This window comes from Bactrocera neohumeralis, chromosome 6 (genome assembly GCF_024586455.1).
Source record: "Bactrocera neohumeralis isolate Rockhampton chromosome 6, APGP_CSIRO_Bneo_wtdbg2-racon-allhic-juicebox.fasta_v2, whole genome shotgun sequence".
Classification (NCBI taxonomy): Eukaryota; Metazoa; Arthropoda; class Insecta; order Diptera; family Tephritidae; genus Bactrocera; species Bactrocera neohumeralis.
In genome coordinates, this window is record NC_065923.1 from 75,204,689 (window position 1) to 75,456,551 (window position 251,863).

A 251,863-nucleotide genomic window follows, 5' to 3' on the forward strand; every position below is an offset into this window, starting at 1 on the left:
TATTTTATTTTTCATATTATATTTTTATTTTATTTTTTATATTAAATTTTTATTTTATTTTTTTATATTATATTTTTATTTTATTTTTTTATATTTAATTTTTAGTTTATTTTTTATTTAATATTTTTTTATTATATTGTTATTTTATTTAATTATTATAAATAAAAAATAAAATTTAATAAAAGCATGACACCGTGCTTGGTTATGACCTGCGTTCGATCTTTCGCTACAATCACCGTTGACCGTGGTCGGAAATCAGACAAACTGCGATTTAATGACCAACCCAACAACAACAACAACAACCGCAGCACAATAGCCAAACGCGAAACAATAAACTACCCCAAACCACTAACAGTTGCGGCAGTTGCACGCATGCAAGTGGGGAACCAGTGCGCGCTGACCGCGTGGGTGGGCTGCCGCGCGGACGTAGAACCTCCACTTAAAAATGGAAATAAATTAAATTCCGATGCGGCGCATTGCTGCGACTTTCGAGCGTTGACTGTGTGTGTTTGCTATTGTTATTGCGTGCTGTTGGTGGTGTTGTTGTGCAAAAAATCAATCACGTACGCAAGCGAAAGTGATTTCCTAGACGCTTGCCAACACAACATGCTATATATGTATGTATGTATATGTGTGTCTGTGTGCGTTCATGTTTGCTTTGTAGTTGTCGCACTGCCGCCTTCTAATTTAATTAAAGTTTATTTAATGTTTTCTCAAGGTTTTATACCCCGCACACTAGCGCGGTATGCGCACACAAAGCGTTGCTTATTCAGCGCTTCCATGCCATTTCATTTTCAATTTACAAGCTGCTATTTGCAACAGCAGTGTATGCCACTCAGGCTCCTCAGCGCACACTGGCGCTTTTGTAAGGCAATTGTTGTTGCTGTTTTTGTGGCTGCAGTTGCAGTGCCATAAAGATCTTGGTGTTTCGTGTTCATATTAAGGCTGGCTGGTGAGAACGCAGAAGCAGCTGTTCGTTGTGCGTAGGTGTGTGTGTGAGTGTGGACTTAGTACTTGAATGTGCCAACTTATTCTGACAGTGTGATGTGTTTTGTGTTTATTATTGTTGTTGTGATTTTTTTATGAAAGTTGCTGCCAAAGTGTTGAAAATCAATAGTCACAATTTGCACTGCTGCCATCAGCCTGATATCCGACACTCACGCCGGCAGCAGTGTAATGCAAAGGCACCCACACACACACACTAATATGCTCACCTACTCACCTACAAATGTCTGCACCTCCTTGAGCAGCATCGCAACAGCTCGATGAGCCTATGATGAGCCTGGGATTGAAGATGTGCCACTGTGGCAGCAACAGCAGCAGACATGTGTGACATGTGGCATAATTCCGAACACACACACACACAGGCGCACACTTGAAAATGCAAACCTTGCATAAGCATACTGCTGCACATAGTTACACTTTGCCACATGTAAGCTCAGTGTGTTATAGACCACTTTTCATCTTGCCTTTTCCACATTATTGCAATTTCTTTATTATTATTTATTTTTCTTTCTTTTTTTTGTTGCCGCAAAGGATTTTCTGTGCCAGCGTTGATGGCTGCCCTCTTTTTTCCAATTCCGTTTCCAATTATGCAGATTATAAATAAATAGATATGCCAGTGTTGCCACGTTTATGACATATTCGTGCCATATGTTATAGAAGGCATCGAAATACATACATGTACATTAGGGTGCGCCTTAGTTATACGGGAGAAAAAAAATATAGCGTACAGGGCATCACACCCCCCCAAAAGTTGCATTAGAGTATAATATTATGTTCTGCAAAAAATTTTGGCGATTGGATAATGGGAAGACGTGCCGCAACGAGGGTAAAGTGACCGTAGTTATTCAAAATTTGTAAAACATGGTCAATTTACCCTCGTTGCGGCACGTCTTCCCATTATCCAATCGCCAAAATTTTTTGCAGAACATAATATTATACTCTAATGCAACTTTTGGGGGGGTGTGATGCCCTGTACGCTATATTTTTTTTCTCCCGTATAGCTAAGGCGCACCCTAATGTACATATATATTCATTAGAGCAAAGAGCGATATAATAACAATCGAAAGTCGGTATACTGGTGGAACCAAGAAATCGCCAAGCTGAGGAAGCTCTGCCACTCAGCTAGACGCCGCCTACAGCGTAACCAGGGAAGTGAAAACGAAATCCGCCTCAGAAAAGCATTTAAATGTCAAAAGTAGCTCCTGATGTCAGCCATTACCCGTAGTAAAAGATCCTGTTTCGAAAAGCTCTGTGAAGAAGCAAACTTAGAGCCCAATAATTTATGAGATATGTTGTCGAAGCGACACATGCCCTCATTTCCTATGTTAAGCGAAACGAAGCTATAGAGCCACTCCTATTAGTCACAGAAGAACTTTCGGCTATTGCGAAAAAAATCAAAAACTTCCAAGCGCCTGGAATAGATGGGATATCAAATCAAGCCCTAAAACAAACCATGACTCTAAACGTGTATATTAGAAGAGATGTTTCCCGATCCGTGGAAGGTACAGCGTCTGGTTCTACTCCTGAAACCAAAAAACCACCAGCAGAACCTTCATTATATCGACCTCTGTACATGCTCGACACGGTTAGTAAAGAGTACGAAAGCATTGTAAGAAACCGCTTGAAGTTTTAATCCATAAAGCCGGTGGATTATCAGAGAGATAATACAGCTTTATAAAATATATGTCAACTATTGACGCAAAGCTCTATACGAAATACGCGCTCCTCATTATCTGATACATATTATAATGAGTTACTTTCAAAATAGGTGATTGTTATACGACACGTACGTGGGCACTCAGAGCTACACTATCTCCAGAGGAGTACCGCAAGGCTCGGTTTTAGGCGCACTACTATGGAACCTGTTGTATGACGGGTTGCTAAGAATATCGCAACCAAAAAATGTGAAAGCAATCGCATATGTGGATGACCTCATAGTGGTAGCAGTGACTAAATATCTGGACGACCTCCGGATCAAATGCGATGGACGAGCAGAAAAAGAGGTCTTGCTCATAAGCTCCAGGAAAATTGAAGGAATAGGATAATGTGAGATAACTTCACAGCCACAATTGAGTTATCTTGGTGTAATAGTGGACTCAGGATTGAAATTGAAGGAGTACTGGGAAGAAACGACATGTAAAGCAAATAAAATCTATAATGCTTTATCTAGAATGGTGGCAAATAAAGGCTGTGTGTGTTCCAGACTGATTCCGGACAAATATTCGTGAATAGATAGACAACATGGAGTCCTAGATTTCCACCTTACCAATATACTCAGTGGTCGTGAGTGCTTTAGAAGCTGCCTATACAAATATTGTCATGACTTTAGTTCATATTGTCCGACGTGAACAGGTACTCTATCATTATCTGATAGTAAAAAAATAGAAAACTGTATGAGGCATGAACTTCCAGTTAAAATTAAGAGCTGATGTTTAGAGAGACATTCTTAACCGTGGCTTGGCACTTATTTCAGCAAAAATAATCGAGTTTTTGGACCCACTCTACTTGTAATATATACATATATATGTACATATATTTTGGATGTATGTATGTATATGTATATACCTAAAATTTTTTTTGATAAATTGTTGTTGTTTTGCAGCGAAGCAAACTTTCATTTCACTTTTGTGCACTAATAAATTTTTTAAGAGCCAAAGGACACTACGTTTGTGCTCCGCAGACTCACCAGCTAAGTTAGTGTCTACATAAATATGCATAGATATGTATGTATGTATGTGTGTAAATGTAACTTAACTTACTTTGCATAAATATTTGAAAGAAAGTAGCGAAAAGACCCAAGTAGTTAATGCTGCAACTAGAGAGCAGAGAGTGATGGCGTCGCTAAGGGATATCAAAAACAAATATTTCTCTCTAAATTCAAATTTTAAATGAGAAAAGGCTTTTAACAAATATTAGTTGTATTTCCGTGGGGACAAATTAAATTAAGATTTGCTAAGTGGAATGAAATTAAGTGAAGCTGCAGAAAAACATGTTAACTAAAGGGTGTTTTTTAGACGTGTGCTTTTCAATGAGCAAATATTTTTTTCGGAGTTGGTTATTTTGTCATCTGTTGCTTGATACCGCGATAACTGCCAAGGTACAGAAACACAACAAAATTCCCAAGTCGCTAGTCAATTTAGACGTGTCAAGATACAGCACTCCGAACGATTACAGAATGCCGCTTGATGTCTCCGGTTGAACATTTACACTGCTAGGACCGCATACATCCATAGGAACCTAATGAACCCCCTCTCCAAGCAGTTACTACAGGGATATTTTCGTAGCAACCACCCATGATTATGGCATCATTAACTCCTTTATACACGTTTATGAGGCAATCTTGATCACAACCAGAAAACCATATGTCTCCGTTCCTACGACAGTCGGGTCTACATAACCGAAACAGACTCGGTTTTTTATCTGAAAGTTAAGATCCGCCAAGGAACAAGGTAAAACAAATACAAATTTATAAAATATTACAACAACAACAACAGCACAACAATAACATATAATATTTGTTGCACAACAACACAAACCTCCACGCAGTGAAAGTTCAATAGAAGGTTGAGTACAAAATCAGCCAACTAAATAAAAATGAAAGCAGAAGAGAAGGCATAAAAAAAACAGATTTATTGCCCACAGATTAGAGACAGATATGAGCACGAGGTCAACGCATTCAAAACGCTTAAGAACCACACGATAAGCTAAGTCGACATATTAGAGGATTTAGTGAATGCCGAATGACCTTCAGACGAGTGAAATGACAAGGTGAACAGAATAAGCTGCGTTAGGCGGACGAAGCGTTGATATAGGGAACTAATATTGCAGTAAAAGTTGAGCAAAAGCGTACGGCGATAAGATGCTTTAAGAAATAGCTGTATTTTTTTTTTTTACTTTTAGTGGCTGCGCTGGACAAAGTGGCGTAAAATTTGGACTTTCATATTTATATGAGAGCGTTGCTAAGTGCATGGTGGTTTGGCAGGCAAATAATTTATGAAATAAGTTGAATTTTCAGCTGTGATGGCATTGTGCTTAGCCGTTTGACAGCTGTCAATTTTTTTTATTAATTTTATTTTGCACTGATTTATTTGCAAAGAGTTTACATTAAGTTCGTTACGAAGTTTGTAATATCCAGAAGGAAACGTTGGAGACCCTTTATTGAATATAATTAGGTAGTCGAAAAAGTCTTTTCGTATTTTGTCAATAGATGTCGTTGCAGTCGTATATCTCTCCAGTGCTACCAATCACATTGTGTCATACCATATAGTGTTGGAAAGGTGAGATTTTAAGCTTCATTCAACCCAAAAAAAATTAAATTCGGGGAAGTTGCAAAAAGTTACAGCTGTTCAAAAATGAGTGAATGAAATGCTAATGAAAGAATTCGCTATATTTTGAAATTTTTGTATAAAAAAGGGAAGAATGTCACGCAAGCCACCAATGAAATTTGTGAAGTTTGCGGAGACGATGCTGTATCAGTTCGTGTAGCACAACAAAGGTTCGCTCGCTTTCGTACTAGAAATTTCGATGTGAAAGCTGCACCTGCTCTGGGCGACCTATCGTTAAAAAATTCGATGAAATTATGGAAAAGATTGATCAGGACCGTCACATAAGCAGCCTTTAAATCGGTAAGGAACTGAACATTCATCATCAAACGGTTTTGAACCAGGCTGGCTACAAAAAGAAGCTCGATGCTTGGGTACCACATGAATTGTCTGTGAAAAATTTAATTGACCGAATTAACATCCACGATGCTTTGCTGAAACGAAATAAAGTCGAACCATTTCTGAAGCGAATGGTAACAGAAGAAGAAAAGTGGATCAAATACGACTATAATGTGCGAAAAAGATCATGGTCCAAGCGTGGTGAAGCTCAAAAAATGGTCGCAAAGCTAAAATTGTCAGCTCGAAAGGTTATGCTGAGTGTTTGGTGGGATTGGAAAGGAATCATCCACTATGACCTGCTCCAACCTGGTCAAACGATTGATTCTACATTTTACTGCCAACAACTGATGAGATTGAAGCAGGTAATCGAAAAAAAAACGACCAGTACTGATCAACAGAAAGGGCTTCGTCTTGCATCAGGACAACACTAGCCCACACACACATCTTTGATGGCTCGGACAAAAACTGGGAGAGCTTGGCTGGGAAGTTTTGATACATCCACCATATAGCCTTGACCTTGCACCAATGGACTACCATTTGTTTCGTTTAATGCAGAACTCCTTTAATGGAGTAAAGTTGGCTTCGACAGAAGCATGTGAAAATTACTTGTCGCAGTTTTTCGCCGAGAAAGCAGACAAGTTTTACAATGTTGGAATAATGTGTCTAGCGGAAAATGGTAAAAAGTGGTCGACCAAAATGGTACATACATACATATTTGGTTCATTATAAATATAAAAAAAATAAGTTTAAGTTTGATTAGAAATACGAAAAGACTTTTTCGACCGCCCAATATTTAATGAATTTTAATACCAGAACTTGTTTACAAACAATCAGCGCGCAGAAATCTCACAAACATATTTCATTTCTGAATCATATAAATAGTTGGCAACGCATTAGTCATACATCGACTGTTCATCGACTGTCTTAAATCCCGTTTAATCAGTGCTTCGCTGGTAAACAACGCAAACTCGCCGCAAAAAGCGACGGACAGCAGCGTTTTAGTTCTGATTGATTTTATCTATAATTCAAGCTGTTTACTTAAAGGTACATATGTATGTATGTCTACGTGTAGACGAAACAAATTATTAAAACGCGAAAGCAATGAATATTAATTGCCTGCATGTACCTACAATTACAATTAAACTTTTTCAAAAATTCAACGGGACCGCGATAATTCACTGTGTAATTAAGATTAAGCTGATAACAGTCGGCAAAGCAATCAAGTCAGCTGTCTGGCGACTGTGATTGTTGCCTACGTGCCTTGCTACGGAGGCTGCCAGACTCAGCGGCTGCCTGCTCGAGTCGTCGTTCCCGGATAAGTGGCTTTAATATTAATTAGCATTAAATAATTTATTTGAACAATGCAATTGTCAAGATGTTATAACACTCGCAAGCAAACATACGCTGACACAATTGCGTTTATCTGTCAAATGAATGTTAAATACAAACATTAAGATGGAAAACAATAAGCAATAAGTTAATGTAAAATTAACAGAAAAAATATAATAATAAAAATAACAAAAGCAGCAATCTTTCGCCTGTTTACTAGCAAGTCAATGAACTGATAAAAGCAAAATCGTACGACATTATGGTGTTACTGTTTCTGGTCTCTGATCGGCGACTGTTGGCATTGCGTATTATCTTGAAAATATAAACAAATAATAAATATTTGAGCAAAAATGTCATGTGCATTGTTAATGTAGTAGCACTTAGTTTATTTGCACTCATTTTTGCTGTAATAAGTTGTTATTGTTGCAATAGGTGGGCGGCAGCAGCTAGTTGCTTTCACAGACGCAGCTACAGCCATATTGGCGTGTGACGTATAGACAATTCACAGTTAATTAGCTGCTAGAAATAGTATACAGTTGCATGTTATAATAGAAAGTCACTTGAGATAACGTATTTCCGCAAATATAGTATCATATATGTATGTATGCATGTACCATTATTGAACAGGCAATAATGGGTGACCTTAATGGCAAATGCAGTTTAGAAATGTCAGTGCTGATTTCTATCACAGCTGACTTTCATACGGTTGAACAAGGGAAGCAAAAGAGTCGGTAATATATTACGGCAAAGGTTACAGATATAGTGCAAAGATTTTCATAGATTTACCAGAATTTTGGGTCAGAAGTGTAGGGTTAGCTGGGCATGCAAAGAGGTGGTTAGTGTCATGCGAGAACTCGTCAGGGTCGATTCTGGATAAGTAGGAGTTTATCCTGCTACAGTGTCTAGAACGAAGCTGCGCGTAGATTTTTCGATGGCCTCAAGTAGTGTTGTGTGGTTGACTTTATCACAGTCTTTTTGACAAGTCCAACGCCACGAACTATCTGGGCGTTTATGACGCTAAGTGCTGTGGTGGTCTGTGCACTTTACGGAAGTCATGCTGGTGATTCGCTAGACTCAAGGAGATGGGTGAAAGTCGGGAATAGCAAGGCCTCAAGTGTCTTCACTATTGGGGAAAGGAGAGTCGCCTTTGTTGGCGTGTTTTCCAGCTTTCAGTAATGGGACCACTCTTCCGATTGTCCACACATCGGGTATTTGAAGAGTGGTCAGTGACAGATAGAGGACTTTGGTGAGGAAACTTACTCCCGACGAGCCTTAATGCACCAGCATGTTTATTGCATCAGGCCCAAAGGATATGAAGACATTTTCTTTATTGACGTCACTCCGAACCTACATATCAGTGATCATTTGGCTTTGTCTACCGAAGTGTGCAGTGTGAATTGCCGGCAAAAATAGCACGCACACTTCCTCGGGGCCGAAGAGGCATGGCCATTGAATTGAAATTCAACTCGGTCATCATGCCTTTTCGGGTTCGACAAAGCCTTGACAGTAGCTTACTATCGCCGGCATGCCGATTACTCCAGCCGGTGTGAACCAAGTGGAAGCAGCTGCGATCACCTTGCCGAATTTTGGTTCCCCAACGATTACGTCCGTTAAAATGGATAGTGCGGTGAAGGTGTTTTCGGTATATTCTGTGAAGTCGACCCAATTAGTTTTGTTAATGTTAACGAAGATACGACTGTCCACAGCAATAAAGTCGAGTCTAACCCAAAACTAACCGTTCCAAACGGGGTTATATCGACGGTAACGACGGCCGTCGTGGGAATTGTATGGCGGCTATATTATATAGTGGTCCCATCAGAACAATGTTTCGAAGATGGTATCGTTCCCATGGAAAAAATTTTTTGGCAAACTTAATATACCCTGTTCAGTATATAATAAAAAGACAATCAAAGCTGAAACCAGAGTTCCACCGTCGAGAATCAGAATGCCAGCATACCCGAAATCACTGTAATTAATAATGCTATAAATAATGTACACACAAACATGTGATCCTCTTCGCCAGCAGAGAAAATTGTTTAGAATATTCTGCAGCAAAACGCTGGCATACAAATTGTGGAGTGACCCCAACACAAGAGTATGTCTGGCAGACGGCTATGCGTAACAAGAAAATCTTTGTGCCCAAAACAAAAACAGTTTTTAAGTATTTGTGCTACAACAAAAGGAATAACAAATAGCAAGACCAAAAAAATAGAAAATGCAGACGATACTTCAGAGCAGCTAAGGAAAGTACAACGATTGAGAAATCAATAAGTAACATCGATTTAGCCGAACTTTGAATGTGGAAAAGCGTGTGAAAATGCCAAATATACAACAAAACAAGCAGGCAGAAAATTTTCCCAAATAACCGATTATGCATTCATACATACATACATACAAGTGAGTGCGGCAAACTATTTTAGAACTAAGGCAGCAAATAACAAAAATACACAACAAACACCTTGATGAGTGATTCGTAAAGAGAGCTGTAGCTTTATTGTTAGGCTGGTGTATAAGGCTTTCTTGTCTCTGTACGTGGATAAGTGGGTGATATGTTACATAGATGGGGCATGTAAATGAAATGAAAAATGACATAGTATGACATTAAGTTACACATAAGCTAGCAAGTGTATAGAAAATGCATAAAACAGCAGTAAGGAGAATATTATGCCAAGTGGCAGTGGGCAACAGCAGGACAGCGCACGCAAAAACAGCAGAAGCAGCAAGATTACTACTGGTGGCTGAATTAGTGGCAAAATTTGTTGAAATGAGGGCAATTGGCAAGCCGCCAACTAAGCGACGAAGCAATCGGCAAAAAGTGGCAGGCAGTCAGAGCACAAAAAGCAATATTTTTATATACGCGCATATGTAAAATGTACATTGTACACACAGCAGCCAAAAAACGAAAATGTACAAAGTATTCGGCTATGACATGTACAACATGTAGCTATATATGTGTCCTACAGCAGGTGCACCCACAGCGATCACCCAAATGGCGGCTGACGTGAGTGCTAAGCGTTGGCCCTCGTTGACATGGGGACGACAGTTTTGGAGAGAATTTTATCACAGTGTAAACTGTAGTACAAAGCTTGGTGAAACTGGATTTTCTTTCCCAACTTTGTAATGGTAATATTTATATGTAGTTGCATATGTTTCTAAAATGTAATATTTTTATTAAAACCAAATATAACAATATTTGCGGTGTGACTGTGAAAAATAGCTACTTATGTTTAAGTTACATGAAAATTGTAGATTGCCACTTACCCCATAAGCCAGTCGACAGTGTCGCGCAAGTACTCCGGTATACGCTCCAGTTTGACGGCTGTGCGTTGCGTTTAAGCTAAAAAATGTTGTAGAGTATGCTGATAAGTTTGGTTGTTCGAACTGGAGGTGCTCAGCAGTAGGGCTTCCGCGCTTACACTTGTGCCTAATGATGTTAAAAACACTTACTGGTAGGTTGCTGGACCAGCTGCAGCGAGTGATTTATTAAAGGGGTGGGAGCACTAACAATATATGTTAAAACTACCACCAATATCACGAGCACTAAGCAGCAGCGCTATGACCTGGGCCACCGATAGCTGGTCGAAATACAACGAAAACATTCACTTGCACACTTATACCGATTTTATCTTACTCTTAATTGCTAAAATACTTCTTATATTTCACTTGTTTTCCAAACATAAATAATATTGAATAACGCAAAGAAAATAAATTGTGAAACACTTTTTTCTCACTGTTACTGCAACCACTTTCCTGTTTGTGTCCACTCGCCACTTTTTTCTTATTCGCTCAGTTATCGCTCTGCTTTTGCTTCGCAGCTTATTTCGACACTTTTTGACAATATTTCTTCGTCGCAGTGGAAATTCGAAATTCGTATGCACAAGATACCAAAGCAGAAACCATGAAAACGAATGAGATGACCATAAAAGACGTAACGATACGTAAGCAGATAAATGTTATTGCACTGCCAAGCAGAACTAACAAAAACAATCAACGACTACGTCACACAATACACACTAGCGCGAAAGAGAAAGCACTATTGTTTATCCAATTCGAATTTATTTGCTGTGTACAATATTTCAGTCCCACCAGTAGCACTATAGCGAGGTCAGATGTAAACGCGAAACAGCTGATCGCATGAAAATTATTCATCCACTCAACTTATTAAAGGTACACAGCATACATATGAATGCATCACATTAACGAGTTTTTTACCTTTGTCGTCTTATTTAACCGTGGACAACTGCATACTGACGCCAAATATTCGTGTATCTATTTTTAACTTTGAATACCGACGTCAGCACAGACTTTTGCTTGCTCAAAAATTAAGGATTTCGCAAAGAAGTTTTCAAACAAACCACTATTTTCGTTAAAGAAAAGTTGGTTCTGCTGCTGGCTTCCCAACCAGACAACTTTTCGGTCTCGAGTCTAGTTAGCCAATCTTTCTGGAATTCTTTTAGCTTGTTCTTCAGCAATTGGCACTATCCTTGATTCGTATTTGCACTGCTTATCAAGAATTATTGCGCATTATTTTTGAACACTTTTTCGGAAAAATATAAATTGCAAACCATCTCAAAACACATTTATGCAATTGGTTCGCCTATGTGTAAGTGTATTTCTTATATTTTAATACACAATTTTAATTCAATATTTTATAATTCGAAGCTTATCGGCGACACTCAAATACTTGCAAACTTCCTTGCAGAAATTGGCAAAACAACACACGAACACGATAAAGAAAAGGAAGGTGATAAAGCATCACAGTGCTGCCGTATATTCAATAACACGCACAGGGTGGTACTTGTAGAAATAATTTTCGAAATGCTCAACATAAAGTTTACATAACAGTATATTATTATAAAATTTATTTAGTTAAACTTTAAGGTGTTATACTTTTGTACTGAAGAATGAATATCTATCTAAATTTGAAACAACGTTCTAAAAAGATACGGCAACATAACATTTTCCATGAATTTCATTTCATCTTTTACAACAGCTGTTTTTGACATTTGATTGTATAAGAAAAATGTGAAAACAACATCGTAATTTGTGAAACTACTAGAATCATACAGCTGGAGGAATTTAACGCGCTTACATAAAATGGTAATCTCTTTGGAGTACTTTCTTGCTGTTATTTATTCACCAATCTAATTAATCTCGCAGGCAAGTTCTATTATTGTTGCCGGCATTGGATTGGCCGCGGTTGGTTTTGCTGGCAAGCACCTTATGCGCCGCATGCCTGCTATGGCCACTAAATTGAATGAGACCATGAAAAACCTGCCAAAATTTGATGCGGAAACTTTAGCGAACTCAAAGTATTACAAAGGTGGTTTCGATCCGAAAATGAATAAACGTGAGGCGTCTTTAATCTTGGGCGTGAGTCCCAGTGCGTCTAAATTGAAGGTTAGTCCGCTTGCTATGTCTCAAACATTTACAGTGTCCAATAATATGCTTTTTGGTGGATAGATAAAGGACGCGCATAAAAAGATTATGTTACTGAATCATCCTGATCGCGGTGGCTCACCTTATTTGGCAGCAAAGATTAATGAAGCCAAAGATTTCATGGATAACGTCAAATGAGCGTTACGAATTGGAAGTGTAAAATAAAGTAGTGTTTTAAATTTAGCAATAGTGGAGAAGCAAAATAATTTTAAATTCATGTTTTGGTTATTTTATAGAAAATAAAGTCACCAATGTCATTATCTTCGAGTTTTTTTTTTTAAATTTCCGAAATTTTTTTTAAATTTCCCCAATTTTTTTTTTGTAAAATTTCCCCAAAATTTGTGTTAAGTATTCCAAATTTTTTTAAAATTTTCCCCAATTTTTGGGCCTACTTCTAATGCGTAGGCAACATTGCTGGCCCCAACTTTCTCCGCATCCCAAATATGTGTTGACGTAGACAAATGTCAAAAATCACTCGACAAGTGGTTGGAGCAACAGTTCTGCAGCAAGTGCTTTTACTTGTTTGTTTTTACCCCACAATTTAAGCCAACAATTTTACAAGTAAGCTGCTAAATATATAAATTAAATATAGTCAATTTTATTTATATATTTATAGTATATTGTTTTATACAGTTTCCCTTGTAATCGCGCTGCAAGCAGTAATAACACAACACAATGCGCCAACTTCGCGGTAAGGTGAAAGAGACACGCAAGCAGAAGAAGGAGCGTAAACTGGAGAACTTGGAGATACAAAATCAGTTGAAAACCGTTGTAATACCAGCAGTTTGCGTCTTTGCGCTACTCATTGTGGTCTTCGTCTATTTCAAAACACGCCCGGCTGTCGAGGTGTAAATTTAGTGTATATACGAGGAATTGTGCGTGTCCAGAAATGTGTGCCTTCAATGGCGCAAACGAATACTAGCTTAAGCGCCCTGAACAGCAACAGGCAATAAGAATTTTTTAACGTTACTGATGGGGAAATGCTCAATGGCACTTTTCCGATTCTTAGAATATGTATGGCGTACATATGTGTGGACTGAGGTGCAAAGTTCGCTAAAAATATTACCCTGAAAATTTTAAATTTATTTTTGAGACTTTACAAATTGCATAGTTATAATATGTCTGTTCATCCCACCACTTGTTGAGTGTCCACTGCTTTTCTAGCATGTCACAGAAGCCCGTGTTTTTTAAAGAAAACACCTGTACAAATATAAGACCAGTTGACGCCAGTACTTCTCCTACTTAGTAATAGTTTATATACTTAATACATATGTAGATTTGTGCGCATATACTATTTATTTAGACTATATATTGTTATATATGTATTTTAATACATGTATATGTATGTACATATGTATAATGCTGTCTGTTGAAGAAAAAATAATAAATATTTTATATAAATGTTAGGTGAATACCTTGTTTTTTAGTATACTCTAAAATGCTTTCAATGCACCACGTACATATGTATGTAAATTCATGCATATGTGAGATTTATCATTACGTTAACCAATTGATAACGTGTTTTTATACCCTGAACAGGTTATACACGAAGGATCGCTCAGTTTTTGAGATATCGATCTAAAATTTTGCACACGTGCTTTTCTCACAAAGAAGCTGCTCATTTGTCGGTATCATCGATATCGGACCACTCTAGCATATAGCTGTCGAACAAACTGAACGTTCAAAATCAAGTTGTTGTATGGAAAAGTTTTTAATTTGACGAGATATCTTAACGAAATTTTGCACATATAATTCTCTAAGGTAACGCTACAATCTCCAAAGAAATTGTTCAGATCGGTCCACTATAGCATATAGCTGCCGTACAAACTGAATGCTCAAAATCAAGTTCTTGTACGGAAATTTTTTTATTTTAAATGATATTTTCATGAAATTTGGCAAGGATTATTTTCTAAAGCAACAACACAATTTCCAAAGAAATTTTTAAGATCGGACCACTATAGCATATAGCTGCCATACAAACGGTATATGCAAAATCAAGTTCTTGTATGAAAACTTGTATGGGATTACATAGCTTCGTTGCTGCCGAAGTTAAAATTTTTTCTTGTTTTACTTGTTGTTGTATTTTAAAACGCTTTAAGTGTTCAGCAAGCATATGCAAACACACATCTCTAAGTAAAGCCTTATCAAGAGTTCAAGGGCGAGTAACAGTACACACTCACCTCACTCTACTTACCAATTGTAATCTTCAACTTTTTCATAAATTTTATTAAAATGCCATTTTTTTATTAATTTTGTATACATTTATTTGTTATATTTTAAATTTTCATAATCATCACATTCTCTTCTACATCTTCTCACAAGTGTCAGTTGCATATTCATATACTAAATATATATGTACGTATGTATATCTATAATATGTTCATAAATTAAAGAAGTTGAATTAATGCTTGTATTTAATTTGCATATAAATATATACTATGTAGCACATGATTTCAGTAAGAGGTCATAACTACAGCTAACACACTGACTTATGCTTACAGCATAAATGCATGCATACACTATTATTTTTCCCATTAATTAACGGTAATTAAATTAAACGAATATGCAAACATCGGTACAGAAACATACATCAGGCTTTTGTTCAGCCCAAAGGTATGCTTTAATTTTATATTTGAATTTTCGAAAACGTCAGTATTCGAATTTTCGAAAACGTACGATTCTAAAATATTTTTGAAATTTATTTTTTAAGCTACATTATTTCAGTAGCACTTTGAGTCAACCTAAAGGTATGCTTAAATTTGATATTCGAAATTTTGGAAAACGAGAATATTCGAAAATGTTTTTGAAATTTTTTTTAAATACCAAAATTACGTAAACGTTGGCATTCGAATTTTTTTTTTTTTTAATTTTTCAAACAAAAAATATATGCCATATCGAGTTTATTGCAAGTAATAACGGAACTTTATGAAACAAAACGATTCTTATGCGTTGAAAATTCTTTGATCTTTGTAAAAATTGTATGGTTTCATTATCTTATGCTTATAATTTTACACAGATTTTACGTATACTTCACGGTTTCAGCAGGTATAAAAGTATGTTTGTTTGTGTTGGTAATATTTCTTACTTTTCATATTTTTGCATTTTATCAACTTTCATTTGAATTTGTGATATTTTATTATAACCAAAAAATAAACATATTTTTTTTATAGGCTCAAAACAAAATACTTTTTAAAACCGAAAAATATCATATTTTCTAAAACCAAAGAAAACAAATATTTTCAAAACCAAAGGTAATTTCTTTTATACCCAAAATATATTTAAGACTCCAAAACCACAATATTTTTTAGAACCAAAAAAAAAAAAAATTTTAAAACCAAAAAAAAGTTTTTAAGCCAAGAGGCATTTTTTAACAAAAATATTTTTTACAACCCAAAATATTTTTTAAAACGTAAAATGAAAAAATATTTTAAAACCAAAAAAAAAATATTTTTTAAAACCAAAAGAAATGTTTAAAACACAAAATATTTTGTAAACTCCAAAAAAATATTTTAAAACCAAAAAAAAAATAATTTTTAAAACCAATCGAAATTATTTATAGCCAAAAAATTTTTAGAACAAAAAAAAATATTAATTATTATTTTTGTATGTATTTTGAGACCAAAAAAATTGTATACCCAAAATATTTTGCACTTTTTTTATACAATTTTATTGAGTCACCATGCAAGTATCGCTGTAAAAATAATTTTTCATTAACATTTTCGTATTCTAAGACTTCCCTAAAGTGCCGTTATGCCTATGCTTACATTATTTTTGTTTTCAGTATTATTTATTTATTTATTTTTTTAACCATTTTAAACACACGCAATTGTAAAAACCAAAAACAAACATATTACAGTTATTTTAATACATAAGTATATCAGTTTTGTTTTTATTAGAAAATGTTTACATATATAAATTATTATAAACTTATAAGGTAAATACTTCATTAGAGCGCCTAAAATGCTGCTACACTTCTCAACACACACAATTTTTTCGCAGTTAATAGTAGTTTAAATATAATACAGAAATATGCACTCAACGGACATGCGTTTACAACAAAAATTTTATACGAAAGAAAAAAATCAAAGCTGTCACAAAATTAATTTTTTCACTCCCACACTTACACAGAGTGCACACACACACAAGCAAACGCACATACATACACACATTAGTTAAACATGGCTCACCCTCACATGCACGCACACATACACACATATCGCCATTTTGTATGTATTTTTAAGCATAATTGCTGGTACATAAGTATTAATTTAAATTAATTCATTATATAATTTTATGCTTAACGGCTATTGAATTTTTTATAACTGTTTTCTTGTTTACGTATATAAATGATTTGCTTCGCCTCAAGTTCAATTTATAATTTTCTCCCATACTTATGCTAAAAATGTTTGTTCTGGTAATTTTGTTGTTGTAAATAAGTAATTATAATACAAGTTTACATAGAAATGCGCCTAAAAGCAGACCTTCACTCAGCATGCACTAACTGTTGTAGTTTTGGCAGATATTTGAAAGTTCTTAACTTCAATGCTAGGTTTTTTTCGAGTTATTGATATTAAGGTAGGTTAATATTACTAAATCGCCTAAAAGTATGCTACAATGAAGCTTTGAAAATGCAACGCTTGCATGCCAATCTTAGGAAATATTATGGCCACACTCTGGCTAACAACTTGCTTAATTTCGGTATAATACACGTTTAAATAAAAATGCGCCTAAAAGCAGAAATTGACTTGAAAAAGTTCAGAAAATTTAGCACAACACTGTAGTGTTGGAAGATATTTGTAAGTTTTTGAACTTCATCACTTGGCTTTTGAGTTTAGAGTTCGAGTTATTGATATTTAGATGGGTTGATAACACTAAAGCGCTTAAAGTTATGCTACAATGAAAAATTGAAAGTACAGAAATGCGACATGTCAATCGCAAAATGATGGGCAACCTCTGGCTAATAACCTGTTGGGTGCTTGAACTTCATTGCTAGGCTTTTGTTCGAGTCATAGATATTTACCTAGGTTGTTATTACTATAGCGCCTAAAAGTATGTTACAGTGAAGCTTTGAAAATGCAGCGTTTACGGCAAAATTAATAATAATATTTTTAGAGCGTACAATTTTCGCCTTAAATTAAAATAAAAACAATTTTTCATGTTCTAAAACAAATCACTTTTCCCGCCTGAAAGCATGCTACGCATTTTTTTGTTCTAAAACAAATCACTTTCTTCCACCTGAAAGCATGCTGCACTATTTTCACACCATACTTCCGCCTGCACAATTTCCACGCTCCATCCAGTGCTGTCACTTAACCTCAAGATACAAAATATAAATTATAATTCATACAAATTCGACGCGATGCACTCCGACGCCGCACTCTGTTTGTCCGTGTCCTTAATACGACTTAAGCAATAGCAACAACAACGCATCACAGCATATCGGCAACAACACCACCAAACCACGCCATATATAATGGCAGCAAATACAATAACAACGCACGCCGCAAAGTCATTTTAGGCGCCGTCTTCGCGCCTGCATTGCCACTACCGCTCTTCTCCTCATTCAAATCATTATCATCGTCGGCATCCTCGTCCTCGTCAATGGAGTTCGTATCACCGCCAGCAGCGGTTTCAACACCCGCACCGACGCTGCCTGGATATTTGGGACGTGTCGTATGCGAGCTGTCTGTAATGCGACGCTCTTCCACATCTTCTTCATCCTCGTCATCGATATTATTCGCTGGCATAGAGCCCGGACGATCGGTGGGTTTCATATGTGGTGGCGTGAATGGACCGCCGCTGAGTCCGGAGCCCTCATCGTCATCCTCGTCATCGCTGCCTGCGCCAGAGCCAGCACCGCTGCCATAGAGCGCATCTTCTGTAACGGAACGTCATAAATGATGAGTTTTTTGTGGCGCTAAAAAGTATGCAATGTTTTTTTTTTTGGACTTACCTTGATCACTCCAGTCTACGTCCTGCCCATTGTACGCATTACGCAGATGATTGATAACATTCTTCAGGTAGAAAAGTTGTGTGGCAACTTGTGAAGTTTGACTCGTAGTGGCCGGATTGCCAGGGAATTCGGGATTGCGGCTCTGTTCGCTTGTCACCGGATGCATATATCTGCAGCGTAAGAGAGTAAAAGTTTAAAATTTGTTTCCAAAGCAATGTATGTGTGCGTCACCCACCTATCGATCGTGTGTCCGTTCCAGCACATGCCGTCGACATCCGACGACGTGGAGATCTCGTCATTGCTGCAAATCTGATGTGGCAGATTCGACCAGAACTTCTTCGACTCCTTCACACGCTGCCGAATCTCGCGCACCAACTTATCGAGATTCGGATCGCGTCCATTATCATCGTCGTTCTTGCGATTTTGCTGGTTCTTGCGACGCTGTTGCTTGTCGCGTCCACCGCTACGGCCACCACCATTGCTCGCCGCGCCACCGCCACCGCCAACACCAGCATCATCATTTGTCTTATCGCCATCCGCACTCTGCTCGTCCGTGATGGGCTCAGCGGCGCGCCGTTCACGCAATACAATCGCATCGTCAACGTCTGCGTCAATGTCCAAAATATCCGATTCGATTTGCTCGGTTGGCACGTCCAGCGTGGCGCGTTTGCGTATCACTTTCGAATCGGAGCTCGTCAAAATGATGGATGATGACTGCGCTTGCGGCTGTTGTATGGCAACGGGTTGGCTAAACTTGGGATTGACGGCGCGGCGCGTGCGGCCGATGCTTGGACGTCCGCAGCCCTCGAAAACACGCGAGGTGATGGATTGGCTGGACTCCTGTAGGAGGCGAGAAGGAATAGGTGTTCAAAAAAATTAAAAATAATTTGAAAAAGAGTTTTTGTAAAGTTAAAAGTCCCCACTATGACACATAGTTGGCGCTACTAGAATTAAATCCAATTTAAATTAGCCCTAACCTACAAAAGTTTGAAGCAAGAACTTGGCTTGGTGACGTGTTGCCGTACACAAAATCAACTTTCACGAATTGGTATACTAAGTTTAGTGTTAAAATGAGCTCCAAAGGCAGTGAACACAGTGGACGCCCAAAAGAGTTTGTTATTGACGAAAACGTCAAAAGAGTCCACAAAATAATTCTGGATGACCGTAAAGTGGAGTTGTTGTGGTAGCAGGCACTTCACAGATATCAACATTCCGTAGACTACATCGTTCATGAATATTCAGGTATGAGACAGCTCTGTGCAAAGTAGATGTCGCGCGAGCTCCCTTTTGACAGAAAACAACGACGAATTGATGATTCGGACGAGTTTTTGGATATGTTCCAACTTAATAAACCCGAGTTTTGGAGTCGATATGTGACAATTGCTGAAACATAGCTCCATCATTTCACTCCGAAGTCCAATCGACAGTCATCCGAGTGGACTGCCCACTATGAACTCGCTCCAAAGCGTGGGAAAACGCAACAGGCGATTAGCAAGGTTACGGTGCCTGTATTTTAGGATGCGGATGGAGTAATTTTTATTGACTACCTAGAACGAGGAAGTGCCAGCAACTATTAAAGAACGTTATTGGAACGTTTGAAGAACTAAATCGCCGAAAATCAGCGGCATGCGAAAAAAAAGAAAGTGCTGTTCCACTAAGACAATGGCACCGTGTCACAAGCCAGGAAGTATGATGGCAAAAATCCTCTGAATGCTCCAGATCTGGTCCCCTGCGGCTTTTTCTGTTCTCAGATCTCAAAAGGATGTCGGCTAAGAAGAAATTTTTGACTATTTCTTGTTCCCAGACCTCAGAAGAATGGTCGCAGTGAAGAATTGTTCGATTATTTTCTGTTCTCAAATCTCAAAAGAAAGTTCGCTGTGAAGAAATTTTCGGTCGAATGAAGAGATGATCGTCGAAGTTTTTATTTGAGGTTATAGCATACAACTAGGCGCGAGACAACATAGTTTATAATATAACAAGTCAATTGAAAAGGTCTGCGGGCATTTCATGTGGCCGGGGACTTTTAAATGGAACAATTTTTATTATAAATTATGTAATATACATTATTATAATTATCTATCGCGCCTAGAAGTAGACTATAAACTCAAAAAATGTTTTCACATATTATAAATATAAATGTATGCAATCACAGCATGCGCACGAAAACATAACATAAATTTTTTTATTGAAATATATGGAAAATTTACAACAACAACAACAAAGTGGTATACAACAACAAAACACAGAAAACCACAGCCGCGTCGTTGGTTTCGCCGCAGACATATACGTCTGTGGAAGCGCTAAAAAAAGCAGTGTGCTTATGGAAGCAACAATTTCGAAAATGTGTACCGTAATATATACATATACATATGTACGCATGTAGCGCTACATCTGTGTAATGTTGTCAACCACAATTCACCTACTTTCAGCGCAAAAGACGCGCAATGGCAAGAGATTTACCCAACTGAATAATGGAAAATGATAAGCGTATAGTGAAATATGATGAATTACCACTTGATAGCCAACAAATACAACTACAAAAGTGGCACAGTTATATACAATAAAGCATAACGCACAAACGCACGCAGCTATCTCAAGCCCAACGCTGTTGATAGAGTGCCATAACGCATCAAGTACTGAGCAAATATGACTGGAGGAGCGCTCAAGCTCACTTGCAAGCGTAGATACCTACTACAGTACATACACATACATACAAATATATTTACAAGCGCATATCTAATCACTGGCAGCGCCGCGTTGAAAGCGCTCCACTGCAAGTTGCCACTCGAAGCGCGCATATCTCACGTTGGCACGCATTCTCATAGTTACCGGCATGCCAATTATACGCCAGTGCATATATGTATGTATGTATGTCTGTATGTGTGTGTCTGTTGGCCGATTGCAGCAAGTTAACCACAAAAGTGGTTTTCAATAGCTGCTATAGGCGCGTATATCATATTCTCTATGCGCTGGCGTGTTGACACCTTCCCGGTAGGCCCACACACACACGCACACATTCACAAATGTACACTTAAGCGCTTGCTGGTGTTAACTCAACACTTTGTTTGGCTTTCAGCTACCAATAATCGATTATTATGTGTCCACTGTGTGTGTGTTGCATGCGCTGCCGTGCAATGAAAGTGAAATGTCTGACAACTTAATGCTATCAATTACAGGAAATCAGATAAAAACGCATACGTCGGTATATATTTATCATAATGTGGCAGCTTACTGCATATTAGCTATTGTATGCGGTTGCAGTTTTGTTTGCTTACATTACACTCACTTAACTAGCGGTATCATATGAATATTTGAAAATGTTTCATATTAGCTAATCTGTGTTCGCGTAAGCGGAACAGACATTAGAAGTCATTCAAGGTCCTTGTAGATGGGTTTGAACAAAAAGTTTCTTACTGGTAGTGTGATCGTTAAGATTTGTGCATACTTATTTATTATTATCTCTTTTTATATTTTTTTTTTGTTTACTACTTATATAATCATTAATATATTCATTCTGATTAGCATTTTCGTAATAATCATAATAAAACAGGTTGCAATTTCAATACCAATACCAGTATCTATAGCAATATATAGTACTAATCTCAATACAAATACCAATACTATTCCTAATACTGAAACCAATACCAATACCAGTATCAGTACTAATACCAATGCAAATGCCATTACCTATACAAAAACCAATACCTATACCAGTATCAATACCAAAACCAATAAAAATAACCAATACCAGTACCAGTTCAAATACCAATACCAGTACCAGCACTAATACCAATACAATTACCATTTCCTAACTAAAACCAATACCAATCTCAATACACCAATACCAATACCAAATCTCAATATAAATATCAATACAATTCCTGATACAAAGTCAATACCAGTACCAATACTTATATCAAAACCAACAAAATTACCATCACCTATACTAAAACCAATGACAATATCAATCCCAATACAAATACCAATTCCAGCACCAGTACTAATCTGAATACAAATACCAACACCAACGTCAATCTTAATACAAATATCAATACCAATACCAATCTCAATGCAAATGCCAATACCAATACCATTACTAATACCAAAATAAGTACCAATGGCAATATTAATAACAATACTAATAACATTAACAATAAAACTACCTTTATCTGTACTAAAACCAATGCCAATACCAGTACCAATACCATTACTAATACCATTATTAATATCAATCTCAATATAAATACCAGCAAATATACTAAAACCAATATCATGACTATTACCAATACCATTACTAATTCCATTACCAATACCAATACTATTATCTATACAAATTACAATACCAGTACCAGTGGCAATGCAAGTAATAATACTAATAGCAATACCCATTAGCAAACGTTACCAAATCTAATGTCAAAGCATATGGCCATGCCTACACCTTACCATTTCCAATACCAATACCTCGATTACATCAATACTTCTAATAACCAGTAACGAAATTTCAATACTAATTACAATACTAATACTTCTACAGAATCCCAATACCACGGATTTTCGAAAACCTATAAAATTAAACTCAACTTCGGTCTCCAATAATGCCTTTACTTCCAGAGAAGAGTGAAAAAGGGGTTAGAGGGGCAGCGATACAGCAATAAGTATGTATACGCATGAGTTTAAACTACAAAATCGAGGTGGTGCTGGAGTCTTTTCACCAAATTTGATACTAGAATCACCATCCGACAGCCAGACCACCGCAGTATCTTCTAAGCGGTCACAGCGATTACAGATTGCCTACCAATTTTTTTAACTTTCGAATCACTATAGTCTCTTGATAAACGAGGAAAACACCGCGACCTTAGGTCTGTTATGCCCTCTACTAATCAGATGACAATAGTATTTTAGGGTTAAATCAAAGATAGCGAAAGAATGTCTAGATCTGCTATGGGGTCTAGTTACCTATTTCACGATAAACCTGCAATGGGTTCAAGGATATAGTGATATTCCTAGCTCTGGGCGAACTAGCCAGAGCAGGCACCACACTACCATTAGACGCCAAAAAAGTATAAAAAGGTAATTTATATGCCTCTGGCTCTGGTTAAGATTTAGTTGAGTCTCGGTGGACAAATTCCTAATTTGTTCAACAATCAGGCAAACGTGGCATGAATGGAATATGAGCCGCACATACGGTCCATTAAAATGCAAAAAGGAGTGCCATATGAACTCTAATAGGACTGCTTACAGGTCCCTGTATAATTGGCAGACATATCAGCAGCCAGCGATACCATACAATAACTATTGTAGCAGCTGACAAGAGGTCGTAGAAGAAAAGACTATAGAACAGCTTTTATGGCATAAATTTTATGCGAAGTCTTGCGACTTTGGTAAAAATATTATGTTTCAGAGGTTGCAAAAGTAAAACTTTTTATATTGATGAACTTCAGTAGGAGCTCTTGGTGGTTCAGAGGTGAAAGGACAAGTGACTATAGAACATTCAGAGAGAACATAATAAAGTGTGAGCATTTTAGTCCCGGTGGTTTTACAATTGGCTTTGAGAATCTTTAAGCCTACCTACCTACGTTTCTCTATCAACAGACAGCCTATACAATCTCCATTGCTTACGTATTCGCTATAAACTCGTAAAGCGAATAAAATTGTTTAAAAATTTACATAATGGCTGTGTTTATTGGTGCAACACCCGTCGTGTTTGCTTTGAAGTACTGATTTATCTGCCTACACAACAATTGCTCAAGGTCTCAACCAAAATAAACCGCTAGTCGAAATGAGAACTAACCAAATGTTATATCTTGTTTACCAGCAATAAATTAAGCGGATTTCTATGAATTTTCAATAGGAAAATTTGCTGCAGATAATATTTGCAGATAACCCATTTTCGCGCCAAAAATAATACACAAGTAAACAACGCGAACTAAATAGAGCAATTTAGGGCAATAAATTATGGCATGCGTTACGAAAATAACGGGTGATCCAAGTGGAGGTACTTTTTTTCGAGATCTTAAATTGAAAGCGTACAAAATACAGCTTGTGTAAGAACTGAAGCCGATCGACTTTCCCAAGCGACATCGCTTCGCTTTAGTAGCTCTTTAACAGTTCCAAGAAGATCCGACGTTTTCGAGCCAAATTTTGTTCAGCGATGAGGTCCATTTCTGGCTCAATGGGTATGTAAACAAGCATTTGGAACGAAGCGCAAACTGAAGGAATTGAAGAACTGCCACGGATTGATGTGATTTGTGGGCCAGTAAAATAATCATCGGTCCATATTTCTTCAAAAAATTATGCCGATGAGAACTTAAGCGTCAATAGCGACCATTATCGCACCATGATAACCGACTATTTGATGACTGAAAATGAAGCTCGTGATATCGGCAACATTTGGTTTCAACAAGACTGCGCCACTTCCCACACATCGCAACAATCGATGGATTTATTGAGAGAACACTACGTTAAGCAGATAATTTCACGTTGTCGGCCGGTCAATTGGCCACCAAGATCGTGTGATATCACACCGCTAGACTTCTTTCTGTGGAGATATGTAAAATATAAAGTCTATACGACCAATCCCGCTTCGATTCAGGCCTTGTAGCAAAACACCAATCGAAATGCTCAAACGAGTCATCGAAAATTGGGCTCAACGGATGGACCATCTGAGACGTAGTCGCGGCCAACATTTGAATGAAATAATCTTCAAAAAGTCAGTTTCAAAAATGCCGAAGAATGTTCTTTCGAATGATAATAAACATTTTCATTAAATGTGAAGTTTCAGTGTTTTTTCTTGTTTTAAAAAAAGTAGGGAGCCTCGATATACATAGATCACCCTATACAATTGAGCTGTCAAATTGCGGAAAACACCTTTCGCCGGCACGCTGAGGCCATAAATTTCACATAGCCAACTGAGCCAGCAGGTGAGCTATTTTTGGTTTCTTTTTTTGTTTTGTTTACAATTTCACACAAATCAGCGCAAAATCAAAAGGAACGCCGAAAATTGGCGGATCAAAGCGAAGGTGCGAAAAACGGAAATAAAAACAAATTGAAGAAAATTCGCCGACAGGCATCCTGAAAAGCGCCGCGCGTCATAAATTTTAGCGCGAATTGGCAGTAAGGAATGTAAATTTAATTACAACAAATAAACCAAATAAACAAATTATCAAAGCGCTTAGCCCAAACACACGGCGTAATTATAATAAAATCAGAGAAACGAAATCGCAATAAAAGTAAACAACGCAAGCATTCAATAAAACTGAGTAACAACAAGTTCAAATAAATTAAAGTGCAAAAGAAACGGAGCAATTTAATTTGCACTGACTCAGCCAGTCAATGTGGCAACTACTGCGCGCGAGATGCTGAGAGCAGCTGACACACGTTCAGTTTGTAAACAGAGGCAGGCGGTGTAATAAATTTGCGAAACTTGAAAGCTCGATTGTAGAATTTTAATTAGCAAATGGAGTGTAAACAATGCCCAGCGACTAGTGAATGTCGAATATCGATTCAAATGGCATGAGCAAAACTTGAAGAAATAAGAAGAAGAAAGGAAAATGATTATAGCGTGGCTAAATTTGGCAGATGATACGCGCGGAGCGTACCAGCCGAGCAGCCATAAATTTAAATGTTAATTAAGCGAAAATCGAAAATATATAAATTTTATTTATACTAATTTCCGCCAGCAACACCAACAACAGCCAAAGCAAACAAAGTTCAAAGCCTTCGAAGTCATTAGCAACGGCATCCGCAGCGTTAAAAACTTTGATTTGCTGGCAGCGACAACACATTGACGACCGTTTGCGTGTGGGCTACTGTGAAGACATTAAAGTAGCAGGCGCGGCGCACCCGCGGCCAAAACTGATGGGCGCTAGATTTGATTAGACAACTGGTGCTGGTGTTTTTTGCATGATTTAACAGTTAGTATGCGCATGCGCAGCGGAAATTAAAATAAGTTGAAGAGATGTTTATCCGTTTGCACGTGAAAACCCTTTTGGAAAATAAATTTGGTGGTTCTTGTTTAGTATAGGGCAATATGAAAGCGAAAAGGCGTGGTTCAAAACAAAATTGCGTAAATAGAACGGGGAAATGGAAGGAAGACCGGAGCATACTCTTGTAGGACCTGAGCCGGAATTTACTGCTCAAAGATAGATCTCAAGCAGCAATCAAGCTTCCGGAATAATGCAGGATCTTTCAGACGGAAGTCATTGCGCTCAGGAAAGTGGCTGAGATAGCTAACAACGCTAAACGTGTCGGAATTGAAAATTTTTTCTCAAAGCTGGACCTCATGCCATCCTTCAAGCTTCCAGAATACTGAAGTATCTCTCTGGCGGAAGTCTATGCGACCAAGAAAGCGCCTGAGATAACTAGCAACGGTGTCGGAACCGAGATTCTTTGTTCGGAGCTGGATCTCAGGCGATCTTTAAACCTTCCGGCATACTACAGTTTCTTTCAGGCAGAAACCTTTGCGAAAAGGACTGCGAAAGGACAGAGCCGCGAAGAAAAACACGCATACTTTTTAGTCACACGGTCTCGAGAAGACTGCTAGACTGTCTGGCATCACATGCGATTCGGTTGGGCGGTAGTATTGACGATAAAGGCAAAAAGTGCAGGGAAGTAGGCATGAGACAGAGTCTGGAACACCTCCTACACTTCTGTTTAGCTATGACTAGACCTCGTCTTAATTATCAAGGAGCTTCGTGGTTCAAGGCAAAGTCCTGTATGACGAATACTTCAGCTCCTATAAACTGAACTTCCATCTGCCATTACCAAGAGCCAGTAGGTCTATGTATAGCGTGGCAGTTTAAACTAACCTAACCTAAATTATTCAACAAGTTAAATCAAGCTTTAGATGCTTCATTAGAAGCATACAAGCTTCTAAGTAAAATTAACACTTTAAATGGTTAATAAAAATTCATTAAGCCAAACAGTTAAACTAGTTACATTAATAAAGCGTCATAAAATCAAAGCTTAAAATTTTGTCAACTACCGCGGGTGTTTCTGCTATGGTTTTTATGACCCAACTAAAATCTAAAACCGGCTTGTAGGCATAAACTATATTTAGTTTTCACAAAATTTTATCTAATACGCTTCAAAGTAGGACATTAATGGGCTTCGATTTTAACGATCGCATATGATTTAAATTTTACGACTTTTCTGAATGAATTTCGCTCAGCTAATGGCGGGGTTCTACTATTTATAGATATACATATCGTCACCTAAAATGCAAAATAACGTAACATCACTTTTCATAAGTTTAGAGGCGAAGGAAAAACGATAACTTTTATTGAAACAAAACTTGATTGGTTATATAATGGTTATAAACTGGTTATATATTAGTTATACGTTGATGTAGTAAGACGTAAGCAATAAAAAACTGAATTTCGATTTTTTTGATGATACCTGGATTTGCATTTCAGGTGACGATATATATCTATATATGTTATATGCTCATAGAAATATCGAAAATTATTTCTGTTCGAAGCAGTGGCGTAACCAGAATAGATTTTCGAGGGGGTCTGCGGCCAACATATTTTTCTATTTTGAAGCTAGTTCATAAATTCTTGTAAATTTCACTTAAAGTATAAGATTTTGGTTTGATAAAGGGTTTTGACAACACACCTCCCTCCTGAAACCCTCCACTGCTTTTAATCATGCTTTTATCACGCGGTTCATACAACTTACCTGAAAATTCATTATCGCTTCAGATATTTTGATATTAATCGGCTCGACAACCATAACGATATTGAAGGAGCCCAGCAAGCGTTCGGCAACCTTGTCCATGGCGACGGCGAAATTTTCCCACTCCGTGTCGAATTCGTGTACAAAGTGCAGACAACCCTTGATCACATTGACGCAGTAATTTGTGCAAGGCTTTTCCGCATAGCCCTTGCAGGCGCCGCAGTGTTGCATTTTCGTGAGCGCGGCCGTGCAGTCGGCGTTTAGACGTACCTACGGAGAGGAAGGAAAATGTAAGTCATTTTATTTTATTTGATTTTTTTTTTAATTTTAAAATTTTTTTTTTTTGTAAAGTGTAGAACATAATTTTCGGAGCATAAAAGAAAATATTTTTTTTGTTTTTATTCCAACTCACATTCATCATCTTCTTCGACACTTCGGCGGCTGTATGCAGCGCCTGCCAATAGGTGCGCGTCGCCACAAAGGAACGTTTGATTTGTACAGCCAGTTTGTCGGGCACGTCGCCGAACGGCTTCAGTTCTTTCATATGTTCGCTGACGCATTTTAGGAATCTGAAATATAGAGAAAAGAAAATAAATGAATTTTTATTTAATGATAATATAATAATATAATAATAATAATAATAATAATAATAATAATAATAATAATAATAATAAAATAAAAAAATAATAATAAGAAGAAGAAAAATCCATCGAAGTAGTCAAAGAAAAGTTCGACAAAAACAATTTTCGTAAGATTTGAAACATATTCGGGCCCAAAACATCTTTCTGGAACATTTGTGAATCCGCTGGTAAAACCCACGGATATTTTTAAGGGCGCAATACAGAGCCTTCGTCCAGATTACTTTATCAAAACCACTTAGGTTATCTGAGTTGTTATTGTTGTAGCGGCAGAATTCTTCCGAGTTGACAGTCCAAGTCCTTGTCGTTGTTGTTGTAGCGGCAGAGCTCTGCCGAGTTGACAGTCCTTGGCCGTATAAAAATTCGAATCCGTTCCGGTTCTCTAGACCCGACGATCGTGGGAACGGAAGTTATGTGAGTATTCAAGTTTGCTAGAACCGGATCTATGCTTGTGTCTTAGACATCCAGAGTCTTTTATAAGCTGGTTTCAACTCAAAAATTTTTAAATCTCAATTTCGGAGCTCGATAAACCTGAACCTATAGTCTTTCTTAGGCGTCGAGAGTTGATTTCGATTCAGAAAGGTTTAAATATAAATTTCATGGTTATTCAACGAGTTCTTCAACCATAAGATACTCTTCTTCTATGAACCTTACGCTAGACTACTTTCTAAACACCACTTTAACCATATATTAGGCTATCTAATTATTGGAGCTTGCTAAAACCGGACCTATAGACATTTATTAGGGGTCCAGAGTCTTTCACAAGATGTTTTCACTTGAAAATTAATTTTCTGAATACCATTTTTCCAATATTTCACGTTAGGTGAGTAATCGAGTTTTATAAAACTGGAGCTTTAGTCGTGGCTTAGTAATCCAGAGACCTTTATAAGATGAGTTCACTTAAAAACTACTTTCTGAATACCAATTTTTAAATATTTTTGGTTACGACATTTTTGAAGCTCACTAAAACTGAACTTATATGTAGTCTCTCTTAGGCATCCAGAGCCTTTTACAAGATGAGTTTACTTAAGTAATTACTTTTTCTAAAATATTTAGGTTATGTGCGAACTCGAGGCTGCTAAAATCAGACCTATAGCCGTTTCTTAGACGTCCAGTGTTTCTTACCTGAAGATTTATTTTAAACATTTCTTTAAATTTCAAATCTACGCTCATTCACCGAGTCCTCTAGCACTTAAGACCCAGCAGAATGCACTTTAGTTCAAGGATGACAAAGGAAGAGCGAGCAATGAAAACAGCAAAAGATACGTGCTTCACGCTTGCACTTAACCCTTTGGAAAAGCAAAAACAACAATAAAATTAATGTAAAGTAAACAAAAGATGAATTTTAAATCAAAAGCGTGCGCAATAAAGCGTTGATTGTTGGACTTTTAAGTGAAAACAAAAAAGTAAACAAAAAGATGAAGAGAGTTGCTGAGGCTAGTGTAAGCTAGACACGCTATATTTTTGCTTGTGAGTATGTATATTAAGGGCCATCATATTGAATAATTTCCAGGAGGTGTGAAAAAGTGCAAGATGCTAACTATGTATGCCCGTGTGTGGGTGTGAGTGTGTGTGCCAAATGTTTGCGGCACTTGTAGGGCTGCACTGTACTTCATTGTTGTTGTTGTTGATTTTATTACTCTTGCAGTTCCCATATTTACAACGCCGCCCCCAAGGCCATAAAACTTTGCTGCGAGTATTTAGAGAGCGCTAGAAAGAGCGAGGAGAGAGAAGTGCTGTGTTGGGACAATACAGGCGGTTTTTATAGTAGTGTATACTGTATATTTTTGTGTATGCGTTTGCATACGCTGTGTGTTTAAGATCATTTGAACGCGGCTTGTTGGCCCAGTCACCGCGCTTCCGGCCATTTTTCGCTTTTATTTGCTTATGAATGAGGTGTGCTTGGTTACACATTGTATTTGCGTGTGTGTGTGTGCGTATATTTGCAACTAAACGAGCATACATATATGATAGTACAAACAATTGTGTGTTATTGCATGCATCTGGATATGTTTCTATGAGCCCACATGTCAACGCGCCTTTTAACAAATTCGTTGTAAGTGACTTTTGGCTATTTTGCCGCTGCTTTTTACATCTTTCGCTGCTAGTGGACTTTTGAATGCCTGCCAGAGTGGTGAAATTCAAGCAGTTGAACGGATACATACATATATAGATATATAAATTCGTACATGCATGCAAGCATTTTCACATGCAAATGTTTATTATACCCTGAACAGGGTCTGTTGACAGACAAAGTCAATATCTGTCAATTAGCTCCATAGTTTTTAAGATATCGATCTGAAATTATGCACACGTACTTTCTTCTATAAGAAATTGGACATATGTATGTCGGAATCGGCGATATCGGTTCACTATAGCATATAGCTGCCATACAAAATGAACGATCAAATTCAAGTTCTTGTATAGAAAACTTTTTTATTTAGCGAAATATCTTCATGAAACTTGGTATGGAATATTACTCAAGTCAACGGTACTAATTTCAAAGAAAAAATTCAGATTGGTCAACTATAGCGTATAGTTCCCATATATACTGACTAATAAAAATTAAGTTCTTGTATGAAAAACTCTTTTATTTAGCGATATATCTTCACGAAATTCGGCACGGTTCATTAATGAAGGCTATGCGATAATATCTGAAGAAATTTTTTAGATCGCTCAACTATAACATATAGCTGCCATATGAAGTGACCAAAAAAATTGTGTTTTTTGTATGGAAAATTCTTTTGTTTAATGAGATATCTTCACAAAATTTGGCACAGCTTATTAATAAAGGCTAAGCTATAATACATTAAGAAATTTTTCAGATCGGTCAACTATAGCATATAGCTGCCATACAAACTGACCAATAAAAATTTAGTTCTTGTATGGAAAACTATTTTATTTGACAATATATCTTAACGAATTTTGTCATAACTTATTAGTGAAGGCAACTGTATAATATGTCAAGAAATTTTTTAGATCGGTTTACTATAGTATATGGCTGTCATACAAACTGAACCTTTAAATCAACTCCTTGTATGACAACATTTTTCTTGTAAAGGATGTTATATGAGCTAACGCTTGTTTTCTTGCTTTTGTTTTTCTTTTTTCCTTTTTTTGTTTATTGTTTTCACACACTATTTCACCGTTATTTCCTTCATAGCCTGCGAAAAAAGTGCTTATTTGCTTTGTTTGCAATATTTTAAACGCTTTGGTAAACCGAAATGCACGCGTGGGTAACACGAGCTGTTGCGGTTCGACCGCCCTTGCTGTGGACCAATCGCTGACCGTTGCTTTTACATTGAAATGTATGTGTTAACAAGCGCTGTTTCCGCAAGAACTTGACCCTTTCATGCTCGTTTACTCTTTCACTGCTGTTTTTTGGTATTTTGCTTGAAGAATTACAAGCTCATGGTGGCTTCTGAATATGTCTGTATTTATATATGTATGTATATGTATATATGTATGTATGTGCATTAGTTTACAAAGTCACATAACTCATAAGTGCTCCGTTTGCTAATCAAAGCGGTAATTTAAGCTGTTTGTCATGGTACTTGACTTTCGGTGACAAGCTTGGCCATCACTGTTTCCCCACACACTTTCGTTGCTCAAAGTCAGTAATCAGCAGTAAATGAAGGCAGACTTTAATATAAGTGGGTATGTAAGTGTGTGTGTGTGAGTTTCAGAAATTTAAGCCAATGCTGTGAGTTTTTGGTGCGTGGCAACGCTTTTGTCTAAAAGGTGCTGTTGACAGTAAAATATACAGAATTCGTATCAGTTTCTTTGTGGTCACGTGTTTGCCATAGCCCTTAGCTAAAAGTTTGTTATTTCTTGAGAGTTGAGGACACTTTGTTTTATTCTCTAATTCCTTTAACCACATTACATATTAATTTCTTTGTGAAGTTCAATGGCTTACTTGGTTTTAAAATCATATGGAATGTGAACTAATTGAAACATTGATTTAAAAGTCATATTCTAGACAAAAAGTCATAACCTAAAAATCTATTTTAACTGAAAGCTGTCTGCGGAAATTTAAGCTAAAAGTTTATAAACAATCGCTAATCAATATTAAAAAAGCATGAAGACTCCCAGACCCACAAATATGTTAGAGAATATTAAAAACAAAAAGAAAAAAATTAAAAAAAGAAAATTAAAAAAAAATTAAAAAAATTAAAAAAACAAAAAAAAAAAAAAAAAAATTAAAGAAAAAAATTAGAAAAAAAATTTAAAAAAATTAAAAAAAAAAATAAAAAAATAGATAAAAAAATTTAAAAAAAAATTTATTAAAAAAATCAGCCAAAAAACCGTCTCTCGTACTTACTTTTCTTCAAACGTTTGTCCGTTCAGCACTTGGAACATTTTCTGGTAGAGCGTGTTGAAGAATTTGTCCATCACTTCCAGCAGATCGACACGTCCACGGGTGTAATAGTTTTCCAATTCATTGAATAAATCGGAGAAGACATAGGAATTTTGCTGATAGATAACGCCATAGGTGCGTGTGAACATCTTGTGGAACTCCTCTTTCGATTCGCCCAACAGCTTGCGGAAGATAGCTGAAAAATACAAAAGAATGATAATGAGAAAATGATAATTTTAAAATTATTTACAAAAACAAAAAAAAAATGAACAGCAAAAACTTTAACTTCGGCTACACCGAAGCTAAAATAACCTTAACAGGTTAAAGTTTTCCTTCAAAAATTTGATTAAGATGGGCCAGTTTGTATGGGAGCTATATGTTATAGTGGTTTTATTCGAAAAATTTTTCTGGACATAGTAGCGTTGCCATAGAAAATAATCTATGGCGAAACTCGTGACGATTGCTTGTCAAACAAAAAAGTTTTTCATATAAGGATTTGAGTTTGAGCGATCATTTTGTATGGCAACTATACCCTATAGTAGTCCGATCTAAACAATTTCTTGGGAGATGATACTATTGTCTTCAAAAGCAAGTCATGCTAAATTTCATTTAGATATATCGCCGAATAAAAGAGTTTCTCGTTCAAGAACTTCAGTTTGATCGATCACTTTGTATGGTAGCTATAGCATAGAATTATCCGATCTGAACAATTTCGTGGGAGATTATGCTGTTGCCTTGGATAATAATTCGTTCCAAATTTTGTGACGATAGCTTCTCAAATAAAAAAGTTTTCTATATAAGGAGATTATTTTGACCGATCAGTTTGCATGGTAGCTATATGCTATAGTGGTTCAATATCGACAATTTCGACAAATAAGTAGCTTCTTGGGGAGAAAATGAAGCGTGCAAAAATTTCAGATCGATATCTTAAAAACTAAGGAACTAGACCGCTCATATACAGAAGGCCGAATATGTCTAAATCGACACAGCTCGTCACGCTGTTCATTTATATATCGATTTTATGCTGTTCAGGGTATAAAAACTTAATAAATAACTAAACGGAAATCATGTTAATTAAAGAAACGTTTACAGTAATCAAAACCTAAATCAAAAACTAGCATCCGTCATGGTGGCTGATGGGCGTTAAGTAAGTCGCGCGGCAGCCTGTACCATTTCAGTTGGCGCATGCGTTCGAGATATCCACCAACGTTACGTCGCGCTTATTAGGCGTTTTAAATTTGTATATTACTTATTTGGGCATAGCAAATTAGATTTGCCTTGTTTCAGCGCGCGCCCAGCATTAATCGAACATAATTGGAAAACTTCACATCCGGCAGCGTTCAGATTGTTGACACAAACAAGCGGTGTAATGCGACGACATCAACAACAATAACATACATTTAATAAACAGCAACAAATGAGTTGAGTCTGTGCATGCCGCAATTTGTTGCAGTGCGCCGCATGCGCAACACGCCGCGTGCAACGGGTGAACGGTTCATTGGGTAGCCACTTGTGGAGGGTCGCGCCTAAGCAGCAGCCACAGAGCCACTACACATTGACAGCGTGTCATGTGACATGCCACAGATTTGTGTAGCCGTTAGACGAAGCGCAACCCTTTGCTATACGCGCGCTCGTTTACTTTGCCGCTCATCCATCTTTTTTGTTTTTGGGTTCAAGTGGGTGTCAAATTAATTGTGTCAGAGAAGATTAAGCAGGCGTATGCGGAGTAATGTTTCAATTTTTCAAGCAGCGACTTCGGCTTGCGCCCTCGAAATTTTGCCTTGCTGTGCGTACTCTAAATTTAAATTTCGTGTAATTGAAAAATGTTGCACTGCCGTTATTTGGGCAACATAAAATTGGTTTCGGCTTACTAAGCGGCGTACACGACGCTGAATTAGTAGAAATTATATAATTTCTGACACCCATTTAACCACAAATAAACACTGGCGTGCCCCTGTAAAGAATTATGACATTTCTTTGAAGTTTTAGAACCGCTAGAATCAACTACTAAGCTTTACCTAGGCGATTATGCCAGTCTATGCTATTTATACCATTTGCTTTTTAGATTTATGCTTCTATGTATGACATTTAAACTGTCAGCGCCGCTTGCTATGCTTTCTCCAGGTAATTTATGCGAGTTTATTTCATTTATACCAGTTACTTGTTCGATTCAGCACTCTTGGTCAGCGAATGAGGCTAAAATAAGTTGTGAGTTGAGTTTCCAGTAATAGAATATTCCGTCTCTAAGCAATTATGCCAATCTATTGCATTTATACCAGTTGATTGTTCGTTTCAGCACTCTTGGTATTCGAGTGAGGCTGAAATAAGTTGTATAAGGGTAGTGAGCTTGAGTTGTCAATAATATAAAATATGTCTCTAAGCAATTATGCCAATCTATTGCATTTATACCAGTTGATTGCTCAATTCAGCACTCTTGGTCATCGAGTGTGGTTGAAATAAGTTGTATAAGGGTAGTGAGCTTGAGTTGCCAATAATATAAAATTTGTCTCTAAGCAATTATGCCAATCCATGGAATTTATACCAATTGCTTGTTCGATTCAGCACTCTTACTCATCGCGTGACATTGAAATAAGTTGTGAGTTGAGTTGCTAATATACAATACTCCGTCTCTTAGCAATTATGCCAGTTTATTGCAATTTATACCAATTTTTTATTCAATTCACCATACGCAAAGGGCGATTACTCGGGCCACCGTATGAGAAGAGTATAATTTATGAATGGTAAAACCTGAAGTCGTGGCTTATATTTTCAGATTTTTGCTTAGTTTCAGGTTCTCAGGCATTAAGAACAAGCATTTTTGCTTATTTAATTGCATTTATATCGCATCTCTCACATTTTTGCTCAGCAAAGTTTTCGTGCTCCTTAAAGAAATATCAATTTGTCTACTTACAATTATATTTCTGCGCCTTCGCCGCCAAAGCATTCGACAATTTCGTAATCTGCTCCTTGGACTGCTTCTCCAGCTGCATGCGCGATTGCAGCGCCAGACGCGTTTCCATGTTGAACGTGCAACAAGTGCCGACCGAGGGTGTTTCACAGTAGCGCAGACCCATTTCTGGAAAAAATAGAAAAAATAGTTGAGGATTAGTAAGTATTTGTAGGCAAAACAAATGAAAATAAGAATAATGAAAAAATAATACTGAAACGAAACTAAAAATGCAACGCTGCTAATTGAAATGTAAATATTTGTATGATTACTAAAAATTCCAGTGAAATTAGGCTGCAGACTAAGCAGGAAAAGGAGTCAAGGCTGCATAGAGCGCTAAGAAGATATTGCATTGTATTTGCTTTTCTTTTTTTTACTCACATAATGGTGAGCAGCGAAGAAATTCGGTATGATTTCATTTGTATTTAAGTAACTAATGACGCGCTGCAAGCCCTATTTGCGTAATCTTGATAATTATACATATTTATGTATGTGCGCGCTTTGTGTTTGGACGCGCTTCCACGAAATGCCACTGTATACGGGATGCGGCGGAGCGCTTCCTAAGAGTTCGCTGCTAGCGCTTCATGTGAAACACGATGCGCAATGCAACAGAGTGGACAGTGGTAGCTAAGTGTTCATAAATATTGAAAAATGTACACACATATGTACATATGTGCAAGAGTAAATACAATTTCGTGCGACACATGCTTAAAGGCTGCCTTGTTAAGCGCTCACTGCCAACGTGTACTCATTGCGCGCTGTTCTTTTGGCTGACCAGCTTATTTACCTTAGCCTTTAGCAGGGACTACAGCGCGGCGTGTAGGTATATACACATGCATACATATTTTATTGAAGCGTTGTATGTGCGCGCGCGTTCTTTGCGTCGCGCTTCAAGTGCAGCCATTTAAGACGCGAGTTCGCGAGTTCAACGCCGCTACCTTTAACACCATCACCTTCGTGCGCACGCTTGCTGCTGTTGCATTATGCTATTGCTGCAGTAAGCGCTTCGGTTGAAGTATTCGGAAATGAAGTGTAAAGAATCCCAAAATCAATAGGCGCACTGTTGCATGCCACCACGCCGGCTAAAGTAAGCGCACCTTACGCCCGCACAAAGCATTTGTACGCGTAGCGCGCGCTTGTAGGTGCATGCCGCATATGCATACACACATGTTTATGTGCTTACACACACCACTTCAGCGCCGGCTTTCGACTGTCCGTTTGAATGCGCGCAATTACATCGAATTATGCGGTGTTTGGGCTGTACGAATCGCGCCGCCCTACCGCGACCTGCAATGTTGGCCAGGCCGCGCGCTGCCCTACCGCGAGTTGCCATGTTAGTATGTATGTTTGTGTTCATGTGTGCAACAGGCATATCGCGTAAAATAAACACGGCAAAGCAAATAAAATGTGGAAGTGCAGTTTTTAATGAATCATCTGCTAGAAATGCGCCGCAGTTGGGTACAAAAAATAAACACAGCAACAAATTTTAAGCGAAGCGGGCGCACAAAACAGCATCTCTGACTGGCACGGGAGTTTTGTGCTGCAAAGCAGCTTTTCACTTCAGCGCTATTTTTACTATTTGCTGTATTTTATTGCCAGCCACCACCTACAGTTGCTGCCGCATGCAATGCAATATGTTGTTGTTTTTTTGTTTTTTATTTCAATAAATAAATTTCGACATATGCTTTAATGTAGTTGCTGAGTTCACGCACTCACATACACACACGCGTGCACTCTTCTTTAACATATGGCTGTGTGTGTGTGTGTGTTAATGACGTGTGAAGTGGCAAGGCTGCCTTGCGTATGCGCCACAGGCTCCACGATGCAGTGCGCTTTATTTGTGTTGGAAAGCAATTAATTATTTGAAGCAAGAAATCGCTGCCTATTAGAGCACTTAATTGCCTCAGCAAACTGCTTTGTTGGCGCTCAGCATGAAGCACCTGCTGTTTTGGGTGGCACAATGAAACGGCGGAGTGTTGGCGGATCAAAAAGCTTTCAAAATATACAACCAATTTACGAAATTTAAATATTATTCTTACTAATTGCAGGAATTTCTCAAATTCCAAGAGGTTGCCACACAACGAGTGACGCGCACGGAAAATATTTTTATAGGAATGCAATTTTTTTCTTACATTTCTTGTATTCTTTATACAAACAACAGCAATAAAATTTCATAATAAACAACTCCCGTACAACAAAAGCTAGAAAAAATGTTAATTGCGAAAAAAATAAAATGTTTCCGTTACAAGTATTTGTTTTAGAGCGTTCAGTTTGTATGATAGCTATATGCTATAGTTGACCGATCTTTGCAATTTATTCTGAGATTACGCTGTTGCCTTGGAGAATAATTCGCACCAAATTTGTTGCGGATATCTCTTTCAATAAAAAGTTTTCTATACAAGGACTTGATTTTGAGTGTTCAGTTTGTATGGCAGCTATATGCTATAGTTGTTCGATCTTAAAGTTTTTCTCAGATATTGTAGCTTTGTTTCTGATTATATTTCACGAAAAATTTCGTTAAGATATCTAGTCAAATAAAAAAGTTGTCCATGTAAGGACTTGATTTTGAGCGTTCAGTTTGTATGGTAACTATAAGCTATATTGATGCGATCTTTACAATTTCTTCTGAGATTAAACTGCTGCCTTGAAAAATAATCTACTCCACATTTAGTGGAGATATCTATACAAATGAAAAAGTTGTTCATATAAGAACTTGAATTGGAGCGTTCAGTTTGTATGGCAGCTATAAGCTATATTTGCCCGATCTTTACAATTTCTTCAGAGACTGTATCTATGTCTTCACTAATAATTCGAGCCAAATTTCGTTAAGATATCTTATGAAATAAAAAAGTTTTCCATACAATGACTTGATTCTAATCATTCAGTTTGTATGGCAGCTATAAGCTATAGTAATCCAACCTAAAAAGGTTTTTGAGATATTATAGCTTTGCTTTTGGGAAAACTCTGTACCAAATTTGGTGGGGATATCTCGTCAAACGAAAAAGTTTTCTATACAAGCACATGAACCATACTCCTTACTCAGCATTCATATATGTACGAATTTTATTGTAAGCAAAACAACAACAACAACATTTTATGGCGCTAACTGGCGTTCGTTTCGCTGCTGTGACAGTCTACGTACATTAAACGAGCGAGGGCTTGGCATTAGCGGCACATGCATGAACCTTGCTGCTACAAAATGCGGTTACTTGCAGTACACAACCACATACATACATACATGCACATATGAATGTTGTTGGTTGGGAATTATTCGTTTTTGTGCTGTCGCATACTTTTATTGCCAACAATTTTGTGTAATTGTTATGACGGCGAAACGTCAAAAGTGTTCTTACGCGCGCACACATCCACTAACCCAAACACATACATGTAAATATGTAATGGGTGCTACGGAGCATGTAAGCATGTGTAAGTGGTACGCGCTTGTGGGCACTTGGCATAACCATATCGACCTTATCTAAATTGCTTGGACCATAATTATAACAATTTATGCTAACGCGACAATTTAAGTGAGTTAGTGCAACTGGAAATGCGATTGTGAGACGAAAGCGTTAGCGGTAAAGCAGTAGTGTAGTGGTGTAGTGGAAGTGGTGAAAATTTCATGAAGTCGAAACATTTAGCGTACATTTGTAGTTTTAGGATGTGAAATAATAGTTTTTGCTGCTAAATTGGTTAGTTTGTGTGGGCATAAAGCATACTTTTAGGAGTAGTAAGCTATGCATTAATACATTTTGCTGTTAGAATGTTAATATATAAGAAATATATGCAAAGACTATATAAAAAATATAAATACAACTTTAAAGGAGGTATTTTACCTCACAGCTGCAGCTTTTTATAGATAAAAGGTTTAACAAGTTCTTTACTCTGATTTTGTTCAGTCAGTTTGTATGACAGCTATATGATATAGTGACGCGATTTGAATAATTTCTTCAGAAATTATACGACTGCTTTGGGCAATAATTCACGCCAAATTTCATGAAGACAGCTCTTCCAATAAAAAGCTTTCCTTTATAAGAACTTGATTTTGATCAGTCAGTTTGTATGGCAGCTATATGCTAAAGTTTTCCGATCTGAACAATTTTTGCACAGATTATATAACTTCTTTGGTTTATAATTTGTGAAATATTTCATTAAGATATCTTCTCTAATAAAAAAGTTTTCCTTATAAAAACTTGATTTTAATGGATGGCAGCTACATATATACTATAGTTGTCCGATATTGGTTCTTCTCTAATAAAAAAGTTTTCCTTATAAAAACTTGATTTTGATGGTTCAGTTTATATGGTAGCTATATACTATAGTTGTCCGATATTGACTGTTCTGACATATGAGCAGCCACTTAAGTAGAAAAATATGTGTGCAAAATTTCAAATCGTTATCTCAAAAATTGAGGGACTAATTCGCCTATATAAATACGGAGACCCCGACGGTTATGGCCAAATCGATTCAGCTCGTCGTGCTAATACTTTTGTTTTTATATTCTGTAGGCTAATCGTTTATATATATATTTTATAGGATCTCCGACGCTTCCTTTTGTGTCTTACAAACTTCGTGGCAAACTTTATATACCCTATTCAGGGTATAAAAATCTCCCTTAACATATAACTGCCGAATGTCTCCATATCAAAGCTCCTCTAACCGCAAGAAAACCAGTAAAATCTTACAAGAAAGTTTCGCAAAACCCTGAGCAACCTTTTTTCTAATGAAGAGCTTCTTTTCGTCTAAGGAAGCCCATGGAATTAAACCAAAATTTTGGCTATAAAATGTTCGCTGAGAGAAATGTTGATAAAAAGTCAAAGTCGGTGCTGGAAATGACTTGATATGGCAAGAAGTTTTAACTTGTTCGGTATTTTCCAGATAAAATGAAATCTATCAGGAAAAAACAGCTTTTCGACAACTTTCTACTAGACTAAACCCTTACAATATACAAGTCTACTTGGTGATTCACACTATTTTCAGTTTCGAGATCCGAAGATCATTACTATAAATTATTCAGCTTTCCTCTGTGAAAAGTATATCCAACAGCGCCTGTTTCTCCGAAACATATTCAAAAATCTCTACAAAAATCTCTCAGCAGATACTCAAAACACATACATATGTCTGTATATCTCCTTCAAACCATTTTATCCCAATTAATTTTCGATAAAACTCTGAATTATACAAAATTAACTCGCATAAACGGAGTGTTTACGCCATCAGGAAGTCACTTGAAACTGCCACAGCGAGCAGAAAACGGATACCGTCAACAACTTGGCAACAATGAAAACAAATACGACACAAATTTCCAAACACAAAGGCAATAAACTCAATAAAATCCAATTGTTTACATAAACAAATTTGTTGAATGCTATAAAAATGCAGTTTAAAGTAAACGAAAGCCAATTGAAGCCGCAACGCAGCAAGCGGAAGACTGGCAGAAGGTAGAGAAAAAATCAATATTATTGACTTTGGGTAAAGACTGGCGAGCTGCGCGTGATGTCGGGATACAAAAACACACACAGCCACGCAAGAAACTGAGAAACTGTGTGGAGAAATTTGAAGCACGAAGTGTGGCACGAGGTGGAAACTTAAAATAAAAGTAAGCCATTAGCAAGGAAAGGCACAAAAACAAAAACACATTAAAGTGAAGCATGGAGATTTGGATAGACAAGAAAGCGAACAATCAACAACAACAACAAAGAAAACAAACTAAAGCGCTTTTAATGCTTGCAAAGCGAAGGGTGGTTGGCGCAATTGTCTGGCAATTCAGGATTTCAGGGTTGCGCACAACAACAAAGCATAATCAGTCAGAGCACACACAAGGCACGGCAGCCAGCCAGCCAGCGCACACAAAGAAGGTGTCAAGCCAGTATAATAAATGACCTTTACCAAATGGCAACAGTGCACACTTACAGTTATGCTGCTGTGCATGTAGGTGTATGTGTGTGCGTAGTTGAGGGTGTTGTGGGTGAGTTGAAGTGCTGTTCATGAAAAGTTCAAAACTCCAGGGCGCACAAACGCTGGCGCAAACGATATAGAAAGGAGTGCATACATACATTTCTTTGTGAGTATGTGTGTGTGTGTGCTAGTAAGCGTATGTTGCTGCAGTGATTGCTTGCTTTGGGGAGCTAGACCAGCGGAAAATAAACAAAGTGCTTAATTTTATACCCTGAACGGGGTATATTAAGTTCGCCAAGAAGTTTGTAGAAACGTATAAGTATAAGCCAGCTTGACACGCTACAATATCCGAAGAAATGCCATACGAACTGATCGATCAAGATGTTCTTGTATGAAAAACTTTTTTAATTGATGAGATATCTTCACAAAATTTGGCATGAATTATTATCTAAAGCTTCTGTACAATTTGCGAAGAACTTGTTCTGATCGGATGACTATAGCATATAGCTGCCATACAAACTGAATGATGAAAATTTCATCGTTGTATGGAAAGCTTTTTTATTTGTTCAGATGTCTTCACGAAATTCGGCTCAAATGCTGAGGTAAGACATAGGTACAATCCCTGAAGAAATTGCTCAGATCGGGCCACTGTAGCATATAGCTGCCATACAAACTGAACGTTCAATAGCATATCCTTGTAGGGAAAACTTGCTTAGTTGATAAGATAACTTCGTGAAATTTGGCATGAATTATTATCTGTAGCAACAGTACAATTCTTGAAAACAAAATACAGTACGGACCACTATAGCATATAGCTGCCATACAAACTGTTCGATCAAACTAAAGTCCTTGTATGGAAAACTTTTTTACTTGATGAGATATCTTCCCGAAATTTAGCACGGCTCAACAACTAAAATAGCTCTATAATATCTGAAGAAATGGTTCAGATCGAGCTACTATAGCATATAGCTGCCATACAAACTGAACGAGAAAAATCATGTCCTTGTATGGAAACCTCTTTTATTTGACAAGGTATCTTCACGAAACTTAGCTCAAATTATTATTTTAGATTAGAGCACGATCGCTCCAAAAACTTTCCAGATCGGACCACTATAGCATATAGCTGCCATACAAATTGAACGCTCAATATGAGGTTCCCGTAAGGAATATATTGTTTTTGTGTATGCTGTGAAGGATAATACAGTTTTTAAGCAACCAAAGTTGTCTGTTTTTCTTTTTGTAGTGAAAACTCAGATAAAAAAAACAATATTTACATACTACATTAACACATACAAGCCTAAAAATACTGTGTATTGTGTATAAAAATCGATTTAGCTTTGTTGCAAAAGTAGTACAACTTCAACGGTTAGCTTGGCATGTGGATAGTAACCGAGTATGTGTGTATGTGTAAGAAAATATGTAAAGTAACAAAAACAACCCCATACTATGATAAAGAATGTAAATATGGCAGTAGCGGATAGTAAGGGTAGCAAGCAAGCTGTTTTTTAGGGGGAAAACTGCGCAGAGGAAACGGAAAACACAGTGGACTGGGCGCAAAACTGCAGGAAATGATGCCGAACGCATTTTCAGAATATAAGAATGCTAAAAAAATAAATAAACAGTTAAAAACACAACGGTAAAGGCATGTAAGCTTTAAGTTTTTAAAGCAAAAAAAGCAAAAAACAACAAACAAACGATAGGAAAAATGCACAGGCGTTAAAGCCCGAAGGAGTTCACTCGAACCAGCGACGTTGGCGTGAGCAAATGATGAAGAGTATGCTGAAAAATGAATGAATGGACCGGCACAGAGCGACAGCACACAAATTTGTGTATGTGTGTGGACGGCGCGTATGCAAATGAGCAAAAAAGGCCGCTGTGGAGCACGAAAGACAGGCGAATGCTGTGTGCGTGCCGGAGTTGAATGGCCAACAACAATGGCGTACACAACATTAACAAGCGGCGGTAACATGCAAAATAATTCATGCAGCATTAGCCGAACACAACTGCGTTACTGCTGCAAAAACCGTTAGCAGTTAGCACAAAATGAAATGAAACAAGCTGTTGAGTATTGACAGCATGGCTGGCATTACGAGCGGCTCTAAATAGTAAAATGGCAACTACTAGCAGGCAAAGCCATTCATTGAGCCCAACTAGGCCGGCTTGCGAATGTGTCGTTTGCGCCATGCCGACTAAGAAAACCATTTAAAATGATTTACTGTAACGACCTAAAGTAAACAAATGCGCAAAGAGGACATCCAGCGAGCGCATTAGGCTGTCGAGTTGCTGAGTTGGGGCGCTGCCGAGCAGCAAAACAGCGAGACCGCATCCAATATGCAGGCTGTGGTGATAGTGCGGAACTACGCCAAACAAAGCACACCCCTTAATCAACACTAGTTATATGTATCTATATGTATGTATATATATGTACCGTTGTACATACTTCTTACACATTTCCAGCGTTATACATATTTCCACCGTCATACAAAACTCCAGCGTTCTATGCGTGTAAATAACTGCTCGAGCTTGATTTACCAACCACCGAGTACCCTTCAAGCACATGCCGGCCGTATTGGTACCGAGTTGGAGACTCTGCTATTTAGGGCAAAAGCGCGTTGTACTCATGTATGTAAGCGCTCTGCTGCCCTGCTGTCTCTTTGCGGTATGAGTTGGCTGATGTTGGTGGTGATGGTGGTGGTAATAGTCGGCAAACTTAGCACTGGTGGCAAGTGTAGCATTTGACTGCCAAGCCTACGGTCTGGTTGTGGGGATTGGCCTAATATTGCCCCTGGGATAAACTGTATGCTGTGTCTAAAGATGTAGAAGTAAAGAAATGAAAGCTGACGGTTAAAGAAACAGGCCCTAAATTGCACGAAATGTGAAGTCTCAAAAGATAGCTAAGCAGTTTCGAAGATCCGTTAGACATATAGAGTTATGTTATGGTTTCTGGTTGGAACAATCCTATTCGGAGACCGAATAACGTATACAAATGTAAAATCCATGCCCCGCTGGCAGTCCATCTGCATACATACTCGTATACGCGAACTAGCCTCAGCTTGTGAGATATCGATTTGAAATTTTGCACACGCCATTTTCTTATCAAGAAGATGTTCTGTGGTCGGAACTGCCGATATCGAACATCTATAGCATATATCTACAATAATCCCACATGGACTGCTAGAGACTCTTGTCCCTTGTGATGCCCTGAACTCCTGAATATGGATCAAAAAGACTGTCGTATATCTACAAAGCGGAGGATGAAGTCATGTGTAGAAGTTCACGCAAGTGAGGAAAGTTCTCTGAGCGTCATTTACTTGGGAGTGGCCAGAAACGACTCTTTTACATATGGCTTTAGCAGCTCACGACTCCGGTCTTAGACCAAGTATCCAATGGGTAGCCAAAGAACATTCATTTGAATGCGAGCTAAATAATGGAGGTGACTAATATACACTCCAGCCAATTCGCCGGGTTCGGAGAAAGTGTGGCAATCAAGTTTGTAAGTCTGGCGAAAGCGGGACAGTAGAAAGGAAAATTAAATGTTTTCAACTCATCTTCCCACCTGTAACTTTGAGAAATAGCGTCCTCAAGACTCTTTAGTCTCTCCGCGTGAGTGCAAATGGGACAGTATCCAGTTAGGACACCTATCATTGGAGCCATAAGGACTAATAGCTCCATGGACCTTTTGCGTTCTACGCTGGACCGGAAAGCTTATGCAACCCTGCAAGTGCTGGTTGCTGACCAATGCTTACAGAGCTCGCGCGAGATCCATAGATCCATCCGAATGAGATTTGGATTATAGCAGGCTTATCGGCTATTCATAGATCCAGCGACCGAGTACACGATGACTAGGAAATATCTCATCGTTCCCATCCTAATGAGATTTGGATTGTACCGGGCTAATCAGCTATTCATAGATCCAGCGACCGCGTGCCCGACGACAGGGGAATATCTGCAGGGCTCATCGGCTTTACAGTTTCCGACTACTCCGCTGCGGTCAGGCGCCTAGACAAGTTTAATTTGGAAGTAGCTTGATGCCACAGTTAGTGAGGTCATGCTCCACTTGAATAGCTGTCAGCGTGTTCTGGGCCTATGTCGAAGCTTTGCTATCAAAGTGAATGCATACCTAACTAAAAGAAGATGCATTTCGTTGAAGTACATGTGCTTCTAAGACACTACTGTGGTCTGGCAATCTGAAACCGGAAAGAGTTGATTCTGACAGAAGACTCTCTAGCCTTCCACTTCAGCTTCGATCCACCGGTGAAAAAGCTCAGTGCGCCTCTTCTCTAGCGACTCCGTCCTACGCCATATCCCTTGGAGAAGATGCCGCTAGTTTTTATCTGATCAATATTACCAAGAACATGTTTTCCGCCTTCCAGGCCATAACAGAAATTTCTCTGTCGATTTTCCGAATACTCTACATAATAAAAATGGCAATCATGGCGCTGCGTATCAAGCATTGCTGCCACAGTTACAGACTGCGCCATGTATACGCAAAGACACACAAAAATGTTACGTCGCAGAAATAATAGGCGCACAGCTACCGGCAACCAGCCGCTACTAGCGACGCCACTGCCTGGTAACGGTTGATAGACGCACATGTTTGAGTGTTTGCTTTTTGTTGTGCCATTTTTGTCTGAGAACAAAAACTGTCTGGCTACGAAAAGCGAAAAGGTAGTAGAGTAGAGACGAGCATTTGTGCAAATAGAAAAGGACAACGGCGAGAGTAGCGGATGGAAAAGTGGCAAAAGCGGAAGTGAAAAGAAGCTGAAAGCTGTTGAATAATGGAAAATGGCAATGTAATTGTACGCATGTAGTGGTATAACGAAGTGTGGCTGAATGTGAGTACAAGGTACGTCAGTGCGCGCCGGTAAATGGGAAAAATAAAAACAGAAAAAAAGAGAAGCAACGGAAAATAAGCCAGAATAAGACAGAATGGGGTCATTGTACGTTTTCAATTTCACTTTCAATGCATGAGTACACGCAGGAAGTGGTGGAAAGCGGACGAAGCGTGGTGCAGCAGGTGTGGGCAGCAAAACAGTTTGCGCTCGCAAGCAAATTTCATTTAGGCACTTTTCGATTTCAACAACCCTGCAAGCGGCTGTACGTGTAGTTAGCTGTATTTAGGCGGCGCTGGGAAGTGAGGTTAGTTTATTTTCGTAATTTATTTTCGCTCTCATTTATTTTCCTGCACATTTTTTTCGACGAAAGTTGAGCAGCTTCGGTCGTCGGCGGCGCTTATTCGAAGTAGACACAAAAAATATGCGGAAATTATGAAAAATATGTGCGCACATCTGCTGGCTGCCACTTTTTCGTGCGCATAACTCATCTATTTCGTTTTTTGTTTTATTGGCAATTAGGGAATGCGACTTTTCATTTGGTTTTCTTCGTGTTTTGGCGTCTCGCGCGGAAATTACATTAATAGCGCGTTGCTGCCGCGCCTGTCTGTGTGCCTGTTTCGCGTAAGCTTCGGCAGACGTCGCGTTGTTGCTCAAGTCTACAACTTTTCAAGCATTTCCTTCCTCATTTACGTTCTGTCTTGGCGACCGTAGTTCTGTGCGCGCTTTGTTTGTTTGCCTGCCGCGCTGTCTGTCGGCTGCCAGGATGTGACAGGAAGAGGTTAAGTGTTGCCTGCGGGCGCATATCATTTGCCGCGCAGTCTTGCTCTTTCGTCTTTTAACTCTTCGACAACTGCAGTTATGTGCGTTTACTGCTCTGCACTTCGGCTTTGCCTTGTAACTTATGTCTTCATTTGGCGCTTGGCTGCCGCATCCACCGCTCTGCCAACTAAGTTACTTTGCGCCTTCATTTACTTTTCTTTTCTCGTATTTGTTTGAGTGTCAGCGAAGTTTTCTTCAACAAAAATTTTAATTTAATTTGATCTCAGTCGAAACTATGAAGATTTGCAAAGAACCCTCGTGTGTTCGTCTGTGTACGGATTTCCTGCTGCGGAAATGGTTTGGCTAAAGTTATGTCTATCCAATAACTGACTTGAATAGAGCCTCAAGTGTCTGACTTTCGTTTTCAAGCGGGAAAATGCAATAATTTTATTGAATGAGAACGAAAGGATGTACTAAAACGAATTTCAATGCAATTAAAAGTGGAAATATTAAAGAAGCACGATGAGGAAATGTTGTCTGCATTTTTGATTAAGCCTTTAGCCTATGCAGACGACATAGATATAGGAGATGTTTCTAGACACAATTAGTAACGTGATGGACAACAATCTAAGAGTCCGAGGGTATCGATGGACCGAATAGGATGAGCTAGAGTTACCATAAATGCCGTAAGAGGGATATGATACTCCGTAAAGGAGGTGCAAAACCTCAACAAGGAAGCCCCCGAAGCTCAATGAGGTTGAGTTAACAATTAAAGAGCATACTTATTAACTGGGAGTAATCTGTGATACCCAACTGATTTGGAAACGTATTGTGGAAGAGAGAGTGAAAAAGATCAGTGATGCCTTCTATGCATGTAAGTATGTAGATACCATGGTCTACATTGGATTTATCATCCGACCACTCTTTGGTACACAGCGTTGGTCAAACCAAACTTGCTTTATGCTTCTTGTTAGCAAAATCTCATACAGGAAACCGTTGAAGTGGAAACAGCGACTAACCTAGAGTTTGTTCTTTTTTAACGGGAGCGCTCAGAATCACTACAAAGGCTGTACTAGAAAGATTACTCAACCAACCGACAATGTAGTGGAAAGCTCTAGAGCAAAATCAGCTTTATGATTGACGGTGCTAGCTGAGCTCTCCATCAGGTTCTTCGGGTAAAACACGATGAACAGGGGTTGTTGGATAAAATAGACCACATAAGGTCACGGTATATCTGAATGAGAGAAGGTTTTAGGTATCATTAAAGATAATGGATAACGCAGGAACGAGCAACTCGACAGCGGAACGTGCAATATCTACATAGAGGGAACAAAAATGGCTGATGGAATGGCGCCGGAATCTATTGCGCGGAGCTAGATCTCGGGCGAACCTTGGATGACATAGGAACGTGGGACACGCCAGAGGAACGTGCAACATCTACACAGACATATCAAAATTGCCTGATGGAGTAGCGCCGGAATATATTGTGCCGAGCCAGATCTCGGACGAACCTTCAAACTTTCGGAATACTACAGTATTTAAAAGCAGAACACTTTGCGGTCAGGAAAGCTAGTGAGATAGCTAAAAATGCAGGAAATATATGTACGTATGTCGATATACAAGTGACAATTAAAGCCATAATCTCACAACGCATTGGGTCTAAGAATGCCCTTAGAAGTAGGGAGACAGAAGATATAGTGACTGGGTTCCAAGCCACAAGGGCGTTCCGGGAAACAAAATAGCTGATTATATTGTCAAAAATGTCTTTCACTACCGAACCAGTACAGGAAAGACCGAAGTCATAAAACACGAAACATAATGAAATTTCTGAAACGACTGATAGATGGATCAGGTTAAGACGGAACGTCTTAAGAAAAAGCAGGATCGCCAAGTTCATATGTAAGGACCACTCACACAGTTTCGGAAGGACTGCAGGATGGTTGTTGATCCGATGACATCTTACTGGCCTCTCATGCGAGTCCGATGGGCATTAGTAACGAGGACACATGCAGACAGTCCAGGGAAGTAGGAAAGCGTAAGACGCTGGAACACCTCTTTTGCTTCTGACCGGCTACATCTTGAACTTTTCTGAGATAGATAAAGCTTCGCAGTTCAGGAGACTAGATGACGTAGAGTTCGCAAAAAGCGTTGGAATACTTCAGTTCATATTAAATTGAATCGCCATCTGACATTTCTTAGGATCACTAGGCCTATGTATAATGTGACAAATGGTCGGTGTAACATAACCTAATAAATTTTTAAAGGGGAAAATTGCTGTTTACTAACAAATATTCAGTTTCTATTATAGAATTTGGAGGCAACTAGGCGAAGCTGGTCACTTAAAGTTCTTTTTTTCTTGCAACAAATTTTATATGCATATGTAAATTTTGCATTTTATTATGTTTACTGACGCCAGAGTAGCTGTATTGAAATTGCTAACTCATAGCCACATTTCCTTCGGTCTACTTTAGCCGCTATGCGCACTTGTTTATACTTCAAACACGTTTCTGGGGAGATTTCTTGTAAACATAAATTTAATTTTTTTAATTTTTATTTTGCCGTCTAGCTGCTAGAGTTGCCAAATTGCATTATTTGTTAAGCATATTTTTATAAACTCTAGTATTAATGATAAAACGAATTTGCACAATATGTTGGCACAATTTTTTTCTCCCTTCTTTATGCAATTTTAAAAATTTTTCTATAAATTTGATCCATGTGGCAACTCTTCTTAATGAAAATAGTAGCGTTAGTACTAAAAACAATAAATCTACTATATTTTTACTAAGCACTTTGAGACCTCAAATCCCTCAGACCTCTGCCTCATTCAATAATAAACATTTTTCTTTTAATTCGATCAACGTGGCAACTCTTATTGCAGCAAGCAGTACTAAAACAACAATTATTAAGCCCTCCGCGTACTCAGACTTCTACTTCATTCAATTACAAACATTTTTCTATTAATTCGATCAACGTGGCAACTATTATTATGGCAAAAACAACAATTCTTAAGCATTTTATTGAGCACTCTGCACCCTCAAACCCCTTTCCACATGACATCTGGTCGTACATGGCTTTCTTTAGCTCATTTGGCATTGTTCTAACAACAACAACAACAACAACAACAACTGTGTGTTGTTACAGCACCCACTTTTATCGCCGACTTTAACTAGCGCACAGTCGCCACACAAATCACTGCAGTTTGCTGCGTAGTGCGCTGCATATGTTGATTGTTACCGCAATGGAGCGTATCCGCCTAGATGCCATAATTCCGTTGCCGCTGCAACAATGCCAACGCAGCTGCTCTTGTTGGGTTCCGCTCCAGTGACGCCTTGACATTACGAGGAATTGCGCGTTGCTGCGGATTCTGCTGCTGTTGCTCATTAAAGCAGCGCCTATGCTGCACTTATTTACACAAGTATGCGTTGTTGTTGCGGCATGTATGCATTGTTGTTGTTGCATGTTGCATCACATATTTATATTCGCCATTTATATCATGTTTTAGTGCAGTTGCATTGCTGCACTTGTGCGCCGCATTTGTTTAATGAATATGGCATAATGAATAATGCTGTTGTTGTTTTTGGTAAGATCATCAATACTAAACTCAATTAAATGTGAAATATTCGGAAGCATTGAGCACATAACTGTTTGAATGAGCTTGAGTTTCGCGGTTGGTTGAAGGTCATCGCTGACTAGTGGGTGCAATAAGTGAGCGGCGGCAAGGAGAATAATAATAAGGAGCTTGTAAAGCAAAGTATTTACTATATATACTTTTATATGTATTTATATATTTCTATGTACTTATATACTTGTATGTAATGTACATTAATTAACCAAGTATGGTTTGATTTTTATTCACGAGAGACCGCCTCTTAAATATCTACTTTATTCTGCGACAGGCATTTTACATACATTGATGACAATGGCAATCTGTTTGGGGTAATGAAGCGAAAACTGTTTCCTTTCAACGAATTCTTGGAAAAATGTATTGAAACCGACAATTATTTAACCAGTAATGAGCCATCAGTAGCACAGCTAGGCTCATGTTTATATTACGAGTTTGAATACTTGAATACAGAGATCCAAGAAACAAGTACTTCATACTACAAGTATATAAGAGAGAAGTCAATAAACTGATTAAAAGTGTGGAAGTAATTTGGTTATGTTAAACTTCGTATACGATTTTCATATATCGTCACCTAATATACAAAACAACGTATCATCAAAAACAAAAAAATTTAAATCGTTATCGGTTATAATAACCGATATATAACCAATCAGTGTGAGTGTATGATAACCAATATATAACCATTTTATAACCAAAACTCAAATTTCGTTTCAATATTAGTGTTTTCTATAAGTATTATATGGTTTTTCCTTCGCCTGTAAATTTATGAAAAGTGATATAACGTTGTTTTGCATTTTAGGTGACGATATAATTCGAAGGTAGGAGTTAGGTTAGGTTAGGAATATTCTAAAGCAACCAATACATTGAAGAAACTATAAGTTAAAATATTAGTAAAGTAGATTTTTGAAGAGTAGATTGCTGAATCTTGGTATTAGAAGTTGTGTAGACAGCTCAAAACAGTCTTCAGACATACTCTATCACATCAGAAACGTTAGGATGGGTGAGAAATGTTCTATAGTCACTATCACAATGAAGAATCTGTACATTAAAAGGTTAGTAGTATAAACTACTGCTGGATTTTGGTATTAGAAATTGTGTAGAATGCTCAAAACAGCCTTGAGGCATTTACTATAACATCAGATAACCTCGAGGAAATGCAAATGATCTAGACAAGTATTGAAAGCGGTTATGATCAGTCCTCAGAATTGAAAATTATACACAGATAAAAGTATTTAAAACATAAAAATGATTAAACAGTCAGTTTGTTGTTGTAAATTGAACAGATTATATTAAATTTATAACAATGTTTGTAATAAACGAAATACCCCTATAAAGTATAAATCCATATAGAAGATCAGCATCACCTTGAATAGACAACTTTTTTATTTGACGAGATATCTTCGCCAAATTTGGTGCAGTTTGCAAGCCAAGGTATACCTATAATCTCTGAAGAAATTGTTCAGATCGGACAACAATAGCATATGGCCGCCATACAAATTGACCGATCGAGTTCAACTCCTTGTAAGGGAAACTTTTTTATTTGACAAGCTATCGGCACAAAATTTCACACAGACTATTACCCAAACCATCCCTATATTATCCAGAAAAATTATTTAGATCGGACAACAATAACATATGGCTGCCATACAAACTGACCGATCAAACTCAGGTTCTTATATTGAAAACTTATTCATTTGACAAGATATTGGCACGAAATTCGGCACAGATTATTATCCAAAACATTGCTGCAAAACCCTAAGAAATTGTTAAGATCGGACAATAATGAGATATAGCTGCCATACAAACTGACCGATAAATCTCAAGTACTTGTATGGAAACTTTTTTATTTGACAAGCTATCAGCACGAAATTTGGCACAGATTATTATCAAAGCTATCGCCACAATATCCTGAGAAATTGTTCATATCGGCCAATAATAACATATAGCTGCCATACAAACTGACCCATCAAAATCAAGCTAAGCGCCTTTTTATACACTCTTATGCTACATAAAAAAAATGCAGCTATGAAGGGTATAAATCTTTTCTTTTATTTTTGTTTTAATTTCTTGAAACAAACCAGAACATTTCGCCTGCCTGGCAATACTTGCCACACCAGCACAAAGACAGTAATTTCGCTGGCAGCAGTGCGAATTCTGGCGAGTTAAAGACCTCAGCCAAACATGTCATAATTTTGTTGCACAAATACAAACACACTTATTACCTGCAATGCCAGTTGTAAACAATTTGCAATCTGAGAAACGCAGATGGCTGCCTTGCAGCTTCATGCTGCAAATGGTGCTAAATGTCTCCGCATATGCATTTGTCTAATTGAACGGCGATCTTTCGCTTTGTCTGGTTGACGCCGGTTGCTTAGCTGGCGGTGTGTGTATGCATCTAAGCGTCTTTCGCCTGTCGATATGTTAGAGATTGTTTACACAGAACTCTAACTGCTGGCTGGCAGTGTTGTTGCTGTTGTGTGTTGTTGTTGAAACAGTGTGTTGCTTTAAAAAGTGTTGCGTCTGCTGCTCTCACTTGTGCGTGCTGCTTGTTTAAATAATGTTGTCGTTGTTTGTTGCTGTTGCTACACGCTGCTCCTGGCGTACTGCGTTGCCTGCTTGAATTTGTGTGCTTGTTTTTGTTGCTGTTGGCTGCTGGTAGCTCTTGGCAATGCACAGCTCTTGTTTTGTTTGCTTTTTCTCATTTCAATCGCTCTTCATTTGGTTTCCTCACTACTTTTCTGGCACAACTATTGATAGAACTATGCATACATATGCCACACACACACACATACACTTACATACATGCCTACAAGTAGTTGTCTATGTGTTCGTAAGTTGTTTTCTGTGTTTGCTCTGCAGCGTTTTCATACCAAAAAGCTACTGACTCCATCTAGCCACCTTTGTTTCTATCTGTTATGCACTCTAGAAGTGCCTCATCGTTTCCTGTGTGCCACTTCAAGCTTCCTGTGTCTTCAGACGAGCCAAGTGCAAACTGTGGCATCTAGGTGGTCGCCGCTAACACATTGGCAAATATATAAACAAGCCCTAAATGCATACATGCAAGCAACCACAAATATTTAGGCACACACACCAACGCAAACACACCAACAAAGAAATATTTTAGCTTTTGACTCTTCGTCTTTACCCGCTCTTTGCTGCTTGCCTCAAAATGCAGCCCTGCAGTATGACATCAAAGCATAGCAGCAATCACAAAGCAATTAAAAATGCAACAGAGAAGAGCAGCAAGTATGAATTAGACCCTGTATATTAAGTTTGCCAGGAGGAGAAGGAGGACCCAGAGGACCCTATAAAATGTGTATCCATCTGTCCGACCTTTAGTTTTTAAGATATTAATCTGAAATTATGATTACCTTCTTTTATCCCCAAGAAGCTACTTATAAGTCGGAACCGCCGAGATCGGATCACTATATCATATAGTTGTCATACAAGCTGAACAATCGGAATCAAGTTCTTGTATAGAGAACTTTTTTATTTGACGAGATATCGATACGAAATTTTCCATGTAATATTGCCCAGAACAACGGTATAATTTCTGAAAAAATTCTTCATATCGGACAACTATAGCATATAGCTGACATACAAACTGATCGTTCAAAATCATGTCCTTGTATGGAAAACTTTTTTATTTGACAAGATATCGTCACGAAATTTGGCGTGAACTATTCTCCAAAGTAACGGTACATTATCTAAAAAAATCGCTCAGATCGGACAACTATAACATATAGCTGCCATACAAACTGTCCGATTAAAATCAAGCTAATAATTTTCTTATACCCTTTTATGCTATAAAATTGCACCTGTGAAAGGTATCATGACCTCGCTTTAATCGAAGTTAACATTTCTTCTTGCTTTTATTATTTATTTCCGTCGATTGTGCTCCGCATTAACACACTAATTTTATTGGCATGAAATTTACGAGCCATTCGCCTATTCTCCAACTTTGCCGGCTCCGTTGGGCACTTGTAGTTGTGCAAAAGCTTCATAAAATTAATTGAGAGCATTCTTCAGGCGCGTCTGCTGTGCGCAAATAGTCGGGCAGCCGAATAGTATGAGTAGTATAGCCACCGCTGTGACGCTGTTGGTGTCTTGCCGCACATTGCGGCACGTAAGCCGTGAGGCATGCGAAACTGGCAGCCTTGTAATGATGCCGTAAGCAGGCAAGTATTTCTAATAATAACAACAAAAGCACAGCACAGCGCGAATGTACAGCCAACTCATCTTCATCTTCACTTAATTTCTTGATATGATTATTATTATTGAATGCGAACGCCAGCGGGTGGCCCATTGGCTGCTTACAGTTTGGCCAAAAAGGCAATGGCAAAAGTTAATATGCTGCTATTGCTATTGTTGTCTATTATTTTGGAAATTTGGTAAATTCGAGTTAATATAATAATAATAGTCAAACATCACTGGTGGTCAGGTCGATGAAAGCTTGAAATGCTTGGCCTATTTGCTAATCTTATTAATGATATGCGCTCGAAATCTTCAAAGGTATAGATTTAGAAGATGAATAGAGCATACTGTGTGCCCTAAATTCCAAGAAATGTAAGGAAACAATAATTTTTTTTAATTTTCAATAGTTTAAATATTTTAAATTTTTTTTTTGGATTACCCTAATGTGTCTATGTCTGGCAAACAAATAAATCCCAGTTAGTTTAAATTCCAAGAAACTGAAAAATTAATATTTTTTATATTTTATTAATAATTTCTTGTACTTTCTGAACCACCCTAATGTGTCCATGTTTGGAAAAATAGCGCGCAGAAATGGTTCCAAATTTCCAAGAACGCGTATAAAATTTGTTATATAATTATTAATTTTAATTTTTTTACTTTATAAGCCACGCTAGTTATTATTATTTTTTATTTTATAAGCCACCCTAATGTGTCTATGCCTATGTGTGAAAGGAAACCGCGTTGACTGCTTTAAATTCCAAGAAATTAACATTTTTTCATTAATTGAAACTTATTTTTGTTAATTAAAACTTTTTACTTTATGAACCACCCTAATCCGACATTGCTTCGAAGGCAAATATATGATGCCGTGTACTATAGATGTCAAGACACGGGAAGAAGCAAATATTATTTTAAATTGTTTTCCTATTTGTTTGTTTTCTTTACGAGCCACCCTAATGTGTATATGTTTAAAAACAAAATAGAACGCAACATGCGTTTTAAATTCCAAGGAACGTGCGTAAGAATATATTTCTTAATTTTTTGACTAATTAATATTTTTATTTTATGAGCCATCCTAATGCGTATATATGTACATATGTGGAAGAAAAATAGCGCGCAACATGCGTTTCAAATTCCAAGAAACGCAAAAAAGTTTCGTTAATGTAAAAAAAAAAATTTTATTAAAAAATTTTAATTTTCGGATCATCCTACAGTGAAGACATTTCTGTTTGCCCTATAGACTTGATATAGCTCAGATATAGTTGAATCACCTACCTTCTCACCTTTACGCTGTCAGCAATAATTAGCCCTTTGCACGGTAGTTATCTATGCATACCACATGAATGTTGCATGCAACCTATAATTTGCATTGCAACCCCAATTAAATATGCTGAACTGTGAACACTAAAATTGCATGCGCCATTAAAAAGTCGGCAAAATACCGTCATCGATGAACAAATTTAAATTAAATTCACAACAACAACAGCAACGAACAGCTGAGCAGGCGTTGTAGCAAGCGCAGCACAGAACTGCAACAGCTGTGCGAAAAATTGCGAACTTCCTTCTGGAGGGTACACAGTTCGAAGTTAAAGCATTTTGTCTTCGAAAGTTCATTGTTGTTGCTTCTGTCCCTTCCTGCATGCAACAAAATGCATTTTTAAGTGGTTGCAACATCTGTTTCGTTGCTGGCCAAGGAGTAACTGACAGGGTGAGTGACTTGTTGACTCAGTGCTAAGCAAATTGGCCAGAAATTGAGCGAGTGTAGAAGGATCTTTTGGTCTTACACAAATTGCAGGCTGAATTACAATATGTTTTTATTGTTTTTGTTAAATATACTACATACATATGCACACATATTCTCTGATTTGCTTTTGCCTCAAAATGGCAAATCAAATAAAAAACAGGTGATTTATACATCATATTTGGTTTCGGGATCCCGAATATGCAGTTTTGTTTTTCGGGATCCCGTTACAAGAAATGCCGAAATTCACAATATCGCTCATAAAATACATACAGTAAACCCTAAAATAAGTCGCATTTGCATTGTACAATTTTGGGATTTACTGAATCTCGTTCGGGATTCATATATTCTTTCGCTATTAAACACCTTAGCTGGTGATTCAGCGCGCTTGGGATACATAAATTTTGGTTCTACATAATATTTGGTTTCGGGATCCCGAAAATGCATGTTTGGTTTTCGGGATCCCGTTACATTAAGAGCTCAAACTCAAAATACCGCGCATAAAATACAATGAACACCAAAATAAATCGCATTTGCATTGTTAAATTTCGGGAGTTACTGAATCTCATTCGGGGTTACCTATTTATGTGGGTTTAACAGCATTAGTATGCACTTATTTCCATATACATATATGTACATGTATGTATAATTCTGCACGATGCAATTTATATTGAAACGTTCTCATTTGTGTTGTTCTTATTGTTGTTTGCTTTTGGCCATGTGGTTTCCTTTTAGCCTGTCGTTCCAACTGTTTCAGCGTTCTCACACCGCATTTATATCAACTGTCAACCGTTGTCTTCATAGTGAGTGATTGCTGCATGCATGTACGGACGGGCAAAGTGTATGTTAAAACAACAACGTATACAACAAAGTGATTGCAACACTGTTGCAACAAACAATGGACGAATGTCTGAATGCTGGACTAAATGATCAATTGACTGATAGGCGGCAAATGTGCGAAGTTCATGCCAGCAAACACACACATACGCATATATATCCATATATATACTTATATATACATGATATATGCAAGTTTATGTGCATTTGCTGACAAATGTTAGCTCATTGTATGTCTTGTGGCAGACAACGATTATTTCGTCAATTTTTCATTGATTGCTAGCACACATATACAGACATGCAGCAATACAATAAAATTGCTTATAAATGATTTGTGTGTGTGTCCGCAATATTCCAATTTCACATTGTGGTTTGTCGCTTGCTGCATATGCCCCACTATGTGGCAGTGTTGCTTTGTGCGGCTTAAATGTAGTCTTCGCAAGAATTGTAGGAAGTGTCTGACATTTGTTAATGACACTACAATTACTCAATCGGCAAGTGTTTGTTGCAATTGCTTGTAAGTGAGCGTTGATCAGCAATTATTGGCAGTTAATTATTGTCGGGAAATTTAATATTAAATAAAATAGTGGTTATTCTTGCTAACAGCGCAGCTATGCTTTGATATTGTTGAAGAAAAATATTTGGAAAGCAAATAAAAAAAGGATGTTGGAAGGTTTTAGAGTAAGAGAAAAACAAGAAAAACGTTAAAAGTTAAAATACCATTCACAAATAAAATACATAAAATACCCTCTACATATAAAACCATAAAAGAACTTGCTTTTGAGCGCTCGGTTTGTATGGCAGCTATATGACATAGTTGTCCGATCTGAACAATTTCTTCAGATATTGTAGCGTTGTTTTGGATAATAGTGTATACCAAATTTTGTGAAGATATCTTGTCAATTCAAAAAGTTTTCTATACAAGGATTTGATTTCGAGCGGTCAGTTTGTATAGTAGCTATATGATATAGTATTCCGATCTGTAAAATTTCTACGAAGAATTTAGCGTTGTATTAGGCAATATCGCATACCGAGTTTCGTGAAGATATCTTGTCAATTCAAAAAGTTTTCCATACAACAACTTGATGTTGATTGGTCAGTTTATATGGCAGCTATATGAGATATAAGTTCGATATAGAAAATTGCTTCGAAGAATTTAGCGTTGTATTAGGCAATATCGCATACCGAGTTTCGTTAAGATATCTTGTCAATTCAAAAAGTTTTCCATACAACAACTTGATGTTGATTGGTCTGTTTGTATGGCAACTATATGATACATCGACCTGATCTGAACAATTTCTTCGCAGATTGTACTGTTACTAAAGGGAATAATTTGTGCCAAATTTCACGTAAATATCTTATCAAATAAAAAAGTTTTCCATACAACTACTTGTTTTTGATAGTTCAGATTGTATGACAGCTATATGCCATAGTGTGCCGATAGTATTCCGATATCAATTAGTGAAAAGCTTATTGGAGAGCAAAGGCTTGTGAGAAATTTCAGTTCAATATCTTAAACACTGAGTGACCGACAGCTACTGTATACATACGTACTAAGTGTTACGGTAAGCATTCGTAGCCTACATTTCGGCGCGTAGTGAAAAATAAATAAGATGACGCTATAAGTTGAGGATGAGATATGATTTTTAATTTAAATCGCGGACTCCAGCAAGTTTGTTGCCTCTGTTCCAGCTCCTGGTGCTGGCGCTGCTGCCGAAAAGAAGGAGGAAGCCAAAAAGTAGGACTCGGAATCCGAGGAAGGTGACGATATGGGTTTCGGTCTCTTCGACTAAACAGCTCTTTAGGCGTTACAGTTCCGGATTACTTTTAAGATAGCAGCTTGAAAATTTTTCTTAAGAACCAAAACTTATTACTTGGAACTTGATTTTGTAGTAGAAATATTACAATTCTTTGCTTGCAGTAAGCTTGAAATTCTAAAATATTTGGTCCAAAGGCCACCATATGTTGTAAGAAAAGTTACTTTTCAATGAGCGGATAGTAGTATTATATTAGCTTGATCTGTTATGGACCTTGCCACTGATCTCTAAAGCCTCATATATTGTCAATTTTATTCTCTAATTTAGGCGGCGACTGTTTCAAACTAAGTTTTTTCTAAAACGTGTTTTTTTCTTATCTCAAAATCTGCTATAATCTAAAAAACATATTACCACTATGCCACATCCGCTCGCTAATAAATTGCTTGCGTTTTTTCCACACTTCCAACCGGTCTTTTAGCTGCATTTTATCACATTGTGCGCACACTCATACACATTAGAGACCAACAAAAAGCGACTAGCAACAGCCTAACACCGCTGCGAATCGATAAAAGAGGCTTAAACAAATCCACAGCCCACAAATCTACACGAGCAGTTTGTGGCAAATGCCGCAAGAGCAGTGGCACCTACAAGGCGGCGTACGAGCTGCTGAAATGCGGTGCTAATGCATTTCAAATTGTATACATTAACCTCATTTGTTTGTTAATACCAAGCAGCAGCAGCAGAAGAAGTAGTAGAAATAACACAAACAACTGTTTGTTGTTGTTGCAAGCGGCTAGAATAAACTTGTAGCAATTGTGCAGGCGAGCAATTGGCAGTTGCAGTCATTGGACGGCAAACGGACAGCAGCATTGCGACTGCTTGGTATTTATATATGTATGTATCCACACTTTAAAGCAATTGCAAGTGCTGCTGCGACTGCCACATGCGGCATGTTGCAGTGGCAAGGTAGCAGCAACAAGTTTATTTCCATGGCGAATGCCTAGACTAGGCACCGGCTAGGAATGTGGCCTTTTTACGACTCTCACTAGTTATGTTTAGCTGCAGCTGCAGTTCGTGTGTGTATGTGTGTGTGTGCGAACGCTCATAAATATTTGCCAGTTTATGCGCGCTTAATGAAGCGTTGCAAATCTTCATTCAACCGTATGCCCCGGCCAGCGCAGTCAACGACATAGCCAGAGAGACAAGTTGCACTTGAGGCTTCGTTGCGAAGTTGCCGGCACTTGTATGGCGTAGCAACTTCAAGCAGCATGCGTATTTGCGTACATTTGTGCAACACGCTGCGGGCAAGTATGCTTTCTTAGGCACTTCAGCAAGTCTATTGCTTTGCTTGCGCGCTCAAGTGTTGGCTGCGGAAACGCATATCCACAAGTTAATTGGCCTTTTATCTGTTGTTGGCTCTTAGAAGTACACACGCTTGGCTTGCTCACCTGCTGCACACATATTTATTTAACTAGTATAAATGTTAAACTATTTGACTTGCTGGCTGCAAGTGTACCTGTTTGTAGTAATGGGTGAGTGTGTTTATTTGCTAGTAATAGCTAATGAGTGTGGAGGCGTGCAGGTGGGGGCGTATGAGTGATATTTTGCCTTGCAGTCGCCAGTTGTTTGGAATATGAGCATTTGCTGAGCGCTGTAGTTGGTACAAATGTAAGAAATTGTAAACAGATTAAGAGCTAATGTTTAGTAGAAAAATAAAAATGTATTATAAAACACAAATACCAAAAAAGACGAGACTTTTTGCGGAAAATCGTATTTTTGTATAATAAATGTTAGACTTTTTGCGAAACATCACATTTTAGTGTCACAAAAAAAAATATAAAAATATACATATGTATGTTAAGCATGCATAGAAATTTTTGAGCATTTATGCTGCAACTCACTTCTTTTCTATGCTTTTCAGCTACTTTCCAGCGACTTGCCAAGCCATTTACAGTCTGCTAGCTCAGCAACGCAATTTTTGAAGCTTCTTGTTTTTATTGTTGTTTTGTGATTTTTTATATCAACTAAAGCTTCAGAACACGTTTAGTTCGCTTTAAATTTAATTAGCTACAGAGACGACGCCATAAAATTCGCAGCAATTTAAATCAATTTGCTAATGATTCCATAAACTCATGGAGTGGCAATAAAAAGCAAATGATTAAGAGGTTAAATTTAGCAAAATAAGCGAATATGAATTAAAGGAAAATAAGAATAATAATAATAGACAAAAAAATGATAACAAAAGAAAAAGAATAATAATAATAGAAAAAAATAATAATAAATAAAAATTTCACGGTGAGACATATGCAAATCGTTAAAATCATGCGATGAACCAATGAGGAGTTGACAAATAATCATAATAAATAAGCAAATTTTTATGGATTCATTGAAATAAATTAAGCTTGAAATATGAAGGTAAAAAATTGTTAAACCGAAGCTGGAGTAAGCTGCATAAATAAAATAGTTTCCAAACAAGCACTTGATTTTGAGCTATCGGTTTGTATGGCAGCTATATGATATAGTGGTCCGATTTGAAAACTTTGGTTGAATATTGTAGAGATGCTTTAGCAAATAATGTGTAACAAATTTCATGAAAATATCTCATTAAATAAAAAGTTTTCCCTACAAAGACTTGATTTACAACGTTCATTTTGTATTGCAGCTATATGCTATAGTTATTCGATCTGGAAACTTTCTTAAGAAATTATACCGTTACCATTGGTAAACACTCCTGCTAAATTTCACGATGATATCTCTTCAAATAAAAAAGTTGTTCGAATAAGAACTTCATTTCAATCGTTCAGTTTGTATGACAGCTATATGGTATAGCGGTTCGATCTGAATAATTTATTCGGAGATTGTAGCTATGTTTGATATAGTACTATATACCGAATTTTGTGACGATAACTTGTCAAATAAACTAATTTTCCATACAAGAACTTGATTTTGATCAACCAGTTTACATGACAGCCATATGCTATAATATTCCATTCTGAACAAATTCTTAAGAGATTATAGCAATGTCTTTGGTAACAATTTATGTAAAATTTCGTAGAGATATCTTTTCAAATAAAAAAGTTTTTCATACAAAACCTGGATTTCGATCGTTCAGTTTGTATGGTAGCTATATGCTATAGTGGCTCGATACCCGCAGTTTTGTCAAGAAAGCATTGTTTTAAGAAGAAAAGAACATCTGTAAAATTTCAGCGTGATCTCTCAAAAACAGATTTTTCGCATACATATATGCAGGCCGACAGGCGGCATTAAGAAATTTGAAATCATATAAAAAATTGACTTAAATTAATTACCCTACTTGATTTTTAACTAAGAAGGTCGATCAATCTAAGCGAGCAAAAACATTTTATCGCTTCAAAAGTAATAAAAAATGTTCACTTTTAATATTCTTATTAAAGTTCAAATTTGTTCACTTGCTTTGAACCTCACCCAGCACTCAAAAAAATACAAACTCACATATATATGTTCATATGTATATTTGTATACCAAGTGACCGCATTTGACTATTTTTTCCGCTTGATGTCATACGTTTGTTTTCTAACTCGTTTTCGTATTTTTCTTCGTGCTTTTCGTAAACTCGATAACTGCGCCCCCAACCACCATGAACTCTTGTTTCGCTAATTAAGCAATAAGCTGTGATTAATGACAAGCCGTTAGAATAATAAAATGTGTATTTACATATCTAAATATAAGTATATATGTGTGCCAGTCGCGGCAACCGTTGGCTGTGACGGTTTTTTTCTAATGAAATGGTGCAAGTTAGAGACCGCGGAATTGGCGATTTTTATGGCGCATAAAAAATTTCGCACGGCTTTTATGACAGTTCAAGCGACATAAGGTTTATTTGTCGCGAATCGCACAGCATGAAATATTTTTGTGGTAAAAAATATGTTGCGAGACAATTGCAAGAACTTCTTGGTAAGACTTAGGTTGGACTCTATTCAGAAAACCGCAAAAGTTCTTATAAATATGACATAATAGCGGCGAAAAGGTGGCGTAGAGAAGAAGTGATCTCAGCTGGTTTTCTGTTTCGAAATCTGATCTAAACTGGAAGTATGTTTTGAAAAACTAGTGTTTAGAGATTTCTCAGAGAAGTAGCAATCTCAAGTGGTACTCTAGAAAGCTGCTCTAATTTAAAGTTTTGAATGGAGCTTTGACAAACCTACTGAAGAGTTCGAAATTGAGGCATAAATTGAAGTAGTATCTTATGCTTTTGGAATAAGCAAGAGCTAGATTCAACAACTAAACTTCAAAACCCTGTGCTAATATAAAGTTTCGAAAGGATCCTTAACTTTCTTACTGTGAAAATCGCAGATGAGATGAAAATTAAAGCAGTATCTTGTGCTTTTGAAATAGGTATGGTCAGGGTTGATCTAAAATCGATGGATCTATAAATAAATTGAGCTAGTGGAATAAGATAGTCAGTGTTAAGTTAGAGTTGATCCAAAATCGATGGATTTTTCTTGGACAGATCTTTGTCCTTTGATTTACCCAAAAACTACTCAAAGTACATCAACTCCTAGTGCAACTAAGCGTTTTGTGCTGACCATAAATTTATTAAGAAGGTAGATATCAATCTGCTACTTCGCTAGGGACTCCGAAGGTGTATATACCACGATATTTCAAGCTCAGTCTGACAAAAGCCTAGCAATGGAGGAGACACTGATCTCAGCCACTTCGCTGAGTTCTCTAAAGGACAGAGATATTTCAATCTCAGTCTGAATGGCGAGAAACTAATAAGACGGTTCGACTTCGACTTCGACTTCGGAAAGAGCGTGCCTCAATATATTTTGTTGCATCGCGTGTGTATCTTAGACAGAGTTTAGCCAAAACAACTACAAGAGCGGCAAGATTGACTTTGCTAGATGCAAGTAGTCCGGAGATACATGGTGGGCAAGAAGGATATCGTGGCCAGACAAGCTCTGATTGTGGAAAAACGTCTGCTAAGTTCACTGGAGGTCTATAGGACCAGTGAATAACTCGCTCTAATCGGATGGAATTGGTGTCAAGAGCCTAAAAAACGAGCAACTAAACTTCATTTTGGGGGTATTTTTTTAAGATTTAGTCATTGCTCGGTTAACTGCATATGTGACAGCTAATTTATTAACATTTTTAACGGCTTCATCAACAATTCAAATAGCGTTACGTTGATACAGCATAAAAAAACAAAAACTAAGTAGCGAAATCGCTTTGAAATTAATTCGATTAATTCAAAATCTGGCACAGCTGACAGTTTGGTCGGCGCCATGTCATACCCAATGGAATTTCAATAAATTTGCGAGCAGCGGACGCAAGGCGACAGCAGTCGAATAATGGACGCGCCGATGTCGCCAAAAAGAGTAAGAGGCGCACTGAAGACTTACATATGTATATATTCATCAAAGTCTACAGCGCGCCCCTTGGTCTTTTTGGCGACTCCGCGTTGTCGCGCTAAAATAACGGAGTGGCCGAATGCTACGCGAGCACAATAAATCATCTTTATGAAGCGTCAATTACAACGGCGGAAGAATGTCTATAAATACTAATAAAAGGAATGCAAAAGGCGGTGGAAACCAGTCCTAGCTGGTGAAAGGTGTGTTGATAAATGCAAGAAAGTGCTTGACAAGAGAGAGCGTGTAGTACGGCGGCGCAAATAGTGAGGTGTTAGGTCGGATGCGTTCAAATATGTTTACTTAGCGGCCGACGGCAGAGAAAATTTTAATTTTAAATTTTTTAAATTTTATATATAAAATTTTTAATTAAAAAATCTTTTTAAATTTTTTATTTTTAAAATTAATTCTTAACATTTTAATTCTTGAAATTTTTATTTTTAAAATTTTAATTTTTACGAAAGTGCTTGATAAGGTGCGAAAATTTTAATTTTAAATTAATTTTTACAATTTTACTTTTGAAATTCTAAATTTTTACAATTTTATTCTAACATTTTTCATTTTTTAATTTAAAAAATTTTTCCTTTTAAACTTTTAATTTTTAACATTTTAATTTTTGAAATTTTTAATTTTTTAACTTAAAAAAATTTTCTTTTAAAATTTTTAGTTTTCAAAATTAATTTTTAATATTTTAATTTTTAGGAAAATGCTAAGATGCGATGATAATTTTTAAATTTTAATTTTAAAAATTTCATGTCATTTCAAATGTATGAATTTGAATTTTTAAAAACTTTGTTTTGGAAATTTATAATTTTTAAAAGTTGAAAGTTTTTTTTAATTTTATTTTTCAAAAGCTTTGATTAAAACTCTGGTTTAAATTTTTAAAAGCTTCTTTTTAAATTTATGTTTTAATTAAAAAAAAATAATGAAACAAATTTTTTAGGAAAGTTTTAACTTTTTGAATTTAAATTTTAGTTTTTTCTCATTTTTTTCTGTCTCATTTTCATTCTCATTCTCTTTTTAATTGCTTTGGTGACATTTGATCTTACTGAATTCTATTTTCCGTTCAATAAAAGGCAATTCGGCCATAAAAATACGAAACACGAAGAACTGCGACATACCTATAGCAGCGCTTGGCAAATCGTATTGCTCATGCTCTAAACAAAACGTGAGAACATTGAAATTTCAAGTTAAAACTGTGTAAAGAGCAAAAGAGCGAAGCGTAAAAAAATAAAAAATTGGGAACAATTAAACGAAGAAGACTTTTGCGCATAAAAAACTGACCGCAATGACCAGTGACCCTAGCCAAAGCGTTTGAAGTGTAAAAGAATAAAAAAAAATTAATTTAAAAAATTTAAAAAAGAAAAATAAAAATATATTATGAAGAAGAAAAAAAATTAAAATTAACAACAAAAATACGGGAAATAATTAAAACCCGAAAAAATAAAAAAAATTAACTAGCAAAGAAATAAGCTATTTAAAAAAAAATGAAATGGGAATTGAAATCCGAAAACAAAATATAAAAATGAAGAAATTATATATAAGAAAAATTTATAAAAAAACTTAAAAAAATTAAATAAAAATTAAAAACCGAAAAAATATAGACATAAAAAGAAAAAAAATCAACTATTAAAAAATTATATAATAAATTAAAAAAAAAAACAAACTACTAAAAAAATGAAATCAATATTAAACACCCAAAAAATATAATAAAATTAAAAAAATCTTTTAAAAAAAGTTAAAAAAGGCTTTTAAAGAAATTTAACAAAAATTTAAAACCGAAAAAATATATAAAATGAAAAAAAAATAAATTATTAAAAAAGTTATATAAAAAATTAAAAAAATCTTAAAAAAAAATTGAAAAAGGCTTTTAAAAAAATTGAACAAAAATTAATAACCGAAAAAAAATAAAAGTTGAAAAATAATAAAAAAATTAAATAAAAATTAAAAACCGAACAAAATAAAAAAATATTTTTAAAAATAATAACTATTAAATAAATATGAAAAAAATAAACAAACATTTAAGAAAAAGAATATAAAAAAATAAATAATAATGAATGAGATAAAAATTAAAAGTCGAAAACAAAATATAAAATGAAAAAAAAAATATAAAAAAATTAACTATTTAAAACATGAAATAAAAATTAAAAACCAAAAACAAAATATTGAAAATAAAAAAATATATATGTATGTGTACATGCATGTATATAAAAAAACTATTAAAAAAATTAAATAAAACCAAAAATATATTAAAATAAAAGAATTAAATAAAAATATATTAAAATAAAAAAAAACTTAAAAAAATGAAATAAAAAATAAGAACCAAAAAAAATATACTTAAATATAAACAAAAAATTAAAAAAAAAAACCAACGACAGCAACAAAAGGTATTGCAAAATCAATTCGGCGCATAATCACGCTTGGACACACAATACAATATCGACCACAACCGCACCAAAAGCGAGGGTATGCAGAAAAAATCGAAAAGCTTTAAATTGTGGTAAATAGCAAAAATTAATAAAACATGACTTCAAAAACCCGAAAAACCACAAGCTTTCAGGTCGCCAGTGTATGTGTGTGCGTTGGTTTTGCAAAAATTCTTAAACAGCCAATGTCGCAGCAACCCATATACACAAACGCACTCATGTCGCTTTTAAACACGGCAGAGAAATTAAGCTACTTTTGCGGTTGTTAGCTTGTTTGCGAAATTTTATTATAATTTTTTTCCGACGCCGCTGATTGGATCATTATTTTAATCTTTTGCCCGGCGAAGATAAATGAATGAATATACATATGAATTAAGTGGTCAGCGCACGGCAGGCGAGCGCGGCGCAGACCGTAGTCGAATGAAGCGCGCGGCAAGGAGTGAGCAGCGAAGGTGTTATGACTCAAGGGATTGTGGTCATGTGCTGCTTTTATATGTTTTTGTTTTTTCGTACTAAAACGCTTTATGCTGCTATGCACACACACACATGCATAACGAAGTGTATTTTTTGTGTGTGCGTTCGCATGCAAATACCGGTTCAACTCCGCCAAGCGAGTATGTGGTCCCTTATGGCACAATAAAGCACTCGACATTGTCGCCGCGACACATGCTGAGTTAATTCATTAAAGTTGCTTTCAGCATGCAACAAAAGCAACAATGTTGCGCAATATAATGCCAACAAAGCGGTAAGAATTATTGCTGGCTTGGAGTTAATCGTGTGTTAAATTAAATTACCAATGCAGAAGACAAAAAGTTTGTGCAGAAATTCCATGGAGAGAGAGTTCATAAAGAACTTATAACGAAAGTATGTGAAAGAATAGAAGTTTATGAAATTTTACTACCTAGACTACGCTTAAAGTCTGAATGAAAACCAGAAAAGTTAAAAAAATGATTTTTGACAGTTAGATTGTATGGCAGTGATATGCTATAGTGAACCGATCTGAGCAATTTTTGCGGAGATTATAGTGTTGCTTTAGGCAATAATTCATGTCAAATTTCGGGAAGATATCTTGTCATTTAAAAAATCTGTCGATACAAGCACATGATTTTGATCGCTCCGTTTATATGGCAGCTATATGCTATAGTGGTCCGATCCAAGCAATTTCTTCAGAGATTATATCGTTGGCTTAGACAATAATTTGGTGAAGATTTCTCATCATATCAAACAGTTTTCCATACAAGGATTTTATTTAGATCGTTTAGTTTGTATGGCAGCTATATGTTATAGTGCTCCGATATAGGCAGTTCCGACAAATAAGCAACTTTTTGGAGAGAAAAGAACATGTGGAAAATGTTACATCGATATCTCTAAAACTGAAGGACTAGTAAGCGTATATTGGCGGACCTGGCTAAATCGACTAAGCTCCTCATGCTGCCCATTTATACATGTACAAGTGTGTATTATCAGAACTACGATAAAAAAAATTTTCTGCTATTATCATGGGCTTTACGCGCCACTTTGTATAGCGTGCCGAAAGTAATCAAGCTTAAGCGCCTAAATTCATGCTAAGAAATTTGCTAATAACTATAGATAAAGATCTTACGATTTCATCAAACACATAATGTTTCGACAATATAAAATTATGCTTTTTTATATATACTTGGTTCTAATCAACGCGTTTTGCCTGTACCTTTCGGCAATCTTCATCAATTATACGCCTAAAACTGCTGACTAATAATTCCATCAGCAAATCCACTTTCAGAAAAGTTGCTGCACGCAGCGGCAGGAATGTATAATTTAGATATTCATCCCCTTAATTATGATATGTATAAATATTTATGTATTTACACACTTCGTGAAATATTTATGAAAACAGTTATGTTGCTACAGTTTGGAGGAAGAAATCAATAAATACCAAAAGAGTGACTATAACAATGCGCTGAAGTCGCAAACTTGCACACATACATATATATTTATACTCATATATACATATACATATTTACATACATATATATATATTCATATGTAACAAGTGTGTGTTTGCGATTGTGTTTTATTTATTTCAGAGTATGTTGGTAGAGTAGAGTATAAGAGCATTTAGGCATGCAAAAGGCAAATTCTTATTCAACCGATCATTTTCAACCAAATATGTTGCGAATACAATAACAATGAAAAGGGCAGCTGGTGTGAGCAACAACTATAAGCAGGCTAACACTTTAAGGCAAAGGTTCTTAAGACAAATACATACATGAATGTGAGGATATGTTTGCAAGGAAAAAGTATATGCAAAGCAAATCATGCTGCGCGGCAGGTAGACACATATCCTTAAGACAAGGAAGTAAGGGAAGATATCCAGTGTAAGATAAGATATCAAAATTATAAAATATTTTGCAGAAAAAGACACCAAAACAAAAAAACCGTTAACTTCACCTACACCGCAGTTATCCGTAAAACCCTTCACAAGTACCATTTATAGCATAAAATTGTATAAAAAGATTATTTACTAGATTTTGAGCAGTCAATTTGTATGGCAGCTATATGCTATAATTGTCCGATCTGAATAATTTTTTTGGTTATTGCAGCGATGCTGTAGACAGTTATTCGTGTCAAATTTCGTGAAGATATTTAGACAAATAACGGAGTTTTCTATACAAGCACTCGAGTTTGATAGTTTAGTTTGTATGACAGCTACATGATATATTTATCCGATCTGAACGATATTATTAGATATTATGGCATTGCTTTGTATAATAATTCTTGCCGAATTTCGTAAAGATATTTTGCCAAATAAAAAAGTTTCTCATACAAGAGCTTAATTTAGATCGTTCAGTTTGTATGGCAGCCATATCCTATAGTTGTCCGATCTGAACAATTATTTCGCAGATTATGGCGGTGCTTTAGAAAATTATTCGTGCCAAGTTTTTGTAATACACATTGACAAATAAACTCTTTTTCCTTACAAGGGCTTGAGTTTGATCGTTCAGTTTGTATGGCAGTTATACGATATAGTGGTCCGATCTGGATAATTTTTTCAGATATTGTTGTGTCGGCTTGGGCAATAATTTGTGCTAAATTTCGTGGAGATACTTAGTCAAATAAAAAACTTTTCCATACAAGAACTTAATTTAGTTCGTTTAGTTTGTATGACAGCTAAATGCTATAGTTGACCGATCTGCATAATTTTTTCGGAGATTGTATCACTCCTTTAGATAATAATATATGCCAAATTTCTTGAAGATGTTTTGACAAATGAAAAAGTTTTCCTTGCAAAGGCTTGATTTTGATCGTTCAGTTTGTATGACAGCTCTAAGTTATAGTGCTCTGATCAAAACAATTTCATGTGAGTTTATAGCAACGCTCTGAATAATAATCTGTGCCAAATTTCATCAAGATAGCTTATCAATTGAAGAAGTTTGTCATATAAGCACTTAATTTCGATGATTCAGTTTGTATGACAGCTATAAGCTATATTGATCCGATCGTAACAATTTCTTTGGAGTTTATTGCTATAATTTTTTTAATTATCTATGCCAAAGTTCTTGCAGATGTCTTAAAAAATAAAAGAGTTTATCTTATTAGGACTTAATAAACCTTGTTCAGGCTATACAAATCCGAAAGCAATGCGCCAACGCGTAACAGTGCTATGTTTTACTACATCCACAGTATTACACTGTAACCTAAGCCATATAAAAAATTGTAAGCAGTCTTAATAATTAAACTTCAGTTAAGCCGATGACTTTTCTTGCCAATTTTCAAGCCTCATTTTTCTTCTTACACACACACACTAGCGCACATACGCACGTATCTATATATATATATATGTCTGTATAAGAGTTGAAGTATACACCTCAATCATCCACTACCTGCTGCCTGCACGTTTGCTTGTGAGAAACTTAGCGTGCGGCATAATCCTGTCAACCATGCCACCGACTTAGCGTGCTCATTATGTAGCAAGTAGCATACCTTGGCAAGTATTTATGTATGTGTATGTGGATTTTTGGGCGTCATGACCTATTTGCCTACTAGAATACAACAAAAATGTCACATTAACCTTATTATTAATATTAATCATAAGAAATTTGGTTGCGCGCCACGAAAGTAGCTTGTCATGTGTGTGGTTTTCAGCCGCTTTGCTGTGGTAATTATATACATACATATTTCCGCAGCATATACCATGCATGTGTGTGGTAGTGTAGGTATGTCAGCTATTTTAATTTATAAAGGCAATTTTCTTTTCACAACAATTTCGGCTTACGGAAGTCGTTGGCATTGTTTTCCATATTACTACGCTCGCATATGTGAGTGTGTATGTGTGTGTAGTAGCGTATAAGGATAAAATTTTAGCGTGACGGTATGTATTATTACCTTTTTTGTTGTCATTTTTGTAGCCGCAAAATATGCTTTTTCATGTGACAACATAATTTTCGTTACAATTTCTTCGCCTTTGTGCTGAGTATATCCATTAATCATTAGTTGTGGCAACATTTTGTGCCGAATGCCTGAATGCCTTAATGCCATTGTGCACTTCGGTTGAAGTTAAGTTCGGTAAGATGCTTAGCAGGCTTAAGGTATTTGATTTTTTTACGAAGGGATGACTTCATGATTTGCCATTTAGTGTATTGTATAGTTGAGGTGTATGAATCGGAGCGTGATACCAATTATTGCTAGCAATTAGAAACTACTTATACTTAAGTAACTTGTTTCGCATTTAGTAAAAGTAATGAACAGGGTATATTAAGTTTGCCAAGAAGTTTCTAATACACAGCACAACACACAGGTAACGGTTGAGGCCCTAAAAAAATATATATAAACGACCAGCGGGTCGAGCTGAATCGATTGAGTCATGTACCTCTTTCTGTTGGTCTGTTGGTCTGTTCGTATATAAGCGAATTGATGACTCAGTTTTTGAGATTTCGTTTTGAAAATTTGCTAACGTTCTTCTTACTCCAAGAAATTGCTTATTTATCGAAACTGCAGATATCGGACTACTATACTTGTATATACCCTCGGTTACTATCCAAAAAGCTCAGCGCTTTCTATATACCCTCAGTCATTAGTAGAAATCTCTGACTTCTACCAAAAAAAAAAAAAAAGTACGCTCGTTTATAGTCAGTCAGTACAGTTTATTAAGAATGTCATGAGGCAAAATTAATACTGAAAAAATACAAAATTTATATGAAATAATTTCAAGGCTGGCAGAAACTAATGCTCAAACTAGCACTATTATGAAATACGTAAGTTTTTTAAATTCAGGTGCTAGAGGCCTAAAGTTGTGGACCTTCGACAACCTCCAACAAAGAGAGGCTATATTTTCGCATATGTGGGAACATACCTGCAAAGAGAAAGAGAGAGAAAAAAGAAAACGAGTTATTTGGGTTATTTAGACAAAACTGTGCAATATATGTTAATTTAATGAGTATCTTAAAATATATTTATACACTGAACAGAGTTTTTGAGTTTGACAGGAAGTTTGTGAGGAATAAAAGGAAACGCTGGTTTCTCAGACCTTATCGCCTTAAACGTCATAATTAGTTCCACAGTTTTCAATATATCGATCTACACTTGCTTTTCTTACCAAAAAGCTGCTTATTTGTCAGAACTGCGGACATCGGACAACTGTAGCGTAAAGCTGTCATACAAACTGACCTATCTAACTCAAGCCCTTGTATGGAAAACTTTTCTATTTGAGCAGGCATCTTCATGTAATTTGGCAGAAATTGTTATCTTAGACAGAGTTACAATCTCCTAAGAAATTGTTCAGATCGGACTACTATAGCATATAGCTGCCATACAAACTGGCCGATTGAAATCAAGTCTTTGTATGGAAAACATTTTTATTTGACAAGATAACGTCTTAAAATTTCACAAAACTAATTTTCAAAGTCATTGCAATAATATCCGTAAAAATTGTTCAGATCGGATTACTATAGCATATAGCTGCCATACAAACTGACCGATTGTAATCAAATCTTTGTATGGAAAACTTTTTTATTTGATAAGATATTGTCACGAAGTTTGACGTAGCTTATTTTCTGGGACACTGCAACAAACTACGTAGAAATTGTTCAGATCTGATAACTATAGCATATCGCTACCATACAAAATGATTGATCAAACTCAATACTTTGTATGGAGAACTTGTTTGTTTGACAAGATAACGTCTTAAAACTTGACACAACTTATTTTCTAAGACATTGCAATAATATCTGTAAAAATCGTTCAGATCGGATCACTAAAGCATATATCTGTCATATAAACTAACCAATCTTAACCAAGCTACATATCGTTTTATACCCTTTCAAGCTACAAAAAGGTGCCTGTGTAGGGTATCATAGTTGTGGTGCAGCCAAAGTGACCCTTTTTTCTTGTTTTAATATGACAATATATCAAATGTGATTAAAATTTGACTGCTAAGCAAACATTTTATGACAGAAATGTCTCCCTCTGACAGAAGGAAATAATTCCTAAAATATTTTGGTTTAAGTTGTTGTAAATTGCTGTTGCACAATGTTTAGCCAAGTGACTCACCCCTCAAATAATATTTGGAAATTATCCTATTCACCAAACGACATATTTAGGGCATATTTATGAGCTACTCGTTCTTAACCTCAAATAATACAAGCGATATATACATATTAACGGGCAATTTGTGTGCAGTGTGTGGAACTAATTAATTAATTATGCGCAATTAATGAAGGAAATTTCGGAAGTCGAACTTTGCGGGAATTTAGTGTGTCTTTTTATGACTCGAGGTTACAATAAAATTAAAAGGCAATAAAAATAATCCTAAAATATACACATTTAGAATATATATATACATATATACATATGTGTGTTTGAGGTACAAGAATGTTCATATAAACACGCATACATATACAATATGTCACCGTAGTGGCATACAGATCGTTTAAAAAGTGATAGAGCAGTGGGTGGACGGCCATAAATCTTGCCTTGTCGGGTTAAGAGTAGACATAAATTTTATAAACCAATTTGTCACACGCATTAAGCACTGCACACACACATGCATATATGCACGAATATCTTTATTATTCATGTGCGCCATTGTGTGAACACTACGAACGATTATGTGCTTACACATGTACATAAGTACAGTAGTGTGTGACATTGAAGTCGTAAATATTTTATGACACCAAACAACAGCAGCAGCAAAGTAGAGAAACAGCAGCAGGCACTGAAAGCCGCGTGGTTCCCCACCAAAAGGCGTGCGCCGGAAATGTGACACTTGTTTTCACTTTACGACATTGAAGTGTTGAGCGCGATGAGGGGAGCGCAAGGAAAGTGCGCAGAATTGTAGTTTAATGTCACTTTGGCATGTCAAATGTCGCATGCCACGCGCTCAGCCGTCGCACAGTTTCCCAACAACAAATCAAATGCACTTCAAGCCAAGCACTGCTAATGAGTGAGCATTTGCAGTCACTGTGCAGCGGCGCTTAACGCTATGACGATTGCCATCAGCGCAAATAATGACAAGACATACAGTAAACGCTCGCGGATGTTACTTAAAAAGTTATAAAAATTTAATTTGCTGCAAATGCGGCGAAAGCAGGAAGCGTGTACTTGCTGCTTGCGGCTGGCAACGCTCACTGCGTACATTTTTATGACAGATTTTTCCAAGTATTATGTGCATAATATGCAATTTATTGTCTGATGTATGTCACTTGAGTGATTCTGTACTGGCTGGATTGAGTTTAGTTGGTGGCACACACTCTCTCTCCCGCTCTTATCGAGCAACAAAAGTGACCGTTTCTTTTTATGACTTTTGGCAGAAGAAATGGCTGCGGAGTAAAGATTGAATATTTGTCAAGTGAACGGCAAAGTGTAGGTTGTTGTTGTTGTTGTACTTTTTTCATATTGTATGTATATATATAAATATGCATTATATGTACATATATATAAAGTGTGTCTGTGTACATCAGCGTTCAATATCGTTTATGGCTTTGTCTTTGTTGTTGTTGTTATGTTGAAATTTACTGATTTTTTCGCGTTTTTTGTCAACGCCACTTACTTTTATGCCTTTTATGGCCAATTAAATGCTCATGTTTACTGCCTTGTCGCCGGCAACAATAAGAAAGCACCAAATTAGCAGCAACAAAAACCACAAACAATTAAAAAAACAACACAAGAAAATATGTTTAGTTCAGCTGCAAATCAGCTATAATACCCATCATAGCTGCATTTATATGGCATAAAAGGATATAAAACTATATTTTTCTTGCTTTTGCTTGTTCACTTTGTATGGCAGCTATATGCTATAGTAATCCGATCTGGACATTTTATTAGCAGATTGTTGCGATGCTTTGAAGAATAATCTGTGTTAAATTTCGTGAAGATATCTTTTCAAATAAAAAAGTTTTCCATACAAGGTTTTACGTTTGATCTGTCAGTTTGTACGTCAGATATATGCTATAGTGTTTCGATACAAAAAAATGTCTTCGAAATTTGTAGAAATGCATTGAGAAATAATCTGTGCCAATTTTTGTGAATATATATTCTCAAATAGAAAAGTTTTCCATACAAGGACTTCAGTTGGATCGGACAGTTTGTATGACAGCTATATGCTATAGTAGTGCGATATCGGCGTTTCTGAGGAATAAGCAGCGTCTTTGTAAGAAACGGACGTGGGGGCAAATTCAGGTTGATATCTCAAAAACTGTGGGACTAATTCGCATATTTATCCAGACAGTCGGACGGATGAATATGGATTAAGCGACTTAGCTCGTCGTGCTGATCATTCAGATATGTGTATACACACTTTCTAGGGCCTCCGATGTTTCCTTTAGCGTATTACAAACATCGTGGCAAACTGTATATAACCTATTCAGGGTATAAAAAGCATAACAGAGCGAGCCTAAAGAGCACCTTAATAATATATCAATAAGGATCCATTTAGTATACCAAATGAGATAAGTTGGTTTGGTGTTATATTTTATATAAGTGGCGCTCGTTTTGTCACAAGTGATTATGTGTTTTACATGAGTGTTTGTAGACATTTTATATCATAAAGATATTGAATACTGAATATTTAAAAAATACCAATATATGTATAAAAAATACCCAAAAAAATAACTGAAAAAATACCAAAAAAAAAAAACCAAACAAAAAATACCATAAAAGTTCCAAAAAAATTCCATAAAGTATACCATAAAAAATATCAAAAAATACCGAAATAATGCAACAAAAAATAACAAAAAAAAATCCACAAAAATGCCACAAAAAATACAAAAAAGATACCATAAAAAAATACCAAAAATATACCATGAAAAATACCCCAAAAAAAGTACCAAAAATATACCATAAAAAATATCAAAAAAAAAATACCATAAAAAAATAAAAAATACCAAAAAGATACCATAAAATATACCACCAAAGTGAGCGTAAATTTCACTCTATAAGCGTCTTGTACACATTTTTTGGAACCTTTCTTTCTCTTTCTACTAAATATTGATTAATTATAATTAATGGCATTACATTAAGCAGCCGTCTCTTCGTATCTAACACAAGTCATTGCGAATTCTTCTGCCGATTTGTTGCTATTTACTACAATTTCGCTCACTCAACGTCAATTATTGGCGACCAACTGGTAATTATAGCCCATTAAGTCGCTCAAAGTCATCGGATAAGCGTATTTATACAACAGCCTGCTCCACGCCAAGCTGACTTTGCCACAACGCAGCAGTTTTTCTATATCACAGCAGCCGTCGTTTGTCGCCGCGCGTCGTTTAAGAGGCGAGCAAGCGCTTTAATGAAGATATATCGGCTGCTGCTGCCCACTAGCAATGGCTACGCGTCAATTGTCAACTGCCTGTGGCTCTGTAACGGTATTTTATATGGGTTTGTATGTGTGTATTACATATGTTTGTAGATGTGCGTTACATATGTTTATATGTGTGTCTGCGTGCCACATTATTTACAACACCAATGCAAATTATAAATTAATTTGCACGCATGGCCCTGAAGTGGCAGCAAACAGCTCCTTGAGTTACGATTTCTTGCTAGATCTCAAGTGCTGCTGCGTGAGTAAGTTCTAGCACGTAACGGTACTTGCCACCACTGCTCGCTTCAAACCAAAAAAGCAATACTCTAAGTTATTGCACGAGTTCTGCATCCGTTGCCAGAGGCTGAGGTCTACATGCCGGCAATAACAACAACTACAATAACTTGCTACCCACATATGCGCTGGCGGCAATGGTGCAACACATGCCACACGTTGTATGAATGCAAGCAAAATTTTTATTTGTATGTGATTGTTGTAATTGCACAACTACATACATTTAAAGCATGTCTGTGTTTTTTTGTATATATTTATATGTGTGTGTGTGTTTGCATTCGCAATAAATGGCAAGTGAAATGCAAATTAATTGTGCGCACAAGTGTCAAGTTTGCAGCCAGTGTGTTGCATATGCATGCCTGTGTGTGTGTCTTTAAATGGTAAATACCGTATTTACAGCAACAAATTGCTGTTGCATACAAAAGTCGCTGGCCCACGCAAAATAATCGCAAGTACTCAGCAAAATGCTTCTCAGAATTTTCTTGTGCTCACATGCATGTATGTGTGTGTTTACGGCATTTGCGGTTAGGCTGTGTCAATAAACTGTGAAATTGTTGCAGTTATTCCATATTGTGCTCAAGTGTCGCCACAAAAGTTAATTAGGAAATGTTGGCGCTTTTACATACGGCTGCGCAAATGTATGTGGATGTGTGTGTCTTTATGTATACACAATGCGCATTTATGTTAGTTAGACAAGATTTGCGCAAATGTTTCGTAAAGCAGACACTCTTGCAGAATTTATGGGGCTTTCAAGTATGTATTTAAATTAAGCTGAGTAGAAAGTTGGCATGCAACTTCGGACACTTGAAGTATTAGTTGTGCTGTGTAAAGGCAGCGCCGCATTTTGCTACGAAAATTTGCTAATTGTCACCCCAAAGTTTAGCTTATGCAGTATTTTAGTCGTAAATTAGTATATTAAGTCTTCCACGAAGTTTGTTGCAACCAAAACTAGACGTCGGGGGCCCTGGATAATATAGTTACAAATGATCAGTGTGAGAAGTTGAGTCGATTTATCAAACTGAAATTCTGCAAAACGCCTTTTTCTCCCTAAGAAGCTGATCATTTGTCGGAACCGATGATCTGGGACCACTATAGCATATAGCTGTCATACAAACTGAACGATCTAAATTCAGTCTTTCTATGGAAAAGTTTTCCATTTGACAAGTTATCGACATAAAATTTATCACAGATTATAATTGCAGGCATTGCCACAATCACGGCTGAAATTGTTGAGATTGGACACCTATAGCATATAGCTGCTATATAAACTGAACGATAACTTTCAAGTGCTTGTATAGAAAACTTTTTTGTTTGGCAAGATATCGTTATGAAATTTGGGATAAATTATTATTCGTAGAACCGCTAAAATCTCCGAAGAAATTGTTTAAATCTGATGACTATAACATATAGCTGCCATGCAAACTGACCGATCAAAATTCGGCCTTTGTATGGAAAACTTTTCTATTTGACAAGTTATCCTCACGAAATTTGGCACATATTATAATCCGAGGCATTGCTACAATCTCCAAAGAAATTATTGAGATCTAAGTACTATAGCATATAGTTGCCATACAAACTGACCGATCATTTTCAAGTGTTTGTAAGGAAAACTTTTTTGTTTCATAAGCAACCTTCGCGAAATATGCCACAAATTATTATTTGAAGCATAGCTATAATATGCGTAGAAATTGTTCAGATCGGACCACTATAGCATATAGCTGCCATACGAATTGATCGCTCAAAATCAAGAAAATATGGTTTTATACCATTCAATGCTCTAAAAAAAAGCACCTGTGAAGGATAGGAAGGAGTTTTGTTAAAGTTTTTTCTTGTTTTTGTTTCATATGGTATCTCAAAGTAGCGGGTAAATACAATTCTTAAGCACCTTACCTCAAAATAAATACAACTCTGAGTTGCAAAAGTACGCGGAGGGCACTACAAAGCTTAAATTTCTCACTTCTAATTTTTTTTTTCAAAAATTTGAAATATTTTCGAATGAAATTCCTCAAACTGCAGTCAATTTACATAACGCCATACTTTCATCTATATTTCAACGAAACCTCTTTCATTAAATCTTTTTCAGCAATGCTACTGTTAGTGATCTTACTTTGACGTACTCGCCACTACATTTTCCGCGGAATCTGTATATACATAAATGTATACACAGAAATATGCGTATTATACAAATATACATATCTAGCATATATGTTCTTGCTTTGCTTTTGTTGTAAACATTCGCGTTTGAATTGAAAATTGATGGCCCATTTTTGATTGTAGAAATCTGTATTTTTATTGATGTTGCGCGCTGATTGAAAATTGATTTTGAGGTCAGTGCTTATGAACGACATGCGCGCTAAACAAGTGCTTGAAAAGTTGCCTAAATTTATTGGCGAAAACGAAAACTATAAAATTGTCTGCTGTTGGCAACAGTGCGCGCTGCTTACTCATCAAGTGCTAAGTACTCTCTGCATATAATTTAGATACCTTAAATCAACAGGGACTTAAGCAACATTAATGCGCTTAACAACCACGCGCCTACCTATTTACAAAAAAATTAAATTTCCAAATCCGGCGCGCCTCGTAATTTCTGCACAGTTATTTGTTGTAGAACACACTTAAGTGCAATCTGCCTAAGTTAAAAACAAGAAAACATGCACACACACAAGCGTGCGCTTCCGCACTTGACGCGTCGCCGCTTCCACAATCCAGCGCGCACTAAACTCATTAAGTATGCGCGGTAAGCGCTACGGGCGTAGCGTGCGCTCCACTAAAATGCAGCAGCGCAAATCTAAAAATCTCTTACGAAAATCCAGAATTTCAATTTCTGACACACTTAATTGACGGTGGCAAAGCAAACAGCACAACAAACACAACTCGAGCAATCAAATGTCAAGCAGCCTAAAACATACAAACATACATGTCTGCCTATAAATAGCCGGACTATAAAAAGCTAAAGCAACAAGACAGCTCAGCGTCCGGCGAAATCGCAACGACAAGGCAAATAAGTCAAGTCAGCAGTCAACAGCTGCACAACAACAACACGACAATTGAAGATTGTGACAGTCATCGCTGACAGACAGACTGATTGCTGCGGCTGTTAGTCATTTGCCAGCCATACGAGAGCGGTACGTGCTTTGTATAAATAATACAATTGCGAAATGTGCGCGCAATGGCGCTGTGCCGGTTGCGGCCACGGCCGCGCGGTGCGCGCTGGCTCCGCGCGGAGTTTATCTCATTTAAATCTGTTTATGCGCATGACATTTACTCGGTTTGGGGCTAAACTTTGCGCGAATGCGAATGAAAGGTGTGTGTGCGAGTTGCGTGGACGGACAGTCGGACGGACATGCACGAGGCAAAGTGGCTGCTAACAAAGCGCCGTAAGAGTGCGCACAAATGTACGTGCAGCGCGTCGCTTAGATTTATGGACCGCGCACAAAAACATCAAAATTGTCAACGCGGCGTTTGTAGCTACAAAAAGCAGCAAGAATAAAAACCCGAAAAATGTGCGCACAACAATAATAATAAGAGCAGCAATGAATTGTTATGCGCATTTTAATGAAATTTGAAAAGATTTTAATGGCGGTGGCGGTAACAATTGAAAAATAACAAAGCGCCGCAACGCGCTTAAGTGTGACTAGAATATGACAGCGCCGGCTGTACAGCGCGCATGTGAAGGAAGGTGTTGACAGACAGATAAAAAATGTGTTAAAAAAGTGTTGAAAAGTGTATTAGCGGCGCAGCGCGCGGCAGTCTGTACTAAGTGCCGGTTAACGGTGCAATTAGCGCGCAACTTCGACAATGGTATTATAAAGATGAGCGCGTAGTTGCGAAAGCGGCCAAAGCTACTGATTTTGTATATAAAATAGTGCAAAAATCCAAAGCGCTTTCAGCTGTTAAAGCTCCGTTGTAGGCAAGTCCGTCAAGCAATGGATTTCAGAGGCGCGCCACACGTATTAAATCTGTTAAATGTTAATTTTGTAGTAACAACAACGAAAAACAACCAATGTAGAACGAAATGACAGCAATTTTTATTGTTGTTGTAGTGACAAAAATAGGTTGCCGTCCAAGCAGAGATTTGTCATTGCACTCAAAATACTTTCAGGCTTGCTGATTTTAATTTCGACAGCGCATATGTATGTATATATATATTGAATTCATAAATATGTACATATATGCACATACTAAAAGTACTTGCTTCATGCCACTGTTAAGCGACAAATGGACCAGCCAACGGCGGCATCACAGACAGCTGCGATTGGAACGTGCAAACTCCGCCATGCGCTGCTAGCGCAGATGAGCGCTTCTGCCTTCAAATACGCATATATGCTTCCAAATCTATATATATAATACATATATATAATACATGCAAACGCACAATTTACGCAAATATGTGTGCTGGCGCACAGCCACCTCATCAGCGCGTGAAGCAACGCTTGACTGACGGCCAACGCGCCGCGCCTCTCCGACTTGCATCGCTAACTCTATTTGCGCCCAATACCACTGGGTTAAATATACAAAAATATGCACGCACATACACACGTGTACGAATAGTACTGTGCCGAAAGATTTATTTATGCGGTGGCACTGCGCTGTTGCACATCGATTATGGCACAAATTGTTGGCATCGCAGCGCTGATCTCTCATTGCTTTGGAGGATTTAGCTGATTTGAATTTGAACCGTGTGTCAACATGGCGTGATATTTTTGGACTAATGAAAATCTAGACTACAACAACAACATTTACTATATGCGTATTAAATTTATGACTGCACACGTTAGCTTGTCATAAGCGCTGTGGGGTTGTGGCGCTCAAGGTGATTATATATGGAAATCTGATTGGAGCGGCAGCGCATACTAGACTTCAGCTTTTGTATGAAAGATCCATGAGTTTGGCGAAATATTTTGTTGTAATGATTGACTGTAGTAAGTTAATGAGTTAAAGACAATACTTTAGTGATGCTGAGTGTTGAGTTTTCACGACTAGACTGTTGGAAGTAATTTCAAAAGTCATCTTCATTTGTTGTCCTCTTTTTTCAACTTTTGTTGACTTCTCCTTTATCTTTCGACTTTTTTGTTTCCTCTTAGCTAAAATTTATTTTAGACAGCATATTGAGGACTTGTGGGTATATTTATTGCCAATGGCGCCTTCTTTAACCAGAAAGCACCATTTGAAACCATAAAATCGACATTTGTTGCTATTGTGACGTCATCTTAGCAAAAAAGTCTTCAAATTTTATAGTTTCTATAATTTGCAGAAAGTATTGTGATGATATGAATGATTTTAGTAAGTTAAATACGATATTTGAGTGACTTTCTAACCTAGAAGACAATTATTAATATCGGACCACTATAGCATGTAGCTGCCACATAAACTGACCGATCAAACTCAAGTCGTTATATGGAAAACTTTTTTATTTCAAGTGCTATCTTCACTAAATTCGGTGAAAATTATTACAGCAGATATAGCTATAATCTACGAAGAAATCATTCAGATCGAACGACTTTAGCATATAGCTGTCAAACAAACTAACCGTTTAAACTCAAGTCGTTGTCTGGAAAACTTCTTTATTTAACAAGGTTTCGTCCCCAAATTCGGCATAAACTATTAGCCTAGATATGGCTATAATTTACGAAGAAATCATTCAGATCAGACGACTTTTTCATAAAGCTGCCATACAAACTGACCTTTCAAACTCAAGTCCTTGTTTGGAAAACTCATTTATTTTTCATGCTATCACGAAATTTGGCAAGGATATTTATCTATAATATCGCTAAAATATCTGTAAAAATTATTCAGATCGGACCACTATAATACATATATGTATAGCTGTCATACAAACTGATCGAACAAAATCAAGAGAAAAATTCTTTTATACCTTTTCATGCAACTGTGAAAGGTATTTTAGCTTCAACGCAGCCGAAGTTAATATTTTTTCTCGTTTTTATTATTTATTGCCTCTTACCTATTTAATTTTTTAATCTTGTCATTCATGCGGCCAGAGTGTGTGCACTTAAATTTTAATTGAGAGCCGTTAATGTTTATGGCACAAGTGGCGCACAAGTGCCAAATATGAGCGAATGAATAATTGAGCGCTTGAAAGCATGTGTGGATGGACGTTAAAAATACACACAAATTGATGCTGTGAATTGTACATATTTATGTATCTATGCACATATATATTTATATGTGTAACAGGAAATGTCTGAATTGCTGCGCAAGTGGAATCAATGCGAATTTATTTAATAAATCTTATAAATCAAAAATGCTTCAGCAAGCGGCTGCACAGCGGCTGTGGGGCAAGGTGTTGAGTTGTTGAACCGTTAGGCGGATGCATGAAATTGTTTCGAGCAGTTTGCGATGGTGGCACACGCTGTGGCAGACGACACCGCTAATTAGCGAGATGCGAACGAGCTAAACAACTAATTAAAAGCGAATGCGGGAGGCTGCCACTTGGCGCAGCGAGTAGGTGGTGCAACTTCGCTGACAACTTGCCACATTGTTGCATTTAAAGAAAGTATAAACGCTTTAGTAGCGAAATACATAATTTGGCAGGTAACATGTGGCATGAGGCAAGTTGAAAGTGGCAATAAAAGGCAGACGTACCGTTAGATTGTCGCGCTGTGACGCGAAGACAATAAAATATGAGCGCTAAAATTGTCTAAGCGAAAATTAAAATTTTACTTTTTCCAAAGCAGATTTTTGCAGCTTGCAGCCGGCTAAGTGACTGGCGAAGAGGCAGCAACAAATTAAAATTACAACAAAATTGCCGACTAGCTGTAGACTCGTTAAAACTTGGCAAGCATTCAAGGTGTTGACAGCGCATGCCAGGCGGTCGCCAACAGTCGTTTGCTTGTTGTGTGTATGTGTGTGTGTGGCAGCCACAAATTGTCGCCAGCAAGTATGAAATATGCCTGGCAGCTCATTGTGGCCGTTTTGCCATGAAAAAATTGCGAAATTTCATTAAAGTATGCAACAGCTCAGCACAATAACTGGCCAACACACAAACCACATGGCCACTTGGCGCTGCGGAGAATGCGCGTGCGAAGCGCAAATTGTGGAAACACACGTACATACACCACATGCAATTGTGGAAACACAGGTACACACACCTATGTAGAGTTTGTGACCAACATTGCAGCTTGCCACAAAGACCTGCAGTAAGCCAACGACTGCTTGCGTTGCACCGCACTGCAGCGCGGTATGTGGCGAGTTGGCGCAGCAAAAGCCGTAACTCACTGTTTTGTTGCTGTTGTCTCATGTGGCAGGTTGCACGCTGTATGTTGCTATGCGGCAGCATTTTGCGGTGTACAAGCAGTGGTTCGGTTGCTGGGATTAGCGGTGACACTTTTCAAGTGGTTGGAAAGCGATAAAATGGTGGATAAAGTGTTGAGTGATGTCAAAAATTAATTTAGTTTATATTCAATTAAATATTTTTTTATAACTTTTTGCGGATTGCCATTAACCGACTACTATAGCTTAAAGCTGTCATACAAACTAAACGATTAAAATCAAGTACTTGTATGGAAAACTTTTTTATATTAGAAGATATCTTCACAAAACTTGGCATAGGGCATTATCTAAAGCATCGCTGCAATCTGCGAGAAAAATTTTTCAGATCGGTTCACTAAGGCATATAGCTGTCATACAAACTAAGCTGTCAAAAACAAGTCCTTGTATGGAAAACTATTTTCCTTGATAAGATATCCTCACGAAATTCGACACAGATTACTATGTGAGGCATTGCTACTATTTCCAAGAAAAATTTTTCAAATCCGTTTAGTATGGCATATAGCTGTTATACAAACTAAGCGTTCAAAATCAAGTCCTTGTATGGAAAACTTTTTAATTTGGCAAGTTATCTGCATGAAATTCGGCATGGGTTATTACCCAATGCATGACTGCAAACTGTGAAAAAATTGGTCAAATCGAACAACTATAGACTGCTCAAAATCAAAAAAATAATATTTTTATATACCCTTTATGCTGAAAAATGCAGCTGTAAAGGGTATACTCGCTTAATTGCAACCAAAGTTAAAGTTTTTGCTCATTTTTGTTCCAAAATTATTTACTTTTTTTTTAATATTTTTTAGATCATTTTGTTCCTCAATTAATATTTTCATTGATCTCTTAGTTCCTTACAAATAATTTTCCTACTCATTGAATACTCAATTAATTTAAAAGTATCAGTGCCAATTTGCACTCACTTCCTTTAAATAAATTCGACTCTCAACAGCTCAAGCCAGCACCAGTCATCAGCTCCCATCACGCATCAGTAGAATTTCAATCAATTATTCAATAACAATTATTCAATGAAGACAAATTTTTTCAGCCACTCACATTTAATAAAGCAACACATTCAAGCAATGCGCTGTGCAGAAATTTGCACCAAATTGCCCAATCAATTGGTGGCATAGCAAACACAAACGCCAATAAATTTGCAATAATAAAGGAGTGCACAGTAAACTGGCGGAGTTGCGCGCTGCGGTTAGAAATGAGGCGCAGCTGCCAAGGCGGACTTTGCAACCAGTAACCAGTAAACAATCCACAAACACACACACATGCAGCAGCAGCAGCAGCAGCAATTGCGTCAAAACAGCATCCTACTTGCAACACCACAACAATTGGCGAACGCTTGAATGGCGTTGTGGCATAATGCTGAGCATCTACTGCAAAGGCAGTCGCCGCGTGTTGGTGTGGTCAATAATAAGCGCTGCCATGAGCCTCAAGCAAGCAGCTGGCGATTGGCGCGCGCCGGCATACCAACAGAATTAGTTGATTGCGGGCTCGCATAGTACACCGAATGCCATACCGCGCGGCGTCTTGCGCGGGCAGCGAGTGGGCTTGCACGTCCTGTTGCGTTGAAGCAAGCAGCCAGCCGATAGGCGGTGTAGGCACTTGGCTTATCGCCATATCAGCTGAGCCACTACTCAAACCACTTTTTTGCGCAAAATCAGCGCGTAAATGGATGACTTGTTAATTGTCAGCTTTGTCGAGGCGCGCTGAAAATTCTGCGATAATCTACAATGCTGATGAACTGAGCAACACTGAGTGGGAAGATTATGTGGTGATTGAGAACGGCAGATATTTTCTTCTAATCAAATTAGTAGGTATTTGACTTGAGGATACTACTGTAACTGACCGGCATTCTTCGTAGTGTGGTCAATCAAGATAGCTTACATTTAGGTTGTTAGCACTGTGGCAGAGCTTCGAGCGTCGAAAACTACGTCGAAAACTTCAGCTAAACAGTTATAAATGCAGGCATTTGTTGATCACAATGAGGGCCTTAAGAAATAAAAAAAAACTAAGGAATTAATAAAAGTTTCCCCAACATTCGAAATCGCTTGTAGGATCCTTAATACAACTGGTTTTTCTAAAGATTTTGCTTTTCTGAGTTTGAGTCGCTTATTTTCGACCATGGCATAGAAGGCCGGAAAAATAAGTTATGTAACATTATTGAAATAATTCTGCGCAAGCAACTCAAATTTGAGGTGGGAGCTTGGGAAATAAGCCGCCTGAAAGAGAGAGAGACAGAATCCGAAGCCTGGGTTACCCATAACAAACCCAAAGTCTCTCGACCATTAGGACTATTGTCCCAATGATCTTACACCTGACCCATATCATCTAGAAGCTTCTTGCACTCTAGATATCCTTCCTCTCCACATCCTTATCGGAAATCCAGTCATTCCGCAGTAATGACACATTCAAGGATCTTCTTAACCTGATTAGGATGTACTGTCTATGTTTTTAGATTTTCGGGGCTTAACCTCGGGTAAGACAGATCCATTTTTCGTGATACCACAAAAAATGCCACTTGGGCAGCCAAAACGTCTGTACAATGTAATGCCTAGAACTCCTAGGTATGAATATAAAGTGAGACCATGAGTTGCATGTGATGTCCAGAACTCCTAGGAATTAATCCAAAAGATCGACACATATCGACAAAGCGCCTGGAGACTGTCACAAATTTGTTGAGCCGGCTCTAGCCGAATCGCCGAGTTCGTAGGGACCAGCGAGCAAACGGTAATGCTTCAACTTTAGAATGGCGAAAGCAGGACAGTGGAGTAGGAAGTGTCTAGATGTTTCAACCTCATCTTCCGCCTTGTAACTTTGACAAGTGACGTCCTTCAAAATATTTTGTTTCCCCGGGTGAGTGCCAATGGGAAATGTACTGTTAGAACACCTATAATTGCTAAGAGCTAGAAGTTCAACGCATCTTTTACGTTCCACTGTAGGTCAGAAGGCTTTCGCAACCCCATAAGTGCTGGTTGCTGACCAACGCTTGCTGAGCTTGTGAGTGGCGCAAGAATCCGGCGTCCGTATGCACGAAGTTAGCATGCAAGCTCAAACTCGGCGATTCGGCTTTCGTACAATTCCGCTGCGGCCAGGCACCCAGACCAGTTTAGTATGGGAGTAGCTTGCTGCTACTGCTAGTAAGGTTATGCAGTGCTTGATTAGCTTTATGCTCACAGTCAGCGAGATCAAGGCCTATATAGCAGCCCTGCTATCGGAGTAAATTCATACCTCTCTAAAAGTAGCCTTATTTCGTAGAAGTACATCTGCTGTTACCTTGGTGGCTGCCACTTCTGTCTGTCAGACACTACATTGTTCTTGGAGTCTGAAATAAGAGTTGATTGAGAGCTTCCGACTGAAGACTGCCCTTCAACCTTCTCCTTGACCGCCATGAAAAAGTTCTTTGCGTCTCTTCTCTAGCGATTTCGCCCTACATACATATTCTTCGGAGGTATATGCGTGTAGAAGATGCCACTAGGATGGTCCAAGTTATCAAGAACGCAGCCAAGATTTCGGAATGTTCCTCTCTGGCAGCCTTTATGTGTCCGGTTTCCTGGAGTCTGATAGTAACCTTCACTGCAATCCACATACCGCCTCTGTCCACGGGTATTATATGTAGAATGGCATTATTATCGCATTCTTCACTTACTCATTAAATTCTGAATCATTCTAAAAAATGACAAATTCATTATGCCCAACTTTCTGAGCCATAATTTGTTATTTAGCCAGCTAAGTGAGCGCTACTCAGCGGATTCAGGTCAGCTGACTAACTCGCAGCACTCGAAATCTCATTAAAGCGTAAATAATTTCGCTATTAGCACACGCAGCAAGGCATAATAAAAATGAAGATAAGTAATAATAATTACGAAGAAGAAGAAGACAGTGAAAATGTGCAATGGCGTGAGGGGAAGAATGCGCCGGACGTGATATTGAATTTTTTTCCCAACACCTTTTGCCAGCTATTTCGGATATATTAAAATGTCGGCAATTAATGGGCTATTCATTTATGAAATTACAACAACATATTGTTAATCATAACAACAACAACAATTGCTGGGGTATTCATTTATGGAATATCAGCAACAATAACATGTAGGAAATTACAACAACAACAACAACAACATGCACGATATTACAACAACAACATCGACAAGAAAAGTGAATGTAAGTGCAGAGAAACGGCTAAATTTCCACAACAATACGAATTATAACCAATAATAACCAAATAACAACAACAAAAATAGCGGTAATGAAATTGAGCAGATTTAGATATCGCGCGCATGTGTTCGTATATATGTACTTATGGCTGTGTGTGTCTGTTATATGAGCCGGAGTAAAAAAGTGAATGAGAGAAAATTAAGTTGTCGGAGGCATGTTGCCTGGCTGAGGCGATGCGAGCGCGTAAGACCCCTGTATGAGCCACTACTGCGACTACGACTGCCACCAAGCCGGCCTCTACCTGCCCGCCAGCTCCAATGTTTCAGTTGTTTTTGTATAAGCATGATAAGCTTAATAAGCCGAATATTGCTGTAGGATATGACATGGCAAATTTGTGCCGCATTATAGCTGTATTACAAGCAGCGGCGGTGCGATCTGATCTGCCGATTGGCTACACCTGCCGCTGTGCTGGGAAGCTACACGGCCAGTTTTCGGCTGAATAGCTGCTGTTAGTAATGAAAATATTTTTGTAATTTTCTACTCAACACACGGTGGGGTTTTTATCGATGGCTGTTGTTGCTATTGTTATTTTTTGTTGCCTTTTTGCTTTTGTTAATGAAAGATTTAAAATCCGATTAAAACCATTAACACTTTTTGGAGCGCACACAATGTGTACAAACGGCCGGCAATGTGGCATGTTGGTGTGGCATAGCTGGGCGCAGCTTAGGCAGGTACAAAAGTGGCGGCGAGCGAGGTGGCGACGGAAGTGCTGTAGCGTTTGGGCAGGCATACACGGTTTAGCTGCAATGTGAGCAATTTATAAATAGCGACAGCATATCCGATCTTCATTTATAGCTATAGGCGAGCAGACAAGCAGCAACAGCAACAAAGTGATTATAAAGAAACAACAACAAAAGCAAATATAGTAACAAATAATTTGTTGTTGCTTGGCGTGCCAAAGGCGCTCATAACAGTGCGCTGTGCGTTTATAGTGTTGGTGTTTTTATTCTTGTAGTTGCTGCTGTGTGTGTTGACGCTTCGAGTTATTGCTGCTGTTTTTGTTAGTTTTATTGCCAGCAATGATGATGTGCGGAATGTAAACAATGCCAACAACAAACGTACAAACACAATGGTGTCATGTTTATTTTACCAAGCGATTTGTTGTTGTTGTGTTTTATAGCTTTGTTTGCCTTTTTTATACCCTGAACAACAAGAAGAGAACAGCGGATACCACTATAAAATATATGCATATATATACATAGAAATGAACAGCATGAGGCGCTAAGGCGGTTTAGACTTCCGCCCGTCAGACCGACTAAGAACTAGTACTACAGTTTTCGATATACCGGCCTGAAATTTTGCACACGTTCTTGTATTACCAAGAAGCTGCTCTTCCGTTGATATTTCGGATATCGGACAACTATAGCATATAGCTGCGATACAAACTGAACGATCTGAATCAAGCTTTTGTATGGAAAACTTTCTTATTTGATGAGATATCATTACGAAATTTGGCATGCTTTATAAATCAAAGCAGTCATTTAATATTCGAAGAAATTTTCCAGATCGGCCTACTATAGCATATAGCTGCCATATAAACTGAACGTTGAAACCCAAGTGCTTGTATGAAAAACTTCTTCATTTGACGACATATTTTCACAAAAATCAGCACAAGTTATTATCCGAGGCAACGGTACAATCTCCACTGAAATTGTTCAGATCGGACTACTATAGCATATAGCTGCCATACAAACTGACCGAACAAAATGAAGATAAAGTACTTTTTATATACTTTTATACTATAAAAACTGCACCTGTGTAGGGCATATAGCTTAACGCTTTTCTTATTTGTTTATCATTTGTTGCACCCATCTTGCGTGTTGAAATGTTGAAGCATTTATTTTTGAAATTCTAAATTTTTTATTTCTTCATTATCTTGTATAAATATACATATCCAAGCATATAGGCCTGTATATATGACAGTATTTAAGAAAGTATGTATGAGAGTATGGGTGTTTGTATATGTGACTATACGTGAGCGAGCATCGCATTCGCCATTCACTCTTCGCATTTGAATGCTTTAGACTATTTTTTGTGGGGCTACGTCAAGTCTAAAATCTACAGAAATAAGCCAGCACCTATTCCAGCTTTGGAAGACAACATTTCCGAAGAAGTTCGGGCTATTCCGGCCGAAATGCTCGAAAAAGTTGCCCAAAATTGGACTTTCGAATGGACCACCTACGCAGCCGCGGTCAACATCTTTAAATGTCATGAAATTATCTTCATGCGTTTTTTTTTAATATACGGTAATTAATTAATTAACGCCCCGGCGGATTTGTTAACAATTGGCAACCGCTTCGGAGACAGCACCCACGGGGTTCAAGTGAGCGCCAACTGCACTAAAAAATCAACGAGCGTGTTGCTCTATAGCTGTGTACAAGTATTATTCAATAGGGTTTACGTGCGAAGTTTTACGGCTGCACTTTAGGAGCACCAGAGCACCGCGATCGGGTTAATTGGAAGCGTGGCGCATTTTTCAGGCATTTAAATATACTGAGCAGCATATATGTATATACATATACGTATGTCATACCTTGTTTATATAATCTTAATATGAAATGCTGAATTGTATATATTTTTTTTTTTTTATAAATAAATCTTCTTTAGTCAACAAACCGTGTATAATTTATGCTTTCGGGCATTTATAGACTCTTTAAAATGCAATTAATTTTCATTAATAGCAACTCTTTAAGCTTTCAAGCCAATCACATGCACATCCATATACATACATTCTCACATTATAACTCACCAAGTGTCAAACGAATTTTCTCTAGTGAAATATTGAGGTTAAGTCGACTAGATTGCATTGTACATACCTGGAATGAAAGGAGAAAAAGAAATAGAAAAAATAATTGATATACTATATGTATAAAGAAGTGAGCATATTCTATAATAGTGAAAGATTTCAAGCTTTTTTGAAATAAAATAATCATAAATATTTTTTTTTTTATATTTTTAAAATAAGAAATTGATAATGAGCATAACGGATTTAATCATCACAGTGTTTAAATGGTTTTTAAAATACCGGTTGTAATTTGACAGCTGTCATACTACATACAGGGTTTGTCCGGAAATTAGTAGGACTGGTTTTCTTTCGCCGCGACTGTACTTCGACTGCACTGTTCCTAGCTAACGAACGAGCGGCTGGTCAGTTGTCTCCGAGCACCTGGAGAATCAGGACAAACATTTTCGCGCGACGTGTTTCTGTGAGTGGTGCAAGCCGAAAATGCAGCGTTCGTTAGATCAGAGGTACGCGATTAAATTCTGTGTGAAACTCGGTAAATCTGCGACAAAGACGATTCATATGATCAAACAGGCTTACCCAGATGTATCTTTAGCAAAAAGTGGTTATATTTCGGTAGCACCAGGCCTGTTTGGAGGGCCTGATGAAGACCGTTCTGGGGGACCTACGACGGGCAAATCCAAACTGAATTTTTTTACACTAAAGGCACCATCCACCATGGATTTTTTTCCCCTGGACAAACCGTCAACGCCAAGTTTTACGTGGAAGTCCTCAAGAGGCTCAAGCAAAGAGTCAATCGGGTCCGGCAAGACATCGTAATCGATTGAAAAACCGCCTTTCTTGTGAACAGCTAACCAAAGCCGGATGGAAGCCGCCCTACAGCCCAGATATGGCCCATCGGACTTTGTTTTGTTTTCTTGCCTGAAAAGGCCGATGGAAGGGGATCCAAGCAGCACGCATCTCGGCTCTCAACGCTATTCCAGAGAATGCCTTCCGCGCCGCCTTCAATGCTTGAAAGTCACGTTGACAGCGCTGCATCTACGCAGAAGGAGCCTTTTTTGAAGGTTTTTAAAGAATTGTAACGATTGGTTCGATAAATTTTTTAAATCGACTCAGTCCTATTACTTTTCGGACAAACCATGTATGTTGAATAAACGAATTTTGCCAGAAAATTGTGTGTAGGTTAGGTTAGGTTAATCTGGTCAATAAGCCACGCATAGACTACTTTTGGTCCTTTACAATATCAGATGGAGTTCAGTTACTAGGTCCATGAGGAGTAGTCATCCATTAGGATGCCTGCGCGTGACGAGAGTTTTATCAGACTCTGTGGCCTCACTATCGATACTTCCTACAGTGTATCATGCCGTGGAGACCACAGATGTTTATAACGGCAACAAGAGATGTGCCATTGTTTCTCTGGTGATTTGCTCTAGACATTGCATGCAGTCTTCTCGATCTAACAGCCCTCCGTAAAGGAATTTTGTGCCTTTTTGTGAACACAAGCAGACCCGTATTCTCCGGGATCAACCCCAGACCAGCTTGCGAAGGCCAATTCTGGACTGTATTGGGCGTTATAATGTTAGGCCAGGGGCTTTTCATTTGACCTGCCATGCACGATTTTTGCTTGCTATTTGGTTAAATTTGAAATAATGTTACTGAACAAGAATTCCAGGGCTATGATCCCGTAGATTCCATAAGAAAAATTTCTCAATAAAATACAAGTAAGATTCGTATCCAAAACTGTCGGGTGCATGAAGAAGGAGTGGTAGGTTAATTCAACTAGGTTAAGCTATAAAGTGACGTAGTAGCTATTTTGCTTCTTTACACAGCCTTTCTTCACCACCTCTGATTTATAGCACCTTTAACTTCCACAAAAGAATTTTTCAAACTCTTTAACCCACTTATATTAGTAAACACATCTATTTCTAATGCTTTCGCACGATATTTCTGTGTCTGAGATTAGATAGCGTATATAATCTCAGACACATACATCTCGTGGAATATAACACCATTTATGAGTCATATTAAGCAATTCTCTGAAAGTTAAGCTGCAATCGTCATGCTTTAATTTTTTATGGCCCAACCCAACGCAACTCCGCGCCTGTCCCCCTCAAATACTCGACTGAAGTTTTAATTGAAAAAAGCGCTTACTTTTCAACTCCACCGCCAACCGCCAGCATGTTGTGCTCCCATATATCACATCATCTGCAGCCAGCTATGCTAACGCTTAAAAATACAAGTGTAATCTCAATGAATCGCCAACATTTCTAAGCTCTAACTGTCGGCGTTGCACACAGAAGCGACGTGCAGCAGGCAGGCAAGCAGGCGGACAGACAGCTGGATGGACATCTATGAAGATAGACAAGTGTAGCTAAACAGCTTTCCAACTATAATGACAGCATACGTTCATACATAGATATGTATAATTATTATGCAGCGCAGTAATCGCCATAAATCTAGCTCAGCGCACTAGCTCACACACATACAAATGAAAATTTAGATGAACGCAAGCTTTTAAACCAAAATTCTATGAATAGCAGGTGTATGTGTGTGTTCTTTTCATATACCGGCATTTATACCGCCGCTCTGCAGCCGCGCGCGTAAGAAATTGTGCATGAATTAGTTCCGCAACCTTTTAAACCGACTCGCCGCTTATAGAAATCTCTAAATTACTTTGCTTGCTCCTGTATTTTTCACATATTAATTATTAGATGGGTTCTTTAACGGCACGGCAGCGGTTGCGCTGACATGAGAATGTTGTAAATGACAAAAATTTGCATATGTCCATGCGCCGACATGAGCATGACAACAAAAAAAATAAGGAGCCATGGAACAGGTACCTCGGTAGCGGCGTGCAGCGATCTGTGCGCTGAGGTCGCTGCGTTCAACCGCATAAACTTGCTGGGTCGTGTTGCCGACAGCTGCTGCCAGGCAAAGCTGGTCTTCGGCCTGACTGGCTGGCTGGTTGGTGCGTCCAACGGCCTAACTGTGCGCCATGCTTGACTGTGGCAGCCAGTTCAACGGCGGTTCATAAATAATCACGGTTACGAGCGTTAATAGTATTCACTTTGATGTCTCTTTTTGTCGATGCGGTCCACCATTCGCCATTCTTTTAGTATTTGCTGCAAATTTTCTGTTGCCACGCTGTGTTGCGTGCGCATTCCTAGCCTGTGTTGCATAAATTTGCATGCCACATAGCACAGAGCGCGTTTCTATGCCATTTCCTGTGCCGGTGCCTGCTGTGCGTCAGCACTACCGCCACTCTACCACATTTGCAACTTGCAACCTGCGCTGTCACCAAGTGCTTCTTCTGTGCTCTGTTCTCCACTTTCCTATATCTTTATTTCTTTCCCCCTCCCACATGCAACTTTGGTGTGCTGTCATTTAAACAGCAACTAGCATGTGGCTGCCTTGACTTGCAGCATGTTGCATGTAGGTAGCTTGCACATATGTATTTACATAAATGCTGCGTGTGGCATGTGTCCATGTCGACTTGTAGCACTGCTCGTCGGCATGGCATTGGCGCTTCTCCATCAGCATCACGAAGACATTTCGCCTGTCACACTAATATACCTTGCATGCTTTCTCACACACAAACATACATACATACATGTATATATAAAAATTTATATTTATATCAACTCGGCACAGGATAGCTGCTACGCCATTGGCCCCTGGCAACACAAGCAATAAATTTGCATAAACCAGAACTTGAGCTCGTTCATTTTGCTATTTTGCGTGTTGTTGCCAGTGCCACCTGGCGCTTTTTGCCCACGAAATTTTTACCAGCTAGTGGAATGTCAATAACTTGCTCGGTTTTGCAATTTATTTTCATAATTACATTTATCACAGTAGTGTAGCAGCGCGCTGTGTTGAAAGTATCTATTATCTACTCATATTTTGCCAGTTTGTTGGAAAGTGGTATATTTTAGACCCGAGTCTATACCAGTGAGGGTACACAGTTTAGGTATACAAACGCTTGAGGCATACTCAGTAATTGCTCTAACCCAACCACCTATAATTGGTCCTTGATGACGAGCTTCTGAAAGATTACTTAGCGATAAATCATTAATGAGATCACAGGCTGAAGAATAAGTATGAATAAAGAATAGAGTCCATTCCGGACTCGCAATATCCGAGTATATGTATGCGCACTAGCTCTCGAGAATCTCAAAACCATGGCTGTTAAAGCGAATATGCCAGTTCCCTCTCTCTATCTCCATCTCCCCCACTTTATATACCTCTCTCTTCAAAAATCATAGCACCTGGGAGTCAGTTGATCATAGGTGTGTACATTTTCAGAAGTCAGAATTTCTGGGCATAATTTTTTATGGAAATAAATGATCAATTACCATCCTTATGGCTCTTTCTCCCTCTTTCTTCGATAATCAAAACAGCTGTGTGACCTGAACTTGGCTGTGGTGAGTCACTGATAGTCAGTTCATTGTCAGTGTGTACTTTTTTGGATGACAGAATATCACGGCATGCTTTTTATGAAAATATAAGATATTAGGATCTTAAGATTATGGCTGATATCGCATCTCATGTGCTCTCTCTCTCTCTTCGATAATCAAAAAAAAAGTGAGTAAGACTGAGTGAAAGAAAAATCAGCTGTGTGACCAGAACTTGGTTGTGGTGAGTCCCTGATTGTCAGCTGATTGTAGGTGTGTACTTTTTCAGATGCCTGAATAACAGGTGATACTCTTTTACAGAAATGATTGAGGATATCAAAAAATTACTAAGTCTGAGAGAAGGAAAAATCAACTTTGTGACCTGATCTTGGCTAGTCATCTGATTGTAGGTGTGTACTTTTTCAGATATAAGCATATCAGTGCGTACTTTTTTTTACAGAGATATATGCTAATATCGTGCCTCTGCTCTTTCGCTCTTAATATTTTTTTCAAAAATCATAACATTTAGTGGTTCTAAGAGAAGGAAAAATCAGCTGAGTGATCTAAACTTGACTCTGGTGAGTATGTGATAGTCAGCTGATAGCAATTGACTACCTTTTTAGATCTCAAAATATACGGGAATACTGTTTTCCGGAAATTTATAATCGAGGATCTCAAAATCGTGCTGACGACGCAGGTTTTCTTATCTATTTCTCTCCATGACTATATTTTGTAAAGCCCGCCCTACAATTATTATAAAAGGCCAGGGACACTACTTGAGCACTAATCAGTTGATAATGCAGCCAACTCCTAAATAAAATCAACTTACTGCAACATACCTCGGCAGATTTATGCGCACATCGTGTTTATAATTCAAGCATAACCGAAAGGTGTGAGTTCAAGGGGCGAAATCGGTTGCATTTACAATTACCGCGTACACGCATTACTAATCCGAAATAATGATGAGAGACTAAGAGGCCATTAAATGCCAAATGGACGCCACCTACTGGAGAGCACACCAAAGCAACAAAAAGTATAAAAGAAAACAACAATGCGAAGCTATTGATATATCACCACCTATAAAAATCTATTTCCGCAGGAGTAAAACACGTTGTTGCATGCAACAAATCCTTAACAGCAAATGATCCAGCTTAAATATATACATATGTACATATATTTGTAGATAGATTTGTATTGACTGACGTAATAAATAGGCAAGTCAATGAAGCGAATCACATTGTATTGAGAAATTACACGCAATCACCTAACTCACAGGATGCGAGCGTTCAGAAATGAATACAAACGGCTGTGCATATGTATGAGTGTGAGTATGTGTGAAGTATAGGGATATCAACGCAATCTGAGCTGTATTGTGCGTGGAGCAAATGAAAAATCTGCAATTCACATGCAGCAAAGTATTAGGAAAAAGTAGCGTTGAGAGGTTATGTTAGCGTGTGAGTGTATATGTACTGGTACAGCCAAAGGTGCCGCGCCGACTCGATGAAACAATAAAAAGCACTTCAAATCTGTAACAACACAATGACAATGAGCGCAACGGATGCCAGTGCGGACTGGCAAGAAACAAAATTAAAAAAAAATAAAAAAAGTAAAAAAGTAAAAGAAGAAGAAGCAGTAGAAGGTGAAACAATGAAAGGAAAACGTTTGTACATTTGAATACCAGGAAAAGGCGTTACCGGCAATGCCGGCGAACAAACAAGGAAAATAAGAAGAAAAGAAACAAAAAACAAATAAAAAAAAAAAAAACAAAAAAAAACAGCAAAAATTCTTAACTTCGGTTACAACGAAACTAACATACCCCTCACTGTTGCAAGTTTTCTTACAAGAACTTGATTTTGAACGTTCAGTTTGTATGGCAGCTATATGTTACAGTAATCCGATCTGAACGATTTCTACGCAGATTGGACCATTATTTTAGATAATAATGTGTGCCAAATTTCGTGAAGATAATTTGTAAAATAAAAAAGTTTTTCATATAAGAACATTATTATGAATGACCAGTTTGTACGGCAGCTATATGCTATAGTAGTCCGAACTGAATCATTTCTTTGGATATGATATTGTTGCTTTGAAAAGTAATTTATGCCAAATTTCATGAAGATATCTTGTCAAATAAAAAAGTTTTTCATACAAGGACATGGTTTTGAAAGACCAGTTTGTTGGCGGCTATATGCTATAGTACTCCGATCCGAACAATTTCTACACAGATTGTACCGTTAGTTTGGATAATAATTTTCGCTAAATTTCTTGAAGATATATTTTAAAATAAAAACAGTTTTCATACAAGAACTTTATTTCGATCGTTCAGTTTGTATGACAGCTATATGCTATAATCGTCCGATATCGACAGTTCCGACAAATGATCAGCTTCTCGGTGTATAAAAGAGGTGTACAAATTTTCAGATCGATATCTCAGCTCTGAGTGACTATTTCGCTTATATGGAGTCTGACGAATGTGACTAAATCGAATCAGCTATATACTATAGATGTATGTAAGTATATTATATAGCATATATTTTATACAGTCTCCGTATTCCTTCTGAGTGTTACAAACTTCATAGCAAACTTAATATACAATGTTCAGGGTATAAAAAAATATACTGAGCAACTACGAACAGAACACACAGAGCAAATTGTGGCAGCAGCAGCGCTGCTAATCAAACAATGCAAAATATGATAATGACAGCTTGTAGTGAGTGGGCGAACCGTATGCGAGTGCTTACATTTGGTAAAACGCGCTAATTATGTGCCACACACGCCGCAGTGTTGTTAACAACAATTTGAGAGTTGCATGCCACAAATGCGAAATACCTTTATATGTGTGTTTAAGTGCGAACCAGCTGCCAGGAAAATATGCAGTGTGACGAATAAGCTCAATAGGGCTAAATTAAGGCATACATATGATATCATAACAGGGTAGCATTGTATACGAAGCGCAACGAATGACATACACAACGAATGAGCACAGCATGGTCCCCCAACCAGCTTGGCATGTAAGCAGTGATACAAAAATATAAATTTAGTATCCACGCACTGCAACTTGGCTGGGACAGTGTAGAGTGGCGCAATATTCGGCTGTTCGTAATGCCATTATTACCGATAATTGCATTCGTTACGCGTTAGACGACATGACGAAACTATGAATGGCTGCATTACACATATAGAGCGCGGCAACAATGCGTGTTCGATTGGCTGTTTGTAATACGATTTTCCAGTGAAATCTAATCTGTGCGCTGTCAGCACATAAAATAACTTTATCGAGAGGAAAGCAAATAAAAAGCGAAAATGAAAATGAAGGCGAATCAGCGTGCTCTTAGAAACACTGTATACTAATTTCAATAAACTCTGTAGTTACATTTATTGTGTGCCCATTGAGCTGCCCATTCAGTTATCAGCTACAGTAGTAGATAAGATTAAATATTTCTATTTCTTTTTTTTTTTTTTTTTGAGCACAAAATCAATAATCGCTGAATTGATAAATAAATGCTTGTTACGGAAATGCTGTGGCTAATAAATCAAATGCTATGTAAATATTGTATAAAAATGACAACCCAAATACAAACATACACACATACAAATTGAAGCTGAATGTGTGTGAATTAGTCGATGGCGTGTAAATAATGCCACAAAACGTAGTAAGAATGGAATGAGCCAACGTGTGGGCTTACAGGAAGTATGTATTTACATATGTTCAACGAACTAAACTTCATTTCAAGTGCCTTGACTCAACAGCGCAGGGATTTGTTTTGTGATTAGCGAGGCATTTTATGGAGATTTGTGGTAATGCTTTGTATACGAGCTATTTAGTCAATTGAATTTAAAACCGTATATGAGTGAATTGCCGCCATGGAATTAATGATTATTAATTATTTTTATTAGTTTACTGGAAATGGAAAGAAATATTGTTAAACTCAAATTAAATGATTATTTCCGCTTTGACTTAAACTTACAAGTTATTGAACGAAAAGATCGAGTGTTCTGATCTGTCTTTAAAGTGATCAACAAAAATCCCAACAGAAACAATAAACACTTTCATAGTCTTACTGAAACATATCCATGCAATAGAGGACTTATTCAAGAACCGGAAATGAAAAGACTCATACGACTTATTAGCTGAGTGGCCTTTAAAGTGATAAAAAAAAATCCTGACAGAGCCATAGCTTTATCAAAATATATTCAAGCAACAGAGGACTTATTCAAGAACTGGAAGTCATAAGCCTCATACGACCTATTGAAAGAAAGGATCAAGTGATCTGACCAGCCTTAAGCAAGCTCAACAAAAATCCTGACAGAATCAATAAACACTTGCATACTCTTACTGAAATATTTTCAAGCAAGAGAGGACTTATTCAAGAACCGGAAGTCCTACGATCTCTTAAACGAATACTCATACGTTGTATTGAACGAAAATATCAAACGTTCTGATCTCACTTTAAAGTGATCAACAATCAAGCATCCAGATAGAGAAAATAAACACTCTCATAGCCTTATCGAAACATATTCAAGCAGGAGAAAGCTTCTTCAAGATAGTAGTTTAAGCTAACTTCACCAAGATTAGAAAGTCGGTTGAAGTTTTCATGGAAAGAACCTCCAAATCGTTCACCCTTTAGTTCTATATGAAAATCATTAAATAATGGGCGTCTTCGATTCGCTAAGGGTTGCTCTCCAAAATTACTTATTATATATACATACAATTTTTTTGACAAGAGATTTGAAGCCAGCAGAGTAATGGCGAATCGAAAACAGCTAATAATATTTTATGATAATTCTAGGCGCCATAAAATTCTCTTAAATTTTGAGAATAAATATTTTAATTTACATTTATTTTGATTTGCATTTAGATAACTTTAAATCCCACCCTATGACATCATGGCATTCACTTTAAGAAAATATCTTCTGCTGCAAATTCCACCACGTTAATGACTTTGCTACTAAAATGTTAAGTGCCTGCTGCCTTTACTCAAAGGAAACGCAGCCAAAGTGGAAATAAGAAAACCTGCCATCTTCATTCCATTGCTTTAATTTCAATGCTAAAGCTCAGCTATATAATTTTCGCATGTGATTTTACACGCTTTTTATTTCGAAAAATGCTGCTTAGTTGCACCTTAATGAGATCATTTCAATTTATTTAAAAGCGATGCACGAATGCAAAAGTAATTACGCAAGCGAACGACTAAGATTGCGTGAAGAGTGCGTTTTCAAAGCGCGCAAATAAAAGCAGGCAACGAAGAAAGCCTATAAAGAATGCATAAAGACGCTGGCGGTGGGTACCTTTGACAAACGCAAATCACACAGCCAACAACACGGCAGACGTGTGGTGAGCGAGGGTGCGCACCAAACGATGCGGATGTGTCGCCCTTTGCCATTGTGTGCTGGCATTTATGCAATATGTGTTTGTGCGCGCACTTTGTACTTGGCTTTGCATTGCAAAGCGCGTCGTGTAGCGGCTTTTTCGCCTTTGATTGCTGGCAGCTGTTTGCGCTACGCACTTAAAAGCACCAAATAAAAGAACTTGCACAGCTGTAAGTCGTTAAGGATGCATATCCTGCAGCCGCAGCTGAGGTAAGATGCGCAGCCAACGCAGACAAAGGCAAGGGTGAGCGCGTGGCGCAGCAACGAGAAAGGATAAGCGGCCGCCAACACTGTAGCTTGTGTGAGCCGCCGTGAAAGCACTCAGGTTTTTGTGTTTTGTAACTAATTTACATGTTGTTGCCGGCAGGTGAATTGCTGCGACGCGCGGCAGGCGCTGAGTGCGTGGAAGATGATGAGTGCGCGGCAGGCGCTGAGTATGCGACAATTACTAGGTGCGCGGCAGGCGCTGGATATGCGGCAAGCATTGATTGCGCGGTAGGCGCTGAGGAGGCGGCAGACGCTCAGTATGCAGCAAGCGATAAGTGCGCGGCAAGCGTTCAGTGTGAGGTAAGCGTTGACTGCGAGGCAGGCATTAGGAGCGCGGCAGGCGCTGAGCATGCGAAAGGTGTTAAGTACACGGCAAACGTTGAGTATGCGGCAAGCGCTGAGTGAACGCGCGGCGGCGCTGTGTTTGCAGCAGGCGCTAGATACGCGGCAGGTGCTGAGTGAGCGCGTGGCAGCGCTCCGTAAGAGGCGTCGGTAATCTTGATGCAAGGTGGAGTAAGCGCTGCTTGTCATATCAAGGGTGCTCGGCAATGGCAGGATTACAATTTTTGCAGCGCCGGTTGCAGGCTCAAACCTATGCGGCATTGTCTTATTTCATGGCAAATCTGGCCGCCGCGTGAAGCATGAGTGATGCGCGCAGGTTGCTAACGGTTTGATGGCTGGCGCAGCAAGTCGGATGTGGGTATTTTGTAATTTATAAAATGTGCTGTGGCACGCATGTGAGCGCGTATGATGGCAAGTCGAAATACACAGAAAAAACAGTGCAACAGCAAAAACAATATGCAACCAAATACACAAAAAAACAAGAAGAAGAAGAAGCAGAAAACAATTTTATGGCTTTACAAATGACAAGTACGCTGCCGTCACATTTATAAAGTTGCCAGTGACATAAACAACAATAAATATGAAGTAATAATGGCAAGAAAAGAAATGCATGTTGCAACCACCTGTCCCCAATACGCGGCAACGCGGCATACAACAGCACTGAACTGTGGCATTGAAGTGCTTGTATATATATTTTTCCATACATACTGTTACTTGCCACATTTGGTGGCATGACATTGCCATGCACGCGTATATAGTTGAATAGGTGTGGCAGCAATGCAAACGCGCGCGCACATAGGAAAACGAGAATAAAGCAATATTATTTGTATATGTGTGGCACACGTATTGTTGCAACAGCGGGAATTGTCAATTGCAGGCAGCGCGTATAAATTGCAGCAGCGCGCGTCGGCAACAAGTGCGTGTGTGCGTGGCAGCTACTTCAATATACATGCGCATACCCACAAAGCGGCGTTCGCTAATGACATGTGGCATGAAATATTGGCATACAACAACCAGCCGTAGAGCGCAGCTGTAATTTTTAATCCATTTTCGCGCACTTGAAATTCCGCGCTTACTATGCTTGGCGTCGCACACTCGCGCCCTTCACACAAAACAAGGACTCAAGTGTTGTTGTCTGTGGGTGTGTGTTTGTGCTTGTGGCACATGCCGTTGCATAAAATACGCGTTCGCGTTGGTTGCACTTGAAGCCGGCAACATACACTCGACACATTGAATGTTTTCAGCTGCTTTGTTGTTGCAGGCTGACGTGTATGCAACTCCAACAAACACTTCAGCTGCCTCAGCGCCCACTTGCCGCACCCGTCGCACGTTGCACAGCAATTTTTCATTATTTTACTTCTTTTCGCAAAGTGCAAATCTGTGAATTTTTTTAAACGCTTGCGCACACATTCGTGTTTGGTAGGCAATACATAAGTGTTGCATGTAACAACAATAATTATAACAACAACAACAGTTGTAGGCAATTCGTGGCAAAGTTGTGCTGATTTTGTCGCGCAAACAGCAACGAGCACTGTTGCCATAATATGTTACCCACCGCTGCCACTGATTGTTTGCTTACTCATTGTTGTTGTTGTTATTGGTTTCGCATCGTGCTCGCGAAGCAGGGTAGCCGTAAGCGGCAGTGAGACCTTGTACCGATTTAGCAAATGGGCACAAATGGGAAACAGAGATAAGCAGTAAGCATCACAACAACAACAACAACAAAGCATAGCAACAACAAGCGCATGTCGTATCCATTTCCACCTTTAACAATGCTCGTTTTTCTCACACGGCAACATGGGCCCTAGCAACAACAGTTCACTGTCGCGAATACCTTTCACACTGCTCTGACTGTGACTCTTGTTGTTGTTACTGTTGTTGCGTTGGGTCGCGCATAGCGTGAGAAAGCAAAATATTTGATTGTGCGATGCGATAAAAATATGCGAACTTTAAATTCCTGTTGCAGTTGTTGCATTTGTTTCACTACCAACAACAACAACAACACCAATAACCGCACCACCTCAACGTTGGCTATCAACTTCGCGCTGCTTCATACCTGCGCGTTCGCGTTCTCATTCCATTTTTATTACCGTGCTCTTCGACGCATTGATCTCGCTCGGGCGTGTTCGCGTACGCGAAACCAGCCCTCCGGGCATTCGCACGGCCCAACCAGCCGGCCACGCATCGTTGGAGGTGCGTTGCACGAGTTGTTGCAGCTTCGCATTCCAGCGCCAAGCATGCACGCACAGTCAATGCAACAACAACAACAGCAGTTATGGCTACGCATGCGCACTGCCTCGTTCTAGCTGTCTATATTTACTTATCAAACGAGTGGGCATAATATACATATTGTATATATGTGTGTGTGTGGCATTAGCAACAACTGCCCTCGCACATAGTACGGCCGAGTTGCACTGCCAGTCGTTGGGCGGCCAGTAGGCGGCTGAGCGGATGTTGGCGCATTCCACAATGGGCAGTTACAAGCTACCAACATCAATGCATTCGTACGCGTTTGCAGTGCCACGCACACATACATGCATATATTTACTAGGAAAGCATTCGGCAAGTGCGTGCGTGCGTGCGTGTGCTCAAGGTGACTTGATTTCTGTGGTGTTTCATTGATCGTGTGTAAATATTTGCAGGAAATGAGAGGAAATCAGCGCATTCCTAGTTCGAATTGCCGCTAATGAAGCAAGGCTTGGGAGTGGATGATGTTGATGCTGCAGCTATTTCTGCTTGTGTTGCTTCGGACTTAATAAGATCTTTGCTGATTGGTTGTTTCAAAAAGTAGTTGCCATACACAAACTGAAGAATCGGAATCAAGTGATCAACTTTTTTGTTTGTCGAGATATCGTCGCGAAATTTGGCACGGATTATTGTACATGATAAACCAGCAATATTTGAAAAAATTGTACTAATCGGATCACTCTAGCATATAGCTGTCATACAAACTGAACGATCGGAATCAAGTGCTTGTATAGCCAACTTTTTCATTTTACGAGATATTGTCAGGAAATTTAACACAAACTATTTTCTCAGGCATCGCTGCCACCTTCAGAGAAATTGTTCATATCAGACTAATATAGCATATAGCTGCCATACAAACTGAACGATCAAAATTAAGTTTTTGTATAGAAAACTTTTTTATTTGAACAGATAATTTCGTGTGGATTATTATCCAGAATAACGGCATGTTTTGTAAAGAAAATGTTGAGATCGGACCACTATAGCATATAGCTGCCATACAAACTGAATAATCAAAATTAAGTTCTTGTATGGAAAACTTTTTTAGTTCACCAGATATGTTCCCGAAATTTAGCTGAAATTATTATTTGAGGCAGCGGTGTAATCTCCAGAGAAATCGTTTAAATCGGACCACTATATCATATAGCTGCCATACGAACTGAATGATCAAAATTAAATTTTTGTATAGATAACAGTTTTTATTGAAGAAATATCTTCATGAAATTCGATACAGATGATGGCCTAAGATATCGGTAGCATCCCTGAAAAAATTGTTGACATCGCTCCACTATAACATATAGCTGCCATACAAACTGAATGATCAGAATGAAGTTTTTGTATGGAAAGTTTTCTATTCGAGAATATATGTATGTTCATGAAATGCGACTTGAATTATTACCTAAGACGACAAATTAAAGTTTTTTCTTTTATTAAGTGAATGAGTTTTATATTTATATATGTTTTGAACACATATGATCGCTTTTATTGAAGAATATATTAAGATCTCTTTGATATTTTGCTTGCTTTTGAAGTTATGGGTACTTTTGTATGTGTTCTAGTTAAGAATTTTCGGTTCTAGTATATTTTATGCCTGTTCTAGTTTATTTTATATCTATTCTAGTTAAGAATTTTCATTTCTAACATACATTTTCTACAATTTTTTCTTTGATAATGCTATTTATCAAACCAAAGCGCCAGTTGTGTTCGCATTGGAGCCGCTGCTTAAGACTATTACCTCCCTAAATGTATATATGGAAATGTATTTCATTAATTTTTAAGTGAAAATCATGTCTCACAGTAACTAAAGAAACCTTTCTTTCTACACATATACCTGTGATAATACTCTAAAGCATACAAAATTTCATAAATTCTCTCAACACACAAGCTGCTTTCCACGAAATCCGACACACTATGTTAGCCATTTAATTATGGCTCATAAGTAACAATAGAAATTGACAACAAGCATTAATATTTACACTGACTCCGCGCAGTAATGCGAGCTGCAACTGTTGGACAATTGAAAAATTAACAAATAAAAAATAAACATAAACATTTAATAAGCCCAGTTCGTGTCAGGTTTATAGCACCTTTGCCATGAAATGAGCGCTAATAATGCCAAAGCAGCAATTAACATTAACATACGAATGAGAAGACGCTGTGCAGCAAACGATGATTGACATTTCAAAAGCAGGAAACTGACTGACATTTAATGGTGTTTGTATGACAGTAACTGGGAACCAGCCACAACAGCGCTGAGGGTCGAAGAAAACCAAGAAATTTGTATAAAATTACAAATAAACATTGGCTTACATAAGCACACACACACACATACATGCATAAAAACAAAATAGATTTGAATTTATTAAACGATTTCGAAAGCCACATAAACTGCTCAAAATATTGCTTGCAACAATAGCTGTGTGTGAATGCAACGTTTGAGTTTTGCTTTATTCGAGTTTTTACGTGTTATTTGTTGTTGTTTTCTCCAGCACTTAGCGCATCACGGCATGCAATAGCTTAATGCTGACTGCAAGATTATTTATTTAAACGCGGGCTCCAGGGCTGCGCCTGACTGAGGCACGAAGGCAAGTAAAACAACGCTTGCCAGCAGCCACTTTGGTTTGCTACGAGCGTGCAATTGCTCGCTGAGCTGTTGTTGTTGTTTTCAGATTGTTGTATTTCTTGTTGTTGTTTATCCTCTTTGTTGTCGTTCTTTTTCCTGTTGTTGTTGCTGTTGCTGTAGGCAATCACAATCAATCCACAAAAATTTTTGTGACGTTAATTGAGTGACATTTTCATGCGTGACAACGACAAACGATCTGCGCGCAACAAAGCCCGCGCCGACGCACGGCGACAATGCAAACCCATGAGACGCCATGGCATGTCGCGCATTGCAATTGCAGTTGGAGGCTATTAACATTGCTTTAAGACGCCATTAGACGCCTCGTTAGTGTCATGCGCGCATAATTATTTAGAAATGTTGGCAAGCATGGCGAAGGTACAACAAGTAATTACATAAGTACATAGGTAGATATGTATTTATAAGCGTTCAGAGAAAACTATAATGACACTAGCACCACTCAGTTTTAACAAATTAACAACAAGCGTCGAAACTAACTAGTTAAGAAGTAGTTCTTTTGTAATTAAATTTGGTATGACTCTATACCTATTTTGAAGAATAAATTCTTAAAGCATAGTAAGCTGATATCTTAACAGAAAAAAAAAATATATGAAACCCTTTAGAAAAATCCATAGTAAACCAAAATATCAAACTCATCCTCAAAATGTATTTGTGCGTTACATTTTTGAATTCGAAATCATTACTTTGCACACAAGCGCTCTTCTATGCAGCAGCTATTGGAGCAAGAGATTTGCCGTTTAGCTGGTATCAATTATATTTCTGTGCAGCTTTTGAGTTTATTTCGATACAACAACTTTTTTCCAGCAACACATGTCCTCCTACATATTGTTGTTGCCTTGCTTGCGGCACTGCCGCGCAACGTTCTCACTATTTGCCACTAATTGCAAGTACAAGCAGAAGTATGTAAGCAGCAAACGGCAAGTGCACACACTTGACACTTTTACTTAGCTGAGCGTATAGAAAGCTGTTGATGTATACAACAGCAACAACAGCATGTGTCAAACGTCTACATCACTAAAATTCAAAATAACGTAACATCACTTTTCATAAGTTTACAGGTGAAGGAAAAACGATGTAATAGAAATCACACATAGAAAGTTTTGGTTATAAAATGGTTATAGATTGGTTATAAAATGGTTATGTATTCGTTATATATTAGTTATATATTGGTTACCTATTGGTTATATCTGACGGAAGCTGGAAATTTTATGCTATCTATATGCTGCAGTGAGTCTTAAGCAATAAAAAACTCAATTTCAATTATTTTGATTATACGTTATTTTGGAGTTTGTAAATTTGTATATATGCTTGCTGAAACTTTTAATAATTTTATAGAATAAGAACTCTTTGGAAAATTGTATATATATTGGAAATCAAATTTAAGCCTTAAATAACCGCGAAATATTTTCAGAATACCGACAACCGACAATAGTGCTTGTGAAGTCATAAACAAGTAAAATCTCTTCATATAATTTCAAATTAGTGCTGGATTTTGAGCGGACAGCTATATGCTATAGTGGTCTGATCTACGGACCGGAGATTGTGCCGCTGCCCTGAGCAATGATTTGTATCAAATTTCGTGAAGATATTTTAACAAATACAAGAGTTTTCCATACAAGCACTTGATTTTTATCGTTTAGTTTGTATGTCAGGTATATGATATACTTGCCAGATCTGAAGAATTTCAACAGAGATTGTAGCGCTGCTTTAAATAATAACCCCAGCCAAATTTCGTGACCATACCTCGTCAAATGAAAAAGTTTTCCATACAAGTACTTTGGTTTCATCGTTCATTTTGTATGGCAGATATATGCTATTATGGTCCGATTTGCACAATTTTTTCTGAGATTATACCGTTATCTTAGATAATAATTCGTGCTAAATTTCGTAAAGATATTATCTCAAATAAAACAGGTTTTCATACAAGGACCGGATTTTGATGGTTCAGTTTGTATGGCAGCTATAAGCTATAGTGGTTCAATCTGGAAAATTTCTTGGGAGAATATATCACTACGCAAAGTTATAATACCAGCCAAATTTCGTGAAGATATCTTGTGAAATGAAAAAGTTTTTCATACAAGATCCTGATTTTGATAGTTCAGCTTGTGATAACTTTCAGCCGTTAGAAATTTTTCTATACAAGCTAACCTCAAATACTCACAAGCATTAGTTTACTACTGAGCTAAGCTCAATTCTCTTCAAATTAGTGGCCGTAAACTCACTTAATACATGCATATAACAGTAGTCTTTCAGAACTCATACTCAAAGATGCGTGGCAACCTGTTTGAACTGCTGACGTCGAAGATCTACACTTCGCGTATTTATAAACACTCCTTTTTCCCAACCGCCTTGTAAAACCAGTTTTCCGGAGGTCACTTGTGTGGCCTTACACCACAAATGGAAAGCTACACCGCGTGTCCCAAGGGACTTCCGACTGGCTTGCCAGACGACGCATACCAAAACAGTTTAAATTTATAAAAATAAATCACGGCGCGTTGTTTTAGGTTTTTGGCACACACTTGTACGCGTGCACAGCCAACAAACAACAATTGCGGCATGCCACAGGTTTGCGCAAACAAATTGCAACGCGTAAACCGAAGTGCCGCCAACTGGCAAATACCAGCGACAGCGCCAACCAGCGTTCTTTGATAAATAGCGCGTACGAAAACGGTGAAGATGCTGTGCAAACAAATTAACTGTGGTAACACAGCATCCGTTAGACGTTTGGGCAAACAAACGCCCGTCTAAGCACAAGTGAAACAACAGCAATAACAGCGTGACATAATATTTGAGGAATGCGGTGCACGGCATTTTTCAAAGCATCGCACGATTTTACAATTGTTTTGCATTTTCGTTGTTGTTGTATTTGTTGTTGTTGTTTTCTTAGCGCTTATTTACTTACAACCTTTCGTTGATAACCATTTATTTACTTGATTTTCTACACAAAAACAATGGCCTCTTTGTCTTGTTTTTTCTCTAGCAACTCTTGATGCTACCAGCGTCCGCCCGAAATTCCAGAAATTCCAGCAATGCGCGCATATCTCAATTTTATGGACTTCTAATTTGTATTATTTACATTTATTTATGTTTTAACTGCGTAATTGCACGCTCTTTTGTGGGTTAATTGCCGTTAGACATGCAGCGGTAAGATTTCGAAAATGTCTTCCGCTCGCCACACACAAATTTGATGGCCAATCTGTTTTTTTTTACTATAACCAAGCACCATTTTTGGGCTTTTGCCCTAAATGTGTTTTTTCCCTAAATCCAAGCAGCATTTTTGTGCGCTCCAAATCTGTCTTATGCCATATCCCAGCGCTCCTATCAGCACTTGGCGCTGATTTGCTTTCACAGTCCAAAGTAGCACCGATGCTTCGCGTGTATGCGCACAATTCATTTCAACAACACCATCAATTAGCTCCAACAACAAAAACCACAACAACAACAATAACAACAGCAGCAATGCGTGCGTACAACGACGCGCTCTAACACTTGGTCTCCTTTTTACAAGCCTCTTCAGCGCTTGCGCCAAAGTCGAGTGTTGTTGAAGACTTTTAATCAAACATCAACTTTTTATAGCCGCCAAGAACGCGAGCGTACTAGTCGCTTCCAGACAAGCGGCGCTGTTAGAAATAGCTGCTATTTTGCGTTGCTTGTTGTTGGCTTCTTCGCTTTACGCCACTTTTAATGGTTTGTTTGTGTTTGTAGTCTTTCATTTGCTTTATCTTAGATTTTTTCGTTGATTTCAACCTTTTTTCATTCACAAACTAATGCTTAATAATTAAGCGTAAATCTTTTATGCGCTCACAGCCCCATTCATTGCTTTTGTTTTTGGGTTTGTGTGAACTTTTATTGCTCCAGGAACTTCAATAGAACTTTAGATTGTGAATTAGCAATAAAGCTTGGGTTCACACGATGAAGAATGAGGAAGTTTGAATAGACGGCATGGATAACCGGTTTTCTATGAATAAAAGAATCTTATGAGATTTTGGAAACAGGTTTCCGAAACTAAAATTGATCTTAAGAGGTTTTGGAATAAAGTTTCACAAGGCTAGAGTGGTATGACTGAAGATTTTATGCAGGTTTTATTGAAGACTGGCTAAGGTCAAAAGCGCAATCTCACGTTCGTGTATTCGTACATGGATACCGTATATGTGAGAAGCAGTGGTTCTTCTAAAATGCTGCAAATAATTGGATATGCTGATGACATCGACATTGTAGTGACCAAGAAAGTCAGCCAGAAGACTTAAGGGCATTCAATGCCCATTGCCCCTGGCAATGACAACCCAGGAACGGCTTTCAGCAACAAAACTCCAGTTAACAGGCCAAAAAACTGTACCATATTAGTACTCGATTAGATTAGGTTCGTTAAATAGGCTTAGAAGCTGCACTACGGAGAAGTATATCTGTTGCTAACTCTGCCTGAAGGACACTACAGTGGCCTGACAGGCTGAAACAAGAGTTGACTGAGAGTCCTCGGTCACTGGAATCCCCTTCTAATTTTTCACTTGAGTTACAATCGTGAAAAAGACCACTGCGCTTCTTCGGCGGGACTCTTTCCTACCTCACATATCCATTGGCTTGACTGAGAGCCTCAACAGTGGACCCCGCTTTTAACCTTTCACTTAAGATGGGATCCATAAGATGAAGATGGGCTTTAGCTAACACTAATGGAGTATGGGTATGACGATGGATCATGTTGGGTATTACCATGGACCAGGCTGGTTATGACGACGGATCAGGCTGCTTTTTCTGCGGCAACGGCTTAGGAAATGCGTAGCACGTATTATTTATGTGTATGCGTTGTAAGCGTAAAGTAATGGAAATCGAGAAACGTATAGCATATCGACTGGCTCCACACATGAATCGATCTCAACAAATATGGCACCATATGAGGAAATGGAGAGCGATAGTCCTAACAGAGCTAAGGAAAAGCGAAGACGAATGTTGAATCAGGAGGAGAAGAACTATTCGGATGAAAAGCCAACAGGAAAGAGCTTTTGTTTCCGATGAAATGCCTGGCGATGGTCACACAAGGACGAATGAAAAGCTATAGAAGAAGGAGTTAAGGGTTTAGTACGTAGGCATCCTACTTTGCAAGCCCCAAATAAGAAAACGAGCGGGGCATGATCTCGAATGAGGTCCGTCTGCAATACGACGGTATCTTTTGGAGATTTCCCCTACGAGTATCAACTGTTACTCACGTCTACGTCTCCATGCCGCAGGATGGTCCTTTTGCCTTGTTCGCAGAAGTTCGAAAATTACGAAAAATATTTCGGCAGTATTTGCAATACATATCTAACACTAGACAAACCTTCGAAACTTGGACCAATCTAACCACTTAACTAACTACTTACTACCACAAATTTGACGAAACTTGTTAAAACGAAAAAACCATAACAAAACGCTAAAAAACGACTATTGACACAGCCATAAAGTAAAGTGCCGCCGCGGTCGCAAATGCCCCCGGAGTTGCACTGGATGGAGGTACATAAATTTAGGGAAAGGAAAAACACAAAATGCCATGAAAAATGCGGCATGCAACAAACACAAACAACCACACAACGCCGCGCTATGTGCGCACGGCAAACAAGCCGTTTCGACTTTGAGACCAATTGGCCAGCCAAGTGGCAAACTAAAAAATATGTAAGTATGTATAATAACTAGAAAAGATAAACTAAACAGTCGCATGTGTATGTGTGTGTATGAATGCTGAGGTCAACGCCGAACTGTGGAAAATCAACAGAAATTAAAGACGAATGCCGGCAGCCGACGACTTCTTCAAATGTTTGGCGAAATGTGAACGTTTGTAGAAGTGTTGCACGTACTAAGATTTAATAAAGATAAGAACGCTGTTTGCGCCGATAAGGTAGGAATGTGGGAAACCGTAAAAAATGCGGTTGCCATAAACAAAGCGGCAAGGGAAAAGGGCAATTCGGCAAGCCAGCAGTAGACGGACGAGCGGAAGCTGAATGGCAAGACAGCGCGGAGTTCAAAGTGACAAAATCCAAATCGAAATGTACTTTAATGAGTTGCCGCTGCTTGATAAGCAAAAGAAAGAAAACAGTACTTTGTGTGACTGCCTATTGCATGGCGCTGAAAAGTTGTGAAACTACTGCGAAGTGAAGTTGCTTGTTTGGCTTTGTATGTCTTTAGAATTTCTGGAATTCCTGCGGCGTAAAGTTAAGCTACTGCCTGCCGTCATTTACCAAGAAAAAATCACAGTTGCAACAATACTTTTAAGGAATGCAGTTGAAAGGCAAAAGTAGGGCACTTTCTGCAGCACACATGGTCATGTGAAAGCCAACTGCAAACAACCAAATTGGATGTCACGCGCACACAGTTGCCACACAAACATACAAAAGCACTCGAACTGAAATTAAGTAAAAAAAAAAAACAAAATGTTAACTTCGCTTGCGCTGCAGCTAGCATACCCTTCATTGCATTGCATTTTCAGAGTTGGATCGTTCAGTTTGTATGGTAGCTATATAATATAGTGATCCGATCTGACCGATTTCTTCGCAGATTATGGCATCGACTCGGGCAGTAATCTGTGCGAAATTTCGTCAAGATATTTTATCAAATAAATGAGTCTCCATACGAGTGGTTGAGTTGCATCGTTCAGTTTGTATGCCAGCTATATGATATAGTGATCCGATCTTAACGATTTCTGCAGAGATAGTAGCAACGTTTTAGCTAATAATCTTTGCTAAATTTTGTGAAGATATCTCATCAAATAAAAGAGTCTTCCATACAAGGACTTGGGTTGGATCCGTCAGTTTATATGACAGCTATATGCTATAGTGGTCCGATCTAAACAATTTCTTCAGAGATTTTAGCAATGTCTAAGATAATAATCTGTACGAAATATCATGAAAATACCAGGTCAAATAAAAAAGTTTTCTATACAAGAACTTGATTTCGATCATTCAGTTTGTATGGCAGCTAAATGCTATAGTGGTCCGATATCAGCGGTTCCGACAAATAAGCAGCTTCTTGAATAAAAAAAGATAAACACAAAATATCAGCTGAATAACTCAAAAACTGAGGCAGTATTGCCCATATATACGCACTTCAAAGGGTCTCCAACGTTTCCTGCTTGAAATACCCCGTTCAGGGAATAAAAAGCAAGCGTACAACAATAAAAAGCATAAATAAATATGCGAAAAATGATGAAAGGCCGCAACAGTGCGCAAAACGCCGCTCGCATTGGACATTTTTTAATGTCAGGCACAGCACAAGGCGCACTGCACCGGCGGCGCTGCTGCGTGGCGCATGCGCAGCGGCATTGCGCGCTAACGCCTTTAATCAGCGGTAATGTTTGCGGTGTGCACTTGCTTTGCGGCGCAGCTGTTGCAACAACTCCAGCTTTTGCGCACTGCTGCTGGCTGTAGGCTGCCGGCCGCTGACATGCTTGATTGGTTAGCTTTGTGGGAATGACGTGCGCGCTGATGGCGCACTTAATAGCCACTTTTGCGCGCATTCCTTGTTTTTGCTGGTGCTGCGCATGCGTGCAAGCACAATTCGGCACTCGGTTTTTTGAGGTAAAGTGATTTTGTGTGCGTTTGTAAATCGGCAATTTGACTGCGAAACAGCGTTAAAGCATGGCCCATAAAAGGCGCATATGAATGAAACAAATGGTGGCACAATAAAATCGAAAAGTCGTCGCAACACGAGCGAGAAACATGCGTTTTATAACGGTAATGAAACCGAGAAAGAATGCTGCTGTGGTTTTGGCATTTTTCGAAAGCCTTGCAATGCTGCTGACAACAAGCCCGAGCAAATAATTGAATAGGTGCCGCAGTCGGCGTTCGACTCGGTGGTCGGCGGAGCGGGAATGGCTGTTTTAGTGTACACTTTTTGAGTGGAACTGTAGAGGAATATAAACTCAATGTTTTAATGAGTTTTGCCTTTTTCGAATGGCAGCCTGCAGGCGCTCATTTATTGCCCGCATTAACTCCAAGTTCAGCTACTTTTTGGTGATTGGTTTTGAGCGCGCTATTATTAACTGTTATTAAAGTAATGTTTCAATAATTTTCATACTCGGTGGCAAAATATCAGTTTTAAGTGTAATGCAGCTTCGATAAACCGATTTATGCATTAAAGTGGTCAATAAAGGCTTGACTTTGAGACAATTTTGCATAACTTTTTTATGAATATACAAGTATATTTGAGCTGCTTTCAAGGGTATTTTAGACGGACGACGTAAAATTCTGGTAGTCCTACACACAAGAAATCGCTGGCGATTGAAATGTTGTGTTTTGAGCTTAAGTGTGGAAGTAGACATGAGAGAGACGCTAGAGAACCTCCTCTGCTGCTGTCTGGCTTTATCTAGAACAACACTTCGGCTTCTAACCGGCCTTATCTACAACGCGGCTTAGAAATGTAGGATATTCGGAGCTCAAAGCGCTGGATAAGCCTTATCTAGAACTCGGCTGCGATATCTAGCAGTTTCGGAGTTCAAAGCACTGGAGTCCCTAATCAACTTCGCAAAAATCGGTGACATCCTACACAATGAAAACTTTAGTTCGCATTAAACTGAACCTTCACCTGACCTTACAAATGACCTTTAGCGGTATGTATGGCTTGACAGTCTTCCAGTATAACCTAACTTTAGATCCGATTGTCAGAAAGCTCACAAAAAGATAAAATGATGCCAGCTATTCAACATCGCTTCACACTCCCAGAGTGTTCTCAAATTCTCATATCGTAGATATATCATATCGTTTGTATTCGAACCTTTGTAAAAGGCATGTTCAGGCAGATCATCTAGATTCTCGTAGTATCGTGCTGAAGGCGTTGTGGATGCTTGAAATATTATGTTTCGAGGTTAGTTCCGATTTGATCGGCAAAAATTCCTCTTAGCTGTATCCTCCGCGCGGGTGTCGACTGGGCAATGGCTGTCGCTGCTTACAATGTCATGATCTTAAGCTGATTCCTGTCAAAGTCATTGCATTACAGGCAGGCGGATCCTAGCGAAGGCTGACGTATTTTCGCAATCATCATGCATCTCCAGAAGTAGGTGAATGGGTAATGCAACGGCCATTGCTAATGAGGAACATGGCGCTAGGTATAAAACGCTAGGAATAGAGACCTCCGAATCAAAAACTCAAAATGGAGGACAACAAATCAGCGAAGCGGACTGAGATATCGGTCCAAACTTCGGTGGGAGACAAGGCTGCTACTACCGGCGAACACAGCGACCGTAAGAGCTGAGTTGCCAGCGGTCATAGCTCCACTGAAATGGCAGCGGGTTGCAAAGGTTGTAGTGCTACTGCCAAAGCAGTTTTACACCGCACGGTTGATACAGTTCATGAAGACTTGGACCATGAAAGAGCTGTAAGCGTAAGCGTGGAAAGGGAAGAGGAACTTCTTCGCGAGTCCCCTTTATTACTAACTATGAGTGCCAGTAATTCCACACATCCATCTCCTTGCGGAATATCTCGACGGGACTTTATACCAAAAAACTCGTTAATGAGCTGAAGTATAAAAGAAAATGGAATTACTTTGAGGTACCGATATTTCAGTAAAGTTTCGGGTTCAATGGCCGGCCTTATTCTTGGGGAAAGATATTTATTATGTGAGCCATTTATAATTATAAGAGATAAATACTTCTGTATTTAGTACTACAAGAAGCGCAGAAGCTTACAGAAATGGCATTCGATTATTTTTTTTGCATGAAAATTATATTTGAGATTGGGACCGATCCTCAAAAGGATTTCGAAAACATAAGTTGATGTCAGCTATTCGAGATCACTGCACACCCTACCAGATCTGCCAGTTCTCAAATTCCTATGCCGCTTATATACACAGGGTTGCTTTATTAGTACTAAAAGCGGCGCAGCGAATAACAAAAACAGACTTATATTACTTTTTTTTATACTCTCAAAATTAACAATATCGCGAATTCAGTCGAACAGAAAGTGAGATTTGTAAGAGTCTCACCTAAAGTAATTATAATTACCCGGCTAAGATTACTTTTGTGCATTTGAAATCCCTTTTGAAACACAATACACCCAATCAATGGCAAAATATTTTGACAAAGCAGCGGAAACAAATCACTATGCTTGTGGAAAAGTATACATAATTGCCTGATATTTTCTATAGACGCGACGACACTTGACTACACATTGCCAAATCGAACACACTTACAATGCTTAAGCAAATAGATAACTCAAATTCACTGCAGCTGCAACGACGCGGCGTTTGAGGGGAGCGATATGAATGTAAAATAATATGGGATAAAGCAAATAAATACATGAAATATTATAGCAAAGCAACAACAAAAAAATTCTAAAGAGATTACGCAAACTTCCCAAACTATGAAGACGAGAATATTTTCTCAATGAAAATGAAATGAAATGAAATAAAAAGAAAATAATCAAACGCCGAGTGAAATGAAATGGAAAGGTAAGACAGCCGAGGAACCGACAGGTAAGACAGCTAAGCAAAAAGGACTAAAATATGGCAAAGCAATTGCCGTACAAGGGGCAAGCGGTAACATAATACGGCAGGGGACAGGGCGGCGACCGACAGCCGAGCACCGACAAGCGACGTTGAGTACAATGCTGGAATGCAATAAAAGGTAATAAAAAGCAAAACGACTTAACACTTGGCAACACAACAAAACGACGCAGCGACAGCCAACAACAGTGTTAGGGCAAGCTGAATGTGAGGTTATGTGCAGCATCCTGGCAGGTAAGCAAGTGCAGGCAGATAGCAGTCGAGATAGCAGAGGCATTAGTACTTAGCAGATAAAGGCGAAACTGTAAATTATGAAGATGAGCGGCGGATAAGGGCATAAATCCAACAAATGCAAAGCGCATTCATACACACACATACATATATAAGTATATATCGTTATATAAAATTCAAAATAGCGTAACATCACTTTTCATAAGTTTACAGGCGAAGGAAAAACGTTATAATGGAAACCACCCATATTGAAACAAAATTTGAGTTTTGGTTATAACATGGTTATATATCGGTTATTATATCCGACAGCGATTTTCGATTTATTTTAAACCACTCATATTGAAAAAAAATTTGAGTTTGATATTGTTTTGCATTTTAGGCGACGATATATGCACATATATATATATTATTATATACATATATATAGACATATGTATGTGAAGCTAAACTAAATATGCTGCTGTTTGAGGCAGTTGTGGCAGCTACGCGCCGCCTAAAGCATGGCAAAGTGTAATGGTGAGTGCTGGCGTGGAGCATAACTGAGCTATGTGTGCTGTATGCTGCGCTCGCTGCTGCCGCGCAATGCTTGATAATCATTCAAGTGTGCGACAGGTAGATGTGGTAGAAATATAATGGCGTTAGACAGTCTGGAGGACACGAACGTGAGTGCGAGGTGTACTCACATAAATATATATATATGTACATACATATGTATATGTATACAGGCAACAAAGGACACTTGAACTCACATCGGCTTGTGTTTGTTGTTGGTGCTGTGGCATACAACATAATGGCTACAGGCTGCTATAGTAACTGTTGCAAGTGTACAAAGCGAGCGATAAAGCGATTTTGTAGATTACTGCGAATATGCTGGGAAATGCATGCGTATAACTTAGGTCTTTGTCTAGCAAAATGTTTGTGGGTGGGCGCCGCAATACAATTTCATACAATTTGCTTTGATTGTGTGCAACTGCTTGTCAGTGTGCCTTCCGAGTGCTATTACAGAACGAGAACGGTCTCTAACAATAAATTGTATAACATTTATTTGCGATTAATTGTCAATAATACAGTAACAACAATAACAAAAGCAGCTACAACAAAAACAACAACAACAACAACAACAACAGGAAAAAAACAAAGATAACAACAATAACAAAAGTAGCAAGCTGCCACACGCATCCTTTTTCCCAGACTGTCCTACAACTGAAGTGTCGCTTGGCGCATCCTTCTGCTATGTTATGCGTGTGACAGCGTTTCAATCATGTGGCGGCATTTCGCTTTGTTTTCAACTCGCTTACATCTTCTTTGCTATTTGCTGCACAGATTTTCGTCGTTTTTTCCAAATTAATTTCCATTTTTCAGTTACATTTGTCTAACAACCTGGCAAACAACAAGCGCTCATCCTTTGCTACGCTGCACACAAAGGACTTGAGTGTTTGGCATGTTACTAATTGTTGTTTTTGTTGTTGTTATTATACGGTGTGTCGTTAATAAATGAAATGCAGTGAGGTGGAAATTTTTTCTTTGATTTTTACCTGGCGGCAAAGTTCAAAATCACTCAATGGCTCATTCGGTTGCAAGAACACATTTTCAGACACATACACCATGACTTACACATGCATACAGCATGACTTTCTTTCTCACATATAGCCCAAGTTATGCATGCATATGTGATTTCGCTCTCATGTGTCTGCCCTAGCTTCAGCTCCTTGTCTTGCGCAGCCAACAAATAAGCAGATAAGCAAACAGCTCACACATGCCTCATGTATGCACTTAGCTATGTGTGAATGCACTTGTATTTGTATTTTTGTATTATTTGCTTTGCGTATGAAACAAATGCCAAATGGCGCGACAGCAATGTTGACAAAGTTTCACAGCCAACTTCAATTGATGCACGCAGACGAACTTTTCTTTGTCAGTTGGCTTATATGAGCATGTGTTGCCTATCTATAAAAATGTACTTTAAATTACATACAAATAAGCAGAAATGTTAACTTCGTTGTAATACCCTGCACAGTTGCGTTTTTTATAACATAAAAGGGTATACAAAGATATTTAGCTTGAGTTTGATAGGTTAGTTTGTACGGTAGCTTTATGCTGTAGTGGTCCGATCTGAACAATTTATGCAGAGATTGTGGCGATGCTTTGGATAATAATCTGGGAAAATTTTCATGAAGATAACGTATCAAATAAAAAAGTTTTCCATACAAAGACTTGATTTTGATCGGGCAGTTTGTATGGCAGCTATATGCTATATTTGCTCGATCTTAACCATTTCTTCGGAGATTATAGCCATGCTGTGTATAACAATTTGTGTATAATTTCTTGAAGCTATCTCATCAAATAAAAGAGTTTTTCATATAAGAAAATGAGTTTGACAGTTCAGTTTATATGGCAGCTATATGCTAGAGTGATCCGATCTGAACCATTCCCTCGGAGATTGCATGGCTACTTTAAGTAATAATTCAAGCCAAATTTCGTGAAGATAACTTATCAAATAAACGAATTTTCCATACAAGGACTTTAGTCTGAACGGTTACTTTGTATGACAGCTATATGCTAATGTGGTCTGAAATTAGCAGTTCCGGCAAATGTGCAGCTTCTTTAAGATAAAACGACGTTTGCAAAATTTCAGGTCGATACCTCAAAAACTGTATACTCTAACTACGTTTAGGGCATAACAAGTACTCAGGAAAGTTATGGGAGAAACGAAGAGGAAAATATTAAATATTTTGCCTAACCAATTTATTAAATATTGTTGGAGTAGAAGGGTTTAATATCAGCTTTTAACTAAAGATTCCTGACAGATGCTACAACGAACGAAATTTTGTTTTTGAAATTCGATTCAAACTTTCGCAAAAGGCCAGACATTTGATCTTGTCTCTCAATACAATCGTTTCTGAGAATTTCCTCCGTTTTTAAATAAATTTTTTGAGTCCTCAGCCTATTCTTTAACATAATTGGATTGGAAGTAATTGCGTATTAGTTTATTTTAATGAAAACCCGTTATCTGTTTTATATACATATAAACCTATCGAAAAAGTTTTCCCTAGAGATTTAGTTTGTTCATCATCATATGCTCATATACATACATATGTACCTCTACACATATGTATTCATATACATATATCTGCACTGTTTGCCTCAAAATTTAATTTAACTGAAACTTTTACTCTTCCTTTCCTAGACAGCCGCCCGTGCGGTCTCTACGCTCTCGCCATTTCATTCACAGTTTTCCAAAACTCGCTTCCTCGCTCATTCATTGCTGCTCTTGTTTGACTTTTATTATTGTCGCCAGTTGTTTGTTTTGCAATTTTTGCTTCATCGCTTTGTACTTGTATATTTGCGTATGGGTTTTCGATTTCACATTTGCGCCGCCACCCGCAATGTCTCTCCAACAATAACCACACACACCTTTCTGAGTCTGTTTGTATGCTTTATGATATGCCCTACCTCGTTATAGTTATTAACCCTTGTTTGATTGCGTTTTTGATTGTTTTATCATACTTTTCTTTGCAACTTATTTTTATACCCTCGACAGGTTATATAAAGTTTGCTACAAATTTGTAACACTTAGCAGGAAATGTCGGAATATAAAAGAGTGGAGTCCTTATATACGCCCATTAGTTCCTTAGTCTCCGAGATATCGATCTGAAATTTTCCACACATTTTTTCTTTACAATAAGTTCCTCATTTATGAAAACCGCCGATATCGGCTCAATGTAGCATATAGCTTCCATACAAACTGAACGCTCAAAATCAAGTCTTTGTATGGAAAACTCTTTTATTTGAAGAGATATTTCATGAAATTTGACGTGGGCAACTATTTAAACCAGGGGTATAATCTTGAGGAAAATGATTAAGGTCGAACAACTATAGCATATATTTGCGATACAAACTGAACGCTCAAAATCAAGTCCTTGTATGGAAAACTCTTTTATTTGAAGAGCTATTTTCATGAAATTTGACGTGGGCAACTATTTAAAACAGGGGTATAATCTTGAGGAAAATGATTAAGGTCGAACAACTATAGCATATATTTGCGATACAAACTGAACGATTAAAATCAAGTTCTTGTATGGAAAACTCTTTAATTTGAAGAGATATCCTCACAAAATTACGCAGGAATTATTACTTAAGCCATACAAGTTGACCGATAAAAAGCCATTCATTGTATGACAAACTTTTTTATTTGAAGAATCTTCACGAAATTTCGCAGAATTATTACCTAATCGTCTCCGTAAAAATGAAATGATCACTATAGCATATAGCTGCCATACAAGCTGAGTGTTCAAACGCAAGTTTTTTAAACATCTTCAACAAGTTTCTTATTTGTAAAGGGTATCATAACTACGCTAAAATGCGTTTTTACTTTCTCACTTTGTTGCAATATTATTGTTATAAGCACGCTATACGCTCGCCACAAAAATGTCCTTTTTCAATCGATTTTACTGGCACATTCATTTTCGTTTAATTTTTTCTCGCTTCCTGTATTTGATTGCCAGTCTGGCTTTCATTTAACGTCACTTTTGTTGCTGTTATCGTTGTAATTGTAAACCGTTTGTCAGCGCCTTTGTCCAGCAGTTGTGCGAACCTTATGTTAATACTTTTCGTAGTGTCACTGTCAGCAGTCGTTTACCGTTCGGCATTTTTTTAGGCAATTTGTCTTGGCTATTGCATACCCAAACCCAACCGGAAACGACTAACCATTTGTATGTCCAGTTCTTTGTCTATGCGCCCGTGTCTCTTTGTTGATTTGTATCGCTGCCGTTTTGTCTGATTTGTGTATCCGCAAAACGGCATTTTGCTTGGTCATTGACTTAGTCCTTTCTATGTGCTCATCTTCAGCGCTCATCTCAAATATTTTGTAGAGGTTATTCTGTCTCGCTTAGTGGCAATTTATTTGTATCTTGTGTTTGTTTGCTTTGCTAGCGTAAATTAATTTAGGAAATTGGTGAGTGTTTTGGGTTGAGAGGAATCGTAAGTTAGCTACAGTTGCACTGTGCCCTATTATTCCTTTTTATACCATAAATTTTGCCAAAGCTAAATCAGAATCTAGAGATTATTTTCGCGCTAATAGGTTAGGTTAGATTAATTTGATTGACTTTTGTCACGCACTTAGACCAACTTTGGTAAATTAGTGATGCCAAATGGAGTTCCGCTACGTAGTTCAAGAGATATAGTCGTCCAAATAAGGTGCCGTTATGTAGTTCAAGAGCTGAAGTCATCTAACAGTTCCTGGAATGAACTTCAATAGGCGACACTTCTCACTGCTGGCCTGATTCTCAAAACACTTCTCTCCAATTTGCGATACGACGTTACTGCCTTGATTGCAGCTTGGCTGTCTATGTATCCCGAAAAGGCAAAAGGTTCATTTGGTCTTGCACCGATGACTTCACTTTCTATGAAATGCTGCCACTCTAATTACAGACGTTCCAAACCGGTTGTCCGACAAATCTATGCCACTCAAGTATAGACATTGGTTCATGTCAATCTTCACTGCTGGAGTCGGCGAAGTAATGGACGATAAAACCAGGGCGTCATTCCAAAATTAGTTCTTGTTGATCTCAGAGTGTACATAACGTCTGATTCTGTCCGTACCGGGAAATTCGTATGGGTCGAAGGAGCGGATTGACCATTCTTTTCTGTCCGTACCGGGAGTTTTGTAAGTGTCGAAGGAGCGGAATGGACATTCTATTCTGACCGTACCGGGAGATTGGTAAGGGTCGAAGGAGTGGATTGACCATTCTGTTCTGTCCGTACAGGGAGATTTGCATGGCTCGAGGGAGCGGATTGACCATTCTATTCTCTCCGTATCGGGAAAATGTAAGGGTCACAGGAGCGAATTCTATTCTGGACCAACTAAGAGTTACCGAAACATTGCATTATATTTTATTGTTCTTCACTGATACTTCGACGGTTTTCTCGCCTCTATATCGAAAACTACAACCTAACCTCACTTATTATGAACTAAAAATCGCTTTCTGTATATTTTCATTCAATGAAATGAGTTTTCTTTTAAGTGCGTCCACTTCCCAGAACAGCAAATCCAAGTGTGGCCACGCATGGAAATTCTTGAAAGCGCCATATTCACACCGGACACCGGCATTCTGCACGCTTGCGCTGCTTGTGGCGTTTGGTACACAACATTTCTTTAAGTTCTAGTTTTTTGTTGTTGCTTAGCATTCTTGCCACTTGGCGTTGAAGGCTTAAATGTTCTCACGCTTCGTGGCTTTCGACTTTTAACTTTAAACACTTTTTTCTTGCCACTTTTTGAACGCTTTTTCTGCGTATTTCTTTTTGGTGCTCGAAGAGTCTTTTTGCTTTCTTCACAAAGTTGTTGCTACGTTGCAAACGAAGTTGTGTGTTTGTCTGTGTAGTGGAATGTAGTGCACAAGTGCGTCGCGCAACACAGTCTTACCAGCAAACAACAACAAACTCACGCAAACGCAGCTAGTGTAATAAATCAGTAAAAATAACAGCAACAACAACACACAAGTGCTTAAAGTACCAGCATTTATGAGCAATCAGTGTCTGAGTTTTTGATGTTTTCGATATCTGTGCTTGTTGTTGTTGTTATTTTTGTTATTTTCATTAGCGTACCTTTACTTTGCTTTGTGCACGTTGTTGTTTCGCTCTCATATATAACAGTATATTTGTTGTTTTAGCTGAACGTTTACATTGCGAGTTCGTGTCGGTGGCGGCGTTGCCATGGCAAATGGGAAATTAGCAGCGGAAAATTAATTAAATACGCTTAAATGCATTTGCGCGATTGTGAGCGCACCAGAGCAGCAGCCGAGAGCACACACACACAAAAGCGATGAGAGCACACACACAGTAACGAGCAGAGCTGGCGCTGGGTAGGGAGCAAGGTTGCCGCAAAGCGCTTCAAGTTGAAAGAAGGTACTTGGCATTCATCACAGCGTTTAGCCTCTGCGCAGATTACGTGTCCATCGCGCTGACCTCAGCGCATTACTCAAAACTCAAGTTGTATATACTTGTATATATATATGTGTGTGTGTCAAATTGCGTACGAATTCGAAATCAGCGCCGTGCGTTCACAGTGGGGCAGCGCCGAAATTGTTTTAATAACTTTTATTTCGGTTGATTGAGAATTAATTAGGTCACATGACACGCTAGCACTAAAGAGCGCCGCCTTTCTCAGCTGCCGGAATGAAGATAGCAAAGTTTTTAGTGCCTAATACATGCATACATACACATATGAGCGCTAGCTTAAGTCTGCGCTGGGCTGGTTTGGAGGTGTTGGCATGTTGCTGCGCGTTATTTAGATTGCTGACGGCAGATAACAGCATGGGTGGCTTATTATGTCGAACAATAAGCCACAGGCGTTAAGTAACTGTGTGAGGGGGGAGCACTTAATTATAATTGTAATTATATTTACAGACTGAACGGTATAATACAAGCTTGACATGAAGTTTGTAAGACAAAGAAGGCAGTATCGGAGACCCTATAAAATGTATATGCAAATGATCGGTATGGCGAGCTGAATCGATTTAGCCAAAACCGTCGACCTTTCCAACGGTATATTTTGAGATAACGTTTTGAAATTTTGCACACATCTTTTTCTCCTTAAAAGGCTGCTCATATGTCAGAGCCGCTAATATCGGATCACTATAGCATATGGCTGCCATACAAACTGGCCGATCGTACTCAAGACCTTGTATGGGAAACTTTTTTATTTGAGGATGTATCTTCACCAAATTTTACATGAATCATTTTTCAAGAAAGCGGTATAAGCTCTAATGAAATCGTTTAGATAGAACCACTATAGTATATAGCTGCCATACAAGTTGGCCGAACGAGCTCAAGACCTTGTATGGGAAACCTGTTTATATGAGGAGATATCTTCGCCAAATTTGACATGCATTATTCTCCAAAACAACGGTATAATCTCCCAAGAAATCGTTCAGATCGCATCATTATAACCTATATCTGCATTACAAACTTAGCGTTCAAAAACAAGTTCTTGTATGCAGTCCTAAACCCAATAAATGCTCAAGTGTTTCACATACCGTTATGACAACCTTTTCTTAATACCACTTTAAGCAGCAGGCAATTAGGATTAAAATTACGCCCGCAGAAAAAAGCAATTAAGAGCAAGAAAATAGGCTGAAGGCCAACCAAAGGCATTTAGCCGGCATATGAACCGCCTTAAATCGCCACTCATTTGTGTCAACTGGTAGTACTCATTGCTCTATTATTGTAACGGGACAATTTTTGCAAATTGCGCTTGGCACACAACATACTTTGCCACACAAAATACTTTGTCAAAAAAATATACTTTGTCACTAAGCGCTTACTAAACGTGAGCGTGTGCAGTTAAGTGTGCTGCAGCATAATCTCCAACTCAATCACGGCTTACATTGCAATCTGCTAATCTCATATGTGCGCTGCGTTGCTTGTGGCAGCAGCTGAAGTGTTCTAAAACGCATCACTGTCTGTCCGCTTTACCTGGATTCGCACACATATGTTTATTTGCGCTCGCCTTCGACCCTACTTATTGGTCTACTTAAGCCGTGCAGCAATGCGTTGGACCTACCGTGTTGTTGCAGTATGCGCAAACAATTGCAAATCTTGGGTAATCGTCGCTGCCCACCACTCGAAATGCGCATTGAAGCGCAAGCAGTGTTAGTGTAGATTACGGAGAGATATGATTGTATATGCAACGAGGCGTTCACATGTGCGCGCTGCACTTCATTTCGCATTATGTTGCACGTGCAACGTGTTGGTGTTATTGCACACATAAGTGGCAAAGCAGTAGTCAAAGCAAAGCAATTTTGCGCGCCGCTAACTCCAAACAACTGCATTTGGGTAGCTATGCTGGGAGATCACAGAGAAAAATCGCCATTATTTTTCGCCCAACAGCTGGCAAACACACATGTACATATGTAAATATATAGTAGGTATCTAAATAAAATACATTATGCGCTCTTTAGTATAATCATGTCTGCTTTTTTCGCAATTTTTTTTGTGTTATTTGCCAATATTTGTTTGTGTGGGTGTTTGTGGCAACCGCTGCGCGGCAGGAAACACAATATGCGCCGCATATCGAATTCGATCAAGTGGAAAATACATGCAACGTGCGCTTTTCAAATAATATATTTCAATAAGCAAGCGAAACAGCTTACACTGCGTAGATGAATGGCACAGTGTGTTATTTTGCACACACATGTGGTGGAAATTTAATGAAGCTAGTTCTTGTTGTTTGTTAAAAATCGGGTTGCATTATGAAATTTAGCTTTACTGGCAGATACTATATGATTTTCATTATTTGCGATCACAGGCAAGAAGATACACTATTAATAGAAAGTGCTTCTTTCGGAATTGCATTAAGATTTCTTACAAATGAACCGATAGATGGGATATAAAGTCAACAGAAACCTCGAAAATATTTATATATTGTGAGAAAAAGTACTAAAGAATTGTACTTTAAATTCCAGAGTTTTCAAAAAAATTTATTTCGCCAAGTTGTTAAGACAGTCCTTAATTGCTATGCCAAAAATGAACGCGATCTGTCAACCAGTTTGTTTACAGTACCTGCTTAAGTCGGTACACCTCAGTAGTGTGTTGCGATTTTTACAGTGCATAAAAAGATCGAACAAAAAATTTGTCTTAGCTTTTCCATTTCTTACGAAATTTTGTTTGCGGAATTATTGCGAATGTTGGAGAAGGCTTTCGGTGACTCAGTTTTATCACAACCACAAGTCTACGTGTAGTACAAAGCCTTCAAAGACGGTCGAGAGATCGTTGAAAACATGCCTCGTTCTGCATGGTTTTCTTTATTTAAAGAAAATATTAAAAAAGTGAAAGAAATAATGTTTGAAAATCATCAGACAAGTGTCAGAGAGATAGCAAGAGAGTTCGACATCTCTCGGGAGCTTGTGTGAATGATTTCTTTGGATATTTTGGGTGTGAAACACGTTCTTGCGCCACTCGTCCCGAAATAAGCTGAATTTTTTGATGAAAAGAGTAAGAACAGATCTCTTTGGACATGCTTGATCGTGCGAATTCCGATCCCACATTCATGAAGAACACAATAACTGCCGACGAGATGTGGATTTATGAGTTTGACATGCAAACAAAACAACAATCATCGGAATGGAGGAAAAAACGAACCGAAAACAAAAAAACATGTCAAAGCCGCTCAAAAATCAAGGTGATGCTCATTGTTTTTCCGATATTCGTGGTTTAGTGTATCATGAATTTATTCCGTAGGGACAGACGGTCAGTAATGAGCACTGTTTGGCGTGAGAACATCAGTCGAAAACGGTTGGATTTGTGGAGAAAAAATTCATAGATTTTACACGATATTTGTGAAATAGAATGCTTGTGTCTCATTTATTCAGTGAGTCAACGCACTCGTAGTAATTTTCAACATAACTGTCATATTGGGAGAGGGCGTGGTTATTATCTGACATTACACATTTTCACAGCGTATGAAGAAATGCTAAAAGGACTAAGGCTAAAACTAAGATATGTATATTTAAACATTTAGGGGCGGGATGATACCCCCATAAGTGCTTCTCACTTATCATCCGCAATATCAACCCTCTTCGTGTGCCCAGGAACATATGGTTACCTAAAATGCAAAACAACGTATGAACAAAAAATCGAAATTTCGGCATCCGCTGTGATATATAACCAATATATAACCCTTTTAAAACCAAACCTCAATTTTTGTTTCAATATGAGGTCATCATATTACATATATGTATGTACCATAAAATTTTCAGCTTCCGCTGTCAGATATAACCAATAAATAACCAATATGCTTTGAAGTACAGTTTTCCGTATAATTGGAGTACATACCTGTAAAAAAGGAAAAAAAAATATTATTAGACAAAAATTTAGAAGCTTTCAGAAAATGCGGAAAATAGTTTAGAAATTTTTTTTTTTTTAATATATATAAATAATTTATTATATTTATATTTCATAGCATTCTAACCGCTATGGCAACAAAAAATAATTATAATAACGGTAAATACATATTTAAAAGCTTTCAAAATTATTGTTTTCATAAATTTTTCAAATTAAACCTGTGCTTTTTCCAAATTAGAAAAATATACATATATTTTTAAAAATATTTCATAAATTTTTGATGTTGGTTCACTAATATGCTCTCATCATTCTAACCGCTTTGGGAACAAAAAAATTTTAAAATAACTGTAAATGTATATTTACGAAATTTCAAAACCAAAATTATAATTTTTTTCAAATTAAGCATATAATTTTTCCAAATTAACCAAAATTTTGCTTATATTTGCTAGCCAGCAAAATTAACCACTGCCGAGTTCGTTGCTTAAGTCTTTTGTTGGCCAATATCACATCATGCTGTTAAGCCGTGTAATTTCCATTGACAAATTCGAAATACAACGCCAAACTAGCTGTCGTGCGTAGGCTGCCACTAAGCGCAGCCAATGTCTGCACAACGCCGCTGCCGTAGCGAAGCTACACGCGACGCTTCAACCGCATTATCGACGCTCATTTCGATTTTACGCTGCGCCAAACGCCATTGCTGCCACCATATATGCGCAGGCTGCACGCCAGCGGCGCTTGTCATGTCATTTTGCTTTTAAAGCTACGAGTTTTTTGTAATTTTATAACTTTTAAATACATTTTATGAGTTCGCTGCCACCTCATCAGCGCGCGTGTGGGTTGCTTCGACGGCGCTGGCGCTCGCAAGCCATGCTAAGCTCCGCATGGAGAGCCATGAAGTGTTGGCGTATGCCGGCAGCATCTCCACCGCACACACACACATGCAAATATATTTACATATAAGCTTATGTAGCGCAAGCTGCTTGTGTGCTGTGCCTATTGCGGCTTGTCTATATAAAAATTTGCTGGCGCAGAGTAGGCAGTTTTAATTTGATTGACTTTTTGCCACACAAGAAACTTGAGCTATTCGTTTTTTGTTGTTTTTAAATTTTTTAAAACTGTTTTTTATTTTTTTTTTATTATTTTCATGCCTTTTTGATAGGCGTATTAATTACCGCCTTTTCCGCGGCCCACACAATCGCCGCTACTCATCAGCAGACAGCAGCAGCTATTTGTTTGTATATGCGTTGCCTCTAACTGCTAGTTACTTACTTATATGTAAGTGTGTCAGTAAATAAGTGTTGCGTGCGCGCATCAGCTCAAATTTCCGGTAGCCGACAGCTTGGCCCAACCTGTCAATCTCGCCCGACAACTTACAGCATAATGTTGAACATTTTCAATTTACAACAACAAAGGCGACAACTCTAATGTGTGCTTAGAAGTTATTAAAATTTATGCGCTGGCAATAATTTAAATTTGTCGCGCCTTGCCAGCAGCGCAGGTGCGGCACCAAAAGTGGTGGCGTCTTTTATAAGTTGCCTCTTCTGCTGCTGCCTCTTCTTCTGCATACAAGACTTTGATTAGTTTTCCACTTTTTACACCAATGGTCGCTTGCTTTGTTGTTGCTGCTTTTATGCGCACGTTAATTGTTGACACTCGCCCATTAGTTGTTTGTTGTTGTTGGTCTAGGCGTATGCATAGCTGCTGCATTTTCCAATTTACTCTTTATATTGGCCATAAAATAAATTAAGAGCTGTATCTGCTGCACGAAATGGAAACCCAATTCGTTAAACACTGATTGCCTTTTGTTATCGCGCTTTGTTTATGCCTTTTAAGCTGCTTAACCTGCGTTGGCTTGAAATTGAGCAGTAAATATTTATGAGTTTATCAGCTGTAAATTGAATAAAATGCATGGCGAGCGCATTATTTTGTACTTAAACGCATGCATTTTATTACCAAAAGTGAAAACTAAATTTTCCAAGATGAAAATGCACTAAAATTTGAGAGAAATATTTTTGGATCTACACAATAATTAGTACCATAAAAATTTAATTTTTTAAAACATGTAATAAAACACGAAGAATAAAAGACATTAACTACAACTACACGGGAGCTGCTATAATACCTTACACAGGTGTATTTATTATTTAAACGGTATAAAAGAAATGTATCTTAATTTTGATCGACCAGTTTGTATGACAGCTATATGCTATAGTAGTACGATAGAACCATTTCTTCAAAATTTGTAAAAATACCTTGGATAATAATCCATGCCGAGTTTTATGAAGATATGTCTTCAAATAAATGAGTTATCTACATAAGAACTTGAGTTTGATCATTCAATTTGTATGATAGTTATATGTTATAGTAGTCTGATCTTAACCATTTCTTCAAAATTTGTAAAAATATCTTAGATAATAATCCATGCCGAGTTTTATGAAGATATGTCTTCAAATAAATGAGTTATCCACATAAGGACTCGATTTTGATTGGTCAATTTGTATGGTAGCTATATGCTATAGTTGTCCGATTTGAAAATGTTTTTGGGATATTGTAACATTATCTTAGAAAATAATCCATGCCAAATTTCATGAAGATATCTTTTCAAATAAATGAGTTTTCCATATAAGGACTTGATTTTATTGGTCAGTTTGTATGGCAGCTATATGCTATAGAAGTCTGATCCGGAAATTTTCTTCGGTTATTGTAGAGCTCCTTAATGTAATTACCTATGCTAAATTTCGTTAAGAAATCTTTTCAAATAAAAAAGTTTTCCATACAAAAACTTCGAGTTTTATCAATCAGTTGTAATACATGCTATAGTTATCGGATATCGGCGATTCCAGTAAAAAGCTTCTTGGTGAGAAAACGACATATTTCAGATCGATAACACATATATACAGTTATGGCGGACTCAGCTCGCTCCGCAACCTAACCAAACAAATTTCAACCGCAGCTAAGTTAGCCCTGTTCAAAATTTCATTAACTCAGCAAATCTAACCTGACACAAATTCCAATAATTGCCTCGAACGGCTTCGTTTTAACAATAAATCCAAGAAAGCTCGCCACAAAACCCAAAGGACCAAATAAGCGCGCTCCAAATCATGCCAAACCGTTTGCACAGCCCACTATGCCTGCAAGCAGTTAAAGACAACCAATTTATTACAAACCACAAATAAGGCCACTGACGCTGTCAGCAGCAGGAGGACAAATACAGCGCGACCGCAATGACAAATCGCTTCAAAAAGCCAAAAAGCTGCAACAGCCCCACTGCACGGGTTGGTCAATAGGCATGTCAAGGTGTTAAAGTGTTCGTACAAAATGGAAGCTCGTGTCAGGCGCAGCAAACATTTTCAGTAAACACGACAATGACGAAGCAGTAGCAACCACAAACAGCTAAGAATATGTAAGACGTCAAGGTGCAATGTCAGTTGCGACTGGCGACAACAGTGACACTTGTGGAGGCATTTAGCCAAACGGTTTCTCATGTGCGCCGGCTGCGCCAACACACTTAAGCAGGCACCTCACTCCAACCAACTCAGGCAAGACGTGATGTCAACTAGGAATGCCAAGCAAGCCTAGGAAAACCAAGCAAGCAGAGCAGGAGCAATACTGGCACCTCAAACATAAATGTGGCAGCAACGAAGTTTTGCTTCTTTTCAGCCAAGGCGAAGCAGCGTAGACGTAAATACCTGCAAAGCAATGTCTAGCTTACAAGGCTGTTATGTCCAAGTCTCTTTTTCATATTTCTTTGCTTGTTTACTGCGTTCTCAGCGGCGACTACGCCACGTCTGGCCTTTACTTGCCTTGCATTGGCCAGACTCTGGCTCTGCAACAAGTCAAATCGGTATGCTGCTTATCCATTTTTAGAATTGAGTGTGCGCGTCGCCGGACCACACAAGCTCAAGTAGTCTGAAGTGGTCGCTGACCATGTCCGTGCACCACTCAGTCGCCCATCGTTGCAGTGGCACTGCTATTGCCTTTACGCACTGCGACCAAACCGTCCGTCCGCTTGCGTCCACTCATCGCTCCAACTATCTAATTGTCATTTTCGTGCTTATTGCATTCAACAACGCAATGCCAGTACCACCTCGCCTCAGCGTTGTTGCAACAAGTACAGCGCCGTTTGATTGTTTATTCAAGTACCCGACCATATTTAGTCCTAAGTGGCCGCTGTTTGACCTTTTTCAAGCTTCTAGTCACTGACACTTCTGCCGCAGACTCTACCACCGTGATGTTTAATATTTTTCCCCTTTTCTTACTTGTTTTAGTTCTTTGTTTTTCTTCTTTATTTTTTATGACCACTCAGGCAATCAAATGCTATGCAATAATAGGTCATCTGTTGCTTATGAAGTGACTACGCTTTAATCTGCTGCAACTCAGCTTCTTTGAGCCACACTAAATTCATAAATTCCTGTTGCTTCTCCGGGCACTCACTCCGCTGCTCAGCCAGTTATGCCCTTTGTACGCCAAAGCGTCGGCAATTAGATTGTTTCGGTTCTTTATGCTCTCAATATTTTTTGATTGTTATACTCTTGTAACATATTTCTCATTGTTTTTGTGTGCCTTCGTTCGTCGTCTTGGCCACTCAGTCGCTGCGACTCCGGCTGTGTTGGTGGTAATGACGGCGTGCGGCGTCTTCGCACAGCGTGATTCATTCTTAGTAGACGTCTTTGTTCGCAAGGCTCTCTCGCTTATGTCTTCAATGAACACAACGAAATTGTCACTTGTTTTTGTTGTTTATTTGTTGTTTGACTAACTGGTTTGTTATTTTAGTTGGTTGTTGCGAGCAGCAGGTCACATTTTCGTTTATTTGGTCTTTGACTGGTCACCAGCTTGTCGTTTGTTTTATGTGTGTTTTTGTTGAATTGGTTTTGTTTTTGTTTGAAAATTTTTAAGGTGTTGCCAGTTGTAGGTGTGTACTTCATTATTTTCTCATAAGCTGCCAAATTTATTTGCTGTGATATTTCGCACGCGATAATTGAGTTGATGATGTATGCGCGCTTCCTCTTTGAAATGTCCACAAACTTTTTTTTGGTTTCGAAAATTGTTTGCCCGAAGGCAAAAAGTTGAGGAATTGATGTAACTTCGTTGAAGTAAAATCCTAGTTAGATCTGTTGGACAAGTTATTTCATAATCTTACAGTTCTAGATTGCCTATTTTTACTCTACTCAATCTCAAATGTCCTTTTGAAAATGATCTGTACTTTTTTGGACATCGAGGGAGTTCTCAAGGCTGTACGAACGAAGTTAAGGCCCACGAAAAGTTTTAAGTGGAAGCGAATACCAAGCAACTCATATATAGTCTCTGATATCCTAAAAGGTTAACATGTGTACCCTACAGTGTGGGTTATAACTACGAAGTTCAGCCTCTTTCAGGAAGCTGAGTATTCATCCCGACATCATCATCATCATACTCGTTTGGGTGCCTGGTTTGTATCTTGGTGGTTAACGACATACTTAAAGAACTCGAGAAACATGGCAGTCGGGAGATAGCCTATGCTGACGACGTTGTTCTTCTGCCTGTACAGGAGTTGTACGGAAAATGTGGGGACTCTCACTAAAGGAGGTGCTTTTGTCAAGCCAATAATGTTCTGTAGTGCATTCGTCTGCTGAAGGACGGTCGAAAAGGCTACACTTGCAAAGAAGCTTGAAATGGTCCAAAGAGCGGCTCTCATCGACATCTCCAGTGCACTGCGGACTACACCAAGAAGAACGGCATTTCACACATAGCTCCCGTTGACATTCCCGGCAGTTGTATTGCTGCGGAGCGCACTCTAAGGCTCAGAGACGTTGGGTATATGAAGGGATCCGCACAAAGATGTGACGAAATTCTCCCCTCCTTCAACTGCATTCTTGAAAATTTCAATCACTGCGCAGCAGAGGCAAGCCGTGGCGGCTTTTTCTCAGGTCTTATACCATTATGTTGATTGGAAAGAGTCGCTTGAGAAGAAGCGCAGGGAGCTTTTTGATGGATGCGTCGAAGCTAGGGAGATAGGGTGAAAGGGCAGTTCTCTGTAGGGAGCTCTGGGTCTATCTTAGCTTCAGGCTACCGGACCACTGTAATGTTTTCAGGCAAAAGTGCCTGCTATTAAAACCGGCGGCCGTTTTCAGGGAGATAAGCATTCACTCACTTAGTCAAGAAGTGTCTGTTCTCACTAGAAATAACAGCAAGCTACTTCATCATACTCGTTTGGGTGCCACGCCTGTTTATAGCGGAATAGCTGGCAACTGCAAAGTCAATGAGCTAGCCAGAAGGAACACCCTTGCCCCGATCACATTGGAATTGGACTGAGCTAGCTCCCCATTGGCGTCTAGCACCAATAAACCTTAACTTAATAAACTCGCTCCTGTGCGACTGTGAGATCTTTTTGGTCTAGGGTAGAACGTAGGAGATCCACTGCACTACTTGTTCTTAGCAAAATTCATCTTGTCGGAATCATAGGGTTTCTTAGTGAAGATTGTGCAATAGACATTCATGCGGTAAGGCTAAAAATCTTGTCGGACGCTAGTCATCAAAGTTGTATGGAGGAAGTTGAGATGGAAACACCAAGGCATTTTCTCCTTAATGGTCCAGGCTTTGCAAGACTGAGACACGGCCAAAACTGACGTGAAACGTCTCTACGAATTTTCGAAAGGCTCACAGCGTTTTGTCGATTTATAATGGTCTTATGATTTATTATAATATGTAAGAGTTTTAGGTACCACAACGGACCGGCGTTTTAAGCTGTCTAAGTGAGATCCTTCTTAGGATCGACTTTTTAACCTAACCTAACATAACCTATAGGTACCACAACGGTCCAAGTGAGAGCACGGTCAAGATGGACGTCTTAAACTAACTTTACTTAACCTAGATCATCTTATTTTAAAATTAAATTACTCAAAATTTTTATACTAAAACCACTTCAGTTTCAAAGAAGTTCTCTTCGCAGTCTCTATATTTTTGACAGAAATTGGCGAATTATAAAAGTGTCTCGAAACCTTTAAGATATTGGAATCGTGCTTAAAAGGTTACTAAACCACAACTGTGTTCAAAATCGTATCAAATTATTTTTACGAATAGTGGATATTTGAAGGTCAAGCAAAATTTAGAAAGATTTTTGAGTTTTAAGACTTTCCATTTTAGTGAACGGACCACCCAAAGCGGTTTCTTTGCTTTCATAGCGTGGGAAACACCAACTTAGCATTAATTAGCTTCCAATTTAAATTCATAGCAAACAATTAGACGCATAAATGTCTGATTAATTAAATACATACATAATTAATCACGCGGAAACCGTTATTAATAATAGTTATAAGTATTGCACGTGACCGCATTTCAAATAAGCAGCCAAAACAAACAAATTTTATAATATCCGCCAAGCACTAAATACGTGAATAGAAATAACAATAATTTATATTACAAAAACCACTAGGCAATTACGAGTAAGTAGGCGCTTCTGCGCTAAACACAACAGAGTGGCTTGTACTTAAGCTAAAGTTGCAGCATCAAACGCCAGCTGACGCGAGCATGCATCTAGCAACCAGAGAATACAGGCGTTACTACAGCAGCAAAAGCTTACAAATATTTACATAATGAGCACTTCAATCGGACTCCGGACAGTTGGAAGCGCGGACGCGTAAGCGCTCGCAAGCGATATAAGAAGCATGAGCCAACAGACGACGTAAGGCGCGACGCCGCGCGCTCGCTTTACTGTTAATATTTATAAAACCAGGTATATAAGGAGGATGATTGGAGCGGAAGCGCGCGGTACGTAGGCATCGGAGGAAGCTTATTTAATCAGACAACACAAAGCGCGAGGCAGCGCACTCGCTTTTCTATCAAATTATAGGATCAAGTATATAAGAAAGGCGATTAGAGCGGAAGCGCGCGATACGTAAGTGTCATAGAAACCACAAACCAACAGACTACGCTGGGCCGCGCGCCCGATTTACACCAAAAATATCGGAGCTAATATATAAGAATGACGCGCTTTCGACGAAGACGCGACGCTTACGAAAAAGAAAGTAGCGCCGAGCAAGCATAAATATCGACTGCAGTGAATGTTACAGAGGCATATCGTGATTTCTTACTTTCTTCACCAATTCTGCCTCGCCTTCTATGCCGTGTAAGATCCAACAACTAAAAAAACGACGCTCGCTGCGACCAAGCGGCAATTGCATGAGCGCCAGCAAGTATTGAGCACGAAACACGGCTGGCAGCAAAGAAAGTCCAATGAATGGGCCGCGTTAAAGGAGCGCGCGTAGAAAGGAGCTGTGCAGCTAAGACAGAATACTTGCGTGCGGCATTCATGCAGTACAACGCTTATTTTTGTGCTGCGCGTGAGGGTGGCGTTAGCAGTGGCGGCAACAAAGAGAGGCAAAACATGCATAAAAAAAACAAAAGTTCAGAGCACATAGCGAAGCCCTTGGAAAAAGTTGAAGAATGAAAATTTCCTTAATGGAGCTGCACATTTATATGCACGAACCGTAGAGGACGCGCAAAGCGCCAAGAGCCCGACACTGCTTAACAGACACACCACTGGAATAATAATAGCAGGGGCACTAGTGGCGCACGAAGACTAAATTCACAAAATCACAGCGCAGGGCACGACCAGTGTCCATAAGAGCGCAACACAGACCAAAGTATGCACAGGCGGTCAGACAAGCGGCAATGTCGGCCAGGCAGTTAACTCTACTGCTGGCTCAACGAAGCACCCTCGAGAAAATGATTAATGGGTCGACAGCACCACTACTGCAACCAACGCCACCAACGCCAACACCATCAACAGCATGTGCGCCAGCGCTAACGCCAAAGACGCTGCAAAATAGCACTGCGCGCATTTAAGGTGGGGGCACGTTATGGTAGCATTAACAGTTTAGACCTACGTCCGAAAGACACAAACGCGGCGCATATTGTACTTCGGTAGTTTTATACTCAGACAACATTTGGCAAAGTCGTTTTACCTCAAGCGAACTCTCCAAGCGAACTCGACACGTCGCGCTCTCTGACCAACTCACTGTCTGCCGCAGCTTCGTTGTTTGCTGTTTCCCAGCATCAGCAACGTCGTGTGCTTCTTGTGGCAAGTGTGAAAGACAGCGGCGTCAGCAAAACGTTTCCTTTGTGTTTACAGTACAATGAAATTCCATTCGCAATGGGATTCGCAGCCCATAATTGTGTCGCTTTATTATTTTCGGTTGCGGCCAATAGTAGTTGGACTGAGGAAATTGCGGCGCGGGGCTTGGATTATTGTGTGTTATTTTAACTGAGGGTCACACTGAAATTGGCAAACGCGGCAATACTCATGAGAACACTTTGCCCACATCCCGCTAGTTGGTTACGGACTGTGTTGCAATGAAATATTCCCAAGTTTGCTGATTGTGGCAACTTCGAATTAATGAGTTTTGTGAAGACGTCGCATAGGGTTTGGCGCAAATATCTTCCAGGGCAACTTTTGTTATGAATAGCTGGGAGGAAGCAACTGATAAAGAAATCGGTACTCACTCGAAGATCGCCCGAACTTTAGTAAGAGGAGTTGGAATGTTGACGAAAAGAATTTGAATCGAACAATATTTGGGTGAAAAGTCTCTGATCCAGGCAGTAAATATTTCTAAAATGGCTCTTGGTGTTGGTGTTGTTGTTTTTGTAGCAGTTATCCAGTCCCCGCTTGGGTGGTAAAGTTCGGTCTGATATCATCGAAGCGCAGGAAACGTGCTGTCTCGACGAAGTACGGGTAATAGATGAGTGGGATCCGCTGGCCATGCAAAGAGGTGGTAAGAGTCGCGGAGTGTGGAGACTCTTTGAACAGCGAATATATTTGTGGTATGTCGGAATCGAATCTATATAATCAGGAGTTTAACCTGCTATAGAAGCCATAACGATGTTGCGCAAGGGCTACTCTAGATTCTCATTGCAACGCGAGCTCGAGGGAGGCGTTAAAGTTGTTGATGAATGTACTGTAAATGACGGTCAGTGCGTTCCTAAAGTTAGTTGAGTTCAAAGTCTGGTTGGCATACTGTTCGATGTCCTGGATGTAATCAAGCAAAGACCGACTAGTAGGCGGAGTCGCCGACGTAATCAAGGAATGAGGGCCTAGGAAGCAGCAGTCTCTACTGGAATGTCTTCACCGAAACCATTCCTGCAGTCCTCTGCTTGGAGCGTACTTCATTATGTTCTTTAACCGGGAAAATGCGAGTCTCGCTGCGCAAAGATTCAACCGAAGACATTCATCTTATAATCGTCCAGAGTCCAGTATTTTGACACATCTTCGTCTGCCTTTCACTTCAAACTGGCGACCATATCGGTGCGGCGTAGTGTATAACCATTCGCACGAAAGTCGGGTCTAAGTAACCGGAACGGAAACAGTTTTTTATCCGGCCAAGGACTGTCAACTCAGCACCATTAATCGAAATTACTTCAGGAATGTTTTCTGCCGCTACAGCAAACAAGCAAAGAAACCGGTTGGCCGATTGTCTTGTATGTTACCAACAACGTTTCTTTAACTTTTCGACATGAACTCTCGGCTAGTGACTTGAGGATTTTGTTGCGGCCCTGTAGTATGGCAGTTATCGGGGTTGTATGAGTAGTCAAGGCACAAAGGCTGTGACATCTGAAATCTTAGTGTTGTTGACAGTCGGAATTTTGAAGTCATCGAATGTGATGTTAAGATCCAGCCTATACTCCTACATTCAGTTGATGACAACGGTCGCTGTGAATTTAGTGGCGGAGAATGTTAGGCTCCTTGCAGAGCTGAATCAAGAAAGGTCCGAGCCGTTTACTTTCGAACACAAACCATCGACTCCCATGGCAGTGTCGTTTGCTTAATCACCATCGATCTAAAGAACTTTCACATAGTAGTTTCGTCTGTTTAATTTGTATGGTTCCATGAACTTGAATTTTCCATAAGCAAAATTTGATTCCTACTCGTCTTATCCAGCCCGCAGTTCATCTTTTTCGGCTTTTCTGCTCTCACATAACTGACTTCCCTACAAATACCTTCCCATCAGTTAATAAAAGTAGGGTCAAACACTTCAAAGGCAATCAGACTCAATTTGCTATTCATAAATTACTGCTAAGTCCACAATTAAACTATAAAAATACCTACAAATGAATGAACACCGTAACAAAATAGTTCGTTTAATCTATTATTAAACCACAAGACCGCATTCAATCCAAACACACAACAACAACAACAGAGTGGAGTGTATAAAAAGCGTTCGAGTTTACCAAATCTTAAATCATTCATACCATATTTATGACTCACTCACCAACCGCACAACTTTTTCTCATTGGACGACTACTCGTTTAGCAACTTGGAACGCCATTCATTGCGCGCTCACACACACCGCCACATGAGTAAGTATGCAGCTAAGATAGCAAGTATCTACCAATCGCACCAAATCCAATACCATAATCTAGCTACATCGGACCGTGCGCGACTCGATCGAACTGACTTGCTGGCTTAACGGCGCGCTGGCAGGCTGGCCCATGGGTTGCTTGCTTCAACGCCTGGCTGTTCCGGTGTGTGTGCGTGCCTTGTGGAGTGCCTGAATAATTTAAACGATTTCAATGACACCATGATTAATATCAACGGCAAACATAAATCCGCCGAAGTAGGCATTAAAGGGCTACACACATAGCAGCCCGACCTACAGGTAGTAGGACGACAAGGTAGCGTCGGAATGCAGACAACACCAAATACACTTACACAGCTGTGTAGATACATGGGAAGATATGCCGATGGCGCAGACAGACCAAGCCGAGCGCAAAGAGAGCGAACTGCATACGAACGGACGGACGGAGTTTCGGTGTACATATGTGTGTGGACGCCATAAATGCATGCTGAGCGTGAGCTAACTGTGGAAGTTTAAGCGTTTGACGCTTGGCTTTGTGAACGCCATGAAGATGCGAATGAGTTAAGGAAAAAGTACAAGAATTTCTCATTTCCATGTGCGAACGACGACTACACTGGACTGGCTGGACGTTTAGCCATGAAAAGCAATACATGCTGAATGGTGGGAGATAAGCAAGAATCTTGATTGAACGCGCACAAACACAACACATGCAAATAGAAAGCAAACAGAAAGCAAACGGACGGACGGACCGACGCACCGACGGACGTACGGGCGCACAAAGTGACGAATGGTAAGTTGGTGACTGCGCGAAGAAACGGACCACAGGTAAACCATGCGGATGCACATGCTATGCGGACAGGTAAACTAGTTTGCTGTAGAGACAAGCAAAAGAACACGAAATGAATATTTAGAAATAACAAGTATATTGTTTAAAGAGAGAAAATGAAGTGCAAACAAAACGAAAAAGGACGGGCAGAGCGAGCGACCTCTTCGCTGACTAAACCTGGACACTTGTGGACGACAATGGATGAGCCGTGTAGAGCGCAGATAAGCAACGACAAGAATAATGATAAAGAATGTGCAACCCAGAGACCAAAGTGCTATCAAACACAAATACGAAAACAAATAAAAATACAATTAAAATTACAACAAAAAGTTACGACGCTTTGCTGGACGTGGCGAGGCCAGTTTCTGCTGTGTTGCAAGCAGACACAGACCCAACACGAATTCCGTACACCAGCAAACTTTGTTGGCCAACGTCCAACAAATCGGCAGCAGCACAAATAACAGAGGCCAGTTAACAGGCGCCCAGCAAATGTAGCAAGCAGCTAACAGCGTCAAGGTTGCAACACGGCGCGGCAACAACAGAGTACGGCAATAAAACGGGAAATCAACAGAGCGCCGAGTGGCTGCGCGGAATGAGTGAGTTGTGTGAGAATCAAGGCACATTAAGGCAGCATACTAAGACCTGCAAAATGTGGCATGTAAACGCGAAAGGCAATCTGTAGCCAGAGAGAGCACGAAGAGCTAAAAGCCTGAAAGCCTGATATTACTAATGTTGCAAGTCAGTGTGTTGGCTAAATGCGATTAGCAATGCAATAATGTGCACATGATGAGTGCAGAGTCGCCCCGAACAGGTAACACATGCGGCAACATGTGATCGTCGTGCATGTGGCGACTGGGAGATACCCAAAGTGAGCAGGAAAACATGTTGCAACATGCTTGTATAGCCTTAAATGCTTGCCACAGAGCCTACTGCGGTTAAAGATGACGTTGATAAGGCGACTTAAGAACAGGTATCATGGCGAATAGCAGCATAATAAACTAACTAGCGGAGTTATACTGAGCATCGTTTTGTGCGGATCTCGCGCTCTTGCGCTGACTTGGCACGAAGCCGATCGCGATTGAGCGGTTTTGAGCGAGGTAGGTGTTTCGTCTCACTTATGTTGTGATAATCATGTCTATGTAGCTGGCTAATAAAGTAGCTTAAGGAGTTCATTTGTGTTAAATATTTGTTGAGGGGGTCCGAGTAAGCTGTTTTGGCTGAACAATCTTTGCAGCTGACGGAGTATAACTCGGTAATCAATTTGAAATTAAAGGTCAAAAAATCGTTGCTCTTAATTAAAGTTATCATAAATAAGAAATGCATAGAGAAGGTGAGTTATGGAAGATACGACAGAACAAAGAACTTTTACGGAAGACCTGGCTTTTAAGGAGCCACAGCAACTTTTTTGAAGGGGCTGCAACCGTTGCCTGCGCAAAGTTTGACAGAAATAGCTTTGAGCGCCTCGTTGGGTGACCTAGGACAGCTTTCTGGACTCGAACTTTGCACGCTCTCAGTTTTGCAGGGTTCAAATTTGTGCTTCCAAGCTTGAAACTCTGAAGCCATACTGTACAATCGACTGCTGTTAGCTTCCGCGGCTCGAATTTCATACATCTTAAGTCTAAAACCCGACAAATCTATGCCTCCAGGACAGAATCTAAGCTTCTGGAGCTCGAATTTTGTACGCCCTCAGTCTAAAACCCATCAAATTTTCGTGTCCAGGACAGAGAATGCGAAGCCATGCTACGCTATCAACCACTGTTAGCTTTCTGGGCTCGAATTTCAAACGTTCTCAGTCTAAACCCGTCAAATCTGTGCATCTAGGCAACAGATTGTGAAGCCATGTTGCACTATTCACCACTACTAGCTTCCTTGGCTCGAATTTTCCATGCTCTCAGTCTAAGCCCGTCAAATTTGAGGGTCCAGGACAGAAACTACGAAGTCACACTGCACTATCGACCATTCTTAGCTTCTTGGGCTCGAAAAATTTACTTGTTTCCGCATTCTATGCTAAGGCTACGCACATAATGAAACTAAATGTAAAGCAACCCTGCCATTTCTTCATTTCTAGGTTGTCTTCCACACCTTTTTCGATCATTTTGTTCATATTTCACCTTTCTTTATACATTTTTCATTAGAAAAACACAGCAGTCACAGCCAATTCACTGTAAAAGCAGCACCCTTTGCCACCATGACACGCTTGAATTGCAACTGATTCGCTCATTAGTAAAGTGCTGGGCTCTTATCGCGCCCAGCAAAGGCAGCAAGCAACCTGCTTGTTACTGGAAGTGGTGTGACTACATTTTTTTACCACACAGCCTGTCCAAGGAATTTCTTGGATTGCGTCCCTTTAAGCAAAGTGCTGCGCCGTTTGTGGTGTACTTTTTGGTGTTAACCCAGTGAGCGCATTGCGCTCTCCATTGCCCGCATAACTACGCCCGTTGCATGTATGTATGTATGATGGCAAGACGTCAGACAAAGAGCGTCTCGCGCAAAAGTGAGCAACGATTTAAGGGCAGCAACACAAAGGCACTGCGAGTGGCGCACAAAGAACGGGTAAAAGAACAGCAGCAACAAGAACAATAATAACAACAACAGCAACTACGATGGCAACAACAACAACAACATCAATAACAAGAACTACGACAACTGCAACAACAAAAAATACAACAACAGCGACAGCAACAATTACAACAACAACAACAACAAAAATAACAACTACTACAACAAAACTGCAAAACAGCAACGACAACAACAGTAACAGCAACAACATCACCTGCAACAACAACAACCGCAAGCGGAATGTCACAATGAGCCGAAATGAGTTCGCGTTGAACTTCATTTGCTGTCGTCGATTTGGCGTTTTCTTGCACCACACTCCTTTTTTTATGTTTTTTTAATTTAATTTTTTATAGTTTCTTTAAGCTGCTTGCCAGCCATGCAAAAACTTGTTAATGGATGCGTTGCCGTGGCGTTGCTGTTGTTGCATGCATGCCTGCCTGCATTTGTTTGTTGCTGGGCGACAAAATTCAGTTGCCTTTGTGTTGAACAAGTTGTTGCTGCAGTGCGCAGCCAACATACGCTCCCCTCACCGCCGCTGCGCTTGCTCCGCTTTCGGCCGCAATGTACTATGAGAAGGGATTTTCATCGTTATCGACTGACTACAGTTGATTTGCAAGGAATGCGCCTGGATTTTTTCGCACAAACACACACACATTTTATATATATATTCGCTTGCAATTCCTCCTCTACACAGCGTTTCGCAGCTGTAATGAAGTTGGCGTTTAAATGAGTGTATCCATAGCTGTTGGTGCGTGATTCATTAAAGACTCAAGCAAAGTAAAGTGAAAAAAGTTAGCAAAAACGAAGCAGCAGCAAGTAGTGCAGCGTCAGCAATTGCCCGCTGTTAACGTTTAAATTCGACTTTGTTTCCAACAGCCGGCTGCTTGCGGCCCCGCGTTGCCTACTGCGTGGCGGTGAGTGTCTATTTAGTGCGCTTTTTGCATTCCTTTGCCAGCCGCGCACTTCCCACATTTTACACACACATCCGAGGGTGTATGTGTGCGCATGCCGTTTGTGTCAGCTCATATGCAGATTAGCGGTTATTAAATTTTAATTTTTATACAACATTTTCAGCGTTTTATGCGTCTGAAATTGAGTAATAAAATTATAAGCGAAATTCATGGCAGCGACTACACGCGACACGCGGTTGAGCTTGTGTACGTTGGCAGTAAGCGTTGCGATTAGCAGGCTTAAGGGCTTAAATTAATTTACTTATGCGAAGGAAATTGGTTTATTAAAGGAACGTGCGCTTGTAGAAGGGAATGTGTGAATAAAAATGTGAGGAATTTGGTATATATTTTTATAATTAACCGAAGAATAAGAAAATACCCTACACAGGTACATTTTTTATAACATGAAAGGGTATAAAATGATTTTTTTCTAATTTAGATCGTTCAGTTTGTATGGCAGCTATAAGTTATAGTTGTCCGATCTGAACAATTTTTTCGGAGATTATAGCAATACTTTGTGTCATATTATATATCAAATTTCGTGAAGATAGCTTCACAAATAAAAGAGTTTTCCTTACAAGAACTTGAGTGTGATCGTTCAGTTTCTACGGCAGCTATAAGCTATAGTGGTCCGATCTGAACAATTTCTTCGGAGATTGTAGTAATGCTTTGGATAATAATTGAAGCCAAACTTTATGAAAATATATATACAAATAAAGTACTTTTCCATACGAGAACTTGAGTGCGATCGTTCAGTTTATATGGCAGCTAAATGATATAGTGGTTCGATCTGAACCATTTCTTTAGTAATAGTAGCGATGCTTTTAGTAACAAAGTCTGCCAAATTTCGTAAAGATAGCTAGTCAAATGAAAAAGTTTTCTATACAAGGACTTAAGTATGACCAGTCAGTTTGTATGGCAGCTATAAGCTATAGTGGTTCGATCTGAACCATTTCTTCGAAGATTACAGCAATATTTAGGATAATGATTTATACCAAATTTTGTGAAAATAACTTAACAACTAAAAGAGTTTTCCATACAAGAACTTAAGTTCACTCGATCGGTCAATTTGTATGACAGCTATATGCTAAAGTATCGCAATATACGCTGTTCCGACAAATGTTCAACTTTTCAGTACGAAAAAGACGTGTAGAAAATTTCAAAACAATATCTCAAAAACTGAGCGACTAATATGCGTATAGATCAATGGGCAATTTATCAAACCGAAAAAGTATTTTCTTAAGCTTTGGGCTACAAAAGCTAGTCACTAAGCACTTTCTCGTCTCGCTACATATGTACATACATATATTCACAGGCGCACAAGCCATATTTATAAATATTTTCATTTCATTTATTACAATTTCTCTACAAAAACAGCAACTGCTAAGCGCTTCAGAGCGAGCGTAAATCACATGAAATCTCAACGTATTAAGCTGCCCGCAGGTGTTAATTAATTAAAAGCTGCTTTGTTAGCGCGTATTTACCAAATTTCCATTCCAAATCAGTGTATGTGGAAGAATATGTATGTATATGTAGCAAGGTTGCATTTGTGTGCATAATTAATTTTACACCAAAAAAATTCACACACTCGCCACTGTAACTGATATATGTACATAAGATTAGCTGTATATACATACATATATATAGCGGTATATAAGTGTGTACGTAAGTATATACATATGCTGCAAGTATGTAATATACCTGTATATATTTATGTATATATGAACTGTATTTGTATAAAATTTAAACCACAAGCGCTAATTTGTAAGCGAGGAAGTCTAAAATTCCCAGCTGCTTGTCAGTAATGCGCAGCGCCTGCAGGTGAATTGAATGAATCAATACAAATCAGAGTGGGTATTCACGCTCATAAAAGCGCGTTCAAGCGTATATAGTTTGTGTTAGCCTAAGGTATGTGTAAACAAGTGCAAGCCTAATCTAATCATTAATCGCTCTAATCATTTGTCAGACGTCCATTTAGTGCCTGGAGTTAACTGCAGATTCTGCGCTAATTTGCATGAACCTGTCTGTTGTAGACAAGTTTTAGCGGCAGCGTGTTTATTTAATAAATTCACTTAGGAAGCAGCTGCTAATGGCAAACGCGGTATGTTGTGGTTATATTTTTAGGGAAGGTTTTTTTTTAGATCACTAAATGGCATGACATAATGATCTATTCTACCATTATTTGCATTTTTGTTTATGTTGGCAAATTTTTTATGCTTGGCATATTTAATGGCGAGCAATTTTTTTGTCATGCCATTTTTTATATGTGGTTTTATGCTAGAAATTGTAAATGACACACCATTTTTAAGTGTAGTTTTTTGTGCCAGTATGGTTTATGTCACATCACTTTTTATTTGTATTTTTTATGTCAGTAATTTATTCTTTTTTTTATGTCACGCAAATTTTCCCGTCATGTCATTTTTTATGTCATACTATTTTTTATGTCACAACATTTTTTATATGTGATTTTTTATGTCACATTATTTTTATGTATGGTATTTTGTGCTATGTTGTTTTTTATGTCAAACCATATTTTTTGGCGAGCAATCTTAATGTCACATGACTTTTTGTTTGTGTTCATGCTAACTAACCCTTTTTATGTCCAACAACGTTTTATGTCACACATTTTTTAATGCTAGCTCTTTTCTATGTCTGCCATATTTTGTATCGAGCAATTTATTATTATACATATATACCTTTTTATGTGGTATTTTATGCCAAACCATATGAAAAGAACAATCTTGATGTCACATGACATTTTATTTGAACGTTTCCTTGCTAGCCCTTTTTATGTAGAGCAATTTTTTATGTCATACCATTTTTTAGGTCACATCATGTGTGTTTTTTTATATCGGTCATTTTTTAAGCTAGTCATGTTTTATGTCACTTAATTTCTTATCTCAAGCCATTTTTTATGTCATATCATTTTTATGTGTTGTTCATGCCAGCCATATTTTATTGTGTGGATTATATTTGTGCGCGGTTTACTATGCCGGTCATTTTTCATGCTACGAAATTTTGTATGTCATGGCATTTTTATGTCATACCATTTTTCATGCCAGACCATTTTTTTATGTTTGGAAGCTATTTTGTATGTCTGCCATATTTTATATATCGCGCCATTTTTTATGTCATACCATTTTTATGTCACATAATTTTTATGTGTGGTTTTTTGTGCTAACCATATCTTATGTCCTACCATTTTTCATTTAGAGCCATTTTTATGTATACTTTCTTATGTCACAGCAATTTTTGCCGCCTTGCAAAATTCTTGCGACCTAATAGACCACTCAAGCGCGTCATATAATCAGCAAACCATCAACAAACACAACATATACACACATACATATATATGTACATATGCAAATATAAAACCCACCAACCAACGCACAACTCAACACTTCGCGCCTCTGCATGCCCAACAGCATTTTGAATACGAATTGGTTATTAATATTTTTATGGTTATGTTTACATTTATATTTTACAAATGCTAATTATGCTGAAAGGAAACCAAACAGATAACGAGTGTATGTATGTGTGTGATAATGTTGTAAACAAAGTCAATAAGCCAAAATGAGAAGGATATACATATATATGTATGTGTTCATTCATGCAAAATACATACATTTGCACATTAAACGCTAATCTATGTTTGGATGTGTAGATTTAGGGGCTTGTGTGTCCATATAATTATGTAGCACGACATGTCATTAAGCAACTGAATGAAAACATAATGCCCATTGAAAAATTATAATTACTAGTAATTAGTTGATGTATTTGTTTTTCTGTAATGTTAATAAGGAATTAAAATTTCAAATTATGAGCGAAACTTGACGAGAAGGCGAAGTAGCGATAACTAGAGAAATAAATTATGTTAAATAGTATGCAGAAAGCTAGCTGGCAGGTAAAATTAATTATTTACTATATATAGATAAAGATGTTTATTTTTATTTGTATTAACAGAAACTTTATTGGCAAACCCCTGATTTTGGTTATTTTTTTTTTAAATATATTTCTAGTTTAATGAACCACAAAACTATGCAATTTTAACTTTTTTGTAACCAGTTGATAACTGGGTTGTAAGCAAGTTGTTAACTAGTTTGTAACCAGTTTTTAACTAGTTTGTAACCAGTTGCTAACTAGTTTGTTACCAAATTGTGAACAAATTTATAACCAATTTTCTAACTACTTTATAACAATCTACTAACTAGTTATTTCTTGCATTAAAATTACTTTGTTTCTGCCATCAATTCATATAGTTAATTAATAACTCTTTATTGGCTTACCAACTCTCTTGCTGAAACTACTTTCTTCGCCATCAGCACAAAGCTTTGCCGACAACATTTTTTTCACAATTTACGAAATCCCTTAATGACAGCGCACCAAAGCCAGGCAGTCAATATTAATTGCATTGCAAATATAATGGCGGTTTAAAGGGATTTTAACTTATTAGTGTGAAGAAGTTCTAATTAAAATTGAATATAAAAAGGAATAGAAAAAAATGGGGAGCGAATGAATATGAATCAGGTATAATATCTGGTATAAATACAAATATTACTATAATACTATATATGCACGTATACCACGAAGTAACACCCAGAAGTAAGCGTCGTATACCCAGCAAGACGTGCTAAGTTGAGCTATCGCTCTGAAATTTTGCACACGTTCTTTTCTCCCTAAACAGCTGCTCATTTGTCGGAAACGGCAATATCGGTTCACTATAACATATAGCTGCAATATAAACAGAACAATCAAAATAAGGTTCTTGTATACAAAACTACTTTATTTGACGAGATATCGTCATGAAATTTGACACAGACTATTTTCTAAAACAGCTATATAATATATAAAGAAAATTTTTAGATCGAACTAATATAGCATATAGCTGTCATACAAACTGGCCAAACAAAATTAAGTTCTTGTATGAAAAACTTCTTTATTTAAGAAGATATCCTTCCGAAATTTGGCATGCATTTTTTTTTTAAGACAAGACTCTAATATTTGATGAAATTTCCTATATCGGATAGCTATATCATTTAGCTACCATATAAACTGAACGATCAAAATTAAGGTCTTGTACGGAAAACTTTTTTAGTTGATGAGATATTTTCACGAAATTCAGTACAGCTAATTTTTTAAGGCAAAGCTATAATACCTGAAAAAAACTGTATTATTGGATCACTATAGCATATAGCTGCCATATAAACCGACCATCAAAAATTAAGTTCTTATATGAAAAACTTCTTTATTTTAAAAGATATCTTCACAAAATCTGGCTTATGTCATTTTCTAAATCAAAGCTGTAATATCTTAAGGAAATTTTCTAAATCAAAGCTACAATATCTTAAGGAAATTTTCTAAATCGAATCACGGAGTTATATATATTCGAGTAAGCCGCTTTTATTGTTTTTGCAAATCTAAACACTTTTGCCGACCACCGTTGGTAAACAAACAATAAATGTTTTGTTGTTTTTGCCATTATTATTTACTTTTGCAATACAAATATGACCGCTGTTGCTACTAATGAAGTCTTCAGGCTTTCGCGCAATATAATATTTTATATACCAACTCACTAAGCGATACTGTTTACTACAATAATGTTTTAAAAAAATTTATCAACGAATGCACTTGTATGCGTTACTGATTATTTTACTGCGAAAAACCGTTAGTGTGCTTAATATTAGTAGTAAATTTATGACTGCATTTTATTGCACGTTATATATTTATTTTGCGCGGGTGTATGTGTGTGCAACTATTTTTAGCCGCATTTTGTACCTTACTTTTGCCTTATACCTAATTTGTCCGCAATGATCGTTATTGTTAGGCAATATTTTTTTACATTTTTTTTTATTTTTTTTTAAATTCTTTTTTATATTTTTTTCCAATTTTTTTTTCCTTAAAGTATATTTTTTCTTATTTTTTCATTTTCTTTTTTCTATAAAAAATATTTTATTTTATTTTTTCCATAAAAAATTATTTTTATATAGAGCAACTGTCAACACACACACATATACACTTTTTTATTCACTTGTCCCAGTTGTAAACAATACACTGTAAATATGCACAACAGTCACTATATCGTGCTTATTACTCAAGTCAGCCATTTGCGCACCTACAACAACAAAAGTGCTCGCATCCACCTATCATATGTGTATGTATGTAGTTAGCTCGCACTAGTTGCATTAGGCAGGTATGCATGTGCTTACGTTTATCTCATTTAGTACCTCGTAAAACAGTTGATTTATTTTTGCCTTCATTGGCACATCACTGTTAACTGCTCAGTTTTATGAGATTTTTTTTAATTATGTAAAAAAGTAATATTGTAAATGAAAAAAATAAACAACAACAAAAATAGTTAAAAAAAAGAAAATGAAAAATTAAAAAATAAAAAATAAAAAAAATAAAAAAATAAAAATAAATACTGTTAATATATATTTGTTTTTGTTGCGACAGAAAAATTATGACAACAAAAATTATGTAAATTTGGCGTACTCGAGCTTACATTGTGCTATATGTATGTATATACAGACTTATATAGTGTATGAATGTATGGCAATATATATACATATGTACATATAAAAATAGCATATTTTCCGTTATTTCATGCAGTTCAGTATTTTTTCTTAAGCTATAAGCTTTTAGCTCACTAAATATTTATTAAATTTACAATTTTTATAGAATAAATAAGTTTGTTTCTATGGCAGCTATATGATATAGTTATCCGATCAGAAAGATTTCTTCGGAAATTATGTAATTGATTCAGTCAATAGTCTATGCGAAATTTTGCCAAGATATCTTCTCAAATAAAAAAGTTTTCCATACAAGAAGATACTTTTGATCATTCAATTCATATGGCAACTACATATGTATATGCTATAGTGATCCGATCTGAACCATTTCTTCGAAGATTACATATGTCATTGACTCGAATAATAATCCATACGAAATTTAGTGAAGATATCTTGGCAAATAAAAAAGTTGCTCACACAAAGACTGAATTTTAGTTCACCAGTTTGTATGGCAGCTATATGCTATAGTGATTCGATCTGAACGATTTCTTCGGAGATTGTATCGTTACTTTGGACAATAATCTGTGCCAAATTTCATCAAAATAACTTTACAAAAAAAATGTTTTCCATACAAGCACCTGATTTCGATTGCTCAGTTTGTATGGCAGCTATATGATATAGTGGTGCGATATCGGCAGTTCCAAGAAATTAGCAGCAGCTTAGTGAGAAAAGAATATGTCCCAAATACCAGAGCAATATCTCGAAAACTGAGGGGCTAATTCGCATACATTCAAACGGACATAACCTAAAAGACTCAGTTCGTTATTATTAATATATTTATAAATTAAAAGGACTTCAGCGTTTCTTTCTAGGTATTACAAACTTCGTGACAGCCTTAATAAAGCCTATGCAGGGTATAAAAACCGAACACACACGCACTCACACCACTCTTAATATGCATGCCTCCAACCGCTATCTCGACTTTATACTTTGTACGACGTGTTAAGTGGTGCGGTCAGGTGATATGGTATGTTATAGATAAATTGACTTGATTTTAAGTGCCGTTATAATTGAAGAAAAATTATACAGCAACAGCAACAAAAGCAAGGCGAGTAAACGCTTGTCAGCGGCGCTAAGATCAAAGCGCTCAGCCGCCAGAGGCCATAAATCTGCTTTCGCTTTAGTTTAGCGTGGATTATAAGCATTTGCTGTTTGCCAAAGTTAATGGAAAAAATTAAATAATTGGCGACTCGCGCGCGCTTTAATTGTTTTGAAGAATTTTGCGCTTGTTTTAGCGTTTTTGGCGCGTTGCCCAAGCGTCTAAGCGCCGAGTGATGTATTTATGAAGAAATGGCACGTCAAATTTGATTACATACTATACATATCTCTGATAACTTTTATTAGGCGCGTTATCACCGAAAAACAACTGGTGTATTTCTTATGTGCAGTTGACGAAAAGTTTTGATACAAAGCAACTTAAACCCTGCCGAGTTTACTTTAATGTTCACCGCAAAAATACCTCATCGTTTGGGAATCAACACGTCAAAATAAATATATTTTTTACGAAATTGTGTGCGACAAGTTGGAGGCCGCTCGCCTTTAAGATAGCGCGGCTCAGTGACATTGATTGTTGGTTATTTGAGGACTCTTTGCTATGAAATTCTAGACATTAGGGCCATGGTTAGGTCAGGTTAGATGTGTTGGTTGATGCAGAAATCGCACTTGAACTCACAGTCCTTTGCAAAGCCATAAAAATGGAGCTCCTACATTCCTTATAAGATCAAGGGCTTTGTACCTAACACAAGTTTGTTTAGGAGTGATTTTCCCACCAGCTCGGTGAGATATCTCCATCCAAGTTTTTAAACTTTGATCTCTAAAACGTGGGAAAATCAAGACTTCCTTCTTGTTGTTTCTAACTCGTTTGCTTTCATACTGCTGCTGCAGCTGGCGTCCAGTAGGATTATTAATCTTACAGCGTGGACGCCGATGGCGTAATGACCTGTCAGAATCTCCACAACTATGTAGAGACTGACATTACTGAGAGAAAAGAGCTCAGTGGATCTCTTACCATCGATATAAAATCAAAAGTATCTTGCGACAGCGTAGTGTTAAGATGTTTCTACCTCGTCTTCTTCCATTCAGCTCGTCTTCTTTCATACAGCTGTTGCAGCCAGCGTCCAGTAGGATTTTCAACCTTACAGCGTGAATGCTGATTGAGCAGTGACCTATCAGAACCCCCACAACTAGGTAGACACTAGCATTACTGAGTGAAAAGAGCTCACTGGATCTCTTACGACCGGAATAGGGTCAAAAGCATCTTGCGACAGTGCATGAACCAATGAAAACTAAGAGCTCTGGCGAAGTCCAGCTATCCAGCAGTAGAACACACCAGGAGACTAGAGCACCAATCCGTACCCCTTCTAACTACTGATAGCGAAGTAGTGTGTTGCAGGGATAGGGTCCCTTTCCTTGTCAGCTCGTCAGCTTTGCACTTACAGCAATTACGCCATGGTCTGGAACCCATACTAATCTTATCACAAAGTGAATCAACGACATTGATAACGAGCTTAGGCATTCCTTAACCAGCACTGAACGCACGGTTAGTGAGGTCAAAGCTATCAAGCCTTTACTTGCCTTGTTGTTAGTATCGATAATCACTACTCTGCAAGAGGCTGCACTTCAGCGCAGTAAATCTATTCACGATCTATCGCTAACTTTATGGCAGAAACCTAGCCTTGAAAAAACAATGGAATCCCATAGTGAAGCTCCCACAATGATGTTCACAAAAGCTGTAATATTTGCTCAAAATTATATTACTGCGTGTTTTTCGCAGTTCACTAATGCTCTTTCGTATCTTTAAAACACTACAAGTTAACTACTATTTAATACTTAATATACTTAAAACTTAATATACACGTAATTTACAGTATGAACTCACCATTATTGGGCTTCAGTGGTAGCTCCGCTTGATCGATGCCGCGCGCTTTGAAGACGGGTGCAACTTTGGTGCAGTTGGGCATAAATTGGTCTATTACCGACGAACTAGCCAGTTCCGTGGCCACGGCGGAAATATGCGGTATCTCCTCCATGTCGGATAACGTATGGGTGTGATTCATAAAACCTTGTGCATGAACTCTCGCACAGAAGAACAATAAAATTAGATATGACAACAGGGTAAATGTGCAAAAATTTAAATTTAAATATTTTTTGGAAGCGGCTGGCAAGCGCCGTTTGGCGACTGCAGACACAGCGCGTTGGCTGCCTTTGGAGATCATCGTTTTGCTGCGCGAGCCAAGTGTGGCGGTGGCACTTGAAGTTCTGCTGAGACGTTGCATGTTGTTACACGTACTTTTTTCAAATCGAGTGTATGTATGTTTGTGTTTATGGAGAAAAGCTTGTTTCGTTGCTGTAACGCTTGGCTCTGGCTTCAACACTTTTTATCAGCAAACTTGCTCGTAATTTTTTTTGCTACTGTATTTTTCTATTTGTTACTTTTTGTATTTCTATTTTTGTTTCACGTTTTTATCTCCACTTTTTCGGTGTCTACTTGTCTTTGTTTGCAAATGATTTTAACACACGCACACGCCTAGCGACAACACCCTCGACTTGTACACGCTAATTGTTGTTGCTATGTATTGACACGCCGCTTTGTTGTAGTTTTTGTTGTCAATATGAGTGTTGCATCATTATTAGCAAATATGTAATACGCGCGAGCACATACATACATACGTATGTAAATACCGAAAACACGAAAAAATTTCTAAAATTGCCGGCTATCGTTGGCGTTGTCAACACGCTGCGCGCCGCGGGGTTTTTCGACGGGTGGGTGCTACAACGTAAACAAAAAATACTTATTTTTCGCAAATTGCTACTTTTTTTTGCTGTTTGCCGGTTCACTATGGCAGCGACAAGGTTAACGACGTTGCCAACAGATTTGTGTGTGTGTGCGACACATGTGATTCATGGACTAAACGGCGGGCAGAAGGCGATGCTTTCTCGGGCGCATACGCTGAGCAAGAGGAGGGAGGTTTTGAGGAGTAGAACGGTTGTTGGCTGGCAGGATTGCACGGTTACTTAGACAAGTTGCTGTTATATTAAAGGCACACTTAGCGAGTTTTGACTGTGTTTCGTGGGCATGAGGCATAAAATAGTTGAAACTATGGCATCAGAATATTAAATAACAAAGAGTTACAAAATAACTTTTCAATATTACAGTGTTTCACAACTTCAAATATTTTTTAATTTTTCTGCTATTGCTTATTTTTGTTAAACTGCCGCAAACACTAACTTTCAACGCAAGAAAAAATCACACACGTCCGTACGCAGCTTTTTTAATAAAATTGCAATGCCATAATTAACTTAAAATCCGTTTAAATTAATATTTTCGTAACATACACACTGTATAATTGCTATTTCGTATATTGATGAAAACAAAAAATCACACCGAATTGAATTTGAAGCGACGAAAATTGCGTTCGGCAGGTAGACTGGTTGTTGGCGCACCGCTAACTACGAAAAGATATCGCACAACCGCACCGCGCGACCAGAGAACAACGAATGAGCGTCGAACGAAGAGCGCGCAACCGGCTGGACCTCAATGAAACATTTTTCCCGAAAACGAAAACCATATGAGATACACATATATACACACACAACTGCAGGCACAGCGCAGCGTTGACGGAGAAGGCAGCGCGACAGCAGAGAAGCAACAAAACAAACAGCGTAAACCGGAGTTATTTAGTTGCAAACGACAAGATACAAATGTAACTCGCACGCACACACACATACACTTGTGTGCTACGACACATATTCATTTCACAGGCATGTGGAAATTGTGTTTTATTTGTTGTTTTTTCCGCTTTGTTATCGAAGGCATTGTGCGTATCTGGCAGATACAAGCAGTTACAACAAAAACAACAAGACGACAGTGTGCGCGAACATGTTCGATGTTGGAGCTGCTTCACCTGGCTTCAAACTGGGAGTTTGCATGTTTTAGTAAAAAACTGCATAAATCCATTTTGTTGAATTTAGAGTTATCTGTAAACTGAATTTTATTTCTTTAACATTTGATATGTTTTAAATATATAAAAGTGGATAATTTACCTGATATATGTACAATTAACTGCCAGCGGAAAATATTAAACAATCAATTCAAAGGCACACATTTAGATAACATGCTGTTAAATAAAATGTTAATGCAATGTTAATCATGTTTGTATGTATGTATGTAAGCATATATTTACGTATGTATCTCGTCCCAAAGCAAAGTTTTCCATACAAACAAATGATTTTCCTCCTTCAGTTTGCATGGCAGCTACATTCCGATTGGAACCATTTCTTGGTAAATTATGTGTATGTATGCATATGTATTTGAATATTTTTTATACATATTTCTGTTGAAAGCGAAGTTTGAAATTCCCAGCTTTCTTTGCCCAACGTGAACCACACACACATACACTTAAACATTACACTATTAGAATCAATCTGCTAGTTTTTCACTTCAAATTGTTGTTATTGTTGTAGCAGTTATAACCTTCAATGTCCTCTATGCAATTTACACTCTTAATAATTTACACTTTCAGCAACGCCAGCGCTTGTTTTTCACTCGTTTGGCATGCAAACCGCGCTCTGCTTTAATATTATGCAACTTTTTTACACTTTCCAGCAAGATTTGTTAACAAATTAGTGTTTTTTATTTGCGGCAGCATCACTAAGCACTTTTGAAGACGCGAGTTGGGAAGCGACAATAATGGCGCCGGAAATTTTACAGACACATGGTTGCATTTGCTTGAAAAAATCTTTATTAATATATTTTATAAATGATATTAAAATATATATAATTATACAAATAAATATTATATTTATGCAAATGTGAAATGCCCAAGCAACACTAATGTAGAAATCACTTTAATTTCATTTATGTTTTATAAATTTGTTTACATTTTGGTAAAATTATATGCAAACGTTTAAAACATATGGTCCTTTCTAAACTTCACGCACAGATGTCGCTTTGCTAACGAAACTTGTGGCGAAATGTAAACAAAGAAATTAACTTATTAAACGTGTCAAAGCGTTAGCACTCGAAAAAATAATATTTTAAGCGTTTTTGTAAATATTTTATTGCTAACTTTTTTATTAAATATATTTTATAAATTTAAAATAATAAGTTTTCATTTTCCTGCACGCGGTTACACCCTGTAGGCTGTCAAGCTTCCGCCGCCATTATAAACGCTTCCTTTTTCGCGCTAGCAGAAGTTTCTCGTAAAATAGTGAATGATTTAAATGAATTATCTGTTCTTATTAGCAATTATATATATCTCCGATCGGTTAATGTGCATTGTACGGGTATTGGAAATATGAGAAATTAAACTCAAACGCGTGTGCAATTGTTTTTAATAAAAGTGTTGTGATTGTGCTTTTAGTGTGAAAAAAATATATGTATATCTTTATATAAATATATGTATATCTATTATATATGAGTGTATGAATGTGCATATATATAAATATAGTTAGTTTAAATTCCATGCATCTAAGTGTTAATGAGAAAATAAATGGATGAAAGGATGCAGCATAGCAGCAGCGCAGTGCCATGGTGAGCTGGCGTTCCCTTGCACAATAAGGTAACAAGTATAGAAAATATATGTACATTTGTGATTTTTAATAATAATTACTTTTTTATAGGTACATATGTTTGTCAGTGTCGATTGTGTTTGTCCAATAGGAAATATGAAATATTGTGTGTTGAATATTATTGGACAGGTAAACATATTTATAAGTAGATTAAGTTAGCAGCGAGTTATAATGGAAACTATGAATTCTTAATATTTTTGTTTTCACAATACCAATTTAATTCCTTGTTTGCAAAAAAATCGCGTTTCTTTCCTTCAAAGTGTTCAAATTAACACTACTTCCTCTTTAAAACCGACTCTGTTGTTCTTATAACGTCAAATTTTGAGTTAAAAAGACACATCTGTTCAAATTTTTAATTGTTAATAAAAAAATTTACCAATTTTTTTCCAAGAAATCGCGTTTTCCCAAAAAATGCTCTGAAAAAGTGAAGAATTTAAATTACAAAGTATAAAATTATAAAAATTGGTATTGTTTTACACGCATTCAGCGATAATCTCCCCTTGAACCGCACTCCTTAGTTGTTATATCGGCAGAATTAATTACAAGTTATTACCGTTAAGTCGGACCCGACATTCCGACTACAGGAAATGTCTATTCCTACTATTAGTACTACATACCGATCCAAACAGTGCAAAATCGCCGAAATAACAACACTTAACCGGTTATAATCCGTTAATGTAGCACCGGCTGTTGTGAAAATTGTAAGTTATGTTGTGCCCAGCAGGAAGAAAAGCAAAGTAGCACACAAATAGTTGCTTTTGTTGTTAAAATATAGCACTTTTGTCCATATTTCTGTATTTATTTATTATTTTTATTGTTACTACATTTTAATATTTACATATTGTTATTTAAGTGCAATATGTGGATATGCACGATATACGCGTATATTAATTAATTACTGACTTACATTCTAATACATGTATGTTGTAATGTCTATGTAAGCACGAACATATATAGGAAACAAAAGCCACTTACAGCCAGCGGAAAATAAACGTAGAATTCAGCTTTACTAACTGGTCACAAAAATTAAAATGTTTTGTATTTGCTTATTGAGCATTTTTTAGAAAGAACGAAGCTTAGCGTAAGTGTAACTATTAAGCAATATACATATGTAGGTTTATATGTAGATAATGAATTCGGAAAGTTTTTATAAATAAATTGCATTCTTTATGGCACTTCTGGCAACTACATGCGCCTTGTCATTATAAAGAAATGCACAAATATGTTGCTTGGTTCGAAGTAATCCATTGTTCAAATCTAATTCTAGCGAAAAGTTGAAATTTTTAGCACGAAAAGTCAAGAAATAGTTTTATAGTGAAATGTATGATTGCGACACGAGCCAGCCTAGTACAATGAAGTGTGCTATTGCCTAGCATAGTGCCAGCCGTTTGTTCAAGTGAGCGGAAAGTATTTGTCTATGTCTGCGTCTGTGGCGATCATATTGACGGTGAGGAAGGTATCACGTATGTATGATTTGCAATGCGACGGCTCTGTAAAAAAAAGCAAATAATTAGTACACCTCGAAAACAAGTAAAGGCATTAATTTTAAATGGAAAATCAAAATTTTTATGGTCACTCACCCAATTTGCCGTCACAAACACGATTCGTTATTCTTTTGGCCAATGTTTTGAAGAGCTCTTTTGAAGTGATCTTGTTTTTATAGTAAGGATTTAGTAGCTCAACTACGGATTTGCTCACATCCGATTTATGTTTGGCAGCGTTGAGGCGCGCTTGTCTTTCATTTGTGGCGTGTTTTGTATTCGTTGCGGGTCTTTGCATTGGCTTACGATATTCGCCGCCTTTTGCCGCATTTTCACTGGTATTGGAATTTTCAGTATTTTTATTGTTTTTCGGCAATGCGTACTTGGTTTTACTGCCATTCATATCACTTTCGGTTGTTTGGGGTAGTTCTTTCTTGCGCTTGGCTGCATGCCAGTCCGACTGCCTAGACGCATCTTCCGCCTTTAATGCGGCAACGTTTGTGTTTTTTGTTGCAGTTTCTTTTTCGCTTTGTTTTAGATCGCTGTTTGCAGCAGTTTGCTCGTCATGCTTGAGTAACTTTTTCTGCGCAGCCGCTTTATCACCCGCCGCTGCGTTACGCTCGATCTCTTCTAAAGCCTTTAGCTCATCTTCTATTTTCTTCTTACTTAAAGCAAGCAGTTCCAATTCGTCAAGCGAATCTTCCGACTCCTCGTGTTTCTTATCCGATTCGCCTTCGAATTCCTGCCATTCGGCGCGCAGCGCTTTGAGCTTTTCCTTCACCGACTTTTCATATTTGACCGAGTCCTCGAAGGCGTCTTGGTATTTACATTTGCTGGCCGTTGCACTCTCGTACATTTCGAGTTCGTCCAAATCGTCATCCTTGTGCTTATGCTTGGAGTGATGCTTGTGTTTGTGCTTGCGTCGCGAGGATGAGCTAGTAGATGATGAATCCGATTTGTATTGATGCGTGATTAACGTGGTACTGGTGATTGATTTATGATGATGTGAGCTGGCGCTGGAAGTGGATTGATAGTATGCATCGTAACTGGCCGAGCTTTTGTAGCTGTGCAAAGGTGATTTTTCCTTGGATTTGCTGTAGTGTGATGTTCTGTGTTTGCGTTTGTGATGTGTGAGCACCTCGTAATACTCGTCATCTTCGTTCCTGGCGTCTGTTCTGTTAGAGCTATCTGATTTGTTTGCAGTGGAAATATCCGATTCATCGCCAAAGAGTGTCTTTATTTTACCATCCTCTTTCTTGGTTGTATATTTAATGGAGTTCTCTAACATTTCCTGAGCTGGATCGTCCCAATCGTCGTTGCCAAACAATGTATCCATTTTGCCAGCCGCCGGTTTCGCAGCATGCTTATCCAAGCGCGCCTTACCATATTGGTCACTGTCATGCTTTTCCTCGTCTTCGCTCATTTTAAATTCATTGGAGTTGATATCTTTGTCGCTTATGTCCTCGAGATCATCATCTATTTTCAAATTAACGCTATCATTTTTTATGGTGTCGTCTTTGTCGGTGTCGTAAGCATCTTCTGCTTTTACGGGTGTGCCTGCAAAATCAACTTCTTTCTCTTGCTCGTTGCCTGTCTTTTCTATATCCATGCACTCCATGTGCTCTTGCTTGATATTACCATTTTCATTGCCTTCCATATCTTGGTTCTCACTACTACTGCTTACCGGCGAACAGTTATCGTCTTCACTTTTAATTTTCTTATTCTTCTCGAAAAAGCTGGCAATGGTGGTCTGCTTGGTAGTGTCTTGTTTGTAACTTTTTTTATGCCGCAGCGCTTTCGGCAGATCTTTCGAGGAATTGTTTTTGTTCGGCACACTGGGTGATGTTGGACGCGAGTCTTCCAGCTCTTTCAATTTACGTTCGAAATACTCAACACTACCGCCCGTCCAGACGCCCTGCTGACTCGTTTCGGGACGCGCCACATAGGATCTTAATATCGGCATAAGCAGCTCTTTGCTGGTTTGCTGGCGGATGGCTGCAAGCTGTTGGAAAATTTTTGGTTTTAGTTAGTGGCAGTTTGATTAACTGGGGTTTGAATTGTTTGTTGTTGTATTTAATAACCTAATCCAGTTAGCTTACCTCTTTCGCCAAGGCGTGTCGATACATGTTGGCCACCTTCACCCTCGAAAAGCATTCATACTCTACGTCTATGGCAATGGCTTCAATATCGCGATGGCGCAGATCCCTCCGCGGATCATCTTCTTTGCACTGTTCAACATTTAACTTCAGCGCACTGATGATGGCGCTGAGGTAGTTCTCACGTATGGCCGCTGTAAGTCCGGAAACTTTGACACCGGATGATGGCGCATGCTTGACACGTGTTATCTGTGATTTGCCCTCCTTCTCCACCTCGCGTGCCGCATTCAATTGCTTGCGCAGTTGAAATTGTTTACGTATGAAATCTTCTGACTCACGCTTTGCCTTTTTGGCCAACTGATCGTGACTTACAGCGCTGTCGCTGTCTGACTCGCCATAGTCCTCCTTTAGTCTTTTTGCAGCCGCACGACCACCTGTGAAATTATTTACAATTAAATATATTTTTGTTTACGAATATCGTGGCATAATACCTTCATACAAATCAGCGCTATCCTCCAATGAAACGCCAGATTTGAAACGGCCATCCATGCATAATTTGTGAAACATTTCTAAAGCCTTTTCGATTTTTTTAGGCTGCTTGCACACGTCACATTGACCATTGCAGTCTGGTGGCGGATCACCAAAGTAATCGGAGAAGAGTTTGTGGCGACAACGCAGACTCTCACAGAAGCTAACAATCTCTTCGAAGTTTTTCACAGCACGCTGACAAAAAATAAATAAATAAATAAAATAAAATTAGTCAATATTAGTTTTCCAATTAGAAATTTGTAAACTGACCTGCGCCAACTCCTGCTTTCCAGAGCAGGTGGAACTCTTCGTTCTATTTACATCGTTCTGCAGCAAAAATTGTATAGATTTCACATCTTCTCTGCCGTAATACAAGCGACAGTATGATTGTAGTCCATCACGTCCAGCGCGGCCGGACTCTTGATAATAGGCCGCCACATTCTGTGGCACATCCCAATGCACAACGAAACGCACCGACGGCTTATCCACACCCATACCAAAGCTGTTCGTTGCACATATCACAGGGTATTCACCGTTCATCCATTGCTCTTGCACTTGTATGCGCTCTGCTCCTTTTAGGCCCGCATGATAGGCCACAGCGCCCACACCTTGCTTGGAAATGCCATATGCTACGCGTTCCACGTTCTCACGCGTGCGACAGTAAACAATGCCGCAGCCACGTTTTGGTGCCGGCACCGCTTTGAACTCGTTCACATCCCCAAAACAGTGTAAAGCAAATGCAGCTAAATGCTGGAAATCATCCTCAATTGAATTCTTAAACACTACGTCATAGAAGAGATTCTTTCGAAAGCTTGGCGTCGTAAATCTGGCAACCGGCTGCTTCAGCGCTAAATGCTGGAAAATGTCTTCACGTACTTGTCTGGATGCAGTCGCCGTCAGCGCCAACCAAACAATACTGTTATACTTTCTACGCAGGTTACAAAGTTTAAGATAGTCTGGTCGAAAATCATGACCCCACTGCGAAACACAATGCGCCTCATCGACGGCAAAATAAGCGATCTTATTGTGCTTCACCAATGTTTGCAAGAGATCTTGAAAAAACTGTGTTGCCGCCTGTTCGGGCGTTATATATAGAAAACGGATGCTAGGGCGCATAGCTTTTAGATCGCTGATAACCGCATCGCGTTCTTTATTTGACATCTTGGAGTTCAGCGAATCGGCGCGTATCTTAAGCTTACCCAAGTGATCTATTTGATCCTTAATTAGCGCCAGCAGCGGTGAAAAAACAATAGTTATTTGATTTTCACACAGTACACCGGGAAGCTGGTAGCACAGCGATTTTCCGGAGCCGGTTGGCATAGACACAAATATGTCGCGCTTTTCTGCATTTAAAATTATTTATTAAAAAATATTACACAGTTATTCATATATGAGGCACCACTTACTTTCCACGGCACATTTTATAGCACTTCTTTGCAAATCTGATTTGAAGCTGGTGTGGCCAAAGTGTTTCTCAAGCGCAGCGTTGAGTTCGGCATCTGCGCTGTCGTCTACACTCATCGTATTTAATAATGTTTCTGCTTTTGTTGAAGCACGTTTTTTTTTAATTTAGTAAATTAATTTCGCATCAAATGCGTGCTTTTTTCTTCTTTTCCTGACAAATTTTTCCTCCACCTCGCTTATGTTTTCGGCGGTTATTCTTTGTTTTGTGTTTTGACATTTGACGTTTCTCTTTTCGCGAGAATTGAGGCAAATCAGATATGTTTGTGCGCACGCAAGGTTGCTTTGGTGGATGATAAAGTATTTGATGCAAATAAAAAGAGAAAATTAATGACCCAGTTGGAACATATTGAGAATCTAAACACAATACATTAAAGCTTTTTGGCAGCATTATTTAATGTCCGTCAATATTCCATTTTAAGTTCCAAGAAGGAAATTTTGTATAACGCGCTACTTGTAATACCTAATTAAGTTCCATATCTACGACAATTGGTTAGGTCAATGTATATGTAGGAAAAACAGAAATTAATGGGTTTTTGTTATGGAAATGTGAGGTTATTCTTTTGAACTGTTGAAGTAAGAACGCAGTCTAAAGATCAAGTGTCTTTACCAATACGAAATGAAGTTTACGTCGTGCAGGACATCAAAGCTTTTTGCCAAATTTAATAAATACTCTATATTTAATGCTGATACTTCATCCAAAGCCTTAAACTGTAAAGCTTCTAGGCAACATAAGCAGAGGAGGTGTTTCAGAGGCTCTCTCATGCCATTTTCCCTGTTCAACCTGATCCATCTGTCAGCCTTTTTGCAAATCTTATTATGTATCATTTACAACGGCTTGTGTATTTCCAGAACTGATTCGGTAGTCAAGCGGATGACACTTTTGGCAATCTTATCAGTTATTTTATTTTCCGGAACGCCCTTCTGGCCTGGAACCCAATATACAGCCGCTTTCTGGCGGTCACTATACTATTATTACTAGTATTTACTGCCTCCCTGTTTCTAATGACATTCTTAGACGCAATGCGTTGTGAAATTAGGCTTTAACTGCGAGATATTTCCTGCGTTGTTAGCTACCTCAGCAGCTTTGCTGACCACAAAGATTTCTGCGTAGAAGACTGCAGTATTCCAGCAACTTTAAGCGTCGCCCGACATCAAGCACCGCGAAAGAGATCCCGGCGCCCACTTTATTAGCCTTTTTGATTCGTTCGTGTAATTGTTGGAAGATTCGCTATCCACTCTCTTTTAGCATGACTTGATACTTTCGCTCTCAGATGACTCGTGAGGGTTTGTGGTCTATTTATTCCACCGACTCCCTACCTAACGAGCTCTGACCAAAGCTTCTTGTGGAAAATTCACCTAGCGCCGCCAATCTTGCAGCCGATTTCACTATCCAGTTTGCCTTTGCAATGTCCATTAGTGGCAAGTTGAGTAACCTTTTAAGTGCAGCCGTTGGAGTTGTTCTTAGTGCTCTCGTTATCCAGAGAGCAGCGTACCGCTGTATTCCTTCCAACGGTTTCCTGTATGTGATTTTACTGGCAGCGGTTCATCATACCAAAGTTCTGTAGAGCAGGACTGATTGGCTTGACTATAAAGCTGTGGCACAATATATAAGGAAAGGTGATTAGAGGCACCATCCTACATTCGCAGAGGGAACCATTGGCCTTTTTCGCCCTATTTTCCACATTGAGTTTCCACGTCAGTTTTCTGTCCGAAATTACTACCAGATACGTGATATGATACTTAGTAGTTAACTCTTCCCTTGGCTGGATTCCATGACGGAATCTTGTATCCCCTTGTAAATCACCGACCAATAAAAAAAGAAGAAAGCGGTTAAGTGGGAAGTTGGCTGCGAAACAATTTAATAGGATCAGCCGTTGTCATCAAACGAAATTACTTTGTGGACCATATATGTATGTATGTATATCAAGCGAGTTTGGAGTCTCTTTTTTCTTAATTTCGTTAAGTAAAAGACTTCGTAAAATTCGGTTATAATTACTGTTGTATTAAAAATTGTTTATTTAACTTTTACAATTAGTTTGTAAGAAAATCGTTTAAAAAAAAAACTGTGTCTCGTCAACAATTTGACGCACTTAATCAATATTGAACATTTTAATTGTGATTTTTGTACATTTAAAGAAATGCGAATTTCTCATGGCATATTAAATATTCGATTGCGCTTAGCAGTATACCTATATGTATATATATTTCACAGTGGCGGAGCCAGCATTTGCTTTTGGGGGGTTTTTGCTGAAGTTATTTTGCTGAATTTTATTGAAGTTACTTGGCCAATTTCACTGAATTTGAATTAAAATCTCTTATTTGAGATGTGTTTGTTACCCCAAACCCCCCGTGGATGCGCCACTGATATTTCTATATAACTTTATAGATATCTATGTTACTAAAAATAAGTATAAACACCAACGAATTGTTACTTTGAGCTTAATACTATGCATTGAAAATTAAAATATTGCAATTATTTTTGTAAAGATTATTGATAAAAAATATTATAAACAAATTTGCGTCGATTTTCTGTAAATATTACAGCATTATCTTTAAACCGTAGCCAGAAGACGTCGATGATGCGCACAAACTGTGCGGCCGATAGTCGCTCAACCTCATTTATCGCATTTACTCCAGTTCACCGCTAACACCAAAGCGTATTGTAGCCAACAAATCCACCAAGTAGATGAGTGTGGTCACCAATGAGACCGCAGCAGCGGCCAGCACCAGGTCAAGACGTTGCATATTCGGATGCCAGTAATTGCGCTCCTTTGTGGTGGACCAATCGCGGAAGAGTAGCGCCGTCACAGCCACAAGCAGTATGAAGCCAATGATGGACCACAGCGTCGAGGTGCGCCAAGATGTGCTAAACAAGCCAAGCATAAAAGAAAAAATTACATACAACTTATGTGGGTTAAAAGGGGGTATTGTAAAAGGTTACGCACACATCGCCAAACAATGCCATAATTAAGTAAATTGAAGTATAAATGATGAGACTGCCAAAGGTTACGTAGCAGAGGGCGACAACGCGCGGCGTTATGAAGATGCGCAGATGTGAGTGTGTGGATGGCTCATCGATGAGGCCGATGCAAGTGATGACCAGCGCCTGGAATGTAGATGTTAGTTAAGCATAAGTATAAGCGTGTGGTGAAGTAATTTTTAAATTGAATTAAACGCACTAAATGTGTGGGGATAAAGCAAGCAGTGACATGAGTATGTATAAAACAGGTCAATTGAAAAGTACCCGGCCGGACGCCCAGAAGAGATTTTTACCAACGAAAACATCGAAAAAGACCACAAAATAGTTTCGAATGACCAAAAAATCAAGATGTTCGAGACAGCAGACACTCTAAAGATATTCCAAGCGAAGCCAGGTCTTTTTTCACCTGGTCTTTCCAACGGAGTGGAGGTCTTCCTCTTCCTCTGCTTTCAGAGCTGGGGGTTTTTGACCATTCGGATGATGTGACCTAGCCAGCGTAGTCGCTGTTTTTTAGTTCGCTGCTCAAAAAGCGGGTCTCTCGTCCAAGGCTGTTGTTTTCTTATCATTGGGGTTGTTTTTTGCGTGGTGGGTTCCAAACCCACTACCCAACCCTGGGTAGGAATGGTTTGTTTTCAAACGGATGTTCTTTGGCTACCCAGAGGATGCTTGTTTAAGACCAGAAGTAGTGAGCTGCTCGAACCATATTATATAATGGAATCATTTCTGGCCACTAACAAGTGAATGGTAGTCAGAGAACTTTCCTCACTTGCTTGCAGCTTCTACTCATGACTCCATACTTCATCATTTTTATTGACCATCCTGAAAAACGAAGGACCATCAACTATTACATTGGATTATTGGCTGGCATAAATCCATCAATTGGGCTTCAAATTGCTTTCCCATCAACCATATTCTCCAGATCTGGCCCCCAGTAACTATTTTCTGTTCTCAAATCTCAAAAGAATGCTCGCTGGGAAGAAGTCTTCTTTGAATGAAAAAAAAAAAAGAATTTTGCCAAAGAAGCGTGTTTTAGTATGGTGGGCCGGGGACTTTTCAATTGACTTGTTATGTATTTATGTATGTATGTATGTACATATGTACTTATGTATGTACATATATATGTACATATGTATGTATTTTTATAGTTATATATCTTTATATCTTACCAATTCCAACAATTTGATGCCCATCAACGAATAGCTCGCACGCTTCGAACCGCTACTTGTCGTGTAGGTGGAGTCTTCCGCCGGCGTCATCTCTACGCGTGAGATTTCTGTGGCAAGAATTAGTGCAAGACCGAATTTATTACTTTGCAATAACAATTAATTGTGTGTATTAATATGGGCATAGATGGACAAAATAAATGGGGTCACGTAATGACTTTGGAAGCAGTTGCTTGTGTATTAACCTTTACCTATTGAACGCAGATAGCTCATTTTGGCAGCGTTTTTTTAGAATTAGAACTTTTCGTTATAATTGAAAGCTTTGCTGAGCAATTTGCACCGAATCTAACTGAGAAAAAACGATACACTTTTGAAGTAGAGTTCACTTATAGAACAGTACGTGCAATTCGAGGTCTACGCATTTAGAAATATCGGAAAGTATTCCCATGCAAACAAATTTAGTTTAGTGACAAATGGAGTTAGAAATGTGTTGTACATATGTATGTGTTTTTTCTATTTTCTAACAATATTGTTTCTCTATATTATATGCCATCATTTGGCTTCATGTTTACTGTATCAAATTTCCTCGATCGTCAAGCGTTCGTATCGTTTTGAAGACGCACTCAAGCGTACAGTGTTGTTATTACGCGAAAGGCCAACTCTTTTGTAGCTGATGACACAATGAGCATTTTATGTGATTTTTATTAATTTTTTCTGATTACGCATGGCAAGGTCAAATAGTTTATACACAACTATGGTATATCTATAAAAATCTGGAGTGCTTCATATACATACTATATATCAATTGTTAAATAAATGTAGGATAAATGTCAGTTAGCTTAACGCCATGCCTAAAAAACACCCTTTACTATATATAAGCTCATACAAATATTGACCACAATATTGTGTACACATATGTATGGCACTTGACTACTTTTTCAGACCCAACGACAACCACTTTCTCCTGTCTTGACTTGCGCCTGACATAAACAATAAAAAAAAAGCATATGTGAACACAGCTTAGCGTCCAGGAAACACGTTTGCACGCAACGCAAAATATGGTGCATTACTGCCCAATGGCTGACCAGCTCTTATATGCAGCATTAAGTTCACCACGGACAAATGTTCATTTCACGTGAGACGATTGAAAGAAAACATTTTGCTTTTAATCGCTTTATACACTCCATAACAAAAAAACACTTGCATCTTTTGGCATAATATCTTTGTTTTTAGCGGCCGAGTCTGTCAGGATTTTCAGGCTATTGCAATAGCAACAAGCTTGTAGTTACTTGAAAAGAGATATCGCGCTGAAATTTTGCACAAAATCTGCTCTTCTCAAGAAACGGCTCATTTGTGGAAACTGAGGCTATCGGATCACTATAGCATATAGCTGCCATACATACATATAAAACAAGATATTCTCACGAAATTCGTCAAAAATTGTTGTTTGAGACATCAGTAATCCACATAAAGACTCCATAGAACATAATGGGCTTGACTACGACATCGTAGAGACAGAGGACCACTTTCGGTGAGAGACCCCACCTAAATATACTGACGTAGAGGATCGATCTCTTTTTCACTCTCTCTTCGATATTCGGCTTCCATGAAAGCTTCCTATCCAGGATGAGTCCTAAATATTTTCACTGTATCCGTTGGTCAGTCAGCTGGTTAGATCATAAGTGCTACATCGCCTGAAGAGGCTATCACCCGGCAGCTACGATCCTCAAGTTTTTAAAGCAGATCGTTAACGACTAAGATCAATAGAAAAGGAAAGAGAGCTCCATCTTCTGCGGCTCCCCTACTCACATTTCGTCGAGCACGTGCGTTGGCCCATTCCGTTTCAATCACTCTGTCCCCCAGAGAACTGAAAATGAGGAATTTGTGGCTAGATTCAACTCCAAGCCCGTTCAGAGCAGTAACGACTGCTTCTGGTAGAACATTATTAAAAGCTCCCTCAATATCAAGGAAGGTCGCAACAGCGAATTTCTTAACCCTAATGGCTTTCTCAACCATAATACGATAGTATGCGGGTACAGTAACCACTGGCTTGCCTCTACAATAAGCATATTGCGCTCCTGATGAATGGTCCCTCGGTATGCGCCTCCTTATGTACCAGTCCATCAGTCTCTCCAATTTTTTTAAAAAGAAGGAGAAAAGGTTGATGGACTTACGGTCCTTGAGCGTAACGTGGGAACCCCTACCAGCCTCCGGAATAAATGCAACACCGGCTCTTCTGCAGGCCCCGGAATGTAACTCAGTCTTATGCAGTTCGTATAGATAGGTGCCAACCAGTTGCATGACACCTTAACAACTTGCTGTAGCTGCGCTGGTATGATGTCATCTGGTCCGGGGACTTGAAAGGTTTAAAGGAATTGATCGCCCAGGTCAAGTGCCGTTTATCCAGAAGGTTGGCAAAGGCCGCGTAATCATCTTGCAGCACTCCGAGAAATATCTCCCCACAGAACAAGTTCTTGTATAGAAAACTTTTTTATATGTCAAGATATCTTCACAAAAATTGGCACAGATTTTTTTCTAAAGCATTGCTATAATACTTGAAAAATTTCTTCAGATTGGCCCACTATAGCATTCAGCTACCATACAAACTGAACGATCAAAATCAAGTTCTTCTATTGAAAATTTTTTAATTTGACGAGATATCTTCTTGAAATTTTGTACGGCATATTTTCTAATATAGTTCTACAATATTTCAAAAAAAATTTAAATCGAACTACTATAGCTTATAGCTGCCATACAAACTGAACGATCACAATCAAGTTCTTGTATAGAAACTTTTTTATATGACAAGATATCCTCACGAAATTTTGTATGAATTATTTTCCAAGATAACTCTACACAATCTGAAGAAATTGTTCAGATCGAACTACTATATTATATAGCTGCCATAAAATCTCATATCTTGTATAGAAGCTTTTTTATTTGTTAAGCTTCATTGTTTCAGTACAACCGATGCCACATTTGTCGCTAAACAAATATTTTTTCAAAATTTGAAACATATACATTTGGTAATTGTTAATAACTGTGCGATTGCGTTGGCAACCATTTGACCGCCCACTCAATTTCTGCCTAATTCCGTATGCGTGATTGCTATCCTTTACGCTTGACCTGCTTGTATAAGTAAATGTTTGTTACGATAGCATTACAATGGCAACAAAACAAGCAACAACAAAATGTAAACAAATATTTCTGACCATGATTCTACCTTTACACATATTCACACTTAACGCGCTTCAATATTACAAAAAGAAATATGAATTAATACTCGCGTGAGTTAGTAATAATTAAACTACTGCTTTTTATGCCCCACTCGCGTGTTGCTAGCCACAAAAACAAATAAGAGTAGACAAGTACTTTTTCCCTAGCGCATTGCTGCCCGCATGCCTTTCAATTAATATGTATAACGGTAATAAATTTTTTTATTTTTTTCCACACATTTTCAGGTAATTGTACGAAATAAACGGTGACGACAAAACTTGGCGTCTCGCACAAAACAGGTCATAAAATACAAGAAAAAAAGGTGGTGGTAAAAAAAGTCAAAATGAAAGCGCGCCGAGTTTGTTGTGTTATGGCTGAAGGCGCCAAAACGAGTTTCGTTGCCAGTTCGAAAATTTGTTGGTAAATAAAAAATGTAAACAAACTGTTGGCAGTGTGTGTGTGCTTGGCCATAGACTTTGACTTACACAACAAAAGCAACGAAAAACAGAAAATGTTGTTCGAATGCGCGTCGAAAGAATGTGGGAATATGAGTATGGAAATGAGAGCAAAGCGGAGAGCGTAACACTGGCGCGTTTTCGTAAGAAATACGAGTATACCAACAAAGTTAAGTGCTTTGAGTTGGCTCTTTTTCGTTTTTGGGCTTTCGAAGTTGATTTCGAAAATCTGTTATTTTTTCGAAATTAATTTTGAAAACCATATTTACTTTTCGAAAATCAGTTTTACTCTTCGAAATAGGCTCCGAAACTCAGTTTTACCATTCGAAGTTAATTTCGAAAATCAAATTTACCTTTTGAAGTGTACGAGCGTTGCTAATAAATGCAGCTTGTACTGCGCACAGCCAAGTGAAAATCTTTGCCACAAGCCACACCTGTTTCTGCCGCACAAGAATGTGTAAAATGCGCAGTAAGTAAACTAACAAACTTAAAATCCACTCAAAAGAGTTTAAATATATTTTCTGGCTTTTATGCTTATTTTTAAACAAATACTCGATATGATACCTCACTGCAACTGCCTTTGAGCTGAAACCGCTCGTAAGCCCACCATCTACAAAAGTACACAAAAGTGCGCCATGAAGCCTTATAAAGCGGCCATTGACTTGTCACACATCAACATGCTCGTGTGAAGCCGCGCCAAGTGATTTTTATTTTATTTTTGGTCAACTCGTGCATACGTGCGTTTGATGTACTCAGGAATTATGTTTTGGTCTAGAGCCAATATCGGTGCCAGCTAGCCTGAGCCTATTTTCCATTGACACCCGTCTAACAATAGCAAGAAACAGACGTGTCTAGCTTACCAAGTTTCTGGCGGCTCACGCTCGCTCTGTTTACATACTGGTATGGTAAAAAGCGTGCGACTGCACAAATGTGTCCTTATTTAGTTTAACTTTTATGGAATTTCGATTTTTGGTTGCGTGCGAGTTTGTTGCTTAAGTCTTTTGTTGACAAAAAATTATTTGAGTAGTGATTATTTAAGGTATCTGAAAGATTTTTCAGCGAGACAATTGAAGTGGAAAGCATGTATTTTCGATGACTGTTTTCTTAATGGTGGTTTAGTTTACTATTTGTGGTATAACATCAGCTTTTAAATGTCTCCGATAGGGATTGGGACTCACCTGTGGCTTTCTTCAGCCCTAATCAAAGATTAAAAGCAAGCTAATAGAGTAAGAATCTTCAAACAATTACACTTTCTGATCTAACAAGTATGCCGAAAGACAATTTTCCAGGGATACGTCAATGGAAGCCATCCATCATGCAACTGGGATTCGAGAATCTGTATTATTTGACGAGATATCTTCACGAAATTTCGTACAGATTATCTTCTAACTCAATTCTATAATTTCTAAAAAATAATTTCGTATCGGACTACTATAGCATATAGCTGCCATACAAGCTGAACGATCAAATACAAGTTCTTGTATGGAAAACTTTATTATCTGAGAAATTATCTTCACAAAATTTAGCACAGAATATTTTCTACAACAACACTACAATATCTGAAGAAATTTTTCAAATCGGTTTATTATAGCATATAGCTGTCATATAAAATGAGCGGTGAAACTCAAGTCCTTGTATGAAAAAATTTATTATTTGCAACATATCATCACGAAATTTGACACAGATTATATTCTAAATCAACTTTATAATTTTTGAAGAAATTTTTCATATCGGATAACTATATCATATAGCTTATAAAATCTAATTCTTATATGAAAAACTTTTTTATTTGACGAGATAACCTCATAAAATTCAGCACTGAATATTTTCTAAGACAAAACTTTAAAATCTAAAGAAATTTTTCAGATCGGTTGACTACAGTATATAGCTGTCATACAAACCTAATGCTTAACATTAACTTTTTTTAAGAAAAACTTGAGCCTGTGAAGTGCACTCTAGCATCTTTACAAAAACAAATTAACTCCTTTTCTTAGTTTTGTCTAAAATCCAACAATTTTCTGAGTTTCAACATTTCTTTGGAGCACACGAACTACCCATTTCACATAATATGTCAGGCGCGTGAATAATTGCTTCAATTTCCTGCCTTTACACATGCTAAAATCATATGAATATATGTAAATGTGTATGTGTGCACGAGCAAAAATCAGCAAACAATTAAAAAATAGCGAAGCACGGCAGCTAAAAAAAAACAACTTATTGCAACATACATACACCCATACATACATAAATATAATCAGAGATTGCAGCTACTAAGAAGCCGTGTGAAGAGTAAAACAAGAGTAGCTGCAATTGCAATAAACCAGTTTCGCGTGTCTAATGCACGAAGCACATCGGCGATGCTTTTGTAAATAAAAACACATAAATCAGTTGAAAAAACCTGCCATGCCACGCATTGCCATCGCAATGTTGGCAATTCACGTGCTGCAGCGAAAAACAAAAACCACAACAACAAAAGAAAAATAAAAAAACAGAGGTGAGGAAGTGGAAACGCGCCTATGGAAAAATGCGAGCAAAATAAGAATTCGCAAAAGTTTTCGCCATCAAAGCAGGTCAACAGACGCTAACAGCAATACAAGCAGCAGGCGAGTCACTGTTTATCAGCAAGCAGGTCAAAGCAATGCTGATTAATTACTACTATATATTTGTTATTATTATTTTTGTGAGTACTATGTATATATAAGTAAATATATGCATGCGCTGCCTTAGACAATAATAACCGCCAACTTTCGTGCTTATATCTCGTTAAATAGTAATTTTTCCATACAAAAACTTGGTTTTGATCGTTCAGTTTGCATCGCAGGTATATGCTAAAGTTGTCCGATCTCAAAAATTTCTTGGAATATTGTACCGTTTCTTGAAATAAAAATTCATGCTGAATTTCGTTAAAATAAACAAACAAGTTAAACAAAAAAGTTTTCCATACAAGAACTTAAGTATGATCGTTGAGTTTGTATGGCAGCTATATGCTATAGTGAGCCGATCTGAATAATTTCTTCAGAGATTGTACCGTTGTCTGAGTCAATAATTTCTCCAAAATTTTTTTTGAAGTTCGCGCAACGAATAAAAAAGTTTTTCATACAAAGACCTGATTCAGTTTGTATGTCAGCTATATGCTCTAGTGGTCCGATCTGAACAATTTCTTCGGAAATTATATCGTTCTCTTAAAAAATAAGTTTTGACAAATTTTGTAAAAATATCTTCAGAAATAAAAAAGTTTTCCATACAAAAACTTGATTTCGATTATTCAGTTTGTATAGCAGCTATATGCTGCAGTGGTCCGATAACGTCGACTCCGACAATTATAAAGCTTCTTGAGAAGATAATCATGTGTGCAAAATTTCAGATCGATATCTCAAAACTGCATGGACTTTATGATCCATACCTAGAAGTTCTAAACATTACAATGAACATGCAGGTGGCTAGCTCTCCAAGTGGCATTATTCGTGACCTCAAATCAGCCATTTTACCTAACCTAAACTATAACCTGCATTCAATAACGTCAATAAAATTAGTAGCTAATATTCACACATCAAACAATAGCATGACTACACACCAACGCACTTACAGTCTGACGAGCTTTGTAGGGTGTGGTGACCTGCTTTGGCGAGGCCTAGTTCTCAGAGTTCAAATGCGCAAAATGAACACATTGCAAATTCCCACACACTTTCATATAAACAATGCGAACAATAATAACAAAAACTACTGCTAAATCAAATAACAATAAATTGAACTATAACTTTCACGAGCTGGATAAACTTTTATAGAATGCGCAACTCAAGTGGGTGTGTGGGAAAACAGTCGGCTAGTCAGTGGCTACGCGCATATAAGCACAATTGGTATTTAAAAATAAAAAAAAATTTAACTTCGGTTGCATTGAGGCTATAATAGCCCACATACAAGTTGGCCATGCAAAGGCTTGAGTTTGATACATCAGTTTGTAAGGCAATTTTAAGCTATAGTTGTTCGATCTGAACAATTTCCTCAGAGGTTTTATTTTTGGCTTAGATAATAACCCATACCAAATTTCTTGAAGATATCTTAACAAACAAAAAAGTTTTTCATACAAAGGTTTGAGTTTGAGACATCAGTTTGTATGGCAGTTATAAGCTATATTTGTTCGATCTGAACAATTTCTTCAGAGGTTACATAGTTGGCTTAGAAAATAAGCTATGCCAAATTTCGTGATGATATCTCATCAAATAAAATTGCTTTCCATACAAGAACTTGAATCCGATCGTTCAGTTTGTATGGCAGCTACAAGCTATAGTGGTCTGATATCGACGGTTTTGATAAATGAGAAGCTTCTTAAAGAGAAAAGTACGTGTAAAAATTTTCAGTTCGCTATATCAAAAAAAGGGACTAGTTCCCGAAAATACAGACAGATAGGCCGTTGGAGCTTTTATAGAGTATCCGACGCTTCCTTTTAGGTCAAATTTCTTGGAAAACTTCATGACAATATATAATATATTCTGTAGAGGGTATAATTATGCCTAAGAGCACTACGTCGCGCCCTAACATATTGAATGTTACTAAATTCACTCAGTTACCGCCGCTAAATTGTTCCACGTAAGTCAGTTCAGCGTAGCCACTTCGCGTGGTCAAGCAAATACATCGCAAAAACCGACAGATAGCGCAATGAAAACATGTAAACAAAAGACTGGACTTCAATGTCAAAGTCATTAATTTACCGTTAACCCAATTGCGACGCCGACACAATAGGAAACGTGAGCGACAGCCAAGCTAGGCGGCTAGGACCTGCAAGGACATGCCATATAAACAAGACAAACAATAGCACGTGAGTCAACATGGCAATAAGGAAAATAAAGCAAAATGTAACGGTGTCATGTGATATGATAATATATGTATATAGTATATGTATGTATGAACACCTGGCAATAGCTATGACATGAGGGTTGAATACGCCACGTGGTCATCAAGGTGGGCGGTGGTGTAGCTTTGAAGCAAACGTTCTAATGTGAAATTTGTAGGCCTGCGTTAGTTTCTGGTAGTTACCTTCTAGTAATGTTCACTATTATTTCATATAATATATTTTTCCACTATTTTAACAAGTAAATCCACATGCAATTACTAAATAACCCCACCATTATGAATCATCGTCGCCAATTAGGGCGCACAAAACAGCGCAAAGCAGCATGAAAAAAATGTAAGAAAATGTGAATGAAAGTGATGTGGTAATTTGAGAGACATAAAACAACAAAAACACAAAGACGCTTGTTTGACTACAATTAATACATATATATGCGTATGTGTGTGTATGTATGCATATAAGCAAAGTGTTTTGTGGTCAATAATATGCAAATGATGCCAAACAGCGTTGCTTAGTTGAAACATTTATTGAAAATTATTGTAGTTGCATTATGATATTGAAGTCGATGATTAGTTGCGGCTGTTAATAGATCAATCAAACTACTGAGAGCGTCTTTGTCACGTCAGCATACTTTGAAGTCGCACTGTACTTATGCAACGAACAAACGATTCATTTGTGCGATTATTCACGCAACGAATTTGATGCGGCAAAGCTGTGAATAATTTAGGGTGGGGCTTTTAAAGGTAGACTCGAGACAGCTGGTTGCTGTTGCTTGAAAATTTTATTTGAAAATGTAGAATCATTTTGAAAATTGTGTAAAATACTTGTAGTGCGTTGATTTAGGTCGCTCTGTTTGTTTAGCTCCCTATCTGTTAAGACGGAAACAGGCCATCAGTTTTTGTTATATCACTGAGAAACTTTTCACACATGGTTTTTTCTTCAAGAAGCACCACATTTGTCAGAATAGCCGATATCGGATCATTATAGCGTATAGCTGTCATACAAACTGAACGATCCAAATCAGGTCTTTGTATGGAGAACTTTTTTATTATCTGCACAAAATTTGGGGTGGTATTATTGTCTAAAGCAATGGTACAATCTCTGAAGAAATTGTTAAGATCGAACCACTATGACATATAGCTGCCATACAAAGTATACGAGTATGATCAAGCTAAAGTCCTTGAATGGTAAACTTTTTACTTTGCTAACGATGCTGTGATTTCCGAAGAATTGTTCAGATCGAATTAATATAGCATATAGTTTCCATACAAATTGACTAATCAATCTAAAGTCCTTGTATGGAGAACTTTTTTATTTGAAAAGATATCTTAACATAATTTGGCACAGATTATTGTTAAAAATATCACGATATTATCCAAACGAATTGTGGATATCGGATAAATATAGCATATAGCTACCATACGAACAGACTGATCGAGTTGAAGTCCTTATATGGAAAACTGTTTTATTTGTTGATATATCCTCGCGAAATTTTACACAAATTACTTAATTAAATATTGCTATAATATCCGAAGAAATTATTAAGATCGGAGCACTATTGCATATAACTGCCATACAAACTGAACGATCAAAATCAAGTTCTTGTATGGAAAACTTTTTTATTTGCCAAAATAACTGAACGAAATTGGCCATACATTTTTATCTAAGGCATTGCTATAGCACCTAAAGAAACGGTTTAGATCAGATCACTATAGCATATAGCTGCCATACAAACTGACTGATCATGCTAAGTTCCTTGTATGGAAAACTTTCTCATTTGACCAGATATCTTCACCAAACTTGACACAGATTATTTTTCAAGCTAACGGTATAATCTCCGAAGAAATTGTTAAGATTGGACTGCTATAACATATAGCTGCCATACAAATTGAACGATCAACATCAAGTTCTTGTAATTTGTTTTTTATTTGACTAGTTATCTTTACATGAGTTGGCATATTGCCTAAACCGTGGCACAAATCTCAATTAAAACTTGACTTTACAAAATCAGTTTCCATCTCACGTAATTAATTATACAGTGCCTCAAAAACCGCGCCCGTTGCATTAGCCTCGTCATCAGCACATTAAACTGTCGCTCGCTTAATCAGCTACTAATAAATAAAAATTCTTTCAATTGTGGCATCTTCACGTCAGACTGCTAGCTTTGTGCTAGAATGAATGTTGAAAACAGGTTTTACAACAACGTCTCAGGTAAAGATTATATAATGCATTAACAACTTGTTAAGCGCATGCAAATTATTAGTAAACTCACGACTACATACTAAGAATATAAATATTTATTTAGAATTTTACGCTTAAGCTACAGTATATCATTTATTTACGTATATTATTTATTTACTTATATTATTTACACACATTTTATTTTTTTTTAGAAAATTTTCGTTGTGAATACGGCTTAAACACAATGGTTGTGCGGTAATGTTGTTGTTATTGTTGTACAAGTGCGCTATAATTAGCGTGACGGCTGGTTGTTGTACTGGTTAGTCGACAAAATTTAGTATGTACTGGCTGATTAGCACAGCGATTGAAATAAACTTTATACGGTGCACTTTTGGTTATTTTCGAAAACGCGTAACTATTATTATTTTTTATATAAAAATATTTTTTTTCCGAAACAGCGTATATACACTATAAATTTTATAATTTTTTTTTATAAAAATTAAAAATATTTTTTTTATAATTTTTTTTTATAAAAATTAAAAATTATTCAATTAAAATTTTTTTAATTTTTTTTAATGAAAATTTTTTTTTTAAATATTTTTCTTTTAATAAATTTTATTGCGAAAAGTTGAAAACCACCGCGCGCGCACTTTTATGTTGCCTACGTCAGCGTTTTTCGTTGTATGTTTGCCTTTCTCGCGTTAGTTTTAGTTTTTCGTTCGAAAATAAACTCCTTCGGCCGTTATGTTTATTTACAAAATATTCTCCAACCAACTCAACACTCAACAATGCAGCGCTTTACAACCGTTATGACTTCGCTTGTGCGCCTACCGTACCGTGCAATTCGAACTGCGAACACCGAATGTCAGTAGCCAACAACTTTGGCGTGCAAGCACTGCTGCGCCGTAGATAGAAAGTGTAGACAGCCCTCTCAAGGCGGTTATTGAGCGCTTGGTAAACAGCGAGTTAGGCACGTTTTCGAAGTGCTAACGGAGAGTACGGGCTGACGCTCTCGCAAGCGTACACACGCCCTTTTCGAATGCCATATATTCGAATGTTAAGTTCGAATGTTAAGTTGGAATCTTATGTTCGAATATTATATTCGAATGTTTTGTTGGAATTAGTGTAAATATTAAATTCGAATATTAAGTTCGAATGTTATGTTCAAATGTTAAGTTCGAATTTTAATTTCGAATGTTAAGTTCGAATACGCGTTACTTAACTTGCTGTGGCCGGTGTATGAGTCAACTTAACGCCACTTTCGAATGCCATATGTGTTCGAATTTTGTGTTCAAATGTTAAGTTCGAATCTTATGTTCGAATATTAAGTTCGAATTCTATGTTCGAATGTTAAGTTCGAATGTTATGTTCAAAAGTTAAGTTCGATTGTTATGTTCGAATACACGTTGTTGACGTGCTGTAGCCGGCGGCTGAGTCAACTTGACAAGCTCGTTAGTTGGGTCAGTTTTAAGACCAGGTTTTTGGCTAAATTGACATTGGCGCTGTTGACTGCTGGTTGCCGCTCAGTAGTACAGTTGCCGCCTTTGCTTTGCTATAAGTTCGAATTCGACTGCGTAGCTGGCTGGCACTTGAACGCTTACTACGTAGCTCTCATAGTAGTTCTCTTAGTAATGACGCGAGAGCAGTCACCATTTCTCAGTTGAGTCTCTCTGCTTTATAGTCTAATTTAAAAGCTTTAATTAATTAGAAGTAGAAGCGAGATAATTGATTTTTCGATTTAGTTAGCGTGTATTGAAGATATTAAATGTGAGTCGCTACGCGCATTGAAGGCTATGCCGGAAATTGACTTTAACAACTGTTTCGAGGATAGGAAAAAACGTTGGCACAAATTTATTAAAGCTAAAGGGGATTACTTTGAGGGGGACAACATAGATTTTGAAGAATAAATTAAGAATTTTAAAATTATGCATAAAGTTTACTACTTTTTGCCCACAATAGTATTATCTTTAATACTTAACTGTGGTTTAAATTGTTTGTCTGCTCTTTAAATTATATAAAATGCATATATGTTTATTAAAATTATTTTTATTTTAAAATTCTATGTTTAACAATTTTTAAATATTTTTTATTTTTTTTTTAATTTTTAATAATTATTTTTAATGTCTATAATATAATATTTTTTATAACATTTAAAGTTCATCTGGCTTGCTTTTTATTTTTTTTTTTTGCTCACATTTTACAATAACTATATACACATTAGTGTTTATATACACATTTACATATTTTTTTTAACTTATATATTTTTTTATTAATTTTTGGGTAAATATTGCAACATTTCCTCGTTAAGTTTATAAATACAATTTAAAATTAAGACAGTCTTTCGTTACGCAAAAATGCTCACAATTGTAACTATGCATGTATACATATATGTATGTATGTGTGTGTGTGTGTAAAATAAAATTTAAGTATTTACAACCTTCGTCATTGTGTTTTATTAAATTACTAAAAATATTTCTTGTAGAGTTTCGCCTTTCGTTCATAAGAATTTACAAATATTTCACAAAAGCTGCGCGGTTGTCGGTTTGGTACGCCATAGCACGATCGTAGCAGCGCGTTTTGCATGTGTGTGTGTGTTGCTGTGTCCAGCGCGTTCTTTCAGTAGACGCGATCTTTCATTATTAATGTTAGTGGCGTTTTAGGCGCAAGCAAAAACTCAAATTCCGTTTTCAACGGCTCTTTGAATTTGATTTCGTAAGCGAGCAGCAGCTGTAATGGAAAATTAGATTCAATTAAAAATATACTATGTTTTCAATTCACAGGTTACAGAAATAATAAAAACAACAAAAATTGCTCATAAGAACTTGGTAGTGATTGCTCAATTTGTATGGCAGCTATATGCTATAGTGATCCGATCTGAACGATTTCTTCGGAAATTGTAGCATCACCCAATGTAGTAATCTGTGTAAAATTTCTTGAAGATTTATTAATAAACAAAAATGTTTTCCCTACAAAGGCTTTAGCGTGATCAGTCAGTTTGTAGGACAGCTATGTATATGTTACAGTACATAGTTCGATCTGAACAATCTTCATCGCATATTATAGTTTATTTTTGACCAAAAACCAATGCCAAATTTGATGAAAATATCTCCTCAAATAAAATTTTTTTTCATAACTGAACTTGACTTTGGTCGGTTAGTGTCCATGGCGGGCAACAAAGGTAATCTTCATATCCAGTAAGAAGACGAAATCCTTTGGGTCAATTAGTCTCACTTTCTTCCAATTACGAAATTTGGAAAATATCACAGATCACGAAATAAGATCGAAGGCGCAGAAGATGCAACCCCACAGGATAGAGGTGGGTTAACTAATGTTGCTCCGGGAAATCCCTGCGCTGCAAGCCAAGTAATTTCAGATGGATGTACACAATGATCGTGAGACCGATTATTATACATGGAGCGGTGGTTTGGGCTTCGAAAGCATCGCAAACTTCGAAATCATTTCAATAATTTGCTTGCAGCTGCGCAAGAGTTCATTATTGCATATGTGCACAGAAGGTCATGGCGGATCTCACACCGCTTCGCTTAGTCGTCAATCAATCAGCTTGACATACAATACTTCAAATGACAGCAGAAGAGTTTGGCAGAGGGAACGTAATCTCGTCCCTACAAATGAAAGCCCTAAATGGTGAAACAGTACTGGCTCTTCTCTCGAGGGACAGCATTACTAAAAAGGGTAAACTTTACAACGAAGTTTAACGCTTTTCTTGGCAGTAAGGCTGAATGGAATGATTCTACACTTGACCTACTGCTAAGGGATAGCACTATTAAGTGATTTACCGACAGTTCAAAAAATGTTGGAGCGAATTGGTGCAGAAGTCAGAGAACCACATACCAAACTCTCCATATCTACGATAGATCTTAAGGCGGACGGATATACAGATGGAAAAGGCAAAATCAACTTAACTCGTCACGCTGATTATATATTAAGATATATATTTTATAGAGTCTCCTAGGTTTATTTTTAGGTATTACAAACTACTTAATATACTCTGTTCTATAAGTCAGACCATACCTTAGCCAACAACAGCATCACTTCCATTTCTACAAACCGCTTGCCCGGACAGGTACGCCTTCCGATGCCAAATGGCACGACAATACATGCATTCGGCACATTTACCGTAAATTGACCCTTCTCATCCAGCCAACGCTCGGGTCGATATTCTTTGGCATTTGGAAAATTGGCGTCATTGTTGCAGGCAATCATATTCTGGCAAAGCACAACCGTCTACAAAAAAGAGACAAAACATAACAAAAGCTTACATAATTTTGAGTCGAATCTGCCACGAAAAAGTGTCACTCACGCCGGCTTTGAGCTGATAGCCCGACAACTGCATATTCTCCTCGAGTATGCGCGCCAAACAGAAGGCCGTCGGCCTAATGCGATACGATTCCTGTACACAAGCTTTGGTGTAGTCCGCCTTGGCGATTGCCTCCTTCGTGATAGTCGTCTTACGATATTCACAAAAGTCGGCCAATATGCCAGCAATCACCTTCTCATCGTTGGTCACCGAGCTGAGCACGAAGAGCACAGTGTTGGCGAGCTGTGAATATAAAGTAAATAGATTTCAAATATTGTTCTGGCTTTTAGTTGTAGCGTACCGACCGTTTCAATGCCCGCCGCTATAAAGTCGACAATTGCCGATTTCTTATCACGTATATCAAGATCCTTTAGTTCCAGTATATTCAAGAATATGCTGCGCAAAGTCGCCTCACTCTCATCGCTCGCCGACGTGAGGTAGTCCTCTTTCAGTGCCATGTCAACCATCTCGGAAATAACACTGTAATCAGTTTCAAGTCTATAACTGTGTCACACCTTCACAGGGCTGACCATTGCCCACTTTTTCCCAACACTTACTCGTAGATAAGCTCCTCGGCATGCACGAACTCTCTGTAAGTTTTCGTCGGCAAATACTTCCACAAACCTAAGCCATAGTAAGAGTCCCGTTGTGAGATGAAAAGTTGCTTCACCGCACTCGCAAGTTGTCGTATGCTTTCCGGTTGCTGAGCACTTTTGTCCAGAAAACCCATACGACGACCCAGCATAAGCGTGCATACGGCTTCCAAGCCCATCAAATTGGCGATGTCCTCAAAGTTGTGTACCTCGAGCGTGTCGGGATCGCGTTGTTGGCGCAAAAGTTCAATGAAATCGTCGCAAACCACGTTCAGGGCGGGCAGGAAGTTGTACAGTATGCGTGGCGAGGTGATGTAAGAGGTGAGTGAGGTGCGTAGCTTCTGCCAGGTGGGGCCTTGTCTGAAAAGTTTGCAGAGACATAATCGAAAAATAGCAAAGGCAGCAAAACCATATTGAAATCGAATATATAGAATATCAAAACTTGAGAACCGTCACCAAAGTTATTTTCATATTTCCGGATTTGTAAAATATGTGTAACCTTAACGGTATTAATATACTTACTTTAATACATACGTACAATACATACCTAAAATACTTACTCATTCACGATGCCCAAACTGGAATAGCGATCTGGTCGCGATAGTCGATACGTCACGACAATGTCAGTGGGCGGTCGAAAGGGGTAACGGCTGGGATATTTCAGCACCTTTTCCAAGTCATCCCTATTGAATAAATGCACAATCGGCAGGCCAGAGGTCAACACTTCTAAAGCGATTTCACCGTATTTGCGATGCCAGTCTGAACAAAATATTAGAAAGAAGAAGCGTGTCATTTTGGAGGTATTCACGATATTAGACACAAGTTGAGATTTTAAATAAAAATTCAAAATATTTATAACAATGCTGAACTCAGATCAGTAAGATCTTAGGTTAACTGTGAATACCTAATAAGCAGCCCCTGACCAAAATCGTCAGAAGGTTCCACTTAAAAAATTAAAAACTTCCAATCTCCGGTGACGTGGTGAATAGTTGCCGCCTCGGAATAAGCCTCCACAGCCTCTAAGTGGCTACTGCGTGAAAAGGACTCCCCTTAGTTCACGCCGTTTAGGGTCGAGACCAGTAATATTCTGATTAAGATGTACTTTTGGTTGGAGAAAATGGTATTCTGTCACTTTAGTTAGCAAGGGTGATATCCTGCTAAAATGGCTGGTAAGCCAATACCACAATTATCCCCGTCTCTTCAAAATACTGGCAGGTCTTCTAGTATTTTCTATGCACGTAATTATTGAACCGGCCGCACAAGCTCAGTTGAAAGAATTCCTGATTGGCGCCTGGCAGGCTCTGATTATAATCTTCCATGAGAACTTATGTTAACCTTCGCGTTACCGAAAGCATGTGTGGACAACGAAGGAAAACTATAACAAGAGGAGAACGAAAGCGGAGAAGAGTTCTTCGATATTACTAAAACCTACCAAAGTAACCGTATGTTGTCTCGTGGCATGGGCTTGTGGGCGAAGAACGTGAAATTCATACCGCTGGACGGCTGAGCTTTTTTTGCGGGGTTATATTAAGTCGCGAAGTTTTGTCAGATAAGTTCGAAACGAATGACTCCTTGACTTCGGCGCGTTATTGCTGACATACGGTCCCAATTGCGGCAAAAAGTGGTTGAAAATTGAGCCTCTGGACTGGAATTTAGCCGCGACGGTCTCTTAAAACATCATGGCAGACCCTTGTCATCATCACAAAGCCAAATTATTTACCATAACTTAAAATTATATGAGTTTATTGCTTCTTTAAAACAACAGCTCTTAAAAAGCACCCTTTACAAATATCTAAAAATACTTCAAAGAAATATATTTATCATTTCGGAAACATTTTTGCACTCACCCGCATACATCTCATGCATCAACGACATTTTGTATTTGCGAAAGAACACAAAGAATACCCATTTCGTGCCGAGAAAAGGTATTGGCAGCGGCCCTGGTATGTCCCAGACGCTGCGTGGCCGTGGTATTTCCATGGCCTCATCCTCTGGCCTGAACAGACGGGTGTCGGCAGCGGCTAATCCACCATTGCTACTGAGATAGCGTGTCAGCAGCGGCTTTAGATAGACGGTCGCTCCCTTGCCCAAATGAAAGTTGCAGTAGAAAGCCAAAAGTACAGCGATTGCGATCAATAGAATCACGGCCATAACCATGGGAGCACGCTGGAAAGAATACACATATCTATATAAATATGGTTTAAAAATATTTTAAGTGCGAGTATGCGCTACAAAAACTAAAAATTTTGCATGAGTATGACTCCATTTTCTTGGTATGTGTGTATCGGTTCTTTTAGTATGTGTGTATGTATGTCGTGCGCTAGAATTTAAGTCAGTCAGTAGGTAAGCGGTTGTGCAAGTGCTCTACTTCGAAATGTGGTCAATGCAGGCGCACACAAGTTTGGCGCTCAGTTGCTGCCGACACTGTTGAAGTTTGAATTTGTTTCCCCGAAGTCTCTCAAACAAATTTAGGCGCTATTTCTAGTCAACAGCTTGCTGTAGTCCAACTTGTGCACGCAAATTCGGCCGAGTCACAGCTTATGCAATGTACACAAGCCACTTATTAGACCCCGTTCCCTCGCCGCCGTGCAAGATATTTTTAGCCCAAATTTATTTAATATATATTTAGCACATTTTTCATGAATTAAGCAAAACTGAGCGCTGATTGCTGCCGCCTCTGCTTGCCTTACATGCACATATTTTGCGACGACTGTTTGTATGTATGTTTTGATGTTGATTCGTCTCGTCCGGCCGCCGTTTTGGTCTGATTTTGCTTGATTTCCAGCCGTCGCGTCTAACCGGTATTTGTTACATACATATTTTTATTATCTCAAGCAATTATTGCAATTGACATTGCAATGCTTAATTGTTGCTGTTAAGTGTGTACGAATATATTAATAAACAGAAAAAAATGCAATCACAAATGGTTCATATTAAGAGGGTTCATTTAAAAAAAAATTAATTTTTTTTGTGAAATCTTAAGATGCATGTGGAATAGGGTGGGTAGAAAAAGTCGAATATATTTTTTTTCTATAGGTGTTTTGAAAAAGAGGTCCTTAGACGCCACTAAGAAAGAAAAAAATCGTTTTTGGCCCTCCCTAATGTAAAATGTTATTTATACCAAAAATTTGAAAATAAGTCGGGTTATTATTAACTCTGGCAATTTTTTTGAAAAGCATTTTGTTTAGAAAAATTGTCGGTAAAATCGTATGTGGCTCTCCCTAATGTGAAATGTTATATTAAAATTTTTACTCAAATACGTGGGGTTATTACAAAAATTGGCAATGTTTGTGAAAAGCATTTTATTTAGAAAACTTTACGGTAAAATTGTTTTTGGCCCTCCCTAATGTGAAATGTTATTTATATAAAAAATTTAAAATGAGTACTGTTATTAAAGGTGTTGTCAATTCCTGTAAGAAGCATTTTGTTTAGAAAATTTTTCGATAAAATCGTTTTTGGCCCACCCTAATGTGAAATGTTATATTAAAATTTTTACTCAAATAAATGGGGTTATTACAAATATTGGCAATGTTTGTGAAAAGCATTTTGTTTAGAAAATTTTTCGATAAAATCGTTTTTGGCCCACCCTAATGTGAAATATTATTTATATTAAAAAATTTGATATAAATACGGTTATATTGACAATTTTTGTGAAAAGCATTTTAGTTAGAAAAAAGCACGTTTTTCTAAAAATTTTATATTAAAAAATCGTTTTTGGGTTCCCTAAATATGGAAATTTTAGTTATTTATACTGTTCTAAACATTTCCGTAAAAATTTTAAAAATAAGTAGAGTTATTATACATATGAACAACTTTTGTGAAAGGCATTTAATTTAGAAACATTTTCGTTGTCTTTCTGAACCACCCTAATGTAGATTTGCAGATTTGCAAAATTAATCGACAAGTTCATTTAGTAGATTTCATCTGAACACAGGCGTTTTAAAATTGCATATAAATAATTTTTTATAAAATAAATACAGATTAAGGCTGGACTTTGTAACTATAGGCGTTTATCGCCTTGACATATTTTATATTTAATTCGAGAAAGTAATTTTTATCTCGCTTTTAATCTTTTCAAATAACAATGTTTTCCAAACAAGGACTCTAACTCGAATCGTTCAGTTCGTATGGCAGCTATTTGCTATAGTGATTGGCGCTTCCGACAAGCAGGTTGAAGTCCCTTCTCTACCGGTGCGAGTAAGCTTTTTTGTACAAGGCTTTGTTCTATCCGAAGAGATATTTTGAATGTTTAAAATGTTTTTAGTCGGCAGTTCATACTGCCTTCTCAAGCGGCAAGGCCATGTTAATCGGAAAGGTATGTTACTCGACGGCTACTCCAGGTTAATTCTTCCAAATGCCCCTCTACGGTCCGACCCTGTAGAAACAGTACGTTTCTTTTGACTTCAATGACAATTAAACCACCTAAATGCAGGCTAGATAACCGCCACAACAAAAACAACAGCAACGAACCACTTCTTGGAAAGAAAAAGTATACCGATATGGCTAAATCGACTGAGCTCTCCATGCTGAACATTTTGTTACGAACTTCGTGACAAATTTAATATACCCTTTCCAGGGTAAAATAAATATTCCATATTTCGAAGAACTAATAACAAACCATTATTTTCCAATTCAATTTCAATATCAAGGTCTCGAATTTTCCTAAAACCCATGCAGTCAGCAAATTTTGAGGTCAAAGACCCAACAAAAAAATTGTAAATTACAGAAACGTAAACAAAAACAAACTAAAATAGGTCAACTCGGAAATGTGAAAGAAGAATGGTGAAATTCAAGCAAAGCCAAAGCGAAAACTGCCAAAACACCCAAAACAAGAGTGTCAACTGCGTGAAAATTACTCACTCAACTTTGCATCAAATAAAGCACGAACCCCAAAACGAAATTGTGGGGAACGCTGCATCACCACCTGCGCCAAAGCGCCGATTGCTGAATTATTTGCCGGTATATATGTACATATGTATATTTGGGTGTGTGTGCAAGATCAGCTAACGCAGTGATCAATAAGAATTTGTACGTGATCACAAGCTGGTAGGCACATGCACACACACACACTTGTGTGGGCAATATGTAGATGGCATGCCGCCGACAACGCACGAGACCGCCGCCGAGCTCAACTGATTTATGCACATTTGTGTGCCTGTGTGTGTATAAATAGGTGTGGGAATATGCATAATCGCGTCGGTGCAAATAATTGTGAATCACTGCTTGTTGTTGTTGCATTTTAGGCAGGAAAATTACCGTAATTTGTTTGCTGTTAACCTTTTTAAATGACTTTGAAATTAATTTTTATTTTAATTTTCGTTTAAATCGACATAAAGAAGCAAATGCAAGTGTGTGGTTGCCTGAGGAGGTGTCTGTGTGGATTTGAGTGGGTGGCGAGAGTGTTAATATTCTTATTGCAAGTGAGCGCAAATTGAAATGGGGAAGTGAAGGGGGAGTTCAATTCATTCGTATGCAATTTGAAGAGAAATATAGATATGTTAAATAAATATAATAATAATAATAATTTATCTCAGAAAAGGAATGTTAGGAAAATTAAAAAAAAAAAAACACATAAATTTAATAAAATAAGTGTACATATAAATAAATTGAATAAATATATATTTTAATAATAAAAATTTGTAAATTATTTAAATATTTTTTATTGTTTTTCGCAGTATTTTATATTTTTCTCGCTTTCATTCTCTTTACATACTATATATTACCAATTTATTTTTAATGTACAAAAATTTATTAAAAAATTTCCAACTAAACAAAAATCGACAAAAATGTTTTGAAGCATTTTATAATTTTCTTTACATTCCCAAATTTTTTTTAATATAGAAAAAATTTCAAATAATAAAAAAATAGAAAAAATGTAATTCAAAAATTTCAAATAATTTAAAAAAAAATCGAAAAAATTTAATTCATTATGTACAAATAAATTTTTGAATAATTTCAATTAAAATTTTATTGCAAACCCTTTTTTTATTATTTTTTCGGAGTATTATATTTTTTTTATAACCAAATGTTTTTTAATATAGAAAAAATTATAGAAAAAATGTGAAATAATTAAAAAAAACTTTCGCAATATTTTATATTATGCTCGCTTTTATTCGCTTTATGTTACCAGTTCTTTTTGATGTAGAAAAAAGTACTAAAAAAATTTTTCAAATATTAAAAAAAAACGAAAAAATGTAATTTGTTATATGCAATAAAGTTTTGAATAATTTATATTAAACATATATTTTCAAGCATTTTTTAGTGTTTTCCACAATATTTTATATTTCTCTCACTTTTATTAGTTTTATATTACCAAATTGTATTTTTATAACGAAAAAATTATTTTAAAAATTTCAAATAATTAAAAAAATCGTAAAAAAGTATGTCAATTGAAAAAATATAAATCAATTTAAATAAAAATTATATGGCAAAAAATTATTTAAAAAATATTTTTAATATTTATTAAGTAAATTTTTATGTAACGTTTACATATATTTCAAGAAAAAATGTTCAAGTTAGTAAAGTATTTATAAAAACAATTTATTTCATTATTTCCAACAATTTTTGAAAATAATTTTAATTAATGCATGTAAGAAAAGTCGTAATAATTTAATTCATTTTATCGAATTTCTTTTTTAATTATTTAAAAATTTGTATTGAAATAATTATTTGAAATATTTTTAAAATTGTATATTTCTAAAAAATATAACTCAAAATAATGCAATTTATTTCTCCTAAGAGAATCGAAATAATTTATAAAAAATCTAAATAATTTGATTCATTATTTTAAATTAATTTTTGTAATTAATTTTAACTAAAATATGTAATAGAGAATTTGTTTAAAAAAAAAAAAAATTTAAATTATTGATGTAAAGTTTTATTAAACATTTAGATTTCTAGAAACAAGCCTTCAAATTAATTAAATCCGTAAATTATTTTTTAATTAAAAATCAGGACAATTTAAATTATTATTTTCAATAACTTTTTTTATTAACTGAAATGCAATTTTTTAAAGAAAAATAAAGAAAAAGTATATTAAATATTTATTAATGCTAATTGTTATTAACTTTTATATATTTGGAAAAAAATTCTAAATAATTTAATTTATCATTTGTAAAAAATCGAAGTAATTTAATTTGATATTTTCAATTATTTTTTGAATAATTAAACTCAAAATTTCTTTTGAAAAATAAAGAAAAATTGTTTTAAATATTTAATAATGTAAATTTTTATTAAATATTTACAATTTTTAAGAATAAATTTAATAATTTAATTTATCATTTATAAAAAAATCTAAATAATTTAATTCGTAATTTTCAATTAAATTATAATAAAAAAATTAACTTTCATTATTAAAAAATATATTTTAATTATTTATTGATGTAAATTTGTATTAAACTTATAAATTTCTAGAAAAAAATTATTTATAAATGTAAAAATTTGGCAATTTAATTTCTTAATTTCAATAATTTAAAAAAAAAAATTAAGAGAAATTAACAAAAATTAAAGGAAAAATATTTGGAATAAAATAATTATAATAAAAATAATATAATTTATTGAATATAAAAAATTAAATAATTTAATTTAATGTTTTCAATTAATTTTTGAAAAATTAAACTTAAAATGTTTGTTGAAAAAGAAAGAAAAATCGTTTTGAATATTTATTAGTGAAAAATTGTATTATATATTTACATTTTTTGATTATAAAATTCAAAATAATTTAATTTATTATGTCAAATTATTTTTCTTAAAAATTAAATGCGTTATTTCCACGCAATTTTTTAATAATGTAAGTTATAATTTATATTAAAACGTAAAGAAAAAATATTTATTAATAAAATTTTTTGTTAAATATTGATATTTCAGTAAAATAAAATTCAAAAACATTTAATTAATCATTTCCAATTACTAAATATTCAAATAATTTTTTTTTAATTTTTTGTTTTGTAAAATATTATTTTTACTATTTTCTTTTAGTTTAAATTACCACTACACATAGTATTTCCACAAAATTTCTTTAAAACTATCATTATTTATTATTTACACATTATCAGCACTTTTCCATTTCAGTAGGTCTATTTCTGACATGCACTTACATACACACACACGCACACACAGATAGCCAGCAAATTTCAATGTCAGTGGGCCACTTGCATTGTGTGGAAGCTATCGCCGATGACGACAATCGTCGTTCTCTTATCAGTGCCAGCGCTGTGCGGCGCGTGAAGAAAGCGATCTCGTTGCTTTAATGTTTACACACACACACACACAAATACGCAAACAATATTGCATAAACTCAAACACATATGATCGGTTGGGTGATTATATGCCTAGCGGGATTAATGAATGAAACGTAGTAAGATTTACAGTAATTTAAATGCACGATTAGTCGGTTGACAAGCTGACGTTTTTGTTGGCGTTAAGCATTCTAGTTTTTTTTCCTTTTTTAATTTTATAATGTTTTTTTAATTTTACAATCTTTTTTTTTTATATTACTATCTTCATTTATTAATCAATTACTATTGTAACGCACTGGAATACTAGACGGCATACGGACCACAGGACAAAAAGACGCTATCGCAAACACGTGATGAGCACTGAAAGAAATGCTTCGCCGCGTGCGAATCCTTTTTGTACTCGTTTGCCTCACAAATGAAATCCACAAAATGACCTATTTGTGGCAAGAGATCACATGCTGATCGCATTTTATTTTTGTTTCGGTCACGGCGGCACAGAGAGCATACAGACACACACAGACCTTGGTAAGAACACATGTTTTACGTGTGTATAAATACTGTCGAATAATTCTGTTCTAATATTAGAAAGACCAAAATTCATCTAAGGGATGAATAAAATTAGCAGATCTCACGTGTGATCATTTCTGCGCGATCAAATACATAAGAAAATCACAGACATACATAACAATGGTGGTACGAAATGGTGATATCTTCATTGGTAGACAGTAAAGGGTGAGGTGTTTCTGGGAGGAAAAAAGATCAGAACGGTTCTAGAAAAGCGGTTAGCTTCATATTTTTGAACTTTCTCTTCCACCACGAATCCCACACCGTATTTGCTTTTATATGGCCACTGTAGTAAATGCCACAAGGGCTTACTCGCCTCAGTCCATGTCACGTCCATCGCACATCTTGGACGGCAGTGATGTCAACCTTCTTTTTTACGACGACATCAACTAGCTGGCAGCGGCACTTTCACAATTAAGGCACCGGAAATTCCAGGTGCATACCCTTAAATCTTAACTCCTAAGGCGTTTGGAGTGGTCATCATCAAAAGCAGGTCTCTCATCCGAGGCTGTTTTCTTCTTTATATTGGGGGTGTTTTTCACGTGGCGGGTCTGAAACCCAGCGCACAACCCTGGGGAGGGATATATACATATACTATATATAATTGATCAGAAGTCGTTTGTAGATTTTGTCATATCAGTCTGTCTGCCCTTAGGTATCTATAAACGCGAACTAGTCTCTCAGTTTTTGGTATATTGACCTGAAATTTTGCATTTGTATTCTCCTCTCGAAGAAAGTGCTGATTTGTCGGAACCGCCGTTATTGGAGCACTATAGCATATAGCTGTCAAACAAACTGAACCATCGGAATGCAGTTCTTATATGGAAAACTTTTTTATTTGACAAGATATCGTCAAGACATTTAACATAGCTTATTTCTTCGTTAATAGTATTAGAAGATTCTGATCCCTATAACACACAGATTATTGCTTGGAAAAGATAACGGTATCTTATTCTCTGCAAGATAACGGTATATTCTCTGTTACTCAAATCGGACTACTATAGCATATAGCTGCCATACAAACTGAACATTCAAAACCACACGCTTGTATGGAAAACTTTTTCCATTGAAGAGATATCTGCACAAAATTTAACACGGATGATTGCCTAGGGTAACAGTACAACCTCCGAAAAATTTTTTCAGTTCGAATAGCTATAGCATATAGCTGTCATACCAACCGAAAAATTGGCATCAGGTCCTTGTATGGACGATTTTTTCATTTGACGAGATATCTTCGTGATATTTGAGATTTACAGTTATCTAAAGTAACGGTACGATTTCTAAAAGAATTGTTTAGATCGGAGCACTATAGCATATAGCTGCCATACAAACCGAAAGAACGGCATCAAGTGCTTATATGGAAGACTTTTTTATTTGACGAGGTTTCTTCCAGAAATTGGCGTGTGTTATTCTTAAGACAATGAAGAAATTTTCGAAGAAATTATTAAGATCGGCTTGCTTTAGCGTATAGCAGACATACAAACTAACGATCGGATGGAGAACTTGTTTGGAGAACTTTTTCATTTGACGAATTCTTCTTTGTGTTAACACACAAAATTAGAACGAAGTCATTGCAAATTTATAGCAAAATCATAGCGAACCTGCTTTCTAGTTATCCTTGAGTCTAAATTTAGTTTTATTCTAAGCAACGTGTGCGCGTGCAAACACATTCGCGTGGATTAATTGAGAGGTCTAAACACATTTATCGACCACAAATCCATCTGAACATAATGAGTATGCATGTGAAACACGTTTTTTCTGACTATGAACAGCTAAATTCATTCTACATTTGAATAAATGCGACGAGCACTTCCTTCTTCGGCTTAATGCGCGAACTTCCGCCCGAAATGTCAAGCATTAGACGCGTGTGAATAAGCATAAAACAGAACATAAAGCAGACTAAGCAGAACTTGGCTAGAAGTGGGCAGTCCAGTTGCTGTGCGCGTACGGCTAACACACTTTTCGTGTGTTATATAATACGCGAAGCAGCAGCAGAAGTTACTTAGCCATATATTTTCTGCGAATTTTATAAGCCAAGCCCTTAGGCCCAGGGCCAGCACACCAACCGGTTGGCGCAAAATTCACTTTCTTTGCAAGACGCGCCGTTCATGTCAACGCACATACACACACATGCCTGCAAGTGAACGCACACACATATATGTACACTTATTTACTTTTAATTAGTTTCGGAAGCTATGCCCGCCAATATTTGTGTGCATATGTTCGCCGCGCGCGACGTCGCCGCTTGCAACGCGCATGCGCACATTAAAGCCAGTTCATAATTGCCCGTATTAATATGCGCTCAGCCGATCCAACAACATAGCACAACAGCAACAGTATTCGCGGGTATGCGAAAGATGAGACCAGCCACCAGCGTAGCGTCCATTAGAAGCAGCTAAGCGCTGCGCTTGCGCATTAGACGCTAACGCCGCACACTCAACTTAGCCGGCCGGCAAGGCTTCAAGTGTGGCGGCAACGCAGCGCTTTAGCGCAGCTGTCTACACGTCGGCTACGCGCGCGTAAAAAGCCGGTATTGACAAGTTGGCGGTGGCTGTAATGCTGCGCGCAATCGCTACTATTGCCTGTTCTAATTGTTGTTATGGCGTTGATTACTGTGCGCGTTTTGTTGTTGTTCTGCGCATTGATGTTATTGCGTTTGGCGTGCGTGCTTTAAGCCGCGACTGCTTGTGTCTTAGCATGTTTTTTCGTGTTAATTGTTGTTGTTATGTTTGTTGGGAGGAAGCATTAATGCCAAAGCTGCATGCCGCGCGTCCAAATCACCGACTGAGTGACTGAAAATAATCTGCGAAACCGGCTTTTCGGTATTAGATGAATGTGTGCGCAGCGAGCGACAATAATAACAACAACTAGAATCATACAAAATTAGTAAAAGCCAATAAATATCAACATAAAATGTCTAAAATATGCTTAGTTGGAGCGGCAAAGCGCGCGCGCCGAAGCTCAACGAACTTTGCTGGCGAATTTTTTCACTAATGTTTAATTTATGTTAATGCAGGCATTCTTTTCGTGAAGTTAGTATAGCAACAACAACATAAGACGAAAATTAGCAATAGACATTTTTGGCAAAGCAATTAAATCATAGCAGCGCAGCACGCTTAAGCACCGTGGTGGCGAAAAAATTGTTACCATTGTTACTACTTGTTGTTGTTGCTACATGTATGTACATATGTAGTATGTTTGGCATATATGTATGTTTAGCAAACACATACATATATGCCACTTTTAAAAAATCACATGCGCAAATTCTTAAAATTTTCAAGGTCAACATTGTTTGAAGGCTAATAAGCGCTCAACTGCCATTAAAAATAAAATAAAAATAATAAAAAATTAACTTCGGTTGCAAAGCAGCTATAATAAGCTGCACAAAAAAAAAGTTTACACACAAAAATGTTAAGCTATCTTTTCAAATAAAGAAGCTTTCCATACAAGAGTGTAATTTTGTTCCTTCAGTTTGTATGACAGCTATAAGCTATAGTCATCCGATCTGAAAATTTTTTTGTAGGTTAAACTGTTACTTTAGACAATAAATTGTGTTAAATTTCGTACAGATATCTTCTCAAATGAAAAAGTTTTCCATACAAGAGTGTAATTTTGATCGTTCAGTTTGTATGGCAGCTATAAGCTATAGTAATCCGATTTGAGTAATTTTCGCAGAGATTGTACCCCTGTCTTAGGTAATCATTCGCGCCAAATTTTGTAAAGTTATCACTTGATTAGAAAAAGTTTTCAATACAAGCACCTGCTTCCGGTTGCTCAGTTTGTATGACAGCTATAAGCTATAGTAAACCGATTTGAGTAATTTTTTCAGATATTGTACCGTTATCTTTGGCAATAGTCTGTGTCGAATTTCGAGAAGATATCTCTATAATAGAAAAAGTTTTCCATACAAAAGTGTGATTTTGTTCGTTCTGTTTGTATGGCAGCTACAAGTTATAGTCAGCCGATCTGAAAATTTTTTTGTAGGTTAAACTGTTACTTTAGACAATAAATTGTGTTAAATTTCGTACAGATATCTTCTGAAATGAAAAAGTTTTCTATACAAGAGGTTGATTTTGATCGTTCAGTTTGTATGGCAGCTATAAGCTATAGTAATCCGATTTGAGTAATTTTCGCAGAGATTGTACCTTTATATTAGGCAATAATCTGTATCGAATTACGTGAAGATATATCTTCAATAGAAAAAGTTTTCAATACAAGCACCTGCTTCCGGTTGCTCAGTTTGTGTGACAGCTATATGCTTTAGCGGTTCAAAATCAGCGATACCGATAAATGAACAGCTTCTTGAAGAGAAAAAAATGTGTGTAAAATTTCAGACCGATATCTCGAAAACTAAGTGACTAGTAAGCATATATAAAAATGGCGAGACAGCTTGACATACAGAATAACTTGAAAAAGCTCGTCACACTGATCGTTAATATAAATATTTTGAAAGGTATCCAACATTTCCTTCTAGGCATGATAAACATCATGACAAACTTAGTATAGGTTATACTTCAAGGTATAAAAATAGTTATTAAATAAGTTAATGCACCATTAAAATGTTTGTTGCTCGCCAAAATGTTGTTGTTTTCATTTTTTGTTTGCCTTTCAAACAAATACTTCAGCGTTAAGCAAGCATACACACGCATACAAGTGGTAGCGCATTTTCACATGATTTGTCGGCCAGTGATTATTAGCCTAACCTTATCTTCTACCAAACATACACACATACACATGCATACACATGAGTGTACTTCTGCGCGTTATCGCTTAGTGTAATTAACTTGTTAGCAGCAACCGAGTAGCCACATTTGTTGTTTGCAAATTTTTTTATTATCTATCCGTGTTGTTGTTATCGTTGTTGTCGCAAATAAACTTGGCATTGAAAATAAAAGTTGCTTAGTAATACGTACATACCCCTGTACATATGTATATATACCATGTGTGTACAAAGAATTAGTAAACGCTGATAATTATCGCAATGAGAAGTAGTCCAAGTTCAAATGGGTCCAGTCCACTAGGTGTTAAACTATACATATATACAGACAATGAATGGCAGATAAACTGCGCATAAATATGTATATATAAGCTGCGGAAGAGGAAGTGAGGAAACACGATTGAATATGTATGTATGTATATATATAATACGTCAAGCTTGCATAGTGGGCGGTATGCTGATGGCAAATTGGGATCTCCTTTCCCCTTACTGATTAGCATCAGCCGTTGCTTTTTCCAGAGTTCAGAGAATATTCCGGTTTCGAGGCAGTCGTCGTACATATTCAATAGTACTGCCGGTCGCTCTGCAGCAATTATTTTCGGAATTTCTGCTAGGATCCCATCCGGGCCGGGAGATTTGTTGGCCGTGAGCTTGTCAGTGGCTTCTTGCAGCTCTTCGAGGACGAACTGAGGGATTTGCGGAAATCTTAGAGTCTTTTCTGGACCACTAACCCTTTTTTCGAGTGTGAGGAAAAGTGCGTTTACGATGTGATCCAGTTTGGCTGCGGTTAAGTCAGGCGGCTTTACTCGAATTCCGAGATTCTTCATTAATATTTTACACCCAAGTTCCCAGGGGTTTTGTTAACATCCTCGCGTCAGTTCTCCTATTTTTTTTTTTTTTTTGCTATCATCGATGGCATGCTTCAGCTCCTTTTTTGCTGCTTGGTATTGCTCGCCTTCTCGGGATGCGGCGCCTCTGCGACTAGATTTCATGCGAAGGCGGAAACATGTGCGTCTGCGTAGTAAACTGCTGCTTTATGTTTGCTCTGGGAAGCCTTGGGCATTGATTTTTGAAAGGTTATCATTTGACGAAATATCTTCAAAGAAATTAGGCATACATTATTGTCTAAGGCAAAGGTGTAATATCTGAAGAAATTGTTTAGATCGAATCACTATAACATATAGCTGCCATACAAACTGAACGATCGGCGCCAAGTGCTTGTATGAATTCTAATTTATGACTACACCTAACCCCTTAATCACCTTGCGAATAAAATTAAATTTTTCTCAATTATTTCAACAAAAATGCCAAGTTCATAATTTTATTTTTTATTTGCTGATCTGCCAAGAATGTGTAACTAGCAGGCCGCGGTGTGCATAACAAGCCGATTCGTTTTTATTTTTCACACAACTTCCAGGCCAAGCAAACGCTATTTCTTGCTCAGCGCAGCAGCACATCAAGATTCCTCACTTCCAATGACCATTTGCGCGGCCGCGAGTTCCCTTGGCGCAACACCATCGCCGTCTCGCCGGTGAAGCGGCGGCCACGTCTTTCACTTTTCTGCGCTTCCAGTGCCAGCGCCGGTCGCGGCTTAGAATGGCGTTAGAAGTAAAAGCCAAAGCGGCTGAGAAAGCAAAGAGCAGCTAAAATCGAGAATTGTTCTGAGCCCGCCGCGCCACGGAGCCCCGGAGCTGCCGAACTGAGGCCAACATGGACAACTTTCAATGTTCAATGCGAACGAAAAGCAACAACAATTACAGCAACAACAACAGCGCTGCGTAGAAAGCCGCCTGGCGATAATTATCAATGTTGTTGCTGTTGTTGCGGTGGATTGTGGTTGCTTGTTTGTTGATTTGTTGGCTTGTTGTCTACGGTCGTTTGTCTATTGCGACGTTAGAATTGTTGCTGCTTTGCTGTTGGTTTTTGGTAGCTCTTTGGCTCTTGTTGTTGTTATTTTTTGTTGTTGCTGCCATTGCTGGCCGCTTGTTTGCTGTTATTTGGACTTTTGAAAGTGGTTGTTGGCCAGCAGTCGCGGTCACGGCTTCCTGTTCTAGCGATTTGCGCGAACTTGTTGTTATTGCTGCTGCCACCCGACTTGAGGCACTATTTCTAATGCTTCGCTGCTGCTGGTGCTGCTGCTACGGCTTCTTCTTCTTCTTCTTGCTGTTTGTGCTTGTCTTCTGGCTGCCTCTGCATGTTTTCTATATTGTTCATGGAAGTGGAACAGGAATCAAGTAAACATACAACAACAACAGCAATAAGCGTACAAAATAGACAAATCATTAGAAGCGCCTCTACTTTTAGACACACACCCAAACACATACATACGCGCGCGCACTCACACGTATATTGCGCAAATAGCGTTTGTTGTTATTTTTGCTGCACCGACATCGGGCACGCTCGCTGCCAGCTCGTTAATTCTGCGCCGCTACCATTTGAGGTTGTTGTTATTGCAGCATGTTGACGGACAATGAACCGCCTGCGGCAGCAAAGACACGGCGCGGGGTTAAGTGTATCTGCGCCGCTGTCGCTGCGTTGTCACGAACGCGCGCCAGCTTTGGCCATGGTCGCCACAGTGACAATGGCAGCGCGGCTGGTCGGCGGCACACGATAATCAGCTACCAGCGACTTTTCCCACAAGCCAGGCGTTAGAAATGATATTTTCGCTATTAGAAATGCCAGCCCACCGCACAGTGATGCGCTCTGCTGGCGCACGTTGAATTAAAAAAACCGAGCGCTTGGACTATGAATTAAGAAACCGCGCGCTTGGTCAACGCTGCGCGCTTTGAGCGTTGGCGGCGGCAGGGCGTGTGAAAGAAGTGCGCGTGTAGACGCGCGTTGGCTCAGCGCTGTGACATAATCTTAGCGCGCAGCGCGCAAACTTGTTGATTTAGTCAAAGAAAACTACAAAAACAACAGGAAGAAAGCGCTTGTGCGCCTGCGCATATTTTATACGAAAGCAAATAAAAAGCAGTAAGAATTTGGTTACAACAATGGCAGTGGCAGCCACAACAACTACAAATATCATCAATATCAATAACAACAACAACAACCTTGAATTTATAACCAAAATCCCAAAGGCGTTAACGAAAAGAAAAAGTAAGGTTAATAAAAAACGAAATTACATTCCACCTCAAGTCAGCTCAAAGCCAGCAGCGACGCAACAACGATTAATCGCCACACTGCGCGGGCGTGCGCGCGCTCGCCTGCGCGTTCGTTTGGTATCCAACTTGCAGGGGGGGTATGTATTGAGAAAGTCATTTGCATAAATAATGAGACAAGCTTTCGTTGCGCTCGAGAATTTCAAACAAGAATTTTTCGGTTTTATTAATAGCATTTTTGGGACAAGTTTTCGGCATTCGCTGGGTGTTTTTTTTCGTGTTTTAATGGACTTCCATGTTCGTGTTTGTTTATTATTTCGTATCGAAGTTTTTTGTTGATTACCTTACTTAGCTGCAATGGCAATGAAAAATCGTGGTATTGAAAGCGGAGTGGTAGAATCAAGCGAAACCATGCGGTGTGGCGTTCTTTCTTTCATTTCGCTCTCGCTACATTTGGACATAATTTTTTATTGTTGTCGGTATTACCTGACTTCGGTTTCACTTAGCATGGAAATTATATAATTTTTGGCGTTTTTTTCCACACACATTTTTTTCCATTCCCCATACGGGTTTGTATGACCTACGGCGCAGCGGCGCCTTTTAAAGTCGAAATTCTATTTTAAGCAGTGCTTCTACTCAATTTTAAAATCGAAATTCTATTTTAAGCAGCGCTTCTAAGCAATTCTTTTATAAATTTTAATAATTTTGTTAGTTCTTAATTGACTTTAAGGGGAAATACCAGGCTTGCATGAGATCATTATATACATATACATAATACAAATTCTGCTGTAAAAGCTGGCGCAGTAAACGAAAATATCAAACATTGATGGTAAGGTTAGGTTAGATGGCTGATCCGTCAACATGGTGGGCATCATACTTCGACTGTTATGTAAAGTCTTTTGTGTAGCCAGTTGGAAAACTTCTGCAATTGTATACCAGCTGTCGGCAAAGCGCCTACAAATCTGTTTAGCTGCTTGATTTCTTTTTTTTTTGTTACTTCACCTGAATGTCTAATAGTAACAGGTCTATAGAAAAGTCTCGACCTAACACAGTAAAAGACAATCAATTGTAGTGGACTGATTATGGCGACCCTCTAACTTTTCGATACCGGTTTTGTAGCTGATTTCTTGCTTGGCAATTTGTTCTTTGCTCCAAAATAAGCCTCAGTTTCGGCGATCACCTCTTCATACGACGAAAGTTTCTTCACAGCAACCATACTCTTGAGATCTGAGCACCGGAAATAGTCGCGGAGAGCCAGATCTGGAGAATACCTTAGATGCGGTAGCAATTCGAAACTCGATTCATACATCTTTACTATCGTTTTCACTGACTTGTGACACGGTGCATTGACTTGGTGAAACAGCACATTTTTTTCTTCAAACGCGATCGTTTCTCAGCGATTTCGTACTCCAAACGATCCAATAACGCTATGTAATTGTCACTGGTCCTTCCTTTTCAAGCGAGTCAATAAGAATTATTCCATGTGATCTTCATATGATATCGTCATATCATATGATAGCTGTTGTCATACTTAGTGAATTATCGGATTCAAGTTCTTGTATGGAGAACTTTTTTAGGTGACCAGATATCTTCATGATATTTTGCTCGAACTATTATTTAAGACAACCATATTGTCTCTGAGGAAATCGTTTAGATCGGATGACTATAGCATATAGCTGTCATACGAACCGAACGATCGAAGTTATGTTCTTGTAAGGAGAACTTTTTTATTTGTAGAGAAATCTTTACGAAATTTTACTTGACTTATTATCCAAGGCAACGATACAATCTCTGAAGAAAGTGTTCAGATAGGAGCACTATAGCATGTAGCTACCATACAAACTGACCGAAAAAAATCAAGTTCTTATATGTAAAACTTGTTTAGAAGTAAAGATATCCACACCAATTTTTTTTTGAAATATTATCCAAGGCAACTATACAATATCTGTAGAAATGTTTGAGATCGGAGCACTATAGCATATAGCTGCCATACAAATTGATCCATCAAAATCAAGTATTTGTATGACGATTTTTTTTCTCTGACGGAATATCTCAACGAAATTTGGCTTGAATTATTATTTGATAATACAATACAACCTGCGAAAAAATTATTTAGATCGGACGACTATAGCATATAGCTACCATACAAACTGATCGATTAAAAATAAATATGGAAGCTTTTGTATATGTAGAGATATTACATATATTATACAACATTTTTTTCTCATTTTAATCAATAAAACCGAAATATGACCATTATGACCATTGGCTAATAGTCTGGTGATCGCTATACGCAGTATAATCTAATTAGCATTGCCGCCCGCTAAGTAGTTATACTCATTACAGTAGGCGCAAATCAACATATGACTTAACAGAAATGTTAATTACCACAGACAGCAGTGTATAGTAGCGTTATGTTTAGATCGCTTTTATATAATTTTTTGCTTAATTCTTTTGCTAAGTCATTGTCAAAATAAAACGCTGACATATCGCTAGGTATATTTTCGTAAATTGCTCTTGGAACGCTTAATGAGCTTCCATGGATTTCGAGCATAAGCGCTGGAGCAGTGTTAAGCACACATATAATTATGGTAAATATGTATATATTAAGTAATGTAATAGCGTAATGCCGTGCTGTTTTTGTTTCGGCCGATTTATTTGTAGACCCATTTAGATCAAATTACTTCATCAACAACAAGTACCTGTGAAAAAATGCCACACAAATGACTTTTTGGTGGAGTTTTTGCTATACAAAAGTAAACACACGCGAATTCTATAATTAAATAAAGCTCGAAGCTCGAGCATATCCGTGTAGAATTTATGCAAATAAAAAATGCTAGCATTGACTAAAAAAACTAAAAAATATTAATAAAGCGCTTGTTAAGGAAAAGTGTGTAAGTAATTTGTGGTGTCTGGATTTTGCAATCGTACGGCTGACTAAGTGCAAATCAGCAAAAAAATAAATAAGCAAAATTATGTAATTACTATATTTAGACGTGTTTTTAATGAAAAATATTTTTGAAATTCTACCGCGGTGCCAAAATGAACAGTAGTAGAGGTGGAAATTGATTTTGAACATTAAGTTTGTATGGCAGCTATATACTATAGTAAACCGATTTGAAAAATTTCTATAGATGTCCTAGCTTTGCTTCAAAAAATCAACTGTGCCAAATCTTGTAACGATATCTCGTCAACTTAAAAAGTTTCTCATACAAGGACTTTCTTTTGACCAATAACTTTGTTTGAAAGCTATATGCTATATTGAAGCGATCTAGAAAATTTCTTCAGATAATATAGGACGGCTTTGGAAAATAATTTTTGCCAAATTTCGTGATGATACCTCGTCAAATAAATGAGTCTCCCATACAAGACTTCGATTTTGATCGTTCAGTATCTATGGCAGCTATATGTTATAGTGAACCGATATGCAAAATTTCTTCAGATATTATTTTGTTGCTTTAGAAAATAATTTTTGCCAAATTTCGTGACGATATCTCGTCAAATAAAAAGTTTCCCATACGAAGACTTGCTTTCGATCGTTCAGTTTGTATGGCAGCTATATCTTATAGTGGTCCGATAGCGGTGATTCCAACAAGTGAGCAGCTTTTTTGAGCGAAAAGAACGTTTGTAAAATTTCAGCAGGATATCTCTAAAACTAAGAACTATGTCCATACATACTTCATAGGGCTTTCAACTCTTCCTTTTGGGTATTACAAACTGCTTGGCAAACTTAATACCCCATACAGGGGTGTGGCATTACATTGCGTGATTTGTCTTTGATGAATGAGAAAATACGATAATCGTTAAAATATTACATAGCGATTAAAATTTTAAGGTCAACTCTCTGCGTTCGTAATGCTATGATAGCTTTCCGTGAGAGCAGCTAAAGTGCTTAACTAAAAACTTAGAACAAATTTGTTCCAAAATCTTGTGACCGTGAAAATTATTGCACAAATTCTCGAAATTTGATAAACAGCTGTGTGATTGCTGACAAATTCGAAAGTCATGCTTGGTCAACAAATTTGTGCTTAACCTTGAAAAACTTTGTTGCGAATTTCTTTCGTGTTTATTTACAACATTTTATTGCTTTTAAATATTTTTATAACGGAGTACGTAGATTTGCTAGACGTTTCGTAAGCACCTGCGTCTTATCTCGCAAGCAAAATTTATTGCGTTTTGAAGGTGGTAGAACTCGTGTCATTCTAATCTTATCGCAAGACAATCTACATATTTTGGGTAAGTAATCTTGTCCGCTGAAAATTAGCATTGCATGAAATATGTTTGTCAATAAATGTGCTTGGAGGGGGCGACGTGTGTAAAATGCGCGTTAAAAAACATATATTTTTTAAATTTTAAGCGCCTATATGCTTGACTTGGCCCACTGTGCATAAATTTTTTTGGGGTTTTGAACGAGATTTCGAGCTGATATTTTGCACACCTGTTTTTCTACTCAAGAAGCTGTTCATTTTTCAAAATAATCGATATCAGACCACTATAGCATATAGCTGCCATACAAACTGAACGATCGGAATCATGTGCTTGTATGGAAAACTTTTTTATTTGACGAGATATCTATATGAAATTCGACAAGAATTTTTATTTAAAGTCATACTAAAATCTGTGAAGAAATTTAAAAAATCGGACCATTATAGCATATAGCCCTCATACAAACTGAACGTTAAAAATCCAATACTTGTATGAAAAACTTTTTTATTTAAACAGATATCTTCACAATATTTGGTACAGATAATTTATTAGAGCACCGCTAAGTGACCTAAAGAAATTTTCTAAATCGGACCACTATAGCATATAGCTACCATACAAACCAAACTCGCAAAATCATGGCGTTGTATGGAAAACTTTTTTATTTGACGAGTTGTCATCACCAAATTGCGTGTGGATTATTCCTTAGAGCAACAATATAGTCTCTGAAGAAATTATTTGGATCGGTCCACTATAGCATATTGCTGTGATACAAAGTGAACGATCAGAATTTGGATCGGTCCTAAAGAAATTTTCTAAATCAAAAACTTAGATCGGTCTACTATAGCTGCCATACAAAGTGAACGATCGGAATCGAGTGCTTTATTAGTGAAGTATATCCTAGCTTCAATGCAATCGATGTTACCGTTCTTAGTTGTTTGTTTTGTTTTTGTAATAAGCTGTTTATTTCATTTTCCAAATTCAAATCGAAACTGAAAATTTTCGCAGTTGCGACTGGCGTCAATGCCTAAATAAAAATTTGCAAAAATTCTGATATTTGCAGCAAATGCTTGTTGTTGCTTTATTTTCACTAATACCACAATAGAAATGCATAGAATATGCAAATGTGCATACAAATAAAGCATTAATTTTATAGTGTGGTGCAATAAACTCATGTTTTTCTATTTTTCTATTTAACTTATAATCGCAACAACACACAGTATTGCTGCCTGTACGTGTGTCATGTATATGTATGTATGCCTTGCACGTGATTTTCATCTTCTTTTTCCACACACACATACTTACATACGTGTAAATGTGTATTTTTGCTTTAGTTTTCCACGTCAGGTGTTAGACACACACACACATTCATACATACAACTAGCAGCTAAGTCGCTGGTCTGCCTTTGCGCCGATTACTGAGATTGCGCTCGATCGGCGTAACAATTGCGTGGCATATACAATTTTACTAATAAATATTAATTTCTCTATAGGATTTGTTTACATAATTTGCGCACTGAGCGCATCCGCATAGGTCTTGCAGAGCACATCAAATCAAGACTAGAAGTTAGAAATGTTTGTCTAAGCCGCATCTTCTCTTCGCATATAGATAAGCCAGTTGGTATACTGCTGGCTTGTTTAGTGTTCTATTGCATTATAGCGCTTGTTTGGTGGAAAATCATAAGCTGTGCGCGCTCAAATGTGTTGCTATTAGAGGTTAAGTCAGGTTCAGCTAAGAAACCATGACTTTTTATAGTTTGCTGAAGTCTACAAGAAGTATAGGAGAGGATCGTCAGCTATATAATTGCATATATCACAGCTTCAGTTGAGTTTAGTGTTTGTATAGTTTAACTTTTGTTTAATATGGTTAGCGGTCTTATGTTGAAATCGCTTAGGCTTTTGTATGGTAGACATTGGTTGCATTTTCTTTCGAACCTTTATATACGTGAACTAGTCCCTTAGTTTTCGAGATATCGCTCTGAAATTTTGCACACCTTCTTTTCTTCTCAAAGAGTTACTTATTTGTTGGAATTGTCGATATCGGATCACTATAGCATACAGCTGCCATAGAAACTGAACGATCAGAATTGAGGGCTTGTATGGAAAACTTTTTTGTTTGACGAGATATCTTCACGAAATTTGACATGGATCAAGACCCAAGTCAGCGCTATAATCTCCAACAAATCTTTAAGATGAAACCACTAAAGCATATTGCTGCCATATGAACTGAACGATCAAAATCAAGTGCTTGTATGGCAAACTGTTTCCTTTTGAAGAGATATTTTTACAAGATCCGCTATAAATTATTATCCAAGTCAAGTTGAGATCGGCGGACTATAGCATATAGCTGCCATACAAACTGATCGAATACACATCAGTCATTATATGGAAAACTTTTGCATTTATTGAGATATTGTAACCAAATTTGACACAGGTTATTATCCAAGCCAACGGTGCATTCTCTAAAAAAATTGTACAGATCGCACAACTTTAGCTTGTAGCTGCCATACAAACTGAACGATCAAATACATGTCCTTGTATGGAAAACTTTTTCATTTCACGAGATATTTTCACAAAATCTTACATGAACTGTTATCGAAGGTAACGGTACAATCTCCGAAAAAATTGTACAGATCGGATTCTTATAGCATATAGCTGCCAAACAAACTGATCGCACATAATTAAATTCCTTATTTTATTTGTAAAGGATATTCTAGTTTCAGTGGAGCTGAAGTTAAGGTTTTTCTTGTTGTTATTGTTTTCAGTACCTAAATTATCAAAGAAATTATATTTTATATTTTTTTCTTTTCCTTTAATTTTTATTCTTTATTTTTATTTTTATTCCTTTCCCCAGTTTTTGTTGCTCACTCATTACGCTGTTTAATATTGTTACTCAATTTTGATCAGTATACATAAGATTTATACAAAAACAGCAATTACACACACTTTCATTTACCTTATTTACTATTTGCCCGTAAGAATTTGCTCAGCAACAATTGTTGTTGTAACACCATTAAAGCTAGACAGCGGCTTCAATGTCACACAATGTTCATAGACGAATTTCACAGCTTGGATCTTGGATCCCAAACACTTTTGTTTTAAATCAGCACACAAACGGTAATTTTTTATTAACTAATTCATAACTGTAAATATTTATTGCACAACTCGTGCACATTTGGTACCAAAAAATTTATTTGTATTTATTACCGTTTTGTTTCAAATTAATTAAACACTTGCTGGCTCTCGTCGCCTTCGGCTTGAGGATATTTTCTAATTTCTGCTTTTTTTCCCCACTGATATCCGTATGAGCATTAGATTTTAACAAATTTTTGTTGTTCTGCACTTTTTTCTAACGTAAAACCGACGGACGCACCGTCTGTTCTTATAGGTAAACGCTCGCTCGCTTCGACACTAGCCGTCTGCTAAACCTTCAAATGCGCGCGCTTCTCAAAGACTGCAGCTCGCCGGCGTTTTGCTGTCTACTTTTGTCGTTGCGGCGACGGCGGCACCGACTTACGACTACGCGCACGAGAACCGCGCGCTGTGCCGATCAGAACCGAGCGCGTGCACGACAGCGTAGTGCCGTACGCTGTGGCCCCCCAAAAAGAAGAACAATGCGCGCTCTTGTGTGGTTCGTGCGCACAGCTGTTTGAATCCGTTTGCTCAGTGGAGCAGTGGAGCCCCCGAAAAGCATATAAACAAACAAGTAAGCGCGCTGTTCGCTAGCCAGCAGCTGGTCGTGAGTGCGTGCGCGTGTGTGTGTGTTGGTTGGGCAGCGCGGTAACAACATAATCAGTTGAAATAATAACAACGTCTTTGCGCTCCTTCACTTGCCGGTAAGTGCAGTGGCGTACAGGAGTGCAGCGCGCAGAGCTGAGCAGCAGAAATTGAGCGCGCGAGCAAAATGAATTAATGCTCTGATAGCAAGCGCATATTGGACGAATGCGTTATCGGTGAGATCTCACGCTTGAATCGAAGCTGGAGCGTGTGCGATTAGATATTGTTTTTGTTGTTGTATGTTGATTATGATGTAGGCGACTGATTGTTTACATTTTAAGCCGAGCCGAGTGATAAGACTGCGCTTATTAGCATGGGTAAAGGTAAACAAAATATGATAAAGGGAACGGAGATCGAGGTGTTTTATGCTTTCGCCAAAGCCTAGAAACTTTATCTGAACGATAAAAATCTAGTTCTTTTAAGGAAAAATTTTTTAATTGAAGAGTTATCTTAACGAAAATTTGATGTGAATTATGGTTCAATGCAGCAGTATGATCTTTGAAGAAATTGTTTAGATCGGACCACTATAAGATATAGTTGCCATACCATCTGAGGGATCAAAATCGAGTCCTTGTGTGAAAAACTGCTTTATTTGACGAGGTATCTTCACGAAATTTGACGTGAAGTATTCAAGGTAATGTTCTAATCCTTTAAGAAATTATTCAGTTCGGTTGACTATAGCCTATAGCGCCCATACAAACTGAGCGATCCAAATCATGTCCTTGTATGAAAAACTTTTTTATTTTTCAAGATAACTTCACGTAATTAAACAGAGATAATTTTTTAAAGCAAAAGTATAATCTGTGAAGAAATGGCTCAAATAGGACGACTATAGTCTATAGCGCCCATACAAACTAAAATATTAAAATCAAGTTCTTCTGTGGAAGTATTTCTATTCGTGAAGTGTATTATAGTTTTGGAGTAAATAACTATACTTACTATGTATGATACACCTAAGTTATAATGTCTAAACATTTTTAAACCGATCAGCAATAACACTGTCATACAATTTACACCCTTTACCCCAACTCCTAGCTACCATGCGTTTTCATTGATAGCGTGCAGTTGCATTTTCAATCAGCTGGTCATAATCAACGAGTACCAGTTTTTTTGTTGATAATTGTTGTTATGAAGTGTTGTTGTATGTCTAGCGCTGCGCCATGGCTGTCTGTGTGCCACTCACACGCATAAACGCTGCTGCGGTGGCGCGCGTTCATTGCGCAACTCTCGGCTAAGTGCGCTACTCTACTTTCGTGCTGCGCGCAACGCCTCTCAGCAAACATGCACGCATATATATGTATATGTATGCATATATATATATATATATATATATATATATATATAGTTGTGTGTAACAACATACTTATGTATGCCAGCGCGCAGTGTGTGTTGCGCTCTGTAATTACTATTCATTGGTCATGTCAGCGCGGCAATCACTTGCTATCAGACGCGCTGGTGGTCCTGCGCGCTGACGCTTCCTTTGCCTCCTTCACACCAGGCGCCTACTCGCACATGTGAAATAAATATATGTGTGTGAACTGTTTCTTTGCAGTTTCAACTACTTTGTTTGGGTTTACATTCGCCGCAACGCCGCCAATCAGGCTTGCTGCTCACGCGCCGCGCCAACACAACGCGGCAAATGCGCGCGCTCTGCTACACAATCAATGCCGCCCCAATTGATTACACAATGTAATGCGTCGTCGCACCACAGCGCCAATATTTCTCAGACTCAATCATTGGACAGCGTGGCAGCACTGCTTATCCTTTGCGCCTTACGCGACTTAATAAGTGATTATTATGCGCGTTCGGCGCGCTGTATAAATAATTAAATTTCTACAGATCCCACAATTAACTCAGCGTCGCTGCGGCCATAGTGGCGTTTGCTGTTGTCGCGCTGCATTGCTGTTGCTTGCATACTTTGTTGCTGTTGTAGTTGCTGTTGTTGTTATTTTATTCTTGCAACGCGCCGCTTTGGGGATTACATATCGCGTGAGACAGCAGAAATAAAAATCAATTAGAGCAGTAGGTATCGAGCATCAGCGCCAGTTGCAACAGCAACAACACCAGCAACAAAAGTGACAACAACAGTAGCAGTGGCAGGAATTAACGAAACCTATTTAGTGTGTTGATCATCAATTGAACTGGTGAACTGGTTTCCGTTGACAGACTGCGTTACAGACAGACAGACAGCGCAGTGTTGGTGGCAGCGTTGGCTTGTGTTACTTACATACATACACACATATGCATATATAGTGTTGATTTTTTTGCTACAAGCTTTTAGCTCGGCGTAGCAGGAAATCGTTTGTATGTATGTTTGTGCGCTTGTTTGTTTGTGTGTTTGTAGGTTCATGCGTCTCCCATTTTCTCAAGGTCACTTTGGTAATTGTCATGCATGTAATTGTTTCAAGTTCAATTCCAAGTTCAATATGAATACGTGTTACGGTTTGTTATACACGCTACACACACACATTCACACACTCTCCTGTATGCATAGCGGCAGGCGAGGCTTGTAAATAAGTTGCGTAGTAAGTTGACCTTGAAATTCTGGAATTGGCACTACGCATTACGCGAATCCGTTCGCTACACAATACTCGGCGCTGCGACGCTCCAACCAATTGGCAATTATGAGAAGTGGCCTAATTTAAATGGCTACTGTTGCGGCCAGTGCCACCTACTGCTGGAGGGGTGGAAAAGTGAGTGCGAAACGCGCTCGCTTTAAAATTCATATGCCTGGCTCTTTCATTCCGAAAAATTGTTGTCTGAAGCAGTTCGGCGAAACTTTGAAGTTCGGAAAGAAAGTCTGAGACTGTTCTATAACAGCTCAATTGAAAAGTCGCGGGCCCACCATAGTAAAGCACATTTTTTAGGCAAAAATTTGCTTCAAAGTAGGCCTCAATTTCGGTGATCATCTCTTTATTCGACGAAAATTTCTCCCCAGCGAGTATTCTTTTTTGATCCGAGAAAAGGAAATTTCTTCCCAGTGAGTATTCTTTTGAGATCCGAGAGCCGGGAATAATCACTAGGGTCAGATCTGGACCAAACGTTGAAAACGGAAACACATCGAAGCCAAGTTCATAAATTTTCGCCATCATTAGCACTGACTTGTGACACAGTTCATTAGTTTGGGGAAACAAAATTTCCTTTTTCTTCGAATTCGGCCGTTTTTCGGCGATTTTGAGCTCCAGACAGTCCAATAACGCTTTGTAATAGTCACTGTTGATAGTTCTTCCTTTTTCTAGGTAGTCAATAATCAATTATTGCGTCCCAAAATACAGATGCCAAAAGCTTGCCAGCCGACTTTTTCACACTTTGGAGCCGACTCTTCCTATGAAGTCCACTCAGAGGACTGACGATTGGGTTTCGGAGTGAAATCATGGAGCCACGTTTCATCCATTGTCACATATCGATGCAAAAATTCGGATTTATTACGCTTGAACATCTCCAAACACTGCTCCGAATCATCAACTCTTCATTGTTTTTGTCCAATGAGGGCTCGCACGGCATCCTCTTGGCTCAGTTCTTTCTCATACCAAAATAATCGTGAAGGATATGTTGTACACGATCAGTTTATATCTTTAGAGTGCTTGCTATCTGAAATAACTCGACTTTACGGTCATCCAAAACAATTTCATGGACCTTTTTGATGTTTTCGTCGGTAGCAGCATCTTTGGACGTTCGCTGCATTCTCCGTTTTCAGTGCTCATTTCACAACGTCCAAACTTACCATACGAAGCTTTGAGTGTCCGAAACTAAGTCGTTGATAATTGCGTCTATCTTGGAACCAGTTAAGCGTCAACCATTACAGCCTCGAAACCCAACGCATACTTTGGACTGAGTAGGTAATTGAGAAGTAAAATCCGCTCTCGACGAATAAAGACCGAACTCTATTAGTCACTCATTATTACCGTCGGCATCTGATGAGTCGACGTTACGAGTTTTCGAGAGAAAGGTTCTGCATTGGCAACGGTCCAGCGAATTAATATACTCAGCGGCTACGCTGGCTAGGTCATGTCGTCCGTATGGATAAAAACACTCCAGCTATGAAAGTATTTGACGCAGTACCCGCCGGAGGAAGCAGAGGAAAAGGAAGATCTCTAAAACTAATAGCGCCATCTGCATGTCAGACCGGGGACTATTTAATTAACCTGACACCTACTAAGATCTCTTGGTCCATATTACAAATTTAGGGTTACTAGTACAACTATTTCATCATTAAGCCATTTCATAGGATTTATATATTCCATATTTTTTAATATTTTTCTTTTCTTATCGTACACCATAAAGCGATCGGTTTGCTTGATTCTTAACCGAAAGTATATCCGAAAACTTTCATGCCATGCGTAACCCTCATACAAAGCTTTTTTGCCGCCGGCCAGCACCTGATTCATTGGGTCAGAATTACATGCTTTTGTAATTCCGTATTAAAATTAATATCGCAATCTTTTGTTTCGTTTTTCGCATTATCTTCCCCTTTATCTTCCCCTTTAGTTTACATACCTTCCAGCGCATATTCAATAATTTTATTACACGTTCCTTACTGGCGGGTGTTTATTTTATTAGCGTCACTTACAGCTCAACACAATTCGACGACGCGTCGTAATTTTAAGCCGAGCGTGATCAGCGCATGTCGAAAGCAACAAAAAATTAAGTAATAAAGCAATCGTAATTGGAAGCTAGTAAAGGAGTACAAAGTATGCTTAGGGAAGTGGCTACGTGTGTGTTGAGACGAGATTTTTAAACCCACGGTTTATTTTTTGGCAACATGTTGATACAGAGAGTATAATAGTTTATTTGAGATAGATATAGCCAATTCGAGATACCTAGTGAAAGTAGGTACTTCTTTCCAACGGAGTAAAGGGGTTCCTCTTCCTCTGCTTCCACTGGCGGGTTATGAATCGAAAACCTTCAAAACTGCCAAAATACTTGATTTACCAGATCACCAAACGTTGCTTGGAAGAGAGGAGCGATGAGCTATTTTGCTAATGAAGTCCATAGTCTTTCAAGCGGAGTTGGCTGCCATAAAGGTAGAAGTAGATCTACTGCTCTGGAGTGCAGCCTCTTTCAGTATGGTGACTATCCACGCCGATAGTATGACAACGACATCAGCCTTGAGTTCGCTGACTGTGCGCTCAAGACTAATGAAGTAATGAAGGGATGTTTAGACTTCTTATTTCTGGCTTAAAGTTATATTATGATTACAGAGGTTTTGGTAACCGGCCGCATTGGTATTGCATGAAATGTTAAGGCTGATGAGATAGTAAGAATAGGTACTTCAGTCTCAATAACTGCGGAATATGAACGGTTATGAGCTCCATTTGCTTCGTGTGGTTCACTATTGGACTGTTCCATCGAACATTTCAGCTTGTAAGCATCAGACCAGCTTGATAAGCGTCTTTCTGACCCATGGTAAAACGTAAGAGATCCATTTTTAATGGGTCTAGGAACTCTAACTGAACCCTGTCCGATCGAGATTTATGCGGTAAGATTCCACATCTCATCTAATGCCAGCTCCATCATATGATTGCTAAAGAATGATAAATAATCATCGCATCACTTCCTCCCAGAATGTCTCCTTTTCACCTGATCAAGGCAAAAACTACTCAGATCTCACATTTTTAGACGTTCGAGTGAAATAGCGAAAATACAAATAAAACACCTAAGCAGAGTTGTGATAGGTTCTGGGTGGTTTGCCGATAGCTAATACACAAATACAGGAGTTTCTCGGCTGGCTTCCGAAAGGACCGTACATAACAGCCTCAAGGTGATACCCGCCAGCCTGTGGGATCAGCCATCTAACCCAACCTAACCTATACCAAAACCTGAAAGTATTTTTCCCCTTTGACTTTTGTCAAACCTAACCTAAGCTATGCCAAAACCGGAAAGTATTTCTCGCCTTTTGACCTTTCTAAATTACGGTTGTCTAAGATGTTCGATTACGTCCAAACTTAGTTCTTCCTGAATTGTTATTATTTTATTCACATTTTTCATACTTTGTATGTTATATTTTCGAAGGAATTCATAACTGTTTCACAAACTTTTAGATGAAAAATAGTTTTTATATATTTTTTAAATTTTGTTAAACCCTAAATGTAGGCTTCACAATATTCTTAATATTGCGGCTGCCACCCACAGCTTTCAGAAAAGAGGTCAGCTATGTAGTAACGGTACATGCTTTTAACCACCGCAGTACCCCCAACCCTGCACCGCAGCAACTATTTTCATTTTAAAGCACAAATCGTTGCCTACATTCAGGCGAAAGCGCAGAAAGACCTAGCTACCTGAAACATTTGGGTATAGGATAAAGCTTGTAGTTATTATTTTTTTCGGTTTAATTTTTTTTTTTAATTTTTTTTCTCTACAAAACTTTTTAACCCTAACATATTGTGCATGTGGCATAAAACACATAATATAAACATTTCGTTATGTCAGCCGTTGTGTGTAGCTGCGAGGGCTCTCGCATTACGCTCGTAAAAATAATTTGCGAATCTTAATAGACACGACTCGCGGCCGAAGTGGCCGATACCAGCAGCAACAGGCTGGATGCGCAAAATGTTGCTGCGATGACGTTGCTGATACGTTGCTGCTAAACACATGCATGTTGCATTTGCTGCTTTGACTTTTTTGCTGTTGTTGTCGCTAGCTGATTTACTTGTTATTTGTAAATAAGTGCAGCAGCATTTCTTGCTTATTATAAGGGATCGCCGATGCAAGTTGTTGTTGTTGCAGCAATTGCAGATGCTAAGAACTTGTTGCGCTGGCAGCGGTGCGTCGCAGAGGGGAAGCGGCTGCGTCTACGAGTAGTGAATGAGCGCTCTATTTGCAGATGAAACAAAAAATGGGCTACAACAACAAGTGCAAAGCCGTAAACACAATTTTGCGCTGGCAGAGGGTGCTTGCGGTTGAGGAGGTGTGGCGAAATGGCGCAGCGCTGAAAATGTGCTGCCTTTTAACTCGGCCACTCGAACACGACACGGCGTTGGCGCGTACGGCAAGTGTGTTGTTGGGCGCGCTGTGAGAGAGTACGAAAAGTGGTGCGCGTTGAAAAAGTGAACCATAAAAATTTACGTTTTTATGTGTGTGTGTTTAACTGTGTGGGTATGCACACATATGCAAGTGTGTTTGTGTGCGCCTCTGCAAAGGATTTGTTTGGTTTAATAATTTAATTAGCGCTTTATTGAAATGATGAATGAAAGGGTCGGCAGAGGCTGGCATTTAGAATACATTTGCGTGTATGTATGTGTGTGATACACAGGCGTGCTTATGTAAGCGGGCAGAAAATAATTTTTGTAAATGAGATCCAAACATAAGGTTGGAGCAGCCCAGACTGGCAAGTGGAACCACTTGGCGCATTTTACGATGAGATCTTAAATTAAAAGCGTACAAAATACAGCAGAACTGAAGGCGCTTCCCAAGCGACATCGCTTAGCTCTATGGGCTCTTAGGAAGTTCCAAGAAGATCGGACGTTTTCGAATCAAATTTTGTTCAACGATGAGGCCAATTTCTGACTCAATGGGTATATTAACAAACAAACTTGTGCGGTGAAATCATCGGTCCATATGTCTTCAAAAATGATGCCGGTGAGAACGTAACCGTCAATGGCGACTGTTATTGCGCAATGACAACCAATTATTTATTGCCTGGAAGTGAAGCTAGTGATCTCGGCGACGTTTGTTCACAACAAGACGGCGCCACTTCCCACACATCACCTCAATCAATGAATTTATTGAGAGCACACTTCGGAAAGCAGATAATTTCACGTTTTGGGCCGGTCGATTGGCCATCGTGTGATATCACACCGTTAGACTTTTTCCTGTGGGGATATGTAAAGTCTAAAGTCTATGCGGATAATCCTACTTCGATTCAGGCCATGGAGCAAAACATTACGCCAGTTACTAGTCGAAATGCTCGAAAAAGTCATCGGATGAACCATCTGAGACGTAGCCGCGGCCAACGTTTGAAAGAGATAATCTTCAGAAAATAAATGCCAAAGAATCTTCTTTCGAATGAGAATTCCAATCTCGTTTTATAATGTGAGCAGGTCAGCTCTTTTTGTCTTTTACTGTGCTAGATCTTTATAATTTTCAATAGTTGCGGTCCATATTTATTGTCCACCGATCTCGACTGAGTTGAAGGGTTTGTTTCCATGCCTGCTTGGCATGGGGGGCATGTGTATTTCGATTCCGTCCTTCTTCCCTGACCGGAGTTGTCTTCTCTCTTTTGCGAGTAGATCTACTGGAATGACGCCTCTTATCACCAGCACTGCGGATTCGGATACAGTGCGGTACGTCGAGGCAACTCTGAACTTGAGCGCAGTACGTCAAATTGCTATCCATTCTTATACTGAGGTATTTTAGTGCTTTTATTATTTCGATAGTTTCTTAGTAAGCAGGATCATTTTTTCCGCAGCTAGACTAAGGCGGTATGAGTCCAAACATGTCTGTTTTCACAGCATGACTTGGATTAGTTTGTGTCTGGATATGCCGTTATTACGTGCGGATATCACGGCGGCGATGTCTTTCACCTAACCAACGAGGCAGCAGTCGTCTGGTATTTCGACGTTTAAAACTCCATCGCAGCTGGAATTTCATAGATCTGGTCCAAGTAAGGTTGCTATTAGAGAGGTAATTTCCTTCCTTAGAGCGCCGTCCCTTATATCGAGTAGTAATTCTCTGCTTTAAAGTAGCTCCGTATGATTTGCATTAAGTAGGGAAGCATTTTAAATCGGCTTTCTAGTGCGTCGATTATATTAACCCATTTCGAGCCATTGAGTGCGTTGCTTATATCCATTGTAGCGAAGAGTACTATTGGGTTCGGGTCGTTGTTCTTTCGACGGGCTAATTTCATGCTACGCACGACTTCTTCAACGGTTCCGATGGTGGATCTGGGTCAGTTGTTGAGTCTTACATATACTCTGCTTGGTCTCCTCCCAGATCATGGGCTGGGAACAGAGTGTTTTCCATAGCTGTGTCACTTAACTCTTAGAAGTATTATTTCGAACCGAATTTTCTCATAACCTTCGAGGTATACAAGGCCCTTTCTTCTTCCCATTTATCTTTCTTGTTCCTTGTTATTCAATCTCTCAGCCCAGTTTTTTCAGCTTTATATTTGTTATGCTCTTCCGTACCTTAGAAGCGTACCATTTACGTGTTCTTCTTCTTTGAACTTTTTTTTGGCCCACATAGAAGGCATATACATATGTATATTGGTTATCGGTACCTGCGAAGTCTTCTAGCATTTTTCTCTACTCCAAAGTGTTTTTGGTTTTTCCATTAGAAACAATAAGTCCTAATCTAGTCGCCAAGTTAAGTTTATAATAATAATAATAATAATAATAATAATAATAATAATAATAATAATAATAATAATAATGATAATAATAATAATAATAAAAATATACAACAACGGTGAACAATGAAAATCACCAAATAAAATTTGAAAATAAACCATAACGAATTAAAATCGTTCGGTGATCTTGAACTTCACCTCCAAAATGCTTCCATTGCTTGCACAGCCGAGCGACTGATATGGCCATAACGGCAATTTCAAGCACAACGGTAATAAAAGCGAAAAGCCGCTGCATGTGTGTGGCCGGACTAGTACATACAAAAACAACAAAGTACACTGAAAATATATAAACTTTCCGAACTTATCGGCGCTGATTGTGTGAGCGACGTGCAAACAAGTAAAAAATTGTTTACATTTTAGCCGCGAGTGCTGTATTTACACTTGTAAAATTTACAAAATTCCGTGTTTCGCTTGATAAGCAAGCTTTCGATTAATTTGGGTATAGTGGGCTTAGGTTTTCGCCGTGTTGCGCCTATCAGTGTCAGCTTCGGGGCAATTTGCTTACTCTGACAGCTCAGTTGAAATGTCAAGCGCCTGCGGTTTTATGGGGTGTGAATTAATGGTGACAGCTACGTCAGCAGCATTATCAAATATTTCAATTTCAATGAAATGCAGATTAAAAATTTTATTTAATTGCATACACACAGATATATGTACATATGTATACATATGTATAAAAATTTGGAAATTTTCTCTTTTTTCGTAGTAGGTTTGAATCGTTTATTGGGGTCTCATTTTACATTTCCTGAGAAAATTTGGTATGGCGGCATCAATGGGGCTTATTTCGATCAAAATGAGGCGGAAAATGCCGTTATCATCAATACTAATGTTGACTGACTTTTTTCCTGAAATTTTATGAAAACGACACGTCTAAACATGGACACATTATGTACAAAGTTCGGCGACTCGTTAATTTTGTGCAATGACTCAGTCGAAAGGCAGCCAAGATCATGCTATTTAAGGCCTCTAGAATATTTTCTTTAGGAGTGTGTTGAATCAAAGGTCTGCGTCATCCAACCTGCAATGCTCGAGGTACTCGAAGGCAAACATTCTGTTATCAACATCAGCTGGTTTCGACACCAAGTCAAAAATCAATATTTTATTTGCGATGCGCTTAATGATTATTTTTTAGTTTACATATATTTTTTAATAGAATTTTTGGCTCTTACCTTGACTAATTTTGCGTCTAATTCAATTTAAGATGACTGAAAAAAATCATTATCTTTATATTTGAATTTGAAGGTCGGCTTCGCACGCGCCAAATCAGAGAACATAAATCTTTGGCCAACCATATTAATTATAAATTTCAATTTTTTTTAATAAAATATATTTATAGATTTTTTTACGTATGATTTCATGCATTAATCGAATTTAAAGCTGAAGCAGAAGCGTTTTAAAAAATGTTGGAAAGAAGAATCTAAAATACTATACGTACATACATACTGCTGAGTGAGCTTGGCATATTCATCAAACGGCAAGAAATAAATTAAAATGAAATATAGTGAGGATAGATATATATTATCTATTTTAAGATTTATCTCCATTTTTTTTTTAATTTTTGGATTTTCGTGAATATATCTCGTCAAATAAAAAAGTTCTCCATACAAGAACTTGTGTTTGAGCGTTTAGTTTGTATGAAAGTTATATGCTGCAGTGATAGATCTGACAAAATATTGTATTGTTGTCCTTGCCAATAATCTGTGTCGAATTTCGTGAAGATATCTTCTCAAATCCAAAAGTTTTCCATACAAGAACTTCAGTTTGATCAATCAGTTTGTATGACAGCTATATGTTATAGTGTTCCGATACTAAACACTTTCGACAAATTGAGCAGCTTCCAAAAAGAGAAATATCTGTGTAAAATCAGATCAGTTTGATCAATATATCGTATGACAGAGGCACTAGTTCGATACGGTCGACAAATATAAAACAGACGTGTAAAACCAAGACCAACAGACAAGCGGAGATACAGAAGGACATACAGACGGAGATGGGTAAATCGAATCTCTGCAGGGCATAATAATTAGACAGTAATGCTTAAAGTATACAAATTATATAATATAATAATTAACGTTTATAAAATTCCAATTTCAGGTCACTGGAGCAGACAAAAATGCGCGACCGATGGCGAGCACGGGGAACTGCGTTCTGATGACCTATTAAAATATCAATAAAAATAAGCAGAGCAGGGTTAGCTTTGTGAAGATCTAACGTAATCTGTAAGTATGCACTTACAATATATAATTGCAATAACAAAAAATGCCAACAACAACAAACAGCTGCAATGTGATGGCGCAAACAAGCCACGCTGCCTACACTTGTGCAGTTTATCAATGCAGTCGGCGTCGGCGTGGACGTCAACGCATGCAGCGAACACTTGAATTTAATTTGATACACTGTCACACACATACACATACATGTGCATGCATATCAGCACATATACGCTTACTAATGAGCGCTGCAAAGAATAAAGGCAAAAAAGTTGGGCACGAAAATAGCAAGAGCAGCGCAATAAACTTTGATTTATTAATAATTACATGCAAAAAGTAAATAAACAAATGCACAATTATGATTACTGCATTATTGTAGCGACTCAAATGACAATATATAACAACAAATACTGCACATAGCAAGCAACAAAAAGCTGCGAAACTCGTGTCGATTGCAAAATTTGAGGAATGTCAGTATGTACACACGCATATATACACACATATGTGAGTATATAGCTACGTATAGTGTATAGAAAAGCAATGCGATACACATACAGCTGTATGTGAGTATGCATGTAAGCCTGTAGTCTAGCCATAGGCGCGTCGCCTGCGCGTAAGTAGGGTGAGAATGGGCGTACGCCCAAATTTAAACGCAACGTGTCGCGTAATTCAATGCTTTGTACTGTTATTTAGCAAAATAGCCAAATATATGCTTTCTTTGTTGTTGTTGCCCTTTTGCACAATAGCAATTATTTCATTTGGTGTCCATTGCAGTCATGTAACTCGATCATTGCTAAGTTCAATAGCGCTAACGAAAGTTACACTAAAGAAATTGTGAAATTGCGCTCGCGGGTCGTCGGTATGCAGCGCACATGTTTGCATATTTATAAGTGCAAATAGCTTATGTAATTGCTGGTTTTCAATTTGTTTAGCTATGATGTGTACACATTTTTGACTACCCGCTAGGAAATGCGTTGGTTTTGTATATTTGAGATACAATTTTTTGAGCTATCGATTTGCAATTTTTCATACTTGCTTTTCTCTCTAAAAAGCTGCTTAATTATTAGAACCGACGTTATCGGACCACTATAGCATATAGCTGACATACAAACAGACCGTTTGAACTAAAGTCCTGGTAAGAAAAACTTTTTTATTTGAAAAGTTATTCTCATAAAATTTGTCATGGAATATTATCGAAAGTAACGCTACAATATCCCAAGAAATTGTTTAAATCGCCGTACTATAGCATATAGCTGCCATACAAATGAATGATCAAAATGATGTCCTTGTATGGAGAACTTTTTTATTTGAGGAGATATTTTAACAAAATCCAGTATACATTATTGTCTAAATCAACGCTACAATTTCCGAAGAAATTGTTTAGATCGGATCACTATATCATATAGCTATCATACAAAGCGAACAATCAAAATAGTACCCGAGTATATAAAATTAATTTATTTGACAAGAAATCTTCACAAAATTTAACGAGGTTCATTGACCAAGGTAATGGTATAAATTCCGGAAAAAATTTTTTTGGATCGGTTGACTATAGCATAGAGCTGTCATACAAACCGAAGGATCAAAATCAAGTTCTTGTATGGAAAACTTTTTTGTTTGGCAAGATATCTTCACAAAATTTCGTATAAAATTATATTTAGCTCAACGCTATAATATCCACTGAAATTGTTCAAATCGGACAACTATAGCATACGACTGCCATACAAACCGAACGATCAAAATAAAATTTTTGTATGGAAAACTACTTCATTTGACAAGATATCTTGACGAAATTTGACGTGGATCATTGACCAAGGCAACGTTATAAATTTCCGAATTTTTTTTTGGATCGGATCGCTATAACATATAGCTGCCAAACAAACTTAACGATCAAAATTTAGTTCTTGTATGAAAAGATTCTTATTTGTGTGGGATATTCTAAATAAACTGAACCCCACTATAGTTAAAAAATCAAATTTTGACATTCTGCAAGAAAAAATGATAATTTGACGTATTTTGTTCCATAAGTTCATATTTTTCCTACTGAGTCTCTCTCGTATAGATTGAGCGTTGATTTAGTTCTTTACAATCACAATGAATTTACCATGACCTCAACCGCGCTACAGCCAAAAAATCAAATTTTGACATTTTGCGGGAAAAAAGTAAAAATTTTGTTATATTTTGTTCCACAAGTTCATATTTTCCTACTGCGTCGCTCACATATAGTTGCATATGTAAGCATCTACAAGAAATGCATTTATATGTATATGTGGCAATCGTATATTTCTATTACGCTGTTTACTCATTTCGCGCTGCACTCGTATGCGCTCAAAGCCAAAGTCAGAACCTAGGCCTACTGGTCGATTTCTTTGCCGCCGTCAAACGTCACATACCTCCCTATTTATGTGCATTTTGCATTTGAATTTTTTTTTTGTTATTTTTGTATTCGCAAACTGCTTGACCGCAAATTCAATTGACTGCAATAAACAGTCGCTTCTGCTGTCGTCACCACTGCCTGCCACGTCTTAGCCTCGCTCCGCTGTTTTGCATATAAATGTGTGTAAATGTTATTGTATTTATTGGTGTTGTTGTCTATGCCTGCTGCATGCTGATAGTCGGGCATAGTCGGCGAAACAAGTGTATCTAAGTTTTTCTAATGCCTTCTGTGCTGCCGCGAACCAGGAAGCGCTTCTGGAGACGTCGGCAATTGGCGCTCGGCTGTTGCTTGGCCGGAATTTGCATTTTTGATTTCGCTTAGGTCACGATTTTCCAGACTATTCTTAAATTACTTTGATAAATGTGCATATTTGACGGATGGCTGTGTGTGTATGTGGGTGTGAGTGAAATTGTTTTATGTATGTCTCATAATAGCGATAGTATTGTTGTTTACCGCACATAACCGTATATTTTGCTGACGTGCACCCTTTGATTGAGACCTAGTTATTTCGCACAAACAATTTTGACGTCGAAACTATCATGGAGTAAATTATATTATATAAACTATATATAGATAATATTCGTAATGATCTCGGGTATTCGGGTTCTTCTCCACCTGGTCTTCCCAACGGAGTGAAGGTCTTTCTCTTCCTTTGCTTCTACCGGCGGGTACTGCATCAAATTTTCTCAGAGCTCGAGTGTTTTCATCCATTCGGAAGACATAACTTTGCCAGCGTAGCCGCTGTCTCTTAATTCGCTGAACTAGGTCAATGTCGTTATATATCACGTACAGCTCGGGCATGCTTTCGTCCGATCATATCGTCAGGCGAGGCTGATGCATGCTCCTTATCTATCAGCTCTTCGCCGCCGTATTTGAATAGTTCAACCGGCAATCCATCGACCCCGCCCCTTTGTTGTTCTTCAGACGGGTAATTGCTATTCGAACTTCTTCATGGTCGGGCGATGGAACGTCCGCTCTATCGTCATCGTTTGGGGAATCGGGTCCGCCTTCTCCTCATGTTATGCTTTTACTGCCATTCAGCAGGCTGGAGAAGTGTTCCCTCCATAATTGCAGTATGCTCTGGCCATCAGTCATTAGATCACCTCTGAGGGTTCTACAAGAGTATACTGTCGGCCAGTTTATCAAGCTCTTCGAACTCAGGCATTTCGGCCTTTCTATTTTTTTTGTCCGCAAATGCGTTTCGCTTCCCTCTTCAACGCCCGGTATCTATCTCATCCCGTAAATGTTATGGTCGATAATAACGTTGGTAGGCAGGTAGGCAGTCTGAGGCGTCAATCGTCTCGGACTTATCTGCGCAGGCAAGAGACATCATATAATGTAACAAAATATAGCCACGCCACAGGCCCACGATGCGATATAATGCGCTCAACAAAGGCTTCCTTTAATAAACGGATGCTGTATGGCATGTAGTGCCATCTTATAAAAACCAAAGCTCGGTTAGAATGGGCCGTTAGGATAGGCCGTAGCCCTGAATTCCACATGTACGGATAATTGTCTTTTGTGTTACCCATAAACTCATAAAAGCTTGATCCCCAGACGTATTGTTTTGAGCTTACCACAATTTTTAAGGCGGTTAATTTCAATCACAGCAGCTTCGCTAAGTTCAACAAAGCCAAGCAAGTGACAAGATGATTCCATCTCCTCCATACAGCTTTGGCAAAGAGCGTCAACAGAATATTTAGCCGTAGTATATAAAAGTGAACAGTCCCCAGTCGATCTAGCGGGATTTGTTTGATGTCAGAAGTTTGGATGACATCTTACAGTTCACTATCGGCCAGAAGGATCTCGCAGTCTCACATGTTCTTGTCGATGACCAGTGCCTGCTGAACTCATTGGAAATCCAAAGGTCCAATTTATAGCATTGAGGAACCTTCCGTTTTTGTTCTGCAGCTCGAATTATTTTTCCCAAGAGTAGAAAAAGTCGCACGAAAGGGAATCGCCTTGTCCGAAATCTCGTTTGATAACGAACGGCTCGGAGTGGTCCTTCCGGATCTTGATGAAGCTGTATTATTGCTCAATGTCAGTTTACACAGTCGTATTAGTTTTGCGGGGATACCAAATTCAGACATAGCGGCATAAAGGCGGTTGATTTTCATGCTGTCAAAAGCAGCTTTGAAATCGACGAAGAGGTGGTGTGTGTCGATCGTCTTTTGACTGGTATTTTTTTGACGGATGGTGAATATCTGGTGTTTTGTTGATTTTCCAGGGATAAAGCCATTTAAAATTCCATCAGTTCCAACGTAATTGTTTTGGAGATACATGCATCGAAAGGTCATATGATTCTGAGGGGAGTTTTACTGTGAACACGGAGGCACCTGTTTTCCGAGGACCTGCCAGAATGGTTGTCGTAGTGGTCGGGTTTTGAATATTTTTTGAAAATTTCACCACTTCATCTTTGCAAGATATGTATCATATTAAAAAGTGTTATTCAAATATTTAATTTTTTATAAAAAAAAATATTGAAAATAGGTCGTTTTTTGCTCGATGAAACTTAGGTAATCCCTTCAGTTAACAGTTATTATTTCATTTATCATCGTTTGTAGCGTAAAAAGACTGCAGCTGGTAACAACAGCCGCCACTGTGCTCAACTCAGCTAACTGCACCTAAAAGTAGGCAATGAAATTGCGTAGATCTTATATTAAATACAAAAGGCACTCTGTTACCGGAAATGCAATGAACTCAGAAAATTTAAAAGGAACTAAATTTTAATTTTTTTTGTTGTATTTTCCCACCGCTGCGATAAAAAGTTTTCTTGCTTAAACCAAATAACAACAAAAACGCGAACAATCAATTTCGGCTAGGAAAATTCATTTGCACAATCATTGTTAACCGCAACATAAACAGCTGCCGCCGCCAAGCGCTGCACGAGCGCGCCGAAATGACATTTATTTAAATCGGCAATAACTGGCAGCATGACAATAATGACAGCAACACAAAGCAATAAAAGTATATTGCAATAATAACAATAATAACATTAACAATACACGATTACCGCAGTAAAAACGAAAACAAGCGCGCACACACGCACACATCCACATGCGCGCGAGCAGAGCGCAACACTTTCATTTCCGCTTAAAGCTTCTCGTCGCGCCTTTCGCCATTTCGTCGCGCCTCGTACCCGTTCGCTTTTACCACAAAATGTGTGTTTATTAATTAAGCGCATTTATTTCCATTAAAACATTTTAATTGAGCATAAAAAGCAAGGAACAACAACAACAAATGAACACGACCGACATCGCTGCCGAATGGTGCTCATGAACCGAAGATACTATAATTGCAATACAAAAGCAACAATAACAGCAACAACACCGAAAACGTTCGCAATAATCACCATAAAGGTGGAGGAGTTGGTGTGGCAATGCGGCGCCTTTTGGCAGACAAAACATTAAGATACCTTGCAACGGCAGGAGGTGGCTTGCATGCGTACAACGCGAAAAATATTTGTTTCGTGAAAGAAAAGTAATAACGGATTTCTTTTTTGTAACTAACGGTTGTTTAAACGATTGTTTGTAACACCTAACACCAATCGAGATAGATATAGAGTTATTTATATATAAATGATCAGGATGACGAGGCGATAAATTGAGTACGATATCTTGATGAAACTGTGGTCAAAAAATAGTAAGACTTTTTTTCTTCCTTGCGGAGCAACTCCTTTATGGTATGAGGACCCAGTGAAGGCTACAGGTCCTACCATGTTAGTGGATGCTGCGGAGCGGGCGAGCTGATCAGCCAGTTCGTTCCCGGCTATACCATTGTGACTGTGCACCCAGATGAGGGGCTCATGGTTACGTTCCGCTAGGGTATTCAGCCGTTCTCTACACTCCTTCATCAGGAGCGATTTGATCTCATAAGATGAAATGCTTTTTAGTAAGGAGAAAGTCACACTAATTGGTCTGAAGGATTTCGCCAGGTAATAGTCCTTCCTACCTTGGGTATAAAGATCACTTTCGAGGTCCTCCATATTTTAGAGATGTACGCCAGTGCGAGGCTATCCCTCATTGCCGAACAAGGTACGGAAGTAGAACCTGCTCTCCCTGTTGAAAGATACCGTCCACACACGAAGACTTGAATTTCTCGAACGAAGTCGAGTCCGCAGTAAACAATTGCCTTGCGACTACTCAAACTAAGCGGCATGGCTTGTGTTCGATTATGGTTAGACATTGGTCTTACCGAATTTTTCCGGAAAATGCGACCGCAGAAGTGCCGTAGCTCATTATTCCGCGCTGGTCGTATATGTCTTCAAAACAGGCACGCTTTAAGAGACTCCATCAAATAATGTTTGTATCAACTTTCTGGTGCCGAAAAGCTCAACGGTTGCTAGCAAGTGATTTTGATTAGTACAAATTATTCAAAATGGGTTGAGAACGCGTTGACATTGAACCACTTCCAAGACGGTTATCAACATCAACTGATGATGAACACGTCAATATAATAAAAGAATTGATGTTTGAGAATCGACGATTAACAGTCAGAGATCTTACTGGTATCGTTAGAATATCAGATGGATCAGTGAAATTATTATAATGTGGTGCACTCCAAATTTGATATGTGCGATTACATCCGTACCTACTACTACCTTACTTGTTTTTTATATCAAATTTTAATTCGAATCACACTTTTCTAACATAATTGCATGCCACTTCTCTCAGTGTAGCCGCCGTGCAACCCTTTCTCCATGACAGCTGACTCGCCTGCCTGCGCTCTCCCTCTCACCACGCCGCCATTATTAAATGAACCTGTTTGCGAGCATATTTCGAGCGGCAGGTGGTTTGAGTTGCCCGCAGTTGGGGTAGATTTATTCTTGTATTTATGAGATTGTAACGGTAACAGCACTCATAATAATTAATATTACTTATTTAATGGATTTTATGCTCATTTATTTTGGTTTTAGTGCGCCATATAACATATACATATATATAATATTCAATGGTTTATTTATGCGAAAGTTCAATATTAACGTGGCTCACCGATGATGCCGAATGTGTGTTAATGCTTGTTGGAGGTTAGGTTGAAAATAATTATAAGCAATTTGGTGAGGTTTGTCGAAAGCATGTCCAAGGTATGTTAAGTTATTTTAGTTGAACTTTATTTATTTATTTTTATCAAAAATTTTAATACATATTTTCGAAAAAATGTATAGGCTTTCCCAAAAACTTTTTTTAAATTAATTATTAGGTTTTTAATACACAAAATTATTTAATAAACTGATTTTTAAGTTACGACTTCCATCCTTTTAGCTTTTGTTATATTTTGTTTCCTCTACTCTGTGCAGCGCAATTAATCTTTCTCTAACTTCAAGCCAATACAACACTTTGCCCCAAACCCAAACGTACTTGGCATCATTATTTTTGGCTATTCTTAAATGTTCATCGAGGGAGCAATTAAAATATTTGTAAATGACTTTGCTATGCCATCATCCGACACCAGCCAGCACAGCGAAGGCCGCGAGGGTACATTTTTAATATGCACGATAATATTGCGGGCATTCGCATTGCTGCCGGGAAGGGTTGTGTATAAATACACGAGTACAAATGCAAAACCATATAGACTTGTGTACAATTGTATTTGAGTGCCAAAGTTTTTGTTAAATGATGTACGAGCATTTATGTCTGCAAGTGCACAGTGTGTTATAAAAATATGTGTACAAAAATTTCAACTGCCTGAGCCTTCAAAGACGGTCGAGAGATCGTTGAACATATGCTACGTTATGGATGAACTTCGATCTCTTCAACCGACGATAATACTAAAAAACTGAAAGATATGGTGGTTCAAAATCATCAGAAAAGGGTTAGAGAGATGGCAAGAGAGCTCGACATTTTTCGCAAGTCCGCTCGAATGAGTTTGGTGGATATTTTGGATATGAAACGCGTTCTTGCTGGAATCGTCCCGATAGAGCTGAATTTTTGTCAAAAAAAATATAGTAAACAGGTCTCTTTGGACATTGTTAAACGCGCGAATTCCGATCCCACATTTATGGGACTGCCGATGAGACATGGGTTTATGAGTTTGACATGCAAATAAATCCAAGATCATGGGAATAGAGGAAAAAAACGACCATAGACCAAAAAAAAAACACGCCAAAGCCGCTCAAAAGTCAAGATGATGTTCATTGTTTATTTCGATATTCGAGGCTTAGTTCATCATAAATTTGTTCCTGTGGGACAAACGGTTGGTAATTCGCGAAAGCATGGATTGGTTCCGCATCGCATTTACTATTGAATGTAGATGTCCAGATCCTTTTGTTCTCTGGTCGGTATGGCGGAATCGTAGGAATACGTTCGCTTAGCTCTATCAGGTACAACTGCCAGTTCGTTTTCCTATGATACCTAAAACTTTCTACCTTGTGTATACTCTCTTCATCCAAATAAACTCAAGCACCTAGATGTTTCGCTGTGTCATACTTCCCATTATCCATGGATCTTGAATTAAGATGAAGTCTGGATGTACTGCTGTCATGCAGTTAATTAGGGCTCCAGATAAGCTGTTTTGCTGTGGTGGAGATTAATTTGAAGAAACCACATTAACTATGGATCCATCTGCGTCTTCTTGAGAGTCTTTAGAGAGTATGTCTGCAAACTCAGACCCCAAAAAACACTTACCTTGCTCTGTGTTTTCCACGCCACTCGAAGACTCTATTAGATCTTACTCGACTTCATTCTCTGTTTCTAATGCCAAGTTTACTGCATCGGCTTCTAACACATATATATTATGTCTTTTCCTTTTGGCGTTGTTAAACTCCCCAACACGATGGTCATCAAGCCGGAATTCAATACCTTTGCCTTGTTTGTCTCTACAACAGAATATCTTTAAGGCATATATCGAATCTACAGCCTCAGTTGGCGGTTCCAGTTGGACTCTAAGCTACATTATCTGGTCAAAACCTTGGCTACCTTCGCCTTTGCGGCCTATATATGCTTGCTGGTTAAACCTTCAAAACCTTGGCTATTGCGGCCTTATATGGCTGGATCGATAGCTCATCATCACAAGCTATCACCTTAATTTGACGTAAACTTCGTTTGAAACTGGGCTATTTAAGAGCCCCTAGCCACATTGATCCTCAGCACTGGTCGCATGACACCTTGATCTAGCCAATTTTGTACCTCACCAAGATAAGGCTCCATGTCTGAATGCTTTGCTATTGAAAAGCAACGAACACCCAAGTAGAAAGTCTGACCATCGCTAGATACCTCACTACTACAACAGGAGCGAACTGTTGTCAGCTCGTCCCTGCCTACGTCGTGATACTGTGACGCCTATTAACAGTCGGCACCTTTTGGGAGGGTTCAGCGGGCGATTTTCCGACCAACACAGAGAAGTCTGAGACCATTGATGACTTAAGAGAGCATATTCGGCGGATTATTGTTGACATACGGCCTCAACTGCTGCAAAAAGTGGTCGAAAATCGGAAAATTTGCTAATAAATGCTTTGAAATATTCGAAGGAAATAAGTTTGGAGATAACTCTTTCCTGCGGACGACTCCAGCCGATGTTATGTAACTTTTATCTTCACTAGTTTATGAAGAGTGGTGCAAATAGATTAAAGCTTTAAATGCGATGAATTTTTAAGAATCTGCTTCAGGTTTTTAACTAGAGAAAGGATTCTGAATATAAAGCGAAGCACTTGTCTTATCTGAAGCCCATAAAGGTTACACCTTTTCTAAATTTAGTTAAGATATGAATCGTTTACTCACCAAACTGGCTCTAGCCTCTTGAGGAAAAGGCTTCGTACGCTTACTCTTTGTATCCACTGTATGCACAGACGTCTGTAAGTGTGTGTATGTGTGTGTCTATTAAGACCGCTGTGCATCATTTTGCCACTTTACTTAGTGTTCGCACTCGCCGCTCTCTCTTCTCTACTCACACTTCTCATTTGGTTGACGCATTTAAACTTTTTATGCTTTTATTTATTTATTTCGTACACAATCGTGTTGTTGTTGTTTTTGCTTAAAAGGCGTTTATTTTGTTTTATGATTTCTTGCACACGCAACGCAGCAAAGTGCTGTTGCAACAACAGCAGCAACAAAGCACCGGTCATAATTTGGCAGCTTGTTAGCAAATATGAGCTTGTAAGTGCTTCCCGCCGCTCACCCCGAACCACGACCTCGTACCACAGCCAGCTTCAGCCATTTATGCCTTCATTCATTTGCGCCAAGCGCTGCGACGCACTACCATTTATCACGCCCGAGCGAGTTGCGCATTTTACGACGCTGCGGTACGGGTTGTTGCTATTGTTGTTGCATGCGTTTCTCGTTTTTTTGCGCTTTTTGTGCTTCGTAAAAGCTTTTCTTGCCACTTCGTTGCGGAGTTCATGTGCATACATACATATGTAGCGCTGTGTGCTTGAAATGAGCGCTGTGCGTTTGAATTATGTTATTAAGTGTTGCCATAAAAGGGCCAAAATATTGGACCATTAAGTTCTGGCTGGCAGTGGCGATGCATAGTTCAAGCTTTCAGGGCTACAGAGTCATAATTGTCCTTTTAGCTTTAATGGAAACTTGTTTAAGTGGCATTGAATAATGAAGTATTAAATTTCGATTGCTCTCAGCTCAAATAATGGCGCGGTAATTATATAACTGTTTTATTACAAAATTGATTTTTAAATTTTTGTAATACCCTCCATGCTTTCATGAATGAATAATATAGAGAATAGTGCAAGAAAGTCATTGACTGCCTCTCATTTTTGCATAGGAGCCATTGGCAAAAGGTGGGCTTTCGACCGAAAAGTGTTACTCTGGTTCTACGATACCATATTCAAGCCCATTATGTTCTATGGGTCTTTGGGTTTGTCGGAGAAGGTCCTTGAAAAGGCCCCACTTCCAAGAAAACTTAAGACTGTTCAACTGCACGCTTTGACTTTGACGCAGTGGCTTCTTTACGGCTGGAGCGAAGCTTGCGGAGATGGTTGTGGCTATATTGTCATGAACTCTCTATCAACTTAAGTGTCAGATTTCCTGACTATGGCAGGGTTGTTCCAACTAAAGTGGCTGCGATTAAAGTAGGGGTAGGCTTACTGCCTTGTAGTGCAGGATTTCTCAGAAAAGTGACTTTCCACTCTTATATCAGAACGGCAATATTAGCTTTGAGCACACTAACAGTGCGTTCATGGGTGGTTAAAGAATGCCTAACCTAACTGTCAATGACATCGAGTCGCTTTGTGAAAGGACTAATGGGGATGCCAGATCCCAAGAAGAGGCACCCTAGCCTTACTAACAGTAGAATGGGAACGGGTCGAGCTCCACTCTCCTCGTATGTCCTTCAATTGGATAGCTGGACTTAATGGGACTTTAGTCAGCGCTGGGCTACCACTGGTTTTTGCGCTGTCGCAAGATCCTTTTGACCCAAGACTAATCATAAGTAATCTACTAAGCTACTTGTCCTCAGTAAGACTAGTCTCTCTCTAGTTGTGGTTGGGATCTAGGGATGAAGATTTTGATTGTCCAGCGTTTGCGAGATCATAGCTCAAACATATGGCAGCTTACACTATCAGATCAGATACTACACCAAGCTAGTGGGAATACGAATTAACTTAACACCCTGCAGGCAAAAATCCCCAGCAGAACCTCCCCAAGAATATCGGTTGTTAATAGATACCACAGTAGTATCACGGCCATGACAGGGAAGGACTGATAACAGCTCGTCCCTGTTGCGTTTGCTTAGAAGGGTACAACTGTAAACGCCATAGGCCTTGATTATCAAGTCCCTCTAGCGTTAAGTCCATTTTGTCTCTACCTCAATTACCGAACAGCTTTGCCTTCTCAAGTCCTTCTCACACTTTTTATTCCTTCATTTGGCACAAACCTTCATTTCCTTGAAAGCTACACAAACGTACATAAATATAGTCGTTTATAGCATGGTGCTCATTTAGTCATTCGATTTGTGTAATTTTCCAATTTCCGATTTCTTACTTTGCATTTTATTTTATTGCCATTTTTCATACTTTTCCCATCTGGTTGTGAGTTGTTGTTGCTGCAATGAGTTCAAAAGAAATTTGCCGCAACGAATCTAATTTGATTGCATGGCACGAATTGCAAACAAATTCAAATCGACAACGCTAACAACAACAACAAAGCAACAACAAGCCAGCAGGCGGCAACAACAGCAGCGAAGAATGTGAGGAAGCGGCGGCGCGAGTGGCGTTGAGCACCAACTTAAAATGGCGGCAGAAATGGCACTCGCAAAGAAAATGTAAATATATACATATTTACATACATACATACGTACATACATATGTAAATATGTATATGCATATATAATAAAATAGAAGAAAATTGCAGCAAACGAACGATCAAACGGCAGAACAAAAAGCGAGAAATGTCGGAAAATCTAATCGAAGCGTCGAAAATCGCCAACTATTGTACTAAAACAACAGCAATAATACACGTAACGGTAAAAAAAACAAGTATTCGTAATTCGCGTCGCGCTTTGGCGTGCCAATCGTTGACATTTGGCGCTGGCATGGAGGTGAGAAGCCAGCAAAAAGTGAGTTTGTTTGTAGGTGTGTGTATGTGTGGGTGTTGTTGTTGGCCTTGTTCGGTCTGGCTCGCGCGCAAATGTCATAAAAATATGCGACATTTCGCTTTTATTGCTTTTAAAAACTTTATTTCCATCGATTGCGATTTCTTTGACACTCTACGCCAATCCCGCGCCACGTAATTACCGTTATTGTGTTTTTTTTTGCACTCGATATGTTTTTGTTGTCGTAAAATGTATGTTTTAATTTTTGAATTCTGCCTTTACACGCTTTTATTGCAGTTTCCAGCTTTCGAATGGTCGCAATTTAGTCTGGGGCGGGGGTTGCCGAAAGCTAAACTGCGGAGAGAATGAAGTCGAGTGTGCACTTACCGACTGAGCGCTTTGTAGCAGCTTTCTACAGTAGTCGCTTTTCGTGTGAGAAGTTTTCAAACTGACGCAGTGCTGTTGTACGCTGTTTGAACTTTCGATTGAGTTGGATTTGGCAATGCCGTGCACAGTGAAGTAAGCACATTGCCGACGTGCTTACGATAAAATAAGGTGCTTGTATGGAATTTTTTTTTTATTTAACAAGATATTTTTACGAAATTTGGCATAGTCTATTTTCCGATGTTTTGCTACTATATTAAAAGAAATTGTTCAGATCGGACAACTATAGCATGTAGCTGTCATACAAACTGAACAATTAAAACCAAGTCTTTGTATGGAAACCCTTTTTAGTTGAAGAGATATCAACACCAAATTTGGTATGGGTTATTTTCAGAGGTAATGGCGCAAATCTTAAAGAAATTTTTCAAATCGGACGACTATACCATATAGCTGCCGTAAAAACTCAAGTCCTTATATGAAAAACATTTTTAATTGAAGAGATATCTGCACAAAATTCGCTACGAATTATTTTCTAAAGCAACGGTACAAGTTTCTAAGAAAATATTCAGATCAAACCACTATAGCATATAGCTGCCATACAAACCGACCGATAAAACTCAAATTCTTATATGAAAAAACTTTTTTGTTTAAGGAGATATCCGCACGAAATTTCGCATGAATAATTTTCCAAGACAACGGTATAATTTGCTAAGAAATTTTTCAGATCTGACCACTATAGCATATAGCTGCCATACGAACTGAACTAACAAACTCAAGTCCTTATATGAAAAACTTTTTCATTTAAAAGACATTCGCACGAAATTTGACTCAAATTATTTTTCAAGGCAATGCTATAACCTCCCATGAAATTATTGAGATCGGACCACTATAGCATATAGCTGTCATACAAGCAGACCAATCACAGTCAACATAAAGCTCTTATTATACCCTTTTAAATAAATAAATACACCTGTGAAGGGTATTACTCAAAGCTAACTGTTAATTTTTTGTTTTTGCTGCCTTTTTGCAAACTTCACAGCGCCGCCTTAGTTGCAAGTATTGGCATTACAAGGAAATATAGCAAGCAATTTTGCACAGGCTACCATGGTAATTGAAATTTTATCGAGTCAATATTGAACCAACAATGGCCAGCAAACGGAAATATGCGCAAACTTTATTATTGGCATATCTTGTAAGCATATCGCTGTTTGTTAGTATGTAAATTAGTTAACGATATTCGAGTAGCGCACGGAAGTGTTTAACTGAGAAGGTCGTTTTATGTATGTAGTAGCTAGCGGTATGGGCAATTTATTACCGTTATTAAGCAAATTAAAAATCTTTGCAGCCAAAAAACAGTTTTTGCATTTCTTCTTTTGAGTTATTTTTCCAAAAAATTGCCACTAACTTTATTTCACAAGCATCCTAATTGTTATTGTAAAATTGTTGTGTGGGTATTATTCGTTGTTTTTGTTGTTTGCATTTGCTTTTATTGGCATTATTTTGGCTGTGGGCGCTGTTAATTCGATTTATACAATTTAATTAGATTTTTGTTTTCGCTTATAAATTATATTCGCCGCAGCGTGCAGCTGACACTGACAACTGTTCGACAATTTTATTTGACATTATTTATTGGCGCACTCACGCACACAAGCGCGCGCACTGAGCACCGTGCAATTTTCTAATTAATTAATGCACAATGCGGTGGCACTTATTTTTTAGCATATTACTTCTGCAGATTCTGATTTTAGTTTTGAGGAGAGTGCGGCGCAACTTTTTAACTTTCACTTCATTAAGTTAATTAAAAATCTACGTGGAGAAAGGTGTGAGATGAACGAGAAGAACGAGTAGAAACGTTAACTTAGATTACACGAAGGCTATAATGCCCTACACCCTGCGGTAAAGTCGCCAAGCACAATTTTGACATCGTGGCGGGGGCAGCACTCATAGGTGCGCTCCAAGCGCTCATAGAAGGCATCTTTTGGGCACATCGTCCTTCTATTCCGTCGGGGCGTGGGCGCAAATCAGCGATATGTTGAAGAACTTCGCTTTGATGTGGATTGTGGCTAGCCGTTCATCCACCAGGGTGAATACCAGGACTCGGCGATGGAGTCTCTCTCCCACCACGAACCCCACACCGGATTTGCGCTCCTTTATATAGCCACTGTAGTAAATGCCACAAGGTCCTACTCGTCTCAGTTCTGTCCCGTCCATCGCGTGCCCTTAAATCGTAATCCTTAATGCGTTTGCCATGGTCGTCATCAGAAGGAAGTCTCTCGTGCGGCTATTCTTTACTTTTCATAGGGGACGTTTTTTAAGTGGCTTGTGCCAAACCAGCGTACAACCCTGGGGAGGGGATGGTTCGCCTTTTCATTTTAGATCGCCTTCAAACGCATGTTCTTTGGGTACCCAGAGGATACTTGGTCTAAGACGGGAAGTCGTGAGCTGCTTAAGCCATATGTAACAGGGTCATTCCCAAGAGAATGGCGATCAGAGAACTTTCCTCGCTTGCGTGAACTTTTACACATTACTCCATGCAAATTAGGAATCCGAAAGTCTCATTAGTGTACCGCTCGACCTTTGAGGTTTAAATTTGACAAGTTATTCATCAGGTGTCAAATCTTGAAAAAGCGAACAAGAGGAGCTAGGTAATAGCTATAATGTATTTCTTAACCTTAAAATGGCTTCCGAAAGAACATTTTCCTTCCTTTTCGGTTCTTTTGCTTGCTCAGAGCTATTACGTGTTTTTCTACCATAAAATCGCATCCGACAGTTCTTCTTTAGTTCTTTTTGGTCCATTTTGGTTGCTATCTCTGAGCATCACGTATTTCTTAACCTAAAAATTGCTTACGACGGTGATTCTTCCTTCCATTTCGGTATTTTTGGCTGCTATCTCTACGCATCAAGTGTTTCTTAACCATAAAATCGCTTCCGAAACTTCTTCTTGCTTCTTTTTTGATTATTTTCTCCGACCATCACATGTTTCCTAAACTTAATTTCGCTTCCGATAGTTCCTCTTCTTTCCTTTCTGGTATTTTTGGCTACTCTCTCTGAGCATCATATATTTTTTAACCTCAAAAGCGCCTTCGACAGTTCTTCTTCCTTTCTTTCCAGCTACTTTGACTACTATCCCTGAGCTCAGTACAGCTTTTAGCATCCTTACATTATAACAGAACACTCCAGTATGTCCACTGTGGTCAACACCCAGTTAACGCCGTTAATCCAACATTGGATTTAACGATTTGATGGAACAAAGTTTTCTACGCCGCCAACGCACATATGCACCAGTATATAAGTACGTATGTACATATGTATGTACCATACACCAAATGCTTGAGGGTTATCAAAGTCATAATGGGGTATCAATGCAGCACAACAATAGCAACAATGGCCAAAGAACAGAGATCGCAGTATGGCTCATAAAAAATGTCGCCGTCTGTGCATTGCACCCCATTAAGATTTCACTTTTTCACTTTTTTCTACTCGCCACAGATCCCAGCCTTGCCGAAGGGGTTAGCGATTACAACGCCGAAATGACCTTATCAATAGACCAGAGCGAAATGACCAAGCAAATGTAAATACATTCCCAATTCAATTACAGTTTAACTTAGCTAACTTGTTGTTGCTGTTGTTGCGGTCAATGTGTTGTTTCTGTGCACCCTTTTATTGGATTATTTGAGGTTATTTTTTAATTTAATTTGTTAGCATTTGATTTTGGTTGCTGTGAAATGTGCGAAACGTGCGTTACAAATTTGATTTCTTTAGCATTTTTATAGCGCAACTACAGCGTGCACACACGCAAACATACAAATGTACCGTTATTTGTATAAAAGGGTTACAGTTGGGTTGTAACCGCTCGTGGTTTGTAACTCTTTTTGATTTTTTTTTTTCGTTTTTACATTTTTTATATATTCTATTTTTTTTTTTGGCTTTTTTTTGCCCTGCGAGGCTTCATAAAAAGGGCCCGCCCAGTGACCACAGCCGTCGGCCCAACTGATGCATCGTTTATTTGCTCTTTTGGCATTTTTTCGCCGTAAAACAATCAATAGATATGAAATCGCATTAAAATAAATAAAATTTGCTGTAGCATTTGGCCATTTAGTAACGGTTTAAGTTCTTCGACACCCTGCCATAATGGTTCGTGCTGAAATACTCATAATTTTCGAATTTTGTATCGCAAAGTAATTGTTTATTATTTGCTTTCGATTTGGACGATTTGGTAGACCCTTTTGGATTTTATTGATGGTAATATTGATGAGAGTGGAAACAGAGGCTTTGTTTTAATAAGAGAGTGGAGTAGAAAGAGAGGTATACTACTATGAGCAAAAAATAGTAAGACTTTATTCATAATTTTAAAATTCTTAATTTATTCTTCAAAATCTATGTAGTCCTCTCAAACTAACATTATTTGGCCCCAATACACTTGTGCTAATGTTTCTGTGAGTCCTCGAAACTGTTGATAAAGTCAATTTCGTTCAAACGATGCATAACACTCAAATAGTATTCCTTGTTGATGGTTTGGCCTGTCGGAAGGAGTTCGAAATTAACCACATCTATGCATTTTTTGCCCGGCTTCGGAGCTCATCCTGGATAAGAAGCTTTCATGGAAGCTGAATATCGAAGAAAGAGCAAAAAAGGCATCGATTGCCTAATACTGTTGTAGAGAAGCTATTGGTAAATGGTGGAGTCTCTCATCGAAAGTGATTCTCTGGCTCTACAACACCATAGACAAACATTATGTTCTATGGAGTCTTTACAATGGAGGACTCTGGAAAAGACTACACTTGCAGAGAGAGCGTACAACGGGCGGCATCAGCATGTGTGCTACATAAGGTCCATTCCAACCATGGCACTTAACGTCGTCTTACACATAGTCCCCGCAACACGGAAGGTGTATGGTTGCGAAAGTTACTATCAGCCACAGAGAATTTGGGTTCCTAAAAGAACACGTAACTGAAGACTCAGATAATCTCACAAACTTTGACTTCATACCGGATCACTTGGATCATGTAGTCGCCAAACTGAACTCTGGCGGCTCCTTTTCCGCCCATATACCGACGAAGGAGTTGTGGGTGGTAAGAACCCTTTGAAGGAGAGGGACTGTGAGCTTCTTTATGGATGGGTCAAAGCTTGGGGAGAAGGTTTGTGCATTGGTTTACTGTCAGGAGCTCTCTATCAACTTCACTTTCAGTCTTCCTGGCTATTGCAGTATCTTTCAAGGTCAAGTTTACCGCCCTTAATGTAGCAATAGATCTATTGTTCCTGAGTGCGGCTTCCTTTAGAGAAGTAACCGTAGATAACAGAGCGGCGATACTAGCCTTGAACTCATTAACAGTACATTCAGAGTTAGTCAAGGAATGCGTAATATCGTTATCAGTAGCATCGAGTGCCTTTGCGCTAAGACTGTTATGAGAGCCAGGCCATAGCGGGATCGCAGGAAATTGCAAAGTTGATGAGCTAGCAAGGAAAGGCACCCTAGACTATATAGCTTGGCTTCGCGGAGCCTCAGCCAGCGCTGTTAGGCCCTCATCCTAGTTGTGGGGCCTTTATTAGAGGATATCTGCAGGAGCTGTTTGGAAGAAGATCAGGTGGAAAAATCAAAGCTGGACTGAAGTCGATTATAGTATAAATAAAAAAGAAATTATGTTGAAGTTTGATTTGAAATACGAAAAGACTTTTTCAACTACCCAAGAAGCATAAGAAAAACCATGACTTTTTAACTGTCCGAAATTCAATTTCCGCCACTGTATATACCAAGCAGTAGATTTAAGTTTAAATAAAATGCAAATTGCCTTATTATTTTATTTTTGTTTATCTTCAAATTAAATTCGCTGACATTGATTGGCCACTTTTTGAGGATTTTCTCACCAACACATAACCAAAATGTTTTGATTAGATTTTCACATGATGTGCACGAACAAAAGACACCACAAATAACACATATACACTACTACATACACACACTTACTGTAACCAAGTTGAGTTCGTCACGCACCAAGAAAATAAACAAAGGTGTGAAATCGCCGCCAGTGACGCCACTAACGCCCACCTCACAGGCAGCGAAACCCACCGCACAATACACAAATACATACACCAACACATGTACATGTGAAAAGCAGTGCGAAAGGGTTGCTGAGTTGCTTTGGACGCCGCTGGAGTGCAGGGCGTGCGCTCGACCTGTCAAAACTGATCCATATTCCTTTGATTCGTTATAAATTGTTTGTTTATCCGACTGATTTGAAGTATTGCCTTTTATTGGCAGCATATTTTTCTGCATATTTTCTTGTTGTTGTTGTTGTTATATTTATTTTTTATGATTTCTTGTTATTTTGCTTATGATTTGTTATTGGTCTGTCGTATTTGGATTTCATATATCCCCTTAGTCTCCTAGGTCCTTGCGGGACGCAGTGCTTACGTGCCGCGTGTTTGTGCAGCAATAACTCTGTATGTGTGTGTGTGTTGTTGCGTTTAGTTTTTTATGCAGCAACTGATGCCATAAAATATGTTTTATGGCCAAATGCCACGACGACAACAACAAACCGTCCATGTGTGCTTAGCATTAGCCAAAGCGCCAACTACGCCTCTCCCCCGCTGCGCGCTGTGGCGTCCCACTCGCTGTCAGCTCCGCTGCACACTGATCTGCGCTGTCATAAATGTTTGATTGTACCTGCGTGTCCAGCATTGATAATTGGAGCCAATCCGTTCACAACAACAACAACAACAGCGAGATATTTGCAACCCGTCAGGCACGTCGCTCGCTATAGCCTGTGTAGTTGTGTTTGTGTGTGTGTTTATATGCAATTGTTGGTATATATTTCATCGCACTTTTGTTTGTGTTTGCTCCTTATTTTTTGCAATTTTTCAACGCTGGCGTTTTTCTGATTAATTGATTGCGCGCTTAGAAATCAATTTGTTGATTTGACAGTTTTTTGTGTCGATTTTCGGCAAAGTGCTTGTAAAATAAATGAATTGGGTTAAAATGGCAGCCATGATTTGTTTATACGTGTTCGGAATGCCAGTTTTGAGCTTTGATGATTGTTCGGTGGCAAAGCTATTTGCGACATTTTTATACCCTGAATAGGGTTTGTGTTTGCCCGGAAGTTTGTAATAAACAGAAGGAAAGAAAGGAAATCCTTAAAAATATATAGACGCAACAGGGAGCAATATAAGCAGCACCTTACAACCTATAACTAGAAGATTAAGTCAGCAAAACAAAGCGAAGATTCAGAAAATTCTATGACAATGTCTCCTCGACCCCTGAGGCAGCCAGACTGCACAAGCCTTTGTCTAGAGGCAAGACGGACACAGCATTATCCATTAGCCAATTAGTCTCATATCGCAGTAACCGCCGGGGAAGCAAAGGAAGAGGAAGACCTGCACTCCGTTGGAAGGACCAGGTGGAGAAGGACCTGGCTTCGCTTGGAATCTCCAATTGGCGCCACCTTGCGAAAAGAAGAAACGACTGGCGTCCTGTTGTTAACTCGGCTATTCCCGCGTAAGCGGTTTCTACGCCAGTAAAGAAGAAGAAGTCTCATATCCTTCATGCTGAAAATGATGAAAACGATTGTGAACAACCATATAAGACCGAAGGCAGTCAGCAAGCGTACAGTACCAACTCATGGTTGAACTTCAGAATTCGCTGGATAATGACGAGGTTGCGATATGCGCCTTTCTTGACATCGAAGGTGCTTTTGATAATAAAAGGAACGTCATGGCTCCAGTATGCAGATGGATAGAGTCTTTGCTGGGATACTTACTGGAGCTCACACCGCTGCATCTAGTGATCAAACTTCGATTTCGTTAAGATAATGTCGTCTCATCAAATAAAGGTTCTAAGGGAAGACACACCACTGACCTTTCTTCCAAGCTGTGAAAAAAATAAAAACAAAATTATTGCTTATAAAAATAAGAGAAAGAAGTAATTGCTAATATATTATATTCAATATTTTTGTTTTAATTTGATAAATTTTGGTGTATTAAGGGATATCAGGTGGTTGCCACCTAAAATTATGCGAAAAGAAAGTTAAAAAATTTATTGCTAATACAATATGCTCAACATTTATGTTTGATTTTCAAAATTTTTGCATATTGAAGAATCTAAGGTGGTTGCCATCTAGATATATGTATGTACGTGAAAAAATAGTTTTAAAAACATTATTGCTAAAAAAAATTTAAGAAAAAGTTATTGCCAATAAATTATATTATTTTTGTTTTCATTTTAATTAAATTTTGGTATATTAAAGAATAGAAGGGTGTTGCCAGCTAAAATTATTTAAAAAAAAATAAATACAAAAATGTCTAATAAAATATACACAACATTTTTTTTAATTTCCTAATTTTTTGCATATTAAAAATTGTAAGGTGGTTGCCACCTACATAAATATAAGTAAAAAAAATAATAAAAAAAAATTATTGCTAATAAAAATAAAGGAAAAAAGTTATTGCTAATAAACTATATTCATTATTTTTGTTTTAATTTGCTAAATTATAGTATATTAAAGGTTAGAAGGTGGTTGCCACCTGAAATTATATGAAAAAAATATTTAAAAAATAACAATTTCTAATAAAATATGCTCAAATTGCTTGTTTAATTTGTTCAATTTTTGCACATTCAAGACTCTATGGTGGTTGCCACCTTATTATATGTACAAAAATAATTAACATTATTGCAAACAAAAAAAGGAAAAAAGTTATTGCTAACAAATTATATTCAATATTTTTTTTTAATTTTCTAAGAATTAAATTTAAATTTTTATATATTAATGGTTAGAAGGTGGTTGCCAGCTGAAATTATGCTAAAAATATTATTAAAAAAATATTATTCCTAATAAAATGAACTAACAATATTGATTTTAATTTACTAAAATTTTGCATATTACAGATCTTAAGAGTGTTGCCACCTAAATTATGCGAAAAAAATATTTCTTAGAAAATATGCTCAAAGCTGTTGTTTAATTTCCAAAATTTTTTATTTTTTTATTAAAGATTCTAAAGTGGTTGCCACCTTAATATAAGTAAAATATATGTATAATAAAAAAATTAGTGCTAATAAATTATATTCAACATTTTTGTTTTAATTTGCTATATTTTGGTATTTTAAAGAATAGAAGAAGGTTGCCACCTAAAATTATGCGAAAAAAAATAATAAAAGACTTATTGCTAAAAAAATATGCTAAAAAATGTTGTTTAATTTCCTAAATTTTTTGATTTATGAAAAAAATAACAAAAAAAAATGTCACTAATAAAAATTTCTTCGTCAGCAGATTCTAGACTTGTCAAAAGTGTTGCCACTCTGCTAAACAAATACTAACACTATTAATAAAAAAAATAATATATTTTTAATAAACGATTTTTAAATTTATTTTCTATAATCTGGCAACTCCAGCTAAACAATATATATTTTTTTCTTTACCAATGAAATTCAGAAATGAAACGCATTTTTTCCATAAATTTACTAATACCAACCTGCAGCAATTTTAACATACAAACGCTACCAAAGCAATTCACTGCTATTTTGTACGAATTCCTATCACATTTTTTCGACAAATCGTTTAAATCACTCAATTTTTGAAAGTCAAAATATAAAACCGCACAATTTCACAACAGGATGTGAATTTATTCAAACTCGAAATTAGTTGATTTATGGTTTGTTGCTGCAATTTTCAAACAGCATAAATGCGTGTGATGCAGCAAAGTGAACAAAAACAATAACAAAGGCTGAAGAAATTGAAAAAAACTGACAGTTGAGACACCAGTTGTGAAGATTAGATTAGAAATGGAAAAATTTACGGAAAAATGCGGCAGTCAAGCCACAGACAAACACACACACATATGTATATATAAAATGTAGCTATATGCGTATAACGATGTTGTAAATTATGCGCACATAAATAGATAAATAAAAAAGATCTTTAATTTGATGAACACAAAATGGTTGCTGGCGGTTGGTCGGTTTTCCACACATATGTACACAGAATTGTATATATGTATGTATACACGCACATAACTAAAGAGCTGCATGCTGTTAGTCTTTCTTTCGGTTATTTTTTTTTTTATATTTTTTTCTTACATTTTTTTTTAATTTTTTTGTTTTTGTTATTTCGTACGGGCGTATTAAGCAATTGGCCATATCAAACGCATTTACGACAGTCCAAGCGACTTATGTCGCCTTTGGCCAGGCAGTTAATACCTTTTATGTGTGTCTGGCGAATGGGTGCGAAAGATCGTTAGCAGTTCAAACAAGTTGCTCTTAATGGCATTCGAGCAACAAAATTTACAAAAAAAAATGTTGGTTATAAAAATAAAAAATGAATCTTCGAAATCATAAAGTCGCAATTAATACACAATTTGCCTTGTTAGTAAGTTAGGCAAACAAAAGCAACATTATGTTGTTTGGTGGAGAGCGAGGCTGAGGTGAACATTTGTGGCTGTAGACGCTGTATAAAGTGAGGAAATGGCATGTTCTCGTTTGAGCTTCGACGTTTCGGGCAATAATTTTGTAAAAAAATGCTCCATACTGAATATTAAGCTACCCAAAAGAATCGGTTATTTCTGATAATAAAATGTATTAGAATTTTCTTCATTCGGAGTCAAAATTCACGCCTTAAGAGTTGAGGAAACACGATAGAGCTTTAAAATTTATTGACATTTCTAGGAAGTTTGACAATTAAAGTTGTGCAAAAATCATAAAGCGTTAACATCAGCGCACCACAGCTATAATACCCTGCACACGTGTACTTCTTAAAGGATAAAAGTGTATAAAAAGATTTGTTTCTTGATTTTGATTAAGTTTGTAGTTTGTATGGCAGCTATATGCTATAGTTGTCCGAACTGAACAATTTCCTCAGAGTTTGTAAGGCTCCTTTGAATATTAGTCCACGCCAAGTTTCGTGAAGATATCTTGGCAAATGCAAAAGTTTTCCATATAAGGACTTAAGTTTGATCGACCAGTTTGCATGGCAGCCATAAGCTATAGTGAACCGATCTGAAAAATTTCTGCAGATGTTGTAGCCTTTTCTTTAGTAATAATAATTCCCAAATTACTTGTAGATGCCTTGACAAATGATAAAGTTTTTCATACAAGCACTTGTTTCCGATCGTTGAGCTTGCATGGCAGCTATATGCTATAGTAATCCGATATCAGCAGTTCCGACAAATGAGTAGCTCCGTGCAGAGAAACGCATGTTTGCGAAATTTCAGATTGATATCTCAAAAACTGAGCGACGTATATATGGCAGACGGTGTCCCTCTCAAACATGTAACCACTTTAAAGTGTAGATCTACTGTACTCTTGGGCTCTGTCAACCCGCTTGGCTCTATCCTAGATAAAAAACTAAGCTGAAGAGAACAAGTTTAGAGCAGGACTTCGGAAGCCTTCCAATCTGGAACTTCTGCTAAGGAGCCATTGTGCCCAAAGTGGAGGTTACGATCTCACATGGTCCATTGGCACTACAAAAGTGTCATCCATTCCATGCGGCGGTGTCATAGATGGCATTATCGAAAATATTATGCCTTAAAATCCTGGAAAGATGTAACGATACTGCTTGCTGAGGATTACGAGCGCGATGAAAACTACAACTACAAAGTCTCTGGCGGTTATTCTCGATATACGGCAATACATATTCGAGTGAAGTAAGATGCGCTACAGCCGGCAAATAATTTGAGATCATGGGAACAAGACTCGGTGGCCCTACGGATATAATATTATACTCGTCTTTGTTAAGAAACTCGCGCTTAACTGACAATGGGACCGAGAAAGCATGACCCACAAGGGATTAAACACCAGGTGTCCATGCATCGTTAATAGACAAGCAAGGATCAATGGTTCTATGTCAAAATCTACGTTGTAATGTAGACAGACGGATCTTATGAACTAATAATTTGTCCAGTGGCAGCCTGGGGGAGACATGAGTTGGGAGTAAGTTAGGTTTAGGATCATAGTGTGAACTAGGAACAGGTGCGGGCTTCATGTGCAGGAATCCATACCCGAAGGTAGCTGCAAACAAAATGACTACCATTCTGTCTTTAAGGCCGAAGTTTTTTCGACTCGAAATTAGCAAATCAAAAGAATTTAATAATTTACCAGATCGCATTCTGTCGCTGCATGCAATAAAATTCCGTAGATAATTAGGCAAATATATAAAAAAATATATAAAAAAAGTTGACTATTTCAGCACGAAACCATAAATATTTTAATCTACTCCTTTTTTTTTGTATACATATACATATACATATGTGTTCATATGTACATTCACTTGTCAGCCGCCATCATTAGTTATTTCTGAAAATTTCCTCATTAAATCGCGACTTTTACACGCGACTACCAATGCCCATTTCACGCTCACAATAAGCTGAAGAGAAACGTCCCGAACTTCATTGTCTGCGGTGGCTTCTTCAGTGCGCTGCTTTTGAGCAGCTTCTGGTGGCTTTGTGTTCATTGTTGGCGGCGGCCTTTCGTGTAAAACCAGGTTAATTACCATTGACTATTAGCCAAGCGGCAGCGATGGCAAGGTAAGAAGGGCGAGACTTGCACTTAATTGTGTGCAATTGTTAATCGAATAATATATGTACATATATGTAAATATGTGCAAGTAGCCGGATATTTTGCTGATTGCAGAAATACTTCAAAGGCGCCGCCAAGCAATATGCACTTTTGTTGTAAAGAATGAAGATGGCATACAAAGATTTAAGCATGATTTCGAGAGCTCAAGTGGAGTTAAGTGTGGAACTTGATAGTTTATTTTCTTTTTTTTTAATTACAAAAAAAATTTAATTTTTAATTAATTTTTTTATATTTTTTTATTTTATTTTTATTTTTTTTTAATTTTTTAATATTTTTTAATTTTTTTTTTAATTTTTTTTTCTTTTTTTTTTTTTATTTTTTTTTTTTTTTTTGTTAGCACAAATATTACCTTTTCACATTATTTCCTTTCAAATATATATTTTTTATATGTATATTCAAACACATCTTCCCAACCATTCGCAAGCTGAAAAAAAATCAAATCATTATTTACCAAAATATTGACTCCAACATTGCTTTCGGCCGCCAATGAAATTAAAGCGTTCCAGTCATGCTGCGCTGCGCCCAGATCAATGGCGGAAGTTGCAGTTATAAAAGTGTTAAATGAAATCTTAGACCGATTCTTTGCTGCTTATTTGGCTCGCATAAACACTTTCAAGCCGCGGCTAACAAGAACGCATTAGCACGCTTATAAAATTGTTTGTGTAGTCTTTATGCTGGCGGAAATTGAAACTCAAACAGCACACGTACAAATGCTCGAAAATTCACAAAATGTTGAAAATTGTTTCAAAAGTGCTTTAGATCGCTTCAAAGGCGCTTCAAAGACGGTTGGTCACTGTGGCTCCACGGCGCTAAGTGGCAGCCATTAACTTCGGCTACTGGTTTTCCTGTTTACAAAAGCACTTCTACATTGGAGAACCACACGCCGGTCTTTAATTAAGATTTGAGTTTATAAAAGATATTAGTTGGTTTCTAAAGAAGCCGCTTGGTGCATGTTTAGTGATGTGGCTGTGTGAGTCATTAAAAAAACTTTCGTTTTCTAAAATTTTGAAATAAGTATATATTCTTGAAAATATTATCTATCGCGTATACCAGGTGGCAAGACTACGCTGTAAGCATCTAGGGTCCCCACGGTATGATACACTGGAGGAGGTATCGATAGTGAGGCTAGGGATCCTAAAGGATGACTACTTTTCATGAACCTACTAACTGAACACCAACTGGTAACGCTAAGCACCGAAACTGTTCTATGTGTGGCTCATTGGCCTACCGAACTAACCTACCAGACTAGCCTAACCTAACCTAGCAGGTGTAACGGTATGAAGTGAGCGTTAAGATACAAAAGTGTTGGTAGGGAACATTTGTTGTAAACGAGCCTTAATTTTTTTTCTTTGATCAACATTTTCAACATGGTCAACATATTCATCCAGGTATGCATGGGTACATTACTGCGGGTCGATTTACTGGAAACCAAAAAAATAAAAAACGAAAAAAACTAAAAAATCGCGTATGCGGAAAATGTTCTACAGATCACACTGCACAACTTTGCCTAAGAGATTATTGGTCTAAAACCTGTTTCTAGGCAGCGATTTTTACAAATGTTTTAGGGTTCACAAAATTTGTTCATCAGCTTTAGTTTTTTAATATGCTATTTGCTCATTTGTCAGAATCTGCCAGATCCAGCAACTATATCACATATCTCCCTTACAACCGATTATTCTGAGTTTTTAAACTTCGCCTTAAAAATCGGTGGCTGGAACACAGTTTTAGACCAATAATCCCTTAGGCAAAGTTGTACAGTGTGATCTGTATATAGTCTATTGGGCAATGTTTTTCAGTACGAATCGTAAAACATTTTCCGTATACGCGATTTTATAGAAAAAACGATCCGCTCTAATATACCATACATGTATGTACATATATAAAATGGATGTACTATATACTTGCATAAAGTCACCGACAATTCTCTGTTGTGTATTACAAACATGCTGGAAAACTTAGTGTAGCCTATTTAGTTTATAAAAATTTACTATACACAGTGAAATTTCTCCTTACGGACAGCTCTCCTAGCCGAACATCTCCCATAACCGGACATATCGCATAACCGTACAAATTTTATAAACACATTGTTTTTATTAGTCTTTTCATAAAAGAGCTATTCCTTTAACCGGACATAAGTGCGTTCCGATGACCGGACACGCGCATTATTTTCAAATTCAAATTATTATTTCAATTTTTTCTAAAATGTATTAAGAAAATTGTGTACAATTTATCGTTTCCGATTTTTTTTTAAATGTTAATTTTTTTTAATATTTTTTTTGTGTGTTTTCAAGAGCATACGTCAAATGATTATAACAAATAAAATAACTTGTTCTGGTGCCGCTTGGTGCGCGGTGGCACAACAGGTAGGGATAATTGTCATTCTTTCACTCCTGGCTGACATTGGTTGGCATTTATTACTTCAATAGAAATATATGTAGCTCTTAGTTGCAGCTTCTGTCTATAAAATACTAATTCTATCATTATTTCTTTTCTAAATTTTTAATAAAATATAAATAAATAAATAAACACTCGTTTTTACCACGCCCCTATATATGGACAGCTCTCTTAGACCAACAAAAAATCTCGACGGTGGGTGTCCGGCTATAGGCAATTTCAGTGCATCAAAATCTAGTTTAACTACGTAAAATAATATTGACTTCTGTGATTAATATATTTAATTTATATTTACATATATATTTAATTTATATTTATATATGCTTTATATTTTTAATTTACATATACATATGTATATTTAAAATAAATTTTTCCCTTACGCTTATTATGAATACCTGCTCCACAGAAGTCCATTGAAAATACATATGAGTATATACCACAGCACTTCCATACACATTTCCAACAGCACCTGCGAAATGCAAGCGCTAATCAACAAAGTCACCACTTTCACCACAATACACTCAAAATAACACTCAATCGTACGAGCAACTTTTTTCCGCTTATTATCCATTCACTCATAGAAATATTGCGCCACTCAACAACAAAGTTGAACAAGCAACGTATTTTCAATACAAGCGCGCTCTTTCTCGCTCTCCCAACCGGTAACTCTCAACAATGGCGTCCAAGATGTCGTCGCCAGTGAAAAGGTGTGGCCAAAGCGTGTTTCAATTGCCATTTCCTACACACTGCACGCGGTAATCCAATAAGAGCACGTTAGCTATGCGCAAATGTGTGAGTAAGCGCGTGTGTTGGTGTGTGTGCGTGCAATGCCTGTTGATGTTTTTTGGTTGAGTAAATTAAAATTTTTGTATGTAGTTTATTAATAAATGGAGAGTCACACCATGCCGTGTCGTGTCGTGCCGCGCCGTGCCAGCACTGCGCTCGGACAGGGTGAAGCCATATATTCGTAAGTGCACGAACTTGTTTGTGCGTGTATGCGCATGCATAGCAAGCGGCGTGTGTAGGAGCGCTTGGTCGATTATTTTGTGCTTTTATTGTGCGTTCGTGTCTGCATGCGCCAAATGGGTAAAAATAATGTAATAATTATTATTGTTATAATGAACTCATAAACAAGTTGCAACACGCACAAGCATGCAAAAAGATATAAGAGTATGTAAAGGAAACAAAAAATAAAATGGTCGCAAATATAACTTCATGTGCTCCGTTGCTTGTAAGTTTTGAAAAATTTATTTAAAAAAAATTTGTTTTATTATTCATTTTTATTCGTAAGCATATTCCTTGCTTTCTTCCGCGTTCAACAATTTATCTTTATTTAATTTATTATTTACCGCAAAATATACCTGCGTAAATATTCATGTGTACACATTAGTTGTTTATCATTCGTAATGCGACGCCATAAAATATCAATAGCACACAACAACAACAATAACAAAAAAACATGCAAACAATACAACTCGTTTATATCAACTTCATTAAAAACCAAGCAAATTGATTTTTTTCGCCGCTTTTTTCTGGCTGCTGCTCGCCATTTAGCTGCGTGGTGAAAAAAATTGCACAATTCACTTAATATTTATTACATTTTAAACAAATAAACACACATTCGCTCTCGCTCGCACACACACGCACGCGAGGCCTGCTTCGCATACGCTTGCCGCTTGCGCTCATCGTTGCCACATTAGCAGGCAAAACAGCAACTATTTCGGTGATATGCTCCTACTCGCACCACAAACCATTTGGGGCACTTCATTTAAGCCGTTTGCTTTAGTGTGTGCTTTGTAGGTTCATAAGCACATTTGTATGTAGGCACCGTGGGCACAATGTAGCAAATAGGCGGTTAAAAAATCGAGACTGAAAGTCATTTTCTAAATAAAATATAGTAAAGACTATAAAAAACGTTAACCTTGGCTTCTTGGTGAGACATTGACGCGAATTCTAACACACTCTGTGACCTCACTATCGAGACGTCCTCCAGTGTATCATACCGTGAGTACCCAAATGCTTACTCCGTAGTCTTTCCAATATGAGGCAAGTGTAGAAGAGAGGCACCATTGTTTCCTTGGTGTCATGCTCTTGACATTTTCTGCAGTCATCTCGCCCCATTCTGCGGTAGTGTGTCGCCACCAGACGGCGACCAGTTAATATTCCGATCATGTTCATGTAGGCTCTTCTATCGAGTACTTAAAGGAAGCTCTGTCCTGCTACCCAAGACACTTCTGGACGGTATGCGCTGCAAGGTTGCCGAGCTCATAAAGTCCAACTTCTTATCAACGCGTACTCGGGCAGGGAAATCTGAGCTGCCGCTCTTCGCGGCAAAAGAAAAGATGACAAATCAGTACTTCTTTGTCTTCTTGCGTTTTAGTGCCGGTTCTATGTACCTCCCCTGAACTCGGCAAGTTGCAAATGAAATATATTAATAGTCAGCCACTAGAGCTTGCGCGGCTGCGAGATTCTTCTGGCTCAGAGTGAACCGTAAGAGGTCTTTAGCAAAGACAATATCGCCGTATTTGTGGTTACTCTGACTGGACACTGTCCAATAGTTTCACACACGGTGTGGGTAAATATTTTGTGGGACCCTTTGCGCCAAAGATGTACGAAGAAAGTGAGGTGGCATCAACTTAGCATTACTTTCTCCTCTATTTACCGGCTTTTGCAGATCTGATGTTAAATTTTAAAGAGTTTTTAAGTATTACTAAGGACCAACATTCCTAGCTATCCAAGTGAGATCCATTGATAGAATAAACTCTACTATCTAACCGAACCTAACATGATCCTAATAACCCGTAGTCGATCTATGAGGATCTGGCGATCCATTTTTAGAAGTTTTTTTAGTATTACAAGGAACCAACGTTCAGAGCAATCCAAGTGAGATCCATCGATAGTATCAACTCCACCTAATAACCTAATCTAACATAGGAAAGTATCATCCTAAAAACGCTTCCTCGAGCTGTGAGGGTTTTTTTAATTTTTAGGAGTTTTCGCAAATCGCAATGAACCAACGTTCACAGCTCTCCAAGTTAGAACCATCATTAGGAACAACTCGTCCATCTAACCTAACCTAACTTCAGTAAATATGTTGCTAATAACTCTTTGTCGGTCTATGAGGCTCTGATGATTCATGTTTAGGAGTTGTTGGATATCGCAAAGGACCAAATGGGATCTAACCAAACCTAACTGATTGGGAAAACATAATCCCTGGAAAAAAAAACCCGCTAATAGTGGGATCAACTATACTATCTAACCCAGTCTAACTTAAATAATAAAATATGATCCCTGGAGAAGCAAAAAACAGTTAGTAGTGTTTTTACGCTTTTGTTTGATATTCCGTTACTTCCGATGATCTTTTTGAGATGACTTTTCCCGCAGAATTTTCATCTTCAGTTCAATATTTGCAATTTTTTCACATCGAAAACACACTGTCCAACACTTTCAGCTTGCGACATGCATATAATACGTTTATAAAACCCCCTTACGTCTGTCTGCCCGGCCGTCATACATACATACATTTCGCCGACTGCTTGCTCCTCCAATCCGAAATAGTGTATTTTAATGACGTACATAATAAAATTCCCATTCGTTTTGTGCCAATTCCATATAATTCCAACCCAGCCAGCCAACTCGTTGCTGGCTGTTTATTGTTACTGTTGTTGTTGCGTTTGCTGTTGCTGTTGATAGTGATTTTCAAACACTGATTTCTCCACTGATTTACTTACTCGAACTACATTGAAAAGCGAGTGTGCGGCAAGCCTCCACCGGCCAAAGTCGTAATAAACGACGAACAACCCTTCAGCATGAGTAAAATGAACAATAAAAGCGGCAACAAAAACAACAACAACAGCAAGAGGATGTGTATGAGTGGCAAACTGTATTAGCTGCACTCAGTAGGCACAAATACAAAAACAGTAGCAACAATAACAACAAGAAAAATAAGAGAAACAACAAGAAAAACAATAATAACAACAATAATAGCAAGAAAAACAACAACAATAATATCGAAGAGGCAAGCAGTTTGTTGCGCTCTCACTCGCGCTCACACATTTCGGACTTAATTGTAACACACTCGCACTCGCAACAACAACAATGTTGGCATTAATAACAACAACAATAACAAGCATACGCTGAACTATGAGTCAATGCAGCAGAAATGTTGGTTGGCAAGCAGCAGAGCGGAAACGGAGGTGTAGGCAAAGCGGATTTGAGGAAACAAAACGCCTCATCGTCAATGTGTATGTGTGTGTGTGTTAGTGTCAGTGTTGATGTTGTTTCATTGCTGCTGTGCTGGGATTTCAATTTCTTGCTGAGCACTTTCTGGCTTATTGGTCTCTTTGTTATTGCTTGCCGTGTGAGCTGCCGTTGCGAACACGAACACCGCTACAGCGGACGGACAAGCGCGCCAGCACAGTCGACACAACGACGGTAGTCAATTTGGAAATCATTCTGTAGTCTTAGGCCTAATCAAACGGACGGTAAATGGTAACGCGCACGCCAGTCTGAAGAAAATCGCTCAAATCATAATTATTTTTTGAAAATATCAAATCAAAAAACGGATTTTGAATAATGCTTGTATTGGAAAAGAAATAGTCGCATAACGTCGGTTGAGTACGCATAACGGCGTTATCGAACGAGTGAAGGCACGTCAAGTGTTAAGTGGTTTTTAAGCAAAATTAAAGTGAAATTTCGGAAAAATTTTAACTTTTTGAAAAAAAATTTAAAAAAATTCAACTTTTTGAAAAATAAAATTTTTTT

The 251,863-nt window shown here is 37.9% G+C and overlaps 6 protein-coding genes across 13 annotated transcripts; 2 read left to right on the forward strand and 4 right to left on the reverse strand.

Moving 5' to 3' along the window:
• Positions 1-11,976: 11,976 nt before the first annotated feature.
• LOC126761797 (mitochondrial import inner membrane translocase subunit TIM14) lies at positions 11,977-12,694 on the forward strand. Its single transcript, XM_050478200.1, has 3 exons — positions 11,977-12,095; positions 12,156-12,395; positions 12,459-12,694. The coding sequence occupies exons 1-3, from the start codon at positions 12,093-12,095 to the stop codon at positions 12,570-12,572; spliced, it is 357 nt and encodes a 118-aa protein (XP_050334157.1). The 5' UTR covers positions 11,977-12,092; the 3' UTR covers positions 12,573-12,694.
• A 94-nt stretch (positions 12,695-12,788) lies between these two features.
• Positions 12,789-13,846, forward strand: LOC126761798 (single-pass membrane and coiled-coil domain-containing protein 4 homolog). 2 transcript variants are annotated; one of them, XM_050478202.1, is made up of 2 exons: positions 12,789-12,995; positions 13,051-13,846. In XM_050478202.1, exon 2 carries the CDS (start codon positions 13,110-13,112, stop codon positions 13,284-13,286), a length of 177 nt encoding a protein of 58 aa, XP_050334159.1. In that variant the 5' UTR covers positions 12,789-12,995; positions 13,051-13,109; the 3' UTR covers positions 13,287-13,846. The 2 variants fall into 2 exon arrangements, with proteins under 2 accessions (XP_050334159.1, XP_050334158.1); XM_050478201.1 differs by having other exon boundaries at positions 13,068-13,846.
• A 2,438-nt stretch (positions 13,847-16,284) lies between these two features.
• LOC126761787 (glypican-6) lies at positions 16,285-156,531 on the reverse strand. 2 transcript variants are annotated; one of them, XM_050478171.1, is made up of 10 exons: positions 155,981-156,531; positions 155,841-155,914; positions 153,676-155,781; positions 35,969-36,133; positions 33,022-33,253; positions 28,475-28,631; positions 28,066-28,332; positions 18,623-19,227; positions 18,388-18,557; positions 16,285-18,312 (listed from the first exon to the last, which is right to left on the reverse strand). In XM_050478171.1, exons 3-10 carry the CDS (start codon positions 154,070-154,072, stop codon positions 17,864-17,866), a joined length of 2,442 nt encoding a protein of 813 aa, XP_050334128.1. In that variant the 5' UTR covers positions 154,073-155,781; positions 155,841-155,914; positions 155,981-156,531; the 3' UTR covers positions 16,285-17,863. The 2 variants fall into 2 exon arrangements, with proteins under 2 accessions (XP_050334128.1, XP_050334129.1); XM_050478172.1 differs by having other exon boundaries at positions 155,841-156,531.
• A 1,588-nt stretch (positions 156,532-158,119) lies between these two features.
• On the reverse strand, positions 158,120-163,133 carry LOC126761785 (uncharacterized). Its single transcript, XM_050478170.1, has 6 exons — positions 162,879-163,133; positions 161,743-162,815; positions 161,436-161,667; positions 160,948-161,378; positions 158,948-160,850; positions 158,120-158,857 (listed from the first exon to the last, which is right to left on the reverse strand). Exons 1-6 carry the CDS (start codon positions 162,991-162,993, stop codon positions 158,760-158,762), a joined length of 3,852 nt encoding a protein of 1,283 aa, XP_050334127.1. The 5' UTR covers positions 162,994-163,133; the 3' UTR covers positions 158,120-158,759.
• Positions 163,134-164,917: 1,784 nt separating this feature from the next.
• Positions 164,918-178,662, reverse strand: LOC126761795 (uncharacterized). Of its 6 annotated transcripts, none has more exons than XM_050478194.1 (5): positions 178,446-178,662; positions 167,331-167,428; positions 167,083-167,189; positions 165,882-166,042; positions 164,918-165,802 (listed from the first exon to the last, which is right to left on the reverse strand). In XM_050478194.1, exons 2-5 carry the CDS (start codon positions 167,350-167,352, stop codon positions 165,565-165,567), a joined length of 528 nt encoding a protein of 175 aa, XP_050334151.1. In that variant the 5' UTR covers positions 167,353-167,428; positions 178,446-178,662; the 3' UTR covers positions 164,918-165,564. The 6 variants fall into 6 exon arrangements, with proteins under 6 accessions (XP_050334151.1, XP_050334152.1, XP_050334150.1 ...); XM_050478195.1 differs by having other exon boundaries at positions 167,331-167,424; positions 178,431-178,662; XM_050478193.1 differs by having other exon boundaries at positions 178,431-178,662.
• A 1,144-nt stretch (positions 178,663-179,806) lies between these two features.
• LOC126761791 (ecdysone 20-monooxygenase) lies at positions 179,807-206,976 on the reverse strand. Its single transcript, XM_050478183.1, has 8 exons — positions 206,470-206,976; positions 184,539-184,857; positions 183,252-183,450; positions 182,656-183,051; positions 182,404-182,578; positions 182,102-182,341; positions 181,813-182,025; positions 179,807-180,507 (listed from the first exon to the last, which is right to left on the reverse strand). Exons 2-8 carry the CDS (start codon positions 184,846-184,848, stop codon positions 180,397-180,399), a joined length of 1,644 nt encoding a protein of 547 aa, XP_050334140.1. The 5' UTR covers positions 184,849-184,857; positions 206,470-206,976; the 3' UTR covers positions 179,807-180,396.
• Between the last annotated feature and the right edge of the window lie 44,887 nt (positions 206,977-251,863).

Coding starts and splice junctions, on each gene's coding strand:
- LOC126761797 (XM_050478200.1), top strand. Junction 12,396..12,458: donor CCAGTGCGTCTAAATTGAAG/GTTAGTCCGCTT, acceptor TTTGGTGGATAG/ATAAAGGACGCGCATAAAAA.
- LOC126761798 (XM_050478202.1), top strand. CDS start 13,110: ATGCGCCAACTTCGCGGTAAGGTGAAAGAGACACGCAAGCAGAAGAAG.
- LOC126761787 (XM_050478171.1), bottom strand. CDS start 154,072: ATGCAACGTCTCAGCAGAACTTCAAGTGCCACCGCCACACTTGGCTCG. Junction 36,134..153,675: donor ACCACTGAAGCCCAATAATG/GTGAGTTCATAC, acceptor TATTTTTTCCAG/AAATGGGTCTGCGCTACTGT. Junction 28,632..33,021: donor GGACAAACGTTTGAAGAAAA/GTAAGTACGAGA, acceptor TCTATATTTCAG/ATTCCTAAAATGCGTCAGCG.
- LOC126761785 (XM_050478170.1), bottom strand. CDS start 162,993: ATGAGTGTAGACGACAGCGCAGATGCCGAACTCAACGCTGCGCTTGAG. Junction 162,816..162,878: donor TATAAAATGTGCCGTGGAAA/GTAAGTGGTGCC, acceptor TTTTAAATGCAG/AAAAGCGCGACATATTTGTG. Junction 161,379..161,435: donor TAGCGCTGATTTGTATGAAG/GTATTATGCCAC, acceptor ATAATTTCACAG/GTGGTCGTGCGGCTGCAAAA.
- LOC126761795 (XM_050478194.1), bottom strand. CDS start 167,352: ATGAGCTATCTGCGTTCAATAG. Junction 167,190..167,330: donor GAGCTATCTGCGTTCAATAG/GTAAAGGTTAAT, acceptor TTCTTGCCACAG/AAATCTCACGCGTAGAGATG. Junction 166,043..167,082: donor GCATCAAATTGTTGGAATTG/GTAAGATATAAA, acceptor TCTACATTCCAG/GCGCTGGTCATCACTTGCAT.
- LOC126761791 (XM_050478183.1), bottom strand. CDS start 184,848: ATGGTTATGGCCGTGATTCTATTGATCGCAATCGCTGTACTTTTGGCT. Junction 183,451..184,538: donor GATGCATGAGATGTATGCGG/GTGAGTGCAAAA, acceptor TATTTTGTTCAG/ACTGGCATCGCAAATACGGT. Junction 182,342..182,403: donor TAGCGGCGGGCATTGAAACG/GTCGGTACGCTA, acceptor TTATATTCACAG/CTCGCCAACACTGTGCTCTT.